We start from the raw sequence: 284,031 nt of genomic DNA on the forward strand, positions 1-284,031 counted from the left end.
AAAAAATGCTGTGGTGAATGATTTTTTTGGTTGCTAGTTTGGTTCTGCTGGTGGTAAGAACAGAAATGAGGGGATGGGGCCGGGAAAGTTGCAACTGAAGTTGTAGTGTCTATATGCTCTGTTCTCTGCTCTTGTTCTGAATGAAAATGTTCTGTTGGTTTTGTAATTGTGTGATGTATTTGAGTTTTGTATGGTTGTTATTGGTGTTGTTTTGGGATGGTCCTTATGTAGAGTGGTATAAATGAAAAATAAAACCATTCTATGACATATTAGGATTGCTTTGCTTTGTGTTTGAATGTTTAAAGTAGGACAGGCTGGTTGGCTTGGTCATTGTGATCTGTTCTGCTCAATTGTCAAGGACATAGCCAAGCTTATAAGGGTACCCCCAATGCTTTTGAAATGGACATGTTTTGTGCCTCTTTCCACTTTTATTTTCCTCCTCATAGCAATATATATATATTCACCGTATGTTGTTGAGAAAAACTTTTAAGTTTGATCAATGCCATCAAAGCAAAATTTTGCAAAAGCAAACCGATCACATGCACAATCCGCACAAAAGGATGCATGCATATATATATATATATATATATATATATATATAGTTAAATAAATAAAGACAAAAAAGAAAGAAAGAGAATTTGAGACGGAAATGTAGATGTAGAGAGAAGATTCATCCAAAAAAAAAAAAAAAGATGTAGAGAGAAGAAACGACAGGAGAAAGTGTTTTTTTGTCTTATTTATTTGAGAAAATTAACAAAGTCGTCACTCCCTCATCATCTGCCTTCTGCCATCAAATTTGTCGTGGTTCCCACTTATATTGGAATTCATATTCGCTACTCTCGTAATTGAACAAGTAAATTCCATCCTCTTGAGCCCTCCATAAGCAATCATAATGGGGACAATACTTACGGAAGAAAATGTTGTTAACCCAGAAGACATCGAAGGTCCGTTGTCCACCCACCCACGACATGTTGCAGAAGAAGAGTGTGCTCTGCCAAAAGTTGATGCCAAAACTCCATTGGAACTCTTTATTGACAGAGATATACTGGAGGCCAAGATCATCGTCTCCGGACTTACAATGAGCTTGTAGAATATCATTTTTGAGCCCGTTTTCAACGTGAACCACGAACTTGCCAGCGTTGGCGATTAGCGGTTGACTCATGCAAAGAGCCAAGACAAGCAAGAGTACTGCTAAATAACTCATTTTCTGTACGTCCATGGCTTGATTTCGAATGCTGCAAATGCTACTTCTTAGATCCTTTAAATACCCAAACAAGTTAACAACTCATTCACTGGACAGCTTAACATGCGGATAAGAAACAAGGTATTTTATTCAATAATTTTTCCACAATTTACATTTTACACATAATGATTTCCATATTTAGACAAAAGATTACACCATGAAGATTTGACAGCAAAGTTATAAAGTTGGATTGTGAGAAGATGATTTGGTTTTTCCCCATTTGATTCATTTTGGTTTTCGATCGGTTGATTCTCCTGTCAGTTCATCATATTCATAGCATTTGAGTTATTACAACATTAACGAGCGAGTGAAGTCAAGCTGTTACCCCATTTTGGAATCGTCTGTCAACCAAATGCATGCTCTTAAAATCCAGACATGTTGTGAAGAAAACACGTACGCACCACGCAGGTACCCCTTGTTTAACTGCATCAGAATCACCGGCCAGCAAAGATGAAATTTTCATAAGGAAAGGCCATATTAATTTATGTCCGAAAACGAGGCCTCGTTTCAAAAGCTCATAAATCTATCAAAATCTGCAGAAACTTTGTCACCCTAATTAGGGGAAATAGCTATATATGTATGTCCACATTGGGATTTGGCCACACCTCAACAAACAAACGCCATCTATTTCTCTTTCTCCTGCATTTGAGTTTCCGACATTTCCTTCCTCAACACTTCTGCCACTTCCTCATTCCCTTGTTCAATATAACCATCAATAAAAGCCCCATATATCTCCAAATTTGGAGCAAACCCTTTCCCCACCATCTCAGCCTGTAGCTTTAATGCTTCTTCCATCCTCCCCTCCTTACATAACCCCTTAATCAAAGCCTCATAACTCTTCCCCTTTGGCACCACACCAAAATTCTCTACTCCACCCCTCAGAATCTCCAAAGCCTCATAAACCTTACCCTTACCACAAAGTCCTCCAATCAGACCATCCAGTGTGGAAGCCTCCGGCCTAAAACCCTTTCTACACATATCCTTATACACAAACAACGCTGAATCAACATCCCCAACACTACAATATCCGTCGACAAGATACTCATAAGTGACACAACTACTTTCCACCCCATTCAACCCCATTTCTCTAGAAAATTCCTCAGCTTTCTCCATCTCTCCAATCTTGCAAAACCCACCAATCATGGTGTTGTAGCCCAGGACATCACCCTCCACTTGCTTAACTCTCATCTCCTCCCACAATTCCTCAGCCTCTTCCATCCTCCCTTCCTCGCAATACGCAGCCATCAAAAGGCTATAACTATAACCATTTGGAACGCAATCAAACCCCACCATTTCATTCCAAACCATCTCCACCTTCTCAACCAAACCATCCTGATAAAATCCCAGCATTAACGCATTAAAACTATGCACATTAGGCCTAACTCTAAAGCCCCTTTTCGTATTGTCCTCAACTTCTTCACGCTCCAATCCAAAAACCTCCCTATAAACCTCGTACCCGCCACACCCCCCTCGACACCTCAAAACCCATGAAACCAAAGAATTCAAGGTGCCAACTTTGGGGCTGATCCCACGAGACCTCAACATCCTCACAATCTCAATGGCCGAATCGATCGTCTTGGTCTCCAAACAAGCTTCAATCAACAAATCAAACACAAACGGTGCAGAACCACATGGCCTATACGTCTTGACAAGGCTCTCGAACACCTTCAACGGCTTCGACACGAGGCTATCTTCCTCGGAGACGCGAATGGCGGTCCGAATGAGGGATTGGGCTTGGTCCTTGAGGCGGGCCCGGGCCAGGATGTGGACCATGGTGCAGTGGGTGAGGAGGTTGTGGGTGCAGAGGGACTTGCGCTGGGTCCAGAGGAAGAAGCGGAGGGCAAGGTGGGGATTGTTCTTGAGGCGGAGGGTAATCTGGGAAAAGTCGTTGGGGTGGAAGCCATCAGGGTAGAGAGAGTGGAGGTGGTTCCACCGGGACTTGGAGCGGAGCTGGGTGAGGATCGAAACGACGGTTGAGATTAGTGTTTCGGATTGATCGTACGGTGGGATGGAAGAGGAGGCGAAGGAGAGAAGGGAGAGGGGTTTGTGTTTGGGGGTTGAGAAGAGAAGGCGTTTCAGGACTGGAATGGCCATTGAACACATTACCCACAGAGAGAGAGAGAGAGAGATAGAGATTGCCTATCCTTCAAGGAGTGAACGGCACGTCGTGTTGAGGCGGAAAACTGGGCCAGATTGGGCTATTTACATTTCAGTAGTATGTACCAATTTTTTTAAGTTGTTCTGGTGCCCAATTGCCCATCTCAAATCTTTGACTTGGCTGATCCCTATTAAGGGATAATTGCATTTTTTTATTCTTAGAGTTTGCCTAAATTATAAATCACTTCATATGGTATAAAAAATTCATAAAGAGTCCCAATGATAAACTATAATTACAAATCACTCCTTAAACCGGCCCGTTTTCCGTCTACCAAGTTAACAGATTCTATTAGTTTGTCACGTCATACCTAGGGGCGTAAACGAGTTGAGTTACTCGTGAGCTTACTTGAGATCTGCTTGAATAAACTCAACTCGTGCTTGAATCGATTATTAAATGAGCTATTCGTAAACACGAAATCAAACTCGATTATTAAATGATGCAAACTCGTATAAACTCGGCTCGACTTAATTAAAACTCGTGAATCCCGCTCGTATAAAGATCGACTTGTTTATTAAGGCTTGACTTATATATATATATATATATATATATATATATATATATATATATATATATATATATATATAAACAATATACTATATGTAAGCATAAATTAAGTAACAAATACCTATTGATCAATATATATTAATTGGTTATATGTATATAAAATAGTAAAAGTGAATAATATCAACACTTAATGGCTAGTCATATGATATAATGACAATCCATATACTTAATTATGTTATTCATATAATATAATATGACTAATGATAATATAATAATATAACATTGTGACATATGACATGTAATCACTTTATTATATGTTATAAGTATTATTATTAGATATTTATTAATCATTACATCATGTGATCAAAGATTTAAGATCATACGAATTGTTAAATCATGTTAATATGTTATCATATGATAATACTTAGATCGTATGATCATATGATATTAGTATTATTAGTAGATAGTTTATGAATCATGATAATTATGATTTATGACTCATAATTATAATACTTATCATAAATTCGTAGATAATCTAATAAATCAAGTGATATGATATGATTCATAATTAATAGTAATATATATATATATATATATATATATTGAGAATTCTTCTGAGACAAATTCTACTTTCGAGTATGATTCTGATGAGAATATCATAAAAGTCGAAAAAGCCCTTTCAGCCTTAGAACTGAATAGGATCCACAGACCTAAGTTTCCCCCAACAAGTTTCACCAAGAATTGGTATCCCAAGCCTACCCCTCCGGATATCCAATTTGAGGAAAGAAATTTCCAAAGTCAATTTGTAATTTCTGCTGATAAACTATACGAATGAAATATCGATGGTTTAACAAAGCAGCAAATTCTTGATAAGTTAACCCATATGACCATGGTTTCTAGCAGTTATGTTATGAACCATGATTTGATCCAACCAGAGGTCGTCGACCTCCTAGTTGCGGGTTTCACAAGAACCCTTCAATCCTGGTGGGAAAAGCATCTTACCGATGAGTCAAGAGCTTAATTAGCTTAGCTTTCCCTTCCTTTGTAGAAGAAAGAAACTTAGGAGGAGTCATTTTATCCTGAAAAATGAAAGTATTAGAAACAATCCAAAATTCAGAAGTAATAATGCTATCATGCTTGAATAACGTTTTTGTAGAGTACTTAAATATTTTATTCAAAGAACATATATATATATACAAGGGCGGAGCCAGGGGGGTCAAGAGGGGGCAAGTGCCCCCTCTCAACTCACAAAATTTTTTCTTACACCTGGTAAAATTTTCTTGGATACCCTGGTTGCCCACCCTAAACCAACCATAAGGGGCATAGATATCACCAACGGGGGCAAGCAGCAGACAATGTTTCACTGTTTCAATTTGCAGATTTTTTTTTTTTTGTAAGTTTTACTGTTTTAGTTTCAGAGTTATAAGAAAGTTAGGTTTAGAAATAAGTTTCACGAAGAAGAAGATTCAAACGGTGCGTTTAAGCTTTAGAGTTTTAGTTGTTATTAAACGCCCCGTTTCATTAAAGGACACTTACTCGTGGAGACGAAAAAGCGCTCCGTTTCAAACTTTCAGCATGAGTAATGCTTATACGGAAAAAAGTTTAAAAAGTGTAGAACTTTTTTTCCTGAGCTGCCCCTGCCTTTTGACTTTTTTGACTCTTCTTCTTTGTCTTCTGCCTTTTTTTGGTCTTAAGTTAAGGCTTGAATAATAGTTTGAATAAAAAAAAAGGGCTTGAATAATAGTTACCCGGCCAACTATTTATCTGTTGGGTAAATTTAACAAATTTTTGAAAAGGTGATAATTATGGTAATATATATATATATTGAAAAAAACGCATGATTTGAGAACTATTTTTTTGTTGTTGTTGTTGTTATGCTTATAGATAATGCAAAATATAAATTACATTTAGATGATAGTTAATTAAATTATTTATTTTGAATTTTGTTAGTTATATTTTTTTAATATTTGTAATCAATTTTTTTTTAGAAACTCTTTTAATCTTGCGATTCTTGCCCCCCGTGAGTCGATATTCTGGCTCCGCCACTGTATATATATATATATATATATAAAAGCATAAATTATAACTACATAATGTCAAATAAGTATACAAATTCATACTAATATAATGATTAAATAGTTAGATTATTAGTTACTTAGATACACTCATACATTAATACAATGATTAAGTATGATTTAAAATTTTAAGTATTTAATAATTATTAGTAATATTTATAAGGTTTAGAAGTTTCCGAAGGAGAATCATTGGGTTGAGGGATACAATAACTAGGTGTATAGATTACATACGTAAGTTAGTAAGTATGAATTCACATTAATCATATGAAATAATGATACTTCTGAAACTTAATCATATTATTCATATTTAATGACAATGTAATTCATATAATCTCAAACTAAGTTATTAGGATTGGAATCGATCACTAATATGTTAATTATAATCACAAGTTAAGTATTAACCGTATTATCATTAGAATTTAGATAATATAATCTAACATTGTGCTATATAAGTATATAACCGTTAGATAAGATCTAATTACTATTATCAATAGACTTTTAAAAAAAGGTCTGGTGTATTACTCCGATCAATCCTAGTGCATTAATTTAATCGATCGTGATATGATCAAATGATCGATCAAACTTGAAACAATTAAAGGTTTAATCGAATATCTAATTCATCCTAGTGCATCAGTCCAATCTATTGTGATACAAATGTCCAATCAATCAAGCTTGAAACAGTGAATGTTCGACCTAACGTGCGATTGATTCTAATTAAGTACTAGTCAGATCGATCATGATAGGATCGATAGAAGCTCTTATCGATCCAAGTGTATTACTCCAATCGATCAAACATCCAATCGAATCTATTGCATTAGTCTAATTAATCATTGTAGAGTTCGATCGATCAGACTTAACATAATGAAAGTTCGATCAAACTTCTGATCGATCCTCGTTGAAAATCCTATTCGAGTTCATAAACTAACGGTATAAGTATAATGTGGGCAAGTAATAACTCTAATATATTTTATATAACTAAGTAACTATAATATAAGTATAATATATATAACTTTTATTAATTAACCATATGTGATGTGATATATATGTTTATACTAATTAAGTATTAATAACTAATTAATATATTAGTTTAACATACTATATAAATACTATTATCAACATATATTATATATATACATATATATACACACACACAATATCTTTTCTCAAAAAAACTTGAATATTTTTTTTTCTTCCTTCTGGAAACACCCCAAATCTCTCTCTCATTAGTACTCTTTTGTCTCTTTTACTCTCTCTAATCTCTCCGTCACTCTCTCATTTCAATTTTTATTTTTTATTTTTTTTATTAAAAAAAAAAACTGACTTGCCATTAACTAACACACGGCCCAATGCCCCCAAAAAACACTTCCTCTAGAATTCTCATCCCTTCTCTAATGCGTTGATAGCATAGCTGTCCTCCAAAATTAGTCCTCAGAACTTCAACACAAACTGCCCCACGTTTGAAACACACAACTTCAAATCACCTCCTCTTGCTACCCACTTGCGTACCCCAAACACTAGGCACTATCAACACTTCTTCTGGAACAACCCACTTCCTCTTCTCATATCTGGACAATCCAGTTACCCATTTAATTTTCAGTTACTTGCACAACCTCCTTCTTTCTACGTTTCATCACTTTTACTAAGAGTTGTCAAAACCGAGAGACACAATGATCCACAACTCTGAAAGAGGACTTGCTCCAAAATCGTTTCTTCCCAGCTTTCAAGATTGAGAATGGTGCTTCTGGCTTCGATTCCATCAAGTTTGCGTTCTATTTTCTTGTCCTTTGCTTTTCTAAATTTTGTGAATAGGATTTGTTGGTTGATTATAGCCACAGGGTTTCGATTTTAGGGTTCTTTTTTTTTTTTTTTTTTTTTTTTTTTTTTTTTTTTTAATTTTTTTAGCTCAAGTCGAGCTCGAGTTCGAGCTCGATCAGTAGTTCTTCCTTAGCGAACCAATCTCGCACACCAAATTTAGGCTCATGTCGAGCTTGGGCTCGCACAAGCTCGAGCTTCACTGTTACATAAAAGAGTCGATCCCGAACAGCCAATACTCACTCAAGATTGACTCGTTTACACCCCTGGTCATACCTAATTGAAAATCGACACATGGCTACCCCAAGCCCTGGGGTGGCCACATGTCACCCCCCCAGATGTGGCCGGGCCACCCCCGGCAACCACCCCTTTGTTATTTTCTTTTTTTATAATAATAATAATAATTTTTATGTTTTATTTATTTATATTTTTTTATTATAATGGACACGTATAGATTTCTTATTGAGTATGACGTAACAAACTAACGAAATCTGTTAACTTGGTGGATGAAAATGGGTTCAGGGAGTGATTCGTAATTATATTTATCATTGGGATCTTCCATGAACTTTTTGTATCACAGTGAATGATTTGTAATTTAGGTCAACCCCATGAACTAATGGTGCAATTATCCCTATTAATTAACTAATGTTTTTTTTTTAAAAAAAAAAATTTAAAATTTTAAGATAAGGACGAATTTACTGTGGGTATTAGGAAAAATGATAAACATTATCCCCATATTTTATCTTTGGAAAGTACATCTTTCACTTGATTGCATTCCTCGATCTTTAGGCCTCGTTTGGTTCGCCGAATAGGCCCTTGGAATGAAATGATTATTCCATAGGAATAACTATTCTTTAGTTTGGTAGGGGTATATTTCATGGAATAGCTATCCCCTTACGAAGAGGAATACTTATTCCTTTAAAAAATGAGAGGAATAGTTATTCCTTAGGGTAAAGACGATATTTTTTTTTTAAAAAAAAAGAAAAAAAAAAAAAAAAAAAAAAAAAGAGAGTAAATCTAAACCCCAAAGTGTGACCACCCATGGCCCTCCACGGTGGCTGGCCGACCACCTCAATGGGTAGTCAGCCAACCACTTTGGATTTTTTTTTTTTACTTTTTTTTTTCATTCTTTTTTTTTTTTTCTTCTTCTTCTTTTTTTATTTTATTTTTTTTATAAAAAAGTATTTGAAAGAAAATAAAAATGAGTTTTTTTTTTTTTTTTTTTTGAAAAATGTCGTCTTTACCTCAAGCAATAACTATTCCTCTTCGTAAATGAATATCTATTTCATGGAATATACCCCTACCAAACTAAAGAATAGTTATTCCTATGGAATACCCATTTCATTCCAAGGGCCTATTCGGCGAACCAAATGAGGCCTAAGGATCGAGGAATGCAATCAAATGAAAGATTTACTTTCCAAAGATAAAATATGGGGATAATGTTTATCATTTTTCCTAATACCCATAGTAAATTCGTCCTTATTTTAAAATTTTAAATTAAAACAAAAAAAAAACAAAAAAAAAAAACAAAAGGTTAGTTAATTAATAAGGATAATTGCACCATTGGTCCCTGAGGTTGGCCTAAATTACAAATCACTCACTGTGGTACAAAAAATTCATAGAGGATTCTTATGATAAACTATAATTACGAATCACTCCCTGAACCCATTTTCATCCACCAAGTCAACAGATTATATTAGTTTGCTACATCATACCCAATAAAAAATTTTATGTTGAATAGTGTCTTTTACTTGATGAAAATAGGTAATTAGTTACTCCTAGTTTCAGTTCACATAATTTCATCTTCTTCTTCTTCTTCTTCTTTTTTTCTTTTCTTTTTTTTTTTTTCATATATAATATATATGTTCTCAATACAAAAAATTAACAAATAATCAAAAATGTAAAACTCTCCTAAAAATATAAAAATAACTTTTATGTTATATGCCACATCATGATAATTTTTTTTAAACAAAAACAAAAGACACTCTTCAAAATACATCAACAAACTTTAATTTGTTCAGATTCAAAGTCGACTTCCGGAGGTCTTTATTTGTGATTCTGATCAAGCCATCTGGAATTCAAAGAATGAAATCTACTCTTCTGCTGAAACCTGGAAAAGATTAATGGAGAAAAAATTAGTTCTACCATGGTTTAAAGTTGTTTGGTTCTCAATGGCGATTCCTCGACATTCCTTTATGTTCTGGTGTTTAGAGGGGCACTTGTCACGAAAGTCAAGCTTTGTAGTTGGGGCCGGGTTATGGTAGGGACATCCTCGATCTGCAGATTCTGTTTTGCAGAACAAGAGAGTTTGGAACCTTTTTTTTCCATTGCAGTTTTAGTAGGCGTGTGTGAAGGGCTATTTTGGTTGATTTTAAGGTGATCAATAATCTTGTTGTTGAGTGGGAAGACATGGTGAGCTGGAGTGTGACTCATCACACCAGAAGGAGTTTGTGGGTGAACTTGTGCAGACTTTGTTTGAGTGCCTCGGTTTACCATTTGTGGAAGCTGCGAAATGACTTATGGCATGGCAATACTCCTCAAACGAAAGATGCTGTGGTGAAGCAAATCAAGTGGGAGGTTAGGTCTCGGGTCATGGCTAAAGGAGGATTCATGAAGACAGGCCAAAATACTCAACTTGTTCTTCTGTGGAACTTGTAATTCTGTCTGTTTTTTTTTTTTTTTTTTATTATTATTATTATTATTTTGTATTGTTGTTCAGGTTGTTTTTTTGCTTTGTTAGGCAGGGTTGAGTTGTTCCTTGGTTAAAGATTCTTTGCATCCAGTATTCACTGGAGTGGGTTGTAGAATGTTGGGTTGGTTCTATAAAGGTTTTGATTCATCTAAAAATAAATAAATAAATACATCAACAAACATACAAAAATAGTTCTTATGTTTATGTCATATCAGAATTGTTAATGATCATAATATATATTTTTTTTTTCCCAACCGTTAAATTATATTAGTCATTTATGAGGATGGACGATAGCTTTTGGGCTTCTTGAGAGCTTGGCTAATTTATTTTTTGAATAAATTCGAGCTTGTTCACAAGCTGTATAATTAACTTATACATTTCTTATATAAAAGAAATATCATGATTGTTTATCTTTTTGTAAATCTATACTAATCGTTAGTTTGTTAATTATTATTAAATTTTATCACTTGAGTTAATTAAATAAATTAACTTTGAATCTTAAATAACCTAATCTTGAGTTTATATAAATGTTTTATAATATGTATATAAATTCATTATACACATACGCAAATACACAAGCACATGTACATATCCATACATACTAAAAAACACACTCATGTACACGTACACAAATCTCTAAAACTAACTCAAAACAACAATAATTTAAGTTATATCAATCATATTAAGAAAGAGAATTTCATTTTGCTTTACATGTTCTTATTCAAGTTGCTCGGACACCTTTCCAAGCATGTACATGGCCTAACTGTCTGTTCAATCACATTAACTGCCTATATTATATGCACTATAAAAGCTAATTACACCCTATACCAATTCAAAAGAATGAGTCAGGCTGAAGCACAACTGAGAATCACACTCATTTTAGCCTTTATCATTCTTTCGAGTACAAAGCTTCCAACGACCCCAAATTAATCACTTGCACTCATGGAATATTCTAGATGTTTCTTTGTACGAAAAGAAACAAAGAGAATAAGGGCAAAAAGAAAAGGAGGGTACTACCTTGACGTTATTGGATAGCAAGAGTTATTTGATTCTTGTAATCTTCCTCCTTTAATGTTCCATCACTACACTATTGACTGGAAGATCGAGTTCTTTACAATCTTTCTTCTTCAACAACCAGGCAGTCATTCATCACCCACACCTCAAACAAACAAACAAGGCTCTGCTTTTGTCACTTTAATTTTTGGAAATTAAAGTTACTGTTTTCCAACTTTAACTGTTGGTGAATGACTGACTGCTTTTTCACTTTAGGGGGGAAGAAATGCTGGCTCAATCATCAACGACAAGTAACAACAACAAGAAGTGGGTCTGTCATATATAATGGGTCCTACCCAAAAGAGCAAAACAAATAATTAAATTAAATGATAAATTAAAAAAAAAAATTAGGTAAGGCAGCTTTTATATATACTACAATTTTCTTTACAAAAACTAGGTAACGAAATTTGGTTGTTTAATGACGGAGATGATAAGTATTACGTGAATATTATAATTATGTATGTGGAGAAGGAGAAATACTACTTAATTGTAAATAGTAATAAAAGTTTGCAGTGCCCTAGCTAGCAAAAATAAAAAAAATAATAATGAGAGAATTAATTGGTTGCAATTTCTAATTTTGTGTTGTATAATAACCGGATTGATGGTGGAGATAATTCATGCAACGAGTTAAAAAATCAATAATTTAAAAGGTATAATCCAACTTTATATTATATCAAGATCATATATTAGTCGAGAATAAGTTCCATTGTATGGGCCATCATCGGGTACCCTGGCCTACTTGAAGAGACAGTGGATAACGTAACACTAGTATCAACTATATATGCTAAGCATTTTCTCTACCATAGAGACCATTGATAAACAATTGCTAGAGCAGAATTTGTTCTTCTATACCATGCGTATGGGTGTTATTCTTCATCGATCATCATTATTAGCTCCTGAAGTATCTGAATAATCTGATGAATATAGGAGGAAATGTTTAATTAATATTCTTCCTTAATTAATCCATTCAACGCCATAGATGTGGTGATGATATTTCAATTCTCAAATTAATTACGTCCTCTTTAATTTTCAACAATCATTTAGTCAACAGTTCATTGAGTTGACTATTAAGCATTCAAATCTGATAAGATTATAACCTGATCAATAATTTTGTTAATTAATCTTAAAACAACTTTTTAGATGCCTATTCTTATATATATATATATATATATATATCATCCCTAGATTTTCTGCTAAGTGCATGCCTGATTCTTCTTAGATAATCTTCCCCTCGATCCGATCCTCATATATATAGATATACATCCGTTAATTATTTATCTAATACATTGCCCACGTATTCATAGATTAAACCCTTGATTCATTCGATCCCCATTCATATATATATATAGAGAGAGAGAGTGCGTAACAGTTAATTTATAAAGATAGAACGTCAGGAAACCATGGAAATTAAAGTGAAAATAAGTATATATTCTTATGCTCCATGTCTGCCTCTTTCGTTTCTTGACGTGGAGATTCCCATGCACTACTCTACCACCAGCCCCAGTTACTCGAACAGTATATAAATATTCCCTCTGGTTGCTTCAAGCACAAGCCAAACCAGAATTAACCCTAGTTGGGCATCTAACTAACCCATGCATTTTGATCAGTACGTTTTACACCTCTTTAACCTAGCTAGCTAACCCAAATCACTCCCCCTATATATGGATGGCATCTATGGTTCTTAATTTACCATATAATTAACCTGCAGTCTGCAGAAAAATTAAAGCATGAAATACAACGAAATATCCCACTTCAGCCACCCGCAACACAAGCTGAGATTTGAGTACACAGAATTTCCGTTCAAATGCGATGGGTGCAAGGAGGTAGGCATAGGGTCGCGCTACAAATGCGGCATATGTGACTTCGACCTCCACATGCACTGCGCAATCCCTACACCCTCCATCACCCATCCTTTCTACACCAAATGCTCCTTCCAGTTCCTCTCCCGCCCGCCGGGCAATGTCGCGCGCTTTTGCAACGCCTGCGAAAAGGACATCACGGGGTTTGTCTACCACTGCAAGACGTGCGGGTTCGATCTCCACCCATGTTGCGCCAAGCTCCCCATGATGCTCGACGATGGGGAAGTCAAGCTGTATCTTTATCGGAAAGTGAGCTCAGCCTGCCACAAGTGCGGGCGGAAGGGGAGGAGCTGGAGCTATAGGTCTACGTGCAAGAAGTACAATTTACATGTGGCGTGTGTCAGGGAGATGCTCATGGAAAGCTGGCCGGATATCTACGTTGGACGTGGAAAAGCTAGGAGCTTGGAGACCAGAATTCCTAGCCTAAAAAATACGCTTCAGAACCACCACCATAAGAGCAAGGGGTCGAAGGTGAAAAAGTGTTGTGAGATGGCTGGATTAGCCGTGCAGTTTGTTATATCGGCGGTGCTCGGAGATCCGACGACTCTGATTGCCGGAGTTATAGGGTCCTTTATGTCACGGTGATGATGCATGTGTGGTTGAATCGGCCGGCCGGAATGGGATTTTGCTGTTATGGTGCGTTCGGTGCATGTGCTTGTAGGTGTGATATATATATATATATATATATATATATATATATATATATATATATATATATATATATATATATATATATATATATTAATGTTGAATCTGGGTATAAGCTAGCTATATAGTGTGCATGGATGATGGTCCATATATGTAAATAAATTGTGATCTATATGATATAATACCCAAGTTTCTCTAAAAGACTTTGATTATATATATATATATGATATGTGCTGATCGATCAAGTTAAAGCAAAATATATTAGGCCAAAAAGAATATCATCAAATACGGCCTATAACTGATCGAACCCTTTTTAAAATGAATTAAAGGGGTTAGCTAGCTGTCACACAAATAATTATTGGATAAGGATTCTATGCAATTTATATTTATTAATTTGTTTAAATTGCTCCACAGAAAGCCGTATATATATGGTGTTCACCTGCTTCAAAAGCTCGTAGCGTGGGGTCTATGACGTCCCGCGTAGGCGGCGCGAATTGCATGAAATATCCAAACTCAAATTAATTCACGAGGTACTTGAAATTTAGTGGAGTAAAGCTAGAGCCACTAGATGAATCCCATGAAATTAATTGATCCTAATTAATTACTGATTAATTTAAGTTTTTTTTTTTTTTTTTTTTTTTTTTATAAATAATTAATTCTTCCCTATTGGAATTCATAAATCTCTTTTCTTCCCTTTAAGTTTTAGAAATTAGATTGAATATTACAAGGATTAATTTGCCTTTTGTTCATTTAAATAAGATCTAGTTAAAGTTGAAATATTACGCTTGGCATTAAAATTAAAACATGGGATAGATAAAACTCCATAAATGACATGCATTTAATGAAGCAAATAAACATAATAATCTTTCAAAAATGCTTTTCAGTGGGCAATGAGCTTGCGTTAGAGCATTTTTAGTAATTAATTACCGGTTATTTTAGTTACTTAAAATACATATTTTTTATTTTTTATTTTAGATAATAGTTTTTCAATACATGTATGCTCCAACAGACTATTTATCACATTCTCTACTTTCTTTAAATATTATTTTCAATGTATTTTTTATTGTGAAAATTGAGGGAAGAGGAGATAAAAGGAAAAGAGAAAGGGAGAAAAGAATAAAAAAAGACTAGAATGTGCAACGAAATTGAAGTTCACTACAATGAAATTGATGAAAATACTTTATTTTGAAGCATATATATGTTGGAGGGATAAAGTAGTTCATAATAACTATTATGAACCATATGAAGAATATGCTAGAGATGCTCGACCTTAAACATTTGATTGTAGGTATTTTATAAAGAATATACATTTGTTTAGAAAATTCTTCTATTGTGAGGTGGAGGATTAATTTCATGGTGTTCTAAAAGAGAGAGAGATTAAAGTTCATTCGAATAATTTTTTTGGTCTTCCCCTCTTTTGATTTTTTTTTTTGAACTTTTTGGGTCAGACCTTATTTGAAAAATTAATCGGCCCTGTTTGCACAATCCCTAAATCAGCTACGTACCCCTAATATATATATATATATATATATATATATATATATATATATATATATATATATATATATAGGCCCAATCTCAGCCCAAATTTACAGGAGGGCTAGATGGTCACCATTCTCATGCCAAGAAACTTTTGCCACAAGGATCCAAATTTTGGAGTTGATGAGTTGAACCTTGGCTCACCATAGTCCAAGAAAAGTAGGGGTCATATATAATCCCAACAATATTAGTTATTTTATAATTATTTCATAATGTTGACATGACAGTTATAGTTTAAAAAAAAAAATTATTTAATTATTTTTTAATAAGTATTAATCTAAGAATTGGTTAAGAATATCACATCAGTATTGTAGGATAAAAATGTAATTTATAACATTACTCTTATATATTTTATAGTTATGTAAAAAAAAAATAAAGAAAACTCTATATTTGATTTAGAGGAAATTCTTCTAATTCAATCTACTAAACATGCATGTGTACATCTTAATGCATATAAGAATCATAGGCTCTAAGGAGTATGGACACTTGTTAGTTTAGTACAGTGTCCTATTTAAAATATATACGAGAATATATACATATTTTAAGGGCTCTAAGGAGTATGGACACTTGTTAGTTTAGTACAGTGTCCTATTTAAAATATATACGAGAATATATACATATTTTAAGGATATACACGTGAGTTAGTTTAACATATTAGATTGAAAAAAATTTATTTAATTAACCCAGTTTTAAATTTTAATGAAAACTTAATTTATCCCTTTTATAATGATGACAATAACATATTCATAATAATTCAGGTGCTATTACTGTTAGTAGCTAGGACAGTACATGATTAGATCATCAAAGACATCGAATCCCTTTTGAAGAACCTTCTCTTTGGGTGGACGGTCCTTGAACTAGCTTTAAACTTTAAAGACTGTATAAGAATATAAATGTTAAATTTTGTTAGGAATATGGGGAACTCAATGTGCCATTAATTTTTTTTATTATTATTATTTTTTTCTTTCTCGAAAGAATAATTCTCATATATATGCTTCTGTTTTTTTTTTTTTTTTCTTGGTTTTCTGAACTTGACCCATATATATATATATATATATGGTCTGTTTGCAGATCGATTAGACAGAAGTTTTAAGTATTATTTGATTTTTCTGAATTTATTTTTTCCATTGAAACATATTTTACTGAATAAATGTAATCATAAGACGACAGATGAAAAAGAAATCCAAGTCGTCTTGATCACTCTGGATGACCTTTGTCAAAATAATTAGAATGGGAAATGGAAATGGCATATATAGTTGGACTATATATTCTAGCTAGCTAGGTTGTCCCATTAATATTGTATGTGTTTTTCATTTGAGTGATTGACAAAAACTTTTGGGAACTTTTTCAATTCACATGGAACCCGCGTCTGAAACTTCATAATTGGATAATGTTCCAAGAAGAATAGAAAGAGAAATATCCAGAGGCGACGAAGAAGACTAGCTAGAAGAAAGAGAAGACCTTGAGATTCCAACGAGTCAAATGCGTGTGTTGCCACCGTGGTTGTTGAGTTGGTAAAGTGCATGCCGCGGATAGGTTCAACTTCCCCCATTCCTCTTTTTTTTTTTAGTGGTCACAGTTGAATTCAAACTAGCTTGCGGTAGTAGTTTGTGAATTAGATACTACTAATTCACTGTGACGACGGACTCGCGAAAAAATCAAGGCACTTGAAGGGTGTGTTTGAGTTTGCGATTTTAAAAAGTGCGATTTAAAATAATGATTTTAAAATGTGCGATTTAAAAAAAGTGATTTTTAAAAACGCAGTTAAGCGTTTGGCAAAATCGCAGTTTATCCTTTAAAATTGTAAATTTACCTTTAAAATTCTGCATTTTTAAAAAAGCACCATCTTATCTGCGATTTGAAAAAACAGATTTTCTGCGTTTTCAAATCGCAATTTTTAAAAACGCAGTTCCCAAACGATCTATGTTCTGTGATTTTGTTTAAAAACGCACTTATTGTCTACGAAATCGCAATAAAAAACGCACCATAATTCAAAAAAATGCGATTTTGGGTTTGCAATTTTGTAGATAAAAATTGTGATTTCAAATTAAATTGCAAAAAATAAATCGTTTGGAAATCACATTTTTAAAAAATTGTGATTTGAAAAAAAAAAAAAAAAAACACAGAATTTTAAGGATAACCTGCGATTTTAAAGGTCAAATTGCGATTTTACAAAAAACTTAACTGCGTTATTCAAAATCATTTTTCAAATTGCACATTTTAAAATCGCAAATTCAAACAGACCCTAAATAGGGCCGGGTGCCAATTCCCGTATTTGTGTGTTGAGTTTAGGTGTTGAGGTATGAATATAAGATTATCTAGGCCAACTCTAACCCAATCCATTTAATTAAATAGGTCATAGCCCTCAACCATAACCCACTAATTTCGTGTCAAGTTTGCAAGCTAGCCGTGACAAAATTAAAATTGACACCCCTAAATATCGTATCGAGCATGGATATAAAACAATATAGATCAACTCTAAATCTAATCCAACCTATTTAATTAAACAGGTCATACTTTTCAACATTAACCCACTAATTTTTTGTTGAGTTCGTGTTAAGTTTGTGAACTATAACAAAAATTGTTAGCCCTAAATGTCGTGTGTCGATGCATGAATACCAGACTATATATATAGTCGAACCTTTATCCAACTCATTTAATTAAACAACTCAAAGTCCACAACTTTTACTCGCTTGTTTCGTATTAAATTCATACCAAATTCAGCCCTACTTCTACGTACTTTCTGTGTGTTTTCTCGAAGTTTAATTTCCTGGAAGATAACCATACATAGAGGCCGCTATCTAAATTAAATGCCGAGTTTTGTTTAACGAGTAACCTGTCAAAGGTAATGTGAACATGTAATACCGTCCATGAAAACGTGTACCAATTTCTGCCCAAGAAATATTTTTCTATAATTGGGTTGCCTTTTCCTTTGCTCGTGCCAGTGCTTGAATACGTACCAATTACTTAATTAAGTTGGTTCTTTTTTCTTTGCTTTTGCTAATGTTGGATGTGACAGTTGACTTAATACTTACCATATTAATTAGCTACTAAAATATAAATTTTATCCGTATTGATTATACTTATCACTTGACGTGACATTTGATTGATGTAACACTTTCTATAATCATTAAAGTATAAATTATCAAGTAATATTAAACATAATACTCATTTTTATAAAATATAAATTGACACATAAATTTATATAAAACAAAAATTATAGTAAAATTTACAACGACCACAATATATGTGACGTTTCACATTGTTTGAGAATGTAGATGTCTTTATATATATAGACATATTATTTTTATACAATTCATTTTAAAGCTGTAATGATAATAAATTTATCAAAATTCTATAATTATGTGTATTTTTAAGAGAATAATATCAAGATGTGTGATCTCTTTAAAAGTATAATTTAAAAAAATTAAAAGCGAATAATATTTTATCAGTAGGCGGTTCCAATACACAAATTATAGCACTTACTTTGGACGGGTCAATCGTTGCTTTTCTTCGCCTATATATATCACTAATTAACAAACCCCACTCAGATCCCCAAGCATCATTCCGGCCACTCTCTCTCTCTCTCTCTCTCTCTCTCGCCCACAGACACACAGAGTGGTACAAAGGATATATACATGGGTATCTGTGCATCTTCTGAGTACAAAAGGAGAGATGGCCGGATAGCCCTTAACAGGCCGTCCACAGCGAAGATTATTCATTTGGATGGAAGGCTCCAAGAGTTCAGACAGCCAATCAAAGCGGGACACATCCTCTCCCAGAATCCGAACAGCTTCCTCTGCAGCTCAGACTCCATGGACATCAACTCCCACGTGCCACTCATGCCCCATAACGAAGAGCTACAGCTTGGCCAAATTTATTTCATGATGCCACTCTCCAAATCCCAAGCACCACTTTCTCTCCAAGACTTGTGCGCGCTAGCCATCAAGGCTCATGCTGCTCTTGCCCATTCAGACCGAGCAAAATTGTCGAATACCCATCAAGGATCAAAATGAAAACCTCAGAATTGTCGAATAGCTAGCGCTAGATCGTATGATTATACATCTTTGGCGTGGATTGTACGGAGCTAGGCGACCAAGACAATTACAAAGGAGCGTGTCAGGCGTCAGCGTCATTTGTTAGCGTGACGGCACATTCTTGTGCACGCGGTTGGCATCGATCTCCAACAGGCCGGCAGCTGGTCTTACTATGATGATCAGCTCAAACAAACATTGGACGTAGTGACGTACACATTAGTTGTTATATAGTTTGGCATGATCAGAAGGGGCAAAAAACATATTAATTTTTCTTTTTTAATCTTTGCTCTTTATGTATTAAGAAGAGCTAAGGGCTGTGATTTTATATTATTATAGCAATGACCTCAAAAGCTTACAATATCATTTAAATAACAGATTATTTAAAACTCAATTTCCTCGAGGAAAGAGATTATTCATATATATATATATATATATATGCTTATTTAAATTCAAAAAGTCTAAGAAGAAGGCTTCATTTCAGATTTGATAGCAGCAACCAACTGATCATAAGCTTCTCCCCATGCAATCTTCATCTCCGGTGACCACATTTCTGGCACCGCTTCCTTGACAGTTTCCAGCAGCGCAAACTTTGTGACCTGTGAACCATTTACAAAGCCACGATCAGCCATGGAATAATAAAAATAATCAGCAGGCCGGGATATATATATATATATATATATATATATATATATATATATATATATATATATATATATATATATATATATATATATATACTACCTCATAATGCTCATCGACCACCCCATGCTTGAAGTGGACAGCACCTAACTTTTTCAAGCTTGACTCTCTCACGGTAGCTTTGCCGGCTTTCCGGAGTTGCACTGCCGATTCACAGGTCTGCAATACATATACAAAATTAATTAACAAAACATAATTGACATGCTTATTCTTAATTAAATACGTTTCCACTTAATTTCTGGCCCGTAAATTAGAAGATAAACTCTCACAGATTTCATAGATTCGTCTTAGCCTACCAATTAAACCATGAAACTATATCTTTCAAACAAACAGAAAACTATGAAACTACATCATAGATAATCTCGATTCAATTCACTCAATTTGGGTACGTTTGTTTGTTAATGCGTTTCTGACACGATTTTTTTGCTTTTAATTTGGAAAAGTACCTTAATACGATAGTAAAAATAATTTTGAATGTTTTGTAGTTTTCGTTATTTGTTAATTGTTAATGTTTTTATCTAAACCACACCCCCCCCCCCCCCCCCCCCTCCAAAAAAAAAAAAAAAAACTCCCGAAGCTTCTAGTCCCATACTCAAATCAAAATTGAGCTTGGGCCCAAGTGAAAGCCTATAAACCATGTGGGCCTAATATAAGTCTTGATGAAAGGGCTCAGTCACACTTACATGAAAGGGCTTAGGACTCAGGCCCAGCCTCTAAGCTTGGTATATTTGTTAGCGTATTTTGAGTGGTGTTCTTAATTTCCCATATCATATAACATGAAAATTATTTTTGCATTTTAAGATTTTTTTTTTTGAATTTTTTATTAATATATTTTTTTAAGAAAAAAAGAAAAAGAAAAATAAAATCAAACATAGACCACACCAAATTTTTTTTTTTTTAAAAAAAAAAAGGAATTTTGAAGGTGGTCACCAATTAATCTTCATATTTATATAATTAGTTCAAAGGGGTCTTACGTACCATCAGAAAGACAGACATGGCATGGGACTTAAGCTTTGGATTTCGTTCGAGAGGAACATTTGAGTCTCTCAAGAAAGAGAAGAGCTTCTGAGCTGATGGTGCAATCTCAAATATCCTACAAAATCCATTTGTTCAAATTAATTAACAGCCATTGATATGGGAAATTAATAATAATCAGACGATAAATTTATTAATATGGCTTACTTCAAGAAGAATTTTAGACCCAACTCTCCAGCATTAGGCTTCATTGCATTCCATGACTTCACCACCACAGCTTCTTGCTCTTCTGTGAACCCTCTTCCTTCCAAGGTGTTCATGGTTTTTCTTTGTCAACAATGGCAGGAGATCGAGTTTGAAAATGGTGACTGTTATGGGATGTGGAGCAATCTAGGATAGCTTATATAGCAAAGCTTAACGATGATGAAATTCGGCTCTTCACGGGGTCGAAGAGCCATCTTTTGGGGGGTCTATTTTCGGCATAACAAGTAGAGTAGCACTTCTTATCTGCTACCACCATGCCTAATACTTAATAGGCTAATACTAGGGGCAGCTTCTGGTGGGCTTGACCATTACTTAATGGTTACCCAAAAAAGTGAAAAGAACTAGAAAACAAAAAAAAAATGTAGTAAATGTTAGAATACTAATTAAACTAATAAAAATGCTTGTTTATTATTAGTTTATTCGTTGGTAATATTATTAGTGGGCTTGTGCGGTTTGTGGATAGAAGGCAATAAATAATTTGAATTCATTGAACCAAAAGTTGGCAACTGCAATCCACGGTCCACCCAACAGAAACGACGACAAACCAATTCCATATCTCCATATAGGGGAGGCTCTTACTCTCTTCGATCTAAAGCTTGTATTCCTTTGTCCGAATTTCAGTGAATTTGGACAAGAAATGATAGAGGATTCAGAGTGTTCCAACATGTCTTTGGGCTGCTCCAAAGTGCGCGCGCAGCCCCCGTGTGGGCATTTCAGGACTCCCCTCTCTCATTCTCTGCCCGTTCGTTATCAGGATTAGTATCCCTTATTTCAGAGTGATTTGAGTAATCAGTGACATCATAAGAGTCATTCATTGCTTAGGATCTGTTATTTCAGAGTCATGTAAGTCATCAGTGACATCATAAGAATGTGCAACAGTACCTTATTCAAGGGTTCCAAGCTGCTTCAAGAAGGAATTCGACCATACCCTGAGGTGGTATAGTTGCTACCTCTGGGATCATAGGATCTGAAAATTGGGATTTTTTTTGCAATTTGCATATTCAAAGCATATAAGATTAATATATATATATATATATATAGAGAGAGAGAGAGAGAGAGAGAGAGAGAGAGAGAGAAGGTCATGCCAAATAGATCACTACTAGCGAAAAATGATGACGACCGTTGGCCATTGAAGAAAAACTCAATACATATCACTAGGAAATGTGATATACAAAAAGGAGATTCAACACCAAAACTAACCACACCCGTAGTTTACATCTGGTTTTGCAGCAACTGATGAGAATGGTACTTCAACTCTCTCTTTCACAAGACACCGAGCTTCTCCGTTTTCCACCACTAGGACTTTCCCAGGAGGGCATTGAATATTAGATCTCCTTTTCTCAGCTGCTGGTTGCTGAAACAAGCCCAAAACCTTGAAAATGGAATCTTTTTTTGCAAAATTAGGTCCGAACCCAGACATGCTTAATACAGTCACCACACCAACAAGAGTGAGCACTGTCTTGCCTGCTGCACCTACAAAAAATCCCAACCCTTTTCTTGAATCTTGTGACCCAGTCTGGGTTTGACTTCTTGCTGACTCGCTGACATTCTTCTTCACTTCATTTGTTGGATCACTGGTGATTTTTCCATTTCGTAAAGACTTAGCGAACTGTGGCAGATAGCCATTCTCTAGACAAAGAGACTTTGGAGGCCGGCTTGGATATGGAGGCAGCAGCAGATCATTGTTGGGCTCTACTGTTTCACAAGCAAAAGCAGAAGCTTCATGTATAACTTCCAAATCCTCCCCTTTGTACTCCTTGAGCTTATCAAGTAACATCTTACGGCTGTTTTCAATCTCAGTAAGGGCCACTTCTCTTTCATATCGTTGTTGCTGCTGCAAAGTCTAGACATCAAATATTACAGTTAAGATTCCAAAAAGCTATTTGTTTCATATGTCCTTCTACTATTCTGACGAAGGTTTCATGTTGGACTTATGACACTTTTATTATAACACTATAATGAACATATGTCAGAATTAAATGAACAAGTATCCAGTAAGCATGCCAAATAGGCACAACGTTTTCATGTTGGACTTATGACAACTTATTAATATAATGAAAACACGTTGAAACTAAATAAACTAGAAAACAGTGAGCTTGCTCAGGAGGGGTGGTGAATCACTAATTCCTTATATTATGACAAATTCAGGAAATGCATTGGTGCGAGGGTGCTGAGGAGCAGAGAGTGGAAAAGATTGAGCATCCATGGATCGCAGCTGTCAGCCTGTCAGCAATTTGACAAGCTAATATACATGTGTAATTTCTGTTATGCAAGTATGCTAGCTAAAGGGATGAGAAGGACACTCACAAATACTTCTCAGAAATTTCAATTGATATCAAGCATGGACAATAGATACTAATTTAATGAGGGTGCTTGTCTAAGCATTCTTAACTGGAACACTGGTTTGACCCTAAATACAAGGGTGGCAGCTAATTTTGCATAAGGCTGTAATTTTGGATACAGAAGTGTGAGTCATTATCCTCTATTTAACTTGGTATACTTAGTTCTCCTATCACTTAACGTATCTAATTACAACTGCAGGAAAGAATGGCGTGAAGCATTGATCCATATGTTGAAAGCATTCCTTAATGGTAAACTTAGAGCGGCAATATGCCAAAGCAGCAAGCATATTGATAGGGAAGAGATGCATAGGCCAGCAAGTTTATTCACCATATGAGTAACTAAAAGGCAGGGGATGATCTTACTTGCCAAGAGTAGTAGTGATATTCTAGTTTTAAAAGATGCTATGAGAGGGAGGTAGGTAGGGCACTCAAGGAAATCTCACTTGGGCACTCAACACTCCTGCTGCATTCAAGGTAGTACCGGAAGGAAATTAGACATGAAAAAAGATCATGAATATGTTACAAAATCTCATTAGGTCATGGCAAGACAAAATAATCATATTGATATTAGAATTCTCATTGCTATATGTGACGCTCAAAAGGTTACCCTGAAAATTAGCATGCCTAACACTTCTCATATGACATGATAATTGACATAAGCATGACAACTATCTCCATTTAATATAAATGTCCCTTTTTAGATTTCCAAATGTATAGGAAGATAAATGTGTTAAACAGTATAATAGTTTAGTTCCATTTAGGTTTAACATACTACAGCCAACTGACGTGTTATACAGCTTATATAAAGACAGTATATGTTTGAACCAGCAATAGACAAACACCACAAGGTATTTTTTTGTGTGTGAACGAGTGAAACTGTCCTGCAAGGACACATTACACATGGTCAGGTACCCTTGCCTTTATCTTGGGGAGTTTCCACAAGATACACCCTGCACCTATGTTGAAGTGTGACATTCAGTGTCCACAATGGCAAATTAGAGCCTGTGTTCATTTCTAGTATATGTCAAACTTAATAATTAATGAGTGCCTCACTGATTGTAATCATACCAAAACTTATAGGAGAGAAAATGATACTAACATTTTCTCCTTCATCTAATTTCAGTTTCCTAGCCAATAAGTTTTAACTCAAGTGGCACCTCTCCCCCCATAATAATGGGGTGGACGGTGGTGCATAAATTACCAACCTAAAAGAGAAAATATCAACATGCAAGCAGTTAGCATATAACTGAAATTTTCACAATGGGTACCAACGAGAGTGGTCTTGAAACCAATTCTACATAATCATCTTTGGTAGGGACATTAACTTTATTAAATGGATGCACTGAAATCCTTGTAGTTTGTCCTCAATAACCCAAACCAAATCTCTAGTTTCCTACTTGAGATAACTATTACCCGTGAAACCTTTTCACCAGATACATAAGAAGTATAAAAAAAAAAACTTGTATGCATGTTTAGACATGTCAATCAGATTAGTTATTACAGATTTAGAAACTAGATTCAACTAGGTCTATCATAACCCATTAGGCTCTATCATCTAGGTTAATCATAACCCTCTTCACTTTTATACCGTTCAGAATTTTGAATATGTTCATGATAAGTTGATAATCCATAATTCTAGACACAAAGACAGCGTCTCAAAACCAATACAGGATATTACGCTTCCATTCTGTGTCCATATTTTTGCCTTGTGTCATCAACTATAGATCGCATAAGAAAAGAAGTTGAATATTCTTACCATTAAGCTCAACCAATACCGCCCCAGAATGAATTTTCATTTTCTTCTTGTGTGGTTGTGTCAGAGAACAATTAGAACCAAGACACAAACACACCAAAAAAAAAAAAAAATTCCCAAAAGAAAGAAAGTAGCGAAATGCTTTAACCCCATTTCACAGACACAATTATCAAACACGTCAAGTCCAAAAATTAGAGCACTTTCAAAAGCGAGTACTCCAAAGTGAGGGTTTTTACAGAAAAACCCTAACCAAGAAAAAAAGGAGTTTTGAGGCCAAAACCTGCAAGGAAGAGAGCTGGTTCTCGAGGGATTCGAGGGCATCGCAAATGTTTAAAAGCCTCTCCATTTCTTCATCATCTTCTTCTTCTTGCTCTTTGTCGTCGTACTCTTGTTCCGGGCCATTGCTAGGAGTAGTGGGGGTCGCCTTGTGGATGCAGTTGCTGATTTTCAATCGGAGCTCTGTGGCTCTCGCCAGCACTAACCCAATTCCCCCATCTTCCATTTCTGTCTCTTTCTGTGTCTCCGCGTGTGTGTGAAGAGGTGGACTGGTGGCGATGCTGAAGGGGTTTGAATTGAAAAGTGAATGCGGTTTCAGTAAAGGGTTCGGGCGGAAGCGCCAAAAGAGGTTTGTTGTGTCTCTGTTCCATGGGCTTTCTTTAATAAGTGATTGTGGTGCTCCCTTAGCAGATAGATTTCCCACTCACTTTTTTGTCTTTGACAAAATGCGTCTTTTCCTTCATAAAAATTAATTTCTTTCTTTTAGTGCTTTCAAGTGGACTGAAGGATCTGAGCAGATACATGGGGGCCACTTGTTTTTTTCTTTTGTATTTTTTGAAAAAAAAAAAACCTAATTTTGAAGAATTCGGATTCCGACCTTCACGATAAGCTAACCTTACAATCTGGGCTGTCCAGAGCATTCGAACCTCAACCCCCTCTTATTTTTTACTCAGATTTCTTAAGAAAATTTCAATGAACCCTTGTCCATTTATATATATATATTCAATTGCAATAAAAGATACTTTATGAGAATACTATACTTTTATTCTAATGATTTTGTGATATCAAGATGCATCATCCATTTTGATATGAAATGAATGTTTATTATTTTCAGTTTTCATATTGTGGAAAGGACAAGATCAAAGTAGTTGAGATTTAAGATAAAAAGTGGTTTGAGGATCAAAGACATAAATAATTAGTTAGGAGTGGATAGAGATATCGTGAAGGTAATAAATAATAATGAACATCTAATGGCTAAAGTTTCATGCAAAATATCATGGAGGCTTTATCTTAATAACATGCTTTCAAGGAAAGAGAAATGATAGAAAGTACAACTTTGATGTTGTTGTTTCAATTAACCTTTGATTGTTTTTGTTGTTATTTTAATAATTATTGATCTAAAGATTGATTGGGAGTCGAGACTGACACGTTAATATTTTGAAATAGTTGGGATAAAAATGTAATTTCTAAAAAATATCTTATATCATGTGTATGGGCCTACTTAGTGATCTTTAAAAAGAGCAGTGTTTATATGGCTATTTTCACAAGACTTTGCTGCAATGGCGAAAAGGTCACATTTATGAAGGAGTAATACTATGAGGAAAATTTATGTCCTTCCAAAATTGATGTGGCTTTTAAAATTACCATTAATAAATCATTAATAACATGAAATCCTATGCATTACTCTGAATGAAGACTGAAGCCATAGATGGAATTGTACAATGAGGAAACGTGTGCTTAGACTAGGCTAGTTGATTAAATTAGGACACATGAGCTTCTTTATAATACACTCACTCCGTGTAAGCAATTCATTTCATCAGCAACATTCTTTTATCTTCACGAGGACACACAAAATTGAACTCATAACCTCATCTGTATCCCTTCTTTAAGGAAGGTAGACATGTCATTTGATCCAAAACCATTGTTGAGTCTGTGACATTCAATCAGCATTTTGACAAATACCCCATATCAGAAGAAGAATTTCAGACTGCATCATGATAACTTCCCAAACGCTAATGAGATACTTTACATTACAAAATCCAGCCATACAATAATCATATTACACAGAACTGCAAGCCGCCATTCTATCAAGCAATCTCTTGCTGCTTTCTTTTTGTCTGTACATGAAAACCTATCGAAGAAGTTGGCAAGATGACTGGGAATGACAGCTGAATCACAACCTTACTACTCAAACAAGACGGTGACCAAACATGCGTAAGCTTTCAAGATGTCATGGTCTTAAATGGCAGGGTACTTTCTCATCTTTCTCTCTTCTGACTTCAAACTATTCACTTCATGCATTTTTTAGATATTCTCATTCTCAACAGACTTGACCTTCTTTGATCACCATTATCTCAATGTTCTTGATAAGGTTCAGTTATGATTCATCTGTCATTCTCAACTACTAGGCTAGCTGAACTTGCTCATACATAGTGGAAAAAGAAAATGAAAAATGAATAAAAAAAAAAAAAGCCATAAAAGGCCAAAGCCAACTGAAATACCTGCCCAATACTATCAGTGCTATCAGCTTCTAAGGGAGGATCTTGACTCTTGAGCACTTATTAAGCTATGAGATCATTAGGCTAATTCTTTTGAAAGCATATAGCGGAAAGTGAAGTTGTGAGGAATCCACTCAATTCCCTTCCATGTTCTTTTGTGCTGACACTGCTGAATGCTCTTCCTTCGAGTATCAGGCATAAAATGCTCAATCATCTGCACCAAATCAGCTGAGCAGAAACCTGAATCCTTGGCAAAAGACTCCACTATCTTTGGCAGAAGGATTTTCTGGTCCTTTCGTATGCTGAAGGTTGATTGAATGTACTCATCTTTTGCAGCTTCCATCTCTTCAAACACTCTCTTGGATGTGTATATACGGACCTAAATCAATAAGAGCAAATGAGAAAGATCCGGGGATAATGCTATGAAATGACAAATCTTGCTTCCATTCTGGTCATGGTTCTATAAAGTCTTAAGGATTTTTATCAAATGCCAGCCAGCTTAGACGGATAGTACTTTATTTATACTTTAATTCCTTTTTTTATTATTATGTTTCAAATTCTAATGCCTCTTGATTTTCTTGAATACCAATAGGGAGAAAAATTGGTTTCAACATCAGGTTTGTTAATTCTGAATGAACCAAAAGAGAAACATATGTTTTCAAGTAAAAGCAGCTTAACAGGGAGACAAATTTGTATAATGAATACTGCAAGATAGAGGTGTACCGCAGGATCAGAATAGCTTCCTGAACAAAGTGCAAAATGTAGAAGAGGTTCACGGTGCTCAATTGCATATGCTTTACGTGCATCTCCAACCTTAAATTTTGTCTTTGAAGAAAACAACAGCCACAGCCACTAGGAGCAAAAGTGAGCCAAATCAGTCCCAATCAAGCAAGAAATGGATAAATTTCCAATCATAAATTAACAGAAGCATGTTGAGGCCAACAACTAATATCTACCACATAAACAGGTTCATTTAATGTAAAAAGAAGTACAAACGGGCCTTTTATCTTCTGATATTTGATATGAATTTCAGGAATGGGATTTACTTGTCCTGGACGAGGCAATCGACATCCCAGGATAGAGCCTTGTATCATCTCTACATTTATGGTGTGACCCCCAATATTATATGCAGCCTGCATCAGGCACAAGCTTACTTAAACAACTTGTACACCATTTTTTTTTCTTCAGAAATTATCAGTGAAGCACTGCACACCTTGAGTAATAAAGACATTCGCTTAAGATTATTCTGTGGAATTCCATAAACCAAAAACGCCTGTGAGACAATAGACAACAAATGGGTTAATATATGCCCCAGACAAAAAAGCAAAACAAAAACTGCAACATCAGGCACAGCTATAGGAATTTTACATGCATTACTAGTGCATTGTGAACATTAATCCAAAAGGCTAGCCTCTCCTCATGTTTCATCTTTCTAGGATCAACTTCTTCCAACCGAGAAACAAGCGACCTGCAATGGAATGATTTTCACTTTTTAACCTCATTTCTGTTTGAAAGATAGTTACTATGAAAATTTCCAAACAAAAACCCTTTCTTCCATTTCATGTAGTAGAGGATTCTGTGCGGTGCTCACACAAAGAGGAAACTATTAGAAACCAAGAAGAAATCTAAGGCATCACTTTTTGATATTGCTTGTACATGTCCAGAAAGCATTAACCATCAGAAACTGTAAACATCCTATAAAACACATTAGTAAAAATTTGTAATGACCCAGGAAAAAGCGCTAGCCACATCTGCTCAACTTCACCCAATAACTAGGTAATGTGGAACTTAGCATTCATAACTATCTTTATAAATCACCCACTCTATGTGGGCTACTACTCATCTTCTCAATGTGGGACAGAGGTGTTACAAAATTGTTGCTGACCCATGAACTCAAATCAGCTTAGCGTTACATCAAGATACAACATATTGGTCCAAAGCACCAGGGATATTCCATGATGCTCATTTTGTGCCGATAACAAATTTGTTCACCAAATTCCCATTTCTCTTTTCTGTTGTTTTTTCAGCCAAGGTTCTAAGGAAATTTAGAGTGTGAAGACTCACCTAAATCGTCGTAGCATGTATTCAATTTCTCTTAATTTCTGACTTTCTCTACATATCAATTGCACCTTCACCATGCTGCAGTAAGGTCCACTGAATTCTTTTGACCCTTCAATGTGGAAAGGGTTATCAAAGTTTGAATTGAATGATGAGAATCTCTTGCATTGTGAGCTCCACTTATCACTCTGACCTTGTGAAGAATACTCATATATTGATGATGAAGGGTCATCATGATTTATCAAAGGTGGGTCTGCAAGTTCACAATATATGGCTGAAATGCACTTAATCATCTCCTCAGAAAGCCAGTTTGGTGTCTCTGGAATATGATTGGAGAAAGTGGTCCCGAGATGCTCTGCCAGACTTACGTTGGAAGTTGCAGTCTGAGGTTGCTGAAGAGAAAACATTTGAAGCCACAAATTAGTTACACCTATATTGTCATTCAAGTCAACTATAAGTACCACTGATTAGAGGAATACTATAGGGACAAGTACTAGGAAAATGCTGAGGGCCACTTGAGTGTTATACTAATATTCACAAATAAAGTTACCTCCAGCATTGACAAGGGTAGGGAATGGTATGAGTCTATAGCTTTAGTTAGAAATTTCATAGAAGGAGAAGCTCTAGTTAAACAAGCTGAATGCTGAGAAAGTGATGAGTCACTGCGATGAATACTAGAATCCAGTAGCTTTCGAGTTCCCCAAATATCACTGCATTCCTTCGGTGGATTAGCGTTTGAATTTTGAGGCAGCATAAGATGACTGGAGTGGTTGACTGAATCTTCTTTCTCTGACATAATATCATAACCAGCTACTTCTCCAAAAATGTCTTTGTGCATGACTGAAGTTGATTTCAATCTTCCCTCCGTAGTTGATAGAGACGATATTTGTTGATCAAAATTTTTCCGATACAAAGAAAGAAGATATTGTTCCAAATACACAACTTCTAACTCTAAGACTGCAATTTCCTTAATCAGTTCTTGGGCAGGCTGAAGTCAAGCAAAAGGAATATTAAATGCTTATTAAAAGTAATATTAGCGGAGTTAAATGTGCCAAGTAATAGAAGTGACTCAAGCAATGGAAGGGGACGAGTAATCAAAACTCCTAAACATAAGCATCAAATCTCAAGCTCAGTTTTTTTTTTTTTTTGAAATTCTTATGGGAATATTTTACAAGTGTCAATTTGACAACTAAAAAAGCATTATTTACTTCTGATTAGCAATGTCTATTTCATCTTTCAGCTCATTTTATCTTTCTTTTTCTAAATTCTTTAAGTAACAGAAAGAAGTATAGCACATATGAAGTTCTGCAATTTATCTTTCTGCACATGTCAATTGTAAAGAACGAAACAGAGGAAGTGCATGTAGATTAACAATATTGTGTTTAAGTTATGTAATACGCACCACAAGAAGTACCCATTTGGCAAAGAGAAGTTACCTTGGGGATTAAGTGTCCTATAGCAGCATCATGTGAGAGAGGCCGATGGCTTAATGCCTTCTCTAATACACGACGTACTACAAATTGGTCCTTTAATTGCCTTTGAAGCTGTAGAACCTGCACAAGACAGCAAGTGAAGCTACAGTAAATAACTAATTGGATGTGGATTAATAGAAGAACATGTCATGTTGATCCTAGGCCTGAACCTCGACGAATTATGCATACCAAGGACCCATGTTTACTTAGCTAATTGTGAAACCAATTCTTTAGGCACAATGCAGGTTAGCCGAAAGTGTGCTACTCACCCCCTTCCATATATTGTATATTTTCCCATGAAATCTCACAATATTGGCTGCAGGAAGCCAAAAGTAAAGTGCAATAACTTATATCTTTTTATAGGACTATATATTTGACAAATATTAAGAAGAAATTAATGGAGTGTTGAATTGATAAACAAATGTCTTATTCAATAACCTAAAGTCCCTTTATCTCCAGAAGCATATTACATAGGCCATAGCATGACAACTCAGCAAAGTTGAGATTTATACCTCTTCCTTCAGAGAGCATTGAATGTCAGTATTAAAGGGTTGCCTCGTCTTCGCTTCAATACAGGCTGTCAGCTCTCCTAATTCCTTTTGTGAAAAAGAAAAATAAATAGACAAATTAAACAAAAAATTAGACCAAACTTGAAAGTGAGAAGGGAATTTATTCTGATTTCTGAATGAGAGTGCTTATAACTTATACCTAGTGTGACTGCTCTATGTTATCAGAAATAGTTCGTATAAGGTGAATAAAGAACCAGCTACTGCAGCGTACTCATATTTACTTTTTAGGCGCACAATAAAATTGTACTTTTTGGCTTCAAAGCATATGAGAAGGAAACCCCTCACCAAAATGTTAAACATGAAACAGATAATTGAATTTCTTACCATCTCAGCTTGATAAGGAGATTCAAGGATGCTACATAATCTATCTGTCTTTAGTCTTCTTTTAATTGGATCACTGTCAATGTTAAAAGGAAAACGAGTCAGTGACTCATAATGGAATGCAGGAAAAGACTAGCCAGAAGGGTGTATTGGCATTTATTATCTACACTTTCTGAGTAAATATTGCATTTCTATCACCATAACTGGAAAACAAGAATTCTAGCATTTGCATTTCTATCACCATAACTGGAAAACAAGAATTTCCTTGCTAGAGGTTAATTTTTGAAGTTAAAATAAAATCGGTTCAAACTTTTATTCAAGAGCTTTCCTGGACTAGACGAAGCTCAGGTTTCCACTCCTAGCAAAACCCAGTTTAGTTTTCAAGACTTCGTGTATGACCTAATAGGGATTTGCTCCCAAGACATGTATAAACAAAGTGCCACAGAACCCCTGTTTAATACAGCCATTGAGCTTACACAGAAACCATTTTAGCGTGTTTCCCAGTTCAAGAAAACCATAACTCGATATACAGAGGACGCAAGGAACAAACTGATCAATAAAAAACTACCTCTGAGAACGCTTGTGTCTTGAAACCTTTTCTTCCATGAAGTTGAATGGCTTCAAACTAGAATCCCGCCACTTTGTCGCATGCATAGCAGTACCAGAATTGGTTGTCCCCACAGTTAAAAATTCACAGAAAGGACATCACTTGCAGCAAATACAACCATCGGATACTGACAAGTGCCAAACAGAGAAACCAGCAGCATCACAAATACATCCAAAGAGCATTAATTGTACAGCGAAAACCCAGCTTATACGCAACAAAGCATACGCTGATAGAGTGAGACTACTCACGGGGATGTGTTTTTGAAAAGTAAAACAAAATCTAGTGGTTCAAAGGCTAAATGGGTTCTTATTGGAATGCGAGAAGTAAGCCAGACGGTGCAAGGATAAATGCTCAAGTGTATGTGCTATACAGTAGAAAGTACCTAAAAGGTCGGTCATTTTTTTGACTAGTCCCTTGTCTAAGAAAGTCATACCACCTTTGAAGCTTTTGCAATGGTGGGCTTTTGCATTGCATTAAAAGAAGGAAGCCAGTTCGTGGCTTTTGATTCAAGATGGTATGCAAAAGTAATACTCAGTCATTTAAATAGGAACAAAGGGACAACAAACAGGGTGGTGAATAAGATATATATAAAAATATAGAAGGAGTTCATGGGATATGCACTCACCATGGTTGTTGTGCCATTTGACTTAAGTGAAATCATTATAAAAAAAAATCCCAAAAAAATGAAAAACAAATTAAATTACATGATTGAAACCCACTTGGTTGGTTCACTGATCAGTATAACAAGATACTTTTAACCATTTCTTATGGCATAAAATCTTGGTGTTAGATTGAAATGTTCTTTGTTTTATACTAATCACTTGATTCACTTCCCATTTTGTACTTTGTGTGTTGGAGGAAAGGGAAGACAAAAAGAAGAATATTGCAATAGTTTTTAGGGTAGCTTTTAGTTATTTTCACCTTCATATTGCATCACAATCAAAAAAGTAAAATTACACTCTAAAAAAGGTTTTGCCAAACAAACCCGAGTGTCAATTTCATTAACAATCCTATGTCCATTTTTATACTTGGGTTATATATTTTACTTGTCTGTTCGGTGCTGCATAGAAAGTGAGAGTCGCATGCAACGCTGGAAGGAGGATTAGACTGGCGTTGGTCCCTAAGCCTAAAAGGGCAGCACTTAAAAAAGGAAAGGGCAGCCTAAAAAGGGCTGAAAGGTGAATGTCAAAGTTAAAACAATGTATGATTGACATGAAATGACTGGTTTGGTGGGCTTTCCATTGTCTATTATCTTTGAGAAAATTCGGATACGACCAATTTTTCCAGTCAAAAACTTGGGAGAAAAGGCAAGAGCCTTTTCTGGGATAGGGTGCTATCCAGAAGAAAGAACAAAGAAAGGGAACCTGAAACTGTTTCAGCTCTCTTTTCAGAACATGCATGTTGTGGACAAATGGCACACCGCACATGTAGTTCGGTTCAACGTTCACTACTAGCCACTAGGGTTGATATTCCGTGCAATTGAAACTTCTAAGCTTTGTAAAGGTCAACAGAATCGGGATCGGATGCATTAAGGAGCCTGCATACGACAATACGAGCAGATTACGTGGTAGTTTCAGATGAATTTGTATGGGCAAAATAATTGTGGAAGAGAAATTTTACATATACTCACTCTCACACTCTTATATACGTGCTCTTTGACGTGACAGTGAAAATTACCATTAAATTTTAGATCCAATTGTAATTTTCACTATCATATTAAAGAATGTGTACTTGAAAATGTAAGAGTTAGAATGTGTGTAGCATTTCTCATTATGAAATTCATGCATGGATAAGGGCTTACTTAAACCCTACATGTTCCGACAAGTATATAGACAGGTTCTCGCTACGAAGTCAAAGAGCTGGGTATATGGAATAGATTTGACCTAAGTAATAGATGTAACCTTTGGCTCAATACTAGACTTTTTTCTAATAACCATGGAATCATTTGGCCAATTTTTATTTTTATTTAAAAAAAAAAAAAAAATTAATGGAGAAAATACGGTTATGAGAGAAATTAGAATCGATACCAAAATGGGAAGGCCATTGTCAAGAGTCAAGACACACATGCTCCTTGAGGGATTTGGTAAAAGGGGGGTTGGGATTTGAGCACATTGTTTCTCCTACATGTTTTGGGCGGTGTACCTGAAAGTTGTTTTGTTTCCTCTTTCTTATCTTTTTTTAATTTTTTATTCACATCCTCCTTAGGCATTCTCTCTAATGTTTTGCTGATTAAAACAAACTCAGGATAATCTATTTACCTCTAATTTGTTTCCTCATAAAAATAAAAAAAGATAAAAAAAAAAAAAGGGGAAAATCAATAGATCATATAAAATTACTTTGTCAGCCCTAAGTTTTAGAGAGCCGTTTTAATCTTCGATTATTACTTTTCAAATCATTCTCTTTGAGGGTAATAGCAGCATGTGAATGTTGTCTTCAGGCTTTGTGGGTCAAATTGACTATATATACTTGCTACGAAGAATTTGAATAATTTCTTCGAACTCAGTTTATTAAACTGACATGTGTTTAAAATACATGTGAAAACCGCTCCCGAATAATTACTTGACCGTAAATGCGATGATTTACTTCATGGACGAGGTCTCTAATTCAAGTCCAAGATATCCCAATTGTGCCAAGTAAATGAATAGAAGAAGAATTTGACTCCTTCATGCATGCTCCACTTGACTCGGGGGAATATAGCTCGGGTGGTAGAGCTCCGCACTTGCAATTGGGTCATTGCTTTTACAGGTTGAGCATCTAATTGTCCCACATACATTTTGAATACATATTGGTTTGATAGGCTCGGTTGGAAGAAAGTTTTCAAACCCAATTTTATAGAAAAACTGTCTTACTTCCTATGCAAAACCTTAGAGATGCAATTTAGTTGAACCATTTCATAACTTATTACAATGTGATATCAAGAAGTTTCTAATTTGGCATGAGGCCGATGGTCAACCTGGAAAACCCATATAATTTAATCCCCCGTACAGAGATCCAAACAAAATAGAAGTGGGTTTTCCTAATCAATGACAATGAGAATCGATAAATGAAAAAACAAACATTTTTTTTTCTCGAGAAAATCGACCACCAATTTTCCCAGAAACTGACAGACATGCTTGTGGTTTATTAAAAATATCGTGGTTCGATTATAGCGTTGTATAATTGGAAACTAACAAAAATTATACAGAAACCAATGTCATCAGAATGAGTGCAAGAGATAACTACAAGAAAAAGGTAACTTTAGAAAGATGCATTTGTCTGTATTGTTGTCGATGTATTAAGAATAGACACGGCCAGGCTTTTATTTAACAAGTAGAACAAATTAGGTCAAACAACAACAATTTAAACATTAATTTAGAAGATGAAAAAATTGATTCTCTTTTCTTGAGAATATGAAATTTTAAAAACCTAATCTGTCTCATTCTTCACTAATCGAGTTGACTGTTACAGAGAGAAGAAAGAAAGAAAAAGAAAAAGAAAAAAATCCCGATATGACCTACCTGCCTGAGCAAGTGCCTAAGCAACTCAAGACCTGCTCGGAAAAGTGAACCCCATCGAAGTCATCTGGCTAGGGATCCCGGTCCTATATTGTTTATGGTTAGAACAACCTGACTTCTTATGCTATTATTAAAAAGCACAGCTTGTTGGCTCTACCCAAGCAAGTTCAACGTCTATCATTTGAAGATTTTGATGCTACACAAAATGTTCCACTTTTGAGTGATTAAAACACAAATATGCTCTGCTAAATGGAGCTCCACTTTGGTTACTGCCTGACTGCAATAAAATATGCAATGAAATTATAACATTATTAAACAAGTTCGCGCGCATGCCCCGGAGCAAAGTGAAGTTTCTCTCAAGGAATCTTTTCTTCGAGATGAATGAAATTTGGTTCCATCTCTTAGCCTATGAACGAGCAGAGTGCCTTGTAGAGAGAGAGAGAGAGAGAGAGAGAGAGAGATCTCTAGGGCATCAAAACCGAGATGAGAAAAACATGAAGGGTGAACTTTCCAAAGGCATTAAACAGAAGATTAGTCAAAGCCAATTACAAGAGAAAAAAAGCATCTGCTTCTAGTTTAGGCTCTTCTTCTTCTACTCCTGTCTGTAACCTACAGACAAAATATCAAATTAATTCATTTTTATAATGCAACAGTCATCCAGTAAATATTTGTAAACTCGCTATGTAAATCGAATCATCCATCTCTAAGAGCAGGTAAGGGCAATTTGAACATGCAAATACACAACTAGGATAAGAAATGTGTTAACTTTGACAGGGTATGAACCCCAAACATAAATGGATTGGTACAACTAGCAGTCAAATGATAAATTTCCAGGCCAATATTAGTGTTCCAAGAGCATCAAACCGTTTCAAATCAGTTATCTAGGAGAGCAGAAATGCAATTTGAGCATGTAAAAACGTAAGTAGGATAACAAATGTGATGACTTTGACAGGGTATGAACCCCGAACAGGCATGCATTCGTACAACTAGCAGTCAAATGCTAAATTGTCAGGCCAACATTAATGTTCCAAGAGCATTGAATCGTTGAAATTCAATTAAGATAGCAGAAATAGCCACTTAATGCAACGAATATGATATTTCAAAGGCCAACTTATAAAACTATGAATTCTGAATGACTAAATTGCTTGTAGTGTCTCAACCCTACTTCTCCTTTTCGTTAAAAAAATTTCTCCAGCATCTCTACACACGCATATCTTATAATGACATAGCATGAAGGGCAGGAGTTACCATGATTTTCAGCCCTTGCATTCAGATTGGCACGTTCAGCATGAGTTGCCTTCTCTATTTAAAACTTAAGATACAGGATCTTCATCCAAACATCAGGGCTCTACTGTTATAATACCTTGCTGGAACTTCAGTTGATACTTCTTTTTTGGGAAGGGAACCAACAACTAATTGGTGGCACAAAAACTCTCCTTTTGGCACTGCGTCCAATGAACTAGAGATCTTGGGAGTACCAGAGAAGGTCACAATTTTTAGTTAAGTTAAAAATAAAATTTTGCACATAGAGCCAAACCTAATGCACAACACAATCACATGACAAATTACTTTACCTGCAAATGTAAGATGGCCACAACGAACATCTCATACCCTTCGATATCCAAAGACAAGCAGGAAGGTGTGGTCATTTTAACTGGAAAGTGCTCCACAGTTATGAGTTGTATCATGAACATAATCAAAATTTTATTTTGGATTACTTGTAAAAAAAAAATAATAATCAAATTTTTGTTTGAAGATCAGATCTCTGGAACCATATTTGGGACGTCTTCATATCTATCTTCACCCAGCCCCCACCTTTTTCCCCCTCTCTTACTATCAAGCTTCATGGGCTCCTTGCACCCAGGATTTTGTTTCCTAGGGTTGGTTGCCCCTCTCTGTTGCCAATCTCATCGAGCCACTAAATCAACCACCCTGCCCTTCATGCACCCCCCCAAATGAAATGAAAAAAAAAAAAGAAAGAAAAAAGAAAAGAAAAAACCATTGTGTATCTCAATTTGTGGAGAATGACTTCCATCGATGGTGGGCAAGAACCAAGGGGAAATGTAAAGTAACTAACGTTGTATGCAACAACTTATCTCCTCTCCTGGCTCCATCGATTTGCGGGATAAGATCTCAAACCTCTTAACTACAATAGAAGCAGCATCTATTACAAACTGGCCGCAGTTAACATAGTTCACTTCTAAATGTAGCCTGTTCTATTAAATTTCATTCATCAAAACAAATTGTAACTACGATACCTGTACAATAAACCTATTCATAGGGGTGATTCTAAATCAAATATTGCAAACATGCTTGAGTGTTTATTATACTTTCCTAATCAAGTTATGCCCCACTATCGAGATGCAAGAGATATGGAGAAAAAGGAGTATATCATTCTTTTTCTTTTTCACTTTTCAGGGAGGAGCGCATGATGAAAAAAATGGAAATTTTATTTGATAAATAAGTTTTTTGACTGCAAGGGAAGGGAAATGGGAGATTCAAACTAGTGCCTTCCACTTCATAAGATGTGTTTTCCAGCCGATTGAGCTACTCTTTGGGTTCGAAGAGAAATGGAAATTAAGGGCAACAACAAAAATAATATGAAACTTGAATAGTGTGCGAACACCATAGAATGGCAAAATCAAAGGAATTAAACACAAGTATAAAGAAAATTGAAAAAGCCATTATGAGATAAACAATTTCCCTTTTCTGGTAAAAATTTATTTCATTAAGGAAGTAGTAATCTTAGAAAACAAAAATAACTCATCCAGAAAATTCATGTATTGAAGATACATGTATTTAAATTATCAACAAATTAATCAAAATGTAGAACCTACTTGAACAAAGGAAAATCAAAGAATTAACATTATCAACAGGTCAATTTATGTGAGATCTAGCCTTGCGAATATGGCCCATACTATTCACAAGATCCTTACGAGTGCAGACAGGGAACATATTTACATCCTTCAGCACTCTCAGCTGCCACAGCACATATGGGAAGCTGAGTTGGTCGCGTGAAGTAAAACGAACCACCTCATTAAACCAGAGGCACATGAAAAGATCTGTCACGGGCGTGTGCTCCCTCACAATAACAGAAGCTTCAGCTAAAGCTGCATAGAAAAATACTAGGTTCAGCCAATAAGGAGTAACATTCAGAAAATAAAAAGACTAAGACTTTCTATTACGCACAGAAACTAAAGCTTATTATATAAAAAAATGCCTGAAGTAACCGAAGCAAGATTGTGTACAAAAATTTGTTAAAAACAATAGTGGTATAACAATATAACTTGTGAACTTCGTTTTATTTCTGTCTATAATCTTGGCAGGAGAAAAACCAGGGCTAGAAGTAGAAGCACACCTTTCTTTCCATTGAACCTCTTCTCATCAGGAAAACCAATGTGGCGGTACTGAGTCAGCTGCATCTCAACTTCTTCTGGGGTGGCTTTGTGTTTCTTGACAACAGCCTTGCCCTCATCATAGATGCTACTGCGAGCTCCATGTTCTGAAATCGCTAGAACAGAATTCGTACGCCAAAGAAGTGCTTCCAAGACACCCAAGGGATCTCTCCGAAATTGAGACTTTGAATCCACCCAAATTGAATACCTAGCTTGAGGAAATAACCGATGCCCTAACATCTGGTTCAATAATTATTTTAAGAAAATTAACGTTCTCAGAAAGACATTAAATTTAAGGTTCTACTATGTAACATTAAAACATAATAATAAACTAAAAATTTGAAAGGCATTCATAGGCAGGTCCAGCATAAGTCAAGAAAAGGACAGATTGAAAGAAATCAAATAAACTTCAAATTGGTAACTGATGAAACTTCAGGAAAGAAGTATAATCTGAACAATAAGTGATAATTCACCATGCCAAATTCATAGCTTAAGATAATGATATGAATCTTAGATCCAAGACTCACGCTCAAAGCACCAGGAGTCATTATCATGAAAAAAGAGAAAATATGATAAGACATCCAAAATCTAAACGTGGAAAAACAAGCATGCAAAAGAAATGCAACATAATGAGTTAATGGCCTTAAACGACTTATGTATTGAGAGGTATTGTCTCAATAAGTAGTGGGATAAACAAGAAAATCTTATGGAGTTCATGGGAAATCATCTCTCAAAAAAGAAAGGCAGTTTTGAACCTTTTATTACCTTTGGGATTTTACCATTCAACCGTTGGTCCACAAATGGGAGCTGCCTAACAACCACAATTCGCCATTTACCAATCATATGGTCCTCACCAATCCTATGCCCATCTGATTCCTGAGTTCTGAGAGTAATTTCATCCCAAAATGCCACATAGCAAACCTGCATACCAAAGCAAACAGTTAACATGTATGTAAAAACAAACTCCAAACTAATACAAGTTTAACATTTTCGGTCAGGATAACAACCTTTTTAAGTGATGACTCCGACATGCTGATGGGTTGATATAGATCATCTCCACCACCAAATGCACAAGTCGACACCACAACTTCACAACTTTGCATGTACCTCTTGTCCTCGTCAGAAATCTTAAACCCCCCATTTTCACTGTAGAATCCACAATGCACCACAGCAGTTTGGTTCACCTGAAACATTCATTTACACACTATAACCAATACAACAAACTGTGCAAGCAACAATCTTGGTGACACCAAGCACATAAAGCAGCAAAACTTTTGAAATACAGAGAAAGCAATTATTCGGGTCAAACATTGCTTCTATTGTAAACAAAAATCCAACAAGGCATATTTTGCAGCATTGAAATGGCAAACATATTAATTCTATAAGAGTATTATAAGGGCAATATCAAATTATAACCTTATAACTCTCCTCTCTCTCTTGAATTGTTTGGTATCCGGTAAACAAATTAAATCTGGTAGCATTAGTATGCTGCTGTAGGAGGTTGATGTTGCTATGAATGTCAGCTCCGTCAGTCTCTGATATATACACAACTCTATTAACAGGAAAACTTGGAGTTTCAACCGAAGGAATTTCCAGATGTTCAAGCTCTTCTGGTGGCAAAATCTTTAAGCAACCTGATATAATAAAAAAATTAAAGCATTAAATATATTTTTACTTAAATTGAACTGCTTGAACTCTTAAAGCATACCCAACCAAGTGAAACTATATACGCACTACACCACCAAAAAAAAACATTTTTCCTTGTTGAACATAGTAACTAAAAGCTAATAACCAATTTGCCCACTAATTCTTTAATTGCCCCGTTTGGTTGCCAAGAAAATGCAGACAACTCTCAAAGCTTCCCAACTCAATCGCGCCAAATTCTCAAATTTTCCAAACTCTAATTTTCTCTTCTTTTTTCACAATTTTCTGACCAACCAAACGGACCAAAATCAGTTCTCAAAAATCGACAAAAGCCACCACATTGGCCCAAACTTACGTTCTCTGACTCCGCGAACCACACGCGTCCTCGGGTCCGACCGGTCCAAGTTCCCGACCGAACCCTTCCGCCCGAACCCATATACCGATTTCGGCGCCGAATCCGGGTCCGGACTCGGATCTTTCCCCAAAATCCTCGACACCTCTAAGAGGAGCAACCCGATGGCGGGAACGAACAGAATGAGGGCCCACCATCTGAGCACTTTCCTAAGCACCCTGAGGAGGAGCTCGCTCTTCGTCTTGCCACGAAAGCTTAGGGATTGCTGTTTCCGGCGCTTTCGCAGAGCCCGGAGGAGCCGAGACCGGTCGTCGGACTCTTCGTCCGAGACTGTGATCGATAGGGTGTGGTTGTTGAGCATGGAGGACGACAATGTCGGTGGCGGGAGACAACGGTCATGGAGGACTTAGTGAACAGATGGTTTGTGATTATTGGAAAGGAATAATAGGATAGTGCTTTGAACGCTGTCGCTCGTTTGCTTCGGTTTTTTTTTTGTTTTGTTTTTTTTTTTTTTTTTTTTTTTTAGTGTTGTGATTCTGTTTAAAAATTTAAAAGATGTTTGAAATATTTTTCTTTCTCAATCAAAATCTCTACTCTATAACAAATATAATTCAAGATATGGTTCAAAAATCAACTTTTTATTTTTATTATTCATATAGACAAGAGACGTGCAATAGAATGTGTTGGATCAAGCTTTTGACCATCTTATCTAAAAATTAATTGGTGTCCAATGAAGGAAGTTAAAAGCGTTTTATGGTATTCAAAATCACACTCCGCAAGACATGTTCTTGCCTTTCACGCGAGCAAAGCGGCACTGTTGCACTCCAACAAAATGAAACCAAATATTTCTCCTTTTCTAGAGAACATTTAGCAGCTAAATGGGTTACTGCCCATAACTCCTTTGCCAAAATTGCAATCATGTACCCTTTTCCTATGTATGGCTCAGAAAAACACTAAAAACAAATAAATAAATAAAAATTGGAGTCAATAACAAGCAGCATGGTAAGTAATAAAAATGAAAGTAAAATATTAAAGAAAAGAAAAATAGTCTCTCATCACACCACAAGAGAAAATATAAAAAATAATTTGGATCATAAAATGAATATGAAATGGATAGGATCTTACTCCCTCGCAAATCCAAGTTGCATGAGGGTAGATTAATGAAGTTACAAAGTAATAATTACAACATGAATGGTTCGTTGGACCATAAGAATATTCACATCCAGCTCTATTAAAATGAATATGAAATGGATAGGATCATATTCCCTCGCAAATCCAAATTGTATGAGAGTAGATTAATGAAGTTACAAAGTAATAAGTACAACATAAATGGTTCGTTGGACCATAAGAACATTCACATCTAGCTCTATTGAGACAAGAGTTACAAGAATTTAAAAGACAATAGTTATAAGCACTCAAGATACAAGAGTTACCAGATAGTTTATGTAAAATAAATTTCTTGTTGTCGATGCAGAAATAGAAGTGACGTGTAACGTTTAGACTTCTTATCTAAAAATAGAGTTATGTATACAGTCAAATAAGCAAGGAAATATGTAGCTAAGAAAAGACTTTGACATATGGACGTAAGCCATAAGCCATAAGCTTAACCATCTAAATTTTCTGTCTCACTTTTTTGTTCTAAACTCTTCCCTAAATTATGAATTTCTACAAGCTCATCCACTTTTTAAAAGCATCTACAGACTCTTTATTTTAGCTATTCATTTTCACTTTTTTATTTAAAATATTATTTTTTTTTCATTCACTTTCACTATTCTTAAAAAGTAAAAAGAAACATTTTTTTTTTATTGATTTAATTTATACATTGTTGAGCTATACAAATTTAATGAGTCGTATAGCAATTAGTAATTTATTTAGCTAAAATGACTAGCGGGCTACTTGTTTTTTGCCATTTTTACTGCAAAGCTAGTCATAATAATCTTTGATTAGCCTAGCCCAATGAAAATGGTCTAACCTAACAAAGAGGCTTTATTACAAATGGGTTATAGCCCAACAACCCACTGCTGACTCTTCAACCCGACCCAAGTACTATCTACACTAGCTCAGATCTTGCCACATAATCACTGCATCACCTACATGCTTTAAACCCTAATTTGAAACCCCAACCCCAACCCCAACCCCAACCCCAGCGCACCCTATGCCTCACGCCGTTTGATAGCTCTCTCTGTACAACTCTCCATTTCTCCACCACATTTTACCACCACTACTCCGCCCTTACGTCCACCACCGAACCCATAGCCATGTCCGACGTCGAGCTCTCTCGCTCAGAGAAGAAAAAGAAGAAGCAGCACCGCTCCAAAGATGAAACCGCCACCCCAATCATACCAGAGCCACTCGAGCCAACCCACAAGGACTCTGGGGACTTCATGATCAAGCCCCAGAGCTTCGTCCCCTCCATCGACACCTCTCAGTGGCCGATCCTTCTCAAGAACTACGACCGCCTCAACGTGCGAACCGGACACTACACCCCTCTCCCCTCAGGTTACTCCCCTCTCAAGCGCCCTCTCGAGCAGTACATTAAGTACGGTGTTATCAACCTCGACAAGCCCGCTAACCCATCTTCCCACGAGGTCGTCGCCTGGATCAAACGGATCCTCAAGGTCGAGAAAACGGGTCACAGTGGTACCCTCGATCCGAAAGTCACTGGGAACCTGATTGTGTGCATTGATCGAGCCACCAGGCTCGTGAAATCGCAACAGGGTGCTGGGAAAGAGTATGTCTGTATTGCTAGGTTGCATTCTGCGGTGCCCGATGTGTCGAAGGTGGCTCGGGCGCTGGAAACGCTCACCGGGGCTGTGTTTCAGAGGCCGCCCTTGATTTCGGCGGTGAAGAGGCAGCTTAGGATTAGGACTATATATGAAAGTAAGCTTCTTGAGTATGACGCAGATAAGCATCTGGTTGTTTTCTGGATTTCTTGTGAGGCGGGGACTTATGTGAGGACGTTGTGCGTGCATTTGGGTCTGATTCTTGGGGTTGGAGGGCATATGCAGGAGCTGAGGAGGGTGAGGTCCGGGATTTTGGGCGAGAAAGATAACATGGTTACGATGCACGATGTGTTGGATGGGCAATGGATTTATGATAATTACAGGGATGAGAGTTATTTGAGGAGGGTGATTATGCCGCTCGAAGTGATTTTGACGAGTTATAAGAGGTTGGTTGTAAAGGATTCGGCTGTGAATGCTATTTGTTATGGTGCCAAGTTGATGATTCCGGGGTTGTTGAGGTTTGAGAATGATATCGAGGTTGGGGAGGAGATTGTGCTAATGACCACCAAAGGAGAAGCAATTGCGCTGGGAATTGCGGAGATGACAACCGCGGTGATGGCAACTTGTGATCATGGTGTGGTGGCGAGGATTAAGAGGGTGGTGATGGACCGGGATATGTACCCAAGGAAGTGGGGATTGGGGCCGAGGGCGTCGATGAAGAAGAAATTGATAGCAGATGGGAAGTTGGATAAGCACGGGAAGCCGAATGCGAATACTCCGCAAGAATGGGCGAGGAATCTGGTTTTACCAACAGGTGGGGATTCTGTGGTTGCAAGCCTTGCGGCTGCTACTGAACCGGCTTCAGCAGAGAAGGAGAAGAAACAGAGGAAGAAGGATAATGAAGATGGGGGGGAGGGACGCAAGCGAAAGCTGGATGAAAGCACTGATAGCCCTGTTCCCATGTCTTCGAAGAAAGCTAAAGTTGCTGAGGTCCAAGGAGTTGAGAAGGAAGCGAGCGTGAAGGTTAAGAAGGCCAAGGAAGATGATGTGGAGGTTGATGTTGAAAAGAAGGAGAAGAAGAAGAAGAAAAAGAAGGACAAAGAGGATGGTAATGCGGAGTCATTAGGTCACGAGAAGGCTGAGAAGGAGAAGAAGAAGCATAAAGATAAGGTTGAAGCTGGTTCACCTGAATCAGAGAAGTCTGAGAAGAAGAAGAAAAAGAGCAAAAAGGCTGAGGACGGTGGTGCTGCATCTCCCACCAGCGTTGCTAATGGTGAGGCTGATACCAGCGAGAAGAAGAAGAAGAAAAAGAAGAATAAAGATGTTGAGAAAGAATAAAGATGCGGACTATGATTTCTGTTTTCCATTTCATCTTCAATGAGTTTTTATAGTTTTGTGTAACTTTTTTGATGCATTTCATGGAACTACTTTTCACATGGTAACCTTTTTTTCTCTACCAAATGAGACCCGTCTGAAGCTAAACATCTGGGGCTGCCTATCCTCTTTGACAAATCTAAGAAGGCTGAATTTCAAGAAGCCATTGATGAAGTCCGGAGCAAAATTAAAGGACTCTTTCAAGCAGGCCGATCAGAGCTTATCCAACCTGTTGCAGCAACCATCCCCCCTTGTATGCCATGAGTAGCTTCCTTTTGCTTGCCATAGCTTGTAGCTTGTAGCTTGCTAGACAAGCACTGCAAAAACTTTTGGTGGGGTTTCCCAAGCATAAATCCAAGAATCGATGCCTTCTTTGGAAGGGGGTCTCATATCTGATTAGAAGATCTTTCCCTTAGTCTCTTATTGGAAAGCTATGAAGATGCACTTCACCAACAATGCGGCAAAATGGGCAACAACCAGACATTTCTCTGGCTGGATTTCCATTTTCATATCCCCTCAACCCCATCTGTATCCCTTTAAAATATCGGGAAAGACCTCTCCCTAATTTTCTCTTTCTATTTACTACTTCAAAAATGTCTTTTTAATTTTTGCTAATATTTAAATTTTTGTTGAATGGTTTTCTAACGTTGATCATATGCTGAATTCCTTCTCCATCTCGTATAGTTTTTGTGATATCTGCTACGTAATTAAGTTTAGTATTTAGAGATTGGCATGTCCAGTTGATGTTGGAGTTTTCTACAAGCTTAATTATATGGTTTTGAAATGAAGTTTTTGTAAGGACGGAAACAGTTAGTATTACACGCTCTCAAACGCTGCTACCATCATTATTGTCATCAGTGGGAAAATTTGGCTTCACTAAAACCCCCCTTTAATTATGTGCAAATCAAGTAAACAGGTGAATTGTACTCATCAAAATAAGAACAGAATCCCGCATCTTTTGAGCTAAATATGTTAAAAGATTTAATATTATTATATTTAACGGTGTAGATAATGTCATAATAAATATGTTGACACATCATTCAAAAAGATTAATTGATGGAGAATCATCTACACCATTAAAATAACAACATTAAATCTTGATCATAAAATGTCTTGAAATGGGGAGGATCCTTGTCCGTTAATAAACACCAACTAGATGGTGGTCAATAAGAGTTAAAGATGGACTCGTGATAGTTGCAATGTGCTCTAGTTTACCAATTACTTGACCATAACAATATGCGCAAGGTGAACAAGCGACTCTTTTAGGGTTTATACGCATGCTCCATAATACAAATTATTAGAGATTGCTGTGAAATACAGTAGTACCCAACCCAGCTATAAAATACACTAGATGCAAAATCCAAGAGGCTTCATTCGCATATGTATGTGGAAGTGGAACAGACAAGAAACAAATAGGATCACAACTCTTAAGAAATACATAAAACCTCATCTGCCTCTTAGAAAAACAAAAAACATAACCTCATCTGCCTCATATGGCTAAAACTCCTACCACTAGACCTGAAAAAGCAGTTAAACATAGAATCATACAATAGATCCAAGATAAACCATAAAAGTAAACTGATTTATTCACCTTAATCAGCATTAAATGGTAGAGGGGAAATAAAACAAAGCAAACCTACCAGGAAGAACACAGCATTAATTAAACTAAGCAGAAAACAATTAGATTTAGCAAAGTTACCTTTACTTCCAGCATCGAAAAATACCAAGATATCTGAGAAGGTGTATAAGAGGGTTCCACCCTCAAGTCTCAGGTAGAAAATTTACATATCTATTGCCCAGGAAAGCCCAATAAAAGGCTATATACATTGTTGGATTTTCGAAGAGGAAAGGAAAGATATAGGCATAAGTATCTTAAAGTTTCTCTTCGAGAATATCAAAATATTTTATAAAGCCCAAGTCAGAGAACGGAGAAGAATGTCAAAAAAGGTGGAAGGTCTTGGATATTATAATCCAGAAATGATCGATCTCATTGAAGTAAGCATGGGCTTAGGTTAGAGCTGTACAGCTGTTGTATTTATGCGCCTACAACTTCCAAGTTCAGTTCCTGTCAACGACCTCTGCTGGCAAGTTTAGATCGAAAAGGCCATCTCCAAGACCATCCTTTCTAGCACGCTTCCTGAGAGGGCATCCACTCTCATCTGAACTCCCAGAGCCTGAAGGTTGATCAAATTCTGCTGTCCCACCTAACATTTACAACGTGACAGAGAAACGTCTATATATCTTAGCATGAGTAACCATCTAATTGCATCTACTAAGTTCTATTCACAAGAGTATAAACCCTAAATCCTAAACCCTAAACCCTAAATCCTAAACCCTAAACCCTCTAGAAAATAATTCCAAATGAATTCTAACAAAATGTTTTTTTGAAAAGTAAATCAATTCTAACAAAATAGAGGATAACCATAACAAATCAGTGCATTTGTGCATCAGAACTAATCATTGCAACATTTTTATGGTAATAATCATCACAAATGAGTACTCAGGCATGGATATCATTATCATAATAAACATTGATGATGTGCTCAAATTAACTTACTAATTATTCCAAACCAATGTGTACATATGACTCATGAAAATATTATTAAAATAAGGCAAGACTAAAAAAAAGATCGACAAAGACAAGGTAAGATGAGAAATTAAGCACACAGTAACCTTCTTCTTCTTCTTTTTTCTTTTTAAAACTTTGTTATAAAAAGGAAAATCTTTAAGGAATCTAAGTTTTCTTTTCTAAGGAAATGATTAAGGAAGATCTGAAAGGACTAATTTATGGAAACTGAAAGAACCATTCAAGAGCAGCCATCAGCCGATCGGCGTAACCCATAGTCACATAAAAAGTTTCTGATAAACCTATTAAAAAGGCTCACAAAAAAGATGCAACAGATCTTACGATTGAGAGTACTATAGATGGCAAGTCAATGATTTGAAGCAACAGGTCACACCATATGACAATAACAATATAGAAAGGAAAGGTGCAACAATTACTCTAAGTGATGGTTAGACGTCCCATATGCCACAGTTACTATTCTTCTGTAACTATATAATACATAGAGAACAAAAGATGTTTAGAAGGAAAAGATTCCAATCCATTACCACTTGCACCACAATCTGAAGGTAGACATTTGTCACTGTTATTGGCTTTCCAGCAAGTAGTAAGTTCTGATGCCCTCTCAATGCCCTTTGATTTGTACGGAGCTATATTGTGGTTACCAAATTGGAGAGAAGCCAACAAATCATTTTCAATGCAATCATACCTGCATGAGATTATAGGTGCATGATTTCAACAGTCTCACATAGCGAAAGCTTTTGTGACAACAAAACAGTTACTCACAATTTCAGACAGAGAGTATCTGTGATCACTGACAGATTGATGACCTGCATCCTTATCTCCATAACTTTATCCTCACCATACTGATCAAAGGGCTCCTCCAAAAACTTGGAAAGTTTCTCAACATTTGCCTCAAGTTGCTGCTGCTGGTCCTCAAATAAATGCTGTTTTATTTCCCTTTCTTCCTGTGTCATCTCATCCTTGAACAGCTCATCTCCAAACATATAAAATGCAAATGGGTATGAAAAAGAAAGAACACGCCTGGACCTGAAAAGTCTGCTAAGTCCGTTATTTACCCAGCTGAAATCTCTGAGCCTTGAATCCCTCTCTTCGGTAATTGATACCCTCTCTTGTATGGTCTCTTTCAATTTACTTTCCTGCTTAAAGGAATCTATGTGGGCTCTGTAGCGATTATAATAGTGCATATACCGATAGTGATCCCGCTTTGCACGTTCAGATTTTTTCTCTCGTTCTGCTTTAAACCGACCACAACTGTGACCAGTTATACTTGACCACGTATGGTCTCGGCCAGTGGCTCCACCACACAGCCAACTGCAACAAAACAAAAGTACAAAGCACATACTGCATCATGAAGACATTGATAAAAAGAAAGGCCAAATGGCAACTGGAAAAGAGAGAAGGGGGGGGGGGGGGGGGGGGGGGGGGTTATGCTACCAACCCATGCATAAATCCTCCCAAGTGATGGCACCTAAGACATCCAATTAGGAAGTTTAAACAAAAAGGGTAGCACAAACAATGAAGACCTTAGACCTTATTTGGTAACGGTTTTGAAAACACTTTTCAAAACCATTAACAAACAATTCAAAACATTTTCAAATATGAAACCCACCAAAAAACACTTCTCCCATTTATATCACATAAAAAAATAAAAATAAAAAAATAAAAATAAAAATAAAAAGAAAGAAAAGAAAAAAGAACACTTATATCAAACATACCCAAAATTTTTTGTAAGATGTGTACCCCAGAAGAAAATGAACAAGGAGAAGAGATGATGACCATATGAATCTGAACCAACATTAAACAGTAAAGGGGTTCCTATTCAGCCATACCACCAGATTATGCAAGTGACCTTAAGCCATAAATGGTCAGGAGTTTCTATAGCCTTTCCATTTTAACAAAAACAGCAAAACTGTTGGGCCACTCCAATAGTTTGGCGATGAAATAATATGAAAAGGGTCAGAATCAATATAAGCAACTGGATATCATGGCATTAAATATGGTTCTAAAAAAACTAACTTTATTATAACCAAGGTGATCTGGACACTCTTGCCAGAATCTAATTAATATCAATTGAATCATACCAGTAGAGAGATCTAAAATAATTTATCTCACCATAAGCAAGGGAGACCTTAATACAAGCATCAATTACACTACAAAAAGTATTTATGTAAACAAATAAACTTTGCGTGCTGGCTGGTATTGTTAGAGCTTGAGGTACCCAAAGTCCACTAGAAAATTGTCATTTACATGATACATAACAATGAAACAGGATTTTAGTTTGAGACAAAAACCAGGTCAGACTCGCACAATGAGAAATGGCCAACTTTTGAGAAGCAAAAGCAGGTTGTACGACAGGAATATGCATCAAAATGCAAAAATGAATTACAGAGGGCAGTTCAACCAAAAGATATAACAGAAAGGGAAAGAAAAGAACCCTCACCAAAACGCTTGACCACAGATACAGCTCACAAGGTTGCAACCACCATTCTTCTCCACAGGTTTGTGACACTTCGGACAAGGCTTTGTATGAGCTGTAATCCAATTAACTGTTTCTGATTCATCTCGGCACTTCTTGGCCCAAAGCTCCCACATCGAACAGGAACAAGGTGAATGAGCTTCTGATAAGCAACTGAAACAAAACTGCAAACCACATGAACATTCTACCTCGCAGAATTCATCATCCTCAATGCGTATTGCATTCCCGCAGTGTGGAGTACTTGGGCACCATTTAACCCTCTTATTATCTTCAATGTATGACTCAAGAAGAAAACGATCAAACTTTTCTGCCATCTCAGGATGCCTTTTATTAACTAGATTTCTAACAACAGCTTCATCACAAATAGCATTGCATTTGTGTGCCATGCACCTGATGCGCCTACTTTGACCCTCATTTATTTTCACAATAAAATGCTCTGTCCAGCCTAAAAAATGAAACAGCAACATAAAATATTATATTCGTAATAATTCTTGTAAGATACTGAAGAAAACGGAGGACAACAGATAACAAGAACTTGTGATAAAGCATAAGCATCAAGTATATCTATTTATGAGATATCCATATCACCCAACATGCTCATACTCTAAAGTATTACACCTCTTCAACAACTGGAAAGCTCAGTGGGAAGAGAGAGAGAGAGAGAGAAGAATCAGGGTTGGGAATTACAATCCCCCCCTCTTTGGAGTAAATAGATTATATTTGTAATAATTCTTGTAAGATAGTGAAGAAAACAGAGGACAACAAATAACAAGAACTTGTGATAAAGCATAAGCATCAAGTATATCTATTTACAAGATAGTCATATAATCCAACATTCCCATACTTGTATTACACCTCTTCAACAACTGGCAAGCTCAATGGGAAGAGAGAGAGAGAGAGAGAGAGAGAAAGAGAGAGAGAGAGAGAGGAATTACAATGAGTGATACCTCATACAGTACTAAAAGGAAAAAAAAAAGACAATATGAGATCATCTAGAACAAACTTCCAAACTTCATTAAGAGGAGATGAAAAGAGAGAGGAAGGGATTGGGGATTATAATCCCCCTCTTTGGATTTTCTTTTGGGGGAGAGGGAAGAACTCGAGAAGATTTGGATGGGTATTGCCCTCAAAGCCCATTTTCTTCAATTAACTCTAATTGGGGGGTTCTTTGAAGGGAGAGGATAACATGCTTAATGAACTGTTCTATACTTGCCTTTTTACTCTTAATAATTTATTATAAATTCATCAATGTCTAAACAAACCCTTATCACTTATCTCTCCGTAATGTCAATTTGCATAATACCTTATCCTTTCCTCTCTTAGCACCCTTACAACCAAATAAGAGAAGTGACACAGATTCCCCTCCCCCCTCCTATTATTCATTTTTTTTATGTCCCCTCCTACTATTCACTAAAAAATCCAAATAAAGTAAGTGATAACTATTCCATCTCTTCTCCTCTCTAATCCTCTGCTCTCCCTGCAAACTTCCAAACATAGCATAAGGACCAATGTCAGCCTAATGTATACTCCACACAACAATTCAACATATATAACATAGACTTTATGACCTTAATGATATGAAAAAAAGGGAAGAGTGCTTACAATTGTTGCAAAAGCAGTGGCCACAGTCCACTCTTGTTGCCACATCACTAGGTAAATCCTCCATGCAGATATCACACGTTATTGTAGGATACGATGGTGAGTCGAGATCTTGATGATCAACAACTTTAACACCTGCTTCAGCAAACAAGCAAGCTTTCCCTTTCTCTACAAGCACCGCAAGCAACCTCTCAACATCCCAGCGGTAATGAATAAGTAAGGTCCTAGCATGGTGCTCTCTCAGGAATAACATGTCCATTACTCTACGCAAATCCTCCTTCTACATCAATGCGCCCCAATCCAAAATATCAATATTATGAAAAGAATTTTTTTAGCAAAATAGAGGTAAGAGATCTTTTTTTTCTTTTTACCTGTGCAGACAAAAGAGATTCTTTTGTAATTACCTGCAAAAGCAAGAGGTTCGGAAAAACACGGTCAATTTCTAAATTAAGTATTTACAAAAAGGGCATATAGACAATATACATCACGGCCAATCTCAAAATTAGAACCCTATGAAATTAATAAAATCAGTGTTGCTCCTTAAAAGGACTTTCACCCATCAAAAAACTGGAACTGGAAGTTCGAAAAAAAACCTTTCATACCCAGATCCCACAATAAAATTTCAATAGCTGTACATGCAATTTTATTATTATTTTTTTTTTTTGATAAGTAATGAAAGTTTTATTGAAAGTGTAAGGCGCCTCTACGTACACTAGAAGTATACAACAGGAAACACCTAACTAGAAAGCGAAAAAGAAGTAAGAAATTCAGCAAAGCTGATAGATAAAGGGTACAAATAAGCCATCGACCAGACATACAAAGTATGGAGAAACAACTCTAGCACCTCCTCTAGGGAGCTTTCTAGATTCTCAAAACACCTAAGGTTTCTTTCTCTCCAAATAATTGCTGTACATGCAATTAGCAGCGAGAACTGTAAAATCCACAATACCATTAACAATTGAAATAAAAAAAGCAGCAGCAACTAGTAGAGCCATTACATTCAACAAATTCAAAAAAGTTAGCTTCTTTGCACTCAATATTGATCAAATTCCCAAATGCAAACGTACCCTAAAAAATGAAACCTTTATCAGACTAAACTTTAGAGCAATTTCAAAGCTCTCTCTCAAAACAAACACCCCCCCCCCCCCTCCAATAAAAAAACCGAGCTTCAAAATTAAGACTACACCCACAACTAATACGATCACCAAGACCCCGAAATCAGCAATTCCCAATCCCATGCACCAAGACAACAACAAAAACACTCAGGTTACAGCACACACCTAACCAAAACTCCCACAAAAATTCACTCATTACGCACAAACCAAAACAATCATGAGCTCCAAAACCATCAAAAACAATTCCAAAGCCAAAATTTCAAGAAAAAATGGGAAACCTTAGTTGTGGGACCCTTGGGAGGCGCACACTGGAACTCAGCCTCCTCGTTCTCGAGGCCGTCCAGCGAGTCCCGATCGGAGTAGTAGTAGTCCTCGTCGCTGCTCAAGCAATCCTCCATGGATAACAACGAATATTATTTTATATAATAAATTGAGATTAAGGAATGAATATGTGTATGTATATGCCAATTGAGGCCGAGATTCGAACACTCAATCGGATCGGGTGTTCGGAGGGGACAAAAATCCAGGACTTCCAGCGAGATCCGATGGGGAGTCCGACGAGGTCGCCGGCTTTGAGACTGGGAAAGAAAAGGCTTACGGAGAGAGCATACGACGAATAGCCACCAGGACAGGGAGAGAGAGAGAGAGAGAGAGAGAGAATTGTAAGAGAGTGTTTATTTGGTCGAAATTAAAACGGATGAGGGCTCATAACGGCGTCGTCTTTTGGCTGGTGTACGTTAAAGGAACGACAGCGTTTTCGTCACATTAAAATATGGGTGTAGAAAAAAATAAAAATAAAAATTAGAACATATGCAGATTTCTTAGTTGGAGTCCGGGACTCTCTTTGGAATTACTTATAAAGCTCGTATATTATTAGTAAATAATCAATGTTGACTTAGAGACTATTTAGTTTTACAATTTTAAAATATACGATTTAAAAAATAATAATTTCAAAAAACATACGATTTATGATTTTTAAAAACGCACGCAACTCTTTACTTGAGATTTGAAAATATGAATTTTTCTACGTTTACAAACCACAAATTTTTAAAAAGCACATTCCCGAACAAAACACTTTTTTTAACGGGCTCTTAATATTTATGAGCATCTTTATAATTCACGCACTCTATTTAGACAATTTATCTTCTCAATATAGACTAACTTTTCAAAATATTACATCCCTCGTATGGAACCCACGGGAAGAGAATTAGATTGACGCTTGCAAAGAGCTTAATGTACTGAGTAAGAAGGACACGAGTCTTTCCAAATTGATGTAATTTTTAAAATTATCATTTAATCAAAATTCAATAGTGATCTATTACACATCTAATAGTGATTTTAAAAATCACATCAATTTTGAGAAGACACAAATCCTCCTTATAACATTACTTTAATGTACTATCTCCATTCAACCCAATGAGCAGAATGCGGCAAAAGGAAAGAAATTTTTGGCCTTAAAGAAACGTTCAAGGCTATTTTTTTATATTTAATAAATTATATTCTCTAGGTTTAGACTGCTTGGGAAGATTGGCTCATCATAAGTATCTTAAAGCAAAAGCACAGTAAAGCTTGTTGGGTGAGCAAAAGAGATTAAACAGAAATGAATAGCTATAGCCTGTAGACATCATACAGAAGCTTGAAATCAAATTTAGTGGTACATAATATGTGTTTATCTTCTACAATAATGTCAATTGGAGATTAAATATAAATAAAGAGGGTTAATATAAATAATAAAATGTCTCTATACTGCCTTTTGGGTGAGGAAGATTGCAGATATGTTTGTTAATGTATTGTGGAAGATATTTCTTTTTCTTTTACATATATATATATAAACGATGTAACGTAAAAGCGAAAACAACTTTGGATGTTCTATATTTTGAGTTGTTTATTAATGTTTTTTTTTTTTTAAAAAAAAAAATGTAAACAAAAATCACTGCTTGGAGTAGAATCAAATCAAGTTTACACCATGGAAATTAAAAAAAAAAAAAAAAAAAAAAAAAAAAAATCAATCTAAAATCAGTTCTAATTATCCATGTCATCAATGATGGTCCGGAAAATATAATCTTCACTTTCAAACTCTTCGTGAAGCAGAGAAATGGATGGCATCTTGAAGCTCTCAATACATCCTTTTCCATCGGACGATCTCTTTCCCTGGAACATGTTTATTGATATCATTTTACACCACATAAGCAGATTAACCCAAACTGAGTCCGATTAATATAATGTTTTCATTAAAGCATATCAGGGCACATGCTAGCCCCAATAATAGAATCATTACAAAAGATGAAGGCATCAATCATCACCAGATATGCTAGAAAAATAAAAAAGTCGAAATGCAGGTCTATGAAATCCTAAACTAATTCTATGCAGCCTTACCCAAAAAACTTGTAAGTGCCTTGAGAACTAGGTGACAATTTTTTTATGCGACTCATGAACCCAACACAAAATTAGTAAATTAAGGGTCTGACCCGTCTAATTAAATGGGTCAGATTAAGGTTGATTAATGTAGCCTTATAACTATGTTTTGATATGACCCAACCCGACACATGACATTTAGGACGAGCAATTTGACACGACCCACGAACCCAACACGAATCCAACACAAAATTAGCGGGTTAGGATTAAAGGGTCTGACTCGTTTAATTAAATAAGTTGGGTTACAGTTAACCTATATAGTCATATACTCACGTTTTAACACGACCCGAACTCAACACATGAATATGAATTGCCACCCCTACTAAGAACAAAATGGATTTGATGTCAAAAGCAATGTAGAAAACAGTGAAATGCTTCAATTCCATCCGGCATCCAAATATGTACTAACGAAGTAACAATAAAGATGGCCTCAACAAGCATACAGAACAAGTAAGCCTCTGGTTTTAACTGGACTAACCTTCTTCAAGACATAGAAAAAATAGTGAAATCCATCACCAAAAGTACTCCACTCAACAGACCAGGTAAATTCTGGAGCATCAAATAAAGGACGCCTGAAGTGCGGCTGTGAGAGATATAATTTCAAGGTAAGATTAAAAGAAATAGAAACATTTATTAAGAGGAAAAATAAAACTATATATCTGATAAGAACACCTGGCCAAAAGAAATTGAGATAAAAATCCCATCGGGTTTCAAAACCCTATGAACACCTTCAAGCATTGCCATGACCTTGGTTACTGTTGCTGGCCGCGGATTCCATGGATCTCCACTGTCCACGAACAATACATCCTTCAAAATTTAAAATAGTAATACATAGTTGACTCATTAAAGTCAAAGACATAATAGTGGAGAAATCTTAAGTATGAGAGTTCCAAGGATCATATACAGAAATTCTGACAAAATCAAATGGATAACCATCACAGATTGTATATTTACCATGGTTCCTTTCTCAATGATGACATCAAAAACACCATTGCTAAAGGGCAGGTCTAGCATGTCAGCTTCCAGAACCTTTATTTCTGATGATTGAAGTAACAAAAGGCAAAAGAACATTTTTTGATAAGTAAGGTTAAAAATAACCTTTTAACTGCGGAAGTTAGCTCCTAGTACATAGATCGCAAATTTGAATCACTGACCGCTTATTCAGATCAAAATTACTGTCGTGGGAATGCTGAAGAAACAATTTTCCTTTTTTCAAAAGCTTATCACTATGAAATTTACTACCTTAAACATTAAACACAGAAAAGAGAAAAGAGTTCTTATATAAGCATATAAGCAAATACCAAATGCAGGATTTTTGAGGGATATCTATCTACACACCTTTATATCCCTTCAATGCTAATCGCTTCTGCATCTTCTCCACCGCAATAGCTGAGAGATCAATGCATGTTATCTCAGTAACCCCATCCTTGTATAACTCTTCGCACAACTGCGAGTTCCCACAACCCAGCTCCAACACCTTCATTATACAACTTTCTCATCACTATACCGTTACAAGACCATGTTAAGTTTTCAATTGAACTAGAAATCAGATACATTTAAATCCAACAATTCCCACATAGAAAAGGTAAAATTCTTCAATAAAAATGGTGGGTTTTGGTAGTTCCATTCCTCTCCCACTCCTCATCTTTGGCCAAAGGAATGGAAATCACATTTTAAGTGCTTGTTTCTTGAAACTACATTTCTGTCCTTTAGATTAAAAATAAAAAATAAAAAATCAACTTTTTTGAAAAGGATATATCCTTATAATCACATTCATTTTCTTTCCTTCTTAAATACTTCCAAAAAGATACACTAGCTTTCCCTTTCCTTCCTTTACAAGCATCAAAACAACAGATAGAGGAACTTAATAGCCCTTTTCATTATTTTCTATTCCTTTCCATTCTTTTATGAACTCCGAAACACGCTGCAAAGCACCCCAAAACTAGCTAATAACGCACAGAACATCATAAAGTCAAATTAGTTTAGCAAGTAAATCAGGCTGCTTCCAATTTCTACAGGCAAATGCACGGTTGTATTTAGCTAGAACTCATTACATTATTAGACCCTTTACTCCATACCTTAAAGTTTGTTAATTAAAAGAAAAACTAACACCACTTGCCACATTAAAGACCAAACAACTAGATGGGTGGTCTTAAAGAATCAACTACAGAAGTTTGTTGGTAAGTTTTAACACATATCATGCCAAGAAAATCTAGAATAAAATATACGTATAATTATAGCTCAAACAACGAGATGGGTGGTCTTACATAGTCAACTAAAGAAAATTTGTTGGTAAGTTTAACACCAAGAAAATCCAAATATACACACTACATATAAATCCAAAGAGAGAGATAGGGGGAGTACAGAAGAAGTGGGTTTGATATGGGCTTGAATGAGGTGGCGAAAATGAGAGTACTCTTTGAACCACTCGTAATGTTCTTCATTAGAAAACCGCTCATCCCTGAAGCAACAACAACAACAAGATGAGGTAATTAGCGAGAATGAAAGGGTGAATAAGGAAGCAGAGAGAGAGTTGACAAAGTTAGTACCAGTAGTGAGGATCGAGGTAAGCCAAGGCAGTGGAGGGACCAACGCTATTCTTCTTTTGCGTTTCGTCCGGATTCTGATTCGTACCCATTTTTCGATTTTCGGATTCTTCTTCTTCTTGTTGGAATACAACCAGAGAAACCTAAACCCCCTCAAGGTATGTCTCAGATATGGACCTCTATGGTTTCCGATGTGGCCCAATTTCATGAGAAATGAGCCTATAGGAGAGATGATATAGAGAGGATAGTTGACCCTCTCCTCTCTCCTTTTTTTTCATTAAAAAAATATATATTTTTTTAAAAAATTTATTTTTTTAATGAAAAGAAGAGGAGAAAGGACGGTCAAGTGTCTCCGCTATATCATTTCTCAAAAAACTTTTATAGTAATTTGACAATAGTTTATATTAAGACTAGTTTTGTTAAGGTGATCGGCAAAAAAATTACAGTGTGGTAACAATACGAAGGCATAAGACAAAGTTTTCTTCAAATTCTTCCTACTCAATTTGAAAGAAAACTTTATTTTATTGGCATAACATTGTTCTAAATTCGGAGTTCCGGGTGTATGGACCGACGAAACGCACTTCTATAAAAATTTGAAAAATAGGATAACTGCTAAGCACTAGATGAAATTATTATTATTTTTTTTAATCGTTTATTGTGTTTTTGAACTTATTCTGGCGACGCAGGCTTTTACAGCTGAAATAATTGAAGTAGTCGACGTAAAAAGTCCTTTTGAGTGACCATTACTAGAGACGTACGACTGTAATCGAGACAAGACTACACCCAACATTTCTCTCTTGTACAAACGGAGAGCAATGGGATCATTGGGATCTATCCTTCACACCCACAGTTGTTTTCACGTTTTTACCACTTTCACTTTCCAAAAGCATGCACACTAAGTATGACTGTAATCGAGCTAAGCCGAGCCAGACTTGGCCTGTTCGAGCTCGGTTCGAACTTTGGCAAAAAATTCCAAACGAGTCAAGCTCGAACTCGAAAAATTTAACCTAGACATGCCTTTCCCAAGTCAAGGCAGCTCGATGGGTGCAATGTTTTCGCAGAATAAAAAGAGAAAAGTATTATTATACAAAACCATAGGAAGTATTTGTAATATGAAGTCAAACTGAACTTGCAATAGTTTACATCTAGAATACCCCAAAAAAATAAACAGAAAATAAACACTTTTACATATACGTAGGAATCAATGTTAAATTTATATTTCAGTTGCTTTCCTCTCCATTGATTACGATGCTTCAATGGTTCTGTTCGAATCACACACTCAGTGTCACTTCTGTGCTGAGGTTTAGCCTCAAAGAGGCATACTCATCTTCATTGAATATGGGTAATGGGAAATTTTGAACTGTTACCTTGTTGAAGTTGATGGGCAGATATTTCTCTAAGATCTCCTTGGGGATGGGGTTGGGGAAGTCGGAGGCTTCAAGTCATCGTACCTGGTTATTTATTGGAAATGAGAAGGTAGATATTCAGTTAACAAGATACTAGTCTCCTATAGCACAAACAGACGTGGCCTAAACAAGAACTGTGTGTGAAAACAAGCAAATAAATAAGGTCTAAATCTCAATAACAAAAGTTTTTCTCTCATGAAAAAATGTCCAACAAAAAGAGAAACAAAGATGAAACTCGGGAAAGACTCACATAGTAAAAGGTGAAAGTGGTCTTGGCTTCGGTCCAGTATGTTGCTGCTTATCCCTTGGTTTATCTGCTGTTAGAGATTGAGCTATGTTGTTCAATGACAAGGTAGCCATGTTGGATCCACCATCCACATCAGATGTTGGGAGCAACGCAGTAGGTGCATTAGGAGATGGGGATGTAGGGGGCTTGAAGTCATCATACCTAAAAACAAAGTGTGCCCATATTGTGTGGAAATCATTTAAAAAGAAAGAATAGTTGAAAGAAAAAAATATACACTCAGAGGTCATAACAAAGCAAAGTGAAGAGTGCAAGGCTGTTCAGAATGGCTGATAAGAAAATAAAACAGCATTTATATAAAAAGCATAAATATTGACACAAACTTAAACTTAATCAGTTCGACAGCTTGTCATGTTGACTTGGAGGATTTTAGATTTGAGAACACAACACTGACTTCAACCACTAGGCAGATGGGAATAATGTAGCAGAACACCTTTTTTTGGCCTTTTCTGTAGCAGAAACACATGAGAACCACTGAGGGGGGAAACCCCCATAACACCTATGTTGTTTTGAAGGGTGAAAATAGGTATCATCATAATCATAAATTACTGAGGGTCATCACAACCACTAGATTTTTCTATATGCTGCATACAGAAGCCATTTGAAAATATAGAGAAATTAATTTGCTTACAGGAGGGATTTGTTTCGTCTTTGTTTTTATTTATTTAATTGATTCTTGTTGGTAGGCTGCAATCCTGTAGTGTCCTTTTTTTTTTCCCAAACTAATGGTATTGATAGAACAAATGAACCTTAAAGTAGCCTTTGTTATTTAGATTGAACAAAGTAGGAGATGGGTTTCTAAAGGAGAGTTGTACTGCCGAACTGTATACTTCATTCTTAAAAGGGGAGGTTATGATAGCAGATCTACTTTATGATAACAGCAATCTCCATAGACTTAACACAGGGTAGGGTGAATAATGATTAGTTGATAACCTTTTCAACAATACCGATCGCAACTGCCTTTGCTACATCGTTACCTCCGGTAGATGGTGATACTACTTCTACTGGTGTTGATGCGCGGTAAGGAGTTGTTGAAAAATAACGGATCTTTCCATATTGGGTCCTGATTTTATTCTCTGATTTATTCTGATTGTATGAACTATTTTCTTTCCATATTAGTTCGTAGGGTTTCTCTATGTTAGACCCCCGATCTCTCAAATTTGTCTTTGTTGGCTACTCTCCCACTCAAAAGGGGTACAAATGTTATCACCCTCCATCCAGAAAATACTTTGTCTCTATGGATGTCACTTTCTTTGAGCAACAATCCTACTTCTCATCCTCCCCTACTCCTCTTCAAGGGGAGAGTCAGATTGATGAAGATGATTTTTTGCGTCCGTTACCTATCCCTACTCCTATGCCAAAGCTGGAGCAAGAACAACAACAGGTTACTAATGAGTCTCCAACTAAACCTATTGATCAGCTATTTGCACCACTTGTAGAAGAGTTGAGAGTTTACTCCAGACGCCATAAAGCTAAGACCATTCTTGATGCTACATGCCAAACATTTGATCCGGGCTCAGGTACTACTCCGTCTACTTTTGATATGAATTCTATAGTACCTGTTGTCAATAATACAAGTTTGCCCATTGCACAACGCAAAGGAGTTAGGTCATGTACACACCATCCAGTTTCTGATTTTGTTTCTTATCAACATCTCTCTTCACCATATCGTTCCTTTGTATCCAAATTATCTTCTGTGTCTGTTCCTAGAAATCTACAAGAGGCACTTAGTGATCCAAAATGGAGGACAGCAATGCATGAAGAGATGAAAGCCCTTCACAAGAAGAAGAATTGGGATTTGGTCAAATTACCTAATGGAAAGAACGTTGTTGGCTGCAAGTGGGTATTCACTATCAAGCATAAGGCTGATGATTTTGTGGAACGCTACAAAGCCAGACTGGTTGCAAAAGGCTTTACCCAGACCTATGGGATTGATTATGAGGAAACATTTGCACCTGTAGCAAAGATGAACTCAATTAGGGTTTTATTATCTATAGCTGCAAACTTGGACTGGCCTCTACATCAATTTGATGTGAAAAATGCATTTATGCATGGAGACCTAGAAGAAGAAGTTTACATGGAAATTCTCCCTGGATTGGAAGATTCGTCCTCAGCAGGAAAGGTGTGCAAACTAAAGAAGGCTTTGTATGGTTTGAAACAATCTCTAAGAGCATGGTTTGAGCGGTTTTCCGGAGCTATGCAAAGATTTGGTTACAAGCAGAGTCAGGCTGATCATACACTTTTCATCAAGCATTCCTTTTAAGGAAAGATAACAGCTTTAATTATGTATGTTGATGATATTGTCTTGACAGGTAATGATGATGGGGAGATGTAGAACTTAAAACATCGCCTTGCAAATGAGTTTGAAATAAAAGACTTAGGGACTCTGAAGTACTTTCTGGGCATTGAGGTATCAAGGTCAAAGCATGGTATATCTATCTCCCAACGAAAATACATACTCGATCTTCTTAAGAAACATGAATGCTCGGGTGTAAAGCTACTGACAATCTAGTAGAGATAAATGTTAAACTGGGAGAATGTGGTGAAAGCCCCTTGGTAGATAAGAGCAGATATCAGTGATTAGTTGGGCGATTGATTTATCTATCCCATACCCGTCCAGACATTGCAGATGCTGTTAGTGTGGTAAATCAATTCATGCATTCTCTGAGAGAGCCTCACATGGAAGCTGTTTATCGCATTCTTCACTACTTAAAGTCCTCACCGAGTAAGGGACTGTTGTTTTCTCCACATGATCACTTGAAAATAGAAGCCTATACAGATGCAGATTGGGCTGGCTCGATTACAGATCGAAGGTCTACATCAGGTTATTGCACACTTGTAGGAGGTAATTTGGTTACATGGCGAAGTAAGAAACAGTCCGTGGTTGTCAGATCAAGTGCAAAGGCGGAATTTAGAGTTATGGCTCAAGGAGTGTGTGAAATATTATGGTTGAAAATACTCTAGACAGAGCTTGAGTTTAACTCCAAGGACTCAATGCGACTGTATTGTGACAACAAGGTAGACATCAGTATTGCTCATAATCCAGTCCAACATAACCGAACCAAACATGTTGAGATTGATCTACAATTCATTAAAGAAAAACTCAGAAAATGTATTATCTGCACACCATATGTGAAGACTAGAGAACAATTGGCGGATATGTTGACAAAGGGTATTTCTAGTAGTACTCTTCATTCAGCCTTATCCAAGCTCGACATGCGAGACATCTATGCCTCAGCTTGAGGGGGAGTGTTGAAAAATAACGAATCTTTCCATGTTGGGTCCTAATTTTATTCTGATTGTATGGACTATTTTCTTTCCATATTAGTTCGTAGGGTTTCTCTATTTAGAATGATGTAATCGCATGAGGTGTATAAGCAATAAGAAAAATTCTTCTTCCTCTACGTTTCAACAAGAGTTTCTTTGGAACCACTTGATGGTGGGGATGGAGAGCTAGGTGGCTTCAAATCCTCATAACTAGCAAAATCAAATCAGCTCATAAAGTAACTGTACAATATCTATGATTCAACAAAAAGCATCAGAAATGGCTAATGCAACATAAGGTGAAAGAGATTTCCAAAATTATCTCAATCCTTTTAATTATGGCAAATTCCTCTCAAATGATATTCAAATTCTGGGAAAACATAATGACTGGTTCAAATACTTCATTTTATTGGGACTTCCATTAATCACCTTTGTCAAACATACAAATCGCAGAAAATTTAGTTCTAAATATATGATGTTATGCACATCAGCTTACCATGTATAAGGCGAGAGAGGCCTCGGTTTCCTTACTTCAGTTTGAGTAGGTTCTTTTTCAATGATGGTCCCTGAGGGTGCCAGTGAAGGAATTGACTTCAACGCTGCTGGCTTAGCATCTATATTACTTGGTTTGGTGGCGCCAGCAGTAGTGCTTGGGGTTGGAGTAGGGGATGTAGGTGGTTTCAAATCTTCATAGCTTCAAAAAATGGGCAAAACAAAAGAAGAGGTTGCTATCAAAAAAGTATTTCATATTCTGTATATAATAGGCAGGATTAAATATATCTGCTTACAAAATATAAGGAGAGAGGGGTTGCCTCGCCATCGCTTTTGCACTGGAAGGCTCCTTCTCAATGGGAGGGCTTGGTTCCTCAGATTTGACAGTCTTAGATGGTGCTAAATCAGGCCCAGCTGCAGCACCTGATTCCTGATATCACCAAAAGGAAGTATTTTTTTGGCTCCTAAAGTAGTTAGCAATATCATTCTTGTGAGCTATCCAATGAGATAGGTAAACCAATTGATTGATCTTTCATAATTGAAGTCATGATAAGGTACCGATGATTCACCCTCCCTCATAGGTATTAAATTACTACTTATCCTAAAATCTTAAGCTAATAGGAAATTGTGAATTTAATCATTTAATTAATATTCTAATACTCCTCAAGTGTAAGCTCAATTTCTCCATTAATAAGTGAAGCCCAACACATGGAATATTTAATTGAAATGAGAGCTGAATTATGGAGATAGGGTTTGAACCAATGACTTCTACTTTGATACCATGTTAAATTACCACTTATTCCCAAAGCATAAGCTAATAGGAAATTGTGAATTTAATCATTTAATTAATATTCTAACACTAGCCATAGGTCATAATTAATAGCTGGACCTCTGACCAACCCCATCCATTAAGATTCCTATACCACCATCTTAGCATGGCTTTAGCTCCATATAAAGGATCTATCATCTCCTGAATGGATATGGAGGAGAGGCTACTAGAGAGCAGCCCTTTCTGCTCCAGGATATTCAATATGCTCTCCTTTCAAACAGTTTGAAAAAGAAGAGTTGCAGAAAGTCTAAACCATTAAAGGACAAGAGTTTGATAATGAGAAAGTTTAAAGCTCAATAACAGTGATGTCAGAACAAAAATCATTAAGGAACAAAGAGATCAGGTTTAGCTTCCAGTGTAAATGAATTTTCCAATGCTAGTTAAGAAGTAAACCGCTGTAGATAGAGCTAAATGATGAAACACATTCCGCTTTGATTACCCCTAGAAGTCAAATTTTCAAATTTTTGCTTCAGTAGCTTAAGGCACTCATTTCAAGCATGTCTGATATCCATGGAATACAAGTCAAAGTACCTTTGGAGGGTAAATGTCAGCACGTTGAGATGGTATCTTTGCAAGAAGTTCCTCCATGGGAGTCAATGGTGCAGTTGTCTCTGCAATTACCTCCACTACTTTACAGTATGAAAGGCTGGGGTTTTTGGCCATGACTGCCATGAGCTCTGATACCTGCATCAATGGAAGTTGCTTCTGTTGTTGATGGGATTATGACAAGTTTCTTTCACCAAACATAGATATGGATGTCTACAATTAGTTTTGCAGATAGAAATGCAAGTAAAAGACGACAAGACACCATTCAGAGAGATAAATCACTGCAGTTTATGAATCCCATATGCGTAGGTAGTAAGAATGCACAACCAGCATAGTTACAATTTGCATCTAAGCATAAATGGATAAGCACTATGTAGAAAAAAATCACAAATTCACACATGCAATAAGTTCTTTTGGTCTGGAAATGAAGTGAAGTACAATAAAATTAGATGTCTCTTTAGCATTTGATCTTTCAGTTTCACTATTTTGTCAATATAATTGAGACGTTTTCTTCCTACTGGGTATAACATGCACTATAAGTTGAGTCAAGCTTTTCAACTTTAAGGAAGCAATCAACATATAAAACATTCCCTAGCAACACAAATAAATTTGGAAAAGAAAAAAAGGAAACCTATGATCCAAAGCATCATTTCCAATTCTCTCTTTAATTCCTTAGCAAGTAGACAGCAGTTGGCAAAAAAAAAAAAAAGAAAGAAGGAATCTTTGAGAAGAAAAAAAACACAAAGTAAAAAAGGAACACCATCACAAAGAATATATAGACTTTCAATGATATCCCAATCCGCCAAGTAAAATAAACTCAATTTACTATCGATTGATAAATTATTCCATATTTTTGGATCTGTTTACATTTGACCTTAATTGCCTATAAGATGACTAGTCACGCGTTATGAGTCTACTAAAATTATAAAATGTTTCAACCTTGAAACTGAGAGCATGCAGCAACTTAGATATCACCTTTACAACCTTTATTGAGTGGCAGGACTACATTCAGAGAGCTTTTAATCATTTTCCAGTCACATAAACAGAGGTTTGTTGAATATTGAATAAATTGAATGATACTAGACATAATCGGTCAAAAAGAAAACATTTTTAGGAGTTGTGCTCGTGGCTGAAATATTATTGCAAACTTGGGAAAAATGTACAGGAATAATACCTGAAGGTTTGACACCTGGCCACCAAATAAAGTATCTTCCTGTGAGAGGGTAATATTATGAGTTTCCTTGTAAGCATCGGTGGGCCGTTCCATGCCTCCAGGTCTCACTATCTGAAGAAGACTATTAAATGAATAACCGGACACCAAAAATCCCCATATTTGACAAACTTATCTGCAGTTAATACTATTAACACTGACAGTGTAGGGAAGTCCACTGGCTAGCAGCGCTTCTTCCGCCTTCCTTTTCCAAATCAAAACCCCCCAAAACAAACTATAGAAGCAGAAGAGGAGGACAATCAATAAAAGAAACTAAATGAAGAAGTATACATAGAGTACTTGTCTTTTGTTGAAAACTGAGTTATAAGCAACATACTGCAAATTGTAAGGAGGAAACTTCTAGACTTACTTTAGAATAGCAGCAGGAAAGCCAACCTTGTTTGTTCCCAATGAGGTAAGCAAAATGAAGTGTTTAACTTTTGCAGCAGTTGCTGCACAGCAATAGAAGTAATAAAATAAGCATTTTCAAGCTTAAAGTAAATATAATTGGCTAACTTAATCAAGTTCTGTCCTCAAAAAGGAAAAATCAACTGCATTTTTCCTTCCCATCTTCCCAAATAATAGATTTCAAGCAAACGAAGGAGAATATAAAGCTGTTTTTGGGCCTGCCTGAGATTAGAAACCCTTCCATGTCAAGTAAAAGGCAAGTCGGAGCATGATGATTCATGAGCAGGGGAATAAATGTACAAAGTTCAGGAAACTTAAAACTATGGGTTCAAGTATATTTAACCCATAATTACCAAGTGAGAGAATGATGCAGATGTTGGCCCTTATGTCAATTATTTGGTCTTGCTGGAATATCTGATGTAAGCAGAAATCCACAAGAGAAAACCAAAATTCTTTTCACGTTTATTAATAATAAATAATTAACTAGAAAATCCTGTAACTCAAGTACTTCTAGGCCATTTTATTTCTCTATAGATTTCTTTTGGGCCCCACAGAGTGAAATAGTGTGAGATTTCAGCTGGATCTTGCAAAAATATGAAACCATGGTGGGTGTTAATCCCAAAAGACTTAACCCATGCAAAGCAATAACAAGTAGTATCTTCATTCACCTGCATCAATAAGGTTTTTGGAAGCCAGGTAGTCGATCCGGTATGGTCCAGTGATATCAAAGACCTCCTTCTCACTGGCACCAATGCAGCATATAACCACTGATGCATTGCCTAATGCTGGTCCAATCTGATCCCGTTTCTCTAAGTCACATTCCACAATTTCAAGCTTTTCTACAGCTGGGCTAAAGACCAAAAACACCCTGTTATGTGCTATAGGGGCATATCTTTTAAAATGACAATATTTTATATCAAGCCCAAGTTTCAAAAGTTAATAGCAACCACAAGTAAGAAGAAAGTGATACTTTCAAAGCTTTCTTTTCTTACGCTGCGTTCCTTCACTTGCATTTTCAACATCTAACTTCATTTGTTTAACACTCTGCAATGAGTTATTATTTTCTCATTATTGATATATTTTGGAGAAAAATGGTTGTGAATATTCTCATTAACAATCAAAATTGTACTTGCACAAGAGTTTCTGCTTTCTGAGCACTCCTCACGCCAGCTCTGACTTGGAACCCGAGTTTCAAAAGCTCCCTGAAAGAGATTACAACAGCTTGATAAATTTAGAAACGAGGCATCCAATTGAGAGATAATTTTACTTGAGGGTAAAGTTAGAAGCAGAGAGTAACCTCACTGTGCGTGAGCCAACTCTACCAGTAGCACCAGCAACAAATACAACATTCTCATCTTTCCAATCTTCTTTCTTTGAAATTGCTTCAACTGCCTCTGACCGGACTTTTGTTGTGCCTTGTAGGTGTCCATAGACAACAATACACATAGGAAAGGATGATATACGAATATGACTATATTTTGGCAAAGCCCAAAGAAAATGGGGCAGGGGGAAAGAGGAATTAAAAAGAATCTATTTCCTTCATAAATAGGTTAAAGACACAATTGCAAGTAAAATGTTCCAGGAACTAGGAATGGCATAGCCTATGTCAATTATGCTTTACTTACAACTCTAAGACAACTCATCCATCAATTTGTGTTTGTGCCCAGCAAAAACACATATCAAGCATATATCTAGTTCAGCAACTTCCTACTCAAGTGTAATTGTGGGTTGACAAGTGCAATATTTGCAGATGACCTATAGCCACACTTCCAATGGTATATTTTGAAGTAATAAAGAAGCAAATTTTTATATGGACCTGAAATATTTTATAGAGGCATAGCCTACAACAGATATTTCTAATAAACATCAGCGTGAACAAAGTAGTTCAAGAGCATTGAATCTGCCAAATGACACATTTCAAACATCTCCAGAGAACATTCCATATGCATATGTACATACGTCTTTTGAAGTTTTTACTTTTTAAGGGGTATCTACAGATGTTCTTCCTTCATTGACATGATTTAGAAACACCCTACCAGAAGTCAAGTTTGAAACTTTCCTTAAAGATTTCAAAAAATATTACAATTCTTCTGGGGTCTCGGTAGAATGTTTATATGTTAGTGCCCCCGCATAGTATGACTACACATAATGCTCAACTGCCATTAAAGTTCCTTTCCACCACCATGTTCATCTTGTATGTCTGCTGAAATAACAGGATTACTGGATAACATGGAAACAATTTTATAGATGGAGTGCAACACACAGGTAACTAATGCAGTGGGTGAAATAGGTAAACATGATGCCCAATATCACTACTCTTTTACAATAAAAACGTATTCAATAGTACCTGTCACAGAGGGAGATACAAAATCAAAGCTATATAAAATGGAAAAAAAAAAAAAAAAAAAAAGAAGACCCAAAACAACCCCATCTCACATGTTTGATGGAATGTAGAAGAATTAACCATATACCTGAAGCTTGAGCTCTGATATTAAGAAATTTTAGCTTTCTGGCATATGGGTACCCCTTTGAATTGGGAAATTTGAGGACTTGGCCATGTACAACATGTTTTTCAGCTAACCCATTTAGGAATAAGCAAGATGGCAAAGTGGTTACGGTCGGTGACTGTAGAGAGCAACCCTCCATTGCTGGGGAATTTTTTGAAAATTTGGGGAGAAAGAAACGGTATTTTATCCTGTGGTGTCTTTTTAGCTGGGCAGTTATGGCACACTTGATCCACTCCATGTGGATATGATGGGTCCCGCCAAATATCCATACGAGCTTCCAAAATCAATCGGCAATAGCCGATGCACATGAACAAACTATACTTCGCTCTCTACTGTTATCAACTTAAGCCGTTTATATACCTTGCCCTTTTCCCCCCTGTTGTTCTCCGGATACCAAAAATAAAATAAAATAAAAGCTACAAACTCAACTTTTATACAAGTCTTATACAATTATGCTGATGTGAAGTGTTTATAAACCATTTGATCAATTATTATTTTAAAAATCCAATAAATCCAATGGTTTAGAGATTGTTTATTGATGTGTTTTGGGAGTTTTTTTTTTTTTTTTTTTTTTGTGTTTGATTATTTGTTAATGTTTTCATTTTTAGAAGGAATAAAAAAAAAAAAATTATATATATATATATATAACGAAATTCAAATTGATGTATGGTATGTTAACTCATAATTTGATCACGCTAAAATTAACGGCATTTGCACCCGGACCCCATCCTAAGTTAACCTTAGGGCAGACATTGGCACCTATGACATAAACAATCGATGGCGGACGCGGTCACTATGGTGGTTAGAGTTGAGCGTAGAGGAGAAATAAGAGTGATTGGTTAAGAATTTGGAAGATTCAACGAGGTTGGACTAAACCGATATGGCGATATCCACTATTTTAAACTCTTAAATTTGAGGGAAATGCTACACACTCTCTGACGTGGCTTTTATAATCACAATTGAGATCAAAATTCAACAATAATCCATCTTAAATTCAATTGTTTTAAAATACACATATACCCTAAATAAAATAAAATAAAAATTATAAATTACAAATTATATTTATAATTTAACGTAACTATGCCACATGACTTGTTCGAATATATATATATATATAGAGAGAGAGAGAGAGAGAGAGAGAGAGGGACGTGTCAAATAACAGTTACGTTGTATTAATTGATTGGTCTGACATGACATATCATTAATTAATTGAATAATAGATTGATAGAGGGACGTATTTAAAACTAGAGAAATATTGAAAGACTTAATTGTTAAAATTGAAAACATAAGAACTAAATTAAAATCCATGAAAATCTAAGGTATAAATTTGATTTTTTTTTCCCTTGATTTGTTAGGTTTTCTATATTTGTTTATTTGCCTTGTTGCCAATGAACAGAATCAATTCAACGGCCACAAAAGAGCATAACCTCCCAAACCCTCCAATACCAATCACAATGTTTTATCAAAGAGTTTGTCGGTGCCAACCCTTCTCTAGCTTCCTCTAATATCACAAATTTTTTTATGATTTAAAAAAAGCACATCTTTGCCTGCATTTGGAAAATTAATTTTTTATATTTTCAAATCGTAATTTTTTAAAAATAAAATTTTCAAACAGTTTATTCTCATTGAAAAAATTACATTTTTTATTTACAAAATTACAATTCTTTATTTATAAAATCACAATTCTAAACACACTCCTATTCTATTAACACACGCCTATGTCAATTTTATTAACAAGTATTCTAATATAAAATAAAAGTGAAAACTATTTTGAATGATTTGTATTAATTTTGACTTGTTTGTTCTTTCTTCTATTTAGGAAAAATAAAAAATAAATAAATAATTTAAAAGGAACAATTTTTCAGTATGTATCTCAATTCATGGCTTCATTACCAAACAGCAGAAAGGGTGACAGAACAGACAATCTCTCTGAGGAAATACACTTCCCGAAAATGATAATAATAATAATTGTTGTGTGTAACATATCATTCTTTTCTGTCAAAAATCAAACAGAATAAAGAATATATTCTGTAGTTTCAGCAGCCTTGGGACCGCAATACCGCATCTGGGTTGACACCTCGCTGCTGCCACTGCCAGAGGCGGCACCGCCGCCATGTGGGTGGAGGTGGAGGTGGTGGTTGTCGTCGGAGGCCGCCGGAGGGTGGTAGTACATGCGGCCAGTTTGCGGGCAGTGAGAATGAAACCTTGCTGCTATTCTGACCCCGGCATCCAACAGCTCCACAATCTTCCCCATGATAATATATCTTATAACCTATTTCAATCCCTCCTTATAAAAAAAAAAAACCCCCCCTTTTTCTCTCCTTTTCTCGAAGGAAAAAGAGAGAGAAAAAGAGAGAGAAAGGAGAAAAAACACTTTTCTTCTCTTTTTCTTGAAGGAGAAACAAAATGGATTTCCTAGAAGACGTCAAAAATGTAGGCGCCCATGAAACGGAAGAAGAGTTGTGTAGGGTTGGAGAAAGAGGAAGAAGATGTGTGGTATATATATAGTGAGGAATTTGCTTTTGTGCCCTTATATTTTATTTATTTATTTATTATTATTTTTGTTAGGTTGGAATACCTACTTTCTAAAAATAAAAAGGAGAAAAAAATAAGAATAAAAATATTGTTTATATTTCCGAATCTTAACAAGCTATTGATCTAAGCAACATTATTGCTATAATTATTATTATTCTCTCGTGAAAAATTACTATTCGATAACGTCTACTTAAAAAATTGCTTGACGACCCGACAATTTAAATATTTGTTCTAATAGTCATTATAAAATTTCAAGGACAGTTTTTTAAAAAAAATCGTTTAATTTGTTTTATAAAAAACATCAATCCGAAGAATGTTGGTTTTATGGTTTAGAATCAGTTTTCATGTTTGTTGATGATGTTGTTTTTTGTTCTTAAAATAAATATATAAACAAACAATTCAAAACAGAAAAACAATTTTTACTCTTATGTCATATCATAATAAATTTTCAAATAAAAAAAACATATTAATAAAAATATCAAATAAAAAAATTATTTAATTCACTAATTTTCAGTTCAATATGATAATATTGGGCAAAAATGAAACTAGATATGCTCTATTTATTAACATGTTTTGGAATATATTTTTTGTTTTCAGCTTGAAAAAATGCTAAAAATAAAAATAATTTTAAATGATTTATATTTTGAGGTGTTTGTTAATAACAATATTTAAATATCTTTATTGTTCTTTTTCAAGTGGATCCACTTTTCAAATCCTCTTTGATCTATCACATTCTCCACCGTGGAGGAAAATAAAAAATAAAAAAATAAAATTATTGTAACAAAATACACAAACTAGGGCATGATTTATAGATATACCAAAGTACAGGGGCCCCAATGCAAGAACAAAACCGCGTCAATGTTGTGGAAATTATTTTCTGGACCAAAACGCGTTTCTATGAATATGCGTGACATGTTCGCCGCGGGGTGGGTGACTGGCAACCGCCAGTGGCCCAGTTGGTTCGGTTGTTTGCCATAAAGTAGTCGGTCTACTTTGACAATTGTGCCCCCGAGTTTTTCTGGAAAACACGTGATTGTCCTTGAACTTGTTTCCACGTCATTATTCCACCCAAGGGCCAAGAGTCAAACAAAAAAAAGTCCGTGTTTCCATTTATGGGTTTTAATTTTCTTGGTCAAACAGTGTAAAAATGAAAAAAGAAAAGTCTCGTATTCTAGTTTATATGAGGTTTATTTTCTTAGTCAAACATGTAAAAAAGGAAAAGAGAAAACTCTCACCGCTATCATCAATCTCCCACCAATGGAGGTGCGCGACCACCTCCCTGATTGCTTTAAGGATGGTCAAACAATTCCAAAGACCTCTTTTGACCATAAGAATGATTCGAACCCTTTTAAAGTAGCCAAAGAGGTGACTAGCCCCTAACCCCTATTAATGGCGGTGGTGCGAGATTTTTTTTTTTTTTAATTGAATATGAGAAAAGGGTTACCGAGTTGAATTTTTTTCACTTCTTATTCTAATTGAAGAGAAGATAGGAGATCCTATAGAAATGCTTTCAAAAATATGATTGAAAGCGGTCCACTAAACTAAACAATGTGTCCGAAAATTGGCACTACGAGACATTTCAAAGCATTCCAGCTATGAAAGAAAGATAAAACTAAATTAATATTTGAAATGCAATTTGCAAAAGACCAAAAAAAAAAAAAGGAAAATTGTTGATAGAAAGAATAACAAGTAATATTAGAGATATGGTGGTTGCTAAAAATGAAGTTTTAGGTTTTCACCATGTAGTATGATGTGACAAAATCTAAGCCCATATTAGAGATATTATACAACATGCGATCCATTGATGTGGTCGAACTACTACTGTGGCCGCTAGCAACTACCCCTAAGGTAGCCAAAGAAATTGTTCGGCCACCTTCAAAGTGGCTAAAGAGGTGGTGAGTACTTTGTCTGACGGGATTAAAAGATTAATAGTAACTATTTAAGATCTGAGCTATTCATTTTAAAAATAAAAATTAAAAAAAAAAAGAAAAAAAAAAAAGAAGAAGAGCTAAGATTAAAGATATAGCACAACATGCAATACCATGGATTATGATCTTTTTATACCCATGCCCCTCTCTCTCTCTCTCTCTCTCTCTCTCTTTTCTTTAAAAAAAAAATCACAAAATGTGTTAGGTGTACACCCTTCATATCCCTACCTGCGATCTCAATCCACCACCACTGTATCAATGTTCATATGCCACAATAAAAAGTTCTTAATTTTTTTTTTCTCAAATAAATTGGAGGAATATCCCAAGTCATCTATTGTTTGAAGAAAAAACTCGAATGCTCAAGATTTACTTGTACATTAAAATAATATAATCTTATCTGATTAATTATCGTACGTGTAAACTCTCTCTTCATTACCTAAAAAACTTGGAGGAATGAGTAAGACACAATAACCATAATACCCACTAATTAGAATAGCTGAACTTGCTATACTACTAAAAATTACAACCATTTCAAACTAATTTAAGTCTTTTCCATTATCAGATGAAGCATTTGTTAAGAGTTAAAAACAAAAAAAAAAAAAAAAAAAAAAAAAAAAAAAAAAAAGAAAGAAAGAAAAAGAAAAAGAGAGAGAGTGAGAGAATTTTTTTATTTTCTTTTTCTTTTTCAAAAACACGAGATCCACTGATCAGAAACATTACTGGAATGAGGATTCATTAATCTTCCATGCGTTGGCTCTCCTTTGGTTGGGATGGGAAATGCTAAACATCATCCACTCATCCCCCCTTCATCACCCTCTTTTTCTTAAAAAAATTGATTTTTATTAAAAAGTTGTCTCTGATATCACATCAAAGACAACTTTTTAATAAAAATTAATTTTTTTATTATTAAAGGGTAATGAAGGGGGATGAGTGGAGAATATGTAGAAGCGCTCGGTTGGGATACCTTGACCATGATCTTTGGAAGAGTAACAAGAGATGGATCCTCGCTGAGGACAGCTGGGGCTTTGACTAAGCTGATGCTCTGCTCTACCTCCTTTACTGCCTCTCTCATTAGCTGGCCCTTCTTTCCCTTCTTTCTGCAAACATTTAACAGTTACAAGTGAAATGATGCTCATCACCCTATTACGCTTTTCAACACATAAACCTGAAGGAGAAAAAAATTACATCCTCTCAATGTGTTTGGCTTCCCTCCTTGATCTGACTGTGTTAATCGTCTTAGGGTGCGTTTGGAATTGCGATTTCATAGACAATAAGTGCGATTTTAAACCAAATTGCAGAACATAGAACGTTTGAGAATTGCGTTTTTAAAAATTGCGATTTGAAAACGCAGAAAATCTGTTTTTTCAAATCACAGATAAGATGGTGCTTTTTTTAAAACGAAAAATTTTAAAGGTAAATTCGCGATTTTAAAAACTAAACTGCGATTTTGCTAAAAGTTTAACTGCGTTTTTAAAAATCACTTTTTTTCAAATCGTACATTTTAAAATCGTTATTTTAAATCGCACTTTTTGAAATCGTAAACCCAAACGGACCCTTAATGGCCTTCAGCGTCTTTTCTGTGACATTACTGTCATATCGCTCCGGCTTATTACGCTTCCTCTCACACTCAAAGGTATAGAATCCTGCAAAATGTGGGGAAAAATAAAAATTTAAAAACCAGATATCCACTTGATCTTTTCTCGTCAAACCAATTGGTGTCTGGAAATCTTCGTACACGAATAATATACAAGAAAACAATAGCATTAAACAACTACCTGTTATACAAGAGTACCAAGAACTATGTGTTGTTACAATCTAGAAAACAAATTAGATCTACCAAATTTCCTGAAGAGAAGATAGGAACATGAATAATGGCCCAATCTAGGAGAGATCTTAAGAAGGAGGATTAAGAAGCAGCACATTGGACTCACCATCCTCAAAGATCCGACGGTTTCTTTCTCTCCAAATGTTCCACATTAAGAGGAATGGAATAACTTTTTAAATAGCGAGTAGTGATTGGTGGGGGACTCCCAACCAGCTCCCATCCCCCACTTTTCAACAAATAAATCAATTTTATTCAAAAAGTGAATTTTTTTATTATTTGTTTTTAAATAAAAGTGATTTATTTATTGAAAAGTAGGGGATGAGAGCCGGTTGGGAGTCCCCCACCAATCACTACCCCTGAATAGCTTTTCTAGGATGTCATGCCTAAGGAATTTTCAACAATGGAGTCATTGAGGCACTTTACTAAGAGACCCCAAAGCTGATAAGCACTAAGTGCCAGATATCCACAGAAAACTCACAATGGAAGAAAGGATGATTAATAGTTTCTTCATCATTCTTACAAAGGCAACATTGATTAATCAGATGAAACCCCCACCTTCTAAGATTGTCTACCATGAGAATTCTACCTATAGTTGTAGCCCATAAGAAGAAAGCAATGCGTGGAGAGGCCTTCATCTTCCAAATGCTTTTCCAAAGAAAAGAACCAAACTCTTTACTGTTAGGAGAAATTAACATAGTGTAGTAGCTTTTTGCTACAAAACTGTGTCGGCTTGAAAGAGTCCACAGACTCCACACCATGCTATCCGTAGCTCCTGAACGTGGGATTATGGAGTATAAAAGAGTGAAAAAAGAATCTAAATATTCAGTTTCTCATTCGTTAACATCTCGCATGAAATTAAAATTCCAAAGGGTGTGTGGACCGAAGTAATCCATGTACTCTGAAACCAAAGCCTCCTTGTTACGAGCTAAAGCAAAGAATTCAAGAAAAAAACACTTTAGAGCACTATCACCACACGACTTATCATGCCAGAAACTGATGTGAAGGCCATTCCCAACAGATAAAACTAAATGATTTAAGTAGTCAATGTCAGAGATGTTTAAATTAGATTGACTGTAAGAGCACTCACAGTAGTTTATATAAATTTTTAGGCAGAGTAGCAACCAAAACTCATTTTTACAAGTTTAGCCAACTACTCTTCAAGACTTGAATCCATTAGCCTATCTAATCTTTTTCTCTATTTTATTAAAATAATATTTTAAAATTTTTTATTCATTTAGCCGCACAAATGGCGTCTCTAACTCCAGGAATCCTCCTGAGACCCCTTAACCGGCTACAAAAAGCAAGCGGCCGGTCAGCATCTCCGGTCCATCAAAATGTGTGGTTCCGAGAGCTTGGTTGCAGCTCGAGATGTGCATCTGAAGGCGTCGAGAGAGCTCGTGATTATTGTGCCCTCTAGGTAAAGGCAGCCTTCTTCGAACGGTTGGACGCAGGCCTCGCCTATATATTGTGAGGAGGGCTTCGCTTTCTCCCAGGAGGAGGTTGTCCGGGGGTGTCAAGCCTTCGCCTATAGTGGCAGGTGGTGCTGCGGATTCGAATGGTAAGAAGAAGATGGAAACTATTGTTGCTGGAAATTCCGAAGGTTTTCGAAGCAATTGCTGGGAAAGAGTGTTTGGAAGAACAAACCGGCCGGATCATTGGAGAAGACGACTTCGTTGGAGGCAAACAGACTTGATTATCCTCATCAATATTTTCAACTTACTAACAAAACCAAATTCCTGAAATAAAAAATCAAATTTAGAAATTAATAATCATCATGAATAAGAAATCCGAACAATAAGAACAGACGAACAAAACATTCTCGATCTGCCTAAGCATTTAATGTTCAATCTATATCATCCATTAAAGTCTATTTCAATGTTTTCCATCATGAAATTCCTATTTTCTGGCACTCAATTCTGTTTCCAAAGTTGAGGTTGGTATCAACAAAAAATTCCAAACCCAGAAATGCCACAAAATGTGTTTGCTGCATTGAACCTTCCCAAAATCTCATTTTTAGATAAATAATCGAAATATCATTAAAAGCATAAACTGTAACACAGGAAATATATAAGAAAAACATCTAGTTAGAAGGAAAAAATGTAAGAAAAACATGGACATTATTAAGCTCCAAAGGAGATACAATTGCAATTGTCCAAAGATTAAAAATATATATATATATATATATATATATATATATATATATATATATATATATATATATATATATATTGAAGAAAAAAGCTTTAAGCTCCTCCAACATTTTCTCACGGTACTAAAAACTCAAATAATTTATTTTACTTCAAAGACACCACAAAATACAAGAGGGACCATCTTTTCTAGCAAACCTCCAACAAGAATATTAAGCTTTTATGATACTTTTGAATGCTTTAGGTGGCCGAAAAACTTATGGGTATTACTTTAGGAGTGAAAATGCAGTTACAGTTAGCGGTTATCATTATCAACCCTAACTGTAACTGTCCTAGGCGGTTAGTCTAATTTAATAATAGCATGGCTAGTGGTTATTTACACCCTATTAACCATGCACTTTCAAAGTGAGGCCTAAATTGGGCTTTTTTTTTTGGGCTCACTTACGATGTTTTTGGCCCCCTTTGCCTTTTTCGGGCTCACCTTAGATGTATATTACTCAAACCTGGTCCTAGAGATGGCTAGCTTTGTCACGGGCCAAAAAAAAAAATCAGTATTTTTTTTTTTTTTGAACAAATAGCATGTGCTATTATATATTTCTTCTCAAGAAAGCCCGTAGGCAAGGACCAATACAGATAAAAAAGGTACAAGACCCCATCACCCTAAGCTAGAAAACCTAACTTGAACAGCAACCTAAATAATACAAAAAGATTACAAGGACACCAATAAGCCACTCTTTACAATTTAGCACAGACAACAAATAAAAGATGGTAGATCTAACACCTGCGCCAACAGATAGTCCTGTAACATTTATGCATCACACAGGCTGACTGTGGAAAGAAAATAAAAAACAACAAACCATCCTAAACAGAAAACCAAAACGGGACCGGAGCCAAGAAAATGACGCCGCCGGCGACGGCGCGTGCAGACCACTCGCTGACGCTGGGGACCTCCTCTGCAACATAAATCCGCTGGAAGACTCTCGAACCACCAGGAAACCACCCCATCGCACCTTGGAAGACAAGTCGTGACCCACACGCGCCAGATCAGGGAGTTACCTCCCTGGCGTGTGCAGGCCACGCGCCAAGCATGGAGAGCCGGCACGACCGTGGCTGGAAGCTGCTGGACCGGAAGAGGCTGGTGACCCCTGTGGAGAGGCGCGTGCCTTTAAAAGCCTGCCGGAGAAGAGCAAATCTGACTACAAAGAAAAAACCCAAAATAAATAAAACCAAGTCAAGAAACTCCGCCGGAGGCATCGGAAAAAGTCGTTCCCCAACCTAGAACCGTAAAGTCTACTGTCAGGGGACAACAACCACCACCAGATCTAACCCAGGGGAACAAACTCTACAGCCTTAAAGGTTGGAAAGCACCTAACCTCCACAGGATCTAATCAGGGAGGAGCAAAAACTCCCCTAAAGGGCGAGGACATTACCACCGGGGGAGGGAGGCATAGAACCCTCCCCCCCGGAACACACAAAATCTCAGGCTCGCTCTCTCTCTAGAAACTCTCGGGACCTTCTCTCTCTAGAAACCAGTTTTAACTTTTCATATTTAAAAAAAAAAAAAAAAAAAAAAAAAAAAAAAAAACCGTTGTAGCTGTATTCATATTTAAATGAATACAATGCAGCTTGTATACGGTTGAAGTCTATCTCTCTCCCTGTCTCTCCTATTTGCTGCACAGGAATCTACCTAGATCAATACAGCTACAACGTGGGGTTTGCCAAAAGAAAAACTGTACAAAACGTGTTTCATTATAACAACGTTTTGATAAAACCGTTTTTTACATGCTATAATTTGAAGAGAAATCTCATGATTTTATATAAGCTTAAGTTTCCTCTTTGCTAGACAAAAAGGTCATGACCCTTTAATACAGACAGTAAACGGCTTACCAACAAGGAGACAAAAAGGTCATGACCCTTTTTTTTTTTTTTTTTTTTTTTTTTTTTTTTTTCTTACCTCAACAAGTGTTTAGTCCCCTACTACCTCAAACCATAATTATACTCAAAAACCCTCTTCGTTTCGTGTTTTGTTCTCCTTCTGTGAGTAAGAATGATCTGTTTCTTCTGTTGCGTTGATTATGTAATTTGTTGTTAAGGTCAAAAATTAAAATTGAAAAAAAGTTTAAAGCATGAAGTAGAAACAGAACCGTCTCTTGATTATGGTAAGAGGCTTCAGAGATGCAAACATGGCAGTCCAAAGACATGGCCCGAGACAAACAATCAACGACATTCGCAGGGACGAGTAGTTGCTCTTTAGTGATGAGTTTCAAACTTCAAAGTAATAAAGCACATATAAATAATAATAATAATTATTATTTTGAATAAATTGTGATTAATATTAGAACATAAATTTTAAATTTGTACTTTGACTCGAACAATTTATTCCTATTTCAATAAAATATTTTCATTTACAAAATAATTGAACCAAAATTAACATAACCAATAGGTAATTATATTCATCTTTCATTTCCAAATTAAGCCAAATTAATTGCTATTTTTCAAAAATAATGGGAGATTCGCTTATCTTTTTGAGTATCTATAATCAAATTAAGATTTCATCAAAGTTGTTAACCTTTTTTTCATTTTATTTCTTTTTTTTTTTCAAAAAAAAAAACAAAAATATTAACAGAAAATTTAAAGTACAAAATACTAATATATATATATATATATATATATATATATATATATATATATATATATATATATATATATATATATATCAAAACAAAAAATATAAAAGCCGCACGTTTTAGTAATTAAGCGTTAAGCAAGCGTGACCAATTATAATTTATGCACAAAGCATGGGCTTTATGGTAATTGCATATACCACAACAATGTGATTCACAGGAATCACGAGGTCGAGGAGCAATCGATTCCACCGCAAAACGCCAAAACAAAGGCAAAAACACGAGGTAGTTGATTGCGGATAAAATGCGCGCCCCCGGTGCACACACCACGGTCTAAGCAAACCACTCTGCTATCGTGCGCTTCGCTTTCACTCGCTCTCTCTCTCTCTCTGCCATGGCGATCTCTCTGCAGCTATGTCGTATCCCCACCCGTACGGACCTCTTCTCGCCGGATAGCCTCGCCGGAGTGCTCCGGTGCAGGAAGCCTCTCTCCGTCAGATGCGCCGGGGATTCTTCCTCTGCGTCGTCTTCGGCGGCTTCGGCGGCGGTGGACTCCGACTTCGACGCGAAGGTGTTCAGGAAGAACTTGACGAGGAGTGAGAACTACAATCGGAAAGGGTTCGGTCACAAGGAGGAGACTCTGGCGCTCATGAACCGCGAGTACACCAGTGAGTTCTTTTTTATCGAATCGAGCTTCAAAGAGCTTTTCATGATTTCAATTTTGGCGTCTGTTTGGTTCCTGAGAAAAAGAATAATCTAAAGGATAAGGAAAGAAAATTATTAACCTTTTAATGTTCTTCTGTTTTGGAAACGTGAAAAATGGACAATTTTTAACTGAATTCAACTTTTCTACGAGGAATTGAATTTTTTTTCTTTCTTTTCCCCCGCAAAAATAGAACAAGGAAAGTAACCAGAACCTACTTTTTATCCTTTTACTTCTATTTTTTTGTTTTCTCTCTTTTTTTCCTCCCATTTATTGAACAGATGGGATGTGATATGTAATTAACGGCTCAAACTACTCTGATGGTAAATTGGATTTCATATTATATCAAGCGCGAATTTACACTCATGTAAGTTCAAGGTTACAATGATGTACACAGATTTTGCATGGGCTTGAGCTTAGTCTAAATTTAATAGCTGTGAGTTCGTACTTACATCAGCATGGCTTTCAGGATTTTCTCCCTTGATATAGTCCGTTTTTCATGTTGATTCTATAGGAATTTTGGCTGTAAATTGTGTTCTTCTGTTTTGGTGCTCTGATTGGGTTTTGGTTTGTGTGCTTATCTTGTTTTGGAAATTTCAGGTGACATCATAAAGACTTTGAAGGAGAATGGGTATGAGTATACATGGGGAAATGTTACCGTGAAACTGGCGGAAGCGTACGGTTTTTGCTGGGGCGTTGAGCGTGCTGTTCAGATTGCTTATGAAGCAAGGAAACAGTTTCCGGATGAGAAGATTTGGATTACCAATGAAATTATTCACAACCCAACTGTTAATAAGGTATCTAAACTTTATAACCAACTTTCATAACGACTTCAATTTTGGAATAAATTTTTTTTTCTTGTTGCCTTGGGTGTTTTCTGGTGCTGGATACTGAGGAAAATAGAAGTAGAAATTATGTTTAAATGTTTGTCGGAAGTACTGGTGTTTATTATACGGTTGCTATTCATGTTATGGATCCTTTCTCTAGATTCTTCAGGGAATTTCCTTATGGAGATAGAATTTGAATCACAGTTGATGTTTGGAAACCATTTGTGGCATGCCTAATGGGTCTTACTTTCTTCGCTTGATTTGTGTTTTTTTTTATCTTTTTTTGTTCTCTTTATGTAATTATGCAACTGGTTGGGGGTTCTTTTCGAGTTTGGATATTGTGTACTATGTCGTGAAGTTCCCCTTCTTTTTATATGGTATCAATTCTATATAGTTTTCAATTAATTTTACTGATGAAGCTGTAAATGCTTATGGCAGCGGTTAGAGGAGATGGAAGTGCAGAATATTCCAATTGAGGAAGGGAAGAAGCAATTCGATGTCGTTAATAAGGGCGATGTTGTTGTTTTGCCTGCTTTTGGGGCTGCGGTGGATGAGATGTTGGTATTGAGTGACAAAAAGATACAAATTGTTGATACAACTTGCCCATGGGTATCTAAGGTATCTTTGCAGATATTGGCCTCTTGTTTTGTTGTGAGATCACTTTTTCTTTCTAATTTTTTTTAACATTCAGAGGATATCTTTATAAATTTGTGTAAAGGTCTGGAATACTGTTGAGAAGCACAAGAAAGGAGATTACACCTCCATCATTCATGGAAAATATGCTCATGAGGAAACTGTAGCAACTGCATCTTTTGCAGGGAAGTATATCATTGTCAAGAATATGGCAGAGGTATGTCCTAGATGCAGCTACTTCTTTTTGGTGATGTTTCATTGTTCTTGGTGCACATGCACTTCTGTGCAAGAAATTTGTTTTTAAAATGAACTTTTTGAATGAATGCAGGCAATGTATGTGTGTGACTACATTCTTGGAGGTGAACTTAATGGATCTAGCTCAACCAAAGAGGAGTTTCTAGAGGTACAGTTTTTAGTTGCTTATTTAAGCTTTACTGCCTATTATTTAGGTGTTGCAGAGTTTTAGTGATTCTCATTGGTTTCCCTACAGAAATTTAAATATGCTGTTTCAAAGGGATTCGATCCAGATATTGACCTAGTAAAAGTTGGCGTTGCAAATCAGACAACAATGCTCAAGGGAGAAACAGAAGAGATTGGTTAGTTTTGCAGTTTTGCTATTTCAGTTGTTATTTTTACAAGAGACCGCTACTTTTAATAGTTTTATAAAATTTTCACTTTCATAAAAAAATACATCTTTCAATTTCACAGGTAAATTAGCTGAAAAAACTATGATGCAGAAGTATGGGGTGGAAAACGTTAATGAGCACTTCCTAAGCTTCAATACCATTTGTGATGCTACTCAAGTAATTTTCTTCTCCCTAGTCTCATGGTTTTCTTGGTCCGTTCTCCACTAAAATTATACTAGAACATTGTTGTGGAACATACTAACATGCAGATTAGCCAAAAGCAAAGTTGCTTTGAGCCAATTGATATTGAATCTGTTTATATCCAGGATTTTGGGCTTTCTTATCTTTCAGGTGTACTTCAGCTAATTTTGTTTCATTTTCAGGAGCGTCAAGATGCAATGTATAAGCTCGTAGATGAAAAGCTAGATCTTATGTTGGTGGTAGGTGGGTGGAACTCAAGCAACACCTCACACCTACAAGAGATTGCAGAGGACCGTGGAATCCCCTCATATTGGATCGACAGTGAGCAGAGAATAGGTCCTGGAAACAGAATCTCGCATAAGCTGAATGTAAGTGTAATTCATAGAGTTTCATTTTCTCAAACGGATTTTAGATACCGAATCTTTTCCCATTTACTTATTCCTTTTTCTTTTTTCACTTTCTTTTAAATACTCGTCTTTAAATTGTTTTACCGTGTACTTGTGATAGCACGGGGAGTTGGTTGAGAAAGAAAACTGGCTACCAGAGGGTCCCATCACAGTTGGTGTAACATCTGGTGCTTCTACTCCGGATAAGGTAATTCCTTGCAGGCTAATGTTGTTCTAACCATGGAAATCATTTGTAGAGCTAGGTTAATTCCCACCATCTCCCATGCTAATTTTTTAACGCTATCAGCGATGGAAGTGGTATAATCTCGTGTCTTTTTGGATTTTAACTAGGTTGTTGAGGATGCCCTTATCAAGGTGTTCGACATCAAACGCGAAGAGGCCTTGCAACTAGTGTAATTTTGGGTTAGGTCAACTAGAGAGATGTATAATTGAAGAATTTATGTTATACATACCCAATGTAACCTAGAATTATTATGTTGTATAAGTAAAGGTTATGGTTATTGTGGCTGGCATGTTCTGAATTTCTCATTATATTCTGAGCTTAGTGCACCTATGTAATACCCTTTGGTTCTAAAATACAGAACATTGTACATAGTAAGTAACTAGAGGTGGTTGTCTCCAAGATGATTCTTTGAAATTATCGTGGAAAGGGAAGGGTAGGGCATTGGTGGAATTGTTGTCTGTTTTGGCCTTTTGGGAGCGAACTCTGCTTGTGGTTGTGCCGAAACTGGGTTCAAGAGTACCCATTTTCTCCCACTAACAGCACCATAATTATGTCCACTGTTGAGTTTAAACAGCTTCACTGCCATTTTTCGATAACTATTATTGCACTTTGTTCTTAATTTATCCCTTTTTCGAAATGTTTTCCGGTAAATTTTCTCATCCGTGTTTAGTTGATGGTCCTGGCCAGGTCAATCAGCTGTCCGCAAGAAACGTCGAGAGAGAGAGAGAATAAAAATCAAACTTTTCTTCTTGACAGCTGATTGTCAACAATTAAGATGATTAGATATGTCGTTAGTATAGCGGAGTCGTTGAAAATTAGTCAATAATTGTGTCCTGAATTTTAGTCCTTTGGTCAAATAATTTGCCCCCACTAAACCATATAATAGAGGGATGGGGATTGGCTGCAATTCGACATGGAATTGCAGCTTGTTCTATTCGTGAATGAGAGAGGGTTTTGATAGGGGTCGCATGTTTGGACAGCCTGAGGTGCAGGGTTTATCTGTTCATGCATATGGATTTCATCATATTACAATTAGTTGTTCGAATTACTAATGTGTGTGAAAATAATATAAAATTAGATATATACAAATATTGGGTTATATGTATATAGTAAGTAGTATTTATGAGCCAACTATACAGTTTATGACAATGGATGATCATTTTCAACTTGACTCTTTAGGCATATTATCCGGTGACACTAATACTTGGAGGATAACTGGAGTAACTGGGTGTCACCTATACCAAAAAATGGTTGGAATGAGACTCCTCAATCCCCAATTGAGCATGCTTCTGATAAAGAAAAAGTATGTAAGGCTTTAACTATTCTTTATCGGAAGCATAGTTAAAGTGGTTGGAATGAGATTTCTCAAACATAGTTAAAGCTTTATATACATATTATTTATCAGAAGCATGTTCAGTTGGTGATTAAAGAATCTCATTCCAACCATTTTTTGGTATAGATAGCACCTAATTACCCCAATTATCCCAATTTCCCCTAGGTGGAGTCCACACATCAATGTCATCGGGTAATATGTTGAAAGGGTCAGGTTGAAAATCAGGATAATCATCCATTGCCATAAAATGTATAGTTGGCTTAGAAATTGTACCCCAACTAGCATGACTATCTACAGGACTTACATTCTCAACTACTCATTTTTCTTTTGAGTCTATTTGTAGTAAAGTATTCAGAGAGGATAACATCATTAAATACTACTTACTCTATAAATATAACCCAGAATTGTATATATCTTATTTTATATCATATTCACACATGCAAACACATTATATGTATACACACACACACACACACACTTACTTTTAGTGTTAATGTTGTACCTCCACATTTACTTGTATTATTTATTTCTCATTTCTAATCCTTATTTCAAATTATACAATTCTAAAATACCTCGAGAAACATCATTCCTATACTTAGCCTTTATCCTACAAATTCGGACAGCATAACAATATGTTTACAATGTTATAATACAACTTGGACATTATAACAGCTTATCTAAACATCTTAATATTATTTAGGCATCATATCGACATATCTATTCATCTTAATATTATTTGGGTATCACAACAATTATTGTAAAATACGAAATAATTTTTAGATAGAAGAACAACGCATTTTTAATATTAAAATGATGATTGAATATAATATTATTCCCTAAGATATTTAATCATACTTTTCCTAGCAATTTAAACATTATATCGACATAAATTATATTCGAATAACTAGAATTGACATAAAAATAAAAGAATTATACCATATACAATAGCTGCTCGTACGAGATAAGAGACGAATAATTTTTTATTTTTGAATGAAATTTATTGCACTGCCTTGGAGTATTTATAGGCAAACTTTTTGGGACATATTCGGTATTTTCGTAAAAGCAAGCTGCGAATTTCTCTAGAATCATTTGACTGCTGTTCGAGACTGCATAATAATTTTAAGCGGTTTGTTAAAAAATAAAAAGAATAATAATTTTAATCAAAATCCTCCCTTTCTAGAGAGAAAAGGTATGATATTTCTAGAGAGAGAGAACTCAGTGAGCTCTGTTCACCGGGGGGGAGGCTCCATGTCTCCCCCTCCTGGTGCTGGTGTTTCCCCTGGCCGTTTGGTTGATGGTGTTTTTGTCTCCAAGCCTTTTGGCTGTTGGATTTTTGTTCCTCCCAGTGCTTGAATTGGTGGAGGTTGTTGGGGTTTTCTTTTTTCTGTAGTTTTCTTGTTGCAAGCAGTGATTTTCAGGTGCTGGCCCGTGAAGAACGGTGGGTGTTGGAGGATTTCCGGTGGAGTTATGTTCAACGCCAGATCTGTCAACCTCGACTGGTTTTTCTCCAACAAGAACTTGCCAAGTGCGGTGGCCGGCCTTTTCTGGTCAGGTTGGTTATTTTTCGAGGCCGTGCAGTTCGTCTCTGGTCGGTGTGTGACTCGCACGCGCCGGCGTTTCAGTTCTATTTTTAGCGTGTGTGGGCTACAACTGTTTTCCCCGATCTCGGAAGGTGCTGATCTCTACTTGTGAAGGTCGTCTGCTGCTAAGGAGGTTCCCAAAGAAGGCGCGTGTTTTACACACGCCGTCTCCGGCAGTCGTTTCTTGCCGGTGTCTGTATTCTGGGTTGCTGTTTGTGTTGTTTTGTTGTTGTATATTCCTACTTTGTATTCACAGTCTACCGTTTTGGTAGCTGCTTCAAACCAGGTGTTTCTGGTTTTGTGGGTAGAGATTCTTTATCTCTGTTCACTGCGATGGCCTACGGGCTCTGCTTTCTCGCATTTGGGCGATTTGTTTGTATCCTGTGCTGCTGTGATTGTATCATTTGTTTTTTCCTGGTTATGTACCCTTTGGGGATGTTTTCTCAAGAATGAAATAGAAGAAGAAGGCACTGTGTTCAAAAAACAAAAGAATAATAATTTTAAGCATTTCTGGAATACACTTGAACAACCTACCGTGCACTACAAGTCTACAAGAAGACGTGTATTGCCCTTGACAAATTCTAGAGTTCACGTGAGCTTCCTACATTGCACTAAATTTTATTTTATTTTTAAATTTCAAAGCCTATGTGAAGACCTATAGTGTTTACGTGAATGTTTATATGTGAAAGTAAAATTTTTTCTATAATGCACTTGTAAAAAGGTCTTATACTCTAAAAATATTAAATCTTTTCTTATATTATAACGCACTTAGTTCATCACTGTACGACCTAATTACAAATCTTTACACTATTTTAATTAATCCATTTTTTTTTTCTTTTAAGTCAAATTAATTAAATCTTAAATGTCTAATTATTCATAATGCAAATTAGAGCCTAGTTGGAAACTGTCCACCTCATAAGATTTTCAAACTGATAATATAAAATTAACATCAAGTATATTTGATCCAACTTAAAGCTATTATTTTTATTAAAGTATTCTTAATCGTCCTAATAAATTCATTAGGTGTTACAGAAAGTGTAAACCTAGTGGTTATAAAGAATGATAGTGTATTCATGACATATTTCTTTAACAGTCTCAACTATTACATCTTGTATGGTGGGTGGGTGAGATTATTGGTGAATATGCAATTTGGAAGAGAAAGAAAGACTGCACAAAATCTCGTGGCTTGGAACCTGGCCCTGGAAACCCTAATACAAGCCGAAAATTGCTTGCAACTATACACTTGGAAAGACAACTTCAGCTGCCGAGACAAAGTTGAGTCAAATAATTAACTTGGGATTGAGTGGTGCCCTTCTTTGCTAAGCTGGACATTCAGATTGTATCATCTCACTTCAAGCGATCTTCCTTTCCATCTCTAGGTCTCATAAACTAGCCACTATTTCTATCAGGTTCCTTGGAAAGAGATGATTCAACTATTTCTGGGACCCGATCAAGCAAGCAATTCATCTCCTCTGGGAATTCACCCTTTGCTCGGTTAGTTTTTCCTCCAACAAGAACTGTTGTTCCATCTTGTAAGGCCCAAATCTTTTGATTGTTCAGAGAAGAAAATGATGAAACATGAGTATGATCAATTGGAATCATGGTTTCAACAATGGCTTTTTAGAATATAATAATTTAAAAAAAGAAGAAGAACAATGGCAATTTCAAAAGTCAACATCTATGCGCCCTTACATTAGAAAAGTTATGATGTAGGACATATGATTTACTAACTTCTAATCTCTATCACCATTTCAATTTGCAAGTCCAGAACAACATTTCAACATTGGCTTATGGCTAAAGGTATCATTTTTAAATGTGAACATGAAATCATGATTGTTATAACAGGTGTCAGAATGTAAATTATAATAGTAACTAGCTCAAAATGGCAAAATGTAACATTACTAAGAACCCTGATCAAAATTCAGGCAAAGAATTTCAAGTTTCAAAACACATACAACCAACTTCAATCAAGTAAAGCAGAAATCTTACCTGTGAATGGGACAGATAACTGATGCAAGTTGTGAGCATTAGAGCACCAAATCCAGCATAAACAACTGGCACCCCGGGGTCAGTCTGAGGGAAGAAACCATGTTTAGTTCCAACACAAATAAAACTAAGCAGTCAAAGAAAATCCCATATTGTTTAGTACAAGAGTAATTTTTTGAGTCATCACCTTCAAGTCAAGGCCACTACTACCTATTGCATCTACAATAACAATTTTTGTACCATCTATATCAATTGGGAGCTTAGAGCTAGGCCGTCGAACTCCAACAAATTTTCCTTCCTGATCATACAGGACGATTGATTGTAGATCACGAGCAAGCATTGATCTGAATTTCCAAATGGTAAAGGGAAGAAGAAATTAGAATGAAGGGAAAGTACTGAAAAGACAAAACACGCAGTTCTGCCCATAGCACACGTAAATTCCTTTAACCTTAGGAGAATCAGCATATCCAGCTGGAATATCTATATACACACACGCACAAACAGATAAATACATACATTCCCTTAACATTAGGAGACTCAGCATCTCCGACAGGTAAGAAGGTCCCAAAAAGCTTCTTGTCTCCGTTGAGCTTTAGAGGTGCCATAGCCAGATTAAAAGGTCCTTCATCATCCTTAAGAATTTGCAGTGCTGAAAAACTCCAATCTGTCTGGTATATAGTAATCCCACCATACCTTAAAGGATCATTTACGCTAATTGTTTTCCTCATTACCTCCTTCCCATCAAGGTCAAACAGTGAAAGATCAGTGTGAAACTGTGATACCTATAAAGCCAGAGAAAACAACACATAAAATACTTTAGCAATGAGTAAGGGAAACTGAGGGGAGGCATCATCACAATAGAGATTACTGGAGGAACATAGTATAAATAAGAAAGCTCTAAGGCTCCCACATGATAAGACTCATGAACACTCACTAACCAACATCCATTGAATTAAAGACTTACTGGAGGTTCCCACTGAAACATAGAGTCATAGAAAAAAGTAATAGATAACCAGTTATAAGAGATCTCCAGGAAGCCTTTGATCAAATGACGATTTCAATGTTAAGCTATTACAACTTGCAATAAGGTTTTTTCTGTGTATGGATTTTCACTAGTGAAAAAACAAAAAATCAACATCTACCTCTCCACTGTCATAGTAGTCCATGTAGAATCTGTTGACATGAACCTCGGTATTGAAACCTTCAGTTGGAGTAGAGAGAAATCCACTTGGACCTAATACATCCCCAACAACAAAATTCAGCCCCTGTGGAACTGTGACTAAACCTCTGAAGCTCCCAACTGCACTAAGAGTTCCACCGGCCATTATCAGTAGCATTGCTAAATGTACTCCAATAGGGGCAAATCGACCAGCAAGCCCCTTAAAGGCATATAAGGATGGCCCTTTCAAGAATACCTACAACAACCAAACAGAGGATTGCATGCAGGATATTGTTAATATATGATAGTACCAGAATGTCACATCTTGTCCTGGTAATTGCAAGTCTACCCAAAAGAACAGGCATCGCCTCTTTTACAAATGTACAATAGGGATGAATGAATGGAATCAAAAGCAAAGAGCAATTAAATAAATGGGAAAAAAAGAAACAAATTTAACAAAAGAAAGAAAAAAAAAGGAAAGGTCAGGGTTTTCCTCCAAAGTGGGTTGGAGGAAACTTCCTTCAACCCAATCTCTAAAATTGATATGCGTCTCTTAGCATGTGAAAAATACTTTTTTTTTTTTAATAGCATTAAAAAGCATGCACTTCTCACATGTTCAAAGAATACATGATAATTTTATAGACTGTGTTGAAGGAAGTTCTTCCAACTAAATTTAGAGGAAAACTCTGTCCAGAAAAGAAAGCAAGTATAAGATAGTATAACCTCATATCCAGCTCCCATCAGAATAACACCTAAATCTTGAATTGATGCTCTGGGCAGAATGTCTGAATATTCCTGCTTGCGGATAGCCTCAGTAGAGCTTACAAAATTCCATCTGCATACATCAACCAAGTTTTGTGAATGAAAAGTTCCTCCAGCTCATACCTAGGGAAAGATGACACAAGTATGAGAAAGTAATTCAATTAGAGACCTTCTTGCGACCTTAACCAGGGGGATCTGTGTTGTGTAAGTGCAGGCCATCAGTGATGCACCCAGGAGAACTAATGTTCCAAGAAAAATGGGGGACGAGTACATGTGGTCAAACCCAAGGGTGAGAACCCATCTCCAAGTGAAGAATCCCAATACAGGATTTTCTTCAGGGTACTTTTGGAAATAGAAGTCTGGAGCTTCACCTTGATCAATGAAAGTACCTGTAGTAGCAGTGGATACATACAAAACCAATTTTTAATTATAATGCATCAGGGCACAATTTCAGACAGCACTAGCAAGTAGCTATATATGAAACTAAAGCAGTTTGATAAAATGACTATCTTTTTATGAACTAAAATCTCATCTACAAGATTCAAGGTCTTTTAAAAATTGGCGCCATTGACTTCTTAATTATGAGGCAAGAAGCACACTCTTTGGACTCTATGAGAAGAACATTTTGAGTACAAATGTAGCTGAAAGGGAATGAAAGGGCATTCATTTGGTGTACTAAATGTTTAGTTAAATAAAGCTAACAATCATACGATCATAAATTTATGTGGGCAAAAACAGAAGGAAATGGAAACATTTTCTTAGCTTCTAACCACGCACTTACTTATATATACACCCCGAGCGTACCCGATTGCCAAAATTAATGGAAAAAGGCAGAATCATAATTCAGAAACTTGGAGAATTAGAGTTTGAGAAGAGTAAAGAACAACACAACATACCCAGGGCCATTAGAGCAGCAACAGTGAACATTTCTCCAATAGCTAAAGGCAGATTAGACAGAATCGTCAGAACCCTTCTGGGGAACCTCTTCACCAACCCCATCACACCACCTACACTCCCTGACTTTGCCGGAACCTTCCCATTTCCAGTTCCTCCACCACCCTCCTCCGCCAGCGGCGGTGCCGCGTCCGACAGCACAATCTTCTTGGATACGCTCTTGTCCTTGTTGTTGACATCTTGAGGGGTCTTTAGCTTGCAAGTGAAGGTGAATGAGAGACCTCTTGAACCGCTGAGACTCTGAGTTTTGGAGCTGTAGGGGACGAGCTGGGGTTTGAAGGTGGAACGGAGAAGATGGGATTTGAAGCAAAGGGTCTTGGGTAGAGATGGGTTCAAAGCCTCCATTGGTGGAGCCTATGGAACTGGGTCTCTCTCAGTTTCAGAACTGCACTGGCCACTGTGAGGTGTAACGACCATGGCTGTTAGTTTTATGACTTTATCCAAAAAGCAGCAGATATTTCTCTTTCTCATTTGTGTAGCCAAGTCTGGCCCTTCAGGGGGATACGCTTCGTTTTGACAGTTGACGTGTACATCACACACACACACACACACAATGTTAATGCAAAAGGAAAATGTTGCGTAAAAACCTTTTATTAAAGAGAGTATCATACCTATAAAAAAAAAAAAAAGAAAAAAAAAAAAGAAAAAAAGAAAAAAAAAAAGAAAAAAAGAGAGTATAATAATTTATCTTATTTTTTTATCTTACTTTGCTCGTGCCTAATAAGTATTTGAAAAAAAATTCAAAGAGTTGAATGAAGTATTTTTTTTTAAAAAAGAAAAAAAGAAAAAGAAGTAGCACATGTGTAAAGTAGAATAAGATTGTTGTATATAATATTACTTTATTAAATAGTGTTTTTTAAAAGAATTAGCTTATCAATTAAATTAGTTTAATTAGTGTTTCTCGTGTAAATTATGCATTATTAATTTTTTAATCAATTAATGAATTATCACGGTAATTTATAAAAAAAAAATTGTAATAAAAACTGTAACAGTTCAAACATTTTCTTTTATTATAATCTCTTATAAACTCACGTGTCTGTTCACATTTTACGTACATGAGTGTCACGTATATTATAATTTAGTGAGTGACATAATAAAAGTATGAGATATGATATATTGTCACCCCAAGACACAATTCTTGTTACTTCTACTCTTTTTTTTTCTTTTCTTTTTTTTTTTTTAAAAAAAAAAAAAACCTTAAGCTAACGAGAAAATTATTTTGCCATATGAACAAGATGGTTAAAAATTATGTTTTGAGGTGACAAAAGATGATGCCTCTAAAAGTATTATATAAACTATTATCTCAATATCTAAATACAATAAATGTCATTTAAATTGATTGACTTATTAATCATAGACTCTTAAATCATGAAGTGATACGTGTGAGTATATAGTAAAATAACCTAATATTTATACTATTTCCTATTTGTTTTAGAAGTGTTTGATATTATTCTTTTGCACATTTTTATTTTTTACAAATTTATTATTATTATTATTATTTTTGTGAGTACAAATTTATTATTGAATATGTAACCCACGTCACCCGTAGATTCAATGATAATCTATTGTACGGAGATATAAACCAAACAATTATCTTCCTATATGCACTCACCATTGCCGACGTGTCAGTCCCCCCAATCATCTTCCCCATCCTTCCAAAACAACAACCACAAACTCCTCCGTCTTTCCGACTTGGATACATTTCCCTCCAGACCGAACGACACAATGCTTCACAGTCTACTCTCCCTCACAACCCTCTCTTCCTCCTCTCCCACCAGCAAAACCCCAACCCCCAACTCTCTCTCTCCCTCTCCCACCCCCAAACCTCTCTACCTCAAATTCCGCACATCCTACCGCGACAACCTCCGCTACCTCAGAGCCCTCCGCATACTCGACCCCGCCACCAACAACAACAAGAAGCCTCCCTCCCCGGACACGGTCGACCACGTCCTCGCCACCGTAGACTTCCTCAAGTCCAAGGGCTTCACCGACCCCGACTTCACTCGCCTCGCCTTCCTCTGCCCCCACCTCTTCTCCTCCACCTTCGAGCCCACCGATGTCGCTCCGGTCTTCGACTTCCTGGCCGCCGACCTCCCCGCTTCCCCCGAACAGTCCCGCGGCCTGATCCTCCGCTGCCCCCGCATTCTCTTATCCGACGTCGAGTTCTGTCTCCGGCCAACTCTCAATTACCTGAGGCAGCTGGGGGTGGACAATCTGAGCTCGCCCACTAACCTGAACGCCCATCTTCTGAACACGCGAACCGAGAGGCTGCGAGAGAAGATTGGGTTCCTGCGGCGCATAGGGTTCTCGCACGAGGAGGCGGCGAGGGCTTGTGGGAGGTTGCCGGCGATTTTTGGGTACAGCATTGATAACAACTTGTGGCCCAAGTACATCTATTTGGTGAAGGAGATGGATAGGAGTGTGGAGGAGCTGAAGGGATTTCCTCAGTACTTTGGGTTTAGCCTGGAGAAGCGGATCGCGCCGAGGCATTTGCATTTGAAGGAGAGGAATGTTCGGCTTCCTTTGAATAGAATGTTGCTCTGGGGGGATCAAAAATTTTATGCCAAGTGGAAATGAATTTTTGACATTCACCTTTCTCCCATTTCTTTTTTTTCTTTTCTGTCCGATTTGGGTTTGCAATTTTAAAATATATAATTTTAAAACGTCATCTAAGATGTTAACCAAATTAGTATCCAAACAATTTTGGAACTTTGGATCAGGTTAAGTCCTTTACGGTCTGAATTTTATTTTTGTGTTACTATCAAGAAGATTCATATACAATACTGACATTTCACTTGTTATCCGACCTAATGAAACTTTGGGTCTCGCTTTCTTAAGTTTACTCTGATATAAGTTATATAACTCACGAAGGAAAAGGTATCCATGGAAGTCAATTCTCTCAAATTTCTTACACTTGGGCAAGGTGGGTTGTAGTTATTTAAGACATTAAATTTAAACCCAATAAAGGAATCATCAATCATCAACCTTCATCCAGAGAGATGCACATCGAGAAATGTAAGTAAAAATCAGCAATTCGACTTCTTCCATCTATTTGAAACTGTTTTTTTTTTTTCTAAATCGACCGTCATCAAATATTGTACAACTGAGGCCTCGGTGTACACGAGAAAAATGCTGCACTATTAGTTCCATAAATAATTGTTAACTATGAGGCTTCAAATAACGTTTGAAAAAATGAAGCCTTGTGACAGCCAAAATTCCAGGCCATCTTCATCAATCAGAGGGTTCCTTTTTTGCATGTGAAGGTTTTTTTCCATTTACACAAGAAAATACAGGCCTGGTTTTGCACCATCGTTTCTGCAGACTCTCAGGTCCAATCAACCTTATGGACCGTTCATCTCCGATTTAAGATTTACTTCAAGCTGCCCGATTTAACCAAACCTGGGGAAAAGAGGAAAAATGGGAATCAGCAACATAAACTAAGCTCAGCCAAAACAAGCCTTAATTCCCCAATCACTTGGGGTATTAAGCCAATTGAGAGAGAAGATGAAATGTAAGAAACTACATGGTGGAAGCTATCTGCTAAAAATGTGCACGCTGCAGCATGTATGCATTTGTGTGTGCTTGTATTGTCAGACACCCAGATGCAAGAATGCATTCATCTCCCAGTTTACATGTCATAGGCATTTCACAGGAGTTGGTACGAAGAGATTACTAGTTACCAGGTACTGAGAGTTTCAGTTCTGTTTAGTTAACAGCTCAATGTCAGCTCCAACTTCAGCAATTTTGGCTTCTTTTGAAGCCTTTGCAGCTTTGGCAATGGTCTCAACATCAAAATCCAAGGCTATTCTTTTCACAAGACCATTGAGCATCTGTAGTACAGAACACAGTGACAGCATTATTAACTAAAACAATTGGGCAGTTCAAAGGTTTATATGTTACACGGATACATAATGTGAAACCAAAATATGGTTTCAATGCAATAAGACTTTGCTAGCAGTTAAGTTTGTTAAATTCATGTTGAATAAGTTCTACCCACTGAATCTTTCTCACTAAATTTCAGACTTTCTCCCTATTCATGCTTAACATTATGCAAATCCACAACATTATGTAGACGTATGTATTTTGCCTTTTGGAGCCAAAAGAAACTTTGGTAAGGGCATGAGTCTTTATGGTGTTTCCAAAATATATGTTAAACTTCTGACAACATATTCATGTGGACCATTGAGGATCACTTTGCCAAGTGACCAGTGCACATGAAATATTTCCCTATGAGATGAAAGAAAAAATTGTCTTGGCCCACACTTTTTTTTTTTTTTTTATGAGTAATGGAAATTTTATAAAAAAGCGTAAGGCGCCCCTAAATACACGGGCAGTATACACAAGAAACACCTAACGTATGTAGTAGGCCAGCACAAATCTTTAAGTTCAGACACTACGAGCAGCTCAATGAAGCTTGAGCGCACTCAAAATTAAGAAGTTTGACCATTTTAGAGCAAGAAAAATCAGAGCAATTTGTCTTTGGGACAAGCATTTCATATGTTTATACGTTGAAAGCAAAAGCATACCCTTTAAAAATCTATAAAAGATGGCCGCCAGATCTTCAACAAAATCGACCACTACTTTCATGGATAAATATAAAGAGAGTAATCAATGAATAGCAGTGATCAACGCCCCACCCCCCCAAGCAAAAAAAAAAAAAATTGATACCAGTGATCCAATGGCAACTAAAGCACGGAATTTTGAATCAACTTCTAGATTTTCTGCTTCTGCAATCTGCAAAAGAATAAGAAAAAAAACCGTAGTCTCATGATGCATCAATTTTGATGATTCGCATTTCTAAAAAGCTCTAGAGATCATTAAGAAAAAAAAATAAAAAATCAATGCAATCCATCTCAACATGAAGGGGAAAAAAACCCATGCATTCAACCAAATTTCTCATGAGGACATCAAATCAGAAAAGAATGCAGGTTAAACATTTGCAAGTTGGGTGACATTGTCATTAAAACATACCTCAAGAGCTGCTGAAAGAACTTGAGATTGACCTTCTTGATCCTTCTTTTCAATTAACAGCACAGCATAGCTGTGAAGCACACCAGAGAAAAGCTTAAGGTCAATGCCAAACTTGGCTAGTTACAAGATAGTGTAATAATATAGCAAGTATAGAACTTTTAGAAAACAAAGATATGCCCAAACTTAAATTCTATCTTCCGTTTTCTCCAGGAATGACTACAACATTACAATATGCATAAGAAACAATTGCAGAAGCTACTAAGACAAATAGGTCAAAAATGAATTGTGCTGGAGGTGTTTAATGATCCAATCTATAAAGGTGCAGGCTGTCCCACTTTGGATAAATCATCTCTCCTTTTACAATGGAACAGCTGCAAATTTACTTACTTGAGTATCAAAGAAGAATAAGACAACTGCAAATTCTTATTTGGAGATGAAAAACAACTTGAAAACGCATCAAGAATCTGCAAAATCAGTTCAAAAAATGAAACAACATTTGTATATATAAACTGAAAACAGTCTCGCTATGACAAGCTATCTATAATTGCCTTAACAATCATCCAAGTAAAAACCCAGGAAAAGAATATTTTAAACTGAGTGATTGAGTAACCCAGGATATTTCTTACCAATGAAAAATGCATAAGGAAATCATTCAAGAACCTATTTAGGTAAGTGAGTTTATCAAAGAGAAAATAAACAGTAATTACACCATCATAGGGCTATTCCCCAGATTATACACCCAAAAGACCAGATAAAGAAGCCCAAAGATACAAGGAAAACAAGAAGCCTAGTCAAACAAACAGACCAGACTGAAAAGGGTGAGGAAATCAGCAAAGAAAATCCTGAAAAAAAACGTACTACTTAAAAATGGAATCTGGAAGATGCCAGGTCCTTTGCAATGGGAGGTTTTGCTGGGTTTCTTAACATGAAATACTTCAAGAACTTGCTCATATCAAATAACAAATCTGGTCCAAAGGACTGCTAAAATCATGTTCCTGACATATATGGCTATATTCAAAAATTTATTGTTGATTATATATTGATAGCAACAATAAGTACCTCAGAGTTATATCTTCACATCAATCTCAAAATGAACAAGGAGAATATTTATGCGTAAAAAGTTGGGAGTCTGTGAGCGTTAATGACAAGAATTTTGCAAAGAAATGATGTTTCTATGTCAATCATGAAGGTTAAAAAGATATGGACATATCGCCGTATAAGCTTGGATTGCTCTAGAATCGAAAAGGTTAAAGAGAGAAACTTGAAGCCAATTATAAAACATAAGTTCCCCACAGAACCATGGGAAATGTTTTAAGAAAATAATTTAAAACAACAATAAAGAGAACATTGGATATAAAATGCATAGGTGAAAACTATTTGATGTATCTAGGCAAGAATGTTAAAACCATACATCAATACTATGCCTAGCAGTAAACACAGAGAAAGACACCAAAGCGTGCCCACCCACTCGCATGTGTGCGCGTTTACACACACAAACAAACAACCAAGCTCAAAACCAAAGTTAGTCCACTGCTTGGCAAGTGTGTTCAAACTAGGAAAATAAAAATAGAGCGGATACCAACCTCACTTCGATTTTTATATAACCAGTTGTAGTAGCACAAATTTTTGAATAGATTAGTTACTACGCGGATGCTCGTTAAAAGATTTCCAGGAATAGCAGGATTCGCAGTGACTTTTTTGATCATTTCCATTAGTACATCTGCATAGAGCTCACAAAGTCAACAGTAAAGATCAAATTGGTCAAGAACTAAAGAAGCGTCCTCATACTTGAAGTTACCTCTAAACCTCAACAACCATTTCATTAAGATTTCAGGATGGTTATTCTTTTTTTCTTACAAATAATTTCAGGATTGTTATATGTGACATAACTAAATAGCAATAAAAATGACCATTTACATGATAAAATGATACTTTGTATGATCAATTTCAAAATAAAACATAACTGGCACTCATCATTAACTTAGATACCATTTTCAGCTTCAAAATGATCGAAAAGAACAGTTGCCCCATCCGGGTGCAGGACAGTCATCCTCAAAATATCAATAACTGCAGACAGACAGCATAATATCAACTGAGTGAGCAAAAATATTTTCTTGAAAGTGTAATATTATTTCTTCTTTTAGAAATCAAGCATAATATGATAAAATCACAGTCCAATATCCAAGAAAACGTGAAAATCAAAGCATTCAGTATTTGACATAAACAACACATATTCATCTGTTGATAAACTAAGAGTTACTAAAGATAGCATGTCAACTTGCATCTGAGTACAGAACTCCGTAGAGCATAGAGCTCTGTAATTCTACCAGAAAGTAAATTCAATTGCACTTCATTGCGATAGAAGTTTTATTTTCATATGCATGAGAAAATTTTCTTTATTGATAAGTAATAAAAGTTTTAGAAAAGAAATAGGCGTAGCCACATACAAATTCAGAAATAGGAAAGGTGGTCTCAGGGAGAATTTAAATTCTATTGAGGAAAAATTAATCAGAAGCCAAAGAAGTTTGGCATTCTAACCTGGAAATATCATAGCAAGTGGCCATGAATTTAGCAGTTTCAGTAACAACGCAATATCAACATCTGCAAATTTGCTACAATGATAATGTGATGTGTCCTTCAAAAGTTTGACAATTGCACCCAGTCTGGAAAGCTCAAGTTCCGTCAAAGACAAATTCTTTTTTTCCTACAAAATATTGTAATAAATCCAAGTTAACCAGGAATGCACTAAGGTAGAATTACAGAGCTTTGTCAAAGAAAATTTATTCCTTTCCTATAAAGTGAAATTTAATTTTTGATGTGTCCTTCAACCATGTAAAGAACCTACCGGATCAGAGAGTAGAGCATTGTTAAACTCAGTAATCTTTTTGAGGATCCCATCATACTGAGCCACATCAAAAACAAGCACTCCTTTCTGGAAACAAAATGATTGAAGAATGCCACGTAAATGACCACATGAATAGATTCAATCCACCCAATTTATGAACTCAACCAGCAATAGATAAGATATTCAAATAATGATTCCTAAATAGATATGAAATCAACAGTACTAGTCTCTGAATATAGAATCGGAATAGCAAAATAAACTTTGCCTAAAAAGCTCAGGGGGCAAAAGAACTTGCCTTTAAAAAGCCTTAAAGCCCAATTACTTGGCATAGCCACCAAATAATAGAACGTATAAAATATTTGCATGAAAAAAAATATAAACACAACTAGCAAAGCAAGAGAAATTTCTACTATAAAACTCATAATCCCCCATATACCTGAAAATCAATACCATAGAAAAGAAATTCATAAAATGTCAGAAGGAATAAATTCAAGCATAACCTTCAAACAGAAATATGATACAAAAAACTATAAACAAATAATTGTTTAAGAGTGAATCATTTATCATGAAGTACTAACAAATAAGTTGACAACTCAACTCAAGGAAGTGTTAATCTCAACTAACAAGGGAACAGAGCCATATTAGACACGTAGGAGGGCCAACAGCCTCTTTTGGTGAAAGTGGTGTACAGCCTCTTTTGGTAAAAGTGGTGTACAGCCTCCTTTGGTGGGCTAACACAGCCATATTAGACACGTAGGAGAGCCACCAGCCTCTTTTGGTGAAAGTGGTGTACGAGGTGCATTGTAGAAACCTACGCTATGTTCGCTATGTTATATCTTTTGTGAAAATAAATATAATATTAAATATTTGGCCTTTTTTTTCTAAGCATTAAATATTTGGAATTTTATAATCACCCAATATATACTTTTGTACAAGTTCCCTAAACATGAACATGCAATTCCTAAAACGCATCTCTAACCCTTGACTGATACATCCAAACCCATTGAAACTAAACTGTAGGAGCATACCTTAGGAATGTGCTTGAAAGTGGGTTTCGATGAAGCAGCTGCTATATAAACAAGAATGTGGAAGAATATTAGAGCCACAGAGAGTCTCATATTGGAGGCTGTGAAGTTAAGGTATATAATATGATATTGACATAAGGGCAACTAAGAGAATGTAACAAACACTAACAGTAAATTTATTTTTTTAAATAATCCAAATACACACCAGACATGTTTGAAGGTTCTCCAGGTACATAAGCATTAGCTGAAATGAAAAACAGAAAACATTAATCAAGAAAAAACAAGTGACCTCATTGATCACCTCAAATGTTAATGTCAAAGTGCCACAACAACATCATATTTACCACCGGTAAAGGGATCACGAAATGATGAATTAAGGGTGAAGTCCTTTTGTCCAGAATTTTGGAGTATAAACTCTACAATTTGTTGCCGATAGGAAAGAGGAAGATTCTCCTTGAGAAGCCAGTTGTCAGCGGTAGCATACGGATTATCTGGAAATATCTAATTTTGTGTTATTTTCTCGAATTAACAACTACATGCATGATTCACTAGCTGTCCACAATGTAATTAGTTTAAAAAACTACAACTAAGGGCTAATAACATTAAGGAAGACAAGCACTTTCATTTTTCTGATACTACAGTAATACAATAACATCAATACTGAGATGTGTGAGAATTCTGAGAAAAATAGGGAAAACAAAATCAGCATTATAATGTAACAAGGTACAAAGGAAAATGAAGAGCAACAAATACAGCAATTATAAAACCACCACAGCTAAACAAAGGGCTGAAGAAAAAAAAAACCTGATCGATTATAGGGCAGCTTACGAATAGGCTCACCATCTCCAATATCAACATCAAATACTGAGTAAAAAAAAAAAACTAAAAGTTTAAGTTGTTCTGGACAAAAATTCAACCATATTAGAAGTTGCCAAAGAACATAAGACACTGACCATAGTCATATTCAATTCCATCAAGAACAGGACGCTTCATGTTGTCATCCGGTCCATCAACAACTTCACCAATCTAAAAAAAAAAAAAAAGACTACATAAAATATTCTACTATCAAAAACAGAAAAAAAAAAAAAAAAAAAAAAAAAAAGGACAATCAAAAAGCAACAGAATCTGAGCATGTAAAAGTATTCAAGAAACAAATAATTTTTTTTTAATAAGCAAGCGCATTTTATAAAAAGCGTAAGGCGCCTTTAAAGTACACTAGAAGTATACATAAGGACACCAAACAAAAGAAAGAAGATAAGAACTAAAAAAAAAAAAACCAAAACCGACAAACAGCCCAAGCAAACAAAGAACCCAACAATCCAAAGAAACAAAGTCCCACAACGACGCTACTTCCTAGTGCCTTTGCCACCGCTGGACCCCGCATAATTAACTAAACACTATAAGTTATTCAGTTCCCTCTGCCCCTTCGGCTTGGAAGCAGAACCCGCCTTCAAAGGAAGGGGGGGGAGGGACCCCAGACATCCCATCCAAAGCCTGGGTGAAAGACCAAGCACCCGACATAGCAATAACTGCATTTTCCCCTCCTTCTGAGCCTGGGGAAAGGCTTCATCACCCTCCCACAGGTAATTTTCTCCCTCCTTAGCCCAGACAATACCTTCCTCCTCATCCAAGCCAGTCCCAAAATTCCAACCAATAAGACTCGTAGACGCCGTAGCTTCTTGATGAATGACCTTCGATGTAGACGCCATAGAAACATGAGTTGGGGCACTGTCTACTAACAGCGCCGAAACAGAGGCTAAAGGCCGAGAATGTAAAAGTGAAGGTAAATTTGACATTAATAACTAGACATAGGATAAAGACTACACTAAAACCATAAGTATGAAGTGTATGACACCTTTACAAGCATAAGCCAAGACTGCTGCATAACCTCAGCAAAATAGATACCAAAGTACACATATCTAAATGAAGGACATTTTTGGAATCCCCCATTATGAGGAATTGCATTAAAAAGATTCCTCATCGATCTAGTGATAGATTAAAATAATAAACAGTAACGAGAAATATCCAGGCCACAAAAAAACACTACACTACTAACGAAAAGATCAATTAAATAGACTAGGGAAATACAAACACCAAAGTGAAGCCAGAAAAAAAAGTAATGTACACGCTGGCTCTATACATGTCACAGTAAACTAGAACTGTCACCCTTTTACATTAAAAAAAAAAAAAAAAAACCACTTCCAACATTTTTCTTCAGAAAAGAGAAAAAATGTAGAAATTTCCAGTCATTGTCATCTGCTATTTAAAAAACCAAATAGATGGGGCTCGTTTGAACTCAACACATAAAACACTAAATACTGCTTTCACCTTTATGTTGCATTACAACCAAAAAACAAAAAGCACCATTTCAAAAAAATTAGCAAACGAGCCCTAAACTTTTAAGAAAAATGAACTTACTGAGCATAGTATTCTAACTAAACACACAAAGGAAGGAAAAGGAAAGAGTGTATCAAGCACCAAATCAGCAACAACTTAATGTTGCATGTAAAATATAACCATAATGGAAATTATTTATATGGTTATTAGAAAATGAAACTGTATATTACTTTATCCCACTTTTGTTCTCTCAAATTCCATGCATATGCCACACCATTGTCACCCTCTCTGACAACTTTTGTCTGCCCATCACTGGTGCCTGATAATACAAAAAAGGAAATACAATTTTTATAAAGCAGTATATGACAGCAATTGGGTGCAACATATCAATCCTGTACAAACATTTGAACACTCAGTTTTTTCATACATAAGAAGAATAGGAAAAAAAAAAAAAAGCCACTGTGGTACTATTCATGGAAGCTCCTTTTTTCCTTATTTTATTTAAAAAAATTTGAAAAGAAAAATGTGAAGGCACAGGCCAAGGTGCATGCGAACTATAAAAACAACAAACGTTTCCTACTCTTTGTTAATATAATTTTTTTGACTTAGTAATATGATTTTTTTATACTGACAACATAGAATCATTAAAAAAAGATAAGAAAAAAAAAAGTCTTTATTTTGACAATTTATTTTCAAGAAAACTTTTTGTCCTCAACTTGAACTGAAATATTTTCATTCATTTGAACTAAGAAACATTGAACTTAATGTTTGTAGGGAAAAGTTCTATTAAAATCAAACCTGGAACCTGTAAAGCCTCCAGCCCTGGTAGATCATCCAGCTTCAATCCTCCAACCTTCTTCCTAATGCAAACAAGTCACAGCATGTAAATAAGTCAAAACCAACAAGTAACGTTGGTCTAAATGGAAATCAAACGTTATAAATCATAGAAGTCAGAGAGAATTATCTGAGATCAGAAATTCAATTTTAATTACAAATAGGTGGAGAGCTTTGGAATTCAAACAAAAGTTATGATAATTAAAAAATTATAAGTTCAAAAAAGATGTTTTAAGATATCTTAAAAAAGAGTGGTGTCTTAAAAAAGAAAAAGGAAAAAAGAGGGATGTCCCTAGAATACAAAACCTAATATTAGAATGTCACAGAGGATGATTATCTAAATTGCATTGATTCCAAAATTGCAAAAAGCCCATAACAGTTCATCATAGACTGGAAGCTGATGGATGATTATACCTGCTTCGCTTGTACTGAGAAATTTGGGAAGCATATGACTCGAGTTCTACAGAGTCGGAAATCTTATCCTGGTGTACTGTCCAAATACGTAGAACTCCATCTGAACATGCTGTTACAATATCACCATTGTCCAAGAATTTGACATCCCAAACACAACCAGGATGCTCAATGCTCTGAACACAAACACCATCTGAAACATGACATGATTTACTAGGTAAACATCGCAAGACATATAGGACATATTACACTGCACAAAAATCACTTAAGTTTCCTTGGAGTGGGAGAAAAAAGTAATATTGTATTTTAAATGAAAGATATACTATGGCCCAAGCTTATTGAGCATAAGGCCATCACTCCGTGATTAAAATAGAATCCAGAAATCAAAACTGAGTCAGACAAAATCCCAGCTAATTAAAATTTCTGCATGAACATGAATCACGTGTGAGAATCACAGATAACTTATCCAAAAAGAAGCATGAAAACCAGATAAAATCACCTTTCCATATCTTTGCAGAACAATCTTCACTACCACTGACAACAAGTCCAGAGACATGTGAATCAACTGAATAGACAATGGAAGTATGACCAACCATCTCCATTAATAATTCACCACTTAACGCCCATAACCTGACGGAGCTGTAGCAGTGTAGCAACGAAAATATTAAAATTAGGGGCACCTATTATGCAAAACAAATAAGGAGAAGATAAATTTGAAAATTCATACGAGGAATTGGAAAAAAAAAAAAAAAACATTTTTGAGAGGCCAAAAAGAAGCTTGCATAATCAACAAATATCTGCAACCAATTAAATCACCAAGATGAACCCCCAATTAAGTCAACATGAAAACCCCTGGCTAGCATTTATGTCCTCAAAATCACAGAAGTGGGTAGGATATTTTACAATCACAAAATTACTATCCAGGCATCCATTTTTTTGATAAGTAAGAGAAATGTCATTAAAAAACACAAAGCACAAACAAATACACAGGGTACCATCCAGACATCCATGAGAGGCCTTTTTTTTTTTTTACCAATCAATAATCAAGCCACCAAGCAAAATATAATGTAGATTTGCAGCAGATCCCACATTTTCTTCCTTTTTCTTTGTGGAAATGAAACTCTACTTAAAAAAATATTACATCTTAGTTAACGAAATAATTCTTCTAACAAACAAATGATTAAGTTATTATCCAAAAGAGGGAGTGCCAAAATATGAAGATAATCCATATAAAAGATTGCAAAACATATGTGCCTATAAATGTCAAAGAACCCAACCTTTTCCTGGCATGTTTGGTTAAATCAAGACAAAAGAAAAAGATGAAGTATGAGACTGAAAAAGTGGGGACTATCAGTAATGAAGATAAGTAAGCACCACTTCAAAAGATTCATCTCCTCTATGCTTCCTATTACAAAACATATCTCCCAAGAAGCAATCTTGATCCAAATTTTAAAAAATGCTAGCTGTATTTTTCCCTTGCCGTCAAATTAAATTTGTTATGTTGGTATACTTTCCTATGTTTTGTTCTCAATTCTGGAAGTTTCTTTTGCTTTGATTGCCCTCCCTTTCACATTATCCATTGACACCAAAGAAATGCTCTTCATGAAAATGAACACTAAAAGTAAATTCCTGAAACAGAACCATCAATTCAATCATTTAAGGAAAAATTATTGCAACCACAAACCCACCCGTCGTGTGATGCTGAAAGGATTCCCAAACCAGACATCACTGCCAAACCTCGAACGGTATCTGCAAATCCACAAGGCATAAAAACATGCTTAAGCTAATAACTGCCACCTTTTAAGACAAAAAATTTGAAAATAAAAAAACCTACGAAAGTGCATCACCTGATAACAACCTTTGTAACTAAAACAAAAGAACTAAACCCTGAAAAGTTCACACCTGAAAAGCTTTCGCAGATTTTTGCATTTCATGGGAGTAAACAAGCATGTTCTAATTCAAATATCCATCTGTAGGTCAGATAATTTGTATTATCAATTGTAAGCAGCTTTGGGTGTAATTATCACTACTAACAGCATACACTTTTTTTCTTGGTAAGTGGGACTTGCACCCACAACCTCATCCTAAACCTTGCTACAAAGGGAGGAAGTACCATTTGAGCTAAAGCTCATTGGCCGCCACTAACAACATCCACTGTCAAGCACAAATGAGCTTTAGCTCAAATGGTACATACCTCTCTCCCATCATTCATAAGTCAAGCCATACCATTATTACATTTATGAATAAACCCAAATCAGTTACAATGACAATCAAATAACATCCATAATCTAATTATTCCAAAGAACTATGAAGTCCGCTGGTGGTGGGGGGGGGGGGGTGTTGACGCAAGTCTTAAGGGTATGAGGTGCATAACTCAATCTAACGGATCAGCTTCACAAAAGTTGAGATTTTGATTCCAATCCTTGCCTAGGGAAGACCTCGAAATTTGAGGCTCTCAATTTTTTATTCATTAGTAAGTAACAAAAGCACCCAATGGGTCTCAGACCTCCCTTCTCAACCTTCGCCATATTTTTAAAAGGAGAGAAGGTGCTATTGAGCTAGAGCTCATTGGCAAGGCTTTCACACCTTTTTAAAAGCAATAGAAGTGTTACAACTACCTAAAAGGCCAAAATCTTATCCCCCTAAGTAAAAGCAGCAGCATCTCCACATTTTTAGCGATTGTACCATGTAAATGACTAAAATTCAGAGGATTACGTATGTAAACATTTTAACCAATTATATCATTAAAATCATAGGTGTTATGGAGAGTATCTTCCACTTCTGACTTATAGAGGGATAAAATTCAAAACAATTTTAGCAAATTCTACAATTATTTTGATTCCTGATTTCAACTATTTGAAGATTACAAAGTATGATTAAGGAAAAGAGAGTGAAAAAATAAATAAATAAATAAACATACCAGTATGCCCAACAAAAGTTTGTATACATGTCTTTCCCCTCCAAAGTTTTAAAGTTGTATCACTTGAACCTAAATCGTGGCAGAAAACAAATCAACACCATAAGTTGTTACTCAAAGCAATAATTGGATCTAAGCATCTGAATCTGAAAACCCAATATCTGGCATATCAGCCATATACTGAATATGTTATACCCGTAACAAGCTCGCCTGAAGGAAGCTTTATAACTGCTTGGATTGGTGCCTTATGAGCATCCAAGAATTCTATAGATTGTCCATTTCTCCACCTTCTTAATGTACTGCACAAAGGACAATTCAGATCCTAACTGAAATTATTAAGAAAATATGTGTATAACCATAAATTGCAATTAAAACCCAACAAATGGAAATACACAAACAATATATTGTGTATTGGAAATAAAAAGTAAGATTCAAATAAATAGCATGGATATTCTGAAAAAAAAAAAAAAAAACTTTATATGTGGTCAATGATTAACCAAAGTGATAAAATTTCAATTTTTTTTTTTTCCCTGATTGACACAATAATTGGGCAGTTTTACTAAGAAATTACAAATAGCAAGTTGTGCAGTTCAAAAAATAGTCCCCTTATTGACCAAAGTGACAAAATTTCTTCCATTTTTTTTTTCCTGATTGACACAATAATTGCACAGTTTTGCTAAGAAATTACAAATGGCAAGTTGTGCAGTTCAAAGAATAGTCCCCTTATTGACTCTTCATACGTCTAGAAAATTCCATAAGTGATCTGAGAGTTGCTTTGCTTTGATATGCTCTTCATAAGTGCAGACAGCAGACATCTCTTCCCTATTTTCCATTTTATTGACTCTTTAAATTTTTAATTTGTTCCTTTTTCTTTGGGCCTTTGGCAGCATTTTCATGCATGACAATGTAGTTGAGTTATCCCCTCGGCACTTCTCAAAAAAGTTTCAACTCAACCAAAAAAGTAAAGACTGAACCAGCTAAATTTTTTATGATAAAATATATATATATATATATATATATATATATATATATATATATATATATTGAGAAGAGGGGAGAGGAGGGGACCGGGGAGGGGGGGGGGGGGGGGGGGGGTTTCTGGATGAATAATATTGAGAAACAATTTTTTCTCTTTTCGATATGTAGCCGTAGAAACGAAATTCCTCAGGGTAAAAACTTGCAAATCAACTAAGGTTTACACACCTCTTAATTATCAACTCAAAAAGTTAACAACACAATCTTTGAAATACAACACTCACTGACTCCTGTTTACCACAAGATTGGTTGATTAGTCATGTCATCCTATCAATCTTACACAAAAATTCCGCTCAAGCACACAAACTCACCAATCAACCGACCCCGACACAATGTCGCCATCATCCAACGCAACGCCAGTCACTTGCAATTGGTGACCTTTCAGCGTCCGCACCTTCTCACCGGTCCTCAAGTCCCACACCAGAACAAGCGTGTCCATGCCGCCGGACACGATACCGCCCTCCGGGAACTCCTCGTTCGGAAAAATCCACGCCAACGGGCCCACAAAGCTCGTGTGCCCCAGCAGAATCTTCGACGCCGCGTACTTGCGCTCGTCCGACGTGTCCAGGGACCAGAACCGCACGGTCCGGTCCCGAGACGACGTCGCTATGCCCGCATTGCCACACACACAAATTCCACGTACCTAGTCATCGAATTGAATTTCAACACAAATTAAACGCGTTTGCTAATTGAAAGATTAGCAATCTTCATGAGTGTAAATCAATTCAGAAATAAGTATAACTATAACTATAAATTTTAAAAGAAAAGGTAGAAAATTCTAGATTAAAATTGAGGATTAGCAATCTTTACAAGTGCAGAGCAATTTAGAAGTGGTGAAGATTATCAAATTTGGAAAAGAAAAAAAAAAAATCGGAAAATGATTTGTTAATATTATGAGTTTGAAAAAGATCTTACGTCGCCTTCGTGGCCTCGGAGTTCGCAGCGCAATTGGTACTCTTTGAGATCGATCTCCATGTGAAAGTTTGAGAGAGCGAGAGACAGACAGACAGACAGACGAGAGAGTTTTTAGTTCTTTTTTCTACGAAGGGAGAAGAGTGGGGCTTTGGAGCAAACGAAGCAAGCTACTAGCTAGGAAGCGCAGTGAGCATCAAGTAAAGGCTCGTCAACACCAAAGGGGCGATCGTGGGCCGGAGCCCAATCTGCCCGCTCAGTCCAGCCCACAAATTAAAGAACATGAGTCAGAGTTTTCAGGCTGCAGCTCACATTTCCCCAGCCTGGGCTTCTCATATTTCTTCTGTGTGGCTGGGCTTCTCATATATTTATATTCATGTTGCAATTATTCCGGTACAACATTTTTTTTTGTTTTTTTGAAAAAAATTACACATATTTCTCTCAAATTACTACCGATAATTTCTCATAAATTACTAGCAAAATTTAATGTTTTTCCTAAGACAAAAATACCCTTCATAAATTTTTTTAAAAAATAAAAAAATACCAAGGGGGTGGTTCTACCACCCCCAATGGCTACTTCCATGTTTTTTCTTCATTTTTTTTTTTTTAAAAAAAAAAAGATATTTTTTGTCTTATTTCAAAAAATATAAGATCATTTTTTTTTTGCTGACCAAATAAAAAACATTAATTTTTTTTAATAGTCTAGTTCGGAGGACATTGACTATAAAATAATAGTTTTTTTGCCCCAATATTTCTCTTAAATGAAAGAGAGGAGGTGTAGGTTCTGGAATCTGGAGTGCTGGCTCACGTAGGTTCCACTTCCTAAGCAGTTTGAAGACCTTCGGGACCCGCACCACTCTCTCATTTCTGCCCGGAGTTTCTAGAATTTAAGTAGAAAATTTGAGGAGATCTAAATAAGTTTGGTATTGGCAAAAATGTTGGTATAAAAAAAAAAAAAAAAATAGATCGACAATAAATTTGTGAGAAATGCTAATGGTGTGTTTGGATATTGAGTTTTTGAAATCATAATTGAATTCCTATTCTTTTCATAAATTTCGAGACAAAAAAAAATTTTAAATTGAAAAATATTATTTTTTAATTGTAAAAAATGATTGAAAGTTTGAAAAGTTGTGTATAATGATTGGTATTGTGAAAAGTTTTGTAGAATAATAATTTATTATATATTGATTGTTTAATTAAAAAATAAATAAATATTTTTTTTAAAAAAAAAACATAATTATAATTAAAATTTAAAAAAGAAGAAGCAAAAACGGCAACCACCCCCATAGGTGACCGGGGGTGGTCGCGTGGCCACCCCCAAAGGCAGCTACCCTTCTTTTTTTTCTTTTTTTTTTTTTTAATTTTTAATTTTTTCTTTTTTCTTGATTTAAATTTTAATTATTTTATTAATTAAATATGGGACCCACGGGAGACAACTTGTCCTGCACGTGGGTCCCAGTCATCAACTCAAAGTCGAAACAATTCGGGCCTTTACTCGAGTTAATCGCAGGTTGTCAGGTTTTGAAAAAAAAAACTCGAAAAGAATCAGGATTCTTTTCGGTATCCAAACAAACCATAAAAATGTTGGTGTCCATCGATTCTTATTTTATTTTATTTTATTTTAATGAGGGTTAATTAATATTACCACATCAGTCTAATGGGACGAGGATATAATATATAGCATTGCTTTAAAAATAATGTTACTATTCACAATCATTTATCACACTTATTTTATACTGATTAACATGACGTGTTTTAAGTGACATTTCTTTTACTTTTTTAAGTATTTGAAATGAGAAGCCAATTAAAACACATCACATTAACTGATATTAAATGAGTATAAAAAATATGTAACATTATTCTCGAAAATGGGATCCTCTCCATTTTATGATTAGGGTTTAAAAATTAGTATATTTAATAGTGTATATACCACCAATATTAATACATTTTAATTTCTTTTAATAATATAACATCGTCTGCACAGCTAAATCAGCATTCAGCACCATTAAATACACTGAATTTGTAGTTGCAGTCGGAAAATGTTTTTGTGCCAATTAAACAATAAATAAAAATTTAAATTTAAATATTGTTTTTAAGGTCTCAATCAATCAATAAATAAATTATTAATTTTGCCTAAAAGTATTTTTTATCGAAAATATTTTATAATTTATTGGTAACGAAATTACGCGAGGACAAGATGTCGTTATCGGTGAACGCCATCGGCGTTATTGGTGACACTTCATTGATTTGAAAACAGAAGAAAGAAGAAGAATCTAGCGACTGGCAGGCGATTTCGTGGCAGAACTCGTAATTTGAAGCGCTTCAAGGTTCAAGCCGCCTCATAGTTGATAGCTCCACATTACCTCGGAGCGTTGTGGAAGCACCAAGAAGCGTACTTTTCCTTCTCAAATTCGTAAGCAACTCTCTCATTCCTATGACCCTGTTCACTCTAAAACCCCGTTTGGTTGCCGAGAAAATGCGCGAAATACCAGAGAGGTAAAAAGAAACCCGAGACTTCGAATGTTCGTTCATTGCTCAGAAGCTCCACCGGTCCACCTGATCCAAAAAGTAACTCAAACTCGATGGCCCAGTTAACTTTCTTTCATGCTTTGGAAAGCAAGAGCAAAGCCAAACTGAGATTCGATGTTTTGTGCACTTCACTTTTGCTTGCTTTTTTTTTTTTGGATGAATAGCTTTTGCTTGCTTTTCTCGGAGACCAAATGGGGTTTTTATATGCATTCACATTTCGTAATGGAATCTGATTCAGATCCATTGATTTCTATTTGGTTGGATCACGTTTCTCCTTGGATTAAGATTGTGATGTTCTGCATTATTACCTATTTTAGGTACTTGGGAATATACAAAGAAAGTGAAGTACTAGGTTAGGTAGAGCTTCATAATAGAAATAAATCTATGCTCTGTTTTGGGAATGTATTGGAATAGGTATCTAATTAAAGCAGTTAGATACGTATTTTTTATTTGATAAAATAATATTAATTTGATTTAGGTTTCTCTTTATCTTTTGAGTGAAGTTTTGGAATTTGGATGCCTTGTGGTTTTGGAAATGAGGAGTAAACTAATTGATTATGAGTATTTGAGTCTGAGATTCTAATAGCTTTTGCCCCTATCATTGATTGAGTTTTTTTTTTTTTTTCAGTTAATTTCTTTTGGGCCCCCCCATATGATATCGAATTTGATTTCTCTTTGTAGCTTATTAGCTTCAAAGCTCATTCAATACTTCAATGGGCTTGGATATTTATGCGGTAGAAGTGACAATCAATGGGCTAATTTTTTTTGGCGGAAATTTTAATGAAAACTAAAGCATCTGGCTGTCAAGAGCTTTCACATTTTGCAAGTGGTGCTATTTTTGCTCCTATTCCATGTTAATGAATTTCCAGTTTTTCAGCATATCATTGCATGTGAATAGACTCTTAGAACAATTTTTCTGAGCTTACCATGCATATTTATCTTGCATGACACGTTCTTATAAAAAAACATTTATCTTGCATGACATGTGACTTTGCTGAGTCTCTTCCTGGCTCTCTTTCTGCTGGATAATTCTTTAGTGTCCTGGTTCCTCCCATTCCACGGATAACTTCCTTTACATGCATTTGTTGTGCAGGCCAAAATTTTGATAAATTCCTCTCCTGTGAGGGTATTTTATGTTAACTAATACACTTCTAGATTCACACAACCTAGATTTTGTCAGCACTCAAAGCAAGACTGTGATTCATTGTATGATACCCTTGTTTCACTATCAGGAGCTTGTTCATCTACATATTCTCTTTCCACAATTGATGAGCCTATGAGACCTGATCATACCATTAAGAACATCTTAAGTAGGTACGTCATCTAAAACAAGTGGTGCACAGGTTCTGCAGCTACATTGGACGGGAGGTTGTAATTACATTTCAAGCACATGGAAGATCTTAAGCATCTATGTTCAAATGAGAAAAAAAGGCTTCGTGGTTTAACTCCACTGAGGGCGTGCAGGGGTTTGATGTGTATACTGGTGCTACTTTCAACAGCATTCATTATGTTGGTGTATTTTGGCTTTGTGAGTGCTGTTATGTTGCGACTTTTCAGCATACGTTACAGCAGGAAAGCAACGTCCTTTTTCTTTGGTGCTTGGCTAGCTTTGTGGCCTTTTCTCTTTGAAAAAATAAACAAGACTACAGTTGTTTTCTCTGGGGAAACTGTTCCTGCAAGGGAACGTGTTTTACTTATTGCAAACCATAGAACTGAGGTTGATTGGATGTACTTGTGGGACCTTGCATTGCGGAAGGGATGCCTGGGATACATAAAGTATGTCCTTAAGAGCACTTTGATGAAATTACCAGTGTTTGGTTGGGGATTTAGCATATTGGAGTTCATCCCAGTGGAGAGGAAGTGGAAGGTTGATGAATCTACCATCCGCCAAATGCTTTCCACATTCAAAGATCCTCGAGATCCCCTCTGGCTTGCTCTTTTCCCAGAAGGCACAGATTTCACGTAATATCTTGTATTTCTTCTTCTTTCTCCCTTTTTTGCTTCGATAAGACTTGGTATGATCTGTAAAGAATCTAGTAGATTTATTATGTGGGCGTATGAAGATTTTGTGGTTTTCTTTGGAAATTTTAAGATGCATAACGATGCAACCTTTGGCTGAAATTTGCAGTGATCAGAAATGCATTCGGAGTCAAAAACATGCTGCTGAAAGGGGCCTACCACTCCTAAAAAATGTGTTGCTTCCGAAAACAAAGGGCTTCTGCACCTGCTTGGAGGAGTTGAGGGGCTCTTTGGATGCAGGTTATCTTATTTGTGTGTGTGCGTAAATCTCTTAATGTTTGTTGAACCACTCTTTACTCATTATTGTTCAATAAAATTTAAGTGGAAGTGTTATAGAATTGTCCTGGGTTAGCATTTTGATGATCTATCTTGTTTTCATTCTGGTCCATGGCCGAATTCTTAGACTTCTGCTACTGCTCCCAATTTCTTTTTCTTTATTGATGCTTTCAAACCTGGAATTTCTAAAGCAACCGATGTGTATCTTGTTGATGACAATTGGTGGAAGTTAATAAAAGAATATGAGAACCATAGGAAAGTATAGATTGTTGTCTCACCTCCCTATCTCAAAAAATGTGAGCTCTGCTTGTTGCTTCCAATAGTTGTAGGCCATAAAAGAAAGCATCTGCATAAGGTTGCTTTATATCGGTTAGGAACAGTGCCTCTCATTCTTAAAACCTCTTCTTATTTTATTTATTTTTTTATTTTTATTTTTTAAAGTATTTCTCATTCTTATTATCAAAGCTTGTTGGAGGCAGTAGCCTTGTGGTTGGTTTTGGGGTTTAGTTAGACATTGGACCTTGAGATGCTTTGCAGCCATCGTGGTTTTATATTTTGAAATATTCTCTCATTGTGACTATTCATGATCAGACTTATTGTGTTTCCAGCCAAGAGCCAAGATTTTCCTGACAATTTTTGTTACCAGTATGACCTTTTAACATTTGAGATGATGAGCACAGATTCAACAGTATTTGAATTCTCAACATTACAAGAGTTTATATGCATTAGTGGGATCATTTTGCTGAATTATCAAGTTTGATTGAATTTTCTCACTTTATGGTGATACGTTTTCCATTATAGAAATGAGGGAATAAAGGATACTACATAATTGAGGTGAAAACAACTAAGCATGTATGATTTGCTTTATTGTTTGGACTCATGTCAGCGTTTCATATGAAAGGTCACTACTATTTATTTAGGAAAATGATTTGTGGGGGACAAAAAACTGTCCTCCATCCCCCTCTTTTTAATTTTTAAATAAAAAAAATTATTTTTTTGATTTAAAAATTAAAAAGAGAGTGATGGTGGACGGAAAACCATCCCCCATGTATCAGCTCTCATTTATTCAAGCTCTTACCCATACATGATTGTAAATTTTAGCAATTCATCGTTGATGGCTCTCTTGAGGTTACTCCTTAATATCTAAATGTATTTGTATTTACTGCAGTTTATGATGTAACCATTGCCTACAAGCATCGCTGTCCATCTTTCTTGGACAATGTCTTTGGGGTGGACCCTTCTGAAGTTCATATTCATGTTCAACGGATCCCTCTTGACGATATCCCGACATCTGAAGACAAGATTTCTAGTTGGTTAATGGATAAATTCTGTCTCAAAGACCAGTTACTTTCCAATTTTTATATTCAAGGCCATTTTCCTTGTCAAGGAACAGAAGGGGAACTTTCCACGGTGAAGTGCCTTGTTAATATTGTGGCAATTATTGTCTTGACCAGCATTTGTGCGTTCTTCACCTTGTTCTCCTCCATCTGGTTCAAAATGTATGTGTCTTTGGCCTGTGCTTATTTCGCAACTGCAACTTACTTCAATATACGACCACTGCCAATTTTTGGCCTTGTGAACTTATAGTGTATTGAGTATGCACCGGCAACATATACCAAAATTGAGTTCTGTTGTAATTTTATAGTAGGGCTCGGGCCCAAAGGTTAAGGTTTTTTCTTCTCAAGAATAGTTGGATCGTTGAACTTATATGCATAATTGAGACAATTTCCTAAATAGTTCACATTGTGTATGTACAATCATTGTATATTCGATAAACCCTTAAGTCGTATGTAGCTATTTGATCTTTGTATATTTGTTGTTTCCTCCCCTTGTTTTGGTTGGTATATACAATTGAGTTTCACATTGGAAAGATAACAATAATGTGAGTGGTTAATATAGCATAGTTTGGCTCAAAATCATATACTTCAGCTTTTGGGTTAAGTGTTGTCCGAAACATGCTATATTATAGTCTCACTAAAAGTTTTCTAGGGTGTCAATTTCACTAATAATTGCTTTTTCTTTGCCATTCTTTTCTCTCATCACTTTGATCACATAATGTTTGGCGCTGAAGTTTCGGCATAAACTTGTGTGGAGCTTTCCCAACCTATCCTATTGAATTGAAGAAATTTGTAATTCTTAAATGAGTGATGCAACTGATGCCAAAGGTACTGCAACTTTTATTATAAGTTCTCTTACAAACTGACACGATAGTTCATAATTTGTGAAATAATTAAACAAAAAAGTTGACCGGTCAATTTAATTAATTAGTGGATGACTTGTTAACATAAATTTTTAATCATTTCACAAATCATAAACATGTAGAATAAATGAAATCTTCTACCAGTCTTTCACTATTTTCTTAAACATGAATCCAATAGTGTGGATTAAAGATACAATCTAAGAATCAAGGAATATCATCATAATCATAAACCATAAATAGAAAAACAGTTCTAACATAACAACAGTTACCAGGGATCACAGTTTAGTTGTTGGAATGTTTTATGATCCTCTGCAGAACCACAGTTCTTGCCCTTCTAATGTCCCGGCTGCAAATATCAGCTTGCACCCCCAAATCCTCAACATTTTTCATAAACACTCCCAGCTTCTTCTTAATCTCATCTATTGCAATCTTCACTGCGTCTTCCTCGATGGCAAACTCTGCCACCTTCAAGAGCGACTCGATCTCAATTTCCAACCGGTCGATGAGAACCCGGATGATGTCCAAGTCCTTTATGGCAACATAGGTACCGACTTGCATGGAGCTAATCACTTCCTTCTGTCCTTTCAAAGCATTTTCATAGTTCTTCCACAAAGAGTCAATCCACTTTCCCATTGAGCCCACGGGGATAGAAGTAGCAGCAGCCAAAGCTGCCGCAACCGGTGGAGCAGCCATGGCTGCCGCCACAACAGAGCAAATCAACACAGCAGCAAATGTAGCAACAAAAATCATACTTGAAACTTTCCTCCAGACATGAATGTACTTAAGCTTCTTATCGAGCTTGTTCTTCCGAAGTTGCAGCTTCTCAAGCATAAGTACCTGCTGCTTATACACAGACTCAAAGATTTGGAAGAATTCTGGGGTGAAAGGGTCACCAGCTGCCTTGAAATTCTTCAACTCCTGCCTAGTCCTCGCGTACCTATTCTCTCCCACTTGAGTTTCCTCGTCAAACCTCTGAAGCGCGACTAGAATGAGCAGCTGGTTATCCCGAGCTCGCTTTACGCACTTCTCCAATGCTGTACAGAAATCCAAAGTGTGCAAGCTGTTCTCGAAGTACTCCTCGACGAGCTCAAACAGCTCCTGATTCTTCCATATATCTTTCTTGCATTCCAAGATAACCTTAACCACCTCCTGGTTCATCTCCAAGAGACATTCTGTGACTTCTTTCAAAGAATCAAACGAAAGGGCTCGTACTTCCACTCCTACAGCAAGAGAGTTGATGACCTGATTGGTTCGCGCTTGAACCGCGGTGTCGAACGACTGCAAATCCGCATCGAGCTTGCAAGCCGCCTCATAAGAGCTCAACTCAGTTGGGTACTGTAAATTCGCGGCACTGAGATTGACAGCAGAGGACGTTTCAGGGCTCTTCTTGCTCATATTGCCTCCCATAGCTTTGATTCTCGGATCTAACCAACCCAGAAAAGAACAAAAACCAGATTCAAATCCCCTGTATTTATTTAATCCTTGGAAACAACAAGCGTAACTTTCTTTCTTTGCTGCAGAGAAACTTCTATGTATAAGCCACAAATTCAACAAGCGAAAATGAAAACCCAATTTCTGAGCAAAATCTTTTATATCCCAGCTTATATATAGAATAAATACAAACCACTTCACCAAACTAAAAAAAAATCTGAACTTTCATATGCAGGGCCTTCACACTTGGCAAACCTTATCACCACAAATCATCGGCTGAAAGATATTTTAGGATTTTGAAGGCGATCGCGACCAAAAAGGATTAGTACGAGAAAAAGGAGAGAGAATTAGGAACCTTAGCAAGTAATCAAAGTAGAAATATCTTAGGACCGACAGAGAAAATGGTTTAGACAAGTGACGGGATTCGTTCAAAATAAGGAAAGAAATATAAAAGCAGGGGTGTGGGAGAAGTTGATGTGGACGAAGAACGAAGAGGCTTAAAGGGAATTAAAACCGTCGAGGACCAAGAAATATGTGGGGGGTGGGGGCAGTGGTGGTGGGGTGTTGGAGATTTGAGAATAGCTTGCACGCATCAGAAACATCAAACGCTTGGACAATCTGAAACGCGGGAAGCAATCTCTCTCTCTCTCTCTCTCTCTCTCTGCCTTTACAGTTTTAACGCGCAAAGCAACGGTTACCAAAGAGAATGAATGAATGAATGAATGTAAGGCGGCAGAGGCTTTAGCTCAAAGACTTTTTGGCAGTAACATGGAAGAATCCCACAAAGTCATTGATTTGAGAAAAAACAAGGCCATTAATTGCAGGGGAAGTCAAAAAGAAGCATACCCAAGTCTTTGATGCGAGAAAAAACAAACGCACTACTGAATGAATTGCCGAGGAAGTCACCTAAAAGATAGGCTTTGTTTGTTATTAGGTATGTTTTTTTTTTTTTTTTTTGGTCTGTTTTGAAAAAAGTGTTCTACATATGTAAGGATGAAAACAATGGATTAATGTTCCTTTTTAGTACCAATTTATTAAATCTATTTTACGGATTAGGAGACCACTTATGAGATCTACTTGGCCGGAGAAGTTGATGGGCAGCCCAATTTTTATTTGGTCAAGTAAGTCTCATAAGTAGTCTCTCACAATCACCTGCTCGAATTCGAACAGATAATTTAAGAGGATCTTAATCTCTATTTTACAGTGGCTGACGTAACGTGTTTTAAGTGATTGTGTAAATCAAAAATCAAACAGTCTAATTAATTTTTAAGCCTAAATATATAAGAAATTTTTCAAAACCAGAGGACCATAACCGTCCGTCCCCGTCCCTGGCCCCAGCCCCTGCCCCGGCTCCTTGTTCCATCCCGGTTTCGATAAATGTCTCTTATTAATGTCATTAGTCTAATTAAAGGTTAATAAATTTAATAATAATAATAATAATAATAAAATTATGTAAATGAGATGTATAAAAACATGTGTATTAATATCTAATTTGTTAATGTCCAGTTACGTGGGCTGAAATGGGACGCAAAGATCATTGTATTAACCATAATACCCACTGCTCTGGTTTGAGGATCTGTGATCGTTTTTTTTACGTTTTTATATAAATATATATATATATATATATATATATATATATATATATATATATATATATATATATATATATATATATATATATATATATATAGGATAAGCTTGAAATATATATAAATCATCATAATAAAGCATTAAATACACGCAAAGAATAATTTAATTGCACATGCTGAAAAGGGTTCCACGCAAATCAAGCTTTTTTTACTACTGTTTTAATGGAACACACTTGTTGAGAAGCTTTGAAGAAACAGGTTGCGAAGGCATATGATTGTCACTTCAACGGAATAATTGAACATAAATTGTAATAGAAGCCCTGCAATTCTTTTCTCCTTACGTTTTCCATCTCTGACCAGCTTTTTCAGATTTTTTTAGGGTTTTGCTCCAAACAATATATAATTTTTGTGTGGTGGGATGGGTTGTACATGTGACGTCCCACGTCCCTTGAGAATGAGGATATGTTTATATGTATAAACGCGCCCTTCTTGACACAACGCGTTTTAAAGTCGTGATGACCATAAACTTATAATAACTCCGTAGTTAAGCATACTTCTACAAGAGTAGTATCAGGATAGGTGACATCCTGAAAAATCTGGTTTGGGTGAGCCAAAAACAGACAATATTGTGTCATTAAGATAGGTCGTTACAGTATGAATCCGAAGTTTAACCTTCAATCGTAGATATACGAAGTGACCCTATCTTAAAGGGTTTCTCGTCATAAAAAAGTAATATAAATATATAATTTTTATATGTATTTTTAACTCACATGCTCTATTAATTCTATTAAAAACATATATCAATTTAATAAACTGAATTCAAAGAATTCTCCTGGCTCGAAATGGTAGAACACCAAAACCCCAGAAAAACGAAAAGAAGAATACAACCAGAACTCTACAGGATACCTTTGATTTACAAAGATAAGAAGGTTTAGAGATATATAAAGCCTGAAAGAATTGTTTGATAACATTTTTTTTTTCTTCTCCGATTTGTTTTTTCTTTTCAAAATTAATAAAAACATACTCAAAATTATTTTCACATTTATATCATATTTATAGAACACTTTTTCAAAGAAATAACAAAAAAAATCATGAGCAAAAACAACGAGATCAAGAAATGAAATATATATACCTGATCGCAGTTCTTGAAGCCTGGTAATATATGATCAAAAGCAGTTCGATAAAAAGTACTGGGCAGAACTCAGAGGCTGAAAGGAATAACTTGGCTAGGTGCTCTCTAGATCTCTCTCTATATATATATATATATTTGTTCTGATCTTTGAAATTCAAACGATGACTTGGTGTTCAAGAATCAATTTGCCCATTTAGTGTGCCAGTAAGAAACGAAACAAAATTACAGAAACGTACATGACTAGCATTAGTATACACTATCTAGTTTTTCTTTAATTTCCTGAATAAAAAAATATTCATTAAGCTTCAAAATTGTTAAAAATTGTGTGTATATATATTGATCACATGATTCACGTGCATAATTAAGAAGCATGGTTAACGGCATTTCTAAATAAATTTAGCATAATAATCCCAAAAAATTGCTTATGATCATTAACCCTCAAAAGTAGATTAATTGTTAGTGCGTGCAGTATTAGTTAAATTAATGAACACATTGTTTTTTATCCACATGCTTAAGTAGTTAAGTTTAAGATAATTGTTGGTTTAACAAAATAAGATCCTCTCAATTTCAAATAAAATGGATAGAATGCATTTCATGATTAAGAAATTTAAAATTTGTGCATCTAACGGTGTATATATATGAAGTCAATGTTGGCAAGTTTGTAAATAAAATAAAATAAATAAATAATGTAAAATCAAGTATATACACCGTTAGATGCACCGACTTTAAATCTTAAAAATTGAGAGAATCGTTGTCATTGATTTAACATGATATCAGAATTGAACTAAATTCATGAGTTTGAACCTGACTCTATTATTTCAGTTAATTTAAGTCTACACATGATAAGAGTATTATTGTATTAATTAAATAATTAAATTCATCATTTTTCATCCGCTTAAACTTTCGACGTAACTGATAATTTAACATAAATAATCAATTTAAATGCTTGGACGTGCCTTCGGTGCTATCACATACCAATTACCAAATACTAAAAACATTGGTGAAAAAGGGAATTATCAAATAATGGCCTTATCGTAATTTTGGTGGGAACCAGGGGTGTTTTTGGCGCTGAGAAACAAAACCAAAAAGCAAGTCGTTTTCTGAAGACAGGTCACAGGACCGCGTGCTTCGACCCACTCGCTTTTCTTGGACTCTCCAGGTGGAGAGAGAGAGAGAGAGAGAGGGGGGGCTGTTATAAATTATAATCACCAGGCCTCTAGATGACACGTAATTCTAAACTAGACGTGTCGGTGACTCATTGGTTGCCGCCTTCGGCTGATTTTGAATTCCACGCCACGTCAACAGATTCTTCTTCGAGTAATGTTTCTTACACAATTTTTGTACAACTTTTACACAACTCTAACAACTTTCTTTTAAAATCAGCCATTGAATATCTAGGACCCACATGTTGGAAAACAAATCTAATGGTTGATCATAACAAAAAGTAGTTAGAGTTGTGCAAAAGTTGTGTGAGAGTTGTGTAAGAAACATTACTCTTCTTCTTCTCACATGCTTTGTAACGCTCCGCCTCTGCTGCTTTCCATTCCTCATAGCAAGACACTACGAAATTTTCAACCATTATCATGATCTTGCTTAAATTTCCGTCAATTAACTTTACTTATTTTTCATATTTTTCATATTTATCTTATCATTATTATATAATATCATTCTAGGCTAACGTACTCTTTTTTCTTTTTCTTTTTTCTAATTTCTTTTCTAACTTTTGTTCGACTTCATCAGTACCTAAGACCATCTAAAGTTTCTTGATGCCTAAAATTAGGTTCTATAATGCCAAAACAAACTCAACTTCTGCTTAAATTAGGTAATGGGAGATATGGACTTTGAAGCAAATACAAGTATATGGGTTTTACTATAGCTAGAAGGGAAACAACAAACAATAATAAAAAAAAAAAAAAATTGGAACTAAATGCTTAAGAAAACTCTAATACCAACTACATAATAATCAAGCTGCGATACCAACTGTATAAATGTTCAAGAAAACTCTTATTATACCTCTGATACTAGAGATCGAGCCAGAAGTTCTTATGGGCAGGGGCCAATGGCCGAAATTTTTTTTTTGGTAGGAGCCGAGTAAACTAAATTTTTATTTTTACCTTATATTTTTTTTATTTTTTAGATTATTTTTTTTCCCACCTTAAAATTTTTTTTTTTTAGGAAATTTGGAGGGGACCATGGCCCTTGCCAGCCCCCCCTCCCTCCGTCCCTGTCTAATACCAATTGTAATTTTTACTGCCACATCAAGAAATTACATAAAACAAAAAATTAAGAGAAAAACTTCTATAGAGCAATTTGCTACGAGGATAGGCTCCCCTCAGCTATATATTCTTCCTTACCAGGAAAGCCTATACAAAAAGCATTCTATAGTAAAAAGTACTATTTCTTCTTCATCATGCATCTTCTTCTTCTTTTCTTTCTTTCATTCATTTTTTTTTTTTTTTTTTTCAACATTAGCATGTGCGAAACTTAGTGCACTTCTAGAGTACATAAACTAAAGCCTATGGAAAAAGTATCCTACCAATTCTGCTTTTTGGAAGGCTTCGTTATTGCGTAGGAAAATGTTATAGCAGCCTTTGTAACATATAAGGCTATCTCTAGCGGTTAGAGTTAAAATAGCTATTCAAAAAGTATCAATCTCTACTTTAACTACTGATTTTCTTAAAATCACTCAAACAATAATCTCTATTCCACACTTCATTTTCTTTAAATAATATTTTTTAATATTTTTTATTGTTTTATTTTCTTTCTCTCCCTCCTCCCTCTCTCTCTCTCTCCGGTCACTCCTCATCACCGGTGGGTTCACCAGAATTCCACACCCAATCAACTTCCGGCCAAAACACTCTCCGATCACTCCTCCTCGCCAGTGGATTCACTAGAATTCCACACCCAATTAACTTCCGGCCAAAACAACAACAAACACCGATTATCTCCAAAATTTATCAAACCCAAATTCACAAATCCAACAAGAGATTCACACACACGGCCGGAAGTTCACAACACAGCCAACACACACACAACCGAAATTACTAACTCCACCACAGAGAACACACCAAATCGGCCAACTAAGGAAGAATCCACAGAAAATCTCCTTTCGCCGGAAATCACCCTTCAACCGTTGGACGACGACCCGCGATCCACAAGAAAATCGGCGCCTCTGCTTGCCAAAAAAATCGGCGCCTCTCCTTGGTCGACCCACCTTTCTCAGATCTCCTTCTCTCCGATTCTTCTCCTTCCTTCTTCGTCGAACCCTAAGCAAGGAAGTGGGGGACATGCGGGATTGAAAGAGAGGGATTGCAGATGAGAAGTGAGCGAGCGAGAGAGAGGCTGAAGTGGGGAGATGGTGAGAGAAAGAGAAAATATAATATAATATAAAAATAACCGATGAACAGTGAATAGCCAGTAGTGGGTATTTACTGTTGATGAAGTTAAGAAAAAAGCTAAAATGACTACTCTGTTGGATGAAGAAAAAGAGGCAAAAATATTCAAATTTGACTTTTTGGTTAAAATAGAGTTTCTACTGGAGATGGCCTAAGATATGGCCATATGACATTGGTGGGGAGGAGGTAAAGGTTAGACACATGATTTTGATATGTGCTTTTTAAAATGTACATAAAAATCACATGCTCGGTTAATCCTACTAAAAATATAGTTAAAAAAAATTACATATTTTAATGACATATATATAACTTTGTCCGGGGTGAGAATAATGATTGAATAAAATCACTATTTAGAACAAAAATGAGAAAACCTGCTAAGAAGTGGTTAAGCCATTATGGGTTTTTGTCTATGTGTTTGAAAAAAGTGTTCAATGTGACATAAAGATGATCAAACAATTTTCTTTTTGAAAAAACAGTATTTTTATGTGTTGGGTTATTTGCTTATTAATGGCTTTAATTAACTGATGAATAGAAAACAAAGTCGTTAACAAAGATGACCAATATTTTCCATTTTTTTTATTAACTTTGATTCAAGTAGAGAGAGAGAGAGAGCAGAAATTGAAGTCACGAGCCATTGCATTGGCCAACTTTCCTATATATCCATCCAATGGAAATGGCAAAAACCCTTTCCATGGACTATAAAATAGTTTAAAGACAATCCGGACAAACATCCCCACAAAACACCAATCCCTTTACACCACTAAAATGTCCGCCCGTGACACTCCGCCCATTGTATTCCCAATATTTGGCTAACTCCCAAATCTATGTCACGAGCCTTCGCCTATTTTTGCGGCCTTCTAGGTCAAACCTAATTACTCACATTTTTCACTTCCCTCATAAATCCCCCAATTACATGCAATGACCAAAGTTTCCGAAAAGAAAAATGTTATACACCATATTTTTCTTTTGTTTTTATCTCATTTTGTTGCTGTCAAATCGTCTCTGGATCGGTCATTAGCAAAATATGATAAAAGTGATCCAGGTGTATAACATTACTCTTTGAAAAATGTTTACGATGATATAGTTTAAAAGTAACGTTATTTAGTAGACTGTTATACGACTATCATACAACTGAAATGAATGATTTTTTTACAAGTGCGTGCTGATCAAATGAATGATTTTTACTGCCGCATCATCAAGTTATATGGTAATCGTTTAATTGTTTAATCTCATTCTTACTTTAGTTTGTAAAAAAACTTGGATATATTACCTTAAATATATATAGCAACACTCTAAAAAAAAGACTTACATGTCAATACAATCCACATTATTGACCTATACAATGACATGTCACAATACGATTGGACAAAGTGGGGAATTTAAGGGCAACCACAAATCCCCGTATATGTGGTCAGTGGTCACCCTGCTGGCCTATATATAAGGCCAACGCACCCATCACTCTCTCCACCCCAACAAAGAGTGAGTTTGAGAGACATGGAAGGATGCAAAAAGGTTGTCCTTGTGGCGCTGGTTTTGGCCTTGGCCATTTTGTCTGAGCCCATGCTGGCCAATGCTCAGACACTATGCCGCATGACCAAAGAGGGTCTTAAGGCATGTCAGCCATCCGTCAACGGCCCAAACCCTGCTCCTCCCTCGGCCGCGTGCTGCTCGGCTCTTTCCAACGCTGACATGCAATGCCTTTGCCTTTTTAAGAACTCCAGGCTGCTGAATCTCTATGGAATTGACCCCAACCTCGCCTTGGAGCTCCCCTCTAAATGCAATCTTCCTCAAACCCATTGTTAAAAATCACTGATCCTGTGCAATAACATTGTCCTATTACATTGAAATAAGGCAGACTCATGTGAGAGTTTGCCCGGGTCTCATCTTCTCGGACAGCCCGTAGGCACGGATCAGTAGCTTTTCTGGATCTTGTTTCTGCTTCTGCTTTGTTATGGTTTTGCATTGCTTTCAACTGGTTTGTTTGTAGTTTTTATGTTTTAATTTGGGGTTGTATGTCTTGCTTTTACGTTGTGATGTACTAAATATTCTTGTAAAATTAATGCATGGTTTGCTTTCTTTGAATCTTCATGGCCTCCAACTATATATATATATATCTCACGCTCAAGTTTGTTCCGAGCCATCGTTCTTTTTCCACTCCTAGCTACAAGTTCTACATCGGTATATAAGAGTTATATATCTTCATGTTCAAATGTAAACAAGTTCTTTTGAACGGGAAAGGAGAGAGAGAGAGACAGAGACAAAGGAAACAAAGAGGCAAAGGATGCATGGAAGATGATCGATCATGAAACTTAATTGGAACCTGGGCTATATACTGTTAGTGTTAAACAAAGTTTTTAGTAGAATCCCTTGGGTAATCATATTTTGAGGGAATAGATCGAATTCTTTTCATTTAAAGTGAAATGGAGATAAATTACTTCATAGTTTAGATTAGATTTTACAACATTTAACGGTATTCATATTGCCACGTCATTTAAAAATTTTAAATGATGTGACAATATAAGCAACATATATACCGTTAGATTTTGTAAAATCTAATATGGACCATAAAATTTTTCTATTTCACTTTTTTCTTTTTTTCTTTTTTCTAATTGAATAAGGGAAATGTTACAAGAGATGATCTTTCCCACTTCTGATCCAAAAGAAAAAAATAAGTGGACGATCCTATAAATGAAAAAGGGTGGGCTCCCAACAAATTACAATAGACTCAAACCAAACTAAAACAGTGATGAAATAATTACAAAGGGTAGAAAATGTGTTAAACAAGTGGCATAGTCCTCTTAAATGACCGCACAAGGCGATTAAAAAAGCTAAAGGGGTACAGAGTAAGGCAAGCCCATATATACTCCCACTTGGGAACAACAACAACCATCCGAAATAAGTGAAGTGATAGAAGCACTGAAATAGTCTAAATTTGAGACTGCAAAAAAGAGAGGCACCAACACACACCCACCAACGCTGGGGAGAAGACGACGAACATTGAGGAAAAAGCCACCAGCTCGGTAAAGAAGCCAAGACACCAAGATAGCGGATTCGGGTGGGATAATTAAGTTGTACATGACGGCGGATAAAACCTCAAGAAAGGTGAGAAAGGCTAGAGAAACCTCTAACCAAACAACAACGTAAACAAAAATAAACATAAAGGAAAGAGGAGGAGAGGAGGGAAGAGTTGATATCCTTCCGTCCTTTTGGAGCCGATTCTAAAAAGAGAGAGAAAATATGGGTAGGAGAGAGAAACATAGAAAAAAATCTCTTACCTTCCGCTATTGCTGCATAATCTGACCTCCATATATTTCACTTAAAAATGAAAGGATCAAGTTGGGTGAATCATTAATAAATTGGATGGATATTAAGTTTTGCATTGGTTATATGCTAAATAGAATCAAGCTATATATATAGATTATCTTTGGAAAGTTTCAATTGTAATTATACTTCTTTTTAACTTAATTAGTGCAAATGCTATTAGTGTTTTTTTTTTCGACATCATTGTAATCCAACAATCCAAAATTCATAACCTGCCAGGCTGCCACCACCCTTTATGCAATCAACAATGGCCATTAAAAATAAAAAATAAAAAAAATTACAAGTTATTTTTTTCCAAAACTAAAAAATAAACAATGTGTCTGCCGGTAGTGATTCAAGGCCTGGTCACCAGTTTCGCTGATTAATGCTTTGTTATCACTTTGAGGTGTTTACTTAGTAACTTCGCCATACATCCATTTTTCATTTTCTTTTTTCCTGTTTTTCTTTTCCTATTTTGAGATTTTGATTAAACTTGGGAGTTTGGAAAGGGGTTTTCTGAAATCTACATTTTTTTTTTTTTTTGTTTTTTTTTGTTTTTTGTGTGTGAATGAGATCATTCGTGGATTGGACGGAAAACGAGAAATTGGTATCAATAAGAACCAAAAAAAAAAAATGAAATCAAATTTTAATGTGTTGGTGATAAACAGTCTAAAAAGTCATGATGAAGAAGCTAAAGAAAGATCAACTTCTCCTAATTGATGTTTGAAGGCTACTGCTATGGACTTTACCCTGGAGGAATTTTATGCAGCTATCCTTAATCTGCTGAGTTTACTTGAAAATTTTCTGCGACTACCCTGAATCCAATCAGTCGGTTTGCTAAGGAGTTCAATGTTTGAACTTCCATCTAATTTACTCCACTTTATTTCCTCCCTTTTTCTTTTGGGGTATAAACAATTTTATTACCAAAAACCAGTCTAAGTTCGAAATCTGTGTTTTTTAAATTAGCACCTGTGTGATTTTAAAGATTAAATGACGATTTTACTAAACATGTAATTGTATTTTTTTAAAATTATAAATTCAAATAAACCTTTAAAAAACTCTCTCTCTCTCTCTTTTTTTTCTTAATTCAATCTATTAAATTGATATTTATTTTTAGAACACATAATTATAACATATATTAAAATATTAATCTTTTAAAAAATGTATGTAAAAATTGCATAATCTAAGATCAGTTATAAAAAGACCTCTAATTTTGAGGAAAACTTTCATCCTCACAAGCTAGACCAACTAAGACAGCTGTCTCTTAAAGTTAAAGAGAGCACACCTCACGATAAAACTAATCTCCAACAAGCCGATAGCGTAAGGCACAGGAATAATGCTACTCTCGGAAGCTGCTCGAGGGTCTACATGGTCGTAGTTTTCATTTTAGTATCTTACGGCCACAATGTCATCTTTATGAGGTTCGGCTTGCATCCTATTATTATACAAATAATAAGACAAGAAATGTTATTGAATATGGACGGTCAAGACTTCCCCCCCAGCATTGAGTGAATTTGTGCTAAAAATAGTTGGCTTTAAATTTTAATCCGGACAGTCCAGGATGAAAGCCGCATTTGTTGAGGCCAGTAACTGAAATCAGCATCAGTGATTACAACTAAAGAAACAAATAATGTGATGGTGGTAAATGCATTTTCTTAGACCAACTAATCAAAGTGACGTATCCATAATATCATTAGCATCCACACGATATGATTGCTCAAAACAAAATTTCCAATCTGAAAAATTGGCTCTCAAATAGCGATGGTAAATAGTCCCCACATCTAACGGTGCTAAAGCTACTTGTTGTATAGGTGGACGCCAGTCAAGATGAAGAAACCTGCCATCTGCATCAAAATTTAAATTTCCATATTAAAATTCCAGAGAGAGACATTAAACTCATGAGACCATATCAAAATTGTAACATCAAACTCTGACATTGTAATCTTCAACCCCGTTAGACGAGACGTGTTATGACATACTAGGCAAACGCACGTCCCCAGGTAGGGCTGACTAGGGAACAAACTACTTGTAAACATCTTGAGCTTGGCTCATAAATCTGCTTGTTTATCTTTCCAACAATACTATCTAGGTTTATGCTTGAATTTCAAGCTCAATTGCATAATAAGCCAAGTTGGAGTAAATTGTTCGCTATGGAATCAAAACTTCTGCACAGCCCAATTGAAGTTGAACCAGGCCAAGTTCAAAACTTTTAGAACTCAATCCCCCAGTTGATAGACAAGATTGACCAGAGAGAGAGGGAGAGAGTCTCGTACCATTGAAAATGCTGCCCCGTAATAGGGATAAGCTGCTGGTATAAATCTTTCGTATTCATTGTGCCTATAGGGCCGGACAGGAATCTGCAAATCGAAAATTTCACATATCATATAGTATGTGTAGAAAAAGGCACTTCTACATTCTACCGGAGAATCACACTTGCAAGCATTGTCAAAGGCATCAATCAACCAGCAGATGCGTTGTTTATTCTTTAGATTGGATTTCAAAATGCTTAGACCTTAATTTTCATCTTGTTCACAGTAACTTTCCCTATGAGAAAGAAAGAAATATCAAGTGGGAAGGCAAAGATCACGACTCTGGTTCTATATTATTTTCAAGTTTTGACCAAGACATGAAGTGAGGATTAAATTCTTTGCAAGATGGTCATATATAAGAAAGTTGAAATATGACAATAGCAAGGAAGTAGAGCTGAAACTAACAATACCAATGGAAGTAACAGGATGTTTGAACCATTTGGATTCTATGAAAACCAAGAACCTTTTTTATTTTATTTTTAATAAGTAAGAGAAAAATGAGATGAAAATGTACCAGGAGACAGGTAGCACAGTGCAACAAAAAAAAAATACACAGCGCTGTTTAATACTGGCAAAGATTAGTAACATGAACATCCTCCACTTTGAAACAAGGGAGAGTTCACCAGTAAGAAGCAACACCCTCCTAACGCATATGATACTAATAAATAATTGCCTCAAAAACAATGTCACAGCCCAACCATGAAACAAACTACGACCAACCAATGATGCGTAGCTGCTTGTTATGTAAAAGAAAAATGGTTGGATTTGGCTTTGATTTACGCTTTCGTTGACGCATCCTTCTGGATTTATACCCACTGAAGAACGCAACGCCTATCGAAAGCGACGAGCCTCGATTGACAAAGAAAATAAAGAAATTCAGAGATTAGCGCGACAAAAATTGAGGGAAGGATTTAGAACGCAAAGACCATCCTTGAAAGTATAGTGTTTCATATTCTTGTCTATAGCCACTCTTTCACTCAAACAGAATCCTACCGGTTCAATTGGGTGCAGATAGCATCAAGCATGGTCAGGAAGCTATCTTTACTTCATAATTCCACAATAGGATCCATTGCTCTAGAACGTTATTTGACATACAATTCTGTGTAATAATTTATTTTAAGGTCCAACAGTTTAAAATACAAAGTATATTATATACCTGCTTTGACAGAGATAAGCTTGTGTATCCTAGCCTTTGGTACTCAACCTTGAACTGGAAAACCCCGTAAACATCTGGAACCTTAAATGCTGTAAAATACTGACCCTGCAAGAAAACATAATTATAATTATTAGTGTTCGTTCCAACCAAAAAAACAAAAGAAGCGTTCATAGAAACCCAGCCAGTGAAGTCACAAGCAACTCTTGACCTAATTGATGAAGTACCTTCTTGTCAGTGGATAAATTCTTCAGAACATAAGGACTCATCATGTAAAACTGCACTTGAACGTCATCAGCTACATATGGTTCCCAACTTGAACCAGACCACTCATAAATCTCAACCGAATATTCCTTCAACCAGATTTAAAACGTGAGTGGTAGACAAAACCTTTTCTTTTCAATTAAAAGTAGGTTATATTCAAAATACATGAAAACTGAAGGTAAAATTACCAGGTCATCGTTGATCCTATACATGGCAGGTTCATCAGCCTCCCCAGCTTTATTGTGTCTTACATTCACAGACTATTAATAAAACCGTCTTAATATGATGAAGCAGTAAACAATTAAAAAGTATTCTAACCAACAGATGACACAAGATATTCTCAATCATCCAATAAGCCAACCACATTTGTTTTTCCTAAACCTCATTCTGAAAGAACTACATACAAAAGATTTCAACTACAAAAAGAAGCTGACCTTGAGATGCCCTCTTTCATGGAAAACCCATTTGCTAAGTTCAGTGAAAAACTGCTCATTACCCGATTTCTCATGCCTGTTACCACAAAATATATATCATCAATTTGGCATTCCAAAATCAGATGAACTATTTGTAGTATCAAAAAGAATACGCATAAGATACAGACACAAACATATATATAAATCAAGATCCCATTTCCATGGGTTCCAGATATTGATAAAAAAAAAAAAAAAAAAAAAAAAAAAAAAAAAAAAAAAAAAAAAAAAAATTCTTACTTCTACAAAAACTTGCAACACAAACAAGGATTGCCATTACTATTTCTGGAAAAGATGTTTCAGATTGAGAGAGAGGGCTGAGAAGCTCAATTTCTACACCCCTAAAAAAACTTCAATTCGCAGTTAAGTCATGCCATGATTTTTCCCTGTAATATCTATAGTTGTATCAGCGCGTTCCTATTTACAGCCAAATAACCTGACTACAGTAATCTCCATATGAACCAACAGCTCTATCAGTAACTGTAAGGGTGTTACACTAGCCCTTTCTGGAATAGGATATTGAGAAGGTACAACCTTCCCCCCTCTTTCACAACTCGTGTACCTGGTCAGCCTGATCATTCCTTTAGATTTCACTCTCTCACCAGGAAAGCCACATGAAGAAGTTGGCCATGAGTCATCCTTTTGGCTTCCAGATCCTCTTCCAATAACTTGGATTTAGCACTGAATTTGCACCATTTATACAAATAATATACCGCATGCTCATTGAATAAGGTACAGTTTGTTAACAGTACAGTAGCTTCATCTCCAATAGAAAATTATTCATATTCTTTAATTTATCAATAGATTACATGGCAGATAAAAGATGTACAAACTGCCAATAACAAAAATTTAACAAATATGACCAGGAGATCAGTTCAAATTCTCAATTCAGCAATTCAACAAGTCTCAGTTTTTAAGCCAAAGATTTCACAAGTATCATTAAGCATGGTTAGCATTGAAAAGATTGTAGAGACATTTGGATCCTGGCAATTCAAAATTGTCAGATATCTACGCAGGCTTCCCTACAGCCTACCACATATCAGACACAAAACGAAGGCAAGTCAAACATTCACTCACTTAATTCGACTCCCAGCCTTCTGGACCCCAGATTTGAAGAATCTGAAAACAAAACCATTTCTGTCAATAGAAGACATACAACCAAAAAAACTTGGTCAACCAGCAGAATACATACCGATTGCTGAACATATTTAATGAGCCAGAGATCAAAATTCGAGCATTGTTTCTAGCCTGCAACAGAAAAGAGCTGAACCTGTTTATATTTTACAAAGATAGCAATTGCACTAACATTATCCATGAAAAGGTATCAAAACAACCTGTAATGCTATTGGCAACAAAGGTTTTCATATACATCGTAAGTTAGTCAGACACACACAAGTCCTTTATCAAAAGTCACTAACACGACCAAATTTTGCAACTTTTGAACACAAATAAACATGCCACTAGGGTAACATCTAGCAGGCCAACAATCTCCAACTGTTTATAGATTTTCTAGAAAAATTAGGGGTAGGAATTCTTTCGGTTGGATAATATGCCATTTTATGTTAAAGGAACCTGTTCTTTGATTTGAACATGGGAAGTAAGCAGGTAACACAGAGGATCAAAAGAAAAGTCCAGTAGACAGGTCAAATATCAGAGGAAGCTCCCATGCTCATAAAGCAAACGAGAGAATGTGGATTCAGTACATGCAACATGTAAGATGAGAGTTGAATTCAATTTCTATCAAAGTTCTCTGCAAAGTGGTGATGCGATTGCAAGTAATTCTATGTTCCACGAGAGATCTAAACACAAAATTATGCTAATTGCCGGTTGTTATTTTGCCCGATATTGATAATGAGAAAAAGAGTCACTTCATATGTTTATGCAGGCTGGGCCTTTCTTTTGTATCCAGAAAGCCACTTCAAGGAAGTAAGAAAAGCTGCGATGAGCTTTATCTTAAGGCTCCAGTGTAACAGTGAGATGACCTTACTGAAGCACTGGCATGAAAAATGACAAATTATGAAATTTCTATGGAACTCTACAATATTGATACACTTCACTTGAGAAGGTGCATTGTTGTCAATAACATTATCAGGAGCATAACAGTTACTTCATAATAACCAAAAAGAAGATTAAGAGCTTATTAGAGCTGAGTAAACTAAATACTAAAATTATATTCTTCTCCTTCCCATGCATACTCAATTCATCTAACAAAGTACAGCAATGATATATTAAAACAAGAAGGAACAATAAAAGCAGTAACAGACTTATGAAGACAAATAATTAAGTGAAAGAGCATATGAAAATGGAGATTTGAGTGCCAACATACCTGCAGAATAGAAACTAAAGAGATAGCAGATCCAGTGAGTGATGGAGAATTTGACAGCTTGGTCTTTGGATTGGCAGAATATGCTGAAGGAGAAGCTGAGAGAACTTTCAGCACCTAATAATGTGCAGAGGACAACATGGGAAAAGCATATAAGCAATTAAGTTGAACTATTTTGATAAGCATTTATTGCTTGTAGTTTTTGAAAAGCATGCAAGAGCGACACATCTTACCAGGCTATTGGCAGGATTTAATGAATGGCCAATTCCTTGGAATAGTACAGGAGCCTGCCACACATTTATCCGAACATTAATCAAAAGTGAGTTTTGATTATCACAGCCACTGATAATGTACAATGACTTGGGATAATAGGCAAGTGGTTGCAAAAGAACATTAAAATTGAGCATAGCTGCTATGAAATGTAGTGAAATTTCATGACTAGAGTCGTAGGCTGGTAATTGCAAAGCCTATTAAACTATAAGGTGGGGCAAATTCAAGGAACAAACTATATTATAAAACTTGTGGAGATGTAGTGGTTATAATACTAATTCCATCTTAAAAAATACAAACAAACAAGAATTAAGAACTTAAAAACAGCTCAGAAAACTTTACACATTCATTAGATAGCTCATTGAAAATTATATATCTGCACAGACTAAACGTATAGCATCAAAATACAAGTGCCTATAAGTTGTGCATCATTGTGTGAAATCTAACTGGATGACTAGTATCGACAACGTCAGAGCCTGCACTTGCCTCAATTTTCTTGCCTCCCAAAATTACATCAGCCTTAATGAAATCATCACTAGCAATCAAAGTATGGTCTCCTTCAGTTTCTGAAACTGCATAGCTTGTGTGATCAATAACCGTAGCTGTAGGGTCCTGTACCAAGAATAATTTAAAAATCACAAAAATAAGGAAACTAAGTTAGTTAATTAGTGAAATTTTTAATTAAAATACAAAACTTGACCACAAGGCAACACGTATATACTGGATGGAATTGAATTGTCGAGCAAAGAATAATTTTAGTTGGGATAATTCTAAATAAACTAATACACACCTCATCGAAATCAACTCCACACTCGGTGGCAATTTCTCTGATTAGATCAGATGCATTAGTATCAGCCACGATAATTAAATCATGACCCGAATCAACAAAATCCAGTATAGCAGCCAAATCAACGGATCCTCCAAACCCTATAAAATTTGATACAATAGATTTATAAAAAAACCAAAATGCCTCAGAATTCCAAACGTTCAAACATAATCCTCCATGAATCATCAAATATAAATATTGAATTAAAGAAAAAAGGACAAGCAAACAATGAAAATTCAGCTCAAATCGCTACTGTTTGGTTGCTGAGAGAATGTAAGGAAAATAAGTTCAAACTCAGAAACTCGAGGTTGACCTCCAGTCAACCAAGACCAAAGCAACAACATTCTCTCAGTTGAGCCCTGAGATCCAAATTTGGACGTCATTTCGCTCATTTTCTCAGAAACCAAACAGATCAATAAACGAAATTGGGCAAAAAAAAAATAACTACTTACGCTCTGTCGTAGGGCAAAACAAGATTAGGCCGTCGTATAGGTACTGGCCGTAACGCTGAAGGGCGATCTTGGGGTCGTCAGCGAGCTTGAAATCGAGGTCAAACTCGCGGGACTGGAGGGACTTGAAGAAGTCGGAGTGCGAGGACTTGAGGGCGAGGTCGTCGAGCAAGACGAGGACTCGGCGGCTAGAAGGGCTCTCGGGAGAGAAGGAGGTGCAGAGAAATGGGAGGAGAGGGATTAGGGTTAGGAAGAGGAGGAGCTTCGACATGGCTGGTGTAAGGGTTTTGGGGGAAGCAGACTCAGCAGAGTGTGCGGGGATGAGAGTTTACAGTTAGATTGGAAAATGAAATGGGGAGGTAGGGGAGTTTTGGAAAATTGTTGGGTTGTGAGGGGTCAATAGGAAATTGCTTTTGGACACAAAAGAATGCTTAATTGCTTTAGACCCCCAACTAGCCAAATGTTATTTTGGCTAGCCTAAATGCAAATTTGGACAAAAACGTAGCCGCATCCGGTTAGTTCCTTCCCTTTAGAGCATTCAAAGCAGTTTTCTTTTGATTTTCCTTAAATTTATGGAACAAAACTACTTTTGTTTCCCTATCCAAATACACTTCTCAATAGCTTTCCTTATATCAATTAAATATTATTTCTTTACAAATATAAGTTAAGAAATGCTAGAGGTATCAAATTTTTTATTAAAATATGCGTACCAAGATGATGTGGAGCTTATTCATTAGAAATTATCAAAACAATTAATAAAAATAAATGTTACGGGTATAAATGAATAAGCTCCACATTATCTTGGTACCCATCTATTGGTAAAATATTTGGTACCTCTAGTATTTTTCATATAAGTTTGTACATACCGTAGGGGTGGGCAAATTATCCGCCTACCACCTATTGACCGCCTACTGAACCGCAACCGAATCAACATCGACCACCTATCGACTACCGACAAAATTCGGTTTGGTAGTCGGTAGAGAATTTTTAACCAAAAGTTGGTTCGGTTCGGTAGACTGTTTGATTGTACTTTTAACATAATTATCGAACCGAACCGACATTTAACCGAAAATTAACCGACCATTTAACCGAACAGTGGAAAACAAAACAACTTCATTTTATTGATAACGAAACGACGTCATTTCATTTCATCTTTTTTTTTTTTCCAAAAAATAAAAACAGCGTCGTTTCGTCACACTTGAAACGACGTCGTTTTGTGAGACTATATATTCATCACTTCAATCTTTCGTGACCTAAACCATTCGGAATTCCAGCCCACCCCAACCACCTGCCCAGGCTGCCCTAGTCCTACCCATCCTCTCCTCTTTTCGAATCGTCGAATCGTTTGAACCGTACCCCTAACTGGCCAACTCTACCAACGCAACCGAGGCCCGCTGTCTTCTCCTCGCCTTCCCCTACCCCCCTCCTCAATCCTTAGCTAACCAAACCCTAAGGCCTGGAAGTCTGGACTCTGGAAGACTTGACGCAAGTCACAAACCACTGCCGTCCCCTCCCCCTCGGAAATTGTCTGGTAGCTCTCTCTCTCTCTCTCTTACTGTCTTAGCCAATTACAGTTAGCCTCGGGCCTTCATGCTAAATCATGAGGCATTAATGAATCATTTTTTAATTTTTTTTGAAACAACCATAATATCACATTTGCACTTTAACAAGAAGCAGAACAAAAATGTCAAAAAGCATAACAACTGAACAAGAAGCTAGAAGCCCAACGATCCAACCTCATGTATATTATTTCTTAACTCTTATGTGTATGTGTTTTGTGTAATTGAATACTTGTGTAATTGTGTTGAGTGTTCTTTGTGGATTTTGGGTTTAAGGGCTTTGGTTATAATGGCTGTGGTCCGTGGACTGTGCAGAACAGCTTGGATAATTCATAATTTGGATTGTTGTTTATTTTCACTTGTTAGTGTTGTAACCTATTTGCATGATACACACTCTAATGTGTTATGACTTGCACGGTGACAAGCTATAGGAGGTAGACTCGCAAGGTTGACAGAGAATTAAGTTGTATTGGTTATTGGGGTATTAGGGGCAGCTTAATTTTCTGCTCATTTCATGTCAAGTCTTGTTTGCTTTGGAATTATGGAATATCAAATATAATCATTCTTTCCCTGTGGATGATAATGTTGTATTTTTTGTACTAGATCAAGATTATATGTTTCCTCTGTTACAATTATCTTTTAAAAATCATTTTGAATTATATTTCTCCAGTTCATGCTTTAGATTGATCTTGTCCTATGTTAAACCAACTTTGGAATATATGTTTGCCGTAATAAATCGGGCTTATTATGAATAAAAAAATTGAGCTTAACTTTTGAAAATGTCAAATTGTCAATTGAGTGTATCTATTTTTTAACTTTTTGAAATGTGCATGTTTTCAGCCTTTGCCTAAATTGCCTTTATCTAAGTTATCTTTGCCTTTAATTTCATAATCTAGATGGATGAACTTACACCTATGGTTATTGGTACTGGTACACCTACACCTGCACCTACATCATCAGTAGCTACTTTTTGTTATCCATCTCCTCCTATTGATAGTTCAATACATATTGAAGAAAGCATTGATGTTGATGGTGATTCTGATGAGTTGGAGACGGATACCTGAGAAATGAAAAAGAAATGTTAGGAAAACATTTACAGTGTGGCACATTGTAATTATTGTGGGCTTGAGTATAAATGTCATGGAAAGAATAATAGCACATCTAACATGTTGTACCATGTCAAAGCATGCCAACAATATAAGAACATATTAGCTAATCAAGATATATCTCAATCTAAGTTCACTTTTGAGTGTGTGCAAAGTCAGAGTGATGGTGGTAGTTGTAAGAATCTAATGATTACGAAGTACTCTGAAAAAATCATTAGGGAGACTCTTTGTGAGATGATTATTGTGAATGAAATGCCATTTTCAAGTATGAATAGGATGGGGTTTAAGAGATTGTGCAAGGTTCTTGAGCCTCAATTTAAGCTTCCTTCTCATTATATATTGATGAAGGACTGTGTCAAGTTGTTTATGCAGACTAAGGACACAATGAAGATCAAGTTTTTGAAAACTGGTCAAAGGGTTTGTTTTTACCACTGACACATGGAATTCGATTCAAAATATGAATTACATGTGCATCACTGGACACTTCATTAATCCTAGTCGGAAATATCAGAAAAGAATATTGGCATTTAGCCAAGTGTCAGATCACAAGAGGCTAACGATTGCAAGGGAATTGGAGTAATGTTTGGAGGAATGGGGCATTAGAGGGATATTGACAATATCACTTGACAATGCAAGTGCCAATGATACTACAGTTGATTGTTTTAAAAAGCGAACTATGACCAATAATGATGTTATTTGTTGCAATGAGTTTATTCATGCAAGATGTTGTGTACATATTATCAATCTAATTGTGCATGAGGGATTGAATGATATAGATGATTCAATCGTAAGGATCCGAAATATGGTGAAATATATAAAGGGATCCCCTCAAAGATTGTCCCTCTTTAAGTCTTGTGCATAAAGGAAGACAAATGAGTATCATGCTTTATTGATTCTTGATGTTCCCACTCGATGGAACTCTACTTATATGATGTTAGATGTAACAGAGGAGTATGAAATGGCATTTGAACTAATGTTAGATGAAGATTTGAATTTTGTGAACTATTTGCATGAGGATGGTAGAGGGAGAAAGGGGTTGGGGCCTCCGTTTGAAGATGATTGAAAAAATATTAGAAATTTTTCTAAATTTTTGCAAGTGTTTTAGGAGGTGAAAGTTGAGATATCGGGTTCCTTATACTCGACTTCTAACATTTATTTCAGCATACTCCAAAAAGTTTATAATTGTTTGATGGAGTATTGTGATATTGATGATTATTTGTTGAGTTTCATGGCGATCCGTTGAAAATAAAATATGATAAGTATTGGGGAGACTTTGAGAAAATTAACCCCCTGTTGTTTATCGCTTCTGTGCTTGATCCACGTTACAAGATGATCATTTTAGAATTTTGGTTCACGAGTAATGTAGGTGAAGAAAAATCGGAGAAGATTACCACCAAATTGAAGAATGCCTTAGAGCAGTTGTATAATCACTATGATAAGAATGTTGGAGTTGGAAGAAGTAGAGACAGGTTCTCAAATGAAGAGCAGAGTTGCGGAAGTTCAGCCTCAATGCCAGTGGGTGCAGGTAGAAATAGGAAAGATGCTTTAACAGACTTCCATTCATTTCAGGCGTCCAAAAATTTGTTGTTGTGTTAGACATAGATAGAACGATATTTCGCGGAAGATGTTGAGCCACCTTGTAAAACTTTTGATGCTTTGATGTGGTGGAAGATAAATTTAGGAAAGTTTTTGGTTCTATTTAAGGTAGCACTATATGTCTTGGCAATTCCGATTACCACTATTGCTTCCGAGTCATCATTTAACATTGGAGGTTGCGTCATAGGTCCTTTTTGGAGTTCTTTAGCTCCGAAAACAGTGGAGACTCTTATATGTACTCAAAATTGGTTGAGATACTATTGGATCAGTAAGCATGATGAGTTACATCAAACTACTCTTGAAAATGAAGATAGCTACAAGCTTGACTTAGGTAATGTTAATTATATTTGTTCATTGTTCTAATTATTTGATTCAATTGATTTTTTACTAATTCTTTTAAAATTTCATTGTTTTAGAAATTATGTCTGACTCCATCACATTTGACAATTGACAATGATTAAGGCTTGAGGGATGTATGTTAGTTTGTAATTGGCCGCATTCTGTTGGAGAAAATCACCTCATTGTAAAGATGCTTTTTATCAGAGATTCTGCTATTCAAAAGTGTTCCAGAAGATTCTGCACAATTTGCAAGTCAGAAAATTAGGCTCCCTGCCAGTCGTCCGGACAACGTGTCATACCGTCCGGATGCCCAGCTGTCCAATGCATCAGCCTTTCGGATGACGTGACAAACCGTTTGGACGCTCTTCAGACTAAAGCATTATCCGTCCGGACAACGTGGATTCCAGTCCGAACCTTCCTCTGTGTCGAGAAGCTTCGAACTGTTGCAGCTTGCATCTGTCCGGACGAATCTCAATGTTCGACCAAGCTTCAGATTTTCTTTCCAAAATCGGATATGAAAAGATTACCGCAATCGTCCGGACGACGTAGATTCCCGTTCGGATGCGCTACTCCTTAAGGCAAGTTCGCAATTCAAACTCAATCGTCCGGACGCCAGTCTACCATGGTCCGGACGCGCGTGTGAGAGATATGGAAATCACGTGCGGTAGATCACCCGTCCGAACGGCCATCCTCCTGGTCCAGATGCGCGAAGCCTTTATAAGGAAATTACTTGCAGTGGACGTGCGACCGTCCGAACGACAGTGCCTCACCATCCGGACGCGGCTCTCAAACATGAAAGATCTTCAGCGAAAATTTTGGAATTTCGGTCGCACAGTTGTCCGTCCGGACGGCCTTTGACCACCGTCCGGACGGCGCCCAACTTTATCAAGCCAGACATTTATTTGAGCCCTCAGCCTATAAATAGAGGCCCCTATGCTTGAGAATTGCAAGAATTCGGTATTGAATTCCACTAGTGCTTAGAGAGTTATTTTGTGAGGTTATTGAGCTGAATTGTTCTCTCTAAAGCCGTTGTTGTGTGTGCTATTGTTGCGCTTAAACTGAAGTCTATCTTAGGGGTCGGCCCTAAGGTAAATGATTCTATTGAAGACCCCTTCAGGTAGGAGACCTGATTGGGAGGCGTTCGTGTTAGGCTACACGTTAGAGTGCAAGGTATGGCCACTGCATCAGGAGTATGTGAGTGCTACTATCTTGTAACTAGTCTTGTCTTCTGAATAGTGGATATCTTGGGTTTGACTGCCCCGGAGTGGTTTTTTTCATCTTGAGTTTCCACTTCGTTAACAAAAATCTTGTGTTATTTATTTTCTGCATTATTTTGTTAACACATTGTGCACACACACACTTGCTTTATTTTAGAAGTCAATTTCATTTTTCAATGTACTTTGTCACGTTAAAAGTAAGTAGTAGGTTTTTTCATCTTATTATTTTCTAATTTTTCTTACTTGACATTTACTCATTTACTTGTTTGTGGTATTTTATTCTTTTTTATTGATCAATTTATAACTTATGTTTTTTGATTTTATCATTGAATGAAGCAAATTGAAGGTCATCCCATGTTGGATTGTTGGAGGAAGTTTTTATTTCTCTAATTCTCTTTTGGAGTTTTTGTTGGAGCTGTAATTTTTAGCTTGTTACTGTTAACTTATGGTTTTGTAACTTTTGTTTGAAATTATGGAGCTGTTGCCTGTTGGTGGAAACTTGATGATAGAAGACATTATTTTTGTTTGATGTGTGCTATGATAAATCCTCAATCTGATATTCTGATTTACAAGAATATGCAAAGGATTTCTGAGCAAATTATGTTAGACTATCTTTCATTTCAATGTTTCATGCATTTTTTTTTCCCTACAGTTTTTAGGAAGATATATCTTTTTTTTTCCTTCATTTTTTTTTCAATTTTTCCTACTGGTTTTTATTTATTTTTTTATTTCTTCTAAGCTTCTTTTAGAACATATGTTTTTTCAGCACCTCTGCATCTTTTTTTCCTGCTTCTTTTCCTTGTAGGCTGAAGCTACTAGCTAGCTAAACTCTAAGTTATTTAAGTATTTAATGACTATATTGTTGATTGGTATGATGTATGGTTATTGTTGTGGTAATATAAGTTTTGTTTACTACATTCTTATTCATTATTAATTATTTGTGAGATTCAATATGAAATTATGAATTCAGAATTCTAGTATTCTATAAATCCAATAATAAATTTGAAACTGATGAATGTTTAACATGTTTCAATAATATATTTACTCATAAAAAAAAACGTTTCAATGAATGTTTAACATTTTTTGTGTAATTCTTCATGGACACAATACACATGGAAACTCCAAGATTTTATGTTTTTCTTTTATTATTCTTTATTTATTTGTTAGTTGCTAGTGTCAGGACGGTCTTAAGGTTTTTTATTTTCTTTTTTTTTGGTATCCTACAAACAATTGAAATAAATATCAAATTTACTATTTAAGAGATCTCATTTAGAAAATTAAATGTATAAAAATTCGATTAAAGATTGTAATTATGTAAAAAAGAGAATAATCAAATATTATTCTTCATAATTGATTTGAATGGGCCAATGACTTGTGGCGGTGCTGGGCCTTCTGGCAAATGTTGAAAAATGAAGGCCAAGTGTTTTTAAAATTATTTTTTACCAATTTAAAAAATGATGAATGCTAGAGTATCTCCTTGTGTTCTCCTGATGTTCTCCTACAATGTCATAGATGTAATTTTTTGGATTAAAAAATTGCATCTATGCCATCCAAAAGGACATAAATGTAATTTTTTAATTACATCTATGCCATTCCAAGAGAACACCAGGAGATGTTCTAGCATTTCTCTTAAAAAATTATGCCCAAATTATGAAGGTCCATTTTAAGAATGTTAACCGAATTAACCGAGTTAACTGACTAACCGAATTAATCGACCGTATATCGACTGCTTTAATCGAACCGCCTAAGCCAACTTAACCGAGCTTTTCAAAAATATTCTTAGTCGGTTAGATGTTGGTGAATTAACCGACTTAACTGATCCAGTTGGTTAACCGAACCGAATTAACCGCCTACCGAACCGCTGCCCACCCCTATACATATCATTACATTTTTCACAAAATTTCAACACAATTCCAAATAAAAGGCAAAAAGATGAGAGATGAGAAAGGAAAAAAAATTATTTTGTATTAAAATAATTGATAGAGAAGCTCTTTTGGTTCCCTACACATTGGGAAGCACTTTAACATTCCCAATGCTTAGGGGAACTTGTAGGGAATCTGCTTCATGTATTTTTTGTGGTTTTTTTTTTTTTTTTTTGACATTTTTCCTATATTTAGGGAAGGGAACTACCTATAGGGTATTTGCTACTAGTGCTTATAGCCAAAAAAATTGCTAAGTTGCTACAACACTAGCTCACCAAACTTTTTACTCTAATAAAACATACACATAACTTTGAAATGTTGGTGCTTTGAAAAATAAATCATGTCTAATAAAATCGTGAAAGTTGATAGCTACAATTAAGAATAAGATATAGCCTTATAGGTGCTTTATAAAAGTTGATAGTTAAAATATAAAAATGTCATTCTTTAGTTAAAATTAATAAAGAAAACTGTTGAGTCGGATGTAAATACTCTAACCAACATAAGTCTTGTAAAAATAAGGAAAGAAAAAAAAATGCAACTTACTCCTTGATGTTTCTTCGCCTTTTCAATTACACTCTCAAGTTTAAAAACTTTGTAATGTCACCCATACATTTAGGATTTGGGGTTAAATCAGATGATAAATAAATGAAATGTCCCTTATATCCCTGATTTTTTTTTTTTTAAATTATTAAAAATACCCTAATTAAATAATTAAATTTTGTTTTTTTAGAAATATCGTGGGTTAGCCGTGGTCTGTGGAACATATGGTCGATTTTTATATTTTATCTTATTTTTAAAAAACTAATGTCTTTTGTTGGGATTTAACTGAAAATCCTAACGAATGAGTGACATTACAATGTTTTTAAACTTGGATACCCGACATTGGGAGCTTTTAAACTTTTGGATGTGATTATAAAAAAGATTAAACATTTGAGGTAAATGAAGCTTTAAAAAAAAAAAAAAAGTATCTAAGGGTGACCGAACCTCCTTTCTATTTTTCACTTTAAGGGAATGGTCAACCACTTCACCTACTTTCATGGATGGCTGATCATCTCTTTAGGGCAAAGGAGTGGTCGATCACTCCCCTAAACTTTTGGTGATGGCCGCACCATTCTCATAACCATCATAATGGTTGCAACCACCCTTATTTGGTGTAGAACAAATTGCACAAATATGGTTTGCACCAAAATAGAGCTATCAGTTTATTTTGCACTATATATGGTGGTCACGGCTATCCCTACATGGTTGGAGACATATCAGTTGAAGGTGGTGTTGATCAACATAGAGTTTGTTAGGGTTTCAAAATCTCAACATTTACCAAATGTATACGAAAGGGGGCCATTAGTTTGTGCAAAAAATCAATAAAAAACCAATATGTAATATTTTACATACTTTTTTTTTTTTTTTTCAATCCAATATGATAAGCTTACAACATCATATAAGAATCAAATCTTCTTATTATTATAAAAATCTTATAAGGTGTCAATAATTATATTAATTATTAGTTTAGAATAATCACTCTCCCTCTTACTCAAATGTATAATAATTCTAATTTATCGAAAGGAAACACTTAAATAGTATCGAGCACTCCAAAAATACATATGAAGTTTGTAAATATGAGTAACTTTATTCACTATTCTCATCTTTTCATTCCCTCAAAACTTATGAGCATGGTTCTTCAACTAAAAAATCAATTTTCAAGTATCAAATATTACGAAGAACCACATTACGTAGGGTATCGGGAATAAAAGGGGTGATGGATAACATTATTCTTGTAAAGAGAACAAGCGAAAAATCCAAGGAAAAATCTTTGGCCATGGAAGATGGTTTTACTGTTCATATGATATGAATCTCAATAATTTGGCATACCAATAAAGGAGCCCTTTACAATAATGAATTGGGATTGATAACATAGAAATGCACATAACAAATTATTACAGCGATTAATTGAGCAATAATTTAAAAAGGACATAAAGAAAGAAAGTATAAGTTGAAGTCAACAAAAACCTTTGCAAGTTGACAACTTTCGTATACTACAATATTGCCATTTGGCCAATTTGCCATGCTAAATATAACATTGTAATTGGAAAAAGTTTTATTTGGAAAGAAATTTTTCCAATTCAACCTATGAAATTGTCATCCAGTCTTTACGGCATATGGGAAATGTTTATTAATATGATTTGGATGATATATATTGTATTTTGTATTTTGAAGAGTATTTTGAGTTTTTTTTTTTTTTTTTTTTATTAATATTTTTGACTTTAGAATAGAAAACAAATAGGACCATATTTTTACTTGTATTTTTATTAAGGTTGGCAATTGTTGACACGATCTACGAATTTAATACAAAATTAATGAGTTAGAGTCGATGAGTTTAACCTATTTAATTAAATGAGTCGCTTTAAGGTTGACACATATAGTCTTATACCTATACCTCAACACGATCAAAACTCGACGCGCAACATAATGACTAGCTATTTTTTACAAGACTCGCAAACCTAACATTAACCTAACACGAAAATACAAATTATGATTGACGGTTATAACTCATTTAATTAAATAAGTTAGATTATGGTTGATTTATATAGTCTTATATTTATGCCTCGACACGACCCAAATTTGACAAACAAACACAAATTGTCACCTCTAATTTTAAAGTGATTTTCCTATACATTTTCAAAATATATACAAAAATTATATATTTTTTTAAAACAAATATTAATTTAATTATACTAAATTAGATAATTTTGTTATTAACAATTTGCCGCATAGCCCATAGGGTTTCTTTAACTCAGAAAACCGGTTGCCGGTCAAATCAAGCCACATTACCCCCGGTTCAGGGTGTCGAATCCCGTGGTCGCAGCAACTTTTGCTGCCAATACACTTGCCTCCAATATCGAACGCGTGTCCACTAATCTTGAAAAGGGTAATTCCACAAGCACGCACGAACATTTTTGCAATACCAAAAACGACGACGCTGTGTTAATTTATTTACGTGGCGAGTTGTGGTTGGCGGCTTCACTTAAACACAAAAGTAGTTCGAGGGAGGCAATCGATGTAGGCGTTTCACAGTCGAAAGCGAACGAAACCAAATCCAAGCTTGGAATGGATGACGATGATTGACGCGAGGAAGAGAGAAAGGAAAAGAAAACAAAGCCAAGCCAGAGAGACAGCGAGAGAGAGAGAGAGAGCCTCCTTCCCTTTAAATATTATATAAAACCACTCTTTCAGATTCCTTCTGAGCTATCTCTCTCTCTCTCTCTCTCTCTCAAAAGGCCTTTGGGTTATTTTTTACCAGGTAAAGCTTCGCTCTTTTTCTTCTATACCAGAATTTCTTACACGCGATCGTAACTTTCGCGGTTTGTCAGCCACCCTGATCCAGGTTTCAAGCTTCACATACGTGCATCTATACATGTATGTTTGTGTGTATGTTGTAGCTGTGATTTGTTGATTGGAGTATCCATGGGGGCTTTTGATCAGGTTCTTGGTTCTATGCGATTGGGTTTAGTTGGGTTTATTCTGTTTCTGGGTTTCTTGTTTTTGAATTAATTTGCTCGATGTTTTGGTAAAGGAGGTTCTTTCGTCATGGGTGCTTGTTTTTTGAATTGTTGATATGCTCTTTGTGCTGGGAATTTTTGAAGTTGTTGCCTATTTCTTTCTTTTGAAAGTTTTATATTGAATGATGAACTTCAGAGGTAGATAGTTGGAAGCTCAAGTAGTTTTGGGCTTTTCTTTCAAGTGAATCCTTTATTGTCTGTTCTGCAAATCATTGCCATTAGCTTGTGTCCATGAGATCGTCGCTCTCTTACGTTTTTGTGTTGTTTTAAGATCATGCTTATATATATATATATATATTGGGAGATTAATTTTGGGTTTTGGTTCACTGAATTGTTGGTGTGTATGAGTGTTGTTTGGTTGTTAGATCGCTAGAACAAGCTCACAAAAGAAAGATCGCTAGAACAAGGTTGGATTGGTGTCCCTCAATTATATTTGCTAAAGAAAGTCATTAAATTATGTTGTTCAATGAGTTTCATGAAAGAGTGAATTTTTTGGGCACATCTTGAGCCATCTTTCTTAGCTATGTTGTTTCCTGCCTTACTTTGGATGATTTTCTTGGTACATCAATGATTGAAGTTTGGAAGTTATTGTATATATATATATTGTGGATGAATAAATCAATCCATAAAAGCATTGAATTTCAAAAAACACAGCAACACAGCTACACATATTCAACTTCCCAGAAATATGCTCAAGATTTTTTCCTCAAGTTCCTGCGAAGTATTCTGGAGGAACTTGCAAGGAAGCTGACAACTGCCTGCTTACATAAGCAGAGAGATTGCCTTATGTGTTTATCATATTAGTTCAGTTACTGGGGGTTAATGTTTTACATTCCTCAAGTACAAGATTAACTAAATTGGCATCATCCACCCATCATTTCATACATGTCAAATCATTCTGTTGGGTTTTTAATCATTTTTTAAAATCAGTTACAAGATAATTGTCAGTTAGGAATTGAGGAATAGATTCTTCAAATCTTTAATTGCTCAATAGGAAAACAATTAGCATGCTAGTATTAGTTCATATAGTTGCTAGTATTATTTTTCAAAGCTGCTCGAAGAATAATTTTAGTGTACTGACCATTGGGGTCCTTATATGAATCACACCTAATATGATTGATTTCGCTTTGTACTTTTATTCAAATCCAATGACTACGATTAAGACTGGCCATGTTATTGAAATGACTCAACCTTAATGGTGGTGTCAAGCAGTACAAGCTTTCGTCTTCATCGATGCCATATTTCAGGACAAAATAAGGCAGATGACAGAAGGGCTTAATTATTGTTGCTTTGTTTTGTTAGATGACAAAAAGTACATAATTGAGGAAATACTAAGCTGATTAGTTATTTTGTTGTGATCCATATTTCAATTGAAAGTGTATTGCCTCATATTATCAGGTTTTTTGAAATATCTTCTAGGAACTGACATAGAGGCTCTATATGTCACGGAGATGGGAAATATGTAAAACATCGATGGGAAAAACAGTACTTATTTGGTTCTTAAATTGTAACTCAGGATCAAGGAAGTTCCTTTTGTGGGAGACCTATTGGAGGTTAAATCCTTGAGTAATGCTACTCTTCACACTCGTTTATTCATTCACACTCGTTTATCTGTTTCACATTGGCTGATGTGTCTTGTTTTAAGTGGCTTTCCTTTTATTTTTTTATTTTTTTTTCAGCGATTGACATAGGAAACCACTTAAAACATGACACGACAGCTAGTGTAAAATGGATGTGATGAGTAATATTACTCTAAATCCTTTATAAGAGTAAAAGTAATGCTTATAACTTTCAAAACCTTGGTAAGTACTTTGTTGATGTTAGAGTGTGTTGCATACCCTGTTACGTAGAAGTGTGCCTGGTGTTGTGCCTGGCTTTAGGGAAAATTTTGGACCTGGTTGTACTCCATCTTGGTTTCTTTTCTTTATGGTGATCCTTATCTGTGCTACCTCCTTTGTATCTTAGTCTTGGATGTCGCCTCTTTTGCAATGAACTTTGTAAATCATATCTGTTATGCCAAGACTGGCTTCATTATTTATATTTAGTACTATTGTGGTGTCCAAGTTATTATTGGATGTGGTGGTATTGCATTCTTTTAAAACTGATTACAATATTATACTGTAGGAAAAATGATTAAGCTATTTAAAGTTAAGGAAAAGCAAAGGGAACTTGCAGAGAATGCCAATGGAAAGACACCTGTCAAGAAGCAAAGTGCAGGAGAATTACGGCTTCACAAAGGTATTGAGTCTTCTAATTTGTTTCTTTGAATGACTAGTTAAGTGTTTTCCTCAAGGAACCGGGAACAGTTGCTATGAGGTATTTCATTTCATTAAGATTGTGGACCAGCTTAGCCAACTTATTTTTATTTGAATACTTTGTTGGCAAAGTTTTGGGATCTCATTAGCTCTGCATTGGTTCTTTGACTAATAAAATCTTATCATCCGTCTTTTCTATGCTCTGATATCAGAGCTATATAGGTAGGGGGTATGTTCTAAACTTTTTATGTGTTTCATTGTGTAGATATCAGTGAACTTAACCTGCCAAAATCTTGTATCATATCGTTTCCCAATGGCAAGGATGACTTGATGAGCTTCGAGGTTACCATTCGGCCTGATGAAGGATATTATCTGTAAGTATACTCTATAAAATTCCTCAGCATTCTTCTATGGTGACAGAGTATTATATCACGAGGTTTTCATAATAATCTCTATGCCATTATTTATGGGGAAAGTTTTGAATACTTTTAAAAGTGTCTTGTTTTCTTGTTACAGAGGTGGTACGTTTTTGTTTTCTTTCCAAGTTTCCCCAATTTACCCTCATGAGGCACCAAAAGTCAAGTGCAAGACAAAGGTAAACGAGCATGTCCTGTCCCCTAAGAAGGTTGCTGCTTGAGATATTTGTTATGGGCAGTAAGGTATTTTAACAGTGAATCCGACATGCAGGTGTACCATCCTAATATCGACTTGGAAGGAAATGTCTGCCTCAACATTCTAAGAGAAGACTGGAAACCCGTTTTAAATATCAACACTATAATTTATGGCCTATTTCATCTTTTCACGGTATTGATTATTCTTACACAAGTACATTCTTGCAACTAGGTGCATCCCTTTTGATTATAATTTGTGTTTGTACTCGCAGGAACCAAATTATGAAGATCCGCTCAATCATGATGCAGCGGCTGTTTTAAGAGACAACCCAAAGTTGTTTGAATCGAATGTGCGAAGGGCAATGGCTGGTGGGTATGTAGGACAGACCCTCTTCCCGCGTTGCCTATAGCAGCTGCCTTAGCGGCTGCCTTGTGTTGCTAAGCACCAAGTTCATCGCTTGAAGATTCAAGGGCTGTAGAGTGCTGTTTGGACATGAATTCTTCAGAATGTGGAGGCCCTCTGGAAGGTGTTTGTATGCTGTGTAATTTAGTGGACATGTTTGAATTATTGGTTGGGGATATTTGATTTTCTTTATTTTGACATTGAGTCACCGGGACAAATCTTCAGTTATGTATTTATTTCTTTCATATTTCTTGGTTGAAAACATGCCATTTACTGCCATGCTTGGGCAAATTATGCCAAAACTCAACTGTGTTCTGTCTTGTCTTCCAGCCTTGTAATCTCCCTACCTTGAATGTTTTTTTGATGAATGAAACCTTTTATAAAATCCAACACACAGTACAACTCTCCAGAACTAACCTGGAACACACTGCGTATAGCAGAAAACTACAAAGCATACAACCAGCAAAACGAAACTGCCATCAAGACAGTGACCAACAGGACACAAAGCCCAAAAACTAACACACCTAAAACTCCCTACCTTTAATCTTATTTAATCTCTAGCGGTTTTCTAGCTCAAATGGTATTTTTTTTTCTTCCATAAACGAGGTGGAAAGTTTGAGGTTGGGATAAAAACATACTATTTTTGGACTGCTGCTTGGTGCTACTAAAAGTGCCTTATACATTGTTGTGGCAATTTGTATGGCACTTACTAGTCACTCGCTTGACAAATAAATTTGATTGTGGCTGACGTGATAGTGTTACGTGAACTATCACGTCAATTTGCAAGTTTAGTGACACTTATCACGTTAATCAATCAAATTTATAATGTTAGTTACTAAACAATTAAATTTAATTGTGATAGATGTGACAATGCCATGTTGACTGTCATGTTAGTTTGTAAGAAGGTATGATAAAAGCTCATTTTCCTTATTGATATGCTTGGTCAATAGAAAAAAAGCTTGTGTAAATTTTGTTTATTTGGGCATGTGATCTAAGTTCGTACTGGCACCCTTAATTCTGAGATTTCTTTCAAAATATCAATAAATGCTGAAATTGCTAGTGCTTGCTTGGAGTAAAGATTTGCACTAAAAGCAATATTTCATTGTAGTTTGATGTTGTGATCAAACAAGTATGGTTTAACTGAGAACCAGGCCTTATTATGGCACAGGGTTGAGGCGGCTGCCTGATTTTGTTTATTCATTATTCTGCTCAAAGCAGTAACCTTGATGAAGAAAATATCTATTATATGAACTCTGCCACCTAAAAATATCATTTCCCAGGAAGATAGAATTTTCCTTCAAATTACTTTGGAAGAATTTCCTCCAATTCGGTCCATAAAATTTTCATGTCATTTGAACATGCAAAAAGCACATGCTTTTTTTTTTTTTTTTTTAGCAAGAAAAAAGATAAAAACTTTGTTAATGCTATTAAAAAAACACATGTAATTCTCACATGCTCAAGGGACAAGTGTTAATTTTATAAATTGAGTTGAAAAAAAATTCTTTCAACCCAGTTTGGAGGAATACTCCGTCCCACCTAGGAATGGTCTAATTTTGGTGCACAAACTAGAAGTAACAGCAGCTTTGATGAAGAACCGTCTAAAGAGTGTGAATGCCACCATATTACAGTCCAAAATTTTAAACCCCGTCTATGGCCATCAGATCATCTCATCAGTAAGAGGTAATGGAAATGAAAATATTACCCTCAAAAGGATGACAATGTGCATAATATGGAGTTATCAATGAAAAAGCCACTTTTCCATCAAGAACCATCATTTCTCCAGGACATCATATCAATTTGGTATTAGATTTTCATGAGTAAGCTGCTCCATAAGATATGATGACATTGGAAAAACATCAAATCATATAGAAATATGTTTTTTAACTACAACTAGAGAGATGAGAAGAAACCTCTGGAGAAGAAGAAACCCACCATATTATTGATGATAATAGTCGAGACAATCAAAATAGAAGATTTTCACACCATATACAAATGTATCATTTTGAACAAATAATGAAGTAAAAATCATTATGCGGGGGGGTACAATCTATTCAAGGTATAAAATGAAATGCTGCTCAGCTATCTAAAATCTATTAACACATGATATCTGAAGATCCCAAAAAGAGCAAAATCTGTATTAATCAAGGACAGAAAAAATGGAGTTGGACATGAATGTCTGTATAGCCAGGCTAGTTGAGGCTGTGACCAGGGACAAGTTAAGAAGATTGGGCAAACCTCTTGACCATACCAGCCATGTACCTACCCTGATGCTCTGCAAGAGCAAGCTCAGTTTCACTTGGTTCCCTAGTGCCATCTCCGGAAAATACTCCAGCACCGTATGGAGATCCGCCTCTGATGGAGTCCATTTTGAACATTTCGGCACCGAATGTGTACCCGATAGGAACATAAACCATCCCATGGTGAGCTAACTGAGTGATTGCTGTCCAACTGCAGCAATTATGTACAACACAATTCATGAGATGAAACTCAATCACTTAAAATGATATTTATCTAGATGATAATGCTGGAATTCACTCCATATCTTTGACAAATGATATTGATGTAATTGATAACGGCGACACATAATAACAGAGCTGGCCCTAAAATAAGCACAGAAAAATTTCAATACTTATCCTTCCCCCCCCCACAAACAAAAAGTACAAGGAATCAGGGGTTGATCATTGCTGTATATGCATCCATCTTTGCATTCTCAAAATTCCAGTGTTCTGAAATCCAAAGGCTAAAAATTACAAGCTTCACAATTTCAAAGTACTTGGAATATGTATAATGTTGAAATGATAATGGGATGAAAGTGTTTGAATAAATATAAGACACCACAACCAAATGAAGTAATGCCGGAGGTTTTTAGTTTGATCTCTGACTCCTCAAAAGAATAACAATTTGGAAGATGCTAGCTAGTTCATCTGGCAAACGATCTTCGCATTGTACCAGAAACCTGGGATAAAAAAAAAAAAATTCAATCGGGTTGGTGGTTTTGCAGGCGAGGAAGGACTATCCCATTGGACCAATAAAAACAATCGAATAATAATTTGGATTGAGCTAAAAGGCTAATTGGATACTAATATATTGGCTCTGAATAAGCTTTTCATTGTAAGATAAGTAAAATTTAGGTATATAATAGATTCAGTGAGATATCCTTGATAACAAGATAAATATGAGTGCTTTCAGCTGCAATCATGTCTCACTATGGGTAGTTACAACTAGTTCTGCTGGAAGTATTCCCACTCGTTTGCTCCATCATGAGGATTCCCCAGGGACTGTGGAAAGTGGAAAGAACCTGCTTTAGATTGTTGTTAAGAACAATGTTCTTTTTGTTGGTCTGTTTTGTATTTCTTTTCTGTTTTCCATGTAGTTTTTCATGTTCTTGTTAGTCTGTACTTGTTTCATCTCATCTATAAAAAAATGGAAAAAAAGAAAAGAAAAAATGAAGCATAATCTGGAATCCCCAAAAGCTCAGAACTACTTGGAGCCGTAAACTATATCCAAGTTATGCAACAAAATAAACACATAAAAGCGACAAGGAGAAGAAAAGATGAAATCCACAACATCTATATCCTGATCAGTTAGACCAGGTATGGGAATTTATTAATGCAATCGCTGAAACCACGGCACATATAGGAGCTTCAGTCTAGAATCTAAAGATCAGCAATTGATTAGCAGCCTTTTGTTCAATCCACATAACTGCAATATCATCTCCCACCCATTTGATTACCCCCTTTCTTGGATATCAACTACATAAGATCACTTCTATCTGAAGTCAGAACCCCCTAGATATAATCAAAATAATGTTTAAATGAATTGTTATTGGGGGAACTTGTTCATCGTAAAGGGTTCTTACCCCTACAATTATCTCATTTCTCTTGTTTGGCAGAAAATCACAATTACAATCTATAAAACTACCAAGCCATCAACAACTAATGATGCAAACAATACAATCTAATAAGGATTCCTGTACTCACGCAACCAACAAATATATAGAACTATAAGTTGTTCCCAATACATCTAATTCCAAAGAATTCTGAACGAATATATATATATACAACACTAAAACCAATACTTCTTACAAGTAACATCAACAAAACATAAACCAACGACAAACAAAAACTCATAATTTAGTCCAATCACTAAATACCAAAGTGCATACTTACGCTGTGGTCTCCTGCCCGCCACCCTGCGTGCCGGTACTCACGAAAAACCCGGCAGGCACGCCCACCAGCCTCTGCTGCTCCCATAGCTTCCCAGTTGAATCGAAAAACGCCTTCATCTGAGACGCCATGCTCCCGTACCTTGTTGGAAATCCGAAGAGCAACCCATCAGCCTCAACCAGCCCCTCCGCAGATATCACGGGTGCCTCATTGTCCTTCTGAGGCACCCTCATCTGATCCAAGACCTCCGGCGCCAGCGTCTCCGGGACCCTATAAAGAACCCCTTCAACCCCTTCAACGGAATCAACCCCTTTCTTCATTTTCTTCGCCAAAATCTCCACGTGGCCGTACATTGAGTAAAACACTATGAAAATCTTGAGCTTCTTGGGCGGTTGTACTTGTAGAGCCCCATCTTGAACTGGGGCGGCGGTTGCATTAGCACTTGAGATTTGGTTTTGGACAGAGATGGAAGAACTGCCCCTCTCTGGGTTTGGAGGATCTTGATCAGAAACACCTATGGGTGCCCTTTGCTTGCTTGGCAGACACCCACCTCCTTTACCCATAAAAACTTCAACTGGGTCTGAGCTTTTTATACTACAGATATATAATCACTGAATTTTGGCTCTTCTTCAAACTCATACACAGTATGATTAGAAAAAGAAAAATGGGTATTGTCGTGGGATGAGGATGAGAGGCTTAATCAGACTTTCATCGGAATGCTCAGGACAGACATCAGCATCGACAACATTGGAATGAGTTGGCTGTTGGAACCGGACTTGGAGTTGACCTTTTACTTCTGCGCTGTTTGGCATCGCTGGCATTCTACATCATGGAAAAAATAAGAGTCCAACAACACAAACAAAAATGGTTAAACCATTCTCTTTTCGCCTTTTGTTTTCTTGTTCGATTAAAACAAAAATATTAACAAAAAAAAAATGTTGCTAAACCATTGTTTTTTCTCATTTTTGTTTTCTATTTTTAAAACAAAAATATTAAGAAACGTAAAATATTTACAAAGCACTTAAAGCTGTTTTCAACTCACGTTAGAAAAAAAAAAAAAAAAAAAACCTCAAAAAAGGATCGACAAACAAAGCCAAAATTTGTTTATTATTGTGTTTTGAGAATATTTTTTCCTGTTTAAAAAAGTGTTTTGGCTTCATGAAGGGGTGAAAATTATTTTAAGGTGAGTTCACATTTGGAAAAAAAAATAGTTTTTATAAATTACACCTATTTATTTTGAATGACCAAACAAAGGTAGAATTTCACTTGGGGAGAAAAAAAGAAAAAGAAAAAGAAAAGTCAGGATGGCTGCGCTAATTTTTTAAAAAATAAAAAATTTTAGCTCTTAACTCTGTAAAAATTAATTTTTTTTTTGTCAAATTATTCTTACAATAAAAAAAATAAAATTTATAAAAAAATGTTCTGTATTTTGAATTGTCGTTGTTAATAAGAATATTTTACTGTAGTCTGTAAAAATGGTGGCCGAGATGCACCTTTTACTTGCTCATGAAATTGCCATTCCTGTCATCCACGAAGGTGATGGTAATGGCACCTATGACGACAAATGATCTTGGATTCCAGTTCTGTGGTCGACAAATAGTGAAAGAACATTACAATATTGTTTGTGTCCATGTTCACATGGCCAATACTGTGCAGTTTTGGTTCTACTTTGAACAGCTGGACTAATCTGGAGCTTAATGCATATATGAGTTCATATATATATATATATATATGATTATATTTGTAATGGAAGGAATTTGTCTACCTTAAAAGAGAATTTCACATGAGAAAGAGAGAAAAATATTTATTAATATCAACATATCTTTGATTATTGTTTTCAAGTAATGCTTAATATTTATTCAAAAAGAAGAAAGAAGAAAGTAATGCTTAACATTTTGTACCATGAAGATGAATTGTTGTAATCCAATGCATATCCAATGATTATATGAACTTGCCTATCTTGAAGAAATTGATATTGAATGGATGGTCAAATTATTGCTGACAATTTTTGATAGAGCGTGTAAACCCGATACAAACTCAACACGATCGAAATTAATTGATTAAGGTTATGGAATCTAACCCTTTTAATTAAACTGGTCATGTTAGAATTGACTTACATAATCTTGTAATCATAACTTAACACGACCCGAATGTGACACGAGAATACGAATTGTCATCCCTTCCCTTCCCTTCCCTCTCCTTTTGATTTAATTTGAAAAAGGAAATATACACAACACTAACAACACCAAGAACAGAGTGAAGAGTCACAGGATAAGCCACACAAATGGAATTTTGTTAGTCAAGGACAAGGAGAGTAGCCAATATATGGAGAGCATGAAAACAATTCATCAATCTATTCGTGTTCTTCTCATGCTATAAAAATATGACTGCACATCAATGGAGCTCACAACAGAATACAATTTTACAACTACAACAAACAAACTCCACACAGGTTACCAAAAACAGAAAACCAGAAGAATAAGCCTTCTATTTTGACATTCACAACAACAAACTTGCACAGATTTCACACTCCCAAGGGCTTATGGATGACAAAAGAAAAAGGCAGGAATACCCCACATCCTTCCGGTAGCTAAATTGCAACCTTTCGACTGTGGATGGTGGTAAATAAATATTCTCACTGTTCCTTCAATGAAACAGTTTTAGACCTCTTCAACTCCCATGGTGGCAAGCATCCTTTATAGTGAGAATGTAGAAACAATGATGACATTGATACTTCCTTCTGCTGCATTGAGATTGATGACAGGCAACTAAAGGCACTCCTGAGTTTCTTCTTTTCATTTTCATATCCTTGGAAATCAGGGTCATGGGGTACGGTGGTAGATTTAAGGGCTTCAGGGAGTACGCAATTGCACAGTGAACCTACAAGGAAGACACAAGATACAAGAATGAGCTATCGTAACAGTAACCAACACATGAATGAGAGGAAAGTGATATTCAGGGAATTAGTGCAGTAGCGAGGCATGTAACTCAGTAAATATCCTGTTAAACCTTCATTTTGTTTTATTTTTCCAGAAAAGTGGTGTTCCCTGGTTATTTTGACTAGTGCTGATGATGAAATCTAAGCATATAGCCTGTATGTGTCTAATATACATGGTAATCACGTATGAGTATGAAACATTTGTCCGTAGAGGGAAATCTTAGAAGCAACTTCCATAGAATAGAGGTGAGCATGAGGCTGTGAAATTCTTGCATAATATAAAAATATTTGGAGTCAACAGAAATGAGAAGCATTCAGGCCTCAAGGGTCTAAGATACTTGGAGCAAAAATTTCACGCAAGCCAAATCTCAAAGTAACATATAGTGTATGATGCAGAAAGATATATGTAACCTACCAAGTCTTGCAAGTCGATTTACCCATTTTGGCATTGGGTTCCCACTCAGCTTAAAACATATATCCTCACAGAAATGATTGCAGTTCTTAGAAATCAAGTGATACGTATCCCCATTATAGTTCGCTGACTGACGCTCCATGAACTCTCTAACCTGGACAGGATCCAAGCATGTTGTACCCATAAATATGGACTTCCTAAACTTGAAGCCAGGGCACTGTCGAGGTTCAACCTCAAAGACACCACTTGTTGGGTAGTCATGAGCTCCAAAGGCATATTCAACCCCATAAACTGTGTAATAGGGACCATCAGAAAACATTAGCATCATCCGGAGAATACTATGATTCAGTAAGAAAGAGAACATATGTTAACATTTAACATATATGGATCTTGTCCATATCCTGGTCATTCAAAGAGGATATGTTTGTGAATTCATATTTTACATGCATGCAAGGGAGAATTTATCCTTGGGGAAGTAAAAAAGGGGTTGAGAGGAGGGAAGAAAAAGAAATAATACTATATTCTTAGTGCGGACTGAGGCTTTACGGAAAGGTCAACTTCTCTTGCTGCTTAGTAGACCCATCGTGGATTTGAAAAATTACTTTATCCATAGTTTAGCCACAAGCAAGGATTCATGTGGTTTAGGTTGAACATGCTGCAAGGATGGATGGGAGTTCAAATTTGGTGTGGGTTGCATAAGTGATAAAGACATTTTGGCATACAAATTAAGGATTCAGGGAGAGAAAATTGTGAAACATCATTCATGTTTATGATCCCAAATAGACGGGATTAAGACTTTGCCAAGTATTCTGGAGTCAGATTGGTCAAAGAAGCCAACTAGAGCCCAAGGAGTTAACATAATTTAAACATCTCTATTTTCAATATTGTATGAGGTTACAAGCTGGTTTTGGGTAGTTTTGCCTGAACATCAGATAAATATACAGCAACTTTATTTTGTGTTTAGAAACATGTACTCATGCCATATTATATTTATACATTAATATGAAGTATTTGAATCAGACTGAATCCTGAACTTCTTCAATTACAGGTTATTAAGTGGATTCTGCCCCATCTCCTCCTTACATTGCCCCACTTTGAGTTGAGACAAACAATGAGAATCTTTTACAATGGTTTTCCTAATATTTGGTCCATATAGTTAAAGAAAGCATTGTCTGGCTGGGTTGAGTAGAACCAACAAGGCTATTTATTCCATTGTATACAAAATTCAACTATAGTTACTATCTCATGACGTCATACACCAAATCAATATAAAATCTAAAGGCATTGTTTTCTTACTCAGTAAAGTTATAACTGTTCTATTTCAGTTATTGACTTGTGCTTTCACCATTGACAATAATACATAGCCAGATTATTTCGATTAAGAGAAATGTAGAATAAGGGTCATCTAACCTTCCACCCCAGAGTGAAAGATACCAAGGCCTGCCCAATAGACATAGCCATTCATGGTTGTCAAATCATACACATTTAAATAGACGGGTGCGTTGCCTGGACTATATCCGGCTGACTTCACTTTTGGGAACAAGCAGAAACGTGTAGCTGATTTGCCTCTCAGACAGAGAGGCATGATAGAGCGCCAGGCATTCTTTGGTCCTGATTTCATGATTAAGGGTGAAACAAGGAGCCCATGAATGCCTAGTTCGAACCTGTAAAAAAGGAAACTACATAAACTACCCCATGTCAAGAAACTAAACAAAGAAAACAATAATAGATTTGTGATGCAAATGATTTTAGTATCATAGCAGTATATATTAACAAGGGTAATAACTTATTTGGTTAATCGATGCTATATCTAGTCCTTGATTGTGGCATAAAATGTACGATAATAGAACAAAAGGAGATATCTTTCATCATTTCTTGACCTTCCTTAAATGTCTGAAGTAGACAAATCTAAAGATCTAAGGATAATAATAATCTTATTAATCATTTTAATTTTTGGTATTAGTTTGTTCCTTCAGTCTCTTTCCATACATTTTTCGTCTACTTTACGTGATTCTTTTGCTCTAAGTAGATGAATCTAGTTGCCAATCATCCTTGTTGAGTTCTCAAATTACATCATAGTTTTTACGTTCGAGCTGGGCTTGCTTCCTGTTATTGAATATGGACGGTCAGGGCATTTCCAAGCATTCCTAGAGGTTTGAGTTAAAAATAGTGGGTTTTAAGATGTTTTGTTATTGAGTAACAGACTAACAGGATGCAAGCTGGTCTCGTTATGAATTTAAGCTCCTCTATGTCCTCATAAATGCATCAAACTCAACATCTTGATATCAGTTTAATTACTCATTCATCAAGACACGCCATCTCAACTGCATTTATTTTCTTGATGTGAACTTCGATTACTTCATTATTTCAGGTAATCCACAAGGCTCTGTCATTCTTAAATCACAAGATATGAGGTAACCATGAATCCGATACTAATAAATTCCTCATTCACCAGATTATCACCCCGACATCTTCATAAAGTTTCAAATATTACACCTCCTAGAAGATAACAAAGATCATACTCTCATTTGTAAAGAAGAAATATTTTTCACTCTTTTAGTGTGAAGTAGATAAGGAAGGACAAGATATAATCTTCTGGGAAAGTAAAATAGGAAATTGCCGACATCAAATAAATATTAAGTGATTAAGCAGTCCATTTTCATACATTAAAAAAAATAAATAAAGTATTAGACACAAGTACACACACCATTTAAAAGAAAAAGAAGTTACACATACGGTAAATCTTTCAAGGAAGCAGATCAGAGATTCATTAGCAAACAAAGCAATGTAGCAGCTGATCTTATCCGAAGAACAATATCCATAACAAAAAGATTAGAAGATTTGGGAAGAAACCAAAAACTAGAGAAACAAATCAAACCCATTAGCGGAAAGTGAAAATCAAAGAGACCCACTGACCTCTATGCAGAAAGCATCCACTAGAGAGTGAAGGAAATGCAACCACCAAAATGCGAAGCAGCCATTTTCAGAGCAGAGAGGGCTTCTTTAAATGAAGAAGCAATGCGTGTGCCTGAAACCCACACATTGTCTTTGGTCCTTCTGTCAGACAAAGACGAAATGAAAGCACCGGGAAGCACAGAAACTGCTGCCCCTTTTGAGGCCCAACGAGGAAAGAGAAGGACACAAAGGAAGAAGAATAATAAAGCTCTGGTAGCTAAAGTTGAAAGTGAAACCGTGAAAGTATCCTGTCTCTTTCTCTCAATTTGACTGACTTCCTTTAAAATAAAAAATAAAATAAATAAATAATTATCTATATAAAAAAAATAATTATTTTTTGACTGACTTGCTTTATGAGTCAATAATTAATAAATCTTTCGATTTTGGTTTCTCTTAAGACTTAAGATTTAATTTGGTATGAGTGAAAATGATTTACAACACTAAAATTTTAATCATTACTATGAAAAATTAAAGGTGGAGACGAATTTTGTGAAACATTATATATATAAGCCATCTATGTTGTTATTGAATATTAATTTAAATAATTAACTTCATCATTTTTATTAGCTTAATTTTTTGTAATAAGTATAATACAATGTGAATATAGTATGAAAGTCAAGGTCATCAATTTGAATTATACTTTTATTTCAGTTAAATATTCTATACATAGTCTTATTTATTGAGAAAAAATTTTGTTTTAAAATTTTGTTGAATAAATAAAGAAAATATGAAGGCAAAAAAAAAAAAAAATTAGAATTTCAAGGCTCGATTGCAACGACGATATCTTAAAAACATATTTTGTCTCATTTTTAAGTGCTAAATGATTTGATGACAACATATTTCTCAAATATATGAAGTTTAAATATTACTTTTAGAATAACATTTGTTAGAATAACAAGAAAGACTCCGGAAATAATAACACATAATAGATTTCATAATTATTTGAAAAACCCAGAATAATTAATATATTTATTTAAAAATTTAAACAAATTTAACAAGTTTTAAACAACACGTGAAAATGATGTATTTGAATATCAATTCAAAGGATTAGATCAACAATTTTCTATTGACTTAATTTTTTTTTTTTTATAAGTAATTATTTAACAATACCAATTGTGTCAAAGTCTATTTTCAAACTATCAAAAAAATGTCAATGTCCTTCATAAGACCAAAAAAAAGGCAAAATTGACCATAAATATTTTTGAATAAGACAAGAATGTCCTTATAAATTCAAAAAAAAAACTAAAACTTAGAACTTAAAAATTAAAAATAAAAAATATAAAAAAATTAAATAAAAGACGAAAAAAAAAATTAAAAGAACAAAAAAGAACGATTTTTTTTTTTTTTTAAAAAACAAATGAAAAAATAACTGAAAATTATAAAATCATTTTTTTTTGAAAAAAAAAACCAAAAAGAAAAAACCAGTTTTTTATTAAACTAAAAAAATGAAAAAGGTTTTTTTTTTTTTTTTTTAAAAAAAAACAAATGAAAAAATAACTGAAAATTATTATTATTTTTTAAAAAAAATTTTAATTTTTTGGAATAAATTTTTGTTATTTTACACTTTTTTTAATAATTTTTTAGTTTTTTTTTTATTTTAATAATTTTATGAATGGTTCTTTTGTTATTAGGGGGACATTGACATTTTTTGATAGTTTAGTAGGGGGGACATTAACATAATTGGTAATTTGAGAAAGAGTAATGATTTAATGCCACCCAAAGATACAACTTTTTACCACCTTGTCTATGTGGCAAGGTAGTCCCCCACTACTTTTTGAGTTTTTTTATTTTGAGCCCATTAACAATGAGGTGGTAGTTTGAGAGAGTTATATATTCTTTTTCCTTTTATTTTTATGTTGTGATTTTATTTATTTATTTATTTATATAACCAGTCGTCAGTCCAAAATTTCAAAGAAAGGAAAGAGTTACGTATCATAGTCCATTTCATATGGTCTAGATCCCTATCAAGTGCACTACATTTATAGCACATAAAATAATGTTGCAATATTTAAACAACATTTTCTTCATTTTAAGATTTAAACTACCCACTTCGGTTAAAAATTAACATGCTGTTAACCCTTCAAAAAAAAAAAAAAAATGCTGTTAATTAGTCGAGACAAAAGGAATATAATATTGGGCTCTTTGTAATTAAATTATTATTTTTTAAATTAAAAAAATTAAAGAGGAGATCGAGATTCAATTCAATTAGTTTTACAATTAAGTTTTAAAAAAATCAACAACTTACAATAATACTTTATTTCACGAGATCGATGACAGCATTGCTTTTGATGATTTTTATTTTTTATTTTTAAAAATTAATTGATTATATTTTCTTGTCTGGGTTCAACTCTTGAGAGTTGCGATAAGTTTAATAACAACCGATCTTCTTCTTCTCAAAGTGGTAAAAAAAAAAATCGATAGAAATTTTTTATAAATTGGATGGTAAGAAATTTATTTTTAATCCAATATTTAAAAATATTTAATTGTGAGAGAGAGAGAAAGAGAGAGAGATGCCCCTTTACGGCTTTTGCCTCCATTGAAGTCGGGATGGTAAAAAAACTCCAACAGTAGAAGCCAAAGGCGGTCATAATAGTTAAAAATTGGGTTAGGATGAAAAGATGATGACGAAGATAGAGATGAGATTGTCTCTTCGATCGTTTTCGTCCAGATTCGTCTTCATCAAAGTGAAAGATTCGAGAGAACAAGGCTCAAAACGGCAAAGGTGTAGCCGTGTATGGTTTTGAACTAATTTATAGTTTCTTCAAAATAATGTTATTTATAATTATTTTTAAGAATTAAATACTTTATTGGTACTTATGATTTGAAACTTTATTTTTTTTATTCTATGTGCTTTCATTCGTATCACAGATAGTACCTGAGTGTTGACACGTGATACAATATAAAATAAAAATAAAAATAAAAATAAAAATTAAAAAATCTTTAAAAATTAATTAAAAAATTAAAATTAATAAAACTTTTTTTTTTTTTTTTAAAAGGATAGGGGTGGTTCGGCCACCCCTTGGCCAAAGAGAGAAAAAAAAAATATATAATAAAATTGTGAGGGTTTTGGCCAAAACCCTCATATATATATATATATATGGCTACTCCCCAAGGCCAAAACTCTCACAATATTTTTTTTCTTTGTTTTCTTTGACTATAGGGGTATTTGAGCCTCCCCCTTCTAGTCACCCCTACTTCTTCTTCTTCATCTTCCTTTTTTTTTTTTTTTTTTTTTTTTAAAAAAAAAAAAAATTTAAATTTTAAGTTTTTATTAATTTTTAAAGATTTTTAATTTCTATTTTTTTTTAATATTATACCACGTGTCAACACTTAGGAGTTGATACGTGGCAGGCCATTAAATATTGGATGGAAAAATAGACGGAGATACTAAGTTCGTCTTTTTCCAAACTACAAATGCCATCTGTGATACGAATAAAAACAAAAGAGGCAAAAAATAAAATCTTCAAACCAAAGGTACCAATAAATTGTTTAACCCTAATTTTTAAAAGAAATTAGAAATAAAGTTTAATTTGATTTTAAATTAGACAAAAGTGTACTTAAGATTTTTCACCAAGTTTGTTGGTACAGTTTCCGGTACGGTGACGTGTTGCCTTATGATTCGTTGCCTTCCTCGATGTTCGTTCTCCTCGTAATCTGCAAAATAACAAACGGCTCGTCGGGGGTGCCGACCGGACCCCCACTCCGATGCCTAAGTCAGTTCAAACTTATTTTCTGGAGAATATCAGTAATCTCAAGAGTTCAGAGAATCTGTTTTTTAATACCTGGCGTAGTAGTCTTATTTATAGGCTCACAGTTATAAAATTGCTAAAATACTTGGAGCATAATCTGATTAGGAGTCTGAGTCCTAGATCACATAGTCTTTAATTTTATCTTTCTGGAATTCAAATTGGGTAGTAGAGTCCAAATTGGATATGACACTCTCTTTAGCTAATGTCATTCTATTAGGTACCTTATCCCATATTTGATGGGATAGAAGTCTATCTTGATATACTCGAGATATACGTCTTTTTGGAGATAACGAATGGTCTTATAAATTGGGTCTAATCTTGCTGGGCCGACCCGATGGGCTCGGCCCACATGTCTTTGGAGCTAATTATTTCTCCAACAGTTACCCCCCTAATTCTCTTATTTGAATTTAGAATGTAAGAGAATTAAATACCTCAATTTCTGAATCTGGATCTTCCATAATCTGTATCTGACAATTATTGCCTCTTTCAAAGTAATTATGACGAATAATGCCTCGAATCTCTGGAAGGATTAGAATTCCTGCTCTTTGTCGATCTAGAACTGCTGTCAAAGTTCTAATTGGACTCTGATCCTTTATTAGACTTCTAATCTGATATCTTCTTAGACTTCTGATCTGATCATTCTTCTTATCTGATTGGACCATAAGTCCTATCCCAATTCTACCAGGGATAACTGATACCTGATTTCCCTGAAGTAGTTGCTAAATGTTTATCCCCTCCTTGGATCGGGTTGAGTGGATCCAACTTGTGATCTGTCATAGTACTAATAGCAACTTCTCATAGATATCTTCTTCATAAATGCCTCTACATAATATTGTTGGTAGGGCCAAAGTTGTCAAAATGATCTCCTACTCTCGGTAGGAGATGGATCGGACTGATGTAGTTGATTTCACCAAGATTGTGGTGAAATGCCACTCTGAGAGAACACTTTGCGTACACCTTTCCTGAGATCAAGGTTCTGTCTGACAAAAATGGTAAACCGTTGAAGAAAAGGCTTAACATATCCGAAACTTCTTCATCGGTAGCGCTTCGTAGACCGCTTCCACAAAAATCTCTCTTGCGGGTTTCGGAGGCCCAGACTAGCGCTGAGGCTTTGGTTGTCCGAGACTTATAACGACTAGGGGCTTCTGGTGGCCCGAGGTTTTGTGCTTGGCGTACTGAATCTTCTAATCTGAATACCATCTAGCTTGGTCTCACCTGTGAATATCTTTATTTTCGAACTTTGTAATGTTTGAATTCTTTGTCATGGAAAAACTTTCCATGACAAATCAATTCTCACTTATCCTCTAATAACTTGAACAAACAATCGGTTTGTGTAAGTTATGACCGAGGAGGATATGAAAAAATCTTTTAGAAGCGATGAACTTACTTGGTTATTTTTTGTAGAGGTGATATCCCCGTATGGTTTGTTATAGGGGTTGTCTCCCCGTATCTTTGTTCGAGTTGCTCCTGAGAGATCTTAATTTGAGAGTTTGGTGTAGCTTCGGTGATTTTCCGTTTGTAGAAGCTTTAACTTTGTTGAGCTACCCCCCATAGCTTTAGTCCGCGACCGCGGGCTAAGTCGTTCGAGGCGGATAGTCAAGTCCTCTTGGTATCCTTCCTGAAGCTTTTCCTTCCTGAAACTTTATCATTCTGCAGCTTTGTCATCCTAAAGCTTTGTCGTCCTAAAGCTTTGTCGTTCTGAAACTTTATCTCCTTGAACCTTTTCCTTCCTGAAGATCTGTCTTTCTAAACCTTTACCTTCCTGTTTGTTTTCCTGAAGCTTTGTCATCCTTGAAGCTTTGTCTTCCTGAATCTTTACTGAAACTCTTTCTGAAGTTTTATCTTTTTTATGCTTTATCTTTCTGGATCCTTCCTAAAGCTCTGTCATACTGAATCTTTCCTGTTTACCTTAATGAGCTACCCCTCATAACTTTAGTCTGCGACCGCAGGTTAAGTCGTTCGAGGTGGGTAGTCAGGTCGCTGAGCTTTACCTTTCTTTTCGGAAATCTTTGTACCCTGCATAAGACTTTATATATTACTGAAATGAAATCATAACTTGAAATCTTTACCTTTTAATTTCTTTATCTCTGAATGCTCCAATCTTTTAACGTCTGGAGACCTCCAACCGAGAGGTTTTCTTGTCTTGGTGTCCTTTCCATAACCATTTCGGGTCGTTCAAGGAAAGGACTCGGGCCGATTCTATCTTGGATGTTCTTGTCCTTCCGAAAACCTGCAATCCTGCCGTTGTATCCTTTGTTGGGCTAACCGTTAGGTTTTTCTTGCTCTCGGTGTTGGATAGACCAAGAGACTTTTTTCTTTTTCTGCTCTTGGTGTTGGACTAACCGAGAGGCTTTTTCTTTTTCTGCTCTCGGTGTTGGACTAACCGAGAGGCTTTTCCTGCTCTCGGTGTTGGACTAGCCGAGAGGCTTTTCCTGCTCTCGGTGTTGGACTAGCCGAGAGGCTTTTTCTTGCTCTCGGTGTTGGACTAACCGAGAGGCTTTTCCTGCTCTCGGTGTTGGACTAACCGAGAGGCTTTTCCTGCTCTCGGTGTTGGACTAACCGAGAGGCTTTTTCCTGCTCTCGGTGTTGGACTAACCGAGAGACTTTTCCTGCTCTCGGTGTTGGACTAACCGAGAGGCTTTTCCTGCTCTCGGTATTGGACTAACCGAGAGACTTTTCCTGCTCTCGGTGTTGGACTAACCGAGAGACTTTTCCTGCTCTCGGTGTTGGACTAACTGAGAGGCTTTTCCTGCTCTCGGTGTTGGACTAACCGAGAGGCTTTTCCTGCTCTCGGTGTTGGACTAACCGAGAGACTTTCCTTGTTTTCTCTGCAAGGTTGTCTCCTTGGCTCTCGGTGTTGGACTGACCGAGAGACTTTCCTTGTTTAATTTGTTGTAGGGGTTGTCTCCCCGTATCTTTTCTGCAAAAAGGATTAACGAAGCACTGCATATATTAAAACAAAATAGCAGAATGCACAGTAGCACCATATATTCTTTTCATCCGTCGGGATGATTTTGTGATCCTTTCACTCACGACAGGAGTGAAGCCTTAACATATGAGTCTATTTTATCAAAATATATATATATTTCGGCAAAGCGTACGAGTTCATGCATATATATATTTTTTCCTGGTTGGTAAAAACCAACATTTATCCATGAATCATAGTTGTAAAAGAAGAGTATGAACTTATCTGGTGAATTCAATGAAGATGAACCGTCTTACTTGGAGTTCCTTATCTTGCACGCCACTCGATATGGGGCTCTTTGGGAGAGTTCCTCAAGCTGGACCTCCGGTTCGGATTGGTCCCTCGGCATGTGACTGTGCACTTCGGAGGATGGCAAATTTGGAGGGGTCCTCAAAGTGTGCTATTTGGAACTAGGAGCTCGGGCATAGTCTCCTCGGGATAGTACCCTTGGAATAATACTCTCGGTATGTGTCATCTCGGTACATACTTTCGCCTCGGTAGAATACCCTCAGATCAAACTTCTCGGATTATACTTTCTTCTCGGTATATCCCCTCGGATCTAACTTTTCGCCTCGGTAAAACATCTCGGATCTAACTTTCCGCCTCAATAAATCACCTCGGATCTAACTTTCAGCCTCAATAAAACACCTCGGATCTAACTTCTCGGAGTATAACCCTCTTTCTTTTTTTTTTTTTTTTTTTTTTTTTTTTTTTTTTTTCAGGTCTGTCTCTTCTTCCGAAAGATTAATTCCAACAGTACTCATCAGAGAGCCATCTTGGGAGATTAACTCCATTCCCGTGGCCGATGAAACCGACGCGGAAACTGTTCTCTTCATCCTCGAGATTGAACCCAGGACTTCAGAAAATTTTGGTGATGGGTGACCCAAAGATCGTCCGAGGAAGCAAAACACGTACTAGTGTGTCTCGGTGAACCTGCAAGTATTTCTAGCAAAGCAATCCTCGACCCACTTCATGAACTCATCACCTGTTCAGGGGCTCTATATGCAATCTGTAGTGGGTCCGACTCCCCCTTCAAGACTTTGAGGGTGCTAGTTATCGGCTTAAGCTCTTCAGATCCTCCAAAAATGGAGAAGATTTCTGAAGAGCATCAGAATTTCAATCCCTTTCTCTCTGGGCTGGGATGATCGGAACCTGAAGTTTCTGGAGTTGATCTGGATCACGCAATTTCTGACTTGAGGTTCGAGAGTTCCAGTTCGGGCATTGTGGGCGAGCTAGGTTCGGTTGAGCTAGAGGAACTATACAGCCCGGAGGCGGGCGCAGTGCCAAGGCAGAGGACTTGATGACGTTTGATGAGGCCCCTGATTGTGGTTTCATGGAAACTTCTGGAGTCTTACGGGATGAACGGTGCTGTTCTGTATTGTTGCTTGACAAACAAGCCCTACATCTCTTGATCTTCCAAAAATCTCCCACTGTCCGATCTCTTCAAGACATTGGCGGTTTCAGATCTGGTTCAGGCTTCGGTGGGTCACAGCCAGAGCTCGGTTACTTCTCGGGTTCGCTGTTAAATATAAAATCTTTGAATACGACATACGTTATTCAAAGCTTTTAGAGTGAAGTCCTCGGTCATCTGGCAGAGACCCGAGCTCTCGTCACATTGCTGGTCCATCTGATTTTTCTGACTTCTGTAACTGCAGAGGCTCGTCTCGGAAAGCCAGTTTCAAAAACTTGATTTGGCTTCTTCAAGTCTCCCTGTATCTCTTTTTCTTCTTTTTGCTCTGTTTTTCTGATAGGTCAGGAGGTGTAATACTTGTGGTTTTCCCGCCTGGCAATGCATAGGAATAGTTGCCATATTGAATGTGGGACAAGTGCCCCGTGCCCGCATATGTGGGAGAATCAACGCCCGCTATTCTCCTTTCTTTCTCCTTGACCGTTTATCACCTTTGCATCTTCCAAAAAGGTGGCCCGATTCTGAATACAAAGAAAGAAGTCGATCCCTTCTGTGGCTATCGGTGAAGCACCCTTCTTGGTTCCTAACTGCAACTTTCGAGTTCCTCTGAAGCTATATCATTCTCCCAACTGAAAACCGACACTGACTCTTCTGAGCTCTGACCGCCATAAGCTACCAGCACTTCCTCACTATCGCCATCTGCAACCTCTCACTGATTTTTCAAGAATCTTCCATTAAAACATGAGGTCTCGAGCTTTCTTGTTTACAGAATCTCCCTTACAATCACCGTCTGTTAATGCAAACAGGAGCTTAGAGCTTGGGATTTTCAATTCGGGATTCTCTGGGCTCGGTTCGGGAGGGGCTGATGGAAGAGGGAAGTCGGAGCGGGTCTTCCATGTTGCCGCTGTCCCGGAGGTTCAGAAGTAGAATCTCTCTTTCTCGTCCGGGTCTACTGGCCACCGACTAGGTTTCTCACGCTCCAGCTCCGTGTTCAGTCCGACCAGTCATACATGAGGATCCATGGAAATCGTCCTCTGTTTCTGGAAACCATTCTTGATGACTTGGGTTGTTTCCTGTACACCAAATCAGGTGCACTGAAAATACCCCTGATTTCTTCTAGAGCCGCAAGCCCCAGAAAATGAGGTGCTCTAATTCCATTTTCGGCGCTGGTGGTTTCGGATCTAGCTTCATATTCTGGCGGGTCACAGTCAGGGCCTGATTACCTCCATGACTGGGTGTTAACTATGAAACTTTGAGTATGGGCTGTGAGAGTGAAGTCCTCGGGATATGGCCTCTATTTAAATCACAGTCGAATCATCCTCGGCCTGTACAGATAGTCTGCTTTATCCTCTCGAGGGTCTCCATCTCACTGGTCACGAGTCTATGGCCACGGATTGGGTGAAAGAGATGTGAGCTTTCCAATTTCCAGATGCCTGGCATAGACGATTCAGCAACAGGTGGGGGTGAGCGTGAGGAGCACGAGTCGCTGGATTCTGAGTGGAGTGTCGCCATCTCCTGAAAATCTCCAGATTTGTGAAGAAGACAACCTCCATGTTCGGGGCTCCGACATCCCACTGGGCGAAACCCGAAGTGTCGGGGATTTGCGTTTTGACGTCATGTGGATCGCGTCACCGGCGCTTTCGGTGGGTTCGGAGTCAGCAGGGAGGATCCAAAGATGGACCTTCACGGTGGCGGATCCTCCATTACCTAACTCGGTATCAACCGAAAGGTTATGGACTTGAACTGAGATGAGCCATCGTGGATCATCCTTTGACGAGGGTCTGGATCTCGTAGCCATCATTTTCTTCGAAGGAGAAAACAGGAACCGGATCGAGTTAGGACTTAGGCACCCGTGGATTCTTTTCTTTTTCCTTTGGGCCGTTGATGTAGCTTCAGAGCAACAAGGTTGCTTCTTGTCTTTTTTTTTTTTTTTTTTTTTTTGGGCCGACTCCCTGCCTCTTGGCCCATCTTTCTCTTTGATTTGTTTTTCAGAAATAAATTGACCTATCATCACCGAAAAAATTCTTGAGTTTGTGCACCCATGAATAGTCGTTACTTCTGAATATAAATCTAGAACATCTGTTTACTGTCAGCATCGATTTGGTGTAATCAAATTCCGATCTATCATCACAATAATCTTTTTCTTCTTTTATAAACCCAATTATTTGTCTTGTAGTACCAATAAAAAATATCAAAAATCAACAAGTATTAGAAGAGAAACACCATTCCAACCAAAACTCACAGTATAGTTGAAAGGCTTCATGTTTTTTAACGAAGCGCTTGTAAACGTACAAGGCCACAATAATTATTGATCTTTGTCTTAAGAGAATTTCAGATCTGACACCCCAAAATTTCTTTCCACAATTTAACAAATCGAAATAAAAAGAAAAGTATGGACTTATCTTGTTTTTCTGACGAAGGCGAGCACTGATTCGATGCCAATTGAATACTGATACGTCATAGTTGAACGTGATCTACTATGTATGACTGTAGATCTATATAAATCTGTCTTGGTCTAGTGATGATCTTTGAAGGAAGAAACCATAGGCCAGTTTCAGCCATGATTTATCGCGTAGTCACCGTTGCGGATATATTTTTTTTTTGCAAGAAACGATTCGTCGCTTCCCACAGACGGCGCCAAACTGTTGGTACAGTTTCCGGTACGGTGACGTGTTGCCTTGTGATTCGTTGCCTTCCTCGATGTTCGTTCTCCTCGTAATCTGCAAAATAACAAACGGCTCGTCGGGGGTGCCGACCGGACCCCCACTCCGATGCCTAAGTCAATTCAAACTTATTTTCTGGAGAATATCAGTAATTTCAAGAGTTCAGAGAATCTGTTTTTTAATACCTGGCGTAGTAGTCTTATTTATAGGCTCACAGTTATAAAACTGCTAAAATACTTGGAGCATAATCTGATTAGGAGTCTGAGTCCTAGATCACATAGTCTTTAATTTTATCTTTTTGGAATTTAAATTGGGTAGTAGAGTCCAAACTGGATATGACACTCTCATTAGCTAATGTCATTCTATTAGGTACCTTATCCCATATTTGATGGGATAGAAGTCTATCTTGATATACTCGAGATATACGTCTTTTTGGAGATAACGAATGGTCTTATAAATTGGGTCTAATCTTGCTGGGCCGACCCGATGGGCTCGGCCCACATGTCTTTGGAGCTAATTATTTCTCCAACAAAGTTCAAATTTGTGTTATGAGTTCGAACTGAGAATTTACCGGTTGGAACTAGACAATGTAAGAAGCAATTTCAAGTCAAGCAAAACCTGCCGTACGTTCCAAGTGCCGTCCTAAAGTGAAGTTCGAACTGGAGACTTTGAAATGGGGTAGAAGATGTCGTCCTAAGTACTGTCGTTCCAAGCTGGTTCGAACTAACCTAGCTTGTCGAAGTGACGTTGAAGATCAGGCAATATGCATCGTCCTAAGTCTTGTCCCAAGTTAGTTCAAACTATATATCAAGATTGAAGACCTTCCAATGCTGGCCGTTCTATTTTCCGTTCCAGTTGGTTACAACTATGACAATTAATTTTTGGGAAGGTCCAAGTAGTATATATATATATATGGCAGTGTTGGCTGTTCCATTCGGCATTCCAAATTTCCAACCCAGTTCGAACTAGGCATATTTTAGAGAACTCCAAGTCTAGCAATAGCAGAATATTGCATCGTTTCAAGTTAGTTCGAACTGAAATATTGAAGGCTCCTAAAATGTGTCGCCTCAAGTGATCAGTTCGAGTGCGCCGCGCGCTACTGCCCATTATTAAAGTCCATTAGTTTGATTACCGGCCTGTAACACTTGAACAGGAGTGGTTTCACATGCAGAACGACGCTACTGTCCAGTATCATGTTCCAAATACAGATTTGGCATTGCAGGTTTTAGTGGCAACCACGAGTGAAACTGTTCTGAATTTGAGGATGAGACTCAGTGCATCCATTGCTCAACCCATACTTATGAAGGTCATGAGACGTACTAAATACATTTGGAGCAATAATGCTTGTATAAGAAATTATATCTGAAAACTGGATTCAGGAATGGAAAGTGTTGTTGCTGTCTGTTGCAGCAATAGAATGCATATTGTTGTTAAAAAACACTCAGACAGGTATATGTCTATCTTCAATTCTGCAGGCGTTGTTTGATATCTTTTTTCTGGTTAATACTTTTAGCATCCGGTCCACAAAGGTGCCAGTTATTTCCAGTAATCAGATTTCGCCCTGTTTTAAAGCTCAAGATTATAGCATCTGGTCTATACAGTTTTGAGCATATATATACATCAGATGTGGCAAGGAATAATCTATACGGTTTCTGAAGGATCTCTAGATCTAGGCAACTAAGTCAGATGCTTTTTGAGCTTTCAGAGGTTTAGCTGCCTCGTGCCATTATGCTCACGGGATGTTATTGTCCAAAACATGTGAAAAGGATCACCAATCACCATATCCAATTACTAAGTTTTCCTCGATCTACCTTTTTCTCAGCATTTTCCATATTTCTATCTCTATTGCATTACAGCTACAATAATTACTAAACTCTCATGAGATGTGAATTTATAAATTTTGAAGTTTTGAAAATCTAGTCTTTAATAAATTTCTTTTGGGATGTTGAAAATTTTCTGCTATTGATTGACGATCTGGTTTAAGTTAATTTGGAGGTGGATAAATATATACTCTAGCAAAATGCAGGTTTTAGCACATAGGAGAAATGTTGGAGGCCGTTTCCATTTACCATGATCATGCTTTAAATTAATATCCGTTTGCTTTTAGTTTTATAGTAAAGATCTGCTCCCTGTATAAGTCCTCTTTCCTTTTAATAAAAATTTACAATAGAAAACAACGAATATAATTGATGATCATGTCCTAGAGGAACCAAGAGCTAAGAGCCATACTGTTTGATTGATTATTGATACAAGGTATGAAGCAGAATACAACAGGAGAACAGTGGAAATTGAAGCACAAAACTGACATAACCCGACTTAATTCTGGATTTTTTTCTTTCTTCTTGTGTATAATGATTTTGTTGTGATTGTTGTTACTGTGCACACAACCAATAATGGATAATATGAGAACGAAAAAGAGATAAAAGAGAGAGAAAGACACAATATTTACGTGGTTCGGCAATTAATTTGCGTACGTCCATAGGAGTGAGTGCGGCTATATTCAATAATCTGTCTGTTTTGGGTTACAATACAACATATATATTGTTGGTACAGTTTCCGGTATGGTGTGAATCTGCACGTTCCTTTGATGTTCTTCACGCTTCTCAATAACTCTGCAAAACAACAAAACCTAGGGACCCTTCCGGGGGTCCCGCTCCGATGCCTAAGTTAGCTTCTGTGAAAAAATAATGCTTTATGCATAAAATTGAGTCTTAGTTTATACCTGGGGTATGAGCCTATTTATAGGCATAGAGGTGGAGTCAAACCTGGATTAGGACTCCTGCTCCTTGTTGATCTAGAACTGCTGTCAGAGTTCTATTTGGACTTCAATCCTTTACTAGACTTCTAATTGGATATCTTCTTAGACTTCCAATCTGATATCTTCTTAGACTTCTGATCTAACATCTTCTTAGACTTCTGATCTGATATCTTCTTAGACCTCTGATATGATCATTATTCTTATCTTATCATTATTCTTATCTGTTTGGACCTATTTGACTTTTGAATCTTCTCTTTGGATCGGGTTGAGTGGGATTTATCCCCAACAGTTACCCCCCAATTCCCTTATCCGAAGCTTGCTTGAATAATGGGAATTCCATGTCTAAGGAAACTCGATCTTTGTCTCCTTCTGAAAACCTGCTAACCTGCAAAACCTGAGGGTTAAATCTTACCCCCCATTACCTTCTTGTTTTTCCTTAGGGTTTTCTCCCTGTCTCTTGAAAAATCTGCAAAACCCGAGGGTTAAATCCGACCCCCCGAGAAGTTTCTTCTTGCTCTCGGCTAGGACTGATCCGGGACTCTCGGCTAGGACTGATCCGAGAGTTTTCTTCTTGGTCTCGGCTAGGACTGATCCGAGACTTTCGGCTAGGACTGATCCGAGAGTTTTCTTCTTGGTCTCGGCTAGGACTGATCCGAGACTCTCGGCTAGGACTGATCCGAGAGTTTTCTTCTTGCTCTCGGCTAGGACTGATCCGAGAGGCTCCTTCTCGGCTAGGACTGATCCGAGAAGTTTTTCTTGCTCTCGGCTAGGACTGATCCGAGAGGCTCCTTCTCGGCTAGGACTGATCCGAGAGGCTCCTTCTCGGCTAGGACTGATCCGAGAAGTTTTTCTTCTTGCTCTCGGCTAGGACTGATCCGAGAGGCTCCTTCTCGGCTAGGACTGATCCGAGAAGTTTCTTCATGCTCTCGGCTAGGACTGATCCGAGAGGCTCCTTCTCGGCTAGGACTGATCCGAGAAGTTTTTCTTGCTCTCGGCTAGGACTGATCCGAGAAGTTTTTCTTCTTGCTCTCGGCTAGGACTGATCCGAGAGGCTCCTTCTCGGCTAGGACTGATCCGAGAAGTTTCTTCATGCTCTCGGCTAGGACTGATCCGAGAGGCTCCTTCTCGGCTAGGACTGATCCGAGAAGTTTCTTCATGCTCTCGGCTAGGACTGATCCGAGACTCTCGGCTAGAACTAATCCGAGAGTTTTTGCCTGCAAAAGAAACAACATCGACGGGTTCCTGGTCCCTAGACCGGGAACACTCCGATGCTTAAGTCAGCTTTATTCATTTATTCTGAAAATACTTATTCCCAAAATCTGGGGAATTTTCTGTCTAGTCTGAATTAAAAATAAAAATCTAGTTCTTTGCAAATATAAATGCTAAAAAATAAAAGCAAGCCTGAAATTCCCGAGAATCCTTTTTATGGGATCACGGGCAGATACCGCTGTTGCCTCGGCTCTCTATGCCTAGGGCTTCTGCTTCCTCGGTCCTCTCTTCTTTCTATGTCATCTCGGGGAGCATTCTCTTGATGCCTTTCGTCTAGCTGAGGACGGTCTCGGGGATAGTAATCCTGTGGCTGTTGATCTCGGGGCTGATAGTCCTGATGATTCCGAGGCCTGTTATTTCCTTGATGGTTCCGTCGCTCTCCCAAGAACCGAACCAACTTGCCATTCTTTATGAATTCTTCTATTAACAACCTTAGGGTTACGCACCCCTCGGTGTAATGACCTGCTTGTTTATGGAAATCACAATACTTCCCTGCATTCCTATAAGGAGGATTACCTGGTATCTTTTGCGGTTCCCGAAACGCCGGATCTCTCTTGATCTCCATGAGGACTTCTGATATCTCGGCATTGAGAGGTGTAAAGTTGTAATCTTTGAACTTCTTTACCTGCCTCTGCTCTTCCCAATCAGCTTTCTTGAATTCTTTCCTTTTCTTTTTTGGGGCTGTCTCTCGGGGTAGTCTAGAACTGGCCATAGACTTCAGCGTCTCTTCCTGATTGATGAATTCTTCTACCTTATCCATGAGGCCCTGCAAGGTACTCGGTTGCTTCCGGATCAACTTCTTCATCAAAGGCTCCTCGGGTGAAATTCCTTGATAAATGGCAGCAAAGATCATATCCTCGGTCGGATCTTCGACCGTAGCCTTCTCTCGGTTGAACCGAGCCATAAACTCCTTAAGACTCTCATTGCCCTGCTGGTGCAATGATAGCAAATATCCCGAAGGCTTCTTCCTTGTCCGGAAAGCCAAGAACTCCGTTAGGAATATCTTGGACAATTCCTTGAACTGATCAACGGAATTCGGGGCCAGCTTCCTGAACCAGTCTCGGGCATTCCCCGAAAGAGTAAGAGGGAAGGCCCGACATGCTACTTCATCGGGTGTCCCGTGAAGGTCTAGATGAGCTTTGAAATTCTCTAGGTGATCCAAGGGATCTCTGTCTCCTGCATAACTTAGAATTTGGGGTACCTTAAACTTATCGGGAAGCTGATAGTCTGCCACCCGTCTGGTGAAGGGTGAGTCTGTACCCATTAGGAGCTTGTCCACCATTACGGATCTGCCTTTGTCCTTTCTTTCCATCTCCATGTCCGTGCACCTTCTCTCCAGCTCGGCAATAATTCTGCTCAGATTTCCTTGGCGGTCATCCTCCCTCCGAGGATTAATGTTGCTATTGTGATCTTCTTCCTCACGCTCATCCCTGTTCATCTCGGGATTGGGCTGTCTCGTCCTCATGCGTAACAATTCTGCATTTAAGTCTTCAATCTGGGCTTCCAACGCTGCTATGCGATCTTGATCTCCACCCCCCGGGGGAGGGTTCGGTGGAGGCTGCAAATTATTCTGAATAGCCGGTTCCTGTGGGGCCACGGGCTGTCGATTGGTCTGGCTTCCGGAACGTGTGTTCATCACCATGCTGGATCTTCTTTTTCTTTTATGAGGAACAAATAATCGTTTCCCACAGACGGCGCCAAACTGTTGGTACAGTTTCCGGTATGGTGTGAATCTGCACGTTCCTTTGATGTTCTTCACGCTTCTCAATAACTCTGCAAAACAACAAAACCTAGGGACCCTTCCGGGAGTCCCGCTCCGATGCCTAAGTTAGCTTCTGTGAAAAAATAATGCTTTATGCATAAAATTGAGTCTTAGTTTATACCTGGGGTATGAGCCTATTTATAGGCATAGAGGTGGAGTCAAACCTGGATTAGGACTCCTGCTCCTTGTTGATCTAGAATTGCTGTCAGAGTTCTATTTGGACTTCAATCCTTTACTAGACTTCTAATTGGATATCTTCTTAGACTTCCAATCTGATATCTTCTTAGACTTCTGATCTAACATCTTCTTAGACTTCTGATCTGATATCTTCTTAGACCTCTGATATGATCATTATTCTTATCTTATCATTATTCTTATCTGTTTGGACCTATTTGACTTTTGAATCTTCTCTTTGGATCGGGTTGAGTGGGATTTATCCCCAACATATATAGTAAACCCTGCATCTCCCCAAAAAACCCTAGTTCCCCACGCATCAATCCCCGTTTTTCCAAGGCCTGCGTCCTGACGGCTACGCCCTAGCGTCTGAACGCTCGTATAAGAGGTTCACTGTTTGCAGTTGCTGCATTTGCGTCTTGACACTTGAGCAAACATGTGCTCTAGGTGGGTCGCGTCTGCTGTATTGTCCAGACATCTTTACAAACACTAGCTCCCTATTTTTTGCTGTCTGCTGAATCGTTTGGATACTTCACCGAACACCGGAGGGCATTCGGACGCTTCCTCAAACCGTCCGGACGGTCGTTCATAATATAAGCCACTTGTTTCAACAGATTTTGTGATGATTTCATGCTTCATATAAGGTGTAATCACAAAGAGAAAAGAAAGTAGAAAAATTAATGGAGGCATAAATCAGTCAAGAGACTAGAATGAAAAGCGATATTAAAGCTTCTTTCTTTTTTCATAACAAAAAATGTGACCTTAGCTTGACCAACAATCTTTCTATAGAAAACTAGACATTTCTGGGAGTCAGCAGTTTTCTAGCCTACCAGTTCTCTGGTTTCATTCCGATACCATTTATTTTGAAGTAAAAAATGAGAGGATTTAATAAAAATATTTGGTGATTATTTCTTTCGGATTTCGTACATAGTATATCAACCTTTTAGTTTCCTTAATTGACTTGATTATTACTTTTTGTTCATATGATATCTGCTTCTGGATTCTTATCTTCACAGCAAGAATGTGAAAAACTACAAGCAGTAGCAGAGATGCTGAGCACCGAGAGTTCCATGCTGAAGGATGAGCTAATGAGGCTTTTTGAGGATTGTGGGGAACTTGGTGTTGAAAACAATTCCATGCTGGTTCACCATCTAAACCCTGCTTCTTTACTCTGATTCACTCTATTTCTTTTTGAATGAGTAACTTTTATTAGCAAAAACAACTGAACACTTTACAAAGAAAAGCTATAGCAAAACACTAAAGCTTTATAACCCCCTACACAAAACCCAAACTAACCAAAAAAGTAATAAAATCCAGTAAACTGTCCTTTGCCAATTAAATCAAAATCTCATATATACCCTAAGCACTACAAAGAATATCATTCCCACAAGTCTTTTTGAATTTACCTTGGGAAATAAAATGGATCTTCACTTCCCATTGAATTTGCTGTAAAAGCTTCTCCTCAGACCATGGATTATTTCCATGCCTTAAAGCAAGATTCACTCTGTTTGCCTTGGTTTCTTCTATATGGATGATATATAGTTCTCAACTGGCAGATGGTGATTTTCCTCAACAGGTACGTCCTCTCTTTAAAACATGAGAATTTAATTCAGAAAGATTAGGGAGGAAAGCAAAATAGCATAACTTGGAAGTATATTATGCTTGAATTTTACCTCCAAAGGTTCCTAACCATCCGTCACTCTTTCATATCATATATACAGGAAATCCTTGGAGTCTACTTGAAGAACTGTATGCTACACTATGCAGCATACAAAAATATTCACCCAATGTGGGCTATTGCAGAATACCGCAAGTGTGTCCCATTGCCATTGCCATTGCCATTGCCATTGCCATCCAGAATAATTTAAATCAATTAAGTAGGGAACTCTTAATTAAAGAAAGCTAGTTGTGAATTCTCTTACTTTTTCTTTGGCAGCTGTGTTGAGTGTGTAAAAAGTTTCTAAACACACCGCCGAGTAATTCTCGACATCATACTTATGTCCCTCTAAAAATTTTGTGACTTTTAAAATTACCATTTGATTTATGATGGATCATTAGTAGATTTTGATCAAATGGTTATTTTAAAAACCACATCATTTTTGGAGGGACACCGAACATGAGTATGACGTTTAGACGAGAGTAAGGAATATATTAAACAATGATGTACTAGTGAATAATATATAAGAAATTCCTTAATTATATGAAATTGTGGTCCATACGCCACATGTATGTTAGAGAATATACTCTCCATATATTAGAGATTTGATTTGAGCAATTTATTGTAATTATAATTAATCAAATCTGATTGATTTAATTGATTTGTTTGTAATCAGATTTGATAGTAATCAAATAACATTGATTGATTACCATACTTATCTACCAAAACCCTCATATAAATAGGAGTTTATTGTATTGTAAAAATATCAAGTAATAAGAGCATAATGTAGCACTTTGGGCTTTATCCTGTGGACGTAGGCCATAGACTAAAGTCACCGAACCATGTAAAATTCTCTTGTTCTTATTTTATTATTTTCGCATTTTATCTTTAGTTTTTCATTTAATTATGTTTTCTTTCATGGTATTAGAGCTATAGGCTAACGCCAGTGTCCGATCTAATGGTCTTGTGAATTTTTTTGTTTATTTTATTTCTATCTTTTTCTTGATAGTCAATACTTTTGTAGATCTCCTTCCCATAGATCTTGCATAGAATCTGGAAAAAACAATAAACAAAACAAAACAAAACGTGTGAAGAATGTTGTGTTGAATTTTGTGGGCTTTCACTTTCTTTGTTCCAACAAGCAAGGTATTGCAAGTTCGAATCTTAGAGCGAGAGGAAGAAGTTCTGGTTGGACTTGCTACCAGATTGAAGAAAAAAAAAAATAAATCTCGTTCAAGGAAAAAAAAAAATCAAAAGGCCAAGTTACCCAATTTTTATTTTTTTTTATTATTATTATTATTTTTTTTCATTTTTTCCTTGAAAACAATGACCACAACTCTCTCTTTCTCTCTCCCTGTACCAGCACTCAAACCCTCATATAAATAAGAGTCTATTGTATTGTGAAAATATCAAGTAATAAGAGCATAATATAACCTTTTGGACTTTACCCTGTGAACGTAGGTCATAAACCGAACCATGTAAAATTCTCTTGTTCTTATTTTATTATTTCCACATTTTATCTTTAGTTTTCCATTTAATTATGTTTTCTTTCATGGTATTTAATGGTCTTGTGAATTTTTTGTTTATTTTATTTTTATCTTTTTCTTGATAGTCAATACTTTTGCAGATCTCCTCCCCATAGATCTTGCATAGAATCTGGAAAAAAACAATAAACAAAACAAAACAAAACGTGTGAAGAATGTTGTGTGGATTTTTGTGGGCTTTCACTTTCTTTGTTCCACCAACCAAGGAATTAATTGCAAGTTTGAATCTTAGAGCTAGAGGAAGAAGTTCTGGTTGGACTTGCTACCAGATTGAAGAAAAGAAAAAATGTCGTTCAAGGAAAAAAAAAAAAAAATCAAAATTGGACTTGCACAATATTTTTTTTTTTCTTTGAAAACAATGACAGCAACTCTCTCTCCCTGAACCAACACTCTCTCTCTTGTTCTTCTTCTCTCTCTCCGGCTGGCGGACCTGATTCGCCAGCATCATTTCCACCGGCCGACATTGACCTCCGCCGGCTCCCAGATTTGGCTGTAGCAAATTATTTTGAGCAGATTGTTTCAGATTTGGATGTTTGGGGAAGTATTCACACGCTTAAAGATAGCTCAAGATTTTATTCACTTTTATTCACTATCTTTCATCCAGTATATTAAACAAGTGGGTTAGAGTTAAATTTCAGATTCAGAAAGAGAACCAAAAGGTAAAATTTTGATTGATGTTTCACAAAAAAGAATTGGGTTACTTAAATACAGAGAGACCCAGAAATCAGAGTCTAGAAATTCCATTTCCTGTTTCCTTTTTTATTTTTTCCTGGGCATTGCCTGTTGCTAAGAACGAAGGTTGTTTTCTCCTACAAAGGAATATAGGAAGAGAGAGACAGATGGTTTTGAAGAAGAGGAAGAGCAAGACGGAGAGACAGCAAGGAGAAGAAATGTGAGGGGAAGAAACAACACCCATCCATTTTTGTAAACTTGGAAATTTTTTAATTTATCATTCAATCAAGACGGAGAGACTTCAGTTTTGAAGCAACCATCAAGATGGAGAAAGAAATGAAAATCTAAATCCACTTCAACCAATCTCTGCAGACTACAATTAAATAAAAATCCAAAACATTTAAACACAACAAACCGCTCAATACCCACCTTCTTGTGCAGAACATAATCCCCAGAAAGAAGACTATAGGGATTCACCTTGTAACTAAACCCCCCCACCACCCCCGTTTAATCTTTAGTTTTCCATTTAATTATGTTTTATTTCAATGTATTTACTGTGATTTAAATTAAATGTAATTACGGGTATTCGGTAATTTATTCCAAATTAGCCTATTGTGCAGATTTTTTCATTATAATTTTCTCGAAAAGTCTTTAAAGTATATATTATCGGTAACCAATTTCCTTCTCCTTACTCAATTAACTAAGAGAAATAATTGTTATATAACTCTTGACACAATTTTTGTACAACTCCAACAACTTTTTTTCAAACTAACCATTAGATCTGTTTTTCTATATGTGGGTCCTACATATCTAATGGTTAATTTAAAAAAAAAATTATTGAAGTTGTACAAGAGTTGTAAACCTATCGTATATCATTAACTAATTGTCTGCTACAAATGAAAAAGGGAAAGAGTAATGATTGAATACCACCGAAAGATACAACTTTTTACTACATTTCTTATGTGGCAAGGTGGTCCCCCACTACTTTTTGAGTTTTTTTATTTTTTAAAAATAAATTAATGTAGGGGACCACCTTGCCACATAGACAAGGTGGTGAAAAGTTGTATCTTTGGGTAATATTCAATCATTACTCAAAAGGGAAAAGTACACGTAACCCCCTCAAACTACCATATCAATGTCAATGTACCCTCCAAACTACCAATTGTGTCAATCTCCCCCCTTAAACTACCAGAAAATGTCAATGTCCCCATAATGACAAAAATGCCCTTCATAAAATTATTAAAATAAAATAAAAACTAAAAAAAATTATTAAAAAAATTATAAAATAACAAAAAATTATTCCAAAAAAAAAAATAAAAATTAAAACTATTTTTTTTTAAAATAATAATTTTCATTTTTCTTTTCTTTCTCTCTTTTTTTTTTTTTTTTAAAAAAAAATTGTTCTTTTTCGTTTTTTTAATTTAATAAAAACTGGTTTTTTTTTTCATTTGTTTTATTTTTTTTTTTAAAAAATAAATTTAAGTTATTTTTTATTTTTTCGTTTTTTTTTTCTTTAAAAAAATGTTCTTTTTCATTTTTTAATTTAGTTAAAACTGGTTTTTTTTTTTTTTCATTTGTTTTAATTTTTTTTAAATAAATAAATTTCAGTTATTTTTTGTTTTTTCGTTTTTTTCTTTAAAAAAAATTTGTTCTTTTTCGTTTTTTAATTTAATAAAAACTGGTTTTTCTTTTTTTCATTTGTTTTTTTTAATAAAAAATTCAGTTATTTTTTGTTTGCTTTTTTTTTAAAAAAAAAAATTAAAAAATTTGTTCTCTTTTTAAATTTTTTTTTTCGTTTTTTTTTTTTTTTTTTTTTTTTTTTTTTCGTTTTTTTCGTTTTAGTTTTAATTTTTTGAATTTATGAGGACATTTTTGTCTTATTCAAAAAAAATTAGGGGCATTTTTGTCTTTTTGTTGGTCTTAGGGGGACATTGACAATTTTTGGTAGTTTAGGGGGGGATATTGACACAATTGGTAGTTTAGGGGGTACATTGACAATTGAGTGGTAGTTTGAAGGGGTTATGTGTACTTTTCCCAATAAAAAATGTTCATAAGATCATTTTGATTTTTTTTTTTTTGACATGTCCACACAAGAGGGGGATGAGGGATTTGAACTAGTGACCTCCGCTTCATGAGGCGTGGTCTCCAGCCGATTGAACTACCTTTTGAGGACAAGATCATTTTGATTTTTAGTCAACAACATAAACCCCACATATCAAATAATTTTAGAAACTCTAAAGTTTAATCCTTATAAATTGGAACTTGTTAAATCTTTGTTAAATAATACAATAATTTTTCTAAAATTATTTAACACATACCACAATCCATCAATTTATTCCCTTGGGTTCTAAATTCGACTTGTAACTCCTTATGGTATGTTTGGGTGTTTGATTTTTAAAATAAGAATTCAATTATTATTTGGTGTGCAAATTTTGAGAGAAAAAAAAATGTTTGGTTGTTGAGTAAAATTTAAATTATATTTAAAATCATGTTTGGGTAAGAGTTGTATGAAATTATTTTTTCACGGAAAACTATGGTAACAAATGATTGGTGGTATGAAAAGTTGTATAAAATGATTGGAGTTATGAAAATTAGTGTAAAATAATAATTGAAATAATTATTATTTAATTTATATAATTATTATTTTCGAAATGATCATTGATAACTTGCACCTTTTTTTTTGCAAATGAAATACATTTATCCGTGCATCAGATTCGTGGGTCCCACACCTTGGACTTCAGTTTTTTTTTTTTTTAAAAATCTTTTGGGAAATCGAGTTAAGAAAACGAGTGGTATTCGGATTGTATTACTGTAGCAAGTTTTTTCGTGTTTTTCACTTCACTCATTCGGAGACCTTAACACGGGTGTGTTGGGAAGAAAGTATACACATTCATCTTCTAAGATCCGCATTTATATATAATGAAGTTTTAAATCTATTATATTTGAGTTCTACAAATTTAATGGTAAATTTAAAAGTAAGATGTGTTGGAGATGTATTTATTTTTTAAATGTAAAGAAATTTTTATATAATTAAGTTTTAAATCTATTACATTTGAGTTCTACAAATTTAATGGTAGATTTAAAAATGAAATGTGTTGGAGGTGTATTTATTTTTTAAATGTAAAGAATTCTTTTTTTTTTTTTTTAAAAAAAAAAATATATGTTTCACAGATTTTTATTATTATTATTATCAAGGAAATTAAGAGTGTTACCTTAAATTTAGGGGATCAAGATACCATACAATTTTAAAGAAATTTTAGATTATCAAATTATGGAATTTATACAATTTTTAAGCATCAAAATGCTAGGAAAACGCCACCTATTAAAATAGTGGCACTGTACAGTTGGAAATTGAGTATATTTTTGTCAAGTTTTTGCTCTCTACATTGTAAAAAAGCTTTGAAAAAAAAAAACTAACTTTTGGTTTTAGGAAAAATAAGTGTCTTTTCAAAAGTGAATTGAATAAAAAGCTTTTGAGAAATGATCCCTACACTCATTTCTCACAACAGCCCCACAACAAGTTGACGTGGTTGGTAATATTTTATTATTTTTTTACAAAAAGAAATGAAAACAAAACAAAAAAATAATAAAATATTACCAGCCACGTCAGTTTGTTGTAGGGTTGTTATGAGAAATGAGTGTAGGAATCATTTCTCAAAGCTTTTTAGGAGAGATTATTTATGGTTATTTCATAACATGTCATCTTTTGAATGTGGCAATTTTCAAGCATTTCGACGCCTAGAAATTTAGGATAACATTTTTGTTTCTCTTAACAATATTTAAATAATATAAGACAATGGTTAAAAGAAGAAAAAAAGAGAAAAATGCTACACACATTTTTAATGAAAATATTTTGAACGGTAAAAAAAAAACACTCCGGAAATAATAGTCAAAAGTTTAGTCTCCCTCTGAAAATATATTGCAAGTTTGAGCTATAAATATAATAACCTTTCTATCTTTCATACGTATCAATGGAATCCAACTTGGCTGCCTATAAATATCCATTTCATGCAACGAATATGATATCGCTCAGTACTTCTCTCTCTCTCTCTCTGCTTTTGCCTTTGGAATCTTCCGCCTCTCTCGATGTAATGCTCAACCAATCCACATTACATCCAAAAACATCTTTCCCAAAATTGTTTTCTATGACTCTTAACTCTAATTCTAACGCTTTTTTCTTTTAAAGATCTCCACGTACGTGTGTGTGTTCGGTTTTGCCAAATGTCGAAGGTAGGAGGAGCATTTGATCTCGCGTCAGGTGTGGGAGGGAAGATGGAGAAGCGCGATGTCCTCTCCGCCGTCGAAAAGTATGATGTTTCACTCAGTACTTTTTGTCTCTCCAGCGTTGTGATTGTGGAGCTTCAAACAAATCTGTCTATTTCTTTGTCTTTCTAAATGATATTTCAGACTTACTTTTGAAGTAGCACGTCCAGGCAAAACCCAAAAGTTTTCCGTTAGATATAACATGTGGGATTTTCTATATTAATACGCCAAACTTCGACTTGGTGTCTGCTTTTTCTCTCTAGCTATACGTTGAATCTTCTTGCTCTCTCTAAAATGATTCTTCAGCTTCAATCTCTGTTTCACTCTTTTTCTTTTTCTTTTTGCTAAAAGATGTACGTTTATGTGCTACTTCGGTTTTGATTTGGGTTGATTATCAGGTGCCAAATTGATAATTATAGTGAGTTCAAGGTTTTTATTTTGTGGGACACTGTGATGGTGATGGCGGCGGATTTGATGAAAAAATAAACTATTTATCTTTTATTTTACTTTTTCAGTTTTTCTGTAAGGGAAAGATAGGTATGAGAAAAAAGAGAAGCTAGTATGCTACATCGATCACTCTTTTTGTTTGACAATTCAGGTACGAGAAGTATCATGGCTACTATGGTGGTGACGAGGAAGAGAGAAAAGCAAACTACACTGACATGGTGATGAGTGATGTTCTGTCTTTACCAATCTTTTTATTCCATGCAATGGCAGGGTGTTACTGTCTTTTGAATTTACTATAATAATCTGTTCGGTTTTTGGTTTCTAAATCATGTTATAATTAAGGTGCTCTGGTGAGTAGATCGAATGAGAAAGCCAAGCCAGCAACTTGAATTATTGTAAATTTATATTTGTTTATGAGGTTTTTTCCATCGATCTTATTCGTTGGTTTATTTGGTTGAAATCATGAGGAAACAGTATAATTTCTATTATACATGTGTGAAGAACAAAATTGAACTGTCTGTTAATGTGGATTTCAGGTTAATAAATACTATGATCTTGTTACTAGCTTTTATGAGTATGGCTGGGGGGAGTCTTTCCATTTTGCACAAAGGTAGCCTTAATTTGAAGAAATGCATTATAATTTCTTTTGGCCTACAATATTGTTGATTATATCTAATCATGTTCATATTTTTGTTCCTAAAGATGGAAAGGGGAGTCTCTTAGAGAGAGCATCAAGCGACATGAGCACTTCCTTTCCTTACAGCTAGGCCTAACGCCTGGACAAAAGGTTTGTTCCTTTAGTAGAACACGGGGAAACCGACAATTTAGAGATTAACCATTTAGATTTTGACATTTATTTTGTTTGCCATAACAGGTTTTGGACGTTGGATGTGGAATTGGTGGACCACTAAGAGAAATTTCTAGATTCAGGTGAATGGCAGTCTATGATTAAACAAGAGTACTGTCATGGAGGTCATGCTTTCAACTTGTTCGTAGTTTTCATTTATATTCAAATTAGATTAGAATTTGGATGAATATTGAAAGTATTATTGAATTGCTAAAGCAATAATGATATCAATTAATTAGAACTTTCTCATGAGGGAAGGACTCTTCAGTTATGTTTGCAAATTGCATTAATGGTGATTTGTTACAGCTTAACATCAGTTACGGGGGTGAACAACAATGAATATCAGATATCAAGGGGAAAGGTACATATCTAGAACAATCATTTTTCTTCCTTTTTAACCTTTGTATTTAGCTCAATAGTATTGGATTATAAGGATTTTTTTTTTGCAGTTAGATTTGGATTTATAAAGATTGATCATGTGACGACCCTTTTTTTTTTTTTTTTTTTTTTTTTTTTTTTTTTTTATTTTTTTATACAAAACGTAAAATGAGTCATCGCAGTGTAGAGTTGGCAATTCGGGTTCACGGGTCGGGTTCGGGTCAACCCGACTGACCCGATTATATAAACGCGTCAACCCGAACCCGACCCGATTATTAATCGGGTTGTGACACGTGACACGAACACGACCCGATTAATAATCGGGTAACCCGAACACGACCCGACAAACCCGACTAAAAAACGTGTCACCCGTTTACCCGACACGGCATCAATTTCACTGTTTTCACATGTTTCAACCTTCAATTTTTTTTTTTTTTTTTTTAATCGGGTTATAATCGTGTTGGCGGGTCAACCCGGGTAATCGGGTTATAATCGTGTTGGCGGGTAATCGTGTTATCGGGTCAACCCGTGCAATCGGGTCATAATACACGATTATAATCGGGTCATAATCGGGTCAACCCGATTATGACCCGAACCCGATTATAATAAACCCAAACCCGGTTTTTTCGTGTCGTGTTCGTATCGGGTTCGCGGGTCGTGTCAAAAATTGCCAACCCTATCGCAGTGGCACGACTACTTGTCGCTGAGCCAACATATGGCACATGCCCCATATATAACATGTACCTGATAATCAGAGTATAACATAGATCTATCTATGCAGCGGAAAACATAAATCTGAATAGCGAAAATTACAACTTATACATCTATCAAAAATTAATTACAACATTGAGCCATTTATCATCTATCTGTTTGAGTCTTATTAACCCAATATTTACATAACAATAATGGCTTTACAAAGAATAAGTGACATAAACGTCACAAGCCATACCAAACCTATAAAATTGTGGACAACCCGTGGTCTGACAATTACAACTGTCGCGGCGAGCTTCAGTCATAATATCCCAAGTACACTACAACCAACTCATCAACTATACTGAAGTACTTGCAGCCAAAGAAACATCATCTATACGGTTGTGGTGGTATCCACATCCGCATAGGTGAAAGAATGAGTTCACCGCCTTAGCATGAAACATACTAAGATCTCAGTGGTATAAGATTAACTGAGTTTTCACAAAGAACCAACCTTTATTTTATTTTTAGTCGTGCGAGCACTATATTAGCCACAATTTACCAATAGCTAATGCAGCAAATATCGACTATTCAAAAAACATTTAAAACATACTATATAGCTGTGAACATATGTAGAAGTTCCAATCTACCGCTTGGAAGATTCTACATATAGAGCCCTCTATAATGATACTTTTCATCAGTAGCTTATACATATGTGCACACGATCACTCCATCATAGATATTACGTATACACATAAGTCTTAAGCAATAAACACATGGCATCTTATTCTTCCATACTAGGATAACATCCGTCAACAAAACACTCGCAACACCATCTCTAATCGTATTTCAGCTTTGTGCCTTGAACGTCAGTAGATCATGAGAGCACTAGAGTTAAACTCAATCATGATAACACGTCTTTCCTGAAGAACAAGAGCAATCAACCTTCTTACTCATAGACATGCCATTACTCGCACCTGGGCAATCATGTATCCTTGTACTTTCAAGTTCAATGTATGACATCTTAACATATGACTATTCGATAGAAATATACATAAGCGCTTTTCATTTAAGACACTTATGCATACCAACATGTCTAGTAAAAGCTACTCATAATATAAAAACATTACTCATAAAACAATGCTATATATGATATGCATGACTGGGTCTACTGGGGCTTCGGTCCCCCACGATGCCGATAACTCTGCTTAATTGTGTATCCTGCTGCTTTACTGCTATTGATGTATGCTTTATACTACATGCTTTATGTTCTGTGCTTGACCAGTATATATTTCATTACTGTATCATGCTAAAATCATGAAATTGCTAAATCACGTCTTTTAACACTAAACAAATCCAACATTTTATCTAACACTTTGAAAATCATTCAAAACATAGTTTCTTCATAAAACATAAACAGTTTCAACATGATATGTTCTCAAACAATTTGCATAATTTAAATCCCAACCGCAGAACATTCTCAAACACTTTAAATCAATTAGCACATTTCACTCATGCATCAATTTTTAAACATCATTGATATAATTTGAACGTAATCGAAACTAATCAAATCATCCCAAAACATATACATTTCATCATATGGTTGGTTCGGTTTCATAAACAATATATATATATATATATATATATATATATATATATATATATATATATATATATATATATATATTTATCAATCCAATACATATAAAAATATATATTTTCTCAGTGAGTGGAATATCCATCTTGGCTGCATTGGACTCTTGACTCGAATACTCCCCATGTTCTCGTTACTTGAACTCTACATTGGAGAACAAGTCTACGTTTCCAATCACGACACAAGCCTGCAAACATTGGTAACATTATACTATGCTATTGAACCTAAACTCTATGATACATAAACTACCCGCTTGCTCACACGTCGCATCACTCGCTTCTAATGCTATCTAGATATCTTAATCTATTATTAGACTAGTCATTAGTTATAGGTTTGCGTCTTATTTTATTTATCAACTAGAAGACGCATCTATTATTTCATTAGCTCATTTGTTATTATTGTGTCACATTATTATTCCTAAACATTATTCATGGAGGATCGGGTCCTCACGGGTTCAGGGGGTTACACACACGGGTCACGGGTTTCACTTCCGGGTCTGACGGGTGCCGGTCACGGGCTCACCGGAGATCGCGTTGCCGGCGTCCTCTGGTCTCGTCGGCGCCACCCACCGGAGGATCGGGCTCCATATCCCTTAACTCTCCCGATCTCATCTCTCTCTCAGCATCTCTCGGTCTCATCTCTCTGCTCTCAACTCTCTCTCTGATCTCCCTGTCAATCTCTCGATCTCACTCTCTCGTCTCTCTCTCTGTGGGTCGCTCGGGCATGCGAAGAAGGAGAACGAAGAAAAAAGAAGGAAAGAGAAGGAAGAAGGAAAAGAAAAGGAAGAAGGAGAGGGATCCGCGCGTTAGAGAAGAAGAGAGAAGAAAATAAAAGGATAAGGGACACGTGGCGCCTTGTGAGTGGTGGGAGGGGATAATAAAATCCACTCCAGCCAATTAGGTAAAGCCACGTGGCAGGGGTAGGATTCTCTTTATTAAAAACCTTCAACTTCCATTAATTACATCAGGACCCCCACCATATAATATTTCTATCATTTAAGAATTAATATCCAACCCTAACATTTAATTTAACTATATTATACCCGTGTAATTAATTATTTATTATCCAATGACTCATTAGTATTTTATTATTCAAATTATATTACTTTGTCTTAACCCATTTTATTAAAACCATATCATTTATTAATTAACATTTGACCCCCGCATATTTTTAAACTAAACTTTAATCAATATATTTAATCACTTATTTAATTAGGACTTACTATAATAATTATCCATCTTAACCTAATTATATTTTATTTTCATAACATGATTATTATCACCTAGAATATAATTATTTGTCCCATCTATTTAATAAATGTAATTTACTAATTGCTAAATTTCTTATTTAAATTCTTGGTCTTTACATATCAAGGGCTAATTAAAATCTCAAAATACCAATGACATTTGCAAGCTTCTTTTGCTCCACAGGAACTAAACCGCATTGCTGGAGTGGACAAAATCTGCGATTTTGTGAAGGTTGGTTATAAAATCCGTTATTTATTTATAAGTAATTCAATATCATTAAAAAAAAAAAAAAAAAAAAGTGCCATGGGTGCAACCCTTTACTTTGAAATGTTTTTTTTTCTTTTTCATTTTTTTAATCTCATTCTCCTGTAAGTATTTTATATTAATTAGTAATGAGACTTGGAAACAAACATTTTATGATACTACAAAAGGATTAATATTGGTTCTTGATGATGTTGACACCCCTCGATCCGTTAGGATTTAACAAAAAATCCTAACGAATAGGTGAAATTGAAACATTTTGAAAAATAAATACACTAAATTGAGAGTTTTCGAAATTTAGGGAAGTAATTGCAAATATAATGAAAGTTTAAGAGATTTAAGTGAAGTTTCTCCGACCTTTTATGATACTACAAAAGGGTTTTTGGTGATAGATGTCTGATTAATATTGGTTCCTGATGATGCAGGCTGACTTCATGAAAATGCCATTTCCTGACAATACTTTTGATGCAGCATATGCACTTGACGCTACTTGTCATGCACCAGATGCAGTATGTATTCCAAATTCTAATCATTACAACCTTGGCAAATCAACTTCCACCTTTTAGTGTCTTTTTCTTTTCTCTTCGGTTCATACTGGTTTAACCTTTGCTTGTGATCTGGACAGTATGGATGCTACAAAGAAATATACAGGGTACTGAAACCTGGCCAATGCTTTGCTGCATATGAGTGGTGCATGACTGATTCTTTCGATCCCAATAACCAAGAACATCAAAAAATAAAGGTAAGAATTAAGATATGCTTGATGCATGAAAAAATTGCTTTCTTATATCATTCCAATGTAACAAAGTTTCATTGGCACAGGCAGAAATTGAGGTTGGTAATGGCCTTCCTGAAATCAGGTTGACAAGAAAATGCCTTGAAGCTCTCAAACAAGCAGGTTTTGAGGTGACTGCAAGTTATTCTTTTTTCTTCTCTTTTTTTTTTCGAATCTCTTTCTATTATTGGCACAAGATTCAACTTTTTGATTTATTTTGCACAAAGGTCATATGGGAGAAAGATCTTGCTGAGGACTCACAAGTCCCTTGGTACTTTGATATGGATACAAGTCGCTTCACACTGAGTAATTTCCGTATAACTGCTGCTGGGCGTTTCATTACAAGGAACATGGTAAGATTTGTTTCAGTGAAATGCTTCTTGCTTCTACAAGATTTGCAAGAATTCATACTAGTTCAACTCTAGAAAGGCAGGGATTTAGAGCTAAGTTTTCATTTTGGCAGGTCAAGGCCATGGAATTTGTAGGACTTGCCCCAAAGGGAAGCCTACGTGTTCAAATCTTTCTAGAGCAGGCTGCAGATGGCCTAACTAAAGCTGGAAAGTGAGTGTTCCCTCTGAAATACTTACTCTCTTTGATCTCATTTGAGAACTAAATATGCTAAATCTTTGATATATCATTCCTTAGCAACATAAAGGTAGTAATTATATTTCATGTTTGAGCCTCAATGATAAGTGAAAAGAAATGGGTAAATGAAAAAAGAGAGCCTTTGAAATTCTTTTTTTTTTTTTTTTTTGATAAGTTGGCCTTTGAAATTCTTTTCTTATAGGAGTTGAATCACAATTTTTATCTTTCTCTGTCATTAAGTTGATATACACAATAGCTACTCGAATAATTATATTACTTTGTCTTTCAGGAGAGAGATTTTCACACCAATGTATTTTTTCTTGGTCCGGAAGCCGCTCTCAAACAATCAGTGACATGTTAATGTAAACTAATAAACCTGATGTCATAGTCAGACAATCAGTGGCATGTTAATGTAAACTCATAAACTTGATGTCATAGTCATGGAATCTTGCCTGGGATTCTGACAAGTTGAAATGTATGTTAGAGTCGGGTTTTTACCAAGCTAGATGACTTTGTGGTCTCAACAGTAAACATTTCAATTGTGACAAATAATTTATGGAACAACTTTTTTAACCACTTTGAAGTATGTTTGCTTATTGTGTTCATTTAAAGTCTACCCTAAACTTTCCCCGTAGCGTTATGCTCCTTCATTTACAATTTACCTCATCTTTAGGCGAGGTTTAACCATTAAACCCCAAATCATAATGTTAACACTAAACTCAAATTGTACAGTGTTCCTAAATTTTTATGCCATGAACCTATTACTTATCCTATTTCCTTTTAAGCCCTAAACATTGCCCCACCCCCTTCCCTATCTCTCTTCGACCAAAGTAGTCCGCTTGACACACCATTCAAACGGGTGTCAAGTGCCCAATTCGGCCAAAATTGCTCAAGATGTGGCCCGACTCTTTCCGATTCGATCCAAAAAAATCCTTAAAATATCCTAGTTTTTGCATTTTCATGTCCTTCAATCCATCCACCTTACAATGAAAAGGGCCTATTGAGACTAGATTAGGAGTGTAGGCTTTTTCATTTACGTTGCGCAGTTGCTTGGAAACCTGTAGATACAGCATTCCGACCACTTGGCAGGGGGAAGGTCTGGTGGAATGCGAATGACAATTCCTTGCACTCAAGTTCTTTTGTAATAATGGAAGCACTAGCCATCTTTTCAATACCTCAAGTTTGTTTTCCTATTGACAAATAAGCAACAATCGATCAGTGGCAGATCGCTTATTTCAATTAGCATCCATTTCTGTATGCATGGCACCTGTTAATCCCCCACCCCATGCATATACTTTGTATGAACTTTTATTTTTATTTTTATTATTATTATTATTTGACTATAGGCCAATTTTTTTTAAAAGCAATTGGAGATGTGACGATTCAACCCAACTAGAACATGCATGCATGATCCACCATGCGCATGCAACATTGGAGATATATATATATCTTTTTCTTTAAAAGGCTCGTGCTCGAAGTATGACATTCAATTACAACAATAGTTTCTTAAATATTCTCATCATTATTGTTGATTCAAGTGATCGATTCCTATACGAGCACAACCACTAGATACAAAGATCCGTGAATTTTGACCTGTTGTATGTCTTGATCTAAGAGCATATATTATTCATAGTGAGCTTTTCAAATTTTCACTAAATTTGATGTGGAAAATTTACTTTCACTAAATTTTGCAGAGCCACTTTTCAAAGGAATCAAATATCAAACTCTCTATATCCCTTTTTTTTTTTTTTTTTTTTTTTTTTTTTTTTTTTTTTTTTTTTTTTTACTTTAGTTAAGTATTCTTTTTTATTTTTTCTTTAAATTAAATACTACCATAAACCCTGAATACACGAAGAATAGCTAGCCTATCTATATAAGAAACGAAAAGATGAAAAAACTCCAAGGAGGCATTTATGCATGTTATGTTATTTGTTAGATGAGTTTGTGAAACAAAGGGATGGAGAAGACCTGAGCATGAAAGCGTAGTGATGAAGATCATAGAAGACAAGAACAAATATAAGCGCAATAGTGATGAAGACAGAAGGCCACATCAGCTACCAAAGAACGAAATAACATTTAAAAACTAAATAGCTTTCACTTATTAATTGGCTCTTGATATTTGGGGAGCATCTCTCACAAATAGTTAAAGACTTGTTGAAATACACGTCGCCACTTTAATTACACTACACCTACTATAGTACTATACTAAGGATCAATATCACTGCCTAGCTAGGTAGTTGTTACAATTATGGTTGCTTTAATGTTGGCTATAATTAACTATATATATAAATATGATTGGTATATTATAACTGAATATATATATATAATATCTGCATGAAACAGAGAAGAGAAAGAGAAGTGGTAGCTAGCAATATTATCATCAATCTTGAGTAACAGTGCAGTTTGATTGAAAGAAACAGGGGAAGAATGTGGAGGCTTAAGATAGCAGAGGGTGGAAATGACCCTTATATCTTCAGTACAAACAACTTTGCTGGGAGGCAGATATGGGAGTTTGATCCTCAGGCTGGCACCCCACAAGAGCAGGCTGAGGTTGAAGAGGCTCGTCAAAATTTCTACAACAACAGGTTTCAGGTCAAACCTAGCAGTGATCTCCTATGGCGAATGCAAGTACGTACCCTCCTCTTCTCTCTCTTCAATATATCATTATCATTTCCTCTGCACTAAAAATAGCTACTTTAACTCCAACCGGTTAGCTTGAGTACGGGAGTTGTACCCCAATCATCTCCCTAAGTCATTTGGCCCTATTCTTCTTAAAGTTTGACCTTATTGAGTTCAAACAATTCATTGGGACAGGGTTTTACCTGAACTGTGTAGAGAAAATGTTTTGTATGGTGTTTTAAAGATCTAGTTGTGGCGAAGCTCCGAATACCCCGATTATATATATATAAAATAAAATTAAAAAAAGAAAAGAAAAAACAGCTACTTTCCTGCCATGTCACAACCTTTCTCATGTATCAAAATCTGTGTCACCTTGCTTAATTTGAAGGGGCCGAAGGGTGGAAGGTTTTGAAGCTTTTTTGCATGGTTAAAATCCAAAATTTTACCTTCATATATAATTTGGTTCTCATATTAATATAGAAGGAAGCAAGGCGCTATTTGATATAAAACTCATTATAAATGGAGTATTGAATGATTGTTTCATTATAATGGAATATTGAATAAATGGGTTCTGGGCCAATTTGAGGACAAAGACATACAAACAACAAAATCAATTTCAACGTACACTTAAGGTGGCACTACCATATACTTTAAGAGAAATGCTTGATTGTACACTCTCATCCCACTCATATCCCACCCTTATCTACGTGGACCAATAATGTGAGAGATAATAAAGAGTGTAGTGGGACCCTATTTTTTTAACAACATTATTGTTCCACGTAAATAAGGGTGGGATAGGAGTGGGATGAGAGTGTACAACCAAGCATTTCTCATACTTTAAATGCTTACAAACATAAAAAGAAGGGAAAAGTATACACATAATCCCTTCAAATTACCATCTCATTTTCAATGTCCCCCAAACGATCAATTGTGTCAATCTCTCCATTTACACTACCAAAACATGTTAATGTCCCTCCTATCGGCAAATATACCCTTCATAAAATTATTAAAATTTAAAAGAAAAACTAAAAAATTATTAAAAAAATCTGAAATTAAAAAAAAAATAAAAAAAGTTATACAAAAGATAAAAAAATACAAACTGGTTTTTCTTCTTCTTTTTTTGTTCATTTGTTTTTTTAAAAAATAAAATTGTTTTATAATTTTCAGTTATATTTTTTAATTCTTCGCTCTTTTTCGTTTTTGTAATTTTTCATTTTTTTTTTCTAGTTTTTTCTTTATTTTTTATTTTGGTTTTTTTTTTTTGAACTTTTTTTTTTTTTTAGTTTTTCTTTTGTTATCTTTTAGTTGTAGTTTTTTTTTTTTTTTTTTTTCAAATTTATAAGGACATTTTTGTCTTATTGAAAAAAAAAATTAGGGTCATTTTTATCTTTTTGTTGGTCTTAGAGGGGGGCATTAACATTTTTTGGTAATTTGAGGAGAGATATTGACACAATTGGTAGTTTAGGGAGGACATTGACAATTGAGTTGTAATTTGAGGGAGATACGTGTACTTTTTCCTAAAAAGAACAAAATCAATTTTAGCAAAAAAGACCATAAAAAAAAAATTACACTTTACCCTCTGATGTATGCACTATTGGCGATCTGACGCCTAATGTTCAATTTTTGGTAGATGACTCCTCTGATGTTGTCCACGTATTCCACCGTGGACCTTCCATCCATGACATGCACGTGACCTTTTAAAGGCCAAAATTTCAAAATTACCCATGTTCAAAACAGTGAGTTTCACCGGGATACAATGCAGCCACTTTATATATTTTATATATTTATTCATTCTTTGATTTTTCTGTTTCGCATTTGGTTTTGTGATAATTGCACTATTGGTCACTGTAGTATGCCATAATTATTTTTCACTCCCTATGGTTTAAAAAGTTTATGGAAGGTCCTTGTGGTAAACAATAATTACAAATCGATCACTGTCGTCAAATTCCGTTAAAATTTTTGACAGATTCCATTAAATGCCACGTCAGCGCAACGTCAGACCAATAAGAATGTGACATGTGTCCATCTCAATATTTTTCCTTTAATTTTTTAAAGTTTTTTTTTTTTTTTAAAAAAATTTTTAATTATGCATAGGGACACTTGTCGATTTTTTAAGGCCAATGACATTGACTTTCGTCTATTTTTGGACGGAAGTACAATCTCCATCTTTAGGCATAAACGATGTATTATTTGTGATACGGAATGAAGCTTAGGGGTCAAAAAATAAAGTCTTTAAGCTACAGGAAAGTAAAAGGTATGTAACCCTAATAACTAATATACATACTTTAATTTATACACACACACACAAAGATATATAAAGGAGCTAACGAGTCTAGCGAGCTTTATATGAGTTATGTTCATGAACTTTAATCGAGTTGAGTTGAGTTTATACGGTTATGCCTCATTTAATAATCGAGCATAATTTTATATTCACAAACAGCTCATATATTATATTTATCAAGTTTGAGTTGAGTTTATCCGAATGTCAAGTATATTATATTATACTTGTTCATTTAAGACCCTACATACAAACTTACCCGTATGCAGTTTTTCTTAGCTCCCACCCTGACTAGCAGCCTCACGCATGGCTCTTCTCCACTTGACAACTTTGTCAATGTCCAACAAGTAATGCCCTTCATGTTTCCTGAATGGTTCTGCAAAACTACCTGTCTGGTTTCTCACATCCGTGGTGTCAACATCAAAGAATATAGGCAAAACCAACTGTGTCACAGTTCTTCGGCACTCCATGATCTCTACAAGTTCCTCTAAGCACCACCTCGAAGCCGCATAGTTGGTCGAGAAAATGATGACCGAGATTCTAGACCGTTGGATTGCCCGTGATATTTCGGATGCAAGATCTTCTCCTCTTCGGTGCTCGTTGTCATCTCTGAAGACATTGATTCCGGCATCTCTCAAAGCGAAGTAGAGGTGGTCGGTGAAGTTTTTGCGAGTGTCTTCACCTCTGAAACACAAGAAGACATCATAGTTCCAGTTGGGTTGGGGAGAAGAAGATGAAGAGAAGAAGGCTTCAGGAGATCTAGGTGTTCCGGCAGCCATTGCCCAAGGAGATAATCAAGTTTGGTGAGGAGTGGGAAATGGGAGAAGCAATTCGTGTACAAGGCACTGAAGGCAGGGTCAAGTACTACTTCCAAATGCATATATATATATATATATGGTTGATGCCGATAATCGATCATATGATTACAATTTATTGATCCAACTTGAGCGCGGGAACAAGCCACAAATAAGGAAATTTAACCAAGAAAACAATTACCGAAAATATATTATATTTTTCGTATATTTTATATTTAGTTGATATTGTAGTATTTTTTATTTATGGATTAATTGTACGTAATTAAATCATGGTAATTTGATTACCATATTTTGTATTATAGATAAATAAATCAATGAGGACAATGTACGTAATCATTAGGGTTAATTCTAATGGTGGATGTAAGTGCCTAACTTCTTGTGTTTTTTTTCTCAATCTCTTATTTCCACATTTACAATTCTATTTTCGGATTTTTTCAGGACAGTCAATTCCTTGACGATAAAAAAGTCAAAAACGTTGTTGCAATTTTCACACGTAAACTACACGCAGGAATTGAAGACTTTTATAACGAACCGTTCCTATGGGCTAGGAAAGGAATCTAGGAACCTTTCACATATATAGAAAACTAAGACATTAATAAGAAAAACTAGAGAAAATCAGGCCTAACGTTAACGAAACAAAGAAACTGTAGTCTTGTACCCCACCACCGGCCTTTTGCTTGTTTTTCTTCCTGTAAGTATAAAATCAAGTCAGTCAGACTTTGTATAGGCAGAAAAATGAAAAAAAGAAAACGTCTCAATCGTGTGGTGGAAGAGGAACGCAAGATTGCCAAACGGGGCTACTGTCTTTGATTCTTTATAAAACCAATAAGACTAAAGAAGTCACAGTAAAACTAAAATAGAATTAGAGATTGTCATGGAAAGCTTGCTCTACATTCTTCTTAGTTCTTAGTTTTTATAATTAACTTTCTATTCAATATTCTTCTTAGTTCTCTAGCTGTTCTTATAAGACACTAAAAGAAATTTGCACATTAGTGGCCAACTTTTTAGCGGCGGCACCAAAGTCGCCGCTAAAGACACCTCATTAGCGGCGACCTCTAAATGTCGCCGCTAATGAGTGATCTTTAGCGGTGACCAACCTGTCGCCGCTAAAAAGTTGCCGCAAATATACATTAGATCTTTAGCGGCGACAAATTGTCGCCGCTATTGACCCATCTTTAGCGGCGACCCTTGTTGGTCGCTGCTAATAATGGCTCAATAGCGGCGACAATTGGAGTCGCCGCTATTGACCCTACAAAATAAAAAAATAATAATAATAAATCATATTCATTAGCGGCGACTTTAGAAGTCGCTGCTAATGCTGGATCAATAGCGGCAACATTCAGATGTCGCCGCTAATAATTGGTCAATAGCGGCGACAATTGGGGTCGCCGCTATTGATCCTACACAATAAAAAAAAAAAAAAAAATAATGAATCATATTCATTAGCGGCGACTCCTAAAGTCACCGCTAATGCTAGATCAATAGCGGCGACATTTAGATGTCGCCGCTAATAATTGGTCAATAGCGGCGACAATTGGGGTCGCCGCTATTGATCCTACACAATAAAAAAAATAGAAAAAAAATAATAAATCATATTCATTAGCGGCGACAAATGCTAGATCAATAGCGGCGACATTTAGATGTCGCCGCTAATAATTGGTCAATAGCGGCGACAATTAGGGTCGCCGCTATTGATCCTACGCAATAAAAAAAATAGAAAAAAAATAATAATCATATTCATTAGCGGCGACTTCTAAAGTCACCGCTAATGATAGATCAATAGCAGCGATATCTAAATGTCGCCGCTAATAATTGGTCAATAGCGGCGACAATTGGGGTCGCCGCTATTGATCCTACGCAATAAAAAAAATAGAAAAAATAAATAAATCATATTCATTAGCGGCAACTTCTAAAGTCACCGCTAATGCTAGATCAATAGCGGCGATATCTAAATGTCGCCGCTAATAATTGGTCAATAGCGGTGACAATTGGGGTCGCCGCTATTGATCCTACACAATAAAAAAAAAAAAATAGGGAAAAGTACACATAATCCCTTCAAACAACCACCTCATTGTCAATGTACCTTCCAAACTACCAATTGTGTCAATGTCCCCCCCTAAACTACCAAAAACTGCCAATGTCCCCCTAATCACAAAAGTGTCATTCATAAAATTATTAAAAAAAATATAAAATAACAAAAATTTCTTCAAAAAAAAGAATTTAAAACTATTTTTTTTTTATTTAAAAAAAAAAATAATTTTCAGTTTTTTTTTTCTTTTTAAAAAAAATTGTTCTTTTTCGTCTTTTTATTTTAATAAAAACTTTTTTTTTAATTTGTTTTATTTTTTAAATAAATAAATAAATTTCTGTTATTTTTTAGTTTTTTTTCTTTAGAAAAAAATTGTTCTTTTTCGTTTTTTAATTTAATAAAAATTTGTTTTTCTTTTTCTTTTTCTTCATTTGTTTTATTTTTTATTCTTTTAGTTTTAATTTTTTGAATTTATGAGGACATTTTTGTCTTATTCAAAAAAAATTAAGGTCATTTTTGTCTTTTTGTTGGTCTTAGGAGTTACATTGACATTTTTTAGTAGTTTAAGGGGGGACATTAACACAATTGGTAGTTTGTGGGGTACATTGACAATTGAGTGGTAGTTTGAGGGGGTTATGTGTACTTTTCCCAAAAAAAATAATAATAATGATAGAATAATAAGATCCTTTTGTAGTGATATTCTGGTCAATCATGATAGAATAATAGGATCGATAGACCATCCGACCTTGTGCATTAGTCTGATCAGATGATCTATCGATCCTATAGATCTATCATGATCGATTGGATGATTTATCGATCCTGTAGATCTATCATGATCGATCGGATGATCTATCGATCCTATTAATCTATCATGATCGATCGGATATTCTACCATGATTGATCAGATGATTTATCAATCCTTTTGATCTACCATGATTGATCAGATGATCTATCGATCCTATTGATCTATAATGATCGATCGGATGATCTACCTTGATTGATCGGATGACGTATTGATCCTATTGATCTATCATGATCGATTGGATGATCTATCATGATCGATTGGATGATCTATCGATCCTATTGATCTATCATGATCGATCAGATGATCTACTATGATTGATCAGATGATCTATCGATCATATTGATCTATCGATCATATTGATCTATCATGATTGATCTGATAATCTATCGATCACATATATCATACCACGTTCCATCACATAGATTGTACCACGATCGATCACATGTATCGTACCACGATCGATCACATAGATCGTACCACGATTGATCACATATATCGTACCACGATCGATCACATAGATCGTACCACGTTGCATCACATAGATCGTACAACGATCGACCACATAAATCGTACCACGATCGATCACATGTACAGTACCATGATTGATCACAAACTATCAATTATGTCAATGTTCCTCCTAAAATTATCAAAAAATGTCAATATTCTCTCATAATGAAAAAGGACACCATTGATAAAATTATTAAAATTAAGAAAAATAGAAAATAACAAAAAATTATAAATAAATAAATAAATAAAAACTGGTTTTAATTTTTTTTTAATTTTCTGTTTTTTTTTTAAACAAAAATTTGTTTAATTATTTTTTAATATATATATATATATATAGATTATTTTCGAATTTATAAGTGATTGGAGCCATTTTGGAAGAAAACGACTCTAAATTTTGGGGTCCTGCAGCAAAAAAATTTCAAATTTTTTGAATTTTAATTTTTTTTAAACAAAAATGTTTTTTTCATTTTATTTTTTTTTTCTTTAATTTGTTTTTTAAAATATATATTTTTTATTTTATTTTTAGATTATTTTTAAATTTATTTTTCTTAAAAATTGGTTCTAAATTTTGGAGTACAGTGCGCGGGACACGAAATTTTCGCGTCCCGCGCGCACAGCCAAACCAAAATGTAAAGTTTTGAATTTTTTGTTTTTTTCTCCTTTTCACACACGCATAAGTATCTCCTTCACTCTCATCTCTCTTAATCTCTAGAGACAGAATATCTCTTTCTTTACTCGTTCTATCTGATCCGTCTCTCATCTCTCCATAGCTCTCCATGGTTTTCTTTTCTCTCTTTCTTTCTTCTTTCTTGTTCTTCTTCTCCCTTCTTCTTCTCTCTCTCCCGACGACCACCACTGTGCATCTCAAGAGACCAAGCCGTGGGTCTCAAGAGACCCACGTCCTGGGTCTTTTTTTTTGTATTTTGAATGCTTAATGCATTTTTTTTTGGCCCTTTCTTTTGTATTTGCATGCTTAATACATTTTTTTTTTTGGCTTTTTTTTGTTGGATTCTGTGTTAATTTGAATGTGAATGTTGATTACAAGAATAGTAACAAGTAAAAATTAGGACTTTGTTTGGTAATTTTTCATGTTTCTTTGCTTATTATGAAGTCATTCGCAGTCCTCTCAAGAGACCCACGTCCTGGGTCTTTCTTTTGTATTTGCATGCTTAATGCATTTTTTTTTTTGGCTTTTTTTGTTGGATTCTGTGTTAATTTGAATGTTAATGTTGATTACAAGAATAGTAACAAGTAAAAATTAGGACTTTGTTTGGTAATTTTTCATGTTTCTTTGCTTATTATGAAGTCATTCGCAGTCCTGGGTCTTTTTTATGGGTCTCTCTTTTTTTCTTTTTTTTTTTTTTTTTTTAAATTTTTTTTATTATCATTAGTGGCGACCCGTATGTCGCCGCTAATAAGTTTTTTTTTTTTTTTTTTTAAATTTTTTTCATATCATTAGCAGCGACCCATTTGTCGCCGCTAATAATGTTTTTTTAATTTTTTTCATATCATTAGCGGCGACCCGTATGTCGCCGCTAATGATAGCACATTAGCGGCCACATTTGGTGTCGCCGCTAATGATAGATCATTAGCGGGGACAATGACCTCCATTCTATAATTTTTTTGCGGCGCCAAAAAATATTATTAGCGGCGACATTTGTCGCCACTATTGAGCGAACATTAGCGGCGACTCTATATGTCGCCGCTATTGATCTTTAGAGGCGGAGTATATGCGGCGACTGCATTAGCGGCCACATGTCGCCGCTATTGATCAATAGCGGCGACAAAAAGACTTTTAGCGGCGACAAAAAGTCGCCGCTAATGATCTTTTTTTTTTGTAGTGAGATAAAGAATGTGAAGACCGATAAATTAAATAGGGAATTTAGCAATTTAATAAATTATGTTTATTAAATGGATGAGGTTAGTAATTATATTCTAGGTAACAATAATAATCATGTTATGAAGAAAAATACAATTGGGTTAAGATGGGGATAATTATTATAGTAGGTCCTAATTAAATAAATAATTAAATACAATGATTAAAGTTTAGTTTAAAAATATGCGATGATCAAATGTTAATTAATAAACGATGATATTTATATTGTCTAGAATAAAATGAGTTTAAGATAAAATGAATAAAATAAGATGGGGTAATAATGCAATTTAAAAAGAATAGGGGCTAGTATTTAAAAAGACCAAAGCTTGGCCTTATCCATAGCCACACACGTGGCTATGGATTAATGGGGGATATTTTTCCCCCTCTGTTTCGCAGCACCCCCCCCCCCCCCCCCCTTGCCAATTCTTCTTCCTTTCTTCTTCTTTCTTTTTCTTCTTTCTTCTTTCTCTTCTGTTGTCCTTCTCGCCAGACCCACAGAGACAGCAATAGAGAGTGAGAGAAATCGAGTGAGAGAGAGATGCGAGAGAGTGGGAGATAAGGGATTGAGAGGGAGACCGAGAGATGCTGAGAGAGAGATGAGATCGGGAGAGTTGAGGAGTGATCGAAGCCCGATCCTCCGGTGGGTGGCGCCGTCAAGACCAGAGGACGCCGGCGACGCGATCTCCGGTGAGCCCGTGAACCAGAGATGACCCGGGAGAGAGAGAACCCGAAACCCGTAGTACCCGTGACCCACGACCCGTGAGGACCCGAATCTCCATGATCGGCGACTGGGACTGAAATTCGGCTGTCCCTTTAGCAGTTTCCGGCGAAGACCCGTGAGCTTAGAAGACCCGTAGCCTAGACCCGTAACCCGTGAGCTCAGACCCGCGACCCAGTGACCCGAGCAACCTAGAACCCGACGGCTTGAAGCTGGTTTTTCCGATGAATTTTCTGCGACTTCCAGTGGCATTTTCCGGCGGATTTGTTGAGGAAAATCCCCAAGGTGTAAATCCTATAATTTTGTGGATTAATTTGTGAATTTTTGAATTAGGGTTTGTTAATTTTGGGGGTTTTCTATGATTGTGTCGGCAGTGGCTATGGGTATTGAATTGAGTGTTGTGGATTTGAGTTTTGGTTAATATTAATGATAGTTGCTATTCTTGATTTGGAGGACTGTGTTGTGGATTTTGGCTAGTTACTGATTGTAGGTTTTATTTGAGTGTTGATTTAGAGTTTATGTATGTTTAATATGCTAAGGTTGGGTGGCTTGTTTAGTTTGATTGTATAATGTTTTGGGTTGTGGATTTGGAGTTGGTAATTTTGAAGATGTGATTTAGGGTTTTTGGATGATGTTGAAGGGGATGGCTGAATGGGGTTGATTTGTGGTTATGTAATGAGGTTTTAGGCCAAGCCCTTTATAAAGATGGGTTGTTTGATTGTGATTGCGTGGATGTAATAGTTGACTAAAAATGGGTATGGAAGTTTGAGAATGGTTTTGTTAGATATTCCATTAGCATTAGTTGATTGTGGAGACACAGTGTGAGTAATGATAATAAACACGTGTATGGATAGAAATTAATATAAACAAGTAAATAAAATACGTTTGTATAAAAAAAGAATAAACTTATGAATAGGTAAAGTGATTATATAAATGGATTATGGATTTGTGCTAATGTAATTGTAGACATTAAGATGATATTTAAGTATAAGTCACTAAAGTTCTAGGTTGGAAAGACTTAATGAATTAGCTTAAAGTGTTGTATGTGTATATGTATATATGTATACATGTACATGTATGTGACTAAAATATATATGTATATATATTGTTAACTTAGTGAATGAAAGACAAACTATACAAAATGGTTAGTAATTAATAAGAATGTTAAAGAACTATAAATTACTCAAATAACCCTAGGTTTGCAAATATAAGTTAGAAGACTTATAGAACCTATAGGTGTATTATAAATTTGTTGTGCAACAACATAGTAACTAATTCGCTCAATCGTATCCACGTAGTATAATATATATATATATATATACATGAATATGAGTTCGGTAAATAATGATATTATAGAAATACATAACTAGGCTTCAAATTCATCTATTAGTGTAAGTAGATAATTAATGCGTTTATTTATGTGTTATAAAGTACCTAAGTGCGTTAGGAAGCGGTGCTTAGCTCGGTAAGCCTTCTATACACACACACACACACACACACACACACACACACACACACACACACACACACACACACACACACACACACACACACACACACACACACACACACACACACACACACACACACACACACACACACACACACACACACACACACACACACACACACACACACACACATATATATATATATATATATATATACGTATATGGGCCGAATAGACTTAGCTTAACGGATAAACTAACTATAAGACTTAATAGTTAATAATGACAACAAGGTGACTTGTTGCCTAATTCACCTATCCATGTACACTAAGTGCTTTAGTGCATATCATCGGTTAGGTTTAAGAGTTGTATATGTATATGTATATGTATATATGTACATATATACATATGCATGCATACATGCTAAATATATATGGTTAACTTAGTAAATAAGCAACACGCTATAAAAATGATTAACATAGATGATGAGGTGCAACAATAATAAATGAGCTAGTAAAAGGAGTAAATACATTTTATGATAATAAACAAGATACAATAGGAACCAAAAACCAATGGTAAGTTTAATAATAGCTTAAGGTGTCTAGCTAACTTTAGAAGCGAGTGATGTGACGTGTGAGCACGCGGGTAGTTAGGATGTCATAGAGGATGTAATTCAATAGCATAGTCTAATGCTACCAATGTTTGCAGGATCATGTTCGGATTGGAGACTTTAATTGGTTCTCCAATGTAAAGTCCAAGTGACTAGAGTCCAAGGAGTGTTCGAGTTGGAGTCTAATGCAGCCAAGGTGGGTATTCCACTCACTGAGAAAATATATATTTTTATATGTATTGGATTGATAAAAATATATATATTGTTTATGAAACCGAACCAACCATATGATGAAATGTATGTGCTTTGAGATGATTTATTAGTTTCGATTATGTTTAAACTATATCAATGATGTTAAAGAGATAGTGTATGAGTGAAAAGTATTGAATAGATTTAAAGTGTTAAGTTCTGTGGTTGAGATTTAAATTATGCAAATTGTTTGAGAACATGTCATGTTGAAACTGCGTAGATTTGATAAAGAAACGAAGTTTTGAATGATTTCAAAGTGTTGGGTAAAATGCTGGATTTGTTTAGTTTTAAAAGGACGTGATTTAACAACTGCATGATTTGAGCATGATACAGTAGTGAAATATATACTGGTCAAGCACGGAACATTGAGCATGTAGTATAGAGCATACATCAACAGTAGTACAGCAGTAAAGGAACAGGATACACAGTAAAACAACAGTTATCAGCATCGTGGGGGACCGAAGCCCCAGTAGACCCAGTCATGCATATCATGTATAACATTGTTTAATGAGTGATGTTTTTATGTTATGAGTAGATTTTACTAGACGTGTTGGTATGCATAAGTGTCTTAAATGAAAAGCGCTTATGTATATTTCTATCGGATAGTCATGTGTTAAGGTCATACATTGAACTTGAAAGTACATGGATACATGATTGCCCGAGTGCGAGTAATGGCATGTCTATGAGTAGAAAGGTTGACTGTTCTTGTTCTCCAGGAAAGACGTGTTAGCATGATTGAGTTTAGCTCTAGTGCTCTCATGATCTACTGGCGTCAAGACACGAAGCTGAAATACGATTAGAGATGGTGTTGCGAGTGTTTTGTTGACGGATGTTGTCCTGGTACGGAAGAGTAAGATGCCATGTTCTTTGCTTAAGACTTATGTGTATACGTGATATCTGTGATGGAGTGATCGTGTGCACATATGTCCAAGCGACCGATGAAAAGTATTATTATAGAAGGGTCTATATGTAGAATCTTCCAAGCGGTAGATTGGAACTTCTACATATGTTCACAGCTATATAGTATGTTTTAAATGTTTTCTAAATAGTCGGTGTTTGCTGCATTAGCTGTTGGTAAATTGTGGCTAATATAGTGCTCGCACGACTAAAAATAAAATACGGGTTGGTTCTTTGTGAAAACTCAGTTAGTCTTATACCACTGAGGTCTTAGTATGAGGTATACTAAGGCGGCGAACTCATTATTTCACCTATGCGGATGTGGATACCACCACAACCGTGTAGATGATGTTTCTTTGGCTGCAGGTACTTCGGTATAGTCGATGGGTCGGTAGCAGTGTGCTTGAGATATTATGACTGAAGCTCGCTACGACAGTTGCAATTGTCGGACCACGGGTTGTCCACTATTTTATAGGTTTGGTATGGCTTGTGACGTTTGTGTCACTTATTCTTTGTTAAGCCATTATTGTTATAGTGTTAATAAGACTCAAACAGATAGATGTTAAATGGCTCTTTGTTGTAATTAACTTGTGATAGATGTATAAGTTGTAATTTCCGCTATTCAGATTTATGTTTTCCGCTGCATAGATAGATGTATGTTATACTCTGATTATCAGGTACATGTTATGGGGCATGTGCCATATGTTGGCTGAGCGACACGTAGTCGTGCCACTGCGATGACTCGTTTTACGTTTTATTTAAAAAAAAAAAAAAAACGGGTCGTCACAAAGAAGTTCAAGAATCAAGGCCCATCGTCATTGGTATGAAGTATATGAATCTCTAGCAAAATTCATTTTTTATTTTTTAATTACTCCAAAGGTAATTTGACTCCTTTTATAATCTTATTTAAATTGTTTTCGGGTGGTAATTCATAATATTAGATTACCTAGCTAATTCTCAAACAAAGCATTTGTGGAAGATGCGATTAATGTGTTAATTAAAAACAAAGGTAATCTTTTGTTATTCCTTATTATTAATCTCATTCTCATGTGTGTTTCATCTTCTAAGTATTTTTTTTTTTTAAAAAAATTAATATATATATATATATATATATATATATATATATATATATATTATTGTTCATAAGTGCCTAATTTTGACTTTTAAAGTTGTATATTTACAGTAAATTTCTTCTTGTTTGATTGTTAAAGTTTTGTAACTTTTGGCTCCTCTAATCATAATTATCTGGCTCCGCCACAGTCTTGTTCCAACAATACATACAATCTTGTTAACATATATACAAATGGATAAATTCGAAGCCATACCTTTCGCATCACATTTAGCTTAACTATATTAGAAATAAACAAGCATATATATTTACTCAGTTTGAAAATTTACAAGCACAAACATAATAGTTTCTATTTTGTAGTTGATATTTATAAATTTGTTTATAAATATCACACTACAAACTAAGGATATATTTAATCGAAATAAAAACTTTACTATATGTTTTATCAATACCCATATATATTAATGCAGAATACAAACTTTAATTGCCTGCTAATTAATAGATTATTCAATTTAAGAGTGTCAAAGATCCTTGAGAAAAAGTTATTAATAGATTTATTAGAATATATGAAAAATGAATAATTAATTTGGAGCTTTCCTAAAATTTCTTATAAACCTAATTTCACCTAGTAATTAGGCAATTCGAAACTTAAACACTCATGACTATCTTTATAAACCACTCACTCTATGTGGACTACTGCTCATCTTTTCAATGTGGGACATGGATGCTACAAACTCTTCCTCCCTTAAACTTCTAACGTCATCGTCAGAGCCACGTCGTTCTAGGACTTAGCATTCATGACTATTAATTTTTATAAATTACTCACTCTATAAGAACAAATACTACTCATCTTTCCAATGTGAGACGGGCTAGGGTGTTACAAATATCCTATATATGAAAGTCATAAAATTGTTCCCATCTTATACGAAAGAAAGGAAAGACTCGATGATGGTAAAAGAGTCAACAAGTTGTTCACGTGTTGAAATTATTTGGATGAATAATTTGCACTCGTAATGATCGGCATCAACCAAGACTTGGGAGTTGATTTTACCTTGTAGATTACATTTTCTTTGTCAAGTGTAGAAAATAGTAATGAAATACAAATGGAGAGAAAAGTAGTGGACGCAAGGTAGAAAAATGAGATCAATTCGGGCAGTCCATTGAATTTAGTAGTACCCCCTCCCCTCTCTTGTTCTTTTGTATTAGACTTTGTCCATTGCATTTAGTCAATAATGAGATCAATTTGGCGAGTCCATTTCATAGATGGCATCAAGATAGATTTATTCTCTTTTTGCTCCTCTCGTGTAATTCATGTACGGAGAGGGACAAATTCAGCCGCTCACATTCATAGATTCAATTCGTCCCTCTTTGTTGACCTCATGTCTTTTTGAGAATATCAATAAGAATTGAAATTTGTTCAAAAATAAAAGAACAAAAGAAATAATACACATTTTCTTCTATAGTAAGCTTTTTGAGCTTTCAAATGTGAATCCAAGAAAATATTAGATTTCTCGAACCAAATGTCACGTAAAGGCTTTCCAACTACATTCACAACATAAGATGATGGGAGTCTGGGCCTGTTTGTCAACCTTTATGGGCCTAAAGCCCAGCTCTTGAGATTTAAACTCATGGGCCGAAGATTCGGGCCCAAACGAAAGGTTTAGCCCAGAAAACAAACAAGCATTTTGAAAGCCTTGAACTTGTGCCCACAAGTGAAGGTTCTGTTCAACACTATCTTCCATGTTGTCTGAAAAGTGTGTGAGAGTGTCTTCTAAAAGGCCTTGCATAGATTAAGGTAAAAATAAGTACAATCTATGAATACTGAAATCTGATCATGTTCAAAGAGATAACACATGATGTCTTACAGGTTAACTCAAATTTCGGTCAGCGGAAAATATGGACTCGGATTTCTTGTTTCCCCAAAAGCTCAAATATGCAGATATCACCAATCTTGAGCTTGTTTTCAAGTACAAAGGCTTTGAACCCTCCAGAAAGGACATGGTTCCACCCATTGCTCACGTAATTCACTTCCCAAGATTTATCTTCTGAATTCCTCACAACAATCTTTGCCCTGCCTTGAGGAGGAAGGTGTTCTTTAGCAAAAACAGCTGGGACTCGCTGCATACAAACAAATAAGAATTAAAACACCCTTTTGTAAATTAGCTTATACAAGAGAAAGAGAGATCCGGTGGTTGCAGCCCAAAAAAGAAAATATGCAAGAGGATATATATATGTTGGTGGCAGGCTAAGATAAATGCATCTCTCTCCAAGTTCTTCATGCCATTTGGTAGCATCAAGTCAGTCCATGATTGAAGATTTGAAATCCACATGGCAGGCAAGTTCATCCAACAGTTAAATATAAGGAAAAAGGGGTTAAAAAAAGGAATTAATATTGCTTACAAGTATGAACACCTTCTCCACATGGGATTTTGTCATGCATCTCTTGAAGTAAGGAAAATCGGAGGTAAAAGACTCGGCCATTTTCCAAACCTTTCTTTTCTGGGTGGGAGGCTCCTTTTCCTCTAATTTTTTCCTTCTCTGGATGTCTTTCTCTTTGAGTTTTGTAAGCTGGTCTGCTTCATCATGTACTGGAGTGTGCTTGTTAATAGAAGCATAAACTCTCTCGCAACCATCTTTTCCAAAAATCAGTACATCAAAAGACATTTCTCCATTATGTTTGAAAAGCAAGAATTCATTGTCCCCCAAGGAGTGATCTTCAAAGTACTGCTTCCAACCATCTTGCAGATATATGTCTTCTACAGTCTTGCACAGTTTAACACGCCACTCGTCACCAGAGGAATCCCTAAGAATTGCTTGATCAGGCAATTCTTTCGGTAAATGCTTCACAAACTTTCGTGGGATTCGCTGCAAGTTATGAAAGAAACAAGAGGAAGATCAAATTTAAACAAAGAAACACAGCAGGATTCGTCCATTCGATTCAAGTTTAGAAAACGAGATTTTGAAGCTTGAGGATGTCCTTTCGGGAAGCATTTACAAAAGTAATGGCACGAGAACAGACTTGAAGGATGGCCAGCAATCAGCATGATGATGAGGAGAAACCCATTTTCTCTTTCAAGGTTGTTTCAAACAATCCTTCCGTTCGAGATATTGATGGTTGCTGTAACTTAGCTGGGGAGGTTGAGGATGAAGCTGTTATAATACCAAGCATTTATGCAAACTTGAAGGAAGAAAAAGCATAGCAAAATGAGCTAGAAATTGGAAAGACCGTTGGTTCCAAGCAAAGGCAAAGAAAGGAAAGACACTGAACAATTGCTCACGCTGATGTTCGATAGGTGTCCCCATACTTCTGGAGGTCAACAGGACAACAAGAGGTGAGAAATGGCGGTAATGGTAGACGATTTAGCCATACAACAGCTTGTGCAAAAGCTCGTGCTACTTGTGTGAAGGTCTCCCCATACTTTGAAAAGAAACCCAAAGAAGAAGAAAATGGAGATGACTCCGATCTCAATCTCACCCATGAGAATGGAATTGCTTCTTGTGTTGATTATCTCAATTCTAGCTAGGAAGCGAATGAAGATCAATGACATTAAACGTGATGTTAATCTAGCAATTAATTGCTACAATGATAGTATGATACTAATAATAATTCTTGTGTTGGTTCCTGGCTCCGTCGGCAGGAACCAGGTGCTCATATGCTTCTCCTACAAATGGCACTGCCCCAAATGAGATCGAAGAGGAAAAAGATTGCAACAAGACCAAAGATAAAAGGAGGAAGAGAAATGATAGCAAGTGTTGCGAGCTACTAAAACAGAGCATAATATCCCCAGGTTTTCAAGAAGAAACCAACCTCTCTCAGAGCATATCCTAGAACAGTTAAAAAGGAGGTTATTTATCTCTAAAACAAACAGAACAACTCTCCAAAAAACAATAGACATAAAAAAAAAAAAGAAGATTTATAGATTCAAGAGCAAAAGGATATAGAATCACCAGTTGCTCAGTGTTGAAGCCTCCAAAGATGAGCTTGAAGAAGCAGGGCCTATTGTCTTCAAACTCATCCATGTCTTCATGAATCTCACCCGTCATCTTCCTCTGTTTTCAGCTTTGAAAACCTTAGCGAAGTCAAGATCTTTGAAGTGTCGCCTGTTTAATATTTTACTATACATAGAGCTGCATGGCTCTGCCTTCCCCTTTCTTATAAAGAGATAAGCGATAGAGAGAGGGAGAGAGAATGGAAGTGGGTGTTTACAGAGTGACAGCTTGCATGTGATGAGAGTTTCCCATTACAGGCTTTGTGACAAACTACGTAATTAATCTTCTCAGTGTTTAATTTGGTCATCTGAAAGTGAAATGCATGTGCACGCCAGAGGAAAAAAAAAAAAATTAAGAAAATTGAGAAAATTAAAATTTCATTAGATAGATCCAAGAGGAGCTGTCTCTTTCTTATATTTATTTTCTGGGATTTTATTGATGAAAATTTAATTACGTAATTCACATATATAATAATACAATATTAATGCATGTTGCATGCACTCTAATTAAGTGCTTCCAACGGTGCCTTTTTTATGTTCATTATTTTATCTTTTTTGGAAATCTTTCAGAGATTTAAAAATGTTCAACTTTTTGTTAAAATATTGATTAAATGATTAAATTTATCTTTTTCTATTTATTTAAATTTTTTAAATAAGTAACTATTTAACATAATATTAAAGTAAAGGTCCTGAATTAGGAGAAGTGATAACTTAACATTTTTTCTTGGTTGTCACAGTGATGTTTATTTGAACATGAATGTTAGTTTTTATTGTTAAGACCATGTGGGTTCCTTCTTTTTAAGACCATTTGGGCAAAGGAAGAAGGTGGTTTAGCTAGAAATTAAGGATACAATATTTCTTGGAGTGGGCTTTTGTGAAAGCCTTGCTGGGGGGTTTACTTGTATTTCTTCAATTTCATTGGCATGAAGACGGAGGCTGAAGAAGAGAAGTGAAGAAGGAATTAGGGCTGAGCGCGTGTATATATATATATATATATAAAATAAAAATCGGTTGCGGTTATCCGGTTGTTAACCGGTTTTTTAAAGAGCAATAATCGGTAATTGCAACCAGGTACCCGGTTATCCGGTTGCGGTTATTTCCAGTTTTCTCGGTTAGCGATTATTGCCGGTTACCGGTTATCGCATTGCTTGTACACCCCTATTGTACAATCCCTCAGATTATGTAAGTTCTCAAATACCATATGAAACTTGAATAAATTTGTATGTGACTGTAATTCATCCTGTGGAGTTATATAGACATATATCAAACATAAAACGGAAGAAAGTAAATGTTTATAAAGTCAACTAAAGTTATAAAGCAAATGCTATGATATTCACTTAACAAATATGCAGAGTTTGCCTAGCTATGTCCGTCTTAATTTCAAAATTTTAGATTTTTGCCATAAAATTTTGACATAGTTCATCACATTCAATAGTGAAAGAGCTTGGTGTCCTACCATGCATACTAAAAAAAGAGGCTCAAAATTTTCAGTAATCTGTTTCTTTGAAGATTAATCTAGCCTTTCTCATTAGCTAATATGACTTTTAATTTTGATGAATTAGTGTTTCTGAGATTTGAAGACTAATCTAGCCTTTTTCTTTATATTATATGACTTTTAATTGTGATGAATAAGTGTTTTTGAGATGAATATATCAAACTGATTTTTGTTTATTTTATCGGTTTCATTTCTTCCTTTCAGTTACTGGATTTAACAAGAGATTGAGCTTAAGGCGGGTCATTGAGGTGGTATTGAACCCGGTGGAGATGGGTGAAGGCACGTCTTCCAAAAAAATGGTGACTAGTGAAGACAGCACACCTGCCAAGTCTTTCAAACCATCTGTTTCAACTAAGGTTTCTTGCACACACGCACTCTCTCTCTTCCCCTCTCCCCTCATGCACACAGGTATTCTTATCATTTTCCCTAAATATTTGTCATTAACATGACAGGAAGCTCCAAAGACACCTTTACAATCAGATGGGTCAACTTATCTGCAGGTTTAAGACAAATAAATCATAAACGCATATATGTTTCCGTGTTTTTTTTTTTTGGGAAGGGCCCGGGGGGGCGCTACGAGTGATTTGGATCTGCGGATGATAATGAAGAATTGATTTGAGCATTTAACAAAGCTTTCAACTTACTCTTAAGCCTTGACTCTTGAATAGGCATATTATGGTTCTTGGGGTACTCCACCTATCTTTGTCACATCACATTTTGCTGCTTCTTTGATGTTGAATCCATATATGAGAACAAATTCTTCCTATTGTCGATTTCATGTAGTGATTTGATTACCTTCGATTATTATATTGGATAAAACTGATTATTTGCTTATCTTAGGTGGTTTATCAGCATCAATTTATGCCGCAATATGGGCCTGCACTTCGATCAATACCATGTTCTATATAACAAGGAGCCGGTCAGTGTAAATTTTAACATGCATAGTTAGGGTAATCACAAACTCATCTTGTCATCTCACTTTAAGTGTGCTGTCCTTTTCTTACATATTTATCCTAGAAGCTAGATTTCTCTATTTCATCAATTTCCACCAACAAATTGTTTTACTTAGAAATTATGAGGATTTTGTTTTTTTGGTATTAGCAATTTTGGAACTTAAGGATCGAATCTACTTGTGTTCCAGTAGTTAAATATATGATTCGTGTATATATATATATATATATATATATATATATATATATATATATATATATATATTTTATAGAAGTATAGAACTACTTGTATATGGTCAGGGTACAAGATTGACTATTCCAGAAAAAATAGAAAGGATTCCCAAAAGAATGGACTTGAATTCAAAGAGAAAAAGAAAGAGAAGCTCCAACAATTTGGGGTTAATTTGTAGGAAATGGATCAGGAGAAAGTGAAAAGGCAGCTTCACGAAGGTATTGTTAATTCCTTTATAGGATTCTTTTCCTTCCCAATAATTAACTTCTTTTACATTATTGTTTATATTATTTTTTTCCTTTTTAGCAGCGTGCTGTTGGTGGGGGGAGTGCTGAACTATTTACCTTTTTATCATTAATAATTTATGTTAGTTGAATCTCTGATTTGTTTTGCTAAACTATTTTTAAACAGTGCTGCAAGTGGAAGTGTGGGCTCATCAGATGAAAGTGACGACACTGACCAGGTTTGTCCCTCTGGTTAATTTTATGTTGGGTAAAATTTTAATCAATCTGAAGGCCTACTGCGTTGGTTATGCCTAGTGCTGGAGTCTAGGTGGAGTAAAAACTGGTTGGACATGAAGGTTTCACTAGTATGTGATCTTTGACTTTTTGCAGGAGTTTTCTGCGAGTTAATGGCAAAGATTTAACCTGTTGCTGGCAGATGGTATGTTTTGAAGTTCGTAGGTTTTCCTTTAATTATTAAAGTCCATTAGTTTGATTACCTGTAATACTTGCACAGGAGTGGTTTCACAGAACAACGCTATACTGTTCAGTATCATGTTCCAAATACAGATTTGGCATATTGCAGGTTTTAGTGGCAACCACGAGTGAAACTGATCTGAATTTGAGGATCAGACTCGGTGCATCCGTTGCTTAACCCATACTTATGAAGGTGAGACTAAATACATTTTGAGCTTTCATAGGTTTAGCTGCCTTATGCCATTATGCTGAGGGGATCTTATTATCCAAAATATGTGAAAAAGGATCACCATATCCAATTACCAAGTTTTCCTCTTAACCGTTTTATCAGTATTTTCCATATTTCTATCTCTATTGCATTCCAGGTCCAATAATTACTAAACTCCCATGAGACGTGAATTTATAAATTCTGGAGTTTTGAAAATCTCGTCTTTAAATTTCTTTTGGGAAGTTGAAAATTTTATGCTATTGATAGATGATCTGGTTTAAGTTAATTTGGAGTTGGCAAGAAATGTTGGAGGACGTTGCCATTTACCATGATCATGCTTTAAGTCCTCATTCCTTTTAATAAAAATTTACAAAAGAAAACAACGAATATAATTGATGGTCATGTCCTAGAGGAACCAAGAGCTAAGAGCCATACCGCTTGATTGATTGATTGATTATAATATGTTGAAATGACTGGCCTAGAAAGCTTCCGAATTCCTTCAGCCTGACCCAATGATACAAGGTATGTGATGCAGGAGAAAATCAGACACAATATTTGAAGATTTGAAGATTATTTCTTGAATAAGATCAGCCAGAGAATGGAAAGAATCGTACAAAATATTTGAAGAATATTTTTAATTTTAGATATTTTTTTTCATCTGTGGTAACTTTTCATTTATTGTTTAGGAAGTGATTCTGAGCCCGATATGGGCTAGATTTTTGGTAGGCTACTTATTTTTTTTTGTATTTCGTTTTATTATGATTTTTGGAGTTTTGCTATTTTTGGTAAAATCCTAAAGGTCGAATTTTCAGCTGTATTAGCCCAGCTTGTGGGTGTTTTTCCAGTAGTTGTTGTTTATTGATAATTTTATCGAATTCAGAGTTTTCTCTCTGTTTTTGGGGTGAATTTCTTGCTTTCTTCCTTGCAAACTACTTGTTGATTAGCCTGCAGAATAATCGCTATTCTGTCTGGCGTCAATTGGTATCAGAGCTTCAGCACTTTCTTGAGACGAGTTCTTCATCAGTTTTGATGGCTGGTGGTCGTGGTTGTGGTGGTTGTCGTGAGTAGGTTCCGAATGAGGAAGCTCCACACCGTGATCGTAACGTTTAGGTTGTGATGATTGAGGATTTGCAGAGGCAAGTTGCAGAGTTAGCCCAGCGCCTAGTAGCGCAGGAAGTCAGCAATCGTGAGATGGAGAACTCCGATTCTGATTCCACCTTCGACAACTTGTATCACAATCCTGTTTCATACCAGGAACAGTGTGGTCGGGATGAAGAATTTGTTGATGAAGAGTTCCAAGAAGACAAGTTCGTTGATGAGGAGTTCATACATGGAGAAGTTCATGATGATGTTGAACATAAAGATGTTGAAGATACTTCACAAGGATTCGTGGATTGGGATTCTCCACCAATTTATGATATTGATGTCAAGGATGAAGATCTTATGGGAGATTATTTGTCGTATGATCAAGAAAAAAAATCTATAGTAGATTTAGATTGGGTCTCTCCAACAATTTGTGACGACATCTATCCTAACGAAGATGATTTATTGAATGAGGTAAGTTTTCTGGTTGATGCAGTAAAATTTATTGAAGAAAATAATGATTACCATGTATTTGATGAAAGTCCACATAACAAGGGATTTCAATTGAGTAATGAGGAAATTAGTTATGTTGATTTCATTGGGATTGAAAGATTTCTATCAAATTCACCTAGTAATAAGTTGGATGTTGGTTTCGGCGTGTTAGCTGACAATTTTAATTTTTGTGGTCAAGAAAAAATTGATAATTCTTTGAAGACTTTTATGGAGTGTGAATTGGAGAAAATAAATGAAAGATGTGAGAAGATTGGTTTATTTCAATTTAGTGTGAAGCTAGTTGTTGTGATGGGTTGCAACTTATTTATCTTCTGGTTTCAAGTTACTATGGTATTAAGAAATACGGGATGGAATGAATTGATCGGCCATCCAAAAGATCGAGGTAAAGAAGATTCGAATTCAAGGACGAATTCTTTCCAACCCGATGAGACTGATGCAGGAGAAAATCAGACACAATATTTGAAGATTTGAAGATTATTTCTTGAATAAGATCATCCAGATAATGAAAAGAATAGTACAAAATATTTAAAGAATATTTTTAATTTTAGATATTTTTTCCCATTTGTGGTAATTTTTCATTTATTGTTTAGGAAGTGATTCTGAGCCCGATATGGGCTAGATTTTTGGCAGCCTACTTATTTTATTTTGTATTTCGTTTTATTATGATTTTTGGGGTTTTGCTATTTTTGGTAAAATCCTAAAGGTCGAATTTTCAGCTATATTAGCTCGGCTTGTGGGCGTTTTTCCAGCAGTTGTTGTTTATTGATAATTTTATCGAATTCAGAGTTTTCTCTATGTTTTTGGGGTGAATTTCTTGCTTTCTTCCTTGCAAACTACTTGTTGATTAGCCTGCAGAATAATCGCTACTCTGTCCGGCGTCAGTATGAAGCAGCTAGGATACAACAAGTGAACAATGGAAATTGAAGCACAAAACTAACATAACTCGACTTATGGATCTTTTTCTTTCTTCTTGCGTATAGTGATTTTGTGATGATTTCATGCTTCATATAGGGTGTAATCACAAAGAGAAAAGAAAGTAGAAAAATTAATGGAGGCATAAATCAGTCAAGAGACTAGCGAATGAAAAGGGATGTTAAAGCTTCTTTCTTTCTTCAAAACCAAAAATGTTTAGCTTAACCCCATGGGGTTGGCCTGATGGTCAGGCTTGTGACTTCTAGGGAATATTACCCCTTGAGGTCCCAAGTTCGACTCCATCTAGGTGCAAACAATCTCATGGGGCCAGCCATCTCAGTTGTGTGGGGGGGTCTTTGGGCCTCTGACCATCTGCTGGTGTTTCAATGCTTAATGTCTGGTATAGCGTCGGACATTGAGCCGAGGATTAGTCCTTGGGTCCTAGCAGGCAGTAAATGCGCTGGGAAGGTTCGACTACCACCTTGGTGGGCCAGTCGTTCAGCGAACGAGGTATACTGTAGCTATAGGGCCTGGGGGATACCTCGTATAAAAGGTAAGAAAATCCAGCAAACTATCATCTGCAAATTAAAACAAAATCTCATCTATACCCCAAGCACTAAAAAGAATATCATTCTCAAAAGTCTTCTTGAATTTACCTTTGGAAATAAAACGGATCTTCATTTCCCATTTAATTTGTTGTATAAGCTTCTCCTCAGACCATGGATTATTTCCATGCCATAAAGTAAGATTCACTCTGTTTGCCTTGGTTTCTGCTCCATAATAGATGTATGTTCTCATATTTTTACGTAACATGTGTAGATTTGAAAACTGAAAATTAATATCTGAGTTTTTATTATTTTTTTTTTCATGATTATAACCATTTTAAAGCTTATCATGCAAATCTCTTATGTTAAGTCTAAACTTCTACGTACTCGCAGACCACCCATGAGAAAGAGAAGTTTTACAAACTCAAGCCTAATTTTGAAGTTGGTTTAATTAAAATTCATACTTGATTATGTATATAAATATATATTTGAATTCGATGTCATTATCATCCTCATTGTGGTCTTTTTTGCACTGAACTACTATTTCATTAAATTGGTTTAATGATGGAACATGATGAGTTAAGAAAGATGTACGTGCCAGATGTAGTTTTTGACCTAATTGCTATGAACCCTAACTCTGTTAGTAGTGAAAGCAACAACAGCAAACAAAGAAGTTTGAGTGGAGATGACTCAACTCTTGATCAAAGTAGAAATTCATCAGTCTGCACTTCACAGCTCCAACTGAAATTTTTATTGTGTAAGATTCATATTAAAAAAGAAGAGATGTGTTATACATATTAGTTGTGTAGGATTTCAGATTTCATATATGTACTTCAAAAACTTCAATATTTGGTAAGATCAGTGCTATGTTTAGGCATTTATTCTCAACAAGGGCTTGATTTTAATAGTGTAATAATACAGTGATTTTTAAGTATGATTTTTTTCTTCAAACTAGGGGTGGGCATGGGTTGGGGCTAGCCGGGTATTGGCCATTTTGGCACTCGGACCCGCACACTGCTGGTTGTCAAAACCCAACCCGTAGCTCGGAAGGTCTTGAGTTGGGCAGGGCGGGCGGGTGGGGCGGGGCTAGTTTTTAGGGTTCCTAACAGACCAAAAAAAAAAAAAAAGAAGGAAAAGAGGCATATACTTTCCCATTGGTGACGGCCACTCCTTTGCTTAGTGTGAGAGGTGAACAAAGTCGAGCCCTACTCCGTCCCCTATCCTTACTCAAGGAGGAGATGCGTCAAATTCCTCTATGGGTGAGATTGTATGAGGTTCCATTGGAATATTGGACTGCACAATGCCTCAGCCACCTAGCCAGTGCGGTTGGTAGGCCTTTGTATATTGCTAAGATGACTGCTTTGAGGCGCAAAATTAGCCATGTCAAAGTGTACAAATTTGTGGCGGTGAGGAGAAAGGGGTGAGGCATGACTTGTGAGGGGTGCGGCGCATGGTTAGGGTTTTTTAGGAATAGGCGTACGGGGTGGGTTGGGGCGGGGCAGGTATCCGGTATTTTTAAAATGTGATACCCGTGACCCGCCCCGCCCCGCATGGGTAGCTTGTTTTTTAACCCGAATCAGCACTTTTAAAGCTAAAATCCAGACTTTACAGGGCGGGGTGGGTGGGTCGGGTTTTGCAAGTGTGGGCAGGTTTTGCCCACCTATTTGCAACTATTGTGATTCATATTAAGAATTCTATCATATCATATACTATAAATAAAAGCATAAGCATTCAAGAGAATTGTTTATAATTGTGATAAGTGACCGTCTAAAATGTTAACAAATATCCTTTTAGAAAAAATACAAATCAAATCATATTAAGTAATTTAGAATAGACAACAAATTTAGTTCATCTAAAGATTCTTCTTTCTCAAAATGAAAATTAAAGGTCTAAGATTTTATACCATATAATATCAAAAGCCTTCAAAAGTATAGCTTAGAATTACAACAAGAGATGTGTTATACATCATTCTCTTGTCATTCTTCGATCTATAGCATTGTCAATATACCTTTAGATCTATCCTAATTAAAAAGAAAAAAAAAATCTAATTGTGAATTGACAATGTTATATCAGCGGAGAATGATGGAAGAATGACAAGAGTATACAAAGTAGCATTTCTCTTACGATGAGTAGCAGTCTAAAATGCTGAAAAGTGTCCACTTAATGTCCAAATCAAATAAGGAAACAAATAAATACAAATCAAATCATATTAAATAATTTAGAACAAATAACAAATTTAGTTAATCTAAGATTCTTCTTTCTCAAGATGGAAGACTTTTGCCCAAAAAGGTCTCAAATTGCATACCATGGTTTGAAACACCACAATGGCAGTGTTTGGGGCTAAGCAAATTTTTGAATACTTCTCCCCACCAACTAGCAATCTGAGATTGCATATGCAATCACTTTTTAGGTGTGTGCTAATGTCAAAAAGGTGGTAAAAATACTTCCCAACAACAATAATTAGTGGGAGAAGCCATGACAAGGTAATTGGTTGGTTTCTTTTTATATAGTTTATCCTAATAACAATTTCCTTAGCAATTGTCTATTTTTTTGCATTAAAATATCCCTAACAACTGCGATTAGTTTGTTCATAGCTGTAATAAATTTCTTTATCTGGCATCTCTCTTTCTCTCTTATAAAGATACATATTTAAATAATTATGTGGGTACAATTCTAATGTTTGCGACTTCACACTATATAAGGCCGAGTTGATTTCACTAATTTTAATTTGATGAGATCATACCACTTCAAATTTTATTGTAGTTAACAACCGATATTGTATTCTTTAGCAAAATGGACAGAAATTAGCGACATGTGCTTCTCACAACATAGGGTTATTTGACATTCTTTCTTATAAAGCACATGGCAACATGGAGGGTTTCTCACAACACAGAATAGATGAAGGACAAAAGAATACTAGGATAAATCTTGCATTATCGACAAGAATAGGTTGAACCAAAGTCTTACTGGTTTTGGTAAAGTCACACCACCAAAAGAGAGGAGGAGTCGTACCTCGAAGAAAACATTTGTTTTTTGTTTTTTTTTTTTTTTCAATATCATAATCTATGTCTATTAGAGTACAAAAGAACATTTAAAGACTCATTGACAAAACTTTAACCCTAATTTGACTACCAGCGGGCCAAACCTATTATTGAATTATAAAATAATACAACTCTTAAATATAACCATAACCCTAATTTGATTGACTTTAAACCAAACCCATTATTGGATTACAAAATAAATCTAAAGACCACACATTTTTTTTTTTCTCATCCAGATCCTGCATCAAGAGGCTTAATTAATGAATCATTTTCCATCAACAACCCCTTCGTATCGTAGACGGATCCCTAACCTCTTAACAATGATTGTAGCTTCCAAATTGAAAACAAGCTCTGCCTCATCACCATCCTCGAAATTGTTGGTAAGAACATTGATTACCCACATGTTATCTCCACGATGAATTGTGGTACCGCCTGCTTTTGACGAAAGAGTGAAAATAGTATTCTTGGTATGGTTGATAATTGAAGCACTACTTTTATATGGAGGTAATACCACAGCATGTATTGAATACACAATACATATAACAAACCCTTTCAATATCTGATTATCAACAATATGTACTTTAAAACGCATTGAGGCTCCCTCCCCCTGATATGTGAACCAATCAGGAATTTGACTATTAGGGCAAATGAAAAACCCCATTCCATGCATATACCATTCCTATTACATAAGAAAGGAGGATAAAATATGTTAAAATATTAATTAAAAGACGTGGGATAACTGATATATATTATGGAGTTCAAGAATCCAAGTTACAGCTTAAAACTATCATCATCTAGTTTTTATTTGTATTATTCTTTTCTATCATAAATTCTCTTATAAATAGAAGCCTATTATATTGTAAACATAGCCAAAGAAATAAGAGCAAATTGTAACCTTTTTGGCTTTGTCTTATGAACAAAAGTCATAGACTGAACTACGTAATTCTTTATGTCCATTACATTACATTATCTTTCATTAACATGGTATGAAAAGAGAGGTTAAAGAAACTTGTACCTGTAGGAAGTTTTGCTTAAAAGTATTTGTCAGATTTCTAAACTCTTCCGTATCAACAATTCTAATGGGATTGAACCATTTCTCTAGACTTGGAATTTCGAGTAATTTCCTGCAGTTAGCAAGGGACAAGCTGAACAAATTTAAGAGTTTTGATGGATTCGATATTCTTTCCAGCTCTGTGCAATTGTCTGCATATAGAAAATACAAGCTTCCAGGTAAGTCAGGAATTGATTTAAGCTTTTTACAACCATCCAAGATGAGTTGTCCAAGCTTCAAAAGGCCACCTAGGCTTGGTGGTAGGCTTTCAAAACTATTGCATCCTAAATCCAAAATTTCAAGAGTATATAAACTCCAAACATCTGTAGGAATTGCATTGCCTGATAAATTGCACTTTCTGAGACGTAAGTCTTTTAGTGTAGTAGACAATAGATTGATTGGCATGAGACATTTCCTTGGTAATATCCAAGACCAAAAGAGTGAAGGCAATGACTCAGAAAGAATGAGTGTTTCTAGAGACTTCAACTTGTAGAAACTCCTTGGCAGACTTGTAAGACATTTGCAACCTTTCAAATTTACCAAAACAAGACTAGTAAGAGCTCTAATAGAGTGGTGAACCTTAAACAAACTTGTACAATCTTCGAGTATTAATTGCTCAAGATTGGGGAGTCCTGAAAAGTCAGGAGTCCGGCTCAGATAATGCGAGTGACTGAGATTTAAAATTTTCATCTTCTCAAACATCTGCTTAACAAATGAGAAAATAAATTAACAATGAAAAAAAGAAGGAAGGAAATCACAATACTAGAGTGTAAAACATCAAAAATAATTTATTACTGTACCTTGGGAACTTCCAAACTCTTCTGAGATTGCTATATTGCAAGTCAATCACAACTAGGTTTCTTGGATAAAAGTTGTTTGGCATAAACTTTAGAGGGAACCCATGCCAACGAAGCCACCTTAATTCTTTGGAAAGATATTTATAGTTTCCAGTGAGTCGTACATGATCAAGGTGGAGTAATCTCAATCTCTGCATCTTTATAAATGCTATTGAATTCACCTTTCTTAAATTTGGCAATTCTAAAGTAAGCCCTTCGACTGCTTTTGTTCCCTGTAAATTAAAAACAAGAATTTATTGAAACATACGTATGATTAGTCTAGACTTTTTTATGCAATCAAAGAAAAATTATATAAACTTGAGCAAAAACATGCTTGCAATATGTGCTGCATAACATGTACTATGTGAACCTATAGTTCGATACCTTATACCATAACTGGGGGGAAATCACCCATTTGTTGGATCCCTCGTCAATATTTGTGTTAAAACACGACTTATCTTAAAAGTTTAGGATAATTGATAATTTAACATGAGATCAAGCTGATGCAGCAAATGAAAACAGAGATTGGATTTCAACAAACTCCCACTCTTAGTTACTCAAAATTCAATCCAAACTAAAGAAAACAAACCCAACGTCTCATTGGGGAAAGAGGAGTCTCACCTCAGGGAATAACGCAGCAATTTTATTCATTCTTCTCTGTCCTTTCTCCAATTACAACAGGGTTATAAATAATCAAAAACCCTACCTTATTACGCCTATGATTAAGCTGTCTAGTGGCTAAAATAAGAAAACCGTCATATTAGCCTAGGCTTGCTGTCCACGCCTAATATCAAGCCTACACTTACGTGGGTACATGCTGTTTTTGGTTTAGGACTTTTATTGAAAATCATAAAATAAAATAATTCCTTAAATGTGCCCAACGGTCTTGTTGACGCCGTCACAAGCTTTTGGAGCAAATTATGATTTAACATGGTATCAGAGCAAAGGTCATGAGTCTAAACTCAGTCTCCTTAATTCACATCTAATTTCAATTGAATATTCCATATATTGATCTCACTTATTGAAGTGTCAAAACATTAATTAAATGATTAAATTCACTATTTCTTATAAATTTAGGCTATTGGGATAAGTAGTGGTTTTAAGAATTTTAGCAAACCAAAATTCTTTCTTGTTAATTATTTAATTTATCTAGCCTTGCTTAGTATAATGTAATCATGTTTGCAAGTACAAAACTAATAGAATAATGTTAGCAAAGAAAACAAGTAGTGTAACTATTTTCAGGAAAGAAACATAGGTATTACACTCTCAGGGCATGGGATAAGCGTGAATTAGCATGGATTTGCTTCCCAAATAACACAAGTATTCGAAAACAAAATGCCCTTTTTTTTTTCAACTTTTTCAGTTGAGAAAGTTCTTATTACCTGGTGCTTTGTCAATATATCAAATGCATCCTCATGTAGCCATAATCTACTCCATTTCCCAGGTTCGTTGGGGTATTTTTCATGAATGATTTTTCTTCCCATGTCTCGCAGCAAATCATGCATCATAAACTCATTTGTCATGCTAACTTTAAGAAGGCACCGCTGAATGAGGACACTAATCCCAATCTCTGCAAAAAAACCACAACCATCCAATATTTTTGCAACATAGTCTTTATCCATTCCGATGAAGAAACATGCTATGTCAAGGAATATATCCTTTTCTGTATTGTCGCTTAGTGCATCAAAGCTTATTCTAAGTTTCTTTTGAATTTGATCATGAGGAATCCTTTTTAGTTTATCTAATGCACTTTTCCATTCTGGAATGCTCCTGGAGAATAGAAATGAGCCCAAAACTTCAAGAGCTAGTGGCAGTCCTCCACAGTAAGCAACGACACTTGTTGACAAGTCAGTATAATCTTTAGTAGGGGAGCTATTCCTGAAGGCATGCCAACTAAAGAGCTCAAGAGACTCACTATCATTCATTGTTGTAACTGTATATACACCATCCACTTGTAGCTCCTTTAGCAAATGCTCATATCTGGTTGTTATGATAATTATACTTCCCAAGCCAAACCAGTCACGCCTTCTAGCTATGGCATTCAGTTGCACTATCTCATCTACATCATCAAGTATCACAAGTATCGCTTTATTACAAAGTCTTTCTTTTATCATACTGATTCCTCTATCAACACTACTTATCTTTATCTTTTCTATCTTTAAGATGTCCAAAAGAAGTTGTTCTTGGAGACGAATCTGACCCCTAGGTTCCTTGGAAGTTTCCCTAACATTTGCAAGAAAACTTTTACCTTCAAATCCATGAAAAAATTGGTTATAGATGGCTTTAGCAATGGTTGTTTTTCCAATTCCACCCATTCCCAAAATTCCTACCATGCGAATATCACCAGCTCCAAAACTTAAGCAAAATTTCATGTCTTGCACGCGACAATCTACCCCAATTGGGTAGAGTGCTAGAAACAAGTGTGTGTTGTTCAGTTCTCTTGAAATCGCTTCAACAATTTTCCTGATAAACTTGGCTTCATGCCTAGAAATTATTTTAAGAAGTTAGAGTCACATTATTCAAGTGAGAATTTAAATATAAGTTTTAAGGGTAATTACCTTTCCCTTGATAAACTACTAGCTATTTTCAATATGTCCCCATGAACTAACACTTTCACCAGAAAAGAGCATCGAACTACCATTTATTTACTAAAACCTCAGAGCAAGCTTAGGGTGGCCTCGCAGCCACCTTGTAGGCCGGGGGTGGCCTTCGAGCCACCCTTAGAGGTGGCTCCAGCTACCTCTGAGGTGGCTCACGGCCACCTCCGAACCTAGGGGTGGCCACCCCAGATACAACTCGGGGGTGGCCGTGCAGTTTGAGGGTCACTTGTAGGCCACCCCCTTCTCCTTAAGGGGGTAGCCCTTTGTTTTCCTTTTCTTTCTTTCTTTCTTTCATTTTTTTTTTTTTTTTTTTTTTTTTTTTTTTTTATTTGTTTAATTTTGAGGGTATTATATGTAAATTTTGATTTTAAGTTAGGGTATTTGAGTCTTTTAACGAAATTAACTGACAGAATGAGGGTTTTGGTAGGTAAATAGTAGTTCGATACTCTTTTCTAGTAAGAGTGTCAATTCATGAGGGCAGATTGACAATGACTGGTATTTCATGGGGGGAAAAGATAATTATCACTAAGTATTATATACACGAATATGTAAAAACTTAGAACACATTAGTTTTGGCCATTATCCTTAACTCATTAGCATTTACGATACCGTAGGAAAAAGCTTGAAGAAACTAATTTTTTATGTCATAGAATTATGTTATAAGTGCGGGAATCTATAAATAATAGGTGAGTTTAACTTGGTTAATTAGTTGGTAAAGTTTCTATTGTGCGATAGATCATATCACAATAAAAAAAACATTGTTAGCTATGTTTCATATTATTGGCAAATTCTATGTCAAAATCTTGTGGATTGTAAGTTTAAGTCTAGTGGTTGGGTTGTTCTGATCTTAATGTTCAAAACTGTGCTTAAGGTTGAAGAACAAAAGTCGTCGTTCGCAAACCATTCTTTTAATTTTTTAAAGTTTTTAATTTTTTTGAAAGTTTTTTCTTATTTTTAGTTTTTTAATTTTTAATTAATCATAGAGACACATGTCCATTTTTTAAGGCTAGTGACGTGGACTTTCGTAAATTTTTGGACTGAAGTTAGACTGAAGTACAATCTCCGTCTTTAGCCATAAACAAGGTACTATCTGTAATACAAAATAAATATAGGGGGCAAAAAATAAAGTCTTTAAGCTACGGGGAGGTAAAAGGTATTTAATCCTAATAACTAATATACATACTTTAAGGGGTAATTACATTTTCCCATATCAACTACCAAAAAATGTGCAATGCCCCGATGTACTACCAACTCGATTAAAAAAGAACATTCAACTATCATAGTTATATGTTTTGCCCATTTCTGTCAGACTAACTCGAGAAAATATTTAAATACCCTGACTCAATTTAAAAAATGTCCTAAATGCCCTCAACTTAAACAAAAAAAAAAAAAATTAAAAAAATCAAAAAAACCAAAGGAAAAAGGGGTGGCTGCCTAGCCACCCCCTTTCCTTTTTTTTTTTTTTTTTTTTTTGCTTTTTTGTTTTTTTTTTTTATTAAATATATTAGTTTTAATATTTTTTTATTAATAAATTTAAACCAAATTAATAAACCAAATTTTTTATTAATTTCTTTTGATCAATTGAGAGCATTTTTGTCTTTTAATCAAAATTAACGTCCAAAACCGGCATATTCCGTTCAAGTTAACAAGTTTGACTGATGGAAGGGAGCAAAATGTGTAAAGTTGATAATTGGTTGCTCTATTTTGGTCGAATTGGTAGTTCGTGGGGGCATCGCACATTTTTTTGGTAGTTGATGGGGGAAAAGGTAATTACCCCATACTTTAATTTATATAACCTATATTAATATATATATATATATATATATAAACAAGCAATCGAGTCTAGCAAGCTTTATATGAGTTATGTTCATGAACTTTAATCGAGTTGAGCCGAGTTTATACATGTATGTCTCATTTAATAATCAAGCGTAATTTTGTGTTCACGAACAACTCATATATTAAATGAACCAAGTTTGAGTTGAGTTTATCTGAATGGATATCAAATGGGTTGGCTAACATACTTGTTCATTTAAGGCCCTGGATACAAACTTACCCGTTTGCAGTTTTTCTTAGCTCCCACCCTGACAAATTAGCAGCCTCACGCATAGCTCTTCTCCACTTGAGAACTTTGTCCATGTCCAACAAGTAATGCTCTTCATGTTTTGTGAATGCTTATGCAAAATTACCTGTTTGGTTTCTCACATCCGAGGGGTCAACATCAAAGAATATAGGCAGAACCAACTGTGTCACAGTCCTTCGGCACTCCATGATCTCCACAAGTTCCTCTAAGCACCACCTCGAAGCCGCGTAGTTCGTCGAGAAAATGATTACAGAGATTCTGGATCCTTGGATTGCCTGTAATAGTTCGGATGTAAGATCTTCTCCTCTTCGGAGCTCGTTGTCATCTCTGAAGATTTTGATTCCAGCATCTCTCAAAGCGAAGTAGAGATGGTCGGTAAAGTTCTTGCGAGTGTCTTCGCCTCTGAAACACAAGAAGACGTCGTAGTTCCAGTTGGGTTGGGGAGAAGAAGATGAAGAGAAGAAGGCTTCAGGAGATCTTGATGTTCCTCCGGCAGCCATTGCCCAAGGAGATCAAGTAGGTGAGGAGTGGGAAATGGGAAAGGAGAAGCAATTCATGTACAAGGCACTGAAGCTAGGCAGGGTCAACTTCCAAATGCATGGTTGATGCCGATCGATCTTATGAATACAATTTATTGATCCAACTGGAACGCGGGAACAAGTCATAAATAAGAAAATTTAACCAAGAAAACAACCTGAAAGGAGAGTCAACGATAAAAAGTCTCAAGCCTTACCCACCAGGCCACCCCCTTGGGTTTCCGGCTGCACTTTTCTGCGTAAAACAATAAAAAAGAGAGGAAAAACAGGGAAGGTTATGGTAGTTGCTGTTTGATTGTTTGTCTCTAGTCCTAACAATACATACAATCTTTTTAACATACAAATTAATGGACAAATTCGAAGCCATACCTTAATTTGTATTACATTTAGCTTAACTATATTAGAAATAAACAAGCATATTGCTCACTTTGAAAATGTACAAGCACAAACATAATAGTCTCTATTTTGTAGTTGATATTTATAAATTTGTTCATAAATATCACACTACAAACTAAGGATTTAATCGAAATAAAAACTTTACTATATGTTTTATCAATACCCATAATGCAGAATACAAACTTTAATTGCCTGCTAATCAATAGACTATTCATTTTAAGAGTGTCAAAGATTCTCAAGAAAAAGTTATTAATTAATAGATTTATTAGAATATACATAAAATATAATATATTTCATATTTGGTAGATATAAAAATATTTTCTATTTATGGGTTAATTGTAATAAAATCATTGGAATTTGATTACCATACTTTTTTATCTACTCTAAATCCTAGAAATAGAGACATTTATACTGTAGACAAACAAGTTAATGCCAATGAGTACAATGTAATCCTTAGAACTAGTTCATAATATAAATGTAAGTATCTTACACTAAGGTCTCTCTCTTCTTTCGCTTTTAATCTTATTCAACACAGAAAATGTTGCCTCCTGTATTTAAGTAGAGAACTAGCCCATCTAAATGACAAAATGACAGCTGACAGATACCAACCAAATCTGTGGCATGAGGATTTTCTCCCGTTGAAAACAATCGGATAATGGTTTAGTTTATGTTTTAAGCTTTTGGTATGTCAAAGCTTTAGTTGTAATCTCGTTTTCAAGTATTTATAAAAAAAAAAAAATAAATAAAAAACAATCGGATTATAGTCGCTGAGCCAATCCATTATAACATAAGAGTATAATTGCTCAAATAAAAAATAAAATTACAATTATACCCTTATATTATAGAGCACGACTCCTTTCCAATTGCTATCATCAGAAGAGGATCCGGTACCCAACTGTGGTGAATCGACCAGCAAGTTTGGAAACAAAGCCGACGTAGACTTTTTTAGTGCTTTATTCACATAATGAATTAAATACACCGACTCTTCACTAGCCACCTTTTACTATTTATGTTCTGGTCGGACACGTCTATTCATAAAATTTCTCTCATTTATTGTAAAGGATGGTTTTATAACTGTAGACATAATTTTTATTCAATTTTACATATGTGCTAGTTTATTTTTATTTTTATTTTTTTGAAAAATGATAAAATTATTGTGAGAGAAAATACCATGAGAAAAAAATACTAGGTCATTTTTTTTAAACAATAAATAATAAAAAAAGGTCACGTGAATAAAATTAAACGAAAATTGAATTTACAGTTATATAACAATCATTTCTCCTCATTTCTTATCTTAATATTCACATTCTCAAGAATTCAGATTTTCTAACCTCACATTCCTAAAAATTTCAATCCAAATAAATATTAAATTTTGCGAACCAAATGTCATGTAAAGGCTTTCTAACCACATTCACAACAGAAGATGATGGGGAGTGTGAGCCGTGTTAGTCAACATTTATGGGCCTTAAGCCCAAATCTTGAAATTTAAACTCATGGGCCGAAAATTCGGGCCAAACGAAAGGTTTAGCCAGAGAACAAACAAGCATTCCCATATATTTTGCATAATTAATTGTTCTTAATTGGTCTTTATTCAGTTGACAAAAAGATTCCTTATCAGGACACTGACTTTTCAGGGACACCATAATTCAGAGTTTATTTCAAAAAATAATGCAGAATATTTATTCCAGTATGGAAAGGAAAGATTTGTAATATATTGCTCAAAAAAAGAAAGATTTTGAGATAAGGAAGATTCTGGCAACTTTACAGATGTCAAAGTCGGGTTTCTTTTAGACTGTCCGAACAGCCTAAAGGAAGTGTCCGGATGCCAGCTAGTGTTCCATCCTGTCCAAACAATGTAACAGACACAAACCACAAGGACTTGGTGTTCGCACAGCCGTCCGGACGAACAATTGGACGCGACCCACAGAGAACACATGTTTGCACCAGTGTTATGACACAAATACGATAGCTGCGAACAGTGGAGATGTTCTACACAATCGTCTAGATGCTAGGGCAAGCCGTCCGGACATTCTTCAACAACTTATGAAGAATTGTTGCTTACTATTCGGATGCCCAATGTCTTGTCTGAATGACGCCTAGGGACATCCGAGTTTGTGTCAAATTAGGTTTTCCAAAGCCTATTTAAAGGAGCTCCTATGCTTTTATATTGTAAGAATTCTATATTGAATTCCAGTATGTTAAGAGATGGTATTTAGGCAAATATTATTAAATATGCTATCTCTTTTAGAGTATTACGTGTGATTTGATCAACTATTGAAGTCTAACTTAGGGAGGAGCCCTAAGATAAAAGAGTCCATTGAATAACCCTTCAGACATGTGGTCTGGTTGGGAGGCCCTCAAGTATAGGTACACGTTAGAGTTCAAGATACAATTACTGCATCAGGAGTATGTGAATACGACTACTTTGTAACTAGCTATTTCCTTTGTTAGTGAATTTCTTGGGTTTGGCAGCCCAGAGTGATTTTTCTCTTTATTGCAAAGAGTTTCTACTTTGTCACTAAAATATGTTTTCTTTAAATTTTGCATTTCTATTTTAGTGCATTGTTGATCACACACACGCACACGTAGGAGTTACTTTATAAAACTTAATTTCGCCTAGTAATTAAGTAATACGAGACTTAACACTCGTAACTATTTTAATAAACCACTCACTCTATATAAATAACTGTTCATTTTTCCAACGTGAAAAAGGGACATTACAAATATCCTATAAAAGTCATAAAAGTCATAAAATTGTTCCCATCTTATACGAAAGAAAGGAAAAACTCGATGATGGTAAAAGAGTCATCAAGTTGTTCCCGTATTAAAATTGGATGAATAATTTGCACTCGTACTGATCGGCATCAACCAAGACTTAGGAGTTGACTCTATCTTGTGGATTACATTTTCTTTGTCATTAATTTTGCACTTCCATCAATTCTTCTTCCCTATCATCGTTAAGTGTAGAAAATAGTAATCAAATTAAAAAAAAATTGGAGAGAAAAAAAAGAAAAGAAAAGAAAAAGTAATTAAATAAAAATGGAGAGAAAAGTAGGGAGAAAATGAGTCAAGAGATTAATATGTAGGAAAAAAAAAGAAAAAGGAGAAAGAAGACAGATTTATCTTGATTGAAATTTAAGAAAAAAATGCTAGATATATTTACTTGTTAACATGTATCGGTATGTGATTGAACAATTTTACTATTTTAGTGACTGATGTGACTCAAATCAAATACGCGCGTACTATATGTATTCAAATGTAAATATCGTATCATTTAATTCAATCATCATGACAGATGCAGAAGCTTGCGTAACTTTTATTTTTAAAAAATAAAAAAATAAAAAATAAAAAAATTGGCACCTATATAATTATGATAAATTAAAATCTAAAGATTGAAGTTGAAAGCTTTGGATCTTGAGCCAATAATCTTTTAACTTCAAAATCTTGAAGAAGAAAAGTGCAGGGGAGAGATTGTCTCCATAACCTCTCTGTTGCTTGCTTGAGAGAGAAGAAGGAAGGAGAATTTGGGTTTTCTTGCTTGATGGAAGGGGGTGAATGATTGAATGCTAGTTAAATAGGCGGGGAAGACTTTTATAAGGCCAATGGCCATTAACATTTAATTTCACTAATTAATAAGCGTGTGTTAAAGTGCATGTTTGCTTCCATTGTTGAACAAAATTAATCTTTTTTCACATGCTTCCGTGTTTTCATAAAAAGTTCCTGTTTGGCAACTTGTTTTGGAAACAGGTTTTTTATTTCCGAAACAGAAAACATGTTTAAACCAGTTTCTAATCCTTTTGGTACGCTGTTTTTAAAACAAAAACCATATGAAAACAAAAACAAGAAGAAACAAGAAAAGAGGAAACAGTTTCAACCTGTTTTCAGAAACAGGTTTTTGTTTTTAATCAAAAGCGTTCAAAACACGCGGGAACAAAGTGGAAAACTGTTTCCTTTTTTAAGTGCACAGTAGTCCCGTAGTCTTCAAGATCGGATAAACCATCTCCAACAACCTTCTTGTTGCTACCATCTTTGACGACTTTCTAGCCGCCACCTCCAGCAACATTTTGACTGCCACCATCTTCAGCAACCTTCTATATGACTATTGCTTCCAATTACTCATTGGCCACCATCATTGGAAACTATATGCCACTAGCTCCACTGTTAAATCAAGCTCACGATTTGCTTTTGCTATGAATCGCACCTGATTGACCTTGGAGAGGTCACATCTAACATCTTTCTACTGCCACACAGGATCTTTATCACTTTCATCAGTTCATCATCATTTCATTGACTGATTTGAAGGCCAAACTCACATTCAAAATTTGGTTCTTGCCGCACTAGATTTATGCCAACAAAATAAACAAAATAAAATATCAAATCCTTTCTCTTTCCGAACTCATCCTTCCATGAACTTCCGCCTTGAGTTTTTGTGTTTATGTGGGCAGTGGGTATAACGCACCATTTTTTTATTTTTTTAAGTACATTGAAACAAAGAAACTATCTACTAACAAGCTTAAGAACATAAAATAAATCATGAAACAACTAATAACTTATCAACCTAAGAGGGGGTGGGTCTTTCCCACTTACATTAGGGATTGAGGGAGGGGGAGCATTGAGAATGCAGCCAGAAAAAGATCTGAATGCAGCCCAATATACCACTGAATGGGTACAAAAATTTACACTTCTATTAACTTTCCTAGCACTCAAAGAGATAGAGACCGTAAGAGAGTCAATAATATCTAAAATAACAAATGAGATACGCCAATCAAGTTGATTCTCATGATGTTGTAGAGACAGAATAATAACTTGAGAGTCACCTTCAATAATAAAGTTTTTAAGATTAAAAGAAGTGGCAACCAGTAAAAGAAACTACTAGGTGGGTAACTAAGGCTTCGCCATAATTTTGACAAGAGCAGTGCTAGGGATTCGGAAATAGTGCTTCTCTATGGCACACTTGTAATTACTATAATTACAAGTGTGCCTTGAAGAAGCACTTTTTTCTGGATGAATTCCGAAAAAAAATGCTTCTCCCAAGTATTACCCTTTTGGCAAACAAATAGGGCTGATTTGAAAAATCGTGCTAATAATATTTAAGTTAAAATTTAAGTGCACAAATGTGCATTCCTAGCAAGCATTCCTAGCAAGTATCCCGAGCAAGCATCCCGAGCAAAGTATTCCGAGCAAGCATCCTTAGCAAGCATTCTTAGCAAGCATTCCTAGCAAGCATCCCGAGCAAAGTATCCCGAGCAAACATCCCGAGCAAAGTATTCCGAGCAAGCATCCTTAGCAAGCATTCCTAGCAAGTATCCCAAGCAAACATCCCGAGCAAGCATTCCTAGCAAAGTATTCCGAGCAAGCATCCTTAGCAAGCATTCTTAGCAAGCATTCCTAGCAAGTATCCCGAGCAAGCATTCCGAGCAAGCATTCCTAGCAAGTATCCCGAGCAAGCATCCCGAGCAAAGTATTCCAAGCAAGCATCCTTAGCAAGCATTCTTAGCAAGCATTCCTAGCAAGCATCCCGAGCAAAGTATCCCGAGCAAACATCCCGAGCAAAGTATTCCGAGCAAGCATCCTTAGCAAGCATTCCTAGCAAGCATTCCTAGCAAGTATCCCGAGCAAGCATCCCGAGCAAAGTATTCCGAGCAAGCATCCTTAGCAAGCATTCCTAGCAAATATCTCGAGCAAGCATCCCGAGAAAAGTATGCGTTTAACTAGCAAGGAGGCAATGCTTGCCTTCCTCGAAACAATGAGATAAGCCTATTCTTGGCATTTTTATTCGGTTTTTACATTTTAAGTTATCCTCCTTCGGATAAGGGGGGTAACTCGGTTTTTACATTTTAAGTTATCCTCCTTCGGATAAGGGGGGTAACTCGGTTTTTACATTTTAAGTTATCCTCCTTCGGATAAGGGGGGTAACTCGATTTTCACATTTTAAGTTATCCTCATTCGGATAAGGGGGGTAACTCAGTTTTTTACATGAGGAGCATAACCCCGGTAAAAAAATCAATGAGGAGCATAACCTCGGTAAAAAAAATCAATGAGGAGCATCACCTCGGTAAAAAATCAATGAGGAGCATCACCTCAGTAAAAAATCAATGAGGAGCATAACTTCGGTAAAAAATCAATGAGGAGCATAACCTCGGTAAAAAAAATCAATGAGGAACATAACCTCGGTAAAAAAAATCAATGAGGAGCATCACCTCGGTAAAAAAATTCAATGAGGAGCATCACCTCTGTAAAAAATCAATGAGGAGCATCACCTCGGTAAAAAATCAATGAGGAACATAACCTCGGTAAAAAAAATCAATGAGGATCATCACCTCGGTAAAATCAATGAGGAGCATCACTTCTGTAAAAAATCAATGAGGAGCATCACTTCGGTAAAAAATTAATGAGGAGCATAACCTCGGTAAAAAAAATCAATGAGGAGCATCACTTCGATAAAAAATCAATGAGGAACATCACCTTGGTAAAAAATCAATGAGGAGCATAACCTCGGTAAAAAAAATCAATGAGGAGCATCACCTCGATAAAAAATCAATGAGGAACATCACCTCGGTAAAAAATCAATGAGGAGCATAACCTCGGTAAAAAAAATCAATGAGGAGCATCACCTCGGTAAAAAATCATTGAGGAGCATAACCTCGGTAAAAAATTAATGAGGAGCATAACCTCGGTAAAAAAATCAATGAGAAGCATCACCTCGGTAAAAAATCAATGAGGAACATAACCTCGGTAAAAAATCAATTAGGAGCAACACCTCGGTAAAAAATCAATGAGGAGTTGCAGAAAATTAGAAACCCGGTCAAAGCTTCGAAAAGGCTGATTTATCACAAGAGATTCAAGAAAAGCGAAAATTCGAGATTCTAGAATATCATAGCACCAACTTCCATAGTTCCCTGGCTTAATTCTCTTCATCTCAAAATATGAGATAAGAGAATTGGTGGGTAACTGTTGGGGAATTATTATCCCCCACTCGGGTTATTTGGTGTTTGGACTATGTACAGTACTCGGGTATACAAGGGTCGTACAGTGCTTAGATTATATGGTTAGTTGGGAATGACCACGATCCTTAGCATTTATTATGATCTTGGCACTTGTCACATCAAGTCAGGAATTAGTATGGGGCACCATGTCTGATATCTACACACCTTACCGGTCACTGTTCACACTGTGCAATAACAAAACTTTTTACTATGCAGCAACAGTAAAATGGAGCCTATAAATATACATCATCTAAGAGGTATGCATCCTTTTTTTTAAGATGATCACTCTCTCTCTCTCTCTCTCTCCCAACTGACTTGGGCGTCGGAGGAGGCTCCACCAGGCTAAAAATCACATCAACAAACCTAGTTGCCAATCATCCTTGTTGAGTTCTCAAATTACATCATAGTTTTTACGTTTGAGCTGGGCTTGCTTCCTGTTATTGAATATAGACGGTCAGGGCATTTCCAAGCATTACTAGAGGTTTGGGTTTTAAGATGTCTTGTTATTGAGTAACAGACTAACAGGATGCAAGCTGGTCTCGTTATGAATTTAAGCTCCTCCGGCTCCATGTCCTCAAAAATGCATAAAACTCAACATCTTCATATCAGTTTAATTACTCATTCATCAAGACACGCCATCTCTACTGCATTTATTTTCTTGATGTGAACTTCGATTACTTCATTATTTCAGGTAATCCACAAGGCTCTGTCATTCTTAAATCACAAGATATGGGGAAACCATGAAAATAAGAAATTGCCGACATCAAATAAATATTAAGTGATTAAGCAGTCCATTTTCATACATTAAAAAAAATAAATAAAGTACTAGACACAAGTACACACACCATTTAAAAGAAAAAGAAGTTACACATACAGTAAATCTTTCAAGGAAGCAGATCAGAGATTCATTAGCAAACAAAGCAATGTAGCAGCTGATCTTATCCGAAGAACAATATCCATAACAAAAAGATTAGAAGATTTGGGAAGAAACCAAAAACCAGAGAAACAAATCAAACCAATTAGAGGAAAGTGAAAATCAAAGAGACCCACTGACCTCTATGCAGAGAGCATCCACTAGAGAGTGAAGGAAATGCAACCACCAAAATGCAAAGCAGCCATTTTCAGTGGGGAGAGGGCTTCTTTAAATGAAGAAGCAATGCGTGTGCCTGAAACCCACACTTTGGTCCTTCTGTCAGACAAAGACGAAATGAAAGCACCGGGAAGCACAGAAACTGCTGTCCCTTTTGAGGCCCAACGAGGAAAGAGAAGGACACAAAGGAAGAAGAATAATAAAGCTCTGGTAGCTAAAGTTGAAAGTGAAAACCGTGAAAGTATCCTGTCTCTTTCTCTCAATTTGACTGACTTCCTTTAAAATAAAAATAAAATAAATAAATAATTATCTATATAAAAAAAATAATTATTTTTTGACTGACTTGCTTTATGAGTCAATAATTAATAAATCTTTCGATTTTGGTTTCTCTTAAGACTTAAGATTTAATTTGGTATGAGTGAAAATGATTTACAACACTAAAATTTTAATCATTATTATGAAAAATTAAAGGTGGACATGAATTTTGTGAAACATTATATATATAAGCCATCTATGTTGTTATAGAATATTAATTTAAATAATTAACTTCATCATTTTTATTAGCTTAATTTTTTGTAATAAGTATAATACAATGTGAATATAGTATGAAAGTCAAGGTCATCAATTTGAACTATACTTTTATTTCAGCTAAATATTCTATACATAGAGTCTTATTTATTGAGAAAAAATTTTGTTAAATAAATAGAGAAAATATGAAGGCAAAAAGAAATTAGAATTTCAAGGCTCGATTCGATTGCAACGACGATATCTTAAAAAAGTATTTTGTCTCATTTTTAAGTGCTAAATGATTTGATGACAACATATTTCTCAAATATATGAAGTTTAAATATTACTTTTAGAATAACATTTGTTAGAATAACAAGAAAGACTCTGAAAAAAATAACACATAATAGATTTCATAATTATTTGAAAAACCCAGAATAATTAATATATTTATTTAAAAATTTAAACAAATTTAACAAGTTTGAAACAAAATGTGAAAATGATTTATTTGAATATTAATTCAAAGGATTAGATCAACAATTTTCTATTGACTTAATTTTTTTTATATAAGTAATTATTTAACAATACTAATTGTGTCAAAGTCCATTTTCAATCTATCAAAAAAATGTCAATGTCCTCCCTAAGACCAACAAAAAGGTAAAATTGACCATAATTTTTTTTGAATAAGACAAAAATGTCCTTACAAATTCAAAAAAAAAAAAAAAACTTTAAAAATTAAAAAAAAAAAACTTAAAATAATTATTTTTTTTTAAAAAAAATTAAATAAAAAACGAAAAAAAAATTAAAACAACAAAAAAGAACGATTTTTTTTTTTTTTTTTTTTCAAAAAAAACAAATGAAAAAATAACTCAAAATTATAAAATCATTTTTTTTGAAAAAAAAAACAAACGAAAAAAAAAATAAAAACCAGTTTTTTTATTAAATTTAAAAAATGAAAAATATTTTTTATTTTTTTTAAAAAAACAAACGAAAAAAATAAACAAACGAAAAAATAACTGAAAATTATTTTTTTTTAAAAAAATAAACAAAAAAAAAAGAAAAAACAATTTTTAATTTTTTGGAATAAATTTTTGTTATTTTACACTTTTTTAATAATTTTTTTAGTTTTTATTTTATTTTAATAATTTTATGAATGATACTTTTGTTATTAGGGGGACATTGATATTTTTTGGTAGTTTAGTGAGGTGGACATTAACATAATTAATAATTTGGGAGATACATTAACAATAAAGTGGTAGTTTGAGAGGGTTATATATACTTTTTCCTTTTATTTTTATGTTGTGATTTTATTTATTTATTTATATAACCGGTCGTCAGTCCAAAATTTCAAAGAAAGGAAAGAGTTACTTATCATAGTCCATTTCATATGGTCTCTATCTAGTGCACTACATTTAAGCACATAAAATAATGTTGCAATATTTAAACAACATTTTCTTCATTTTAACTTTTAAAATTTAAACTACCCACTTCGGTTAAAAATTAACATGCTGTTAATTAGTCGAGACAAAAGGAATATAATATTGGGCTCTTTGTAATTAAATTATTATTTTTTAAATTAAAAAAGAAAATTAAAGAGGAGATCAAGATTCAATTCAATTACTTGTACAATCAAGTTTTAAAAAAATCAACAACTTACAATAATACTTTATTTCAGCATTGCTTTTGATGATTTTTATTTTTTATTTTTAAAAACTAATTGATTACTAATATATTGATTTGCTTTGTCTGTATGTGTAGATTGTAGCAAAAATATATATATGTATATTTTCTTGTCTGGATTCAACTCTTGAGAGTTGCGATAAGTTTAATAACAACCGATCTTCTTCTTCTCAAAGGGGCCGGGTAAAAAAAAATCAAAATAAATTTTTTATAAATTGGATGGTAAGGAATTTATTTTTAATCCAATCTTTAAAAATGTTTGTGTGTGATTTAGCATGTGACAATTTTCTAGTCATAATTTAATTGTGAGAGAGAGAGAGAGAGAGAGAGAGATGGCCCTTTACGGCTTTTGCCTCCATTGAAGTCGGGATGGTAAAAAAAACTCCAACAGTAGAAGCCAAAGGCGGTTATAATAGTTAAAAATTGGGTTAGGATAAAAAATGATGACGAAGATAGAGATGAGATTGTCTCTTCGATCGTTTTCGTCCAGATTCGGCTTCATCAAAGTGAAAGATTCGAGAGAACAAGGCTCAAAACGGCAAGGCGAAGCGTAGCCCTGCATGGTTTTGAACTAATTTATTGTTTCTTCAAAATGATGTTGTTTATAATTATTTTTGAGAGCCCCTTCTATAAGGGTGGGCTGTAAAAGTGATGTTTTACAGCTTCCAATAAGAAGTTTACACATCATTTAAAAAGACTAAATACAATAGACATGAAAGCACCTAATCTTGTGAAAAAAAGAAAAGAAAGTAATTTTTGTTTTTCCTTTCAAGAGTCCAACTAGTACTAAAAAACCACCGCCTCCTCAACCCAACACTACCGCCAGATTCCGCTGAAAGCCATCGCCACTCACGAATAGAGCCACCACAAAAGGCCACCGCCACCCACGAATAGAGCCAGTACTGCCGAAGGCCTAAGATTCAGCCCACCACAAAACAAACCACCCCCAACCGACAACCCATCACCCTCCTCAACGCAATGCCGCCGCCGGATTCTGCCGAAAGCCACCGCCACCCATGAACAGAGCCACCGCACTGTTTTAGAGCCACCCCCAACCCACAACCCTACAGGATCATAAAATACACATAGGAGAAAACTATCTATGCCTAAAAGAAAATTACAAACCGGAAGTTGGAGCTAATTTTCATCTAAAAAGAAGTTGGAGCTAACTACAGAGGTACCCCTGACCCACAATCCTACAGATCCGCAACCACAAAGCCAACTAAAAGTAGCCAATTTTCGATTTCAAAAAAAAAAAGGGAGTAGCAGATTTTCATTAAAAAAAAAAACCAAGTGTAGCAGATGCTAGACCTGTAGACCCAGTACCCTCTCCACAGCTTCTGAACTTGTTGATCACTACGAGAAAGAGATCGATCTGAATAAAGCCTCTTGCAGTACCGGCCGTTTCTGTGGGGGTGGTTAGGGGCAGATCCTGTGGGGTTGAAAGGAGAAAAATTGTCTTATAATCTTGTGTTTTCTGGTCTATTTTATATATACTATATTTGATGTTTTTAGATGACGTGGCACATTTTTATTGAAGACTGTAAAACTGAGGTTTTACGATCCATCCTTATTGAAGGTATTCTCATTATTTTTAAGATTAAACACTTTATTGGTAGTACTTACAGTTTGGAAACTTTATTTTTTATTTCATGTACTTTTATTCGTATCATAGATAGTACCTGAGTGTTGACACGTGTCACAATAAAAAAAAGTTTAAAAACAGAAATTGAAAATCTTTAAAAATTAATTAAAAATTAAAATTAATAATAATAAAAAAAAGAATTGTGAGGATTTTGGCCGTTGGGGGTGGTTCGGCCACCACCAAGGGCCAAAACCCTCACTTTTTTTTTTCTTTTATTAATTTTAATTTTTAATTAATTTTTAAAGATTTTCAATTTCTATTTTTTAATTTTTTTAATATTGTGTCATGTGTCAACACTCAGGAGTTGACACGTGGCATACCGTTAAATATTGGATAGAAAAATAGATGAAGGTACTAAGTCTGTTTTTTTTTTTTCAAACCTCAGATACCATATGTGATACGAATGAAAGCACAGAAGACAAAAAATAAAGTTTCCAAACCACATATACCAATAAATTGTTTAACCCTTATTTTAAAAAAAAATTAAAAATAAAGTTAGGTTGAGTTAGAAAAGTTGGAAACACGAAGGAGCTAGTTTCCAACGCTAAGTACTCCACCGGTTAGTTTTTAGGTTAGCTAATTCGGTACTAAAAAGTACTTTGATGTAATTTGATTTTAAATTAGACAAAAGTGTACTTAAGATTTTTCACCAAGTTCAAATTTGTGTTATCAGTTCGAACTGAGAATTCACCGGTTGGAACTAGACAATGTAAGAAGCAATTTCAAGTCAAGCAAAACCTGCCGTACGTTCCAAGTGCCGTCCTAAGTGAAGTTCGAACTGGAGACTTTGAAATGTGGATGAAGATGTCGTCCTAAGTGTCGTTCCAAGCTGGTTCGAACTAACCTTGTTGAAGTGACGTTGAAGATCAGGCAATATGCATGCATCGTCCAAAGTCTTGTCCCAAGTTTGTTCAAACTATATATCCAGATTGAAGACCTTCCAATGCTGGCCGTTCTATTTTCCGTTCCAGTTGGTTAAAACTATGACAATTTTTGGTAATGTATGTCCAAGTATATATATATGGCAGTGTTGGCTGTTCCATTTGGCATTCCAATCTAGTTCGAACTAGGCATATTTTAGAGAACTCCAAGTCTAGCACTAGCAGAATATTGCATCGTTTCAAGTTAGTTCGAACGTACTGAAGGCTCCTAAAATGTGTCGCCTCAAGTGATCAGTTCGAATGCGCCGATACTGTCCATTATTAAAGTCCATTAGTTTATTACCTGTAATACTTGAACAGGAGTGGTTTCACATGCAGAACGACGCTACTGTCCAGTATCATGTTCCAAATACAGATTTGGCATTGCAGGTTTTATTGGCAACCACGAGTGAAACTGATCTGAATTTGAGGATGAGACTCGATCAGTGCATCCGTTGCTCAACCCATACTTAGGAAAGTGAACTAAATACATTTGGAGCAATAATGCTTGTATGAGAAATTATATCTGAAAACTGGATTCAGGAATGGAAAGTGTTGCTGTCTGTTGCAGCAATAGAATGCATATTATTGTTTAAAAACACGCAGACAGGTATATGTCTATGTTCAATTCTGCAGGCGTTGTTTGATATCTTTTTTCTGGTTAATAGTTTTAGCATCCTGTCCACAAAGGTGCCAGTTATTTCCAGTAATCAGATTTCGCCTTGTTTTAAAGGTCAAGATTATAGAATCTGGTCTATACAGTTTTGAGCATATATATACATCAGATGTGGCAAGGAATAATCTATACGGTTTCTGAAGGATCTCTAGGCAACTAAGTCAGATGCTTTTTGAGCTTTCAGAGGTTTAGCTGCCTTGTGCCATTATGCTCAGGGGATGTTATTATCCAAAGGGCTCTAAAAAAGCGGCTGAAAAACCCTTTTTTTTTTTTTTTTTTTTTTGTAGTGCATATCCAATTACTATGTTTTCCTCTTACCTTTTTATCAGTATTTTCCAGATATCTATCTCTATTGCATTCCAGCTACAATAATTACTAAACTCTCATGAGATGTGAATTTATAAATTTTAAAGTTCTGAAAATCTAGTCTCTAATAAATCTCTTTTGGGATGTTGAAAATTTTCTGCTATTGATTGATGATCCGGTTTAAGTTAATTTGGATCGAGGTGGATACTCTAGCAAAATGCAGGTTTTAGCACACAGGAGAAATGTTGGAGGCCGTTTCCATTTACCAAGATAATGCTTTAAATTAATATATATATGTTTGCTTTTAGTTTTATAGTAAAGATCTGCTCCCTGTATAAGTCCTCTTTCCTTTTAATAAAAATTTACAATAGAAGACAACGAATATAATTGATGATCATGTCCTAGAGGAACCAAGAGCTAAGAGCCATACTGTTTGATTGATTATTGATACAAGGTATGAAGCAGAATACAACAGGAGAACAGTGGAAATTGAAGCACAAAACTGACATAACCCGACTTCTGGATTTTTTTCTTTCTTCTTGTGTATAGTGATTTTGTTGTGATTGTTGTTACTGTGCACACAACCAATGATGAATCATATGAGAACAAAAAAGTGATAAAATAGAGAGAAGACACAATATTTACATGGTTCGGCAATTAATTTGCCTACGTCCAGAGGAGTGAAGGCGGCTATATTCAATAATCTGTTTGTTTTGGGTTACAATACACCATATATATAGTAAACCCTGCATCCCCCCAAAAAACTCTAGTTCCCTATGTAGCAATCTGCGTTTTTCCAGACCCGCATCCAGACGGCTACGCCCTAGCGTCCGGACGCTCGTATAAGAGCTTCACCGTTTGCAGCTACTGCATTTGCGTCCTGACACTCGAGCGAACATGTGCTCTCGGTGGGTCGCGTCTGCTGTGCTGTCCAGACATCTCTGCAAACATTAGCTCCCTATGGTTGCTGTCTGTTGAACCGTTTAGACACTTCACCGAACATTGGATGGCGTCCGGACGCTTCCTCAAGCCGTCTGGACGGTCGTTCAGAATATGAGCCACTTGTTCCAACAGATTTTGTGATGATTTCATGCTTCATATAAGGTGTAATCACAAAGAGAAAAGAAAGTAGAAAAATTAATGGAGGCATAAATTAGTCAAGACTAGAATGAAAAGCGATATTAAAGCTTCTTTCTTTTTTTCATAACAAAAAATGTGACCTTAGCTTGACCAACAATCTTTCTATAGAAAACTAGACATTTCTGGGAGTCAGCAGTTTTCTAGCCTACCAGTTCTCTGGTTTCATTCCGATACCATTTATTTTGAAGTAAAAAATGAGAGGATTTAATAAAAATAATTGGTGATTATTTCTTTCGCATTTCATACATAGTATATCAACCTTTTAGTTTCCTTAATTGACTAGATTATTATTTTTGTTCATATGATATCTGCTTCTGGATTCTTATCTTCACAGCAAGAATGTGAAAAACTACAAGCAGTAGTGGAGATGCTGAGCACCGAGAGTTCCATGCTGAAGGACGAGCTAATGAGGCTTTCTAAGGATTGTGGAGAACTTGGTGATGAAAACAATTCCATACTGGTTCACCATCTAAACCCTGCTTCTTTACTCTGATTCGCTCTGTTTCTTTTTTGATGAATGAGTAACTTTTATTAACAAAAACAACTGAACACTTTACAAAGAAAAGCTATAGCAAAACACTAAAGCTTCATAACCCCCTACACAAAACCCAAACTAACCAAAAAAGTAAGAAAATCCAGCAAATTATCCTCTGCAAATTAAATCAAAATCTCATCTATACCCTAAGTACTACAAAGAATATCATTCCCATAAGTCTTTTTTGAAAGAAAGATAATCACATAGGAAAATAAAGACAATAGCGAAAATAATAAAATAGAGACAAAAGATTTTACGTGGTTCGGTCGATGACCTACGTTTACCGGATAAAGACCTAAGGCTACATTATGCTTTTATTGCTTGATTAATTTAAATACAAATAATCCCTATTTATAGGAATATAAAGAGAATACAAAATGGTATGTAGAGATAATATAATCAATTACAATTAATGAGGATTAAATCAAATCCTCCAATATATGGAGAGTACCGTAATATATGGTATTAATATATTCTCTTACATTTTTGAATTTACCTTTGGAAATAAAATGGATCTTCACTTCCCATTGAATTTGCTGTAAAAGCTTCTCCTCAGACCATGGATTATTTCCATGCCTTAAAGTAAGATTCACTCTGTTTGCCTTGGTTTCTTCTATATGGATGATATATAGTTCCACATAATAGATGTATGTTCTCATATTTGTACGTAACATGTGTAGTTTTGAAAACTGAAAATTAATATCTGTTTTTTTTTTTTTTTCTTCATGATTACAACCATTTTAAAGCTCATCATGCAAATCTCTTATGTTAAGTCTAAACTTCTACTACTCATAGACCACCCATGAGAAAGAGAAGTTTTACAAACTCAAGCCTAATTTTGAAGCTCGTTTAATTAAAATTCATACTTGATTATATATATATAAATATATATTTGAATTCGATGTCATTATCATCCTCATTGTGATCTTTATTACACTGAACTACTATTTCATTAAATTGGTTTGCTAATGGTATAGGATGAGTTAACAAAGATGTACGGGCCAGATGCAGTTTCTGACCTAATTGCTATGAACCCTAACTCTGGTAGTGGTGAAAGCAACAATAGCGAACAAAGAAGGTTGAGTGGAGACTAGAGTGAAGGAAGGAAGTATGCTTAATTGAGACTAGAGTGAAGGAAGGAAATGTTGGCAATATTTTGCCTTCTTTGTTCCCTAGTTGGAGTTTCTGTTTCAACTATGAGAAGCATGGTTTGGGGCGAATTTGGGTTTGCTAGAATAAATCCGATTTTGATGTTTTTATTCTTGATAAGAGTGATCAAACTATTAGCTGTTTTGTTCATTCTGTGAAAGACAAGAAAAGCTGGGTTCAGACCTTTGTATATGGTGCAAATAAGCCTTTGGATAGTCGGCCACTTTGGCAGACTTTGTTCAACATGAAAGCCAAAGTGCTTTCTCACCCTTGGATCCTATATGGTGATTTCAATGTGATTAGAAGTGTGGCTGAGAAGTGGGGATCAGATTGTTTAAACTCTTATGAGTTGGAGTTTGTGGATTGCTTGAATAATTTGGAAGTTACTAATTTGAATTTTAGTGATTGCTTCTTCACTTGGAATAATAAGAGTGAGGGTTTTAACTTTGTGGCAAGGAAACTTGATCGTGTGATGGTCAATGAGGAGTGGTTTTGTCAATATGGTGGAACCAATGTTGATTTCCCTCCTGGAGGAGTCTCGGACCATTCTCCTGCTATCATCTCAGTTGGGTTTATGGTGAGCTTTGGGCCAAAGCCTTTCAAATTCTTTAAATACTGGCTGGAGAATAGTGATTTTATGGATTGGCTTTCTACTTGTTGGCGTCAGGAGGTTTATGGTGTCCCTATGTATAAACTGTACAGGAAGCTTAAGTCTTTCAAATTCTTCTTGAAAGCTGAAGTTCCTAGTTGCTATGGGGATCTGAAAAATAGAGTTATTCAGGCTAGGGAGAGTCTTGATCTTGCCCAAAAGGCTGTGATGGAGTTTCATGGCAGGGCTGACTGCTTGCTGAGGGAGAGGGAGAGTCTCCATGCATATGTCTCTATTTCTAGAGCTGAAGAGGCTTTCTTAAAATAGAAAGGAAGAATTCAATGGCTTCAGTTGGGAGACCAAAACGGTGTATATTTTCATAGGATTATCAAGGGGCAGCATACTCAAAATACCATTACTTTTCTCTATGATGATCAGTGCAATAGAGTGGAGGATGTTGATCACTTGAAGAATATGGCTGTGGAATTCTACAAGAAGTTGTTGGGCACAAAGCATGTGCATTTCTGAGGACTCTGCTGCTCGATCGGGTTCGACAGTTGATTCCTACTGTCATTCCAGCTGAAATGGCTCTCTTGTTGGAAAAAGAAATCACAGCTGAGGAGATTCGAGAGACTATGTTTAGTATGAATGCCAATAAGGCCCCTATCTCATATGGCTACACTGTTGACTTTTTCAAGGCATCTTGGTCTATTGTCGGAGAGGATGTGATGAGTACCAAATATTGCATATGTGGACCCCTTAATTTGCATTTACTAAACCTTTAGTTTTGTTATTTTCTAATGTTTTTAGTTAGTTTTGGTATTTTAGTATTTTGCAGGTCAATGAGAGAAAACAATAGCTTTATGGTGAAAGAAAGCGCACTTTGAGAAGACCTAGATGATGTGGTTATGTTCAACCAAATCAAGGAGAGGACTAAATCGAAATTTCTTTAATTGGAGTCAAAATCGGATTGGACTAAATTTCAGATTCTGCATATGTCATAGTATTTTGGCCATAACTTTCAGCTCGAGCATCCGATTAAGGTGAATCAAGCGGCAATGGAAAGATAACTCAATTATCTACAAATCATTATGAAATATTATTTTCCTAATTCTGACTTTTTCTATGCAAAACGTTCCCCGCAATAGAAGACCACAAATCTGGACGAATTTGGAGTCATTTTCCTTCTTGGATTGAGTTTTGAGTCTCCTACTCAAACTAGAAGACTAACCTCCGATTTTTCTAGAAATTCTAGGGCTTCTAAGATTTGTTTTCTCCCTATAAATAGACCTCTAAGCCTCAAGAAAAATGGTGAGGAGCTAGAGACCAAATATATTTTCTTCTTTTTTAGTTTTTCTTTAAGGTAAGTTTTATTTTCAATAATCATGTGTAGCTAGATTTTCAACTAAGGTTGAGGATGAAGCCTCACCATTGAAGAGCAACAATATTTTCATGTAAGTTTATACTATCCGATTTTATTTGGTTTAATTTTTCCAATGTTTTACTTCTTTTCAATTTGTGAGATGATTCTTGGATATCTTTTGTAATTCAAGGCTACATTTGATAATTTGAGATAATTTCACATAATTGATTGCTTGGGTTTTTATTTATCAAAACATTGGATATTCATTGTGTTTCATTCTACGGATACAATTGATGATTTGGTTTAAACCGGATATCTTTCGTGATTTGTGCAAAGAATGGATTCATTGAATGATTTAATGATTTTTTGAAGCATAGTAGAACATACATAAGATATGTATGGTGAGAACTTCGGATTTGTATTGATGAACATGAGAATATGTTGCTGTGATTTGGTGGGTGTGGATTCCAAAACCTTAGTACCTTATCTTTGATTATTTTTATTTTATTTAGATTATGTTTTTTTATTTTATTAGAAATCAAATCTTTTTCGGAGCTAGTTTAGGATTTAATTAGTTTAGATATAAAATTGTTTTCAAGAACACAATTCCCTGTGGGATTGACCTCGCACTTGCAAAACTCTTTATTGCAAACAATTCATGCACTTGCGAGTACATTTAAAATTCACATCAGGATGTCATTGCTGCTATCAAGAATTTTTTTGACACATGTCTGTTGTTAAAGGAGACAAATGCTACTATTTTGTCTTTGGTTCCTAAGAAACCTAATCCTACAACAATGGGGGACTATAGGCCTATTGCATGTTGTAATGTTCTGTACAAATGCAATACTAAAATTCTTTCCAACCGTATGTTGCCTATTCTTGATTCTTTGATTAGCCGAAACCAATCTGCTTTTCTTCCTAGCAGAAGCATCTCTGAAAAATGTTATGTTGGCTCAAGAATTAGTCAGAAATTACCACAGGACGGAAGGGAATCCAAGGTGCACTATGGAGATTGATTTGATGAAGGCTTATGATTCAGTTGATTGGGAGTTTATCCTTCATTGTTTGACTTGTTTTGGCTTTCCTGCTAAGTTCACAAATTGGGTGAAGGTTTGCATTACTTCCCCTCGGTTTTCTATCTCTCTAAATGGTTCCTTGATTGGCTATTTCCCAGGAGGGAAAGGTTTGAGGCAAGGGGATCCTCTCTCCCTCTATTTGTTTGTGCTTGCCATGGAAGTGTTCACTCGGATATGGATGATCACACCCGGAAAGGTTCTGGTTTTCAGTTTCATTTCCGTTGTTCTAGGATGAGGCTTACTCATTTGTGTTTTGCAGATGATCTTCTTGTGACGACCCTTTTTTATTTTTATTTTTTTTTTATTTTTATTTTATATATATATATATATATATACAAAACATTTCATAAACATTAATCTCTTAAAATACAAATGGATCTTCACAGTGGCATGACGATATGTCGCAAAGCCAACATATGGTATATACCCCATAATATGTACCTGGTAATCAGAGTATGACATCTATCTATGCAGCGGGAAACAAAAATCTAATAGCGGAAATCACATCTTAAATATCTATCACAAATTAATTACAACAAGAGTCATTTAACATTTATCTGTTTAAGTCTTTCCTCAATATAATTACATAACAGAGATGGCTTGACAAAGATTAGGTGACACAAGCATCACAAGCCATAAACAAATTACCCAAAAGAATGGACATCCTGCGGTCTATCACGCTACAACTGTCGCGTCGAGCTTCGGTCATAATATCCCAAAACACATCTACGAAACCATCAACTATGACTGAAGTACTTGCAGCCAACATCAGAATCTGCACGGTTGCGGGGGTTGCCGCATCCGCACAGGTGGAATTATGAGCCCACCGTCTCCGTATAAAACATACCAAGACCTCAGTGATATTAAACTAACTGAATTTTCGCAAAGAACCAACTTTTCTTTTATAGTCTCGTGCACACTATAACAGCTACCAATTTATAAACTTTTGTTTGAAAACTCTCATAGCTGATATAGCAAACACCGACTATTAAAAAATATTTAAAACATACTATGTTGTTGGACCCATACGTAGAAATTCCATTGGCTTGGAAGCAACTACGTACACACCCACTTACAATAATACTTTTATGTTGGTAGCTTAAATGCACAAAGATCTAACATTACCAACTGTGATATCACCGTGCCTTAGGGCATTACAACTTCATGTCTATGGAATATAGTTGTCCATGCGGTTACTAGAGTAAAACTCTGATATTCAGGCACTTCTTTATGATGTACCACGACAATTCATCTAATTACTCCCAAAACACACTGATATCCCAACCAGTAGCATCACATCCAAGTGCACCAAGCTTAAAACATGTCATTTTGCTCTTTAGTATGTGCATACTATCATCCCCCGAATATGGTTAACACCGAATCCTAGGGCATTATAACTTCATGTCTATGGCACATAGTTGTCAATGCGGTTACTAGAGTAAAACTCTAATATCTAGGCACTTCTTACTGATGTACCACGACAATCCATCTACCTACTCCTAGGACACTGTATTACTCATACCGAACAATGACAATACCCTTGCACCTCCAAGCTCAATGTTCTTAAATCATGCAACTAGACGATAGCAATATACATAAGCTCTTTGCCATTAAAACTCTTAGGCATACTAATATGTCTAGCATAAAAATACAATATTCTATATCATGAAAACATCACACAATTTAAATCATGCTATATATGCTATGCATGCTGATGTGCTGCTGTTAAACTGCTGAACTGAGCTATTACTGGGCTGCTGCTGGGTTACTGCTGTGTTACTGTTGGGTTACTGCATGCTTTATGCTCTATGCTACATGCTCTATGCTCTGTGCTTGACCAGTAAATATTGCCTTACTATATCATGCTGATAAATCATACTTTTCTAAACATTTTAATATTTTATCCCAAAACATGCAACACACTATACTATTATCTAAAACTATTCTTGATATATTTGAACATACTCTAAAGTACTCAAATCAAGCAAAACAGATCTTTTTAACAGACGGTTGGTTTAGATTTACAAAACAATATATCTATTTTGCAATTCTATAATACATGAAAATAATAGTTTCTCAGTGAGTAAAATATCACATGGCTGCATTGGACTGTTGACTTGAACATCCCCTCGGTTCTAGTCACTTGGACTCTACATTGAAGAATTAATTAAAGTCTCCAATCCGGACACTATCCTGCAAACATTGGTATCACTAGGCTACGCTATGAACTCTATACTCTATGATGCCTAAACTATCCGCGTACTCACACGTCGCATTACCTGCTTCTAAGTCTAGTTAAGTACCTAAATTATTATTAGATTATTTATTGGTTCTAGGTTCTTATTAATTAAAAGATGCATTTACTATTTCATTTGCCTACTTATTATTATTAAGTCACCTTATCATTGTTAACCCATTAATGACTTGTTACTTATTTACTAGGGTTAACAATATATATTTAACCCATATACATGTATGTGTATATATACATTTATACATATACACACACAACATTTAAATCTAATCTAATAATACACATAAGGTTGGTTTAGTAATTCCTTATATAAGCTATGTCTCTTATGCTATAATCTTTATGCGTTCCATTTATTTACTACACTCTTTCACTTACTTATTCTTTTCTTTAACTATTCCATATTCATTTATTCAATTTGACACTATAAAAACCTATTCTTTATTTCCACCGTATTTGTCATTTACATAAAAAGGATCTAAACACTTTAACTTCAAACTCCTCCATCCTTTCCTAACTTCCTATACTCAAACCGTATTCATCAAGAATTCTCATTTCAACCAACCACGACCTACCAACTAAATCAATCCATCATCATCAACTAACCTAAAATCCAGACATCATCCATGTATTCAAAATCCACTACAAACTCACCTTATGCAATACAACCATCAAAGTCAACAATTATATCCTAAAGAAAATCAACACCTAACATGAACCAACCATAATTACCTAGATAGGAAATCCACACCAAGTTTACGTTCTACCAAGAACATCCCTCAAAATTCATTTCCAATAAAATATCAATAATCTTCAATAAAACATTTATCATCAGCTAACATAATCATAAATTTACAATTTCAAAACCATATTTGAATTTCACCAAAACACCCATCAAAATCTCTAAATATCCAAGATTCCTTCATTGAATCAATCCTTCAACAAAACAATACAAGGATCAATTATAATCATCAACTAAACCATAATTCCCCAAGCACTCCCCATTCTCCTAATCGGGTATCAACATCCATAGGAAGATTTTATTAATATAGAACCACTCCAAAGCTTCTTCAAGATTTCTCCAAATCAGCCCATAAAGATCATTCCATATCAAATACCAAAGGCCCAACTATTTACAAGCAATATCAACCCGAAATCATCAAAACCCATCAATGAATCAACTAAACACATACCCATGGTTAACACAAATTAGTACTTAAAAGAACACCCAAAAATCAACTCCAATCCATCAACAATTCATTACAACTAAAACTACATACCCAACAATTTTAACAATAATAATCTCAAACCAATGGTCTTACAAATAAACAAACATCAACACCGAATTTAAAATCCAAGCCAAAAATCATTTAACCACATGCCCATTCGGTTTCAGCAAACAATACCCATAAGAGGACCCAAATTTAAACATCAAACTTCAAGAACACCAACTAAAGCTATCAAAACCGAAACCCATAGATTCTATTCCCCAAATCTGCAGGTATAAATCCAACACATAACACTACCAAGCAAAACACCCACTAATTGAAACCCAAATCAGAAATAGCAACCAAAATACCCATAAAAAACACCCCATAAAACACACCCAATCGGTTGCTATAAGGACTCAAGGGAAGACCCATTCGGCCAAACCACCTCCCAAAACACTTTAAATCATAGAAAATCCAAAATTTACAACCCAAAGAGACCCATTAAGTTTCACCCCAAAAATCTCAACAAGAATCAAGCTCAAGCAAAGCCCTAACAATGTAATGTGATTTTCGTGCTATTTAGGCAATGGGTAATACGAAAATACAAGGAAATGTTAGGGATTTTACCTCATGAAAACCCATGGCCGGAAACCCACAAGAAAAATCACTACTTCAAACCCAACGAAGTCGCCGGCGTCGATTTGGTACCATCCGCTGGCGATTGGACCCACTCCAAAAATCGCACCTCTTGGTCTCTCTCTCAGGTTTGGTCTCTCGGCTAGAGGCAAGTAGGTGTGTGACGGGTTGAGAAAAGAGAAGGGAAAAATGGAGAGGAGCTGCGTGCATGGAGAAAAAGATAGAAGGAAGAGAGAAAATGGGGAGGGGTTGTTATGTGTTGTGCGTGAGAAGGAGAGAGGAAGAAAAGAAAGGAAAAGGAAAAGGAAATGGAAGAGGGTCACGTGTGTGGGGGGAGAGAAATGTTTGGTGTGTTGGAAATGTGAGAGGATAAGGTGGGAATTTGTGTTTACAAAAGTGCCTTTCTAGCATAAGTGAGAAAGAAAGAAGATTGGGCCTTAAACATTTAACCTACACTTGGGCCTACTAAGGTCACTTATATTCCCACTACTTGGGCTACCATTTCTAAGTCACACAAGTCCATGGTAAAATGATAAAATCAATTTGTTTAACCTTAGTACACTAACCCATTAAATAATTTCTTTACCTTTGTCTCTTCACCTTTCTTAATTAAATCCTTAAGTGTGATTTCACCACACTAAACCTATTATTATTATTTATTATTCTAACTCTGTTTCTCTATCTTAAACTCATTTTATTTTGATAATATAAATATTATGATCTAGAATATAATTATTATTCTCATCTATTTAATAACTATAATTTATTAAACGTTGAACCCCTTATTTATTTTCTAGATCTTTACGCTTCTTATCTTCTCGGAGGCTAATCTCTCATCCATTTCTATTATCAAGTTGACTCTATTGGAGTTTGAGCAGCTTTCAGGCCTCAAAGCTAATCCTTCCAAGAGTTCTTTTTATTGCTTTGGGGTCTCGGCTAGATTGAAAGACACCTTGCTGGAGGATTTGCAGATGAAGGAAGGGAAGCTCCCTGTTCTGTACTTGGGAGTCCCTCTAATCTCCTCAAATCTTTTTGCTGTTGATTGTAGAATGCTTCTGCAGAAGATCTCTGGCTGTTTGGACTCATGGACTTCTAAAAACCTATCTTTTGCAGAGAGGCTACGATTGCTCTCTTCTGTTTTATACAGTTTTCATGTCTATTGGATGGGTATTTTTATCCTTCCCAAGAAGATTTTGAAGGACATAAATCAGAAGTTTAATAGGTTTTTGTGGAATGGTAAGGATGGTTCGTCTGCTAAGGCTAAAATGGCTTGGAATGAGCTTTTTTACCAGAAGAAAGAGGGTGGGCTGGGCTTGAAGGATTTGGATGCTTGGAACAAGTCTTCTACACTGAGACATGTTTGGAGCTTATTTGCGTGTTCTGTCTCTATCTGGGTGGCCTGGATTCAAGGTGGAAAGGTTTTTGAAGTGTAAACATTCCCCAAAACTGTTCCTAGAGTTGGAGAAAACTCCTGAAGTTGCATGGGATTGCAAAGAATTTTCTTAAACATGAAGTGGGAGATGGGAAGCTCATTCATTTGTGGATTGATAATTGGCATCCTTCTGGTGTTTTGGTGGAGAGATATGGCTACAGAATTGTGTATGACTCTCAGAGTAGGTTGGATGCTAGGCTGGAGTCGGTCCTTAGAAATGGAAATTGGTGCTGGAAACCTGCTCGCTCTGACTCTTTTGTGGAAATTCAAAGTAGACTGCCCGAAATCCGGGTTGGTGCTTTTGATAAACCTATCTGGACGATTTCTAGAAATGGCTCCTATACTTGTGCTGACACTTGGGATTTCTTGCGGAAGAAGAAGATTGTTGTGGAGTGGTGGTCTCTTGTTTGGTTTAATTTTACCATTCCGAAGCAGGCCTTTCCACTGTCCAAAATAGATTAACAACTGGAGATAGGTTGTTAACTTGGGGTTTTAAAGGAGATACTCAATGTGTTTTTTGTAGACACTGCACTGAGAGCCGGGATCATTTATTTTTCCTGTGTAGTTTTAGTGCTAGAATTTGGAAGGAGTGCATGAAGTGTTGCAATGTTTTGAGCGCTTGTTTTGATTGGTAGGAAGTGATTTTGGAAGGTTGTAGGAGTCGGAGAACTAAATCCATGTTCGGTGTTGTCTGCAGATTGGTGTTTAGCTCTACTGTCCATGGGATTTGGAGAGCTAGAAATGAGATTAAACATGTGGGCCATCCCCGTACAGAGGAGCAAATTTTGAAGCTGATTATATGGGAGGTAAGATCCTGGATTGCAAGTAAAGGGAAGTTTCAGGAGAATGAGGAAAATACCAGCCTCTGTCATAGATGGAATATTGATGTTTCTATTTTGTTTTGAGTCCCAGTTGTTAGTTTAGTCTTTTTGTTTCTTTTGGCTCTTTTTTTGTAATGAGTTCCATGTGTTCTGAGGGCTCTGTTTGTACTATTGGTTTTGTTGAGTTATATAAGTTCTACTTATTCATCGAAAAAAGTTTGAGTGGAGACGACTCAACTCCTGATCAGAATAGAAATTCATCAATATGCACTTTGAAGCTAGAAGGTAGCTCCAACTGAAATTTTTATTGTGTAAGATTCATATTAAAAAAGAAGAGAGGTGTTATACATAATAGTTGTGCAGGATTTTAGATTTTTTATGTACTTCAAAAACTTCAATATTTGGTAAGAGTGCTATGTTTAGGGCCTGCTTTTAATAGTGCAATAATACAGTGATTTTTAAGTCTAATTTTTTTCTTGCAACTATTGTGATTCATATTAAGAATCCTATCCTATCATATACTATAAATAAAAGCAGAAACAATTAAGAGAATTGTTCATAATTGTGATAAGTGATTGTCTAAAATGCTGATAAATATTCTTTTAATGTTTAAATCAAGTAGGAAACAAATAAATACAAATCAAATCATATTGAATAATTTAGAACAAATAACAAATTTAGTTAATCTAAGATTCTTCTTTCTCAAGATGGAAGACTTTTGCCCAAGAAGGTCTCAAATTGCATACCATGGTTTGCAACACCACAATGGCAGTGTTTAGGGCTAAGCAAATTTTTGAATACTTCTTCCGACCAACTAGCAATCTGAGATTGCATATACAATCGCTTTTTAGGTGTGCGCTACTGTAAAAAAGGTGGCAAAATACTTTCCAACAACAATAATTAGTGGAAGAAGCCATGGCAAGGTAATTGGTTGGTTTCTTTTATATAGTTTATCCTAATAACAATTTCCTTAGCAGTTGTCTATTTTTTTGCATTAAAATATCCCTAACAACTGCAATTGGTTTGTTCATAGCTGCAATAAATTTCTTTATCTGACATCTCCCTTTCTCTCTTATAAAGATACATATTTAAATAATTATGTGGGTACAATTCTAATGTTTGCGACTCGCATTATATAAGGCCGAGTTGATTTCACTAATTTCAATTTGATGAGATCATACCACTTCAAATTTTATTGTAGTTAATAGCCGGTATTGTATTCTTTAGCAAAATGGACAGAAATTAGCTACATGTGCTTCTCACAACACGTACAGGGTTATTCAACATTCTTTCTTATAAAGCACATGGCAACACAGAGGGTTTCTCATAACACAGATCAGGAACAACACAAAATGAATCAAGGATAAAAGAAAACAAAGATAAGTCTTGCATTAATTTATAATCTCATCGAAATGACGACGAAAATAGGTTGAACCAAAGTGTTAGGTTGTAATTGGCTTCATTTTGTTTGGACAAAATCACTTGTATGTAAAGATGCTTTTAACAGGGATTTCGCTATTCAGAAGTGATTCAGAAGACTCTGCACTGATTGCAAGTCAGAAGATTTTTGGTTCCCTGTTAGCCGTCCGGACGACGTGTCATCCCGTCCGGACGCCTTGCTGTCTACAGTTCCATCTGTCCGGACGACGTGACATACCGTCTGGACGCCCGACAGACCAAGCATCATTCGTCCGGACGAAGTGGATTTCCGTCCGGACCCTTCACTATGTCGAGAAGCTTCTGTTCCAGCTTGCATCCGTTCGGACGACTTAGCAGCCTGTCCGGACACCTCTCAGTACTCGACCAGGTTTCAAATTCTTTCCAAAATCAAATATGGGAAGATTGCTGCAACCGTCCGGAAGCGCTTCTCTTTAAGGCAAGAATCACAATTCAAATACAACCGTCTGGACGTCTGTCAACATGGTCCAGACGCGCGTTCAACAGATATGAAAATTGCGTATTTAACTTCAACCGTTCGGACGCCTGCCTACCTTGGTCCAGACGCGCGCTCGACCAGTATGAAATTGCGTGTTGAAGATTAACCGTTCGGACGGCCATCCCCCATGATCCGGACGCGCGAAGCCTTATATGAAAATTACTTGCAGCGGACGTGCGACCGTCAGGACGTGGCTCTCAAACAGGAAAGATTGTCAGCGAAAATCTCAAAAATTCTGGTCGCACAGTTGTCCGTCCAGATGGCCCCATGTCCACCGTCCGGACTGCGTCCGTATATATCTCAGTAGTCGCCCATTTGAACCCTCAGCCTATAAATAAAGGTCCCTGGGCATTGAGAACTGCAAGAATTCGATATTGAATTCCACTAGAGCTCAGAGAGTTATTTTGTGAAGATAGTGAGCTGATTTGTTCTCTCTGAAGCCATTGCTGTGTGCTATTGCTGAGCTATAAACTGAAGTCTATCTTAGGGGTCGGCCCTAAGGTAAAGGATTCCATTGAAGACCCCTTCAGGTAGGAGACCTGGTTGGGAAGCATTCGTGTTGGGTTACACGTTAGAGAGCAAGGTACGACCACTGCATCAGGGGTATGTGAGTGTTATTGCTTTGTATCTAGCTTTGTCTTCTAAATAGTGGATATCCTGGGTTTGGCTGCCCCAGAGTGGTTTTTCTCATCTTAAGTTTCCACTTCGTTAACAAAAATTCTTGTGTTCTTTATTTTCCGCATTGTTATTTTTGTTAACACTTCAAGCACACACTTGCCTCTAAATTAGAAGTCAATTTCTTTTTTCACAAAGTCTTACTAGTCTTGGTAAAGTCTCACCAACAAAAAGAGAGAGGGAATCGCACCTCGAAGAAAATATTTGTTTTTATTATTATTATTATTATTTTTTATTTTCAATATCATAATTTGTCCCCATTAGAGTACAAAAGAACATTTAAAGACTCATTGACAAAACTCTAACCCTAATTTGACTACTTGCGGGCCAAACCCATTATTGAATTATAAAATAATACAACTCTTAAAAATAACCATAACCCTAATTTGATTGACTTTAAGCCGAGTCCATTATTGAATTGCAAAATAAATCTAAAGACCAAACATTGTTTTTTTTCTCATCCGGATCCTGCATCAAGAGGCTTAATTAATGAATCATTTCCCATCAACATCCCCTTCGTATCCTAGACAGATCCCTAACCTTTTAATAGTGGTTTCAACTCCCGAATCTACAACAAGCTCTGCCTCATCACCGTCCTCAAAATTGTTGGTAAGAACATTGCCTACCCACATGTGATCTCCACGATGGATTGTGCCACCACTTGTTTCTGCCGGAACAGTGAAAATAGTATTCTTGGTATGGTTGATAAATGAAGTAATACCTCTATATGGAGATAATACTAGAACTTGTATTGAATACACAACACATACAGCAAACCCTTTCAATATCTGATCATCATCAGTATGTACTTTAAAACGCATCGAGGCTCCCTCACCCTGATATGTGAACCAATCGGGAATTTGATTGCCAGGGAGGCAAATGAAAAATGTTCTACCAATTCCGCGCATACTCCATTCCTATTACATAAGCAAGGAGGATGATACGTGTTAAAGTATTAATTAAATGATGTGAGAAAATTGATGTATATTATGGAGTTGAAGTATCCAAGCTACAGTTGATCAAGACTATCACCCTAAATTCTCCTATAAATATGATTGACCATGTTATATTGTAAACATAATCAAAGAAATAAGAGCAAAATGTAGGCTTTTAGGTTTTATTTTGTGGACATAGGTCATAGAACGAACCACGTAATTCTTTGTGTCCATTGCATTCTATTATCTTTCATTAACATGCATGGTTTGGAAAGAGAGGTTAAGGAAACTTGTACCTGAAGGAAGCTTTGCTTAAAAGTATATGTCGGATTTTTGCTCCCTTCCATGTCAACGGATCTAATGGGATTCGACCACTTCTCTAGACCTGGAATTTCGACTAATTTCCTGCAATTAGCGAGGGACAAACTGAACACATTTGAGAGTTTTGATGGATTCGATATTCTTTCCAGCTCTGTACAGTTGTTTGCATATAGAAAATACAAGCTTGCTGGTAAGTCAGGAATTGATTTAAGCTTTTTACAACCATCCAAGATGAGTTGTCCAAGCTTCGAAAGACCACCTAGGCCTGGTGGTAGGCTTTCAAAACTATTGCATCCTAAATCCAAAATTTCAAGAGGACATAAACTCCAAATATCTGTAGGAATTGCATTGTCTGATAAATTGCACTCCCTGAGACGTAAGTCTTTTAGAGAGTTAAAGCCTTTTGGTGCAGTAGACAATAGATTGACTGGCTTGAGACATTTCCTTGGTGATATCCAGGACCAAAAGAGTGAAGGCAATGACCCAGAAAGAATGAGTGTTTCTAGAGACTTCAATTTGTAGAAATTCCTTGGCAGACTTGTAAGGCATTTGCAACCTTTCAAATTGACCAAAACAAGACTAGTAAGATCTCCAATGGAGTGGTGAACCTCAAACAAACTTGTACAATCTTCGAGTATTAATTGCTCAAGATTGGGGAGTCTTGAAAAGTCAGGAGTCTGGCTCAAATAATACGAGTGACTGAGATTTAGAATTTTCATCTTCTCAAACATCTGCTTAACAAATGAAAAAATAAATTAACAATGAAAAAAGAAGGAAGGAAATCACAATACTAGAGTGTAAAACATCAAAAATCATTTTTTATTGTACCTTGGGAACTTCCCAAACTCTTCTGAGATTGCTATATTGCAAGTCAATCACAACTAGGTTTCTTGGATAAAAGTTGTTTGGCATAAACTTTAGAGGGAATCCATGCCAACGGAGCCACCTTAATTCTTTGGAAAGATATTTGTAGTCTCCAGTGAGTCGTACATGATCAAGTTGGAGTAATCTCAGTCTCTGCATCTTTATAAATGCCATTGAATTGAAATTCACCTTTCTTAATCTTGGCAATTCTAAAGTAAGCCCTTGGACTGCTTTTGTTCCCTGTAAATTAAAAGAAAAGAATTGCTTGAGACATGTATATGATTAGTCTAGAATTTTTTATGCAATCAAAGAAAAATTATATAAACTTGAGCAAAAACATGCTTGCAATATGTGCTGTATAACATGAACTATGGGAACCTATGGTTTGAAGCCTTATACCATTACATGGGGAAATCTCCCATTTGTTTGATCCCTCGTTAATATTTGTGTTAAAACACCACTTATCCTAAAAGTTTAGAATAATTGATAATTTAACATGATATCAAGCTTTTGGAGCAATTTGTGATTTAACATGGTATCAGAGCAAAGGTCATGAGTCTAAACTTTGTCTCCGTAATTCACATCTAATTTCAATTGAATATTCCATATATTGATCTCGCTTATTGAAGAGTCAAAACATTAATTAAATGATTAAATTCACTATTTCTTATAAACTTAGGCTATTGGGATAAGTAGTGGTTTTAAGAATTTCAGCCAACCAAAATTCTTTCTTGTTAATTATTTAATTTATCTAGCCTTGCTAAATATAATGTAATCATGTTTGCAAGTGCAAAAACAATAGAATGATGTTAGCGAAGAAAACAAGTAGTGTACCTATTTTCAGAAAAAGAAACATAGGTATTACACTCTCAAAGCATGAGACAAGCATGAATTAGCATGCATTTGCTTCCCAAATAACATATGTATCAGAAAACAAAATGCTCTATTTTTTTTTCACCTTTTTCAGTTGAGAAAGTTCGTATTACCTGGTGCTTTGTCAATATATCAAATGCATCCTCATGTAGCCATAATCTACTCCATTTCCCAGGTTCATTGGGGTATTTTTCATGAACGATTTTTCTTCCCATGTCTCGCACCAAATCATGCATCATAAACTCGTTTGTCATGCTAACTTTAAGAAGGCAACGCTGAATGAGGACACTAATCCCAATCTCTGCGAAAAAACCACAACCATCCAATATTTTTGCAACATAGTCTTTGTCCATTCCGATGAAGAAACATGCTATGTCAAGGAATATATCCTTTTCTGTATTGTCGCTTAGTGCATCAAAGCTTATTCTAAGTTTCTTTTGAATTTGATCATGAGGAATCCTTTTCAATTTATCTAATGTACTTTTCCATTCTGGAATGCTCCTGGAGAATAGAAATGAGCCCAAAACTTCGAGAGCTAGTGGTAGTCCTCCACAGTAAGCAACGACACTTGTTGACAAGTCAGTATAATCTTTAGTAGGAGAGTTATTCCTGAAGGCATGCCAACTAAAGAGCTCAAGAGACTCACTATCGTTCATTGTTGTAACAGTATATACACTATCCACTTGTAGCTCCTTTAGCAAATGCTCATATCTGGTTGTTATAATAATTCTACTTCCCAAACCAAACCAGTCACGCCTTCTAGCTATGGCATTCAATTGCTCTATCTCATCTACATCATCAAGTATCACAAGTACTCCTTTATTACAAAGTCTTTCTTTTATCATATTGATTCCTCTATCAACACTACTTATCTTTATCTTTTCTGTCTTTAAGATGTCAGAAAGAAGTTGTTCTTGGAGACGAACTTGACCCCTAGGTTCCTTGGAAGTTTCCCTAACATTTGCAAGAAAACTTTTACCTTCAAATGCATGAAAAAATTGGTTATAAATGGCTTTAGCAATGGTTGTTTTTCCAATTCCGCCCATTCCCAAAATTCCTACCATGCGAATATCACTAGCTCCAAAACTTAAGCAAAAATTCATGTCTTGCACGTGACGATCTACTCCAACTGGGTAAAGTGCTAGAAACAATTGTGTGCTGTTCAGTTCTCTTGAAATCTCTTCAACAATTTTCCTAATAAACTTGGCTTCATGCCTAGAAATTATTTTAAGAAGTTAGAGTCACATTATACAAGAGAGAATTGAAATATAAGTTTTATATTCACGGATATGTAAAAACTTAGAACACATTAGTTTTGGCTTATCCTTAACTCATTAGCATTTACAATACTACGTATGGGGGAAAAGTTTTAAGAAACTAATTTTTTATGCCATAGAATTTTGTTGTAAGTACGGGAATCTATAAAAAATAGGTAAGTATAACTTGGTTAATTAGCTGGTAAAGTTTCAGTTGTGCGATATATCACTATCACAATAAATAACATTGTTAGCTAGGCTTCATAGTATTGGCAAATTATGTGTCAAAATCTAGCTTGTGGATTGTAAGTCTAAGTCTAGTGGTTGAGTTGTTTTGGTCTTAAGGTTCAAAATTGTGCTTAAGGTTGAAGAACAAAAGCCATCGTTTGCAAGCCATTTGATAGCCGTTTGAACGTGATCTTCAAGTACTTCAATTGAGACATGAGAGCTTTGATCGTAGTTTCGATTGCTGGAAGTTCGAACATAGATACTCATGTTGTTGAAATTCAAAGTTCTCAAGAGTTTCACTCGCAATGGCAATCATAGAATGATCGAACAAAGGAGTTTCAAAAGAGCAACAGAGAGTTCTGGTCGCAACCACCCCCATGGCCCATGGGGTGGTTCGGCCACCCCCATAGGCCAAACCCTAAATGATTTTTTTTTTTTTTTGGCCTTATGGGGGTGGCCGAACCACCCCTAGACCGGTCATGGGGGTGGCTCATGGGGGTGGTTGAGCCACCCATCTTTTTTTTTAAAAAAAAAAGTTTTTTTTCTCTTAATTTTTTAAAGTTTTTCTTATTTTTAGTTTTTAATTTTTAATTAGGCATAGGGACACATTTCAATTTTTTAAGGCCATTGACGTGGACTTCTGTCAATTTTTAGATGGAAATACATTCTCCGTCTTTAGCCATAAATGAGGTACCATCTGTAATATAAAATGAAGCATATGAAGCAAAAAATAAAGTCTTTAAGCTACAAGGAGGTCAAAGGTATTTAACCCTAATAACTAATATACATGCTTTAATTTGTATAACCTATATTTTTATTAATATATTTATATATATAAACGAGCTAACGAGTCTAGCGAGCTTTTACGAGTTATGTTCATAAACTTTAATTGAGTTGAGCCGGGTTTATACGAATATGTCTCATTTAATAATCGAGCGTAATTTTGTGTTCATAAACAACTCATATATTAAATGAACCAAGTTTGAGTTGAGTTTATCCGAACAGATATCAAGTGGGTTGGCTAACATACTTGTTCATTTAAGGACCTGGATACAAACTTACCCGTATGCAGTTTTTCTTAGCTCCCACCCTGACAAATTAGCAGCCTCACGCATAGCTCTTCTCCACTTGAGAACTTTGTCCGTGTCCGACAAGTAATGCTCTTCATGTTTCGTGAATGCTTCTGCAAAACTACCTGTCTGGTTTCTCACATCCGAGGGGTCAACATCAAAGAATATAGGTAGAACCAACTGTGTTACAGTCCTTCGGCACTCCATGATCTCCACAAGTTCCTCTAAGCACCACCTCGAAGCCGCATAGTTCGTCGAGAAAACGATGACAGAGATTCTGGACCCTTGGATTGCCCGTAATATTTCGGATGCAAGATCTTCTCCTCTTCGGAGCTCGTTGTCATCTCTGAAGATTTTGGTTCCGGCATCTCTCAAAGCAAAGTAGAGGTGGTCGGTGAAATTCTTGCGAGTGTCTTCGCCTCTAAAACTCAAGAAGACGTCGTAGTTCCAGTTAGGTTGGGAAGAAGAAGATGAAGAGAAGAACGCTTCAGGAGATCTCGATGTTCCGGCAGCCATTGCCCAAGGAGATCAAGTTGGTGAGGATTGGGAAATGGGAAAGGAGAAGCAATTCATATATGTACAAGGCAGGGTCAACTTCCAAATGCATGGTTGATGCCGATCGATCATGCGTATGACTACAATTTATTGATCGAACTTGAACGCGCGCGGGAACAAGAAACGATAAGTAAAAGCCAAAAATAAGAAAATTTGACCAAGAAAACAAGCTGAAAGGACAGTCAATAACTTGGTCGTTGTTATCACGCATACTGGAATTGACAGTGAAACTTGAATCAATTCCTTGACGATAAATTCAATAAAATGATGCACTTTCTGAAAAGCAGAAATAAATTCAATAAAATTAACAATAATCAAAGAATTATGGTTCTTTTTCATAATTAATGTTTACTTGCAACTCAAGTCCCTTCTTTTTTGAAGTTATCCACCAAATCAAATTGATTAATCTTGTAGAAATCTAAACTAGAATAATAAATGTGAAAGCAAGAGATCGAGATAAAAGGATGCAATGAATTACAGGTGGTTCAATATTAGACACTTACATCCACCACTATGAATTAGCCTTAAGGGCTACATTGTGTTCATTAACTTGTTTGTCTATAGTACAAAGGTCTTTATTTATAAGGTTTAGAGTAAATACAAAGCATGGTAATTAAATTCTCATGATTTTATTACAATTAACCCAAAAATAAAAAACATTGCAAATATGAAATATATATATATATTTTCTGTATATTATAATAAATCTAATAACTTTTTCTCGGGGATCTTGGGCACTCTTAAATTGAATAATCTATTAATTAGCAGGCATTTAAAGTTTGTATTCTGCATTATGGGTATTGATAAAACATATAGTAAAGTTTTTATTTCGATTAAATCCTTAGTTTGTAGTGTGATATTTATGAAAAAATTTACAAAGATCAACTTCAAAATAGAAACTATTATGTTTGTGCATGTGCTTGTACATTTTCAAACTGAGCAAATATGCTTGTTTATTTCTAATATATATAGTTAAGCTAAATGTAATGGGAATTAAGTTATGCATGGTTTCGAATTTGTCCATTAATTTGTATGTTAAAAAGATTGTACGTATTGTAGGAACAAGAGACAATTAAGCAATCAGACGTAAACCTCACTTGTTTTTCCTCTCTTTTTTATTGTTTTATGCAGAAAAGTACAGCCGCGGCCAGTTCCGTTAACGTTAGTCCGCGACTTTAATCGGCCTGATTTTCTCTAGTTTTGACTAGTTTTTCCTATTCATTTAATTAATATCTTAGTTTTCTTAGTTTCTTTGTGATGTGAAAGGTTCCTAGGTTCCTTAGTTTCCTAGTGCATACGTTATAAAAGTCTTCCTGCGTGTAGGAATTGATTCAAGTTTCACCGTCAATTCCAGTATATATTCATGATAACAACGACCAAGTTATTGACTGTCCTTTGATCAGCTTGTTTTCTTGGTTAAATTTTCTTATTTTTGACTTTTACTTATTGTTTCTTGTTCCCGCGTTCAAGTTGGATCAATAAATTGTCCTCATATGCATGATCGATTGGCATCAACCATGCATTTGGAAGTTGACCCTGCCTTGTACATGAATTGCTTCTCCTTTCCCATTCCCCTCACCAATTTGATCTCCTTGGGCAATGGCATAAAAGAAAAAAAAAAAAAGAAAAAAAGAAAAAAAAAGAAAAAAAAAGAAAAAGTAGAAGATGTTTTGTTAGTGCCATTTATTTTTGTTGGGTTTTTAATATTGACAAATTCGGTGTCAAAATTTATTTGGTTAATTTAAGAAAAGAAAGAGCCAAAAAAGAAATAATATTACAGAATATTCTTCAAGAAAATGAAAGTGCTGAGTGGTGAAAATATAGGAGTGTTTCAAAAACACTCCTTACACACCCACCCTTTTACATGGGGTGGGACCCACACCACATGGGCCCCACCCCATGTGAGAGGGCGGGTGTGTAAAGGGCGTGTAGGGAGTGTTTTTTTTTTTTTTTTTTTTTTAAAAAAAAAAATCTTTTCCTGTGAAAATATTGTAGAATATTAATCAAGAAATGAAAGATTTGAGATGTAAAAAATAATTTGCATAATTAATTGTTCTTAATTGGTCCTTATTCTGTTGACAAAAAGATTCCTTATCAGGACACTGACTTTTCAAAGACACTGTAATTCAGAGTTTATTTTAAATAATACTGCAGAATATTTATTCCAGTATAGAAAGAATTGTACAATGCAAGATCTGCAATATAGTGCTCAAGAAATGAAGATTCTGGCAACTTTACAGATGTCAAAGTTGGTTTTCCTCTCAGACCGCCCAGACGACCTAGAGGAAGCGTCCGGACGCCAGCCAGTGTTCCATCCCGTCCAAACAGCGTACTAGACCCAAACCACAGGGACTTGGTGATCGCACAGCCATCCTGACGACCCAGCGGACGCTACCTACAGAGAACACATGTTCGCATCAGTGTCAGGACGCAAATGCAGTAGCTGCGAACAATGGAGATGTTCTACACAATCGTCCAAACCCTAGGGCAAGCCGTCCGGACGCACTTCAGCAACTTAGAATTGCTGCTTACCGTCTGGTCGCCCAATGTCCTGTCCGGACACCGCATAGGGAAATTCGAGTTTGTGTCCAATTAGGTTTTTCAGAGCCTATTTAAAGGGGCTCTTCGACTGTTATGTTGTAAGAATTCTGTATTGAATTCCAGTATGGTAAGAGAAGGTGTTTAGGCAGATATTGTTAGATGTGCTAGCTCTCTTAGGGTATTATGTATGATTTGATCACATTGAGGTCTAGCTTAGGGAAGAGCATGAAGCTACAGGAGTCCATTGAAGAACCCTTTAGACTGGCGGTCTGGTTGGAAGGCGCTCACGTATATGTATGTGTTAGAGTTTAAGGTACAACTACTGCATCAGGGGTATATGAGTACGACTGCTTTGTAATTAACTATTTCTTCTGTCAGTGGATTTCCTGGGTTTGACTGTCCCGGAGTGGTTTTTCTCTTTGTTGCAAAGAGTTTCCACTTCGTCAATAAAATATGTCTTCTTCAAACTCTGCATTTATATTTTGGTGCATTGTTGATCACACACACACACACACATATGAGTCACTTTATATTTTTCACTTTATAAAACCCAATTTCACCTAGTAATTAGGCAATTCAAGACTTAACACTCATGACTATTTTTATAAACCACTCACTTTATGTGAGCAACTGCTCATCTTCCCAATGTGAAAAAGGGATATTACAAATATCCTATGAGAGTCATAAAATTGTTCCCATCTTATATATATATATATGAAAGAAACGAAAAGGAAAATGCTACACTTACACACACTTTTTTACACCCACTTTTTACAACCTGACGTGGCAACAGCTGCATCACATTTTTTTTTTTTCATTTTTTTTTTTTTTTTAAAGAAAGTTGGCATGGGCTTCAACAGGAAGAAGGAAGAAAAAAGTGGAAAAAAAGAAAAGAAAAGAAGACTAGAGGGGATCGCCGGCGCTCGGGACGGCCAGAGAAGAGAGTGTCAGACTCGTTGGATGGTCGGCAAGAGGGAGAAAGTGACGGGTACGCTCGGGACTGCCAAATCTACTGGAGAGAGTGACGGAGAGAGGCGGGTCGGGTTTCCGGCCAGTGAATCTGCCGAAGATAGTGAAGAGAACAAGAGGGAGGGAGGCGGAGACGCTCGGGACTGCCGGCGACGATTGGGATGGCCGGAGAGATCTGCTCGCGTCGGGTTCACCTAGGCTGCGACGGGGACGCTCGGGTTTCCGATAGGGTCGGGGTGGTCGGCCTGTGTGCATGGTTTTCGGCCTCTCCTCCCACCGCCAGCGCCACCCCATCTTCTGGGCTGCCGCTCCCCCCTCACCACCCTCTTCTTCCTCTTTCTTTTCTTTTTTTATTTTTTTTTTTTCCTCTGGTGATGTGCCTCTTTTTCTTTAAAAAAAAAAAAAAAAAAAAAAGAGTAAAAATATGTGATGTATGTCTTGCCACGTCAGGTTGTAAAAAGTGGGTGTAAAAAAGTGTGTGTATGTGTAGCAGCCCTCAAAGGAAAAAACTCGATGATGGTAAAAGAGTCAACAAGTTGTTCCCGTGTTGAAATTGGATGAATAATTTGCACTCGTAATGATCGGCATCAACCAAGACTTGGGGTTTGACTCTATCTTGTAGATTACATTTTCTTTGTCATTAATTTTGCACCTCCATCAATTATTCTTCCCCATCATCGTTGTTAAGTGTAGAAAATAGTAATCAAATAAAAATGGAGAGAAAAGTAGGGAGAAAAATGAGACAAGAGATTAATATGTGGGAAAAAAAAAATAATAATAAAAAAGAGACAGATTTCTCTTGATTGAAATTTAAGAAAAAATGCTAGATATATCTACAATTTGTTAACACGTATCGGCATGTGATTGAAGGGTTTTACTTTTTCAGTAACCGATGTGGCTCTAATCAAATGCGCGCGTACTATATCATTATTCAGATGTAAATTTCGTATCATTTAATTCAATCATCATGAAAAATGCAAAAACCCTTTCCATTTTTTTTTTATAAAAAAAAAATAAATAATAAATAAAATGGGCACTTATATAAATATGATAAATTAAAAATAAATCATATAAAGTCTAAAGATTGAACTTGAAAGCTTTGGTTCTTGTCTCCAAAGGGTAGTTCAATTGGCTGGAGTCCACGCCTCATGAAGCGGAGGTCACTAGTTCGAATCCCACCTCCCCCCTCTTGTGTGAACATGTCAAAAAAAAAAGAAAAAAGAAAGCTTTGGTTCTTGAGCAAAGAATCTTTTAACTTTAAATCTTGAAGAAGAAAACTGCAGGGGAGAGATTACCTCCATAACCTCTCTGTTGCTTGCTTGAGAGAGAAGAAGGAAGGAGAACTTGGGTTTTCTTGTTTGAAGGAAGGGGATGAATGATTGAATGCTAGTTTAAATAGGAGGGGAAGACTTTTATAAGGCCAATGGCCATTAACATTTAATTTCACTAATTAATAAGCGTGTATTAAAGTCCATGTTTACTTCCATTGTTGAACAAAATTAATCTTTTTTGACATGCTTCCATGTTTTCATAAAAAGTTAACTATGGGCATTGAAAATTTGAAATCCAACATAAATAGACCACCAATAATTTAACCAATCGTGGACGTTTAGATCGATCACTAGTTAATTGGTGAGACACATGAGTTATTGCAACATTAGTAACCCCCTCTCCTCTCTTTTTCTTTTGTATTAGACTTTGTCCATTGCATTTAGTCAATAATGAGATCAATTCGGCCGATTCGTTTCATAGATGGCATCAAGACAGATTTATTCTCCTTTCGGTCCTCTAATGTAGTTCACGTGTAAAGAGAGGTAAATTCAGCTGCTCATATTCTAGTAAGAGCGGCTGTAATTCATGTCATAGATTCAATATGGTTGGAAGAAATCTCACCTAGCATCTATGATATTGTAAGTAGGGAACTAGTTGTCCCTCATTATTGACCTCTGTCTTTTTGAGAATATCAATAAGAATTTAAATTTGTTCAAAAGTAAAAGAACAAAAGAAATAATACACATTTTCTTCTATAGTAAGCTTTTTGAGCTTTTTCTTTTTTAAATAAAATTTGTGAATCATCAATTTCATTTGGAGATCCTAAAAATCTTATCATATTTCTAATCAATTTCAAATATGAGAATATTCACATTCTAAAGAATTCAGATTTTCAAGTATCACATTCTTAAAAATGTGAATCCAAGAAAATATTAGATTTCGCGAACCAAATGTTAGGTAAAGGCTTTCCAACCACATTCACAACTGAAGATGACGGGGGAGTTTGGGCCGTGTTTGTCCACCTTTATGGGCCTTAAGCCCAACTCTTGAGATTTAAACTCATGGGCCAAAGATTCGGGCCCCAACTAAAGGTTTAGCCCAGAAAACGAACAAGCATTTTGAAAGCCTTGAACTTGAGCCCACAAGTAGAGGTTCTATTCAACACCATCTTCCATGTTGTCCGAAAAGTGTGTGAGAGTCTTCTAAAAGGCCTTGCATAGATTAAGGAGAAGACCATGCCACGCTATTAATCAGTTCGTAACTAATTTCTATTTCGTGACGTGGCTAAGTTGCCATGCCACGCCACTAAATTAGTGGCATGGCTGTTTCTAACACGCCACTAATTTAGTGGCGTGGCAAGAACTGCCACGCTACTAAATTAGTGGCGTGGCACTATGTACCACGTCACTAAATTTGGCAAATATATATATATATATATATATATATATATATATATATATATATTTTTGCTCTCCTAAATATATTTTTTAAATTTTTTTGGCAGTTAACATGATAGACAATTTCAATTTCCATCAACAATCAAAATAATTTACATTTTTTTCAAAACATCAACGACCACAACAATATACATTTTCATTGATATTCATTAACAATTACAACTATTCAAAATCAAAACATTAGTTTCAACAAACATGCAATCAATCTCTATCATAGATATGAACAAAGTATATATATAGATTACAAAACACAATCTATATATAGATTACTAAACATGAACAAAAAATACAAGTACTTCACGATCATCACCAACTATCAACGGTAATCGTTGGGTTTGCGGACATGCCCGTTGGCCTTCATTCAACCACCTCTAGATGAATAGACGATCATAAGTTTGTAGATCAATACAAGTATTAAATATTTTATAATCAATTCTACACGGGTTTTGCAGATCAATGAGAAGGGAAAAGCTTAACAAATGACTAAAATATAAAGAAAAATATATACTGTACAAAGATGATAATAAAAATAATAAAAACATAATATTACCTAATACACAAAAGAAGATAGTTGGTCAATTGAGGTCGTCACGAAGATCTTCACCGGGCGTATTCACAACATGCTCTGCACTACCTGAGAATGGTAAAACAAATGCAATCAGCACACAATATGAAAGAATCATATCATGTCCTAAGCATTGGGCAACATGTGGATGTAAAATAAACGAGGTTCAGAAGCTTTGTCATGCATTGCGGTTTGCTGAGTGACCGTGGGCACGGGTATCTTAGCGTTGACTAGTGACTCAAGGGCTCTAAAATGGGCCTCCCAGTCAGCCCACTCAGCATCGCGCGCTGCCCACTCAGTTTGGAGCGCTCTCTCGATTACTTGGTCAACATATTCTTATGAGTAGGTGTTGTGCCTCGGATTTTGTGATCATGCCTGCGAGGATGTATGATATGAGTGTATGGTCCCCCGCATAGGTAGAACATTCAACCCAACTTGCTGAACCCTACCAGTGTACTCGGGCTTATTGCCGTTCACCTGGGCGTACGCGTCATTCGGTGTCCAGCGCACCATCCCATGAGTGACGCTTGTGGATGCGGCAGGGTCGGTTGGTATGAGCTCATCCAGCCTCTCATTTAAGTTCTATTAAATGATGGAGCACCAGTCAAATGGTAATAGTAAAGAAGTTATCACACACATAAGTAAAACAATATATGGAAGGTGAGTAACATACACATCTTTCCCTTATTACGTTGTTTAGATAACTTCCATCTTTTTTCTTATGTATTTTAATATATGATTGTGCTCCAGTAGGAGGAGTGCCATCCCTGATAGTCTGCTGAAGATATATAAAAAAAAAAAACATTAACACACATTCAAATGTTTACATCTACATGTATATGGTAAATTGGTTCACATAAATCCTCATGTGTTATCCTTGCATAGCTCTTTGTCCCAGTACAGTGGGGAGTATTGTTCAATGATCGCAATCGCCACATATGACTAGGATACTCCTACACAATTAACAGACTTAATATGTCATCCACTAAAAGAATTACATGAAATAAATGAAACTACACAAAATAGTAATATAACTCATGACCTACCTTATTCTCTTCGCTACACCATTTTTCTAACAAATTCACCAAGTCTAGCGGGTCATTCTTCGTGATGTTCTCTTCCCCCATTTCTGCCCATATCGTTTCGGGCGTATCATCTGGCTGAATTTTAACTTTTGTCTCCAGATCCTTAGCTTTAGGCCCATATCCCGGAACGTGTCACATTTTACCAATCTAGATTGCACGTTTCCGGGATGTAGAATTGTACCTATACAATTTAAAAGTTGATAAATTAAAAATAGTATTAACAATATGTTACGACGTGAATGATAACATCAAGTTTAAACTAACCATCAATGCCTCTATATCGTCCTTCGTTCGTTTCGGTACACGCGCCTATTCACCCCGCAACTTACATAGTTCTCGCTTCTAATGAGCTTACTTGTCTCCCGTCTAAATTTATTCGCGCTTAGTCGTCCTACGGGCTGGGACGCTAAATTGTACTGCATTACAAATTTTTTCCCCACGGGAATCCCCAACAAGCTGTCCCTATCGATAACTGTCACCACTTTGAATTGAGTGGTGCCCTCCGGACTTGTACCTAACACATTAATTTTTTTTTTATAAGTAATTGCAATTTATTAAAAAGCGCAAAGGGGCGCAACCCGTATACACGGGAAGTATACAAGAGAACCCCTAAAAGAGACGAACAAATAATAAATTTAAAAAGTCTACATAATTAAAAACACTCAAACTATGATGGGGCACTATCCAAAAATATAATGTATTGAGCAACCACTTCCGTAGCTCCACAATAGATGTCTCTACATCTTCAAACAATCGAGCATTCCGCTCCCTCCAAATACATCACAGCAAGCACAGAGGAGCTAACTGCCAAGCCTCTTTAGCATGACTACATCCAATCGCCGCCCCCCAACTACTCAACAACTCCAACACCGTTCGTGGCATAACCCACTCAACCCCAAATAAAATAAGAACGTAGCTCCAAAGATCCCGGGCGACCTCGCAGTGAAGCAACAAGTGATCAATAGACTCCCCACTCTTCTTACATAAACAACACCACTCAATTACTATAACATTCCTCTTTCGCAAGTTATCATGCATCAATATTTTGCCCAAAGCAGCTGACCACGGGGACACAACCGTAACTGGCTTATTGCCGGCGACGGGGGAGATATTTGATATGAATCAAATATGTTTTACGTGGCATGTTGTTGGTACTGGTCATGATCTTGGAATATTGGTCGGTATCCTGCCTCGATATGCTGAGAGTTGCTAGGTCCTGACCCCTGTGCCATAGATTGCCTGGGCTGGTGTGGTCCATGAGCTATTGTGTGTTTTCTCCTAAAACTCATTGTAAACTGCGAAATAAAACACACACACCCAGACTAATATATATACTTATTTGTACATTAATGGATGGACCACCATATATATATAAATGAATGTCGTAAATAGATGACAATGAGAGATGTTTGTTTCAACCAATGCACAAAATAATTAATTATTACCATTAATTTACAAATGATGTAATATCTAGTTAACAAATTACCAATCAATGTAGAATCTACTTGACACATTTGGGAACATGACAATTAATGTGAGCTTATAAGTTTTCAAATTTTATTGAATCATGTACATTTGGATCGGATCTACGTCGGGTCGGTTGCGGTCGAAGTCATCCTACGGATCATGCATGGTGGTTACTGGTCAATAGGAACGGCTCGCACTTGTGGTAGTTGGCACATGCATCATGAGGCCCTTCACCATAGTTAACGTCGTATACGTTCCTAAGTTTAGTCCTTACAGCACAAGCCCAATCTGGGTGCCGTTCATCCTCAACGTATTACAATAATACTTTATTTCACGAGATGACAGCAAGCTAGCATTGCTTTTGATTTTTTTTTTTTTTGAAAAAGAAAAAAAAAATTAATTGATTACTAGTATATTGATCATTTGCTTTGTTTGTATGTGTAGATTGATTTTCTTCTCCGGGTTTAACTCCCAAGCTTAATTATAACAACCGATCTTCTTCTCAAAGGGGTGACGAAACGGATTAAAATAAATCGATAGAAATTTTTTATAAATTGTGGACGGTAAGAAATTTATTTTTAATCTAATCTTTAAAAATGTTATGTATCATTTAGCATGTGATAATTTTTTAAAGCATTAATAAAAAAAAAAAAAAAAAAAAAAAAAAAAAAAAAAAAAATTCACAATCTCAAAAGACATATTACACTTTTAGATACTGGATTAAAAGAACTATTACAACCCAAATATAAAAAATTTATTTTCTATAAAAATTGTGAGAATTTATTTTATAGTTCAAATTTTATTTTAATATATTTATGCCATGACGTGATAATATACACTTTTTGGATCACAATGTCAAAAACAACAAAGAATCTTGCATGATAACTCTAACGGTTAGTTTTTAGGATTTAGGTTAGCTAATTTGGTACTAAATTAGACAAAAGTGTACTTCAGATTTTAGATTTTTCACCAAGTTAAAATTTGTATTATCAGTTCAAATTGAGAATTTACCAGTTCGAACTAGACAATGTAAGAAGCAATTTCAAGTCAAGCAAAACCTAACGGTCCAAGTGCCGTCCTAAGTGAAGTTCAAACTAGCTAGAGACTTTGAAATGTGGTAGAAGATGTCGTCCTAAGTGCCGTTCCAAGTTGGTCCGAACTAGCCTTGTCACAGTGACGTCGAAGATCAGGCAATATGCATCGTCTTAAGTTTTGTCCCAAGTTAGTTCAAACTATTCTTCAAAAACTATCAAGATTTAAGACCTTCTAATGCTGGCCGTTCTATTTTCCGTTCCAGTTGGTTAGAACTATGACAATTTTTAGGAAGGTTCAAGTATGGTAGTGTTGGCTGTTCCATTCAGCATTCCAATCTAGTTCGAACTAGGCATATTTTAGAAACTCCAAGTCTAGCAGAATGCATCGTTTCAATTTAGTTTGAAGTAAAGATGCCTAAAATGTGTCGCCTCAAGTCTGTGACGACCAGTGACACGACTACTTGTCGCTTAGCCAACATATGGTACATACCCCACAATATATATCTAGTAAATCAGAGTATAACATATATCTAACTTTGCAGCGGAAAACATAAATCCGAATAGCGAAAATCACATCTTATACATCTGTCACAAATTAATTATAACAAGAACCATTTAACATCTATCTATTTAAGTCTTATCAACATAATATTTACATAACAAGAATGGCTTACAAAGAATAAGTGACACAGGCGTCACAAGCCATATACCAAACTTATAAAATAGTGGACCCCGTGGTTCAGCAATTACGACCGTCGTGACGAGCTTCAATCATAACATCCCAAGTACACTACTACAAGACCATTAACTACGACTAGAGTATCTCTAGCGAAATGAACATCATCTATACGGTTGTGGGGGTAGCCACATCCGTATAGGTGAAAGAATGAGTTTACAGTCTCAGTATATAATACCGAGACCTCAACGATATTAAATGGACTGAGTTTTTGCAAAGAACTAACTTTCCTTTCTAGTTTTGTGTACACTATAACAGCTATCAATTTATAAACTTTTGTTTGAAAAACCCCATAGCTGATACAGCAAACACCAACTAATAGAAAACATTTAAAGTATACTATGTAGCTATGAACATATATAGAAGTTCCAGTCATCCCACATTGGAAGCTTCTACGTATAAACTCATCTACAATATATTACTTTTGATCGGTGGCTTAGACGTATGTGCACACGATCACGCCATTATAGGGTTCACACCTACACATAAGTCTTAAGTAAGAAAACATGGCATCTTACTCTTCCATACTAAGATATCATCATTCTCCAAAATACAAGTAACACCATCTCTAATTGTATTTCAGCTTCGTGCCCTGAACATTAGTTGATCATGCAAGCACTAGAGTGGAACTCTAATATGAAGTACGTCTTTACTGAAGAACAATGACAGCCAACCTACTTACTCATAGACATGCAATTACTCATATCTATGTAACGTGAACATCTTTGTACATTCAAGTTCAATGTTTTTTAAACACATGCACCCAGTCGATAGAAATATACATAAGCTATTTTCCATTAAAATTCATATGTATACTAATACGTCTAGTAAAACTATTCATAGCATAAAACATCACACTCATGAAAACAATGTTATACATGCTTATGCAAGTTTCCTCATGGGAGTTACCCCAAGAACTCATGGAATTTAACCCAAGTACCTCATGGAAATTAATCCAAGCCTCATGGGATTTAATCCAAGTACCTCATGGAAATTAATCCAAGAACACATGGAAATTAATCTAAGAACTCATGGGACTAACCCCAAGTATAGTTTCTTGTGGGCTATAAACCTCACTTCGATGCTCCTTTAGTGTTCATATGTATATGCCTCATGCCTTAAAACAATATACATATACTTTCTAATTTCATGAAAATGCCTTTAACTCATGCTTTCAATGTAAATTCATAAACAGTTTAACACATCAATTCATCAATCAACATTTGCATAATTTAAAGGGTTAAATACCCCATTGGTACCTGCGTTTTAAGCGTCTTTAAATTTAGTACCTGAGTTTTCATTTGTATTATAGGTGGTATCTGAGTTACAAGTAAAAACCCATTTGGAACCTCTGTTAGATTTTCCGTCCTAAAATTAACGGTCTGCCACGTGTGTCAACCGTTGAGGTTGACACGTGGCACTACATTAAAAATAAAAATCTTTAAAAAATTATATAAACATAATAAAATAATACAATTTAAAAAAAAATAAAAAATAAAAAAAATTGAAAAAAAAAAAAGAGAGGGGTCCCTTGGCAACCATGGGGGTGGCTGGCCACCCTCGTTTTGGCCAAAAAGTGAGCCACCCCTTGGCCGGTTTGGGGTGGCCGAACCACCCCATGGCAGGAAAAAAAAATTATGGAGGGTTTGCCCTTGAGGGTGGTCAAACCAGCCCCCAAGGGCCAAAACCCATAATTTTTTTCTTTTCTTTTTGCCATGGGGTGCCTAAACTCTCCCCCCAAGATCGGCTAAGAGGTGGCTTTCTTCTTCTTCTTCTTTTTTTCAATTTTTTTATTTATTTTTTGAAATTGTATTATTTTATTATTTTTATATAACTTTTTTTTTTGAAGATTTTTAATTTTTAATGTTTTATATAGTGCCACGTGTTAACCGTTAATTTTAGGACAGAAAAATCTAACGGATGTACCAAATGAGTTTTTACCTCTAATTCAGATACCATTTATGATACAAATAAAAACTCAAATATTAAATTTAAAAATACTTAAAACTCAGGTACCAATAGAATATTCAATAAAGATTATGAACCTTTCTGCTTAACCATATATTTTGTTTTATTTTATTTTATTTTTCTTTCTTTTCAGGTTATAAGGAAGCGAGTTAGGAGGGCGTATATGGTAGTCGGGTGGGAATCATGATAGTGCGTTATGTCATTTCATTTTATTAAATAAGAGCCTAGGGCACACAGAACATTTTAAGACTTGCGTTATTTTCATTATGAAATTTTGACCGAACATTTTTGCATTGAATTTAGGTAAATAATTTTCATATCATGCACTAATTGAATTATTTAATAGTCCGTTTGGGTGTTTGATTTTTTAAATTAGAATTCAATTCTTATTTGGTGCGGGAATTTCAAAGTTTGACTATATGAGATAAAATTAAAAAAAGAAAAGAAAAAGTTGAATAAAATATATTTTATTTTTTTTAAAAAAAAGCAAATACTGTAGTAAAAAGTTGAATAAAATCAGAATTCAACTCTTACATCCAAACATTATATGAGAATAAATTGTGATCCAAGTATAATTTTTGCTTGATATCATAGAGAATAAAAATTTGATTTTTTTTTTTTTAATAAAATTAAATGCATCGCAGACTTGAGTTGATGGGATAGATTTTGATTTTCTACAACTAGAAAGAAAAAGAAGAAGTTAAATTTTTTATATTGTATACACGGACGGAAGCAAGGGGGAGTCAATGACTGGCATGTTACTCAAATTGTCGATTATACGCTTATAGATAAAAATAAAAATAAAAATAAAAACACAATGAGTCTGTGGAAAAAAGAAGACCCACGACGAGATGGGTAGAACCACGTACAGTTTATGGAAGGAGATAAAGAGTAGTAAAGAAAAGTATACCAGAATGAGCGAAGGTATCCCATATGCTAGGCGCCCTACCGTCTTTGTCTACAGCTCTTTCAACCTGCAATTGGATCATATAATGAAATAATAATATCACTTTTTTACTTGTTCTAAACTTACGAAAGAAACAATTACTTACCAGCTGGTATGCTGAGGTCCAAATGACTAAATACATTTGGTGCATTACTGCTACGCGTCAGCAATAATGCTTGTATGAGAAATTATATCTGAAAACTGGATTCAGGAATGGAAAGTGTTGTTGCTGTCTGTTGCAGCAATAGAATGCATATTATTGTTAAAAAACACGCAGACAGGTATATGTTTATGTTCAATTCTGCAGGCGTTGTTTGATATCTTTTTTCTGGTTAATAGTTTCGGCATCCTGTCCACAAAGGTGCCAGTTATTTCCAGTAATCAGATTTCGCCTTGTTTTAAAGGTCAAGATTATAGTATCTGGTCTATACAGTTTTGCGCATATATATATACATCAGACGTGGCAAGGAATAATCTATACGGTTTCTGAAGGATCTCTAGGCACTAAGTCAGATGCTTTTTGAGCTTTCAGAGGTTTAGCTGCCTTGTGCCATTATGCTCAGGGGATGTTATTATCCAAAATATGTGCAAAGGATCACCATATACAATTACTAAGTTTTCCTCGATCTACCATTTTCTCAGCATTTTCCATATTTCTATCTCTATTGCATTCCAGCTACAATAATTACTAAACTCTCATGAGATCGATGTCAATTTATAAATTTTGAAGTTTTGAAAATCTAGTCTTTAATGCTAGATAACAATGAGAATTGTCAATTCTAAGAGCAACCACTAGAAATTTAAAGTTCATGATTAAGAGAAATGTAGAATATATAAGGGTCATCATATCTAACCTTCCACCCCAGAGTGAAATGTAGAATATGGTTGTCAAATCATACACATTTAAATAGACAGGTGCGTTGCCTGGACTATATCCGGCTGACTTCACTTTTGGGATCAAGCAGAAACGTGTAGCTGATTTGCCTCTCAGACAGAGAGGCATGATAGAGCGCCAGGCATTCTTTGGTCCTGATTTCATGATTAAGGGTGAAACAAGGAGCCCATGAATGCCTAGTTCGAACCTGTAAAAAACGAAACTACATAAACTACTCCATGTCAAGAAACTAAACAAAGAAAACAATAATAGATTTGTGATGCACATGATTTTAGTATCATAGCAGTATATATTAACAAGTCTAATAACTTATTTGGTTAATCGATGCTATATCTAGTCCTTGATTGTTGCATAAAATGTTGGAAATTGGAAACCACACATACACTAAGAGAGAGAATGAAAAGGAAGAGAGACAATAAATTGATAGAGGACTTTGTATACTTTTATTCAACTTGATTAAAAATAACTTGCTTACATGGGTATTTATAGGATACAAATGACCCTTCTAACTTCTTCACATTAACCCCATTCATTTACATCTCAAATAACTCCCATGTAACTCCTATGTAAAATAACTCTTAAACACTCAAAAGATACAACCTCTTCAAGTCACTTCATTAGTAACTTACAAGAATAAGAAAAGACTCAAAGACACAACCTCTTTAAGTCACTTAATTAGTAACTTACAAGAATAAGAAAAGATCCAAATAAATGTTACTAAAAATTAAGTTTATTATTCAATATTCCCTTTTAAACTTAATTTCTAGTGACTCCAAGTAATGCTCGTAACTTGCTAAAAATCTCATTCTTTAGGGGCTTTGTAAAAATATCCGCAACTTGATCATGAGTCTTCACAAACTTGAGTTGTACCTCCTTGGCAATACATTCTCTAATAAAATGATTCCTCGTGTCAATGTGTTTGCTCCGATCATGGAATACCGGATTTTTCGCCAATGCAATTGCCGACTTGTTGTCAACAATAATTTCCGTAGCATCCTCTTGTGGCATGTGTAGCTCTTTCAACAATTTCCTCAACCAAATTGCATGACAAACACTTGATGTAGCGGCAACATATTCAGCTTCACATGTTGAAAGTGTCACAATTGGTTGCTTTTCAGAACTCCAAGTAAATACCGAACTCACAAAATAAAAAACAAATCCAGTTGTGCTCTTTCTATCATCTACATATCCACCCCAATCACTATCACTATAACCCACAAGTTTAAATTCAATAGAGGATGGATAAAGTAGACCAAAATCAATTGTACCTTTGACATAACGAAGAATTCTTTTAGCCACCTTAAAATGAGTTGTGGTAGGTGATTCCATATAGCGACTAACAAGCCCAACTCCATAGAGAATATCCGGCCTTGTGCATGTCAAATATCTCAAACTTCCAACTAAACTCTTGAAGATTGTTGGATCCACCCTTTCTCCTTCTTCGTGCTTTGACAATTTAATCCCACATTCTACTGGAGTGCTAACATGTTTGCAATTGTTCATCTTGAACCTTTTGAGCATTTCCCTTGCGAAACTTCCTTGAGAAATAAAAATTCCTTTCTTCATTTGCTTTATACTTCAATTCCAAGATAATAGGACATGAGGCCAATATCTGTCATTTCGAATTCTTGAGTCATTGCTTTCTTGAAATCCTCGAACATACTTGGATTGTTGCCTGTAAAAATTAAATCATCCACATACAAGCAAACAAGCAAAATATTTCCATTTTCACACACCTTAGCATAAAGAGCATATTCATGAGGACATTTGGTGAAGCCATTCTTTTGAAAGTAGTTATCAATTCTACTATTCCATGCCCTTGGTGCTTGTTTTAAGCCATATAGCGCCTTTTTCAATTTCAAGACTTTCTCCTCATCCCCTTTGATGACATAGCCCATAGGTTGTTCAATATAAATTTCTTCTTCAAGAATTCCATTCAAGAAAGCGGATTTTACATCCATTTGATAAATCTTCCATTTATTTTGAGCCGCAAGAGAAATTACCATCCTTATGGTTTCCAACCGTGCAACAGGAGCAAAATCTTCACCATAATCAATGCCGGGTCGTTGGCTATAACCCTTGGCAACCAACCTTGCTTTGTATCTCTCGATTTCTCCTTTAGCATTCTTTTTTGCCTTGAACACCCACTTAACTCCAATGGGTTTTTGTTCTTTTGGAATAGTCGTCAACTCCCATGTGTTGTTCTTTTCAATTGCTTTGATTTCCTCATCCATGACATTTCTTCAAAACCTATTGGTTCACAATCCGCAAAATGACAATAAAGAGTTAGATCATCATTTAAATTCTCTGTTACCTCATAGAGTTCTTAGAGACTTCTCATGTGTGGTGGCATTTCACGTGAACTTCCTCTCGAAGATGATGACGACGGTGTACTAGAATTTGTTGTTGATAGAGAAGGTGTAGTAACCTCTTCGTTTCTTGACTCTTCTTCTTCTTCTTCTTCAAGAAAAGGAAAGAAATCATATTTTTCTTCCTCTTGAGTGCTCCAATCCCAAAAATCTTCTTCATCAAACTCCACATCTCTACTAATAACAATTTTGCCGGAATTTGAATTGTAAAGCTTGTAGCCTTTAGAACTTAAGTCATAGCCAATGAAAATGTACCTCTTGCTTTTATCATCAAGCTTGGACCGCTCTTGATCCGGTACGTGTGTATAGCCAATGCTTCCAAAAACTCGCAAATGAGAGACACTTGGCTTTCTTCCGCTCGATGCTTCTTGTGGTGTTTTGTTCCATAGGCTTTTTGTAGGATAACGGTTTGATAAATATACAGCACAATCAACAGCTTCCGCCCAAAATTCTTTAGGCATTCTCTTTGTCTTCAACATGCTTCGAGCCATATTGAGAATTGTCCTATTTTTTCTTTCAACAACACCATTTTGTTGTGGCGATCTTGGAACCGTTAAAGGACGACGAATTCTATTTGCTTCACAAAATTCTTTAAATTCATTAGATGTGAATTCGCCTCCTCTATCGGATTTCAAGGATTTAATACAATAACCACTTTGTTTTTCTACAAAGACTTTGAATTTTTTGAAAACTTCAAAGACTTGAGACTTTTCCTTAAAAAAATAGACCCAAGTTTTTCTACTAAAGTCATCAATGAAAATGAGGAAGTAACGGTTTTTACCGAATGAAGATGGCTTAATTGGTCCACAAACATCCTCATGAACAAGTTGAAGCGGCTCATTTGCTCTTATAGTAGATTCTTTTGGAAAGCTTTTCCGGAATTGTTTACCAACAAGACATCCTTCGCAAAGTTGATCCGGTTGATTAATGGAAGGCAAGCCATTCACCATCTTCTTTTGTGCCAACAATTTTAATCCGCCAAAATTTTTCATGTCCAAACCTCAAATGCCAAAGCCAAGATGAATCTTTCAAACAAGTCTTGAGACATTTAGCTACATCCGTTTGAATAATTAATAAAAACATTCTATTGCTTGTCATGGGACCTTTGGCTATCAAATTCTTCTTTTCATCTCTTAGTAAAAGACTACGATTTTTCATATGAATTTCATAGTCTTTTTCCAAGAGTTGTCCCAAGCTCAAAATATTACTTTTCATACTTGGAACAAAATAAACATTTGTAATAAATTGATGTTCTCCATTTTTCAAGCGAATTAAGATTGTACCTTTCCCTTTTATTGGAACTTTAGACAAGTCTCCAAAAGTCACATTCCCGCTCACCGATTCATCAAGCTCCACAAACTTGTTTTTGTCTCCACACATATGGTTGCTTGCCACGTTATCAAGATACCATGAGTTCTTTTCTCCTCTTTCTTCTCCTTTATAAGCTAGCAACAAAGTGGGCTCTGCTTTCTCATTTTCAGCATAATTAACTTTCTCTTCAACATTGTTAGTATGGCTTTGACACTCCTAAGCATAATGACCATATTTTTGGCAATTATAACATTTAACTTGAGATTTATCATACCTTCTTCCGTATTGCTTCAAATTATTTCCTCATCCTCGTCCTCGTCCTCTTGATGCTTGACCTCTCTCTTCGTAATTGAAACTATTACGTCCGCCTCTTCCTCTTCCTCTTCCTCTACCACGGCCACGGCCTCGTCCAGGTCCATGTCCACGTCCTTGACCTTGTCCCCTTTGACTCATTTCCTATTCTTCTTCTTTATCTTTGAAACAAATCTTTGTAGCAAGAACTTGTTCCAATGACCTTCTTTCTTTTTGTTGAGCCTTTCTTCATGGGCTTGAAGAGATCCCATGAGTTGATCAATACTCATGGTTTCTAAATCTTTTGACTCTTCAATAGCAACAACGATATAGTCAAATCTTTGTTGCAAGGAACGAAGGATCTTTTCAATGACACGAACATCCTCTAATCTTTCTCCATATCTCTTCATTTGATTTACTATGGCCAACACCCTTGAAAAATAATCCGCAATCAACTCGGATTCTTTCATTTGCAAAACTTCAAATTCGCCTCTTAACGTTTGAAGGTGAACTTTCTTCACGTTATCAACTCCTTGACGAGAGTTTGTGAGAATCTCCCATGCTTGCTTGGAGGTGGTTGCATTCGCCACCTTCTCGAACATAGCCTCATCCAAACATTGATAAATGAGGGTGAGAGCTTGTTGATCCTTCTTTCGAAGTTTCTGCAAAGCCTCTCTTTGATTAGGACTCAAAGGAGCTTCATCACTAGGCTCACCGTAGCCTTTTTCTACAATCTCCCAAGTTTCTTGCAATCCAAGCAATGCCTTCATACGAATGTACCAATTATCAAAATTGTCTTTTGAAAGGTGAGGGAATTGAAATGGAAAGGTTGAATTGGCCATTTCTCTAGGATCAATAAGCTGTGCTCTGATACCAGTTTGTTGGAAATTGGAAACCACACATACACTAAGAGAGAGAATGAAAAGGAAGAGAGACAATATATTGATAGAGGACTTTGTATACTTTTATTCAAC

The 284,031-nt window shown here is 35.7% G+C and overlaps 28 protein-coding genes, 3 long non-coding RNA genes, 1 other non-coding gene and 2 pseudogenes across 49 annotated transcripts; 11 read left to right on the forward strand and 23 right to left on the reverse strand.

The window, feature by feature from the left end:
* Nucleotides 1-790: 790 nt before the first annotated feature.
* Nucleotides 791-1,219, reverse strand: LOC133881958 (S-protein homolog 1-like). Its single transcript, XM_062321034.1, has one exon. It carries the CDS (start codon nt 1,217-1,219, stop codon nt 791-793), a length of 429 nt encoding a protein of 142 aa, XP_062177018.1.
* Nucleotides 1,220-1,307: 88 nt separating this feature from the next.
* LOC133880895 (pentatricopeptide repeat-containing protein At2g15980) lies at nt 1,308-3,407 on the reverse strand. The gene has a single exon (XM_062319852.1). The coding sequence runs from the start codon at nt 3,344-3,346 to the stop codon at nt 1,868-1,870; it is 1,479 nt and encodes a 492-aa protein (XP_062175836.1). The 5' UTR covers nt 3,347-3,407; the 3' UTR covers nt 1,308-1,867.
* Nucleotides 3,408-13,133: 9,726 nt separating this feature from the next.
* Nucleotides 13,134-14,091, forward strand: LOC133882107 (uncharacterized). Its single transcript, XM_062321210.1, has one exon. It carries the CDS (start codon nt 13,265-13,267, stop codon nt 13,979-13,981), a length of 717 nt encoding a protein of 238 aa, XP_062177194.1. The 5' UTR covers nt 13,134-13,264; the 3' UTR covers nt 13,982-14,091.
* A 5,868-nt stretch (nt 14,092-19,959) lies between these two features.
* On the reverse strand, nt 19,960-21,734 carry LOC133881695 (hemoglobin-2). Its single transcript, XM_062320700.1, has 4 exons — nt 21,502-21,734; nt 21,298-21,412; nt 20,362-20,478; nt 19,960-20,216 (listed from the first exon to the last, which is right to left on the reverse strand). Exons 1-4 carry the CDS (start codon nt 21,612-21,614, stop codon nt 20,079-20,081), a joined length of 483 nt encoding a protein of 160 aa, XP_062176684.1. The 5' UTR covers nt 21,615-21,734; the 3' UTR covers nt 19,960-20,078.
* A 924-nt stretch (nt 21,735-22,658) lies between these two features.
* LOC133881694 (plastid division protein PDV2) lies at nt 22,659-26,338 on the reverse strand. 2 transcript variants are annotated; one of them, XM_062320699.1, is made up of 2 exons: nt 25,934-26,338; nt 22,659-23,392 (listed from the first exon to the last, which is right to left on the reverse strand). In XM_062320699.1, the coding sequence occupies exons 1-2, from the start codon at nt 26,153-26,155 to the stop codon at nt 22,754-22,756; spliced, it is 861 nt and encodes a 286-aa protein (XP_062176683.1). In that variant the 5' UTR covers nt 26,156-26,338; the 3' UTR covers nt 22,659-22,753. The 2 variants fall into 2 exon arrangements, with proteins under 2 accessions (XP_062176683.1, XP_062176682.1); XM_062320698.1 differs by having other exon boundaries at nt 22,659-23,401; nt 25,934-26,325.
* On the forward strand, nt 23,286-27,656 carry LOC133881696 (uncharacterized). 2 transcript variants are annotated; one of them, XR_009902578.1, is made up of 3 exons: nt 23,286-23,420; nt 23,707-24,374; nt 27,623-27,656. It is a non-coding gene; the product is annotated as an uncharacterized LOC133881696 (long non-coding RNA). The 2 variants fall into 2 exon arrangements; XR_009902577.1 differs by lacking the exon at nt 27,623-27,656 and having other exon boundaries at nt 23,707-24,025; nt 24,100-24,523.
* On the reverse strand, nt 27,619-33,649 carry LOC133881692 (uncharacterized). The gene is made up of 11 exons (XM_062320694.1): nt 33,137-33,649; nt 32,572-32,644; nt 32,191-32,274; nt 31,643-31,759; nt 30,757-31,194; nt 30,213-30,598; nt 29,517-29,616; nt 29,362-29,421; nt 29,195-29,281; nt 28,872-29,000; nt 27,619-28,527 (listed from the first exon to the last, which is right to left on the reverse strand). The coding sequence occupies exons 1-11, from the start codon at nt 33,220-33,222 to the stop codon at nt 28,228-28,230; spliced, it is 1,860 nt and encodes a 619-aa protein (XP_062176678.1). The 5' UTR covers nt 33,223-33,649; the 3' UTR covers nt 27,619-28,227.
* Nucleotides 33,650-37,119: 3,470 nt separating this feature from the next.
* LOC133881693 (probable hexosyltransferase MUCI70) lies at nt 37,120-42,489 on the reverse strand. 2 transcript variants are annotated; one of them, XM_062320696.1, is made up of 7 exons: nt 42,064-42,489; nt 41,481-41,698; nt 41,072-41,248; nt 40,830-40,985; nt 40,028-40,304; nt 39,535-39,779; nt 37,120-37,278 (listed from the first exon to the last, which is right to left on the reverse strand). In XM_062320696.1, exons 1-6 carry the CDS (start codon nt 42,419-42,421, stop codon nt 39,547-39,549), a joined length of 1,419 nt encoding a protein of 472 aa, XP_062176680.1. In that variant the 5' UTR covers nt 42,422-42,489; the 3' UTR covers nt 37,120-37,278; nt 39,535-39,546. The 2 variants fall into 2 exon arrangements, with proteins under 2 accessions (XP_062176680.1, XP_062176679.1); XM_062320695.1 differs by lacking the exon at nt 37,120-37,278 and having other exon boundaries at nt 39,375-39,779.
* Nucleotides 42,490-44,162: 1,673 nt separating this feature from the next.
* On the forward strand, nt 44,163-46,791 carry LOC133881715 (H/ACA ribonucleoprotein complex subunit 4-like). Its single transcript, XM_062320724.1, has one exon. It carries the CDS (start codon nt 44,319-44,321, stop codon nt 46,119-46,121), a length of 1,803 nt encoding a protein of 600 aa, XP_062176708.1. The 5' UTR covers nt 44,163-44,318; the 3' UTR covers nt 46,122-46,791.
* Nucleotides 46,792-47,842: 1,051 nt separating this feature from the next.
* Nucleotides 47,843-54,589, reverse strand: LOC133881797 (probable E3 ubiquitin-protein ligase ARI2). Its single transcript, XM_062320831.1, has 7 exons — nt 54,213-54,589; nt 53,191-53,223; nt 52,823-53,099; nt 51,185-51,665; nt 49,507-50,055; nt 49,269-49,429; nt 47,843-48,361 (listed from the first exon to the last, which is right to left on the reverse strand). The coding sequence occupies exons 1-7, from the start codon at nt 54,330-54,332 to the stop codon at nt 48,216-48,218; spliced, it is 1,767 nt and encodes a 588-aa protein (XP_062176815.1). The 5' UTR covers nt 54,333-54,589; the 3' UTR covers nt 47,843-48,215.
* A 1,188-nt stretch (nt 54,590-55,777) lies between these two features.
* LOC133882291 (uncharacterized) lies at nt 55,778-59,087 on the reverse strand. Its single transcript, XM_062321426.1, has 7 exons — nt 58,899-59,087; nt 58,714-58,810; nt 57,688-57,826; nt 57,304-57,386; nt 57,022-57,156; nt 56,828-56,932; nt 55,778-56,085 (listed from the first exon to the last, which is right to left on the reverse strand). Exons 1-7 carry the CDS (start codon nt 58,985-58,987, stop codon nt 55,957-55,959), a joined length of 777 nt encoding a protein of 258 aa, XP_062177410.1. The 5' UTR covers nt 58,988-59,087; the 3' UTR covers nt 55,778-55,956.
* An 868-nt stretch (nt 59,088-59,955) lies between these two features.
* Nucleotides 59,956-70,111, reverse strand: LOC133882898 (protein TIC 62, chloroplastic). Of its 2 annotated transcripts, XM_062322135.1 has the most exons (14): nt 69,826-70,111; nt 68,652-68,769; nt 68,484-68,556; nt 68,347-68,398; nt 68,023-68,199; nt 67,317-67,398; nt 67,109-67,181; nt 66,911-67,021; nt 65,722-65,874; nt 64,658-64,791; nt 64,366-64,563; nt 60,552-60,749; nt 60,263-60,346; nt 59,956-60,157 (listed from the first exon to the last, which is right to left on the reverse strand). In XM_062322135.1, exons 1-13 carry the CDS (start codon nt 70,097-70,099, stop codon nt 60,292-60,294), a joined length of 1,698 nt encoding a protein of 565 aa, XP_062178119.1. In that variant the 5' UTR covers nt 70,100-70,111; the 3' UTR covers nt 59,956-60,157; nt 60,263-60,291. The 2 variants fall into 2 exon arrangements, with proteins under 2 accessions (XP_062178119.1, XP_062178118.1); XM_062322134.1 differs by having other exon boundaries at nt 59,956-60,346; nt 69,826-70,108.
* A 5,075-nt stretch (nt 70,112-75,186) lies between these two features.
* Nucleotides 75,187-79,301, reverse strand: LOC133881959 (uncharacterized). Its single transcript, XM_062321035.1, has 5 exons — nt 79,182-79,301; nt 77,870-77,885; nt 75,851-75,967; nt 75,510-75,546; nt 75,187-75,421 (listed from the first exon to the last, which is right to left on the reverse strand). The coding sequence occupies exons 1-5, from the start codon at nt 79,299-79,301 to the stop codon at nt 75,187-75,189; spliced, it is 525 nt and encodes a 174-aa protein (XP_062177019.1).
* Nucleotides 79,302-81,234: 1,933 nt separating this feature from the next.
* Nucleotides 81,235-84,829, forward strand: LOC133882001 (4-hydroxy-3-methylbut-2-enyl diphosphate reductase, chloroplastic). The gene is made up of 10 exons (XM_062321087.1): nt 81,235-81,588; nt 82,224-82,420; nt 82,889-83,068; nt 83,169-83,300; nt 83,412-83,486; nt 83,574-83,679; nt 83,792-83,886; nt 84,093-84,278; nt 84,418-84,504; nt 84,648-84,829. The coding sequence occupies exons 1-10, from the start codon at nt 81,315-81,317 to the stop codon at nt 84,711-84,713; spliced, it is 1,398 nt and encodes a 465-aa protein (XP_062177071.1). The 5' UTR covers nt 81,235-81,314; the 3' UTR covers nt 84,714-84,829.
* A 3,656-nt stretch (nt 84,830-88,485) lies between these two features.
* Nucleotides 88,486-92,797, reverse strand: LOC133882517 (cytochrome c biogenesis protein CCS1, chloroplastic). Its single transcript, XM_062321706.1, has 8 exons — nt 92,257-92,797; nt 91,530-91,749; nt 91,322-91,433; nt 90,582-90,854; nt 89,956-90,221; nt 89,627-89,783; nt 89,443-89,526; nt 88,486-88,998 (listed from the first exon to the last, which is right to left on the reverse strand). Exons 1-8 carry the CDS (start codon nt 92,657-92,659, stop codon nt 88,843-88,845), a joined length of 1,671 nt encoding a protein of 556 aa, XP_062177690.1. The 5' UTR covers nt 92,660-92,797; the 3' UTR covers nt 88,486-88,842.
* A 1,126-nt stretch (nt 92,798-93,923) lies between these two features.
* On the forward strand, nt 93,924-94,912 carry LOC133882518 (transcription termination factor MTEF1, chloroplastic). Its single transcript, XM_062321707.1, has one exon. It carries the CDS (start codon nt 94,040-94,042, stop codon nt 94,889-94,891), a length of 852 nt encoding a protein of 283 aa, XP_062177691.1. The 5' UTR covers nt 93,924-94,039; the 3' UTR covers nt 94,892-94,912.
* A 451-nt stretch (nt 94,913-95,363) lies between these two features.
* Nucleotides 95,364-109,769, reverse strand: LOC133881875 (uncharacterized). 2 transcript variants are annotated; one of them, XM_062320933.1, is made up of 23 exons: nt 109,605-109,769; nt 109,001-109,332; nt 107,850-107,953; nt 107,658-107,726; nt 106,426-106,486; nt 105,237-105,376; nt 104,741-104,930; nt 104,291-104,352; nt 103,723-103,811; nt 102,109-102,181; nt 101,960-102,019; nt 101,500-101,646; nt 101,361-101,399; nt 101,159-101,196; nt 100,131-100,217; nt 99,824-99,989; nt 99,275-99,352; nt 98,869-99,005; nt 97,673-97,749; nt 97,286-97,355; nt 96,983-97,048; nt 95,995-96,144; nt 95,364-95,713 (listed from the first exon to the last, which is right to left on the reverse strand). In XM_062320933.1, exons 1-22 carry the CDS (start codon nt 109,662-109,664, stop codon nt 96,010-96,012), a joined length of 2,280 nt encoding a protein of 759 aa, XP_062176917.1. In that variant the 5' UTR covers nt 109,665-109,769; the 3' UTR covers nt 95,364-95,713; nt 95,995-96,009. The 2 variants fall into 2 exon arrangements, with proteins under 2 accessions (XP_062176917.1, XP_062176916.1); XM_062320932.1 differs by having other exon boundaries at nt 101,159-101,199.
* A 2,061-nt stretch (nt 109,770-111,830) lies between these two features.
* Nucleotides 111,831-116,249, forward strand: LOC133881614 (probable 1-acyl-sn-glycerol-3-phosphate acyltransferase 5). 5 transcript variants are annotated; one of them, XM_062320576.1, is made up of 4 exons: nt 111,831-112,169; nt 113,363-114,092; nt 114,259-114,407; nt 115,594-116,249. In XM_062320576.1, exons 2-4 carry the CDS (start codon nt 113,521-113,523, stop codon nt 116,010-116,012), a joined length of 1,140 nt encoding a protein of 379 aa, XP_062176560.1. In that variant the 5' UTR covers nt 111,831-112,169; nt 113,363-113,520; the 3' UTR covers nt 116,013-116,249. The 5 variants fall into 5 exon arrangements, with proteins under 5 accessions (XP_062176560.1, XP_062176562.1, XP_062176561.1 ...); XM_062320578.1 differs by having other exon boundaries at nt 113,474-114,092; XM_062320577.1 differs by having other exon boundaries at nt 111,831-112,014.
* Nucleotides 116,250-116,749: 500 nt separating this feature from the next.
* Nucleotides 116,750-120,891, reverse strand: LOC133881616 (UPF0496 protein At4g34320-like). 2 transcript variants are annotated; one of them, XM_062320582.1, is made up of 2 exons: nt 120,778-120,891; nt 116,750-118,049 (listed from the first exon to the last, which is right to left on the reverse strand). In XM_062320582.1, exon 2 carries the CDS (start codon nt 118,030-118,032, stop codon nt 116,908-116,910), a length of 1,125 nt encoding a protein of 374 aa, XP_062176566.1. In that variant the 5' UTR covers nt 118,033-118,049; nt 120,778-120,891; the 3' UTR covers nt 116,750-116,907. The 2 variants fall into 2 exon arrangements, with proteins under 2 accessions (XP_062176566.1, XP_062176565.1); XM_062320581.1 differs by having other exon boundaries at nt 116,750-118,139; nt 120,778-120,872.
* A 4,775-nt stretch (nt 120,892-125,666) lies between these two features.
* LOC133881963 (putative lipid-transfer protein DIR1) lies at nt 125,667-125,975 on the forward strand. The gene has a single exon (XM_062321040.1). The coding sequence runs from the start codon at nt 125,667-125,669 to the stop codon at nt 125,973-125,975; it is 309 nt and encodes a 102-aa protein (XP_062177024.1).
* A 3,130-nt stretch (nt 125,976-129,105) lies between these two features.
* Nucleotides 129,106-135,890, reverse strand: LOC133882532 (dolichyl-diphosphooligosaccharide--protein glycosyltransferase 48 kDa subunit). The gene is made up of 13 exons (XM_062321731.1): nt 135,540-135,890; nt 135,052-135,188; nt 134,748-134,873; nt 134,225-134,278; nt 133,995-134,108; nt 132,861-132,916; nt 132,746-132,787; nt 131,633-131,708; nt 131,387-131,458; nt 131,162-131,287; nt 130,938-131,042; nt 129,746-129,829; nt 129,106-129,316 (listed from the first exon to the last, which is right to left on the reverse strand). Exons 1-13 carry the CDS (start codon nt 135,805-135,807, stop codon nt 129,269-129,271), a joined length of 1,308 nt encoding a protein of 435 aa, XP_062177715.1. The 5' UTR covers nt 135,808-135,890; the 3' UTR covers nt 129,106-129,268.
* Nucleotides 130,288-130,418, reverse strand: LOC133882988 (small nucleolar RNA snoR137). Its single transcript, XR_009902801.1, has one exon. It is a non-coding gene; the product is annotated as a small nucleolar RNA snoR137 (small nucleolar RNA).
* Nucleotides 135,891-146,422: 10,532 nt separating the features above from the next.
* LOC133882373 (NEDD8-conjugating enzyme Ubc12-like) lies at nt 146,423-150,421 on the forward strand. Of its 4 annotated transcripts, none has more exons than XM_062321525.1 (6): nt 146,423-146,573; nt 148,957-149,070; nt 149,353-149,461; nt 149,604-149,682; nt 149,775-149,891; nt 149,971-150,421. In XM_062321525.1, exons 2-6 carry the CDS (start codon nt 148,962-148,964, stop codon nt 150,106-150,108), a joined length of 552 nt encoding a protein of 183 aa, XP_062177509.1. In that variant the 5' UTR covers nt 146,423-146,573; nt 148,957-148,961; the 3' UTR covers nt 150,109-150,421. The 4 variants fall into 4 exon arrangements, with proteins under 4 accessions (XP_062177509.1, XP_062177506.1, XP_062177508.1 ...); XM_062321522.1 differs by having other exon boundaries at nt 146,520-146,657; XM_062321524.1 differs by having other exon boundaries at nt 146,550-146,689.
* A 1,593-nt stretch (nt 150,422-152,014) lies between these two features.
* Nucleotides 152,015-155,122, reverse strand: LOC133882837 (probable NAD(P)H dehydrogenase (quinone) FQR1-like 2). The gene is made up of 2 exons (XM_062322058.1): nt 154,271-155,122; nt 152,015-152,549 (listed from the first exon to the last, which is right to left on the reverse strand). The coding sequence occupies exons 1-2, from the start codon at nt 154,828-154,830 to the stop codon at nt 152,318-152,320; spliced, it is 792 nt and encodes a 263-aa protein (XP_062178042.1). The 5' UTR covers nt 154,831-155,122; the 3' UTR covers nt 152,015-152,317.
* A 1,414-nt stretch (nt 155,123-156,536) lies between these two features.
* On the reverse strand, nt 156,537-237,634 carry LOC133881758 (deSI-like protein At4g17486). 4 transcript variants are annotated; one of them, XM_062320786.1, is made up of 4 exons: nt 237,466-237,634; nt 159,028-159,281; nt 157,621-157,908; nt 156,537-157,147 (listed from the first exon to the last, which is right to left on the reverse strand). In XM_062320786.1, exons 2-4 carry the CDS (start codon nt 159,236-159,238, stop codon nt 156,903-156,905), a joined length of 744 nt encoding a protein of 247 aa, XP_062176770.1. In that variant the 5' UTR covers nt 159,239-159,281; nt 237,466-237,634; the 3' UTR covers nt 156,537-156,902. The 4 variants fall into 4 exon arrangements, with proteins under 4 accessions (XP_062176770.1, XP_062176772.1, XP_062176771.1 ...); XM_062320788.1 differs by having other exon boundaries at nt 159,028-159,296; XM_062320787.1 differs by lacking the exon at nt 237,466-237,634 and adding an exon at nt 160,534-160,770 and having other exon boundaries at nt 159,028-159,296.
* Nucleotides 177,597-179,130, reverse strand: LOC133882770 (uncharacterized). Its single transcript, XR_009902721.1, has 3 exons — nt 178,994-179,130; nt 178,727-178,907; nt 177,597-177,953 (listed from the first exon to the last, which is right to left on the reverse strand). It is a non-coding gene; the product is annotated as an uncharacterized LOC133882770 (long non-coding RNA).
* LOC133882289 (cycloartenol-C-24-methyltransferase-like) lies at nt 185,227-192,916 on the forward strand. Its single transcript, XM_062321422.1, has 14 exons — nt 185,227-185,281; nt 185,380-185,500; nt 186,055-186,121; nt 186,440-186,513; nt 186,606-186,690; nt 186,778-186,833; nt 187,057-187,111; nt 190,903-190,950; nt 191,406-191,489; nt 191,606-191,722; nt 191,803-191,886; nt 191,983-192,108; nt 192,219-192,316; nt 192,630-192,916. Exons 2-14 carry the CDS (start codon nt 185,415-185,417, stop codon nt 192,691-192,693), a joined length of 1,044 nt encoding a protein of 347 aa, XP_062177406.1. The 5' UTR covers nt 185,227-185,281; nt 185,380-185,414; the 3' UTR covers nt 192,694-192,916.
* On the forward strand, nt 203,721-207,836 carry LOC133881443 (uncharacterized). Its single transcript, XR_009902517.1, has 3 exons — nt 203,721-204,272; nt 206,144-206,241; nt 207,537-207,836. It is a non-coding gene; the product is annotated as an uncharacterized LOC133881443 (long non-coding RNA).
* Nucleotides 209,841-212,513, reverse strand: LOC133881390 (B3 domain-containing protein Os01g0723500-like). 2 transcript variants are annotated; one of them, XM_062320303.1, is made up of 4 exons: nt 212,209-212,512; nt 210,661-211,125; nt 210,126-210,378; nt 209,841-210,040 (listed from the first exon to the last, which is right to left on the reverse strand). In XM_062320303.1, exons 1-3 carry the CDS (start codon nt 212,302-212,304, stop codon nt 210,145-210,147), a joined length of 795 nt encoding a protein of 264 aa, XP_062176287.1. In that variant the 5' UTR covers nt 212,305-212,512; the 3' UTR covers nt 209,841-210,040; nt 210,126-210,144. The 2 variants fall into 2 exon arrangements, with proteins under 2 accessions (XP_062176287.1, XP_062176288.1); XM_062320304.1 differs by lacking the exon at nt 209,841-210,040 and having other exon boundaries at nt 210,065-210,378; nt 210,661-210,985; nt 211,100-211,125; nt 212,209-212,513.
* LOC133881761 (disease resistance protein RUN1-like) lies at nt 221,990-229,269 on the reverse strand (annotated as a pseudogene).
* Nucleotides 237,635-253,493: 15,859 nt separating the features above from the next.
* Nucleotides 253,494-255,522, forward strand: LOC133881966 (uncharacterized). The gene is made up of 4 exons (XM_062321044.1): nt 253,494-253,508; nt 253,983-254,543; nt 254,642-255,022; nt 255,253-255,522. Exons 1-4 carry the CDS (start codon nt 253,494-253,496, stop codon nt 255,520-255,522), a joined length of 1,227 nt encoding a protein of 408 aa, XP_062177028.1.
* A 3,021-nt stretch (nt 255,523-258,543) lies between these two features.
* LOC133881967 (disease resistance protein RUN1-like) lies at nt 258,544-264,160 on the reverse strand. Its single transcript, XM_062321045.1, has 5 exons — nt 263,589-264,160; nt 261,156-262,257; nt 260,134-260,409; nt 259,281-260,036; nt 258,544-258,966 (listed from the first exon to the last, which is right to left on the reverse strand). Exons 1-5 carry the CDS (start codon nt 264,110-264,112, stop codon nt 258,544-258,546), a joined length of 3,081 nt encoding a protein of 1,026 aa, XP_062177029.1. The 5' UTR covers nt 264,113-264,160.
* A 6,805-nt stretch (nt 264,161-270,965) lies between these two features.
* LOC133881968 (uncharacterized) lies at nt 270,966-272,082 on the reverse strand. Its single transcript, XM_062321046.1, has 4 exons — nt 272,002-272,082; nt 271,789-271,908; nt 271,405-271,537; nt 270,966-271,024 (listed from the first exon to the last, which is right to left on the reverse strand). Exons 1-4 carry the CDS (start codon nt 272,080-272,082, stop codon nt 270,966-270,968), a joined length of 393 nt encoding a protein of 130 aa, XP_062177030.1.
* A 10,534-nt stretch (nt 272,083-282,616) lies between these two features.
* On the reverse strand, nt 282,617-283,914 carry LOC133881760 (uncharacterized; annotated as a pseudogene).
* Nucleotides 283,915-284,031: the final 117 nt, after the last annotated feature.

Source organism: Alnus glutinosa, chromosome 11 (assembly GCF_958979055.1).
Source record: "Alnus glutinosa chromosome 11, dhAlnGlut1.1, whole genome shotgun sequence".
Taxonomy (NCBI): domain Eukaryota; kingdom Viridiplantae; phylum Streptophyta; class Magnoliopsida; order Fagales; family Betulaceae; genus Alnus; species Alnus glutinosa.

Excerpts from the sequence above, each read along its gene's own strand:
- LOC133882107 (XM_062321210.1), top strand. The coding sequence starts at position 13,265 with ATGAAATACAACGAAATATCCCACTTCAGCCACCCGCAACACAAGCTG.
- LOC133881616 (XM_062320582.1), bottom strand. The coding sequence starts at position 118,032 with ATGGGAGGCAATATGAGCAAGAAGAGCCCTGAAACGTCCTCTGCTGTC.
- LOC133881614 (XM_062320576.1), top strand. The coding sequence starts at position 113,521 with ATGGAAGATCTTAAGCATCTATGTTCAAATGAGAAAAAAAGGCTTCGT. Across the intron at positions 114,093-114,258 it reads CCAGAAGGCACAGATTTCAC|TGATCAGAAATGCATTCGGA; the intron begins GTAATATCTTGT and ends TGAAATTTGCAG. Across the intron at positions 114,408-115,593 it reads AGGTTATCTTATTTGTGTGT|TTTATGATGTAACCATTGCC; the intron begins GTGCGTAAATCT and ends TATTTACTGCAG.
- LOC133881963 (XM_062321040.1), top strand. The coding sequence starts at position 125,667 with ATGGAAGGATGCAAAAAGGTTGTCCTTGTGGCGCTGGTTTTGGCCTTG.
- LOC133882291 (XM_062321426.1), bottom strand. The coding sequence starts at position 58,987 with ATGGGTACGAATCAGAATCCGGACGAAACGCAAAAGAAGAATAGCGTT. Across the intron at positions 58,811-58,898 it reads TACCTCGATCCTCACTACTG|GGATGAGCGGTTTTCTAATG; the intron begins GTACTAACTTTG and ends TTGTTGCTTCAG. Across the intron at positions 56,933-57,021 it reads TCTCAATTTCTTTTGGCCAG|CCGCACTTCAGGCGTCCTTT; the intron begins GTGTTCTTATCA and ends TATCTCTCACAG.
- LOC133882837 (XM_062322058.1), bottom strand. The coding sequence starts at position 154,830 with ATGGGTAAAGGAGGTGGGTGTCTGCCAAGCAAGCAAAGGGCACCCATA. Across the intron at positions 152,550-154,270 it reads GGCGGGCAGGAGACCACAGC|TTGGACAGCAATCACTCAGT; the intron begins GTAAGTATGCAC and ends TAATTGCTGCAG.
- LOC133880895 (XM_062319852.1), bottom strand. The coding sequence starts at position 3,346 with ATGTGTTCAATGGCCATTCCAGTCCTGAAACGCCTTCTCTTCTCAACC.
- LOC133882289 (XM_062321422.1), top strand. The coding sequence starts at position 185,415 with ATGTCGAAGGTAGGAGGAGCATTTGATCTCGCGTCAGGTGTGGGAGGG. Across the intron at positions 186,122-186,439 it reads AAGCAAACTACACTGACATG|GTTAATAAATACTATGATCT; the intron begins GTGATGAGTGAT and ends TGTGGATTTCAG. Across the intron at positions 187,112-190,902 it reads ATCAGATATCAAGGGGAAAG|GAACTAAACCGCATTGCTGG; the intron begins GTACATATCTAG and ends TTTGCTCCACAG.
- LOC133882898 (XM_062322135.1), bottom strand. The coding sequence starts at position 70,099 with ATGGAGTGGATCAAGTGTGCCATAACTGCCCAGCTAAAAAGACACCAC. Across the intron at positions 68,770-69,825 it reads TATCAGAGCTCAAGCTTCAG|GCACAACAAAAGTCCGGTCA; the intron begins GTATATGGTTAA and ends GACACCTACAAG. Across the intron at positions 68,399-68,483 it reads AAGCAGAAACTCTTGTGCAA|AGTGTTAAACAAATGAAGTT; the intron begins GTACAATTTTGA and ends AACTCATTGCAG.
- LOC133881958 (XM_062321034.1), bottom strand. The coding sequence starts at position 1,219 with ATGGACGTACAGAAAATGAGTTATTTAGCAGTACTCTTGCTTGTCTTG.
- LOC133881693 (XM_062320696.1), bottom strand. The coding sequence starts at position 42,421 with ATGCTCAACAACCACACCCTATCGATCACAGTCTCGGACGAAGAGTCC. Across the intron at positions 40,986-41,071 it reads CGGAGTCATCACTTAAAAAG|GTTTGCTATGTGGCATTTTG; the intron begins GTTGTTATCCTG and ends TTTGGTATGCAG. Across the intron at positions 39,780-40,027 it reads GAGGTTCAATGGAAAGAAAG|CTTTAGCTGAAGCTTCTGTT; the intron begins GTGTGCTTCTAC and ends TTTTCTATGCAG.
- LOC133881966 (XM_062321044.1), top strand. Across the intron at positions 254,544-254,641 it reads AGTCTTCTACACTGAGACAT|AGTTGGAGAAAACTCCTGAA; the intron begins GTTTGGAGCTTA and ends AACTGTTCCTAG. Across the intron at positions 255,023-255,252 it reads TTGTGGAGTGGTGGTCTCTT|GAAGTGATTTTGGAAGGTTG; the intron begins GTTTGGTTTAAT and ends TTTGATTGGTAG.
- LOC133881797 (XM_062320831.1), bottom strand. The coding sequence starts at position 54,332 with ATGGAGGATTGCTTGAGCAGCGACGAGGACTACTACTACTCCGATCGG. Across the intron at positions 53,100-53,190 it reads AATCTCTTTTGTCTGCACAG|AAGGAGGATTTGCGTAGAGT; the intron begins GTAAAAAGAAAA and ends GCATTGATGTAG. Across the intron at positions 51,666-52,822 it reads CCACTGCTTTTGCAACAATT|GCTGGACAGAGCATTTTATT; the intron begins GTAAGCACTCTT and ends TTCATTTTTTAG.
- LOC133881695 (XM_062320700.1), bottom strand. The coding sequence starts at position 21,614 with ATGAACACCTTGGAAGGAAGAGGGTTCACAGAAGAGCAAGAAGCTGTG. Across the intron at positions 21,413-21,501 it reads GGTCTAAAATTCTTCTTGAA|GATATTTGAGATTGCACCAT; the intron begins GTAAGCCATATT and ends TGGATTTTGTAG. Across the intron at positions 20,217-20,361 it reads TGGTCGATGAGCATTATGAG|GTCACAAAGTTTGCGCTGCT; the intron begins GTAGTATATATA and ends AATGGTTCACAG.
- LOC133881875 (XM_062320932.1), bottom strand. The coding sequence starts at position 109,664 with ATGGAGATCGATCTCAAAGAGTACCAATTGCGCTGCGAACTCCGAGGC. Across the intron at positions 102,182-103,722 it reads GAGAACAAAAGTGGGATAAA|ATTGGTGAAGTTGTTGATGG; the intron begins GTAATATACAGT and ends TTTTTTTTTTAG. Across the intron at positions 97,356-97,672 it reads TATTCTTCTTTGATACTCAA|CTATGCTGTGCTGTTAATTG; the intron begins GTAAGTAAATTT and ends TGTGCTTCACAG.
- LOC133881694 (XM_062320698.1), bottom strand. The coding sequence starts at position 26,155 with ATGGAAGATGGGGGAATTGGGTTAGTGCTGGCGAGAGCCACAGAGCTC. Across the intron at positions 23,402-25,933 it reads ACCAGCTCTCTTCCTTGCAG|ACTTTGCAGCAGCAACAACG; the intron begins GTTTTGGCCTCA and ends TTTGATGTCTAG.
- LOC133881968 (XM_062321046.1), bottom strand. The coding sequence starts at position 272,082 with ATGGGGGAAGAGAACATCACGAAGAATGACCCGCTAGACTTGGTGAAT. Across the intron at positions 271,538-271,788 it reads AACCAATTTACCATATACAT|AACTTAAATGAGAGGCTGGA; the intron begins GTAGATGTAAAC and ends ATCATTTAATAG. Across the intron at positions 271,025-271,404 it reads CAATAAGCCCGAGTACACTG|GTAGTGCAGAGCATGTTGTG; the intron begins GTAGGGTTCAGC and ends TACCATTCTCAG.
- LOC133881715 (XM_062320724.1), top strand. The coding sequence starts at position 44,319 with ATGTCCGACGTCGAGCTCTCTCGCTCAGAGAAGAAAAAGAAGAAGCAG.
- LOC133882001 (XM_062321087.1), top strand. The coding sequence starts at position 81,315 with ATGGCGATCTCTCTGCAGCTATGTCGTATCCCCACCCGTACGGACCTC. Across the intron at positions 83,069-83,168 it reads CTTGCCCATGGGTATCTAAG|GTCTGGAATACTGTTGAGAA; the intron begins GTATCTTTGCAG and ends ATTTGTGTAAAG. Across the intron at positions 83,487-83,573 it reads CCAAAGAGGAGTTTCTAGAG|AAATTTAAATATGCTGTTTC; the intron begins GTACAGTTTTTA and ends GTTTCCCTACAG.
- LOC133881758 (XM_062320786.1), bottom strand. The coding sequence starts at position 159,238 with ATGAAATCAGGACCAAAGAATGCCTGGCGCTCTATCATGCCTCTCTGT. Across the intron at positions 157,909-159,027 it reads CTTTCACTCTGGGGTGGAAG|TTTATGGGGTTGAATATGCC; the intron begins GTTAGATGACCC and ends CCTATTACACAG. Across the intron at positions 157,148-157,620 it reads AAATCGACTTGCAAGACTTG|GTTCACTGTGCAATTGCGTA; the intron begins GTAGGTTACATA and ends TCTTCCTTGTAG.
- LOC133881959 (XM_062321035.1), bottom strand. The coding sequence starts at position 79,301 with ATGGGGTGGTTTCCTGGTGGTTCGAGAGTCTTCCAGCGGATTTATGTT. Across the intron at positions 75,547-75,850 it reads TGGGTTTACGATTTCAAAAA|TCAGATCAAGGAGGGAAGCC; the intron begins GTGCGATTTAAA and ends CGATTAACACAG. Across the intron at positions 75,422-75,509 it reads GCCAAACACATTGAGAGGAT|AAAGAAGGGAAAGAAGGGCC; the intron begins GTAATTTTTTTC and ends AAATGTTTGCAG.
- LOC133882518 (XM_062321707.1), top strand. The coding sequence starts at position 94,040 with ATGCTTCACAGTCTACTCTCCCTCACAACCCTCTCTTCCTCCTCTCCC.
- LOC133881967 (XM_062321045.1), bottom strand. The coding sequence starts at position 264,112 with ATGGCTGCCGGAACATCGAGATCTCCTGAAGCGTTCTTCTCTTCATCT. Across the intron at positions 260,410-261,155 it reads ATATATTGACAAAGCACCAG|GGAACAAAAGCAGTCCAAGG; the intron begins GTAATACGAACT and ends TTTAATTTACAG. Across the intron at positions 260,037-260,133 it reads GAGTTTGGGAAGTTCCCAAG|ATGTTTGAGAAGATGAAAAT; the intron begins GTACAATAAAAA and ends TTTGTTAAGCAG.
- LOC133882373 (XM_062321525.1), top strand. The coding sequence starts at position 148,962 with ATGATTAAGCTATTTAAAGTTAAGGAAAAGCAAAGGGAACTTGCAGAG. Across the intron at positions 149,071-149,352 it reads AGAATTACGGCTTCACAAAG|ATATCAGTGAACTTAACCTG; the intron begins GTATTGAGTCTT and ends TTCATTGTGTAG. Across the intron at positions 149,683-149,774 it reads AAGTCAAGTGCAAGACAAAG|GTGTACCATCCTAATATCGA; the intron begins GTAAACGAGCAT and ends TCCGACATGCAG.
- LOC133881390 (XM_062320303.1), bottom strand. The coding sequence starts at position 212,304 with ATGACGGGTGAGATTCATGAAGACATGGATGAGTTTGAAGACAATAGG. Across the intron at positions 211,126-212,208 it reads GCTTCAACACTGAGCAACTG|CGAATCCCACGAAAGTTTGT; the intron begins GTGATTCTATAT and ends CATAACTTGCAG. Across the intron at positions 210,379-210,660 it reads TGGAGAAGGTGTTCATACTT|CGAGTCCCAGCTGTTTTTGC; the intron begins GTAAGCAATATT and ends GTTTGTATGCAG.
- LOC133881692 (XM_062320694.1), bottom strand. The coding sequence starts at position 33,222 with ATGCATGCGACAAAGTGGCGGGATTCTAGTTTGAAGCCATTCAACTTC. Across the intron at positions 32,275-32,571 it reads CTCCTTATCAAGCTGAGATG|GAATTAGGAGAGCTGACAGC; the intron begins GTAAGAAATTCA and ends TTTTCACAAAAG. Across the intron at positions 29,617-30,212 it reads TACATGCTACGACGATTTAG|GTCGCTTGTTTCTCGGTTGG; the intron begins GTGAGTCTTCAC and ends ATTCCATTGCAG.
- LOC133882517 (XM_062321706.1), bottom strand. The coding sequence starts at position 92,659 with ATGGAGGCTTTGAACCCATCTCTACCCAAGACCCTTTGCTTCAAATCC. Across the intron at positions 91,434-91,529 it reads CTGGTTAAGGTCGCAAGAAG|ATGGAATTTTGTAAGCTCTA; the intron begins GTCTCTAATTGA and ends TGATGTATGCAG. Across the intron at positions 88,999-89,442 it reads GTTATCTGTCCCATTCACAG|ATTTGGGCCTTACAAGATGG; the intron begins GTAAGATTTCTG and ends AACAATCAAAAG.
- LOC133882532 (XM_062321731.1), bottom strand. The coding sequence starts at position 135,807 with ATGTCGAAGCTCCTCCTCTTCCTAACCCTAATCCCTCTCCTCCCATTT. Across the intron at positions 135,189-135,539 it reads GTTTTGCCCTACGACAGAGC|GGTTTGGAGGATCCGTTGAT; the intron begins GTAAGTAGTTAT and ends CAAATTTTATAG. Across the intron at positions 132,788-132,860 it reads TTAAATATGTTCAGCAATCG|ATTCTTCAAATCTGGGGTCC; the intron begins GTATGTATTCTG and ends TTTTGTTTTCAG.